Source organism: Salmo salar, chromosome 12, assembly GCF_965601325.2.
Source record: "Salmo salar chromosome 12, fSalSal1, whole genome shotgun sequence".
Lineage (NCBI taxonomy): Eukaryota > Metazoa > Chordata > Actinopteri > Salmoniformes > Salmonidae > Salmo > Salmo salar.
The window spans coordinates 43,595,692-43,884,049 of record NC_138302.1 but is presented as its reverse complement, the minus strand read 5'-3'; the positions used below and the strand labels follow the sequence as shown (position 1 = coordinate 43,884,049).

The window sequence follows — 288,358 nt, the reverse complement described above, 5'->3', positions numbered from 1 at the left end:
CTGAGATAAACGGGGCAAAAGATAATTGTTGAGTTACATTACTGACAAAAAGTACACTGCATGTGGACACCCCTTTAAATGAGTGGATTTGGCTATTTCAGCCACACAAGTTGCTGACGGGTGTTTAAAATCGAGCACATAGCCATGCAATCCGTTGGCAGTAGAATGCCCGTACTGTGACTTTCAACATTATAGGATGCCACCTTTCCAACAAGTCAGTCCGTCAAATTTCTGCCCTGCTAAAGATGCCCCAGTCAACTATAAGCGCTCTTGTTGTGAAGTGGAAATGTCTAGGACAACTGGTCAGCCATTTTGGGGAAGACCCTTTCCTGTTTCAGCATGACAATGCCCCCATGCACAAAGCGAGGTCCATACAGAAATTGTTTGTTGAGATCGGTGTGGAAGAACTTGACTGGCCTGCACCGAGCCATGACCTCAACCCCATCGAACACCATTGGGATGTATTCAAATTCCCACTGCCAGCCAGGCCTAATCGCCCAACAGTGCCCGACCTCACTAATGCTCTTGTGGCTGAATGGAAGCAAGTCCCCGTATCAATGTTCAAACATCTAGTGGACAGCCTTCCCAGAAGAGTGGAGGCTGTTATAGCAGGAAAGGGGGTACCAACTCCATATTAATGCCCATGATCTTGGAAAGAGATGTTCATCGACCAGGTGTCCACATGCTTTTTGTCACGTAGTCTTAGAAAAACCCAAGCTTTTCTTTGATCGAACAATATTCCTAACAAAATTCTGCATTTTATGCCTTGATAATAACATATGACACGTGTGCAGTGCTTAATTTTCACTTTTTGCAATGTAAAAATAAATAAACATAAAAACAATCAAAGTTAATTAGCTAATTCTCCTGCCCCCACAAAAAAAAAACGTCATGTAAAAAAATTTAGTCGGGGACTAATATTCTAAGAGTTGATTTGATTTGGGTTGGGCCGGACTGGGTTTAGGGTTTGCGCAACATTGTAACTAACCAATGTTTGAGACCAACGCGTGGCTGTGTGAGAGGCGCGCCAGTATCTCTCACATAACTAGAATGAGATTCACTTTCTATGATCTCTCTCCCTCTCTGCTCTGAAAGACATGAGCCTGCAACTCTCATCTCTCCAGCATTGCACTTCATCATTTATTTCCTTATAGAATTATAGCTGTGCGAAGGGTTCTGAAGGAACTGCAGGATCCCTGATAAATTGAAATACATTTGCCGAAGTTATAGAATTACTGCTGTCTGTTCAGAAATAAATGAAATAATTTAGAATAGCCTACTACACTATGAGAACATAGGATCACTAGCTTATTTTTTTTAAATAGCCTAGCTGTGGATTGTAGCCCAATAACAAGGAATAGCCTACAGTCGGGAACGCGCTGCAAATCTGTCAGTGAAAAAACAGCATGAAGTCAAAACAGGCCTTTCACAATATTTCAAATACAATCGAAGGAAAACACAGGTTGGAAAGCAAATGGCTCCTACTGAAAAGAGAAGACTATGCTGTAGGGTACCAAAATACTTGATCAACTTCAAATATTGTTTTACAAAAGAGAGAGAGAGAGAGATAGGCTTCATCTTGATCACGGTGAGGGAGAGGTTGTTGTCCTTGCACCACACGATCAGGTTTCTGACATCCCTATAGGCTGTCTCATCGTAGTCGGTGATCAGGCCTAGCACTGTTGTCATCAGCAAACTTAATGATGGCGTTGGAGTCGTGCCTGGCCATGCAGTCATGAGTGAACAGGGAGTATGGGATGGGACTGAGCATGCACCCCTGAGGGGCCTCTGTGTTGTTACCTACCCTTACCACCTGGGTGCGGCCCATCAGGAAGTACAGGATCCAGTTGCAGAGGGAGGTGTTTAGTCCCAGGGTCCTTAGCTTAGTGATGAGTTTAGAGGGCACTATGGTGTTGAATGCTGAGCTGTAGTCAGTGAATAGCATTCTCACATAGGTGTTCCTTTTGTCCAGGTGGGAAAGGGCAGCGTGAAGTGCAATAGAGATTGTGTCATCTGTGGATCTGTTGGTGCGGTATGCAAATTGGAGTGGGTCTAGGTTTTCTGGGATAATGGTGTTGATGTGAGCCACGACCAGACTTTCAAAGCATTTCATGGCTACAGACGTGAGTGCTTCGGGTCGGTAGTCATTTAGGCAGGTTACCTTAGTGTTCTTGGGCACAAGGACTATGATGGTCTGCTTGAAACATGTTGGTATTACAGACTCAGGCAGGGACAGGTTGAAAATGTCAGTGAAGACACTTGCCAGTTGGTCAGCGCATGCTCGGAGTACACGTCCTGGCAATCCGTCTGGCCCAGTGGCCTTGTGAATGTTGACCTGTTTAAAGGTCTTACTCACGTCGGCTGCGGAGAGCATGATCACACAGTCGTCCGGATCAGCTGATGCTCTCATGCATGTTTCAGTGTTACTTGCCTCGAAGCGAGCATAGAAGTGATTTAGCTTGTCTGGTAGGCTCGTGTCACTGGGCAGCTCTCAGCTGTGCTTCCCTTTGTAGTCTGTAATAGTTTGCAAGCCCTGCCACATCCAACGAGCATCGGAGCCGGTGTAGTACGATTCGATCTTAGTCCTGTATTGACGCTTTGCCTGTTTGATGGTTCGTCTGAGGGCGTAGCGGGATTTCTTATAAGCTTACCGATTAGAGTCCCGCTCCTTGAAGCAGTAGCTCTACCCTTTAGCTCAGTGCGAATGTTGCCTGTAATCCATGGCTTCTGGTTGGGTTATGTACGTACAGTCACTGTGGGGATGACATCCTCGATGCACTTATTGATAAAGCCAGTGACTGATGTGGTGTACTTCTCAATGCCATCGGAAGAATCCCGGGAACATATTCCAGTCTGCTAACAAAACAGTCCTGTAGTTTAGCATCTGCTTCATCTGACCACTTTCTTATAGACTAAGTCACTGGTGCTTCCTGCTTTAATTTTTTGTTACAATGCATTTACAATGCACTGTGATAGATTGTGACAAGGGCATTTCCATGTAAACATTTGGTGGCAAATTAAAGCTAAGAGTCTAGGATATATAGTGTATTACTAGAGAAAAACATTTGAATTTGTTTAACTATCAACCTTGTACCTTCATTTGTCCCAGTTGAATCAATTGAATTCCCAATAACAACCTAATTCGTCAAGTTTTTACAGAGCACAAAGTTCATGCTAATGTACCTTTTGCCTCTGCCATCATTATCACAAGATTGCTCTCAAAAGACCAGTGGGTCTGAATGGGTCTGCAACCTCTGGCACTTTTTCACCCTCTCGCTTTCATCTTTTGTGTTTCAAGTCATTAGGCCGTGGATCTTATCAAGGGGTGTGGAGAGGGGAGACTCCACAGTCTGCGTCGCTAAGTAGGATGCCTTCCTAAAATTGTGCTTCTGAAAATGTGGGATATTGTGCGTGTGGGCATTGGGGTGGGGGGTCAGGATGGATGGATGGCATGGGATGTGATGTTCCTTAGGGTGTTCTTTCAGATGCTAATGTTTTGTTGGTTTCAGGACTGATTCCTGTGTGACTGTCTGCAGACACAGAGGTGGGAAGTAGGGTGGAGGGGGAGGACACACTACAAGGTGTTCGTACACAACCATCCAGGAGCATTCAAGCACTCATTTTAGGAGTAAAACATTTTCCTTGTGTAGTATAGTAAGTGTGAATCGGAGGTGGCAAAAACAACTACGCGAGAACAACCACTCCACAGCGGAAAGCAGCTACTTTTCAAGAATATTTTTACTATTGACATTTAGCAAGCAAGCAGGAGTTTAGTTTTGCAATTTACGCAGGGTATCAAACCAGGTTTGCACAGTAAAACTGGTTAATGAAAGTCTCACATCCCCAAACTTTAAGCACCCTAAGAGAGATCAAAAGCGTGTCTTTGTACCCACTGGACACAAACTGGTTGAATCAATGTTTTTTCAATGTCATTTGTCAGCGTATTGTGACGTGGAATCTACGTGGAATACATTGGATTTAAAAAAAGTTATCAACATTGTTTTGACGGTTACATTTCAACCACAGGATTATGTCATGGTAACCAATTTTCAACAGACAAACGTTGTATAAAAGCTATTGAATTTGTACCTTTGAAACAATGTCAGATCTTCAATGTTATATCCATTATCAGAAAAAACAGGCTGGGCAGCACCTCCTACTGGAGAGATGATCTGTCTACAGCTATCCATTTGGTCTCCCATCCAGGGTTTTAATTTTGATTGGGAGTCCCATAGCACGGCGCACAATTGGCCCAGCGTCATCCGGGTTAGAGTTTGGCCGGGGTAGGCCGTCATTGTAAATAAAAATGTGTTCTTGTTTAAAAAATAAAGAAAAATATTTCACCTTTATTTAACCAGGTAGGCTAGTTGAGAACAAGTTCTCATTTACAACTGCGACCTGGCCAAGATAAAGCAAAGCAGTGCGACACAAACAACAGAGTTACACATGGAATAAACAAGCGTACAGTCAATAACACAATAGAAAAAAAGAAAGTCTATATACAGTGTGTGCAAATGGCATGAGGAGGTAAAGGCAATAAATAGGCCATAGTAGCGAAGTAATTACAATTTAGCAAATTTACACTGGAGTGATAGATGTGCAGAGGATGATGTGCAAGTACTGGTGTGCAAAAGAGCAGAAAGTAAATAAAAACAATATGGGGATGAGGTAGGTAGATTGGATGGGCTATTTACAGCTGCAGCAATCGGTTAGCTGCTTAGATAGCTGATGTTTAAAGTTAGTGAGGGAGATATGTCTCCAACTTCAGCGATTTTTGCAATTCGTTCCAGCCATTGGCAGCAGAGAACTGGAAGGAAAGGTGGCCAAAGAAGGTGTTGGTTTTGGGGATGACCAGTGAGATTTACCTGCTGGAGCGCGTGCTATGGGGGGGTGTTGTTATCGTGACCAGTGAGCTGAGATAAGGCGGCGCTTTACCTAGCAAAGACTTATAGATTACTTGGAGCCAGTGGGTCTGGCGACAAATATGTAGCGAGGGCCAGCCGACGAGAGCATACAGGTCGCGGTGGTGGGTGGTGTATGGGGCTTAGGTGACAAAACGGATGGCGCTGTGATAGACTGCATCCAGTTTGCAGAGTAGAGTGTTGGAGGCTATTTTGTAGATGACGTCGCCAAAGTCGAGAATCGGTAGGATAGTCAGTTTTATGAGGGTATGTTTGGCGGCGCGAGTGAAGGAGGCTTTGTTGCAAAAGGAAGCCGAATCTAGATTTAATTTTGGATTGGAGATGTTTAATGTGAGTCTGGAAGGAGAGTTTACAGTCCAGCCAGACCCCTAGGTATTTGTAGCGAACGGTTGAAAAGCATGCATTTAGTTTTACTAGTTTTTAAGAGCAGTTGGAGGCCACGGAAGGAGTGTTGTATGGCATTGAAGCTCGTTTGGAGGTTTGTTAAGTGTCCAAAGAAGGGCCAGATGTATACAGAATGGTGTTGTCTGCGTAGAGGTGGATCAGGGAATTACCCGCAGCAAGAGCGACATCATTTATATATACAGAGAAAAGAGTCAGCCCGAGAATTGAACCCTGTGGCACCCCCATAGAGACTGCCAGAGGTCCAGACAACAGGCCCTCCGATTTGACACACTGAACTCTGTCTGAGAAGTAGTTGGTGAACCAGGCGAGGCAGTCATTTCAGGTACCAAGGCTGTTGAGTCTGCCGATAAGAATGTGGTGATTGACAGAGTCGAAAGCCTTGGCCAGGTCGATGAAGACAGCTGCACAGTACTGCATTTTATCGATGGTGGTTATGATATTGTTTAGTACCTTGAGCGTGGCTGAGGTGCACCCGTGACCAGCTCGGAAACGGATTGCACAGCTGAGAATGTACGGTGGGATTCGAAATGGTCAGTGATCTGTTTGTTGACTTGGCTTTCGAAGACTTTAGAAAGGCAGGGCAGGATGGATATAGGTCTGTAACAGTTTGGGTCTAGAGTGTCTCCCCAGTTGAAGAGGGGGATGACTGCGGCAGCTTTCCAATCTTTAGGGATCTCTGTCAATACAAAAGAGAGTTTGAACAGACTGGTAATAGGGGTTGCAACATTGGCGGCGGATAATTTTAGAAAGAGAGGATCCAGATTGTCTAGCCCAACTGATTTGTAGGGGTCCAGGTTTTGCAGCTCTTTCAGAACATCTGCTATCTGGATTTGTGTGAAGGAGAAGCTGGGGAGGCTTGGGCAAGTAGCTGCAGGGGGTGCGGAGCTGTTGGCCGGAGTTGGGATAGCCAGGAGGAAAGCATGGCCAGCCATAGAGAAATGCTTATTGAAATTCTTGATTATCGTGGATTTATCAGTGGTGACAGTGTTACCTAGCCTCAGTGCAGTTGGCAGCTGGGAGGAGGTGCTCTTATTCTCCATGGACTTCAGTGTCCCAAAACATTTTGGAGTTAGAGCTACAGGATGCAAATTTCTGTTTGAAAAAGCTAGGCTTTGCTTTCCTGACTGCCTGTGTGTATTGGTTCCTGACTTTCCTGAAAAGTTGCATATCGCGGGGACTATTCGATGCTAGTGCAGTACGCCACAGGATGTTTTTGTGCTGGTCAAGGGCAGTCAGGTCTGGAGTGAACCAAGTAGGAGTCGGCCGATTAATCGGAATGGCCGATTAATTAGGGCCGATTTCAAGTTTTCATAACAATCGGTAATTGGTATTTTTGGCCACCGATTTGACGATTTTTATTTTTTTATTTTTTTAAATTACATTTTATTTTATTTAACTAGGCAAGTCAGATTAAGAACACATTCTTATTTTCAATGACGGCCTAGAAACTGCCTTGTTAACTGTCTTGTTCAGGGGGTTCGTTTTTGCAACCTTCCGGTTACTAGTCCAACGCTCTAACCACCTGCCTTACATTGCACTCCACGAGGAGCCTGCATGGCAGGCTGACTACCTGTTACGCGAGGGCAGCAAGAAGCCAAGGTAAGTTGCTAGCTAGCATTAAACTTATCTTAGAAAAAACAATCAATCTTAACATAATCACTAGTTAACTACATATGGTTGATGATATTACTAGTTTATCTAACGTGTTCTGCGTTGCATATAATCGATGTGGTGCCTGTTAATTTCTCATCGAATCACAGCCTACTTCGACAAACGGGTGATGATTTAACAAGCGCATTTGCGAATAAAGCACTGTCGTTGCACCAATGTACCTAACCATAAACATCAATGCCTTTCTTTAAAATCAATACACAAGTATATATTTTTAAACCTGCATATTTAGTTAATATTGCCTGTTAACATGAATTTGTGTCACTTCTCTAGCGTTCTGTGCAAGCAGTCAGGGTATATACAGCAGTTTGGGCCGCCTGGCTCATTGCGGACTGTGTGAAGTCCATTTATTCCTAACAAAGGCTGTAATTAATTTGCCAGAATTGTACATAATTATGACATAACATTGAAGGTTGTGCAATGTAACAGGAATATTTAGATTTAGGGATGCCACCCATTAGATTAAATATGGAACGGTTCCGTATTTCACTGAAATAATAAACATTTTGTTTTCGAAATGATAGTTTCCGGATTCGACCATATTAATGACCAAAGGCTCGTATTTCTGTGTGTTATTATGTTATAATTAAGTCTATGATTTGATATTTGATAGAGCAGTCTGACTGAGCGATGGTAGGCAGCAGCAGGCTCGTAAGCATTCATTCAAACAGCACCTTTGTGCGTTTTGCCAGCAACTCTTCGCAATTCTTCAAGCATTGCGCTGTTTATGACTTCAAGCCTATCAACTCCCAAGATAAGGCTGGTGTAACCGATGTGAAATGGCTAGCTAGTTAGCGGGTGCGCGCTAATACCGTTTCAAACGTCACTTGCTCTGAGACTTGGAGTAGTTGTTCCTCTTGCTCTACATGTCACGTCCTGGCCAGTATAAAGGTTAATTAGTATTGTAGTTTGGTCAGGACGTGGCAGAGGGTATTCGTTTTATGTGGTTCGGGGTGGTGTGTTTTGTTGAAGGGGCATTTGGTTTAAGTATTCCGGGGTTTTTGGGCACTGTTTGGTTTTCAGGTATTCTATGTTTAGTCTAGTATGTCTGTTTCTATGTTTGGTTAATTGGGGTTGGGACTCTCATTTGAAGGCAGGTGTTGTCTATCTGCCTTTGATTGAGAGTCCCATATATTAGGGTGTGTTTGTGTTTGTGATTTGTGGGTGATTGTTCTGTGTTGAGCCTTATGCTTTGCCAGACTGTTTGTTGTTGTTGTTGTGTTGTTGTTGTTGTTGTTGTGTTGTTGTTGTGTTGTTGTTGTTGTTGTTGTTGTTGTTGTTGTTCGTTCGTGTGTTTGTTATTTTGGTATTCATTTTGAAAATAAATAAATGTCAAGATGAGCCTGCACTTACCTGCTGTGTTTTGGTCCTCCTTCACCGACGACAACCGTGACACTACATGGATAACGCTGCTTCGAGGGTGGCTGTTTTCGATGTGTTCCTGGTTCGAGCCCAGGTAGGAGCGAGGAGAAGGACGGAAGCTATACTGTTACACTGGCAATACTAAAGTGCCTATAAGAACATCCAATAGTCAAAGGTATATGAAATACAAATCGTATAGAGAGAAATAGTCCTATAATAACTACAACCTAAAACTTCTTACATGGGAATATTGAAGACTCATGTTAAAAGGAACCACCACCTTTCATATGTTCTGAGCAAGGAACTTAAACGTTAGCTTTCTTACATGGCACATATTGCACTTCTACTTTCTTCTCCAACACTTTGTTTTTTCATTATTTAAACCAAATAGAAAATGTTTCATTATTTATTTGAGGCTAAATTGATAGTATTTATGTATTATATTAAGTTAAAATAAGTGTTCATTCAGTATTGTTGTAATTGTCATTATTACAAATAAATAAATAAATAAAAAAATCGTCCGATTAATTGGTATCGGCTTTTTTTGATCCTCCAATAATCGGTCGACCTCTAGAACCAAGGGCTATATCTGTTCTTAGTTCTCCATTTTTTTGAAAGGGGCATGCTTATTTAAGATGGTGAGGAAATTATCAGGCCTAACATTTTCCGACAAGATAGAACTGCCAAAGGGGGCGGTGTTAGCCTGCAGAGTTCTGTCTTGCTATCCAGGTCTGTGCCCAAACAATTTGAGCTTCTACTTTAAAAAATCCACCTTTCCAGAAACAAGTCTCTCACCGTTGCCGCTTGCTATAGACCACCTTCTGCCCCCAGCTGTGCCCTGGACACCATATGTGAATTGATTGCCCCCCATCTATCTTCAGAGCTTGTGCTGTTAGGTGACCTAAACTGGGACATGCTTAACACCCCGGCCATCCTACAATCTAAGCTTGATGCCCTCAATCTCACACAAATTATCAATGAACCCACCAGGTACAACCCCAAATCAGTAAACACGGGCACCCTCATAGATATCATCCTAACCAACCTGCCCTCCAAATACACCTCTGCTGTCTTCAACCAGGATCTCAGCGATCACTGCCTCATTGCCTGTGTCTGTAATAGGTCTGCGGTCAAACGACCACCCCTCATCATTGTCAAACGCTCCCTAAAACACTTCTGCGAGCAGGCCTTTCTAATCTACCTGTCCCGGGTATCCTGGAAGGATATTGATTTCATTCCGTCAGTAGAGGATGCCTGGTTATTCTTTAAAAGTGCATTCCTCACCATCTTAAATAAGCATGCCCCATTGAAAAAATGTAGAGCCAGGAACAGATATAGCCCTTGGTTCACTCCAGACCTGACTGCCGTTGACCAGCACAAAAACATCCTGTGGCGTACTGCATTAGCATCGAATAGCCCCCACGATCTGCAACTTTTCAGTGTAGTCAGGAACCAATACACACAGGCTGTTAGGAAAACAAAGGCTAGCTTTTTCAAACAGAAATTTGCATCCTGTAGCACAAACTCCAAAAGTTTCTGGGACACTGTAAAGTCCATGGAGAATAAGAGCACCTCCTCCCAGCTGCCCACTGCACTGAGACTAGGGAACACTGTCACCCCCGATAAATCTGCAATAATTGAGAATTTCAACAAGCATTTTTCTACGGCTTGCCATGCTTTCCTCCTGGCTACCCCTACCTCGGTCAACAGCACTGCAACCCCCACAGCAACTCACCCAAGCCTCCCCCATTTCTCCTTCACCCAAATCCAGATAGCAGATGTTCTGAAAGAGCTGCAAAATCTGGACCACTACAAATCAGCCGGGCTAGACAATCTGGACCCTCTCTTTCTAAAATTATCAGCCGAAATTGTTGCAACCCCTATTACTAGCCTGTTAAAACTCTCTTTCCTATCGTCTGAGATCCCCAAAGACTGGAAAGCTGCCGCGGTCATCCCCCTCTTCAAAGGGGGAGACACTCTAGACCCAAACTGCGACAGACCTTTATCTATCCTACCCTGTCTTTCTAAGGTCTTCGAAAGCCAAGTTAACAAACAGATCACCGACCATTTCGAATGCCACCGTACCTTCTCCGCTATGCAATCTGGTTTCCGAGCTGGTCATGGGTGCACCTCAGCCACGCTCAAGGTCCTAAACGATATCATAATCGCCATCGATAAGAGACAATACAGTGCAGCTGTATTCATCGACCTGGCCAAGGCTTTCGACTCTGTCAATCACCACATTCTTATCAGCAGACTCAACAGCCTTGGTTTCTGAAATGACTGCCTCGCCTGGTTCACCAACTACTTCTCAGATAGAGTTCAGTGTGTCAATCAGAGGGCCTGTTGTCCGGACCTATGGCAGTCTCTATGGGGGGTGCCACAGGGTTCAATTCTCGGGCCGACTCTTTTCTCGTATACATCAATGATGTCGCTCTTGCTGCGGGTGATTCTCTGAATCTACGCAGACGACACCATTCTAACCTCCAGACGAGCTTCAATGCCATACAACTCTCCTTCCATGGCCTCTAACTGCTCTTACATGCAAGTAAATCTAAATGCATGCTCTTCAACCGATCACTGCCCACACCTGCCCGCCCGTCCAGCATCACTACTCTGGACGGTTCTGACTTAGAATATGTGGACAACTACAAATACCTAGGTGTCTGGTTAGACTGTGAACTCTCCTTCCAGACTCACATTAAGCATCTTCAATCCAAAATGAAATCTAGAATCGGCTTCCTATTTCGCAACAAAGCATCCTTCACTCATGCTACCAAACATACCCTCGTAAAACTGACTATCCTACCGATCCTTGACTTCGGCGATGTCATTTACAAAATAGCCTCCAACACTCTACTCAGCAAATTGGATGCATTCTATCACAGTGCCATCCATTTTGTCACCAAAGCCCCATATACTACCCACCACTGCGACCTGTATGCTCTCGTTGGCTGGCCCTCGTGTCATATTCGTCGCCAGACCCACTGGCTCCAGGTCATCTAAGTTTTTGCTAGGTAAAGCCCCACCTTATCTCAGCTCATTGGTCACCATAGCAGCCACCCACCCGTAGCACACACTCCAGTAGGTATATTTCACTGCTCACCCGCAAAGCCAATTCCTCCTTCGGCTGCCTTTCCTTCCAGTTCTCTGCTGCCAATGACTGGAACAAACTGCAAAAATCACTGAAGCTGGAGACTCGTATCTCCCTCACTAGCTTTAAGCACCAGCTGTCAGAGCAGCTCACAGATCACTGCGCCTGTACATAGCCCATCTGTAAATAGCCCATCCAACTACCTTATCCTTATACTGTTATTTATTTTGCTCCTTTGCACCCCAGTATCTCTACTTGCACACTCATCTTCTGCACATCTATCACTTCAGTGTTTAATTGCTATATTGTAATTATTTCTCCACTATGGCCTATTTATTGCCTTTACCTCCCTTATCCTACCTCATTTGCACACACTGTATATATAATTTTTTCTATTGTATTATTGACTATGTTTGTTTATTCCATGTGTAACTCTGTGTTGTTGTTTTGTGTCGCACTGCTTTGCTTTATCTTGGCCAAGTCGCAGTTGTAAACTTGTTCTCAACTAGCCTACCTGGTTAAATAAAGGTGAAATAAATAGAAATCATCCACCCACCATAAGACTGTCTTAGCCCTCTGAGCTAAAGCCTGTGCATTCCTTTTGGGGGGGGGGGGCAAACTGCTAACTTCCTGCATTTCAACACATTTTGCCATTGGGCAGAGAGAAAAATGTGCAGTTTTACAATGCTATTCCACACATTATGTCATGAGGCTGAGAGAATATGGTGCCGTTTTAAAGCTAATTTCCTGCAAATCTGCACATTTTGACATGGGGCAGAGAGAACATGTTTCTGTTTTAAAGTACTTGTCCAGTGAAAGTCTCACTTTTAAAAGTTAATATTCTGTTAACTCAAATAATGTTGTTGACTCATCCTATTTGTGGCCAAAGCATAAATTGAAGCAAAAAACTCTTTAAAAACACCAACCTCAAGCTTGTATCTCAAACAGACTGTTTAAAAAATGCTTGCCATTTCTTCATGGAGGATGAGCTGGCCAATCTGCACTCTACTTGCATGAATATTTTTAATGACCGGTATATGCCCATACCATTCTGTTGTTGGGGTATGCCCACTCCATTCCAACACAGAAAAGCTGCTTTTTAACATATTTAATTGCAATCTTTTGAAATGAAAACTGTTTCATTCATATTGTAATAAATGATAGGTCATATTTCATAGAATTCTGGAAACACTGGACAGCTACTTTAAAGCTAATTTCCTGCAATTCTACACGTTTTGCCATAGCATATCAACACATCATAAGCAATCTATTTTATTTGATATGAATTATTGGGTGGGATGACTCAACCTGTTCTGAATATTGGGGGACATGTCCCCCCCCCATCCCCAGTGGCAATCTGGGACATCTGGGAGAGTGTATGAAATGCATATACATTTGGGGTGTAAAATGCATCACACCTAGTCATTGTGATGGATTAGTCCCGTTGGAGCATGCCTTCTGTGGTTTTGCCTGGCTTTGACTGGAGACTGCAGAAGAGGGGAAGGATTAGCTCCCAAGCAAGCTACACAGGCCTTATGCTCTGTTGATGCCTCACTGAGATGAAAAATGACTCCAAAACAGATTACCGTAATTTCCGGACTATGAAGCGCACCTGAATATAAGCCGCACCCACTGAATTAAAAAATATATTTTATTTTGAACATAAATAAGCCGCACATGTCTTTAAGCCGCAGGTGCCTACCGGTACATTGAAACAAATGAACTTTACACAGGCTTTAACGAAACACAGCTTGTAACAACAAAAAAATTAGCAGGAAGCTTTAGTTGTCTTTTTGCACTGAGTCAATTCCTCACGCTGCTGTTTCCAACGTCTTATCATCGACTCATTAAGACCAAGCTCCCGTGCAGCAGCTCTATTTCCTTTTCCAACAGCCAGATCAATTGCCTTCAACTTGAAAGCTGCATCATATGCATTTCTCCGTGTCTTTGCCATGATGAGGGTGGCAAAATGACTACCGTAATCAGAATGATGGGAAGTTTGAGAATGCTCGATTTAATCTCAACAGTAAACAAAAAAGTTGTTTGACCTTAACCCGTTCGGCAATTTCATTGGTCTAATGAAAGCTTCATGCGGCCAAAAAACTGAGCACGTCACAGAATGTTTTTTTGGAGGAAAAAAAATGGAAAGCGGGAAAAATCCATATATTAGCCGAGTCATTGTTTAAGCCGCGAGGTTCAAAGCGTGGGAAAAAAGTTGCGGCTTATAGTCGGTATCTGAAACAAATGATCTGAAATGATTGTGGCCTCCCGAGTGGCGCAGCGGTCTAAGGCACCTCAGTGCAAGAGGCGTCACTCAATCAAATCAAATTTAATTGGTTACCAGATGTTAATGCGAGTGTAGCGAAATGCTTGTGCTTCTAGTTACGACCATGCAGTAATATCTAACAAGTAATCTAACAATTTCACAACAACTACCTTATACACACAAGTGTAAAGGAATGAATAAGAATATGTACATATGAATATATGGATGAGCGATGGCCGAACGACATAGGCAAGATGCAGTAGATGGTGTAGAGTACAGTATATACATATGAGATAATGTAGGGTATGTAAACATTATATAAAGTGGGATTGTTTAAAGTGACTAGTAATACATTTATTACATACAATTTTTAATTATTAAAGTGGCTAGAGATTTGAGACAGTATGTTGGCAGCAGCCACTCAATGTTGGGCAGCCCTGATGGCTGTTTAACAGTCTGATGGCCTTGAGATAGAAGCTGTTTTTCAGTCTCTCGGTCCCAGCTTTGATGCACCTGTACTGACCTCGCCTTCTGGATGGTAGCGGGGTGAACAGGCAGTGGCTCGGGTGGTTGTTGTCCTTTATGATCTTTTTGGCCTTCCTTTGACATCGGGTGGTGTAGGTGTCCTGGAGGGCAGGTAGTTTGCCCCCGGTGATGCATTGTGCAGACCTCACTACCCTCTTGTATGCGGAGCAGTTGCCGTACCAGGCGGTGATACAGCCCGACAGGATGTTCTCGATTGTGCATCTGTAAAAGTTTGAGTGTTTTTGGTGACAAGCCAAATTTATTCAGCCTCCTGAGGTTGAAGAGGTGCTGTTGCGCCTTCTTCACCACGCTGTCTGTGTGGGTGGACCATTTCAGTTTGTCTGTGATGTGTACACCGAGGAACTTCAAACTTTCCACTTTCTCCACTACTGTCCCGTCGATGTGGATAGGGGGGTGCTCCCTACAGTCCCTGGTTCGATTCCAGGCTGTATCACATCCGGCCGTGATTGGGAGTCCCATAGGGCGGCACATAATTGGCCCAGTGTCGTCCGGGTTTGGCTGGGGTAGGCCATCATTGTATATAAGAATTTGTTCTTAACTGACTTGCCTAGTTAAACGAAGGTAAAATATTTTTTTGTATTACTATATTAACTTCACTTTTTTCCCTCTCTTTTACCTTCTTCTTGGTCTCAACTCACTTTTACACAATATAGAACTTTAAAATGCCAACTTTTGTCTGAAGTTCCATGCTGTGAATCCAGCTTTGGCATTTGGCCACAGGTTGACAAGTGCTTCAAGCCATGGGAGCCCAAATAAAACCCTGTGAAACATCCCTGTCAATGTATAACATTATTTTGCTTTTCTTACAGTAAAGAGAAGAGAAGATGAACGGAATTTGAATAGAGTAGTAGAACTGTGGTGGATGGGTGGGGGTAGTTGCTGTCCCTTCGTAATAGTGTAAAAGTGGCTAACGGTTGTCCCTTCCCTTTCACTGTGGTGTGACTTGTGGTGTTTAGGGCAGCTAGGGCCATTTGCTGATGAAGACAGCCTATGGGAGAACAGGGGTGGAGGCTGAGGTTAGATGGTGGTGGGGGTGCACTTTTGCATGCTGTTTTATATTTGTTTACCCCCCCCCCCCCCTTCACCAGCAACCCCCTAAGTCACTAAAACATGAAAGATATTTCAGTGAATTTCAAACAGGGCCCGACAAACACTTCTCTGAAATCCTTCAGTGTCTCCCTCCCTGCGAACAGGGCCCTAACATGTCAACAAGAGGAACTTTACACAAGCAACACTACAAAACTGGCTGTTTTTTAAATGGAACCTGTCCTTGTAGCATTGGCTGGACTGAATGACAGAGATAATTCAATAGAGCGTTTCCTCTTCCATTTTTGCATTGGTTTTGGGTGGAATTCATTGGATAACATTTTCTAATTCATTCCAATCTAGAATTTTAAAGCTATTATTTTTCTCTCCTAATTCATGTTCAGTCAGTAGTTAACACAAACTTCCATTATATGTGATTGTAGCTATACATCGTATGATTTGTTTGGGCCAAATGTGTCATACAGCTGTAGACTACATAGTTGTAATTTCTCCCATGACACACCGTAGCCCATTGGTGGGATGATAACTTAACTGAGCAGGAGAGAGTTATGAGTTGTGGACAAGGACAGGTGAGGAGGAGTCAGCGTTGGGGTATATTGTTCTGCACGGAGAGTGTAGAAGCAGGTGTGTGTGCATGCATGTGTGAAGACCGTGCTACCGAGTGTGTGTTTCAATATGGTCCTTTTGGGAGCGAGTGTGTGAGTGATTTCTGAAAGAGCAATCCACAGAGAGTATCAGAAGACTTGAGGGTGCAAAGGTCCCTATTGAATTCCACAGAGAAGTACACTGTTCCATCAGAACATGACTAGAGAACAGTTGGAGATGAGTGTGGGGCTCATCTGACAAGACGAATGATAATAACGGTGATGCTCAAATGCAATGAGCTACAGGGAGACCCACTGCCTAAGAGCACTCCTCAGAACAGTTCAAGAAGGAGGCCCTGGATGGGGGATGGTAGAACTTGGTTTGGGAGCCCTGAACTGCTCCAAATATTGATTGGCGCTAACTTTATTTACAACTTGGTTTGAAGAATGTAGTGCCTTTATAGAAACCCATAGATCATCTATGGTACTTCTAAGGTATACTGATAGTGGAGAACGCCCCTGTTGACTATGTAATGATGTAATAAGTGCTCTTAATTATGGTAATCCATACTGACCGAAAGATTGATGTTTCTTTAACTCTGTCTCATTTACACATTGATTAGCGGTGCTAGAGGCAAAACCAAATTCCATGGCTACATTTTCAAGTTTTATCCACTACTATAATCAGTGTTGATCACAATGAGTAAGTCAATGCATAGTGATTCAAGACAATGGTGATTCAATGACAAAAAACACACATTAACATTCATGAACAGCCATTCCCTCTGCTTAACAAATCGTTGTGTTGAAAGGAATGGATGAGTGCCTTCGATGTCCTTTCAAGGAAGTCAAATGCTGGAGCCACTGCTCTGTGTGTGTGTCTCTCACAGACATAGGTCTTTGTCCCCTGATGTCTTTGATACCCCTGGAGGTAAGCTCATTGCCGCTGGGTCAAAGAGCACTAATCCAGGAGAGATCACTCAGGGCCATAGGAGGGAGGCCTGGGGGGTTGGTGGGGGTCATCTTCTAATGAACCCAAATCCTCCACAGGTCAAAGGTCAGTCTGTATCCACTTTCCCGACACAAAAATGACCTTTCTTATGCCAACATGAAATCTCTTTTTCATTCAGATTCTCACTGTCATCACCTAATGGGCACCTAATCAGCACAGGAAAGAGTGTCAAGTTTTATTAGTTGTATGTATTGGATACACATGGTATATATTGTCCAACAAAATGCTTACTTGCAGGTTCTTTCTCGACAATGTATCAACAATACAAACATAAAGTGACTCAAATTCGATTTGATTCGAATAACATACATTTGTAGCATAAGTATAATACAGGAAGGCAATTTATAGTCCAATATTTACACATGTTTTGGGAAAGGGGGGAATGGAGGGCAAATGTATAAATTGTGCAATATTTAGCAATCATAATAAGAGTCTGGTAGCGGCAGTTGTGAAGTGTGGGTGTGTGCGAGAGTGACTGCATGTGTGCTAAGGTACGGAGAATCAGAGCATGTGGTCAGTCCAGTTCAATTGTTCAGCATTCTGATGGCTTGTGGATATAAACTTTCTGAGACAGTTGGTATCAGACCTCATGTTCCGATACCCTCTGCCCGACTGTAAGGAAATGAACAGCTCGTGTGTGGGGTCCTTGATGATGCTGCGGGCCTTCCTCAGGCACAGTTTCAAGTCCTGAATGGGTGGGAGCACGGTACCAGTGATGTACTGGGCCGTCTTCACCTCCCCGCTGGAGAGCCTTACGGTCATGGACGGACCAATTCCCATCGAAAGTAGTGATGGGAAGCCAGAGGTGGACTGGTCATTGTTACAGGTGGATTTAGGAAGAGTCACTGGTGGTAACACTCTTTGCATAGTGCTGGGTTAACACAGAGAAGCTGTGTCATATTGTCAGCTTTTGACAGCTGTATACTATTGTTTCCTTTGCAATTTTTTTCTGGTCAGGTTTAAAATGTTACGTGGGGAAAAATGATTTCTAAAGGAACACCATACAAAGAATCAGAATGAAGTGAGATTCAAATTCTGATTCACGAATCGCTTCTTATTTCAAATTTTTACTTTCTGTCCAGAAGGTTTTCTTATCACGAAACTCGTATAATAAAAACTTTCACACACCCCAAATAGTGTTGTTTATCCACTTTGCTGAGGAAAAAGTATGTTAATGATAGGTAATACTTTAAAGGGGTCTTATACCAGAGCAACTATATATATTTTTCATAGGTACATAGATTTATATAGAAGCCTATAACAATTTGATCATTTAATCTGAACAAATTGTCCTGTATTTACATCAAAATAGAATGGATAGTGGTACGTACGGTAAATGCATAAACACAATGCATGTGGTACAACCATAACAGTGATAACAAAGTTATTTCCCTATAGGTTTACCATAAAGGTGTTCATATTGTTTTACTGTAGTGTTAGGAATTGTTCTATTTAGGCATTAACTCTGAATTTTTAAGGTTAGGGTTAAGTTTAGGCATTAACTCCAAATGGTTAAGGTAAAGGTTTGGGATAAGCTTAAAACAAATATCTCAAAAACAACTTTCTATCGCTGGATTCGAACATGCAACCTTTGGTACTAGAGGCAGATATTTACACTCATCCAACATCCCCCTTGGGTACCAGATGCAAATCCCTGTCCACAACACCCTTGCAAAACCGAAACCTACTTGAAGGTAACAGCGCACAAATTTATGCAAATGTTTAATCGAAGCTGGCATTATTTGATTTGGGAACTTCCACAAACGAGTAACTTCCCTTGAGAATATCATACTGTGTAGTTGCGTCCACGAATGTAGCTTCAAACCTAAAATGTAGTTAAGGTTTTATCAAAACGTCATGGGACATTGTCTGTGGCTTTCATGAGCTGCAGGTGAGACAGATTTGAACGGTGTAGAACAAAAGACAACTGGGTTTATGGTCTTTCAAAGTGTTTGTTTTGGTTTTGTTGTTCTTAGTAACCATTAAGGGAGGTTGGGTAGGGAAGCAGAGAGGGCTGCTAAGCGGTACACAGATATGCCGGTTGGACCAGTGCCTCGTTGTTGAAAGGCTGCTCAATGCAATGCTCGCACGGAAGCTCACAACTACATTTTGTGAGAGGAATTTCCCAGTCAAGTGGACCTTTAAAGTGCCCTGAGTCAGTGAGCAGGGGAAAGTGAAGGCTTTGCTCTCACTGATGTGTTGTGTCAACAAGCAGTCCAGGTTAAAAATACAGGGCTGAAAGTACATCCATCATGCATTTCCTGGGATTCAGCAGGAGAATTTTGCATAAGACTAACGCCCCTTTAGGTGTCAGTTTGCCAGTAAAGATAAAGTACAAAAGGAAACAATAGACAATCATATAAAATCATGATGCTCTTTATTGATGTGCAATAAGGTGTGTGGGTTGTTGAATGAGTTTGTGTTTATGTGTGTGATTGTTAGGGAGCATGTGCAAGACTGTCTGGTTAGGTGGATGCCTACATTTGTATAAGAAAGTTTTGTTTGAGGATGCGTGTCGGTGTATGGATTGGTGGATACATATGAATGTGACCGTGTAAGAAATTAAGGTTCTACAGTATGTCCATTCATGCATGTGAGAGTTGCAGAGCATGTGTGGTAAGTGTGTAGTTGTGCTTGAGTGTGGGCATGAATGTGTGTCCTGCGTAGGGTCCACCTAGCTAATGGTCTGTGACAGCATCAGTCCGCGGTCTGTCAGCTTTACCTGCAGGGGGCTGAGCAGGCACCGTGGGCTGAATAAAAGATGTCACTGGAATCCTCCTCCCCCTGGGAAATGGACAGACCCAAAACCCCTCACTCTTAATCCCTTCCACACATAATGAAAGGGTTAAGGTGTGCAAGCAGGGGAGGGGATGTTCTACCCTGTACCCTTTGTTTAAACTAATACAATAATTGGATGTCATAGATAATAATCATCTGGATAATAATCATGAAATGACTGAAAAGACAGCAATTCAACCATGCAAGACTTCAGTAGTATCCCTGATTTTCTGGCTGCCAACATATTGTTCAAATGAGAATAGGCTTTTGATCATTTAAAAACCAGCTAACAGACAAGAAGGCATTAATGACCTCCTCACTGCTACAAAGGACATTTCTGTCTGGCTCCATTCAGAAGCAATGTAAAGGGAAGCAATTTAGAAGCATCAATCATAAAGTCTATATGAATGCTTTAAGTTTAGGAGTATAGGAAGCGGGTGTGTATACGGGTTGCATACCCGTATACGGGTTGAAAATGGCAGATTTGGGAACTAATAAGCACCTAAATTGGAACGTAGTGGCTGTACATGCTATACATGACGTCAGACAGCCGTTCTGAACTTGAGCACCAAGTGTGACAAGAAGTTGCCCCCATCCCTCCTGGTAATTAGGCAACCTTTGCAAATGTTTTGTCTGAGTGAGGGGAAATGCTGTAAATTAAGATGGCTCGATGTATTTAGAAGGATGAGACGTTGAGGATTATAATAAATATCGCTTTCATGTCATACAAGCAAGCCAATCACCTGGGAGTCCAAACGTGAACTTCACATTTCCAAATCATAAAACTCATGTCATATACAATGTCGAGTTTATGATCACTAGGTTCGATGTACAGTTACAAGATGACATGTCGTCATACACTGGGTTGTTCTGAACAGAATAAGCCTATGTTTGTTTATTGTGAAGAAAATTTGTCGTGGTACACACACCTGAATGCACACATGACTCCTTTCTATGCGCACCAAAATTATGATCTGTTTCTCTGAATTGCTTTTTGAAGCCTAACACTGTGCCAATGTACAGTAGAGTTTGTGGCGCATGACAGCATCAGTAGCCAGCTAGCTCAGCTCAGCTGCACTGTCATAAGTTGTTCGTGTTTTATAACTTAGCTAGTCATGTTGGCAATAGAACAAGCTTCGAATCATGCCCATCTGACCCAGATTGCGATTTATAATGGACTGTTTTTGGATTGTGTATACAACAGTAATTGTGTGATGGCAGGGATGCAGGGCTATGTTCCAAATGAAACAATTAGAAGTGTGATTGCTCTAGTTCCTCAACAGAACAGCTAGGAGAGCAAAAAAAAAAGTACCTTATAGTAGAAGACTTCTTTGAGTCATAAAAGTGCATTCAAATTGCTTCTTTGGAGAGGTGTATGGCCACTTGGAAACACCAGTTAGTTCTCTCACTCAAACCCTTGTATTTTCAGATCTCATTATTAACAATATAGCGAAAAGTACAGTAAATGTAAAATGCACATAAAATCAAGTGTAATGTTTGGATTCATTCTTGTGTCGTGTACTCACCTTTTGATCTAATAATTTTCCCATTATCTCTAAACTGTTCCCTTTTAATTGCTACAATGATTATGCATATGCTTTTCTGATTTCTTCTGTAAGAAACATTTCAATTTAGCCCTATCCATATAAGCCAATTCCCACGAGTGTAAAGGGTTAAGCTGAAGCCCATAACTAGTTCAGCATGACATCAGTAGAATTAACACAGGAGAAGAACAACAGAGCCACATACAATTCCAGGGACCTGGATCCTGACAAACTGATGACTGCAGCCCTATGGGCCCTGGCAAAAAGTAGTGCACTATATAAGGTGCCATTCGGAACTTAGCCTTGCAGTCAATCAGTAGTGTGTGTGTGAGAGGGAAAGGGGGTGGGCTAACACTCCGACAGTACTGAGGGGAAAGTTGACACGTGGAATTGAGGTCTGCTGTGTTCACAGCATAGTACTGCAAAACAGAAAAAACTAGCCTCCAACTCTAGTTGCCCTACTCATAGCTAGCAATTTAAGCAAAGAGTAGTCTAGATTGCTACAGTTGTCAGTGTTTTGTGTTCACACAGAATACAGTTTAAACTGTAAATCAGAACAATATCTGTATGAACAGGTAAGGACTTCAGAACATTGACCAACAGCAAGCAAATAGTCACTCTCCTTCTATGGATATTCAGTTCCCCACCTCCCAGATGTGTTTATGCGTTGTGTACACTACACATGAGGAGCTCCATAGCCAACTTGTTTATGGACCTTGTGATGTATACTTCCATGCCAGGGAGTTGTTGACCAGGGAGAGGTTATAAAATAGTGAAACCACTTTCACTGACACTACTGACAAGACATTCTAAATTACCTAGACCATACCCCGTGCTCCACTCATTTATTACCTGGGCCCAGGGTGCTTGTTAGGACATTCCTTCATTAAATTGATGCCTTTGGGTCCATCTGAACCACCACGTTTAATTAAGGCACTAACAAGGACAAAGAAGCAGAGGAGTGTGTGTGTCTAAAACTGTGTCCAAAACTTATCCACAACAGCCTCAACTTCACGTACAGTACTTTCTCAGAAAAGTAACCACTGGGTACTTGGAAAGGAATCTTCAAAAGACAGAGCGAGGTCATTTGTCTTTTACGCTACCAGTCATATTACTTTATAAGGTTATTTAAAAAGACAACTTATGAAATGCAACCAGACAGTAATGTTTCTAAGGATACATCCCAAATGGCACACTATTTCCTATGGGCCCTGGCCAAAAGTAGTGCACTATATAGGGAATAGGGGGCCATTTGGGACAGAAATGTTATCAGTACATTGAATTTTGGTTCTGAATTAAATCAAATCAAATTGTGTTGGTCACATAGCAGATGTTATTGCGGGTGTTGTGAAATGCTTGTGTTCCTAGCTCCAACAGTGCAGTAGTATCTAACAATTCACAACAATACACACAAATCTAAAAGTAAAAGAATAGAATTAAGAAATATATAAATATTAGGACGAGCAATGTCGGAGTGGCATTGACTAAAATACAGTATATACATATGCAATGTGTAAAGTAGTATGTAAACATTATTAAAGTGACTAGTGTTCCATTATTAAAGTAACCAATGATTCCATGTTTATGTACAGTTGAAGTCAGAAGTTTACATACACCTTAGCCAAAGACATTTACTGCACATACCGACTCATTCTGTTTAAACTCTGTTGTTTTTTTTCTCCCCAGTGCAGACCACAGGTTGTCCCTAGCTGCCGTTCTGTTATGTGACAGCACATCATGAAAATCTATATGATTAATTACTGTAGTCTCAGAAGAAAACTTGCTATTTCTCAGAAAATGTATCAAAACAAGCTTTCACCATCAGTAATAAATTCAGTTTAGTCTATAGCGACTGTCAACCTAACACCTTAGCCGTTACACCAAGAGATTCGAACCTATTGACAAGGTCGCTAGGTGTTGGGTAAGTCGCTACCTTATAATTGCCCATTTTCCAGAAGTCTATTTTCCAAAGGATACATTGCAAGCACCAATGTTTGTCAGACCTGCAATGAAAGAGAGTTTGCCGGAATTTTATCATTGTGTGACAGACTGGGTTTAAACTGGTCGTCTTCGTACCACAATACTGTTACTAGATGTTTACGGCGCTATATTGAATGTGTTAAACGTGTTGATAAACCCAAGAAGCTGAGTTATGCAGTCAAAGATTGATGGATTTGATGTATGTTTGCATCCTATATTTGGTAGATACAGATCAGGGGCTCGATTCAATCCGTAATGCCGAAGTTCAGCACTATGGCCCAATTGAAATTTAAAGGCAATGTTCCCGCGTTCGTTTAAATTTCAAGTTCGCTTAAGCGCTGAACTTTGGCGATACTGATTGAATCGAGCCAAAGGGATATTATTTACTTTTTGTGTGATTTGAAGTGCAATTCACTACAATTGTGTTATGGCATTAGTTGAAAAGATAAGATACGATTTTGTTATGTTACAGCCTTATTCTAAAATTGATTTAAAAAGAATTCCTCAGCAATTTACACACAATAAACCATAATGAAAAAGGGAAAACAGGTTTTTAGAAATGTTTGCAAATGTATTAATCATAAAAAACAGAAATACCTTATTTACATAAGTATTCAGACCCTTTGCTATGAGAGTCTAAATTGAGCTCAGGTGCATTCTAGTTTCCATTGATCATCCTTGATGTTTCTACAACTTGATTGGAGTCGACCTGTGTTAAATTCAATTGATTGGACATGATTTGGAAAGGCACACACACCTGTCTATATAAGGTCCCACAGTTGACAGTGCATGTCAGAGCAAAAACCAAGGCATGGAGTCGAAGGAATTGTCCGTAGAGTGTTTGTGTCAAGGCGCAGATCTGGGGAAGGGTACCAAAACATTTCTGCAGCACTAAAGGTCCCCAAGAACACAATGGCTTCCATCGTTATTATAAATGGAAGAATTTTGGAACCACCAATCGGGGGAGAAGGGCCTTGGTCAGGGAGGTGACCAAAAACCTGATTGTCACACTGACAGAGCTCTAGAGTTCCTCTTTGAAGATGGGAGATCCTTCCAGAAGGACAACCATCTCTGTAGCACTCCACAAATAAGGCCTTTATGATAGAGTGGCCAGATGGAAGCCACTCCACAGTAAAAGGCACATGACAGTTTGCCTTTTTGGAGTTTGCCAAAAGGCACCTAAAGACTCTCAGGCAGAGTTGCAAAGAAAAAGCCATATCTCAGACTAGCCAATGAAAAGAAAAGATTAGGATGGGCAAAAGAACACAGACACTGGACAGAGGCCAGCATCCCAGAGTCACCTCTTCACTGTTGACGTTGAGTCTGGTGTTTTGCGGGTACTATTTAATGAAGCTGCCATTGGAACACAGGAGTGATGGTTGCTGATAATGAGCTTCTGTACCCCTATGTAGATATTCTATTAAAAACCAGCCGTTTCCAGCTACAATAGTCATTTACAACATTAACAATGTCTAAACTGTATTTCTGATCAATTTGATGTTATTTTAATGGACAAAAAAGTGATTTTCTTTCAAAATCAAGGACATTTCTAAGTTACCCCAAACTTTTGAACAGCAGTGAAGGTCATTAGCGCTTTAAGAAAAATACTTTTTTTAGGCCTTGCTAATGCATTGATATTCAACTTTATATTAAATTCAAAAATATGTGAGAATAATGTTGACATAACCTGAGTAAATAGATTGGATACATGCATGGCGATTTTTCTGTAAAGCCATGAATAGCGGTAGAATTAATCTCACCATTAAAACAATTTATAAGTGAAATGTTTTATGAACTGAAACAACTTATTCTCAGTTCTAGCAGTTCTGGTAAATCATACCGGATGTGATTCATACAAGTAGAGGTGTCACTTACACATTGTGGTTTCATTTTACCACCTCTAGTATCTTGTAACTGCACTCAGCTACCCTGAGACCATTCATTCACTATCTATGCAGACAGTATTTATAGACGTCAAGTCATACAGAAACTGGCCTTTGGTTTACAACTCTAACGATGCATTTTCCCTTTTCACAGTTCCTCTTCAGCAACGAACCCATGACAGAGTCATTAGCATAAGAGGAGATGTTCACTGAGAAATTGATTGATAAGATACTAAGATTTGAGGGGATAATTAATGACAATTGTTAATTTTACTACGCAACCTTGTCCTTGAAAGTCTACATCTAAGAGATATGTAGCTGCAGGGTGAAGTTTCCCCTAGGTACAGATCTAGGATCAGCTTCCCCTCCCCGCAATCCTCCAGCGTCACTTCAAATTGTAATTCTTCCTTTTCATACAGTATACTCCACTTCACACTTTTCCGTCAGAGCGAGCTAAAAACAATGTAGGGGTTATCCCTGATGCAATGGTTGGGCAAAATGTACATCTGGTGGAAATATTGTAAAGGAGAGTGATGTCATGAGATGATGCTGCCTGCTGCTGTGAAGCTAGACAGGAAACAGCACCGGCATAGATTTCACCTTTAGAATTTCCTCTCAAACAATATACATATTTTAAAAAAAGAGATTGAGCCCTGGTAAATCTCTTGCTTTTGAAATTGAAGAATGTCTTGGTGCACTGATCCCTATGTGTCAAAAAAATTATTAAACTTTTGATTTGTCTACTTTATATCAATGAATAGATATTTTTTTTTTTTAGACTGGCCATCAGAGTACACCAACATTTTATCCAGTAATTATTTGTTCTGAAGAACCAACATGATATGATGGGTATTCTTACTCAGATACACTCACAACTACAATGGGCTTGTTATGTTTCATAAATGCTGAAAGAACATTGTAGCTAGCACTGTACAAGAGCAATACTCTTTGAGTGAAATAGCTTTTTTTGCCCGTTTGGTTGTGACATTGCTAGTCTGCTAGTTTTTCCTTGCCTCTATATTTGATTGATAATCTGCCAGGATTGGTTCAGAGAACACTTTGGGAATATCATTAAAATACTCTAAACTGATTTTGAGCACTATAACAAAAACTTGTCACAATCATGACTTCCAAAATCAAACTTCCAAAAACATCATGAGACCCAGACATTTCGCAGGTAGGTATTATTACTGTATGCAACCACTCTTCTCCTCCACAGCATTTGGTGGACCTAAAGGAGCCATGATGGAAATCCCACAGACACAGCCTCTCCTCCTACCCATGGCTCTGTACAGTACCTCACTGCTCTGAGTGTGGTTGGTTTCTCTATGCGACACAGCCACCATGCTCCACTGATTCTCTCCACTGTGGGGTTAGCTAAGGATTTCCCCTTGATGCACCTTCTCGCACCCAATGTGACTCACAACATTTTTGTTTTCTCAAAATGGTGGCTTTGACCTGGAAAGGCGTCTGTCTCATCTTCAGACCCCCAGATGGGTGTCACGGTTTCATGTATGTGGAAGGGAGAGGCGTAGGGGAAAGTTTCAGGGAGGTCAATATGAGTAAGATGGAGGCATACTAGCATCTTCACAGAGAAGGCAAGCTGCAAAACAGGAAACAAAGATGCACGGCTAACGCCACCCGTGTTATGGTGGGGATGCAGTGACTATTTGCTTGCTTCTTGACTTTGTCAGATTTTTTTATTTTTATTTGTGTCCTGTAAAAAATAAAAAAATAATTAACTTTATACCCATAAAGTTATATAACTAGTAAAGACACCTGAGTTCAAGAACCCACAAAGGGTTGGAGAATCCTTTTTTCACTCTTTGTACTAAGTTGGCATACCCACACACCACTGTCAGTAGTAGGCATAGTTACCGTACAACCAAAGTCCCCTTTTCCTCTTTTGCTCTTCCCTAAAAGACTATTGTCTTGGACCCCTTACCGTACATGTACATTAGTATGCGGTAAATTGCCGCGTGCTGCTCCGGCCGCCCAGAATAGCTCGTTTGTGGGTGTGCTGGCAGCATATAGCAGCACATTCGATTGTGCGTCAATAATTCAGCATAGTAAATTTGTATGAAGGTCTGGTTATTAAATGGGTAAATAGTTTAATCCACTCTCCATTTCATGAATTTATTCAAAGATAAATAGTAATATACTCTAAGCAGCTCTGCTGACAAACAAACTTTGCTGACCTGTTTCCAATAGTCCACATGGGTGGGAGAACCTATTCAAGTAAGTAAATACATTTCAAAAATGTAAAAAAACTATGTATTATTAGCGAACAACACAGTGCAGGCTAACTCAAATGAGCTGCTAACGTAGCTAGCTAGGTATCTAGCCAACTTTACATACTGTATAGCTAGCTAGCTAAGTGAATTAAATATCCCCAGCTACCTATCTTCATATTAGCTAGCTATCTTGATGTATTTATCATTGTACAAAACAAACTCCAAATGCATTTGTAGCTAGCTAGCTAACATCTATGCAGGAGAGTGAAAGGATAGGAACCCCAACTGTCAAAGTGAAAGAATATGCTATCTTCGGGATCGGTGTCCCTTCCACGGGACGGTTGAGCAAACGTATGCTAATGCAATTAGCATGAGGTTGTAAGTAACAATAACATTTCCCAGGACATAGCCATATCTAATATTGGCAGAAAGCTTAAATTATTGTTAATCTAACTGTGCTGTCCAATTTACAGTAGCTATAACAGGGAAAGAATACCATGCTATTGTTTGAGAAGAGTGCACAGTTTCGAACATGAAAAGTTATTAATAAACAAATTAAGCACATTTGGGCGGTCTTGATACAACATTTTGAACAGAAATACAATGGTTCATTGGATCAGTCAAAACTTAGCACATACACTGCTGCCATCTAGAGGACAAAATCTAAATTGCAGCTGGGCTGGAATAATACATTATGGCCTTTCTCTTGCATTTCAAAGATGATGGTACAACTTTTTTTTTTAAACGGTTGGTTTATCTTTTACCAGATCTATTGTGTTATATTTTCCTACATTCCTTTCACATTTCCACAAACTTCAAAGTGTTTACTTTCAAATGGTACCACAAATATGCATATCCTTGCTTCAGGGCCTGAGTTACAGGCAGTTAGATTTGGGTATGTCATTTTAGGCGAAAATTGAAAAAAATGTGTCAGATCCTTAAGAGCAGGTACGTTTGTGTAGTTCCAGTCCCTAGAAGTGAGGACGGAGATAATAGTAACATAATATTCAGTGCTGTCTAATTTGAGTATAATGAAGTCTGTTTCTTGTGATGTTTTTTGTCCTCAGATACAGAAAGGTGTGAAAGCCTGTCTGCAGATGAAAAGGTCCCAATGAAGAGCAATGGTTCTTAGGGATCCTGGGGACTCAAAGGGGTGCACATTTTTGTTTTTGCCTTAGCACTACACAGCTGATTCAAATGATCAACTCATCATCAAGCTTCAAGTGGCATTTATGTATTCATTGGTGATGCTATCCTTGTTATGGTCCTGTTATTGTCACATGCTACACATGCACATGTGTTTGCACATGCATCTATCAATCCAATGTTATCATGATTTGTGATAAGGGATATTATACTTTAGTAATCCACAATGACCTGGTGATGTAAAAGTCTGATAATGACATTATCGTCCATTTTCCTACAGACAACTTGCAACTGGAGATTCCTTCAAAACGATGGCCTACAGTTACCATGTAGAGCAATGCAAGGTTGGGTGACCAGGGCCACCTGGGACTGCCTCCTGGGGAAATTCAGGAAATCCTGGGGAAATTCAGGTGTGTGAAGGCTACCTGTGTCCTGCATAACTTCATGAGGATGGACACGAGGACCAGGAGGGTTCTGCAGCTTGCCGTCATGTGCCAGAGGAGAGGTCTGCTGCTCTACAGGATGTTTCAAGGATGGGGGCCAACAACGCAGCATGGGAGGCAATCCGTGTGCGGGAGATCTTCACCTCCTACTTTTTCGAAAAGGGTGCTGGCAACACCATAGACTACACTATGCACAACCTAAGGCTCTTTTAAGAGCCATCCACATTTTTTTATTTCACCTTTATTTAACCAGGTAGGCCAGTTGAGAACAAGTTCTCAGTTACAACAGCGACCTGGCCAAGATAAAGCAAAGCAGTGTGACACAAACAACAACCCAGAGTTACACATGGAATAAACAAATGTACACAATAGAGAAGTCTATATACAGTGTGTGCAAATGAGGTAAGGCAATAAATAGGCCATAGTGGCAAAATAATTACAATTTAGCAATTAAACACTGGAGTGATAGATGTGCAGAAGATGAATGTGCAAGTAGAGATACTGGGGTGCAAAGGAGAAAAAAAATTAACAGTATGAGGATGAGGTAGTTGGATGGGCTATTTACAGATGGGCTATGTACAGGTGCAGTGATCTGTGAGCTGCTCTGACAGCTGGTGCTTAAAGTTGGAGAGGGAGATATGAGTCTCCAGCTTCAGTGATTTTTGCAATTCGTTCCAGTCATTGGCAGCAGAGAACTGGAAGGAAAGGCGGCCAAACGAGGAATTGGCTTTGGGGAAATATACCTGCTGGAGCGCTTGCTACGGGTGGGTGCTGCTATGGTGACCAGTAAGCTGAGATAAGGCGGGGCTTTACCTAGCAAAGACTTATAGATGACCTGGAACCAGTGGGTTTGACGACAAATATGAAGCGAGGGCCAGCCAATGAGAGCATACAGGTTGCAGTGGTGGGTAAGAGCATTGAAATAAGAGTATTCTTCCATTTACTTAGCTATGTCAACTGCACTTATTCAATTCCCAGTCTCTCTCCCTTTGATTTCCACTATTTAGGTGAGGGTGATGTTTAGATAAGGGTGATGTCTGTACAAAAACAAGATGGGCTCTTTTAAGAGTCACAATTAGACACCCTATAAGAGTAGAACAATTAGACACCCTATAACCCACACTTACACACTTGTGTATCAATCTGATAGATTGTGTTGTGCAGTAAGCAGGCTCAGGTGTATAACTGTGGCTCCTTCCACCTTCAAAGAATTGGCAAGTGGACCAACCATGGAGAATAGTAATAAACTTCATTATTTATATAACTATGCTATATTGTTTGTCCTTATGTGCATGTTTTTACAGTATAAAGTTCTCTGCAGCCACTTAGTGTGGACACCAGGTGAGGCCACACACACAGATTCCTGTTGAACACTGTTGCTTTAACTACCTTATTTTCTCAATAACAGTCTCTCTCCTTCACTTCATCCCTCTCCCGCTTCTCCCTAATTCTTCTAGGTTATATTAGCTGTGTCCGAGAACCCCTCTCGCATCTGAACTGACTACATAGAGGGCACAGCATGATCAGATGTGAGAGGTCACTTGGTCGGGTCAACAGGAAGTATTATTAAAGATATGCTTTACATTGAAATACAGATAGAGATGTAATAGTGAATGATCCAAGGTCAGTTTTGCATTTCACCTGATGATTATGATCACTGACAGTGTTTGAATTAAAAAAACACAAGGCTTAATCATGCTATCTCTCGTCTGCAGGTATGTTTTGATGTGCGAGAAGATGTCAACCCCTTCGTCACCTCACCCGCTCTTAAGATAACCTTTGGGCCAACTTGGGGCTCAAGGCTGGTTAGGAGATACCGCTAGAGACACTATTATGTAATTGTGATGAACTGAGAGAATATTAAGTTTAGTAGCACTGTAATTCATTAGTCATATGCTGTCTTCCCTGCTCCTCTGTTCTTACCACTTTCCCTTTGTCTTTTACACTCTCACGCCTCTCTCCCCACCTCTTTCTTCCTCTGTTTTTATTATGCACACCAGATGTGCATTGAAGTACAGATTGAACTTGTATTTGTAATATAATATTACAATTATATTTATAATACATGTATTATGTATTTATAACACTTGGATAATGAACTTCTTTCAATACAGCGTTTCACATTCTCTACTGGTTGAAAATAAGTCTCTCATTTGATGAAATACTACACCTATACTCATATCAGTACAGATGCAGGAAATTAGATATTGAGATGAACCGGTTTTAGAGTATTTACATGATGCACAGGAAGTGTTGTGTACTGTTTTTTAGATTATTTTTCTGTATATATTAATTACAAATCAACCTTTAACTAGTTAAATCATGTTTCTAGTCTATTGCATAGTTACAATGTGTAACCATTGATGTCCCAGGACAGGATTGGTAAACACTTGAAGTGTATAATTGTAGTACATACATGCAGACACAGCATCATTCAAAGACTGGAGTTTGATACTCCTGGTATTGAATATGACTGAAAAATAATGTCTCACAGACATTCATACCTGAACCACACCTTTACTTGCCAAGGTAGAGTACATAATCAGTGAGTATATTCAATGTACAGGCTACAATGTGGGGATCTCATGCTTCGTAATAACGATATGTATATACGACTTGCATCCTTGGCACAATAAATAAATGTTATATTCTACTCAATTCATAGGCTTCATTAATGCCATTTAGACTGTTTTGAAGTCAACACAACTGGCTTTGATGGCTGAGGTTCATAGTTAGGTTCTGAATTAATATTTATACCAAGCGTTTTAGGTCCAAACACAGATCGGCTACATAGCTAGCTAAACATCCATAGGCGTACAGGTATTTTTATCCTCCACTACACAATAAGCAAGAAAGTAGTTAGCTAGATACGTTACTTCAGCTGCATTGCATGGCAAATATCAACAAGGCAAGCTTACAAAATTGTACATTCAATTTGCAGTAAATGCTTTAGCAAGCTAGATTATTTACATCAACTGTTTCACAAGACGACAGACTTGTTGGCTGGTTTTTTCAGGAGTCCCTTCAACATTAAACAACACAAATTACACGGCACCACGTGCTAGCGTACACAGAGGGTTACTGTCAGCTGGCTGAAATGTCCTGAATCACAAAGACTATTCTTTGCGTATCATTGTGACTAACTGCTGAAATGACAAAGACAACATGCAACAATAAATCCTTCAGAATGGCTGAGGATTAGGAAAACAACACTAATGCCAAAAGCAAGCTGGTTTCACAAGGGACAATGGCAGTTGAATGATCTTCCTTTGGATCTTTCTTAACAGCCAAATATAATGTTGCCTGGAAGCTGTTTGCCTACAGACCTGCATAGTTAGGAAGTCTGTTAGGAACATGCTAGATCAGGGTCTCACACTTAAGTCATCACCTCATGTGAACGTTGGAGTTAATACTGGAAAGATAAGATGTTCATTTGAAAGAATGTGAGGTTTTACACAACTGGGAATGCTGCAGGCTATTCACACATGCAAATTCATTCAAATATTTTACAACGAGAGTAAACTATTACACAACCCTTAAGAATCACAGTTCCTAGGAGAACAAAAATACATTTGTGGGGGATTAAATATTTTGAAAGATGTTCTATTGAAATTCTTATGAAAACATTGAGATGTTCCAATGAAAATAGTTTACAGATAGGCAACAGTTATAATGCATTATCATACAGTTATGAGATGTGTCATAAATATGCATGACCCTCTTATGTTCTATAATGTATCTTATAATGATCCTGACCAAATAATAGCCATCTTATATTATTATTTCAATAATAAGACATCATAAAGGCTCATAAATGCTTACAAGTAAAAAGCAGCATACATGTTAGCTTCACATTACATGTAACCATATTGCCCATAACAACTCCCCAAATAAGAGACTAAAATATATCTAAGCAGTCCCTATATTTGTCTTCTTATTCCAGGAAAGCCTGGGCTTTTATTTTTACCAGGAGTAGCGTAGCGTATAGCCATGGTTTGTTTGTCTCTTGTACACTGGCCTACCGCCTGACATAACTGTGGACACTGTGACGCTAGCTGACCCTCTGACTGAGGTTTCCAGGGAAGGGAATGAGGAGTGAAGTGTGCAGAGGCAGCATGTGTGTCATTGGAGCTGGACAGTGTCACTCTATCCTACAGTATCAGTCCTGGCAGTGGCAGTGTGTCCACTCAGCCTGAGACGATTCTAAGTAAACAACACTTTAAAGGGAATAGGGTGCAATTTGGGAAGTAGCCTTAGTGCCTGGTTTACAGGGCCTATTGTGAAGACTGAAGGGGACCGTATCATTTTGGTTTCATGTCTGTATTTAAAGCCATGCAGTACTCAGAAATATTGGTCAATATCCCAGCGGGCATAAGAATGGTCAAACTATTTATTTTTATCTAACCTTTATTTAAGCAGGGTGGAGTCCCATTGAGACCAAGGTCTCTTTTACAAAGGAACCCTGAAATACACAAAAAATATAAATAGAATACAAAACACAATCATAAAAATCTTCAACCAACAACATGAAATGTCCAAAAGGCACTAATGTATCCAACTGTAGGGTATTCTGAAGATTGTTACATACTGTAAGTAAGGTGCGAAGAAACTAAAAGCTGTTTTTCCTAAATCTGTAGTGACAGAAGGAATGTCAAGAGTTAATGTAGATGATGTCGCCACAGTCTACGACTGGTAAACAAACGAGAATGAAATTGGATCAGAAAATTACTTTGGTTGTAGTAATAAAAGTTGACTCGTGAGTTGCTTGATACTCAGTCTTCATCATTTCTGACTCAGTCCAGCAGCCCATAGCCCTCCAAGCCATTTGGCCCATATAATGTGAGTTTAATTTGTTTCTGGTATGTGGTGACTGGGTTACCACATGTGAGGTAGGTGTGGGGGAAACTTGACATAGGAAACACACCGTGAAATGTGCAGGAGAGTGACAGGGGGCAGCTGAGGAGAGCTGAGGAGAAGGGAACATAAAAACTCCAAAAAAGGCCAATATAACTACCTCAAAAGGCCCTAAGGCCCTACAATATCTGTGTGTGTGTGCGTGTGTGTGTGTGCGTGTGTGTGTGTGTGTGCGTGCGTACATGCGTATGTCTTTGTGTTTGTACATGAGCGGACATATGTTACTGTAACCATCCTTTTACATGGATGCATTTTTTGATTAAGCTGAAATTGAAAAAAGTACTTTGAAACTTTGTGTGATTCATAAACAGTTGTATTGCATGGCCAAGTAAATGTGATTTCTCATATGGAAATAGGTTTGGGTAGTTTGCACATGACTAATCGTTTAACAAACGGTTTCCAGAGAAGACTGGTATTCACATAGGATTTAACTCTGCCAATGGAGAACAGGAGATAGATTGAGGTATTTTATTTTAGATAGCAGTGAAAGTTTTTTGTCATGCAATAAAAGGTGTTAAAGTAAACATGTCTGTCCGGTTATCTGTCCATCCATCTGTCTGCTTGCTTGCCTGCCTGCCTGCCAGCCTGTCTCTGTCTGTTATCTAGGTTGTAATGAGCGCTGACCCGACCAATAACTGTGATAGTAAAAGTTCCTTTTCCTGAAAAAGGAGCACCGTTTTTTTTACTGAGATCCCACACATGAAGCCTGTAATATACTGACTATGCCATCAACAGTGAAAAACAGGAAATGACTCATTTCAAACCACTGAATTCCAAGACCTACACTAAGGAAGGATGAATAACTAACTAAAGAACTCCAGTGGGTCTGTGCCCAGTGGTCATCAATGTTCAGTGTAGCCCATAAAGGCCTAAGCTATGATAGGAATTCTAGAGGACACACTGCTAAACTTTGTGATAGGATGAGCACCAATTAACCTCTACAGGATCGGTGTGTCCCCCCCACCCCCCCACGGGACGGTTAAGCTAACATAGGCTAATGTTATTAGCATGAGGTTGTAAGTAACATGAACATTTCCCAGGACATATACGTATCTGATATGGGCAGAAAGCTTAAATTCTTGTTAATCTAACTGAACTGTCCAATTTACGGAAGCTATTACAGTGAAAGAATACCATGCTATTGTTTGAGGAGAGTGCACAATTATGAACTTGAACATTTATTAATAAACCAATTAGGCACATTTGAGCAGTCTTGATACAACATTTTGAACATATGCAATATGCAATGGTTCATTGGATCAGTCTAAAACTTTGCACATACACCGCTACCATCTAGTGGCCAAAATCTAAATTGCACCTGGGCTGAAATAATACATTATGGCCTTTCTCTTGCATTTCAAAGAAGATGGTACAAAAAATCTAATCAAATGTATTTATATAGCCCTTCTTACATCAGCTGATATCTCAAAGTGCTGTACAGAAACCCAGCCTAAAACCCCAAACAGCAAGCAATGCAGGTGTAGAAGCACGGTGGCTAGGAAAAACTCCCTAGAAAGGCCAAAACCTAGGAAGAAACCTAGAGAGGAACCAGGCTATGAGGGGTGGCCAGTCCTCTTCTGGCTGTGCCGGGTGGAGATTATAACAGCACATGGCCTAGATGTTCAAATGTTCATAAATGACCAGCATTGTCAAATAATAATAATCATAGTAGTTGTCGAGGGTGCAACAAGTCAGCAACACAAGAGTAAGTGTCAGTTGGCTTTTTCATAGCCGACCTTTGAGAGTATCTCTACCGCTCCTGCTGTCTCTAGAGAGTTGAAAACAGCAGGTCTGGGACAGGTAGCATGTCCGGTGAATAGGTCAGGGTTCCAGCAGGTCTGGGACAACAGGTCTGGGACAGGTAGCACGTCCGGTGAACAGGTCAGGGTTCCATAGCTGCAGGCAGAACAGTTAGAACTGGAGCAGCAGCACGGCCAGGTGAGCTGGGGACAGCAAGGAGTCATCAAGCCAGGTAGTCCTGAGGCATGGTCCTAGGGCTCAGGTCCTCCGAGAGAGAGAAAGAAAGAAAGAGAAAGAGAGAATTAGAGAGAGCATATTTAAATTCACACAGGACACCGGAAAAGACAAGAGAAATACTCCAGATGTGACAGACTGACCCTAGCCCCCCGACACATAAACTACTGCAGCATAAATACTGGAGTCTGAGACAGGAGGGGTCAGGAGACACTGTGGCCCCATCCGATGAAACCCCCGGACAGGGCCAAACAGGTAGGATATAACCCCACCCACTTTGCCAAAGCACAGCCTCCACACCACTGGAGGGATATCTCCAACCACCAACATACCATCCCGGGACAAGGCCGAGTATAGCCCACAAGATCTCCGCCACGGCACAGCCCAAAGGGGGGCATGTTTTTTCTTTGTATTATCTTTTACCATATCTAATGTGTTATATTCTCCTACATTAATTTCACATTTCCACAAACTTCAAAGTCTTTCCTTTCAAATGCTGTCAAGAATATGCATATCCTTGCTTCAGGTCTTGAGCTACAGGCAGTTAAATTTGGGTATGTCATTTTAGGCGAAAATGGGAAAAAAGGGGCGGATCCTTATTAACCCGTAATTCAATATCAACAACAGGGAATTCCTGCCTCTCTGTAAGCCTATAAAGCAAAAACGTCTTGAATGGAAAAGGTGAAGAGGAGAAGAGACCTCACTTGATTGTGCATGTCGATTAAGCATAGTAACAGATTGTCTCTGTTTTTTTTTACATGAATGATAGTGAATATACACTACACTGGTCTTATTCTGTATTCTTAATAGTAGGCGTACATACCATATACCACATGGTGCAGAAATCACACACCATCTTTGGACCGGCTATAGGTGGAAAGGTAAGCATCAATAGGCACTTGCTCTACAGGAGGCTCGGATTAGGACTACAAAGAGTAGAAAGGAGGAGGAAATCTGCCAATCCTTTTAGAAATAAAATGTATTTTGTTTTGACTTAGCCAGCCGACTTACCCTCTCATCATCAAAATGTAATTTATTCCACAAAGTATTTTCAAGCTGTAACCACAGTTGACAATAATTACCAATGCCGTGTGAGAGAGGAGGCATTGATAACACGTTACTTTTTAGAGTCTGCAGGTATTTAATGCATTATGATGCAGTTATAATGCATTGTAAGATGTTAGAAAGCATTACACCTGCTGACTTTAAGTGTTATTGAGGCATTTTACAATCTGATATATTTCAGAAAATAAGTAGGGGAGCATCACTCCGTCAAGGGAAATATAGTATTATCTCAAAATAAGACATCTACTCATTCCAGGGTTTTTCTTTATTTTTACTATTTTCTACAATGTAGAATAATAGTGAAGAAATAGAAACTATGTAATAACCTTAAAAAGTGTTAAACAAATCAAAATATATTTTATATTTGAGTTTCTTCAAAGTAGCCACCCTTTGCCTCGATGACAGCTTTGCACACTCTTGGCATTCTCTCAACCAGCTTCACCTAGAATGCTTTTCCAAAAGTCTTGAAGGAGTTCCCACATATGCTTAGCACATGTTGGCTGCTTTTCCTTCACTCTGCGGTCCAACTCATCCCAAACCATCTCAATACTTTGAAGAATCTCAAATATAAAATATATTTTGATTTGTTTAACACTTTTTTGGTTAGTACATGATTCCATATGTGTTATTTCATAGTTTTGATCTCTTCACTATTATTCTACAATGTAGAAAATTGTCAAAATAAAGAAAAACCCTAGAATGAGTAGGTGTGGCCAACCTTTTGACTGGTACTGTATTTCAGGATGTTGTGTATCCCGTAAAATAATCCAAATGTATTTAAAGATGACAGTTTTGAAAACATAGCTTGTCCTAGAAAAGTGGGTATGGGATAAGTTGAACTGCGAGTTAAGCCAATTCTGTATTTTATTAAATATAACTACTACCTTTTTAAAAACATTTCAACCATTTCGCTTTTTAGTCTTTTAATAATTTTAAGTATCTTTTAACACAGGCTTAACACCTAACAAACACTTTGTATTTTATTTAAACACTTTTAACATAGGCCAGGCCCTGTTGTTACCTAATATCCCAGTGATAATGCCTTGCATTACGCCTGGGAAGAAAACATTACAATTTTCTCAACTTGCCATTGGCTCAAAGATTGGCTCATTGGTTCAACTTACTCCAAGGCAAACATTTGGACTATATTAGCCCACACAGCTACAATGATTACTTTCATGCTTAGTTTAGGACCTCATATTGAAGCTTATAGACCCCAATGATCTACTTTGGTTTAGATACAAGCATCATGAAACCTCTAACACAATAAATTATTTTGACTTGATAAATCAGTTTATTCGACTATGTGTTTTTTTCACTTCAGACTCCATGAATCATGACCTCTTCCTAAAAATGTGGTTAAATTATGAATTTTGTGTATGGTTTCAGAGAAACAAGGGTGGCTACTTGAGCCCACCTCTCCCTTTTTTACTCACTTCAAAGCACTTTTCCCCCACTCACTTGAGAGAGAGAGCTCATCAATTGTTGTGGGATATGTGCTTTCACTCTCTCAATGGACTGAGTGCAGGGCGTCAATCAGTGGATTATATAAAAAAATTGGTCATTTAGCAGACACTCTTATCAAGAGTAACTTATATGCTAACCAGACCGCTCGAGCCCATGCGTCCGTGTGCGCCATCGCTCGCATGTTGATTTTGTCCACCCACACCAGACGTGATCAGGACACGCAGGTTGAAATATCAAAACTAACTCTGAACCAACTATATTAATTTGGGGACAGGTCGAAAAGCATGAAACATTTATGGAAATTTAGCTAGCTTGCTTGCTGTTGCTAGCTAATTTGTCCTGGGATATTAACATTTGGTTGTTATTTTATCGGAAATGCACAAGGTGAAATGTCCTCTAATCCAACAATTCATCCACAGATAAAAGGGTAAACCGAGTTTATTTCTAGAAATCTCTCCTCCTTCAGGCTTCTTCTTCTTTGAACTTTATATGGTGGTTGGCAACCAACTTTAAGGTGCATTACCACCACCAACTGGACTGGAGTGTGGACCTCAGTTCATCTTTCAATCACTCACGTGGGTATATGCTCCTAAAAACCAATGAGGAGATGGGAGAGGCGGGACTTGCAGTGCATCAAGCGACACAAATAGACCCAAGTTCTATTTTAGCGTGTGGCAATGCAGACTCTCATTGACTCACGTGAGCAGTGTGGGTGCAATGATTGAATAACATGTACAGTTGAAGTCGGAAGTTTACATACACTTAGGTTGGAATCATTAAAACTCGTTTACAGACAGATTATTTCACTTATAATTCACAGTATCACAATTTCAGTGAGTCGGAAGTTTACATACTCTAAGTTGACTGTGCCTTTAAACAGCTTGGAAAATTCCAGAAAATTATGTCATGGCTTTAGAAGCTTCTGATAGGCTAATTGACATCATTTGAGTCAATTGGAGGTGTACCTGTGGATGTATTTCAAGGCCTACCTTCAAACTCAGTGCCTCTTTGCTTGACATCATGGGAAAATCAAAAGAAATCAGCCAAGACCTCAGATTTTTTGTTGTTGTAGACTTCCACAAGTCTGGTTCATCCTTGGAAACAATTTCCAAATGACTGAAGGTACCACGTTCATCTGCACAAACAGTAGTATGCAAGTATAAACACCATGGGACCACGCAGCCGTCATACTGCTCAGGAAGGAGACGTGTTCTTTGGTGCGAAAAGTGCAAATCAATCCCAGAACAACAGCAAAGGACCTTGTGAAGATGCTGGAGGAAACAGGTACAAAAGTATCTATATCCACAGCAAATCGAGTCCTATATCGACATAACCAGAAAGGCCGCTCAGCAAGGAAGAAGCCACTGCTCCAAAACCGCCATAAAAAAGCCAGACTACGGTTTGCAACTGCACATGGGGACAAAGATCGTACTTTTTGGAGAAATGTCCTCTGGTCTGATGAAACAAAAGTAGAACTGTTTGGCCATAATGACCATCGTTATGTTTGGAGGAAAAAGGGGGATACTTGCAAGCTGAAGAAAACCATCCCAACCGTGAACCACAGGGGTGGCAGCATCATGTTGTGGCTTGTGCTTTGCTGCAGGAGGGCCTGGTGCACTTCACAAAATAGATGGCATCATGAGGAGGAAAATTATGTAGATATATTGAAGCAACATCTCAAGAACTCAGTCAGGAAGTTAAAGCTTGGTTGCAAATGGGTCTTCCAAATGGACAATGACCGCAAGCATACTTCCAAAGTGGCAAAATGGCTCAAGGACAACAAAGCCAAGGTATTGGAGTGGCCATCACAAAGCCCTGAACTCAATCCTATAGAACATTTGTGGGCAGAACTGAAAAAGCGTGTGCAAGCAAGGAGGCCTACAAACCTGACTCAGTTACACCAGCTTTGTCAGGAGGAATGGGCCAAAATTCACCCAAGTTATTGTGGGAAGCTTGTGGAAGGCTACCCGAAACGTTTGACCCAAGATAAACAATTTAAATGCAATGCTACCAAATACTAATTGAGTGTATGTAAACTTCTGACCCACTGGGAATGTGATGAAAGAAATAGAAAAATAAAAGCTAAAATAAATAATTCTCTCTACTATTATTCTGACATTTCACATTCTTAAAATAAAGTGGTGATCCTAACTGACCTAAGACAGGGAATTTTTGCAAGGATTAAATGTCAGGAATGATGAAAAACTGAGTTTTAATGTATTTGGCTAAGGAGTATGTAAACTTCCGACTTCAACTGTATCTAATAGAACTCCGTTTGTTTATGGAAGCCTCTCTAATGTCAAACATGTAAGGTGTGGTGTACCACAGGGCAGCTCTCTAGGCCGTCTACTATTGTCTATTTTTACCAATGACCTGCCACTGGTATTAAACAAAGCCTGTGTGTCCGTGTATGCTGATGATTCAACCATATACCTGTCATCAACCGCAGCTAATGAAGTCACTGAAAGCCTTAACAAGGAGTTCCAGTCAGTTTTGGAATAGGTGGCCAGTAATAAACTTGTCCTGAACATCACTAAAACTAAGGGTATTGTATTTGGTACAAATGATTCCCTAAACTCTAGACCTCAGCTGAATCTCGTAATGAATTGTGTGGCTGTTGAACAAGTGGAGGAGACTAAATTACTTGGTGTTTGTCACACCCTGATCTGTTTCACCTGTCTTTATGCTTGTCTCCACCCCCCCCCCCCCCCCCCTCCAGGTCTCGCCCATCTTCCCCATTATCTCCTGTGCATTTATACCTGTGTTCTCTGTTTGTCTGTTGCCAGTTTGGCTTGTCTCGTCAAGCCTACCAGCGTGTTTTTCATACTCCTGTTTCCTTGAGCCCCTGTTTTCTAGTTATCCCGGTTTTGATCATTCTGCCTGCCCTGACCCTGAGCCTGCCTGCTGTTCTGTACCTTTTGCCACTGCCTTGGATTACTGACCTCTGCCTGCCCCAACCCTGAGCCTGCCGGCTGCTCTGTACCTTACGGACTCTGCCCTGGACTACCGACCCCTGCCTGCCCTTGACCTGTCCTTTGCCTGCCCCCTGTTTATATAATAAACAACCGTTATTCGAACTGTCTGCATCTGGGTATTTTTCTGAGCCGTGATAGTACGAACTGGCCATGATGGACCCAGCAGTCTCGGACCAGCTACGCAACGCTGTCTCCTCCCAAGGAGTCAGCATTGGGAGGCACGAGGAATCGCTTCGTGGTCTCATGGAAGGTTTCCAGACTCTGGCAGAACACCATGACTGTGCGTTGAATACATTGCTGGAGCAATTCTGCGGGTTTTCAACTAGGCAGCCTCTCACAACGGTAACCCCCCAACCCCTCAGTAACGCGGCTGTCAGCAGCGCATCTCTCCAGGCCACCCCGGCTTCCCGAGAACCCCGCTTACCTCCCCCGGAGCGCTTTGCTGGAGAGTCGGGAACCTGTCGGGCGTTTTTCTCTCAGTGTTCCCACATCTTCGAGCTGCAGCCCTCCTCGTTCCCCTCGAACCGCTCGAAGATTGCGTACCTCATCACGCTGATGTCCGGGAGGGTTATCGCTAGGGCTACAGCAGTGTGGGAACAACAGTCTGTCATGTGCTGCCGAGAGTGCCTGGAACCCAAAATCTCTGTTCAACCCGTTCCTGTCCACTAAAAGACCAGGCTTACCGGTAAGAGCAAGGACTCTAGTGGACTCTTTCCTACCCACTACCCTGGTGTCAGAACTGGGCATTTCCACTTAGCCCCTCTCCATTCCCATAGACGTTAGAGCGTTGGATGGATGCTCTATAGACAGGGTCACCCACAATACCACTCCCATCAACCTGCGAGTGCCAGGGAACCACAGTGAGTCTATACAGTTCATGCTGATTAAGTCTCCTCAGGTTCCCATGGTATTGGGATTCTCTTGGATCCAGCGACACTCATATGAAACATTTGATCTTAACTATAGAGCCAAATGTACAAATTGTAGCTTCACTGTCCAAATAAATACGGAGGGGAGTGTAGGTTCAAAATCTGGAATAAGGAACTGCATACAAAGTCTCCACAAGGGTTGGGGTCAATTCCATTTTAGGACATTGAAATTAAATGGAATTGAACCCCTCCTGTCTCACCTCACAAGACTTATGGGAGTCGCAAAGGCACAGGCACGCAAAAGCACATGCTGGGTTGAGGAGGTGATAGACCAGCCCGGGGGACAGACAGTGATGTGCTAAATTGCACTACTGTCACTCTGGTCAATGAAGTGAGAGGCTCCTGTAGTAACAAGCCCTGGGAGGGAAGCCCACCCCAGCCCACCCCAGCCCACCCCTGGGAGGGAAGCCCTCCCCTTCATTCACCGTCTAAGACAAATGTCTTAGACGTGAGAGCATATGATTGTTAATGGGTTAATGTGGAGGAGGGGGGTAAGGGGAAGAGGGCAGTTTATGTATCCCTCTCTGCACTGATTTGTGAGGCATGTGTGAGCTCATGTTCACAACAATAATTTAAGTTACCAGACTTACCAGACTTGGAAATAAAATCATCTGTGATATTGGAATCTGAAATTACTGCAGTGACAGGAAGCCAGCAGAACCATTGTCCAATCCTACTGTAATATTTCCTGGCAGCTCCTTGCTTCGGCCAAACAATACACCACACCCATGGACGTTAGATTCTTCTCCGCAATGAGTCTGAATCTGAGTACCGTCCCAACGATTTCTAGAACGCAAACACATTCTAACCGTTCTGATTGGTCCCAGAAACCTGGGTTGAGCCAGAGCCAAAACACTCGTGGGTAAAGCAGCATTTTGAAACTTCGTAATTGGTTTTGACACTCTGATTGGTTAGAGATGATCCAATCGCTGATGACTTGTTTTGTACAATACCGCTCATTTTGACATCACCACAAACGACTTAATCGATGGCAGTCTCAGACTGAAGTATGTAGCAAACAGAGCAGCTGAAGAATTCAGTTTGAGTCATCAGGAAAACTGTAATACATTTGGGAAAAGTTTGCACAAAGTGGTTATTCAAGAAAACAAGATCGCTCAAAATTTCACAATTTAAAAGTGGACTATACAGAAATCGCTCTGCCATTTCCTAGTTACAACAATTTCAGGTTTTGTGACAAAACAAGCAGACATTGTGTAGAGAATCATTGTACCACCTAAACCGCTGTGAAATATATTTTCAGCTGTTTGAAGCTGGTGTTCAAAACCGAAAGTAAAAGACGCAAAAATGAAATGAGAAGCATAGAAATAGCGCACATAGAACATATCTACCGCTTCTTAGTCTTGCTTTCAATGAGAAGGAAAGATTTAACACTCACATTTCTATGTGAATTTGGTCGGGTTGCCCAAAAAGTTACATATTGTAGCTTTAAAGTTTAATATCGGCCATTCTAATATGTTAAGATTTTTTTTCTCAATATATTTCAATGTACAATATTTGCAATGAACATGCAAACTGTGTACAGACATGATGAAAATGTGACTAAACTACCCTGCAACATCATATTAATAGTTTATGCATCTTCAACACATCTTTTATGTGTTATGTATCCATTTCCAGGGGGTTCAATTGTTCAAAAGTTCATCCAATGTATTTAACTTTAAAAGGTCACGTGGACATTTAATGAGCAACTAAGACAGATAATCTCAGTTTTAAATAGTCAGACATAGCAGTGTTGTGGTGTTCTGAGGTGTGTTGATGAACACTGCTTCCTGCTCTACTTCCTGTTATTTATGAGGCATTTGATGTTTACTTCACATGAATTATAAGGTGATCTCACTTTCATGACCTTGCTTCCTCTCTCTCTCTCTCTCAAACCAGTGTGATGATGAAATACTAGACTCTAGTAGTGATTTACAGCTGAGAAAACTGCTGCGCAAAAACACCTTTGAAAAATTTCTGCTGCGAATGTTCAAGTTGGACGTCCAGTTTCAAAGCAACAACTAAACCTCCTAACTGTTAGCAAGTAGCCTAGCGGTTAGAGCGTTAGGCCAGTAACCAAAAGGTTGCTGGTTGAAATACCCAAGATGAAAAATCTGTCAATGTACCCTTGAGCAAGGCAATTAACCCTAATTTGCTCCGGGGGGGCGTACTACTATGAGTGACCCTGTTCAACAACACATTTCACTGCACCTATCCAGTGTATGTAACAATAAAACATTGTTATGATTTTTGCATAGCATGGTGGGTTGGGGTGGAAAATCCTTACCCCCTTTTGGGCCCCACGGACCTTACAAAGGACGTCGGCCGTGAGGCAGATTTTCTAAGAATCCCTATGGATTTGTAGAATAGACTGAATGGAATTCCTCCACCAGCTATTTCTCACACACATTCACAGTCTAATCCTTTCATCTTTAACCACTTTTCAAAGTTTGGGTGCAGTTCCTCTGTCATATTCTGAACTTCCTTGAACTTAGAGTTTAGGTAGAGTTTATTGGAGCATGATAGATGGTAAACAGGGGGAAAGTGCAGACATGCTTGTTGTTTGTGGCCCAGCAGCCATGGAAACCTGACCTCACTGTTGTGGCCTATGGTCCACCCGACCCGACCTTACTGCTCCCACACAGAACATGAACATGAACGTCACTGTAACTGTAGTCAAACACACAGAGTGGGCCTGTTTAACCTGTCGGCAGTTTCCAGCATGGTTGTCTCGACAATAGCTGAAAAACCTGTGAAAAACAACTTCAAAGTGTCTTGTCACTTTGGGTCATCACAGTAAACTGCCCAAAAACAACTGACGACTTCTCCAGTTATTTGCAACAATGCCAGTCAATACCATTTATCCTATTATGTAACAACACTCCTAATTGGGCAAATAAAGCATAGTCGGCGTATTTACATTAGAACATACTGAATCAATGGTATTTACTCTTTGAGTCATTGCGGACATGCTCTTGTAGGGGAGACCAGGGTTGGTTGTCTCATGTCTCATTCACATTAACCATAAGCATCCGTTAAATTGAGCCAAATGTCATTCGTTTGAATGGGGACCGTTCACAATGGAGAGGAATCGCAATGCCCCCTTGTGGTTGAAGGTTCAGTTGCGAGACGGACACTGCGTACTTTACATTTTCCAAATTGTGCTTCTTCGTCAGTCCGGACAGAGTCCGTCAAAGAACAGGAAGTTACCAAACCACATAAAAATATGAAAATATGTGTTTTTTGACGGATGGGTTTACGGGGATAGCTAGCAAATTATAAACAATGACCCATTCCTAAGTGAGTACTATTTTAATAGTGTGTTAAAAAATAATACACATTGGCTGATAAGCTAATTATACTTCATGACTTTGGCCTCCTGTTTTAGTTTATTGTGATGGTAATGACTTTTGTTTTTTTATGTTAATTATTAGGTGGAGGTCGCTAGCTACAGTAAAGGCATAGCCTAGCTTTTAGCTAGCTAGCTGCTCTGTAAGATAGCTTGACTTGCTAATGAAGAAGGTTATAGAAAAAAGTAACTAAACATGTTTTATTAACGACTGAAACAATATTTTCTCTTGTCTTGAATGAAAAGGTCATATTTTGCAATCTCCCAAAATAAATGTGATCTCTGACAGGAGACTAGGCTCTCTTCCATCTTGTCTTGCTTTGTGAAACCCTATCCTATGCTCTCCGTCCAGTAGCAGAACGAGATTGCATGAATTTTGTCACAATGTAAAAGGGGCATCAGGGGTTGGTTGTCACAATGCTAATTATTCCCTGCCTAGATCAGATTAGTGTTTTTTTGTCATAAATCTTGTTCTGGAGGCTGCTCTGCCCCAAAGGCAAAAATTATGTGATTGGTTGACTCTAAGGTGGAGCTTACATTTCAAACAGGCTGCATGCTCTGAGAGGCTATCACGCCCTGACCATAGAGAGCTTTTTTATTCTCTATTTTGGTTAGGTCAGGGTGTAACCTGGGGGGGTGTTTCTATCTAGTTGTTCTGTTTCTATGCTGCCCTGGTATGGTTCCCAATCAGAGGCAGCTGTTTATCGTTGTCTCTGATTGGGGATCATATTTAGGCAGCCATTTCCCCACTATGTTTTGAGGGATCTTGTTTTTGTGTGAGTGCCTGTGAGCACTGCAGTAGCTTCACGTTTCGTTTGATTGTATAAATAAAAGATGTCGAACCGATTCCACGCTGCATTTTGGTCCGCAAGTTCCTATGACGAGCGTGACAGAAGATCACACCACAACAGGACCAAGCAGCATGCCCAGGAGGAGAGAGTAATCTGGACATGGGAAGAGATTTTGGATGGGAAGGGATCCTGGACTTGGGAGGAAATCCTGGCAGGACAGGATCGCCTTCCTTGGCGGCAGGGGAAACAGCGACGACGCCGGGGTTCGCGGCCACAAGGAAAGCCCAAAGGACAGCACAACATTTTTTTTGGGGGGGGCACACTTGGTGGTCGGCGGAGCCGAGGAATGAGCCAGAGACCGTCAGGGAGTCGAAGGAGGAACTCGATGAAAGATTCCGGAGAGAGGTGGTGGCGATGAGAGTGCTGCAGCGCGGGCGTGCTGAGGAGCGTGACACCAGTCTGGTGTAATCTGCACCGGTTTCACGCATCTGGCCTCCAGTGCGCCTCCCCAGTCCGTACGTACTGTGTCTCCTTGAGACAATGCGTGTGGCAGAACGGGCTCCAACCCATGATATAACCCGTAGCCCAGTCAATCAGGGGTTGTGCCTCTGGAGCCATGACAACCCCAAAACCATGGGGGCATGAGGAGATTCAATGAGTAGAAACTGCATGAACTCACTGTGATTCCCTGACACTCGCAGGTTGATAGGAATCGTACTGTGAGTGACCCTGCCAATAGAGCGTCCGTCCAATGCTCTGGCGTCCATGGTAACGGAGAGGAGCTGTGTGGAAATACCCAGCTCCGACACCAGGGTAGTGTCCATCGGCCCCAGAGTCTAGGAGTACCCAGAAAGATTTACACCGGTCGCCCCACAACAGGATAGCATGGAGAGGAGTACGAGTAATGGGAGATAGGATACTCCCTGTATGGCCCACCAGCGTACACATACCTACTGATGAGCCTGGGCTTTTTACTGGACAGGTGGATAAATAATGTCCTGAAGTTCCACAATACAGATCGATTTTAGAGCTCAGTCTGCGCAAACGATCCTCAGGGGACAATCTAGCCTTGCCCAGGTGCATGGGTGCCGGAGGAGGCGAGTCGATAGTCCTCGATGATTTCTAAGGGAACTCAGGTGACATCAGATTCTCTTGGGAGTGCAAGCATCAGAGATTTCCAGGGATCTTCGAGGTGAGGGGAAAACCGTGGACAGGCATGTGTGCCCAGGAACAGGCCTCCTCTCCCTACTGCATTCCCGTAGTCGCCTATCAATCCTTATGGTCAAGGCTATGAGAGAGTTGAGGTCCAATGGCAGCTCCCGGGCTGCAAGCTCATCCTTAATTCCCTCTGATAATCCATGAAGAAACGTGTCGAACAGGGATTCCGGGTTCCAGGCACTCTCGGCGGCTAAAGTGCGAAAGTCGACCGCGTAGTCTGCCACACTACGGGAGTCTTGACACAGTTGAAGTAGCTTCTGAGCCGCCTCTCTCCCAGACAATGGAGAGTCAAACACCTTCCTTACTTCCGCCACGAAATCCACCAGACTAAGGCAAACGGTGGACTGTTGCTCCCACACCGCTGTAGCCCAGGTGAGTGCCTTCCTGGACATCAGCGTTACAAGATACTCTATCTTTGAACGGTCTGATGGAAATGAAGAGGGCTGCAGCTTGAAAATGAGTGAGCACTGGGAGAGAAACGCCCGGCAGGTTCCGGGATCCCCAGCGTAGCGCACTGGAGGAGGTAAGTGGGGTTCTCGGGAAGCCGGGGAAGGCTGGGGAGAACCACCACTGGTAACGGGTTACTAAGAGTCTGGGAGGTTTCCGTTGTGGCTTGCTGCCTAATAGATAGTCCGCAGACTTGTTCCAACAATGCACTGACAGCATGGTCATGGTGTTCTGCCAAGGTGTTTAATCCTTCCATAAGGTTATGTAGTAACTCCTCGTGTCTTCCAACGGTGGCTCCTTGTGAGGAGACAGTGTTGCAGAGCTGGTCCGAGTCTGCTGGGTCAGTCATGGCCAGTTCGTACTGTCATGACTCACGATGAGACCCAGATGCAGGCACATGAGGCAGATGGTTCAAGTCTCAGAGATGTATTGAATTCACAGGGGCAGGCCAAAGGCAGGTCGAGGACAGGCATGGGTTCATAACCCTGGTAAATAGTTGGCAGACGTAGATGGCAGGCAGGCTTAGGGTCAGGACAGGCAAAAGGTCGTAACTGGGAAGACTGGAACAAAAACCAGAAAGAGGGAAAAACACGGGAAAAACACTGGCAAGACTTGACGGGACAAGACGAACTGGCAACAGACAAACCGAAACGCAGGTATAAATACGCAGAGGATAATGGGGAAAATGGGAGACACCTGGTGGGGGGGTTGAGACCAGCACATAACAGGTGAAACAGATCAGGGTGTGGCAATTCTTAGCTGATCTTGTGTAAATTCTCCTGGTGTACATATATTTATTGTATTTTTTGTCATCTTTCCCCCTTCCATGTTAATTGTTTGTCATTTTACTGCATTTTTAGGAGCTAGACACATAAGCATTTTGCTGCACCTTCTATAACACCTGCTAAACTATGTACGCAATCAATAAACTTAGATTTTGTTTGATTTAACCTCCCCTGAGGCAGCAGTAACTGTACTAAATGACTTCGACCTTATTATCCTTCCTGGAGGAAGAACAATAAAAAGGCACAGGACGCCTTTCTGTCATAGTATCTTTCCTGGAGGTGGCACAGTTCCAATCATACCTTCTCTGCACCCCTGCCCTCAGGGTAGCAAGAACATTGCTTACTCGTTTCAACCTTGTATTACTCCTCTCCTAATTAATCTTCCTCTAAGGCAACAAAAACAAATAGTTTATTCCATTCTACAACATTGCCTTCCTCAGGCAGCAGTGTTCTAAAGGTAACTTTTCTGCCCTGGTAACGTCTCCTGAGACAGCAATCATATTAGAACATAACTTTAACCTTATCTTACCTGGAGGCAGGAGAATGAATTCCACGGCATTATTCCATAGTACTTTCCCCAAAGGCAGCAACGTCTATTGTATATCGCCTGAGATGGTACACCTCACTTCCTGTTGAACGCAGAACAAGGGAGAGAACTGTTTGCTGTTTGGAAAGTTTTGAAAGTCTATTGAAAAGTTTCTTAGTAGCTAGCTACCTTTTGAGTTTGGATCTTGCGACACAGTTGGCATCAGTTACTGGGACTGCTAGTATCTGTCCAGTGATCCTGCTGACCAAGGTCTGATGAGCTGTTTGGAGATAGCTAACTTCCTATCAAGCTAGCAGGGTTTTCTTGAGGGCTTGAACGTAGCCCGCAACGCGGTTAGCCATTGTGGCTGGGACTGTGGATTGTCCCAGACTTGTATCTGTCTAGATCCCTGCTGTTTATTGTTGTTTTCAATATTCTCTGCGACCTGCCCTGTCTGGAACTGCATGGAGTAACAGCGTAACCTACATTGCTACCATGACAAAAAAACAAAAAGAGTGGTGTTGCTCTATCACAGGTACAGGATCTTTTAAACTAACAAAAAGTGTTCTTTGTACTCATCCAAATGTGTTGATCACATTTTTTTGTTCTAAAGCTGTATACATACCCATTAGATGCAGTGATCACAGTATAGTGTCTATATACAGAAAAGTCAAAGTTCCAAAAGCTGGGTCTAAAAATATATTTAGCTTAGATGATGTTAAAAATATTTTTTGGTCTGATCAAACTAAAATCAAATCAAATTGTATTGGTCACATACACATATTTAGCAGATGTTATTGCGGGTGTAGTGAAATGCTTGTGTTCCTAGCTCCAACAGTGCAGTAGTATCTAACAGTACAGTAGCATCTAAAAACAATTCACAACAATTCACACAAAGTAAAAGAATGGAATTAAGAAATATATAAATATTAGATTGAGCAATGTCGGAGTGGCATTAACTAAAATACAGTAGTACAGAATACAGTATATACATATGAGTTCAGTAAAGCATTTACATTTTACCAGACGCTCTTATCCAGAGCGACTTACACTAGTGAATGCATACATTTCATATTTTTTATTTTATTTTTTTATACTGGCCCCCCATGGGAATCAAACCCACAACCCTGGCGTTGCACACACCATGCTCTACCAACTGAGCCACAGGGGAGGCTAAAGCAGTATGTAAACATTATTTAAACATTATTAAAGTGACTAGTGTTCCATTATTAAAGTGGCCAGTGATTCCAAGTCTATGTATATAGGGCAGCAGCCTCTAAGGTGCAGGGTTGCGTAACCGGGTGGAAGCCGGCTAGTGATGGCTATTTAACAGTCTGATGGCCTTGAGATGGAAGCTGTTTTTCAGTTTCTCGGTTCCAGCTTTGATGCACCTGTACTGACCTCGCCTTCTGGATGACAGAAGGGTGAACAGGCTTTAGCTCGGGTGGGTGATGTCCTTGTGATCTTTTTGGCCTTCCTGTGACATCGGGTGCTGTAGGTATACTGGAGGGCAGGTAGTTTGCCCCCAGTGATGTGTTGCCTACACACTTGTTGTTTAATTTGGCTCATTGTGTCAAAACTCTACACACAAGCCAAATAAGACACATCACTTGGAGAAAAACATCTCACTTCTATGTCAAAATGAAACTCTCTCTTCCTCTCGCTCTCACTGCCTCCATGTTTGCAAAGTTCTCACAAAAGAGGTCAGCTTACCTGAGGTCTATTTGTAGTGCTAAGGCTCAGATTAATTGGTGTTCAATTATTGTATAAATGTTTTCATTTGTGTGTGTGGGTGTTGCCAATTTCAGGTATGCTTTGCATTTTGAATATCAAATCAAATCAAATGTATTTATATAGCCCTTCTTACATCAGCTGATATCTCAAAGGTCTGTACAGAAACCCAGCCTAAAACCCCAAACAGGAAGCAATGTAGGTATAGAAGCACGGTGGCTAGGAAGAACTCCCTAGAAAGGCCAAAACCTAGGAAGAAACCTAGAGAGGAACCAGGCTATGAGGGGTGAACAGTCCTCTTCTGGCTGTGCCGGGTGGAGATTATAACAGAACATGGCCAAGATGTTCAAATGTTCATAAATGACCAGCATGGTCAAATAATAATAATCACAGTAGATGTTGAGGGTGCAACAAGTCAGCACCTCAAGAGTAAATGTCAGTCGGCTTTTCATAGCCGATCATTGAGAGTATCTCTACCGCTCCTGCTGTCTCTAGAGAGTTGAAAACAGCAGGTCTGGGACAGGTAGCACGTCCGGTGAACAGGTCAGTGTTCCATAGCCGCAGGCAGAACAGTTGAAACTGGAGCAGCAGCACGGCCAGGTAGACTGGGGACAGCAAGGAGTCATCATGCCAGGTAAAGGAGAAATACTCCAGATATAACAGACTGACCCTAGCCCCCCGACACATAAACTACTGCAGCATAAATACTGGAGGCTGAGACAGGAGGGGTCAGGAGACACTGTGGCCCCATCCGATGATACCCCGGACTGGGCCAAACAGGCAGGATATAACCCCACCCACTTTGCCAAAGCACAGCCCCTACACCACAAGAGGGATATCTTCAACCACCAACTTACCATCCTGAGACAAGGCCGAGTATAGCCCACAAAGATCTCCGCCACGGCACAACCCAAGGGGGGCGCCAACCCAGACAGGAAGACCACGTCAGTGACTCAACACACTCAAGTGACGCACCCCCCCTAGGGACGGCATGGAAGAACACCAATAAGCCAGTGACTCAGCCCCTGTAATAGGGTTAGAGGCAGAGAATCCCAGTGGAGAGAGGGGAACCAGGCAGAGACAGAAAGGACGGTTCGTTGCTCCAGAAACCTTTCTGTTCACCTTCACACTCCTGGGCCAGACTACACTCAATCATAGGACCCACTGAAGAGATGAGTCTTCAGTAAAGACTTAAAGGTTGAGACCGAGTCTGCGTCTCTCACATGGTTAGGCAGACCATTCCATAAAAATGGAACTCTACAGGAGAAAGCCCTGCCTCCAGCTGTTTGCTTAGAAATTCTATGGACAATTAGGAGGCCTGCGTCTTGTGACCGTCATGTACGTGTAGGTATGTACGGCAGGACCAAATCGGAAAGATAGGTAGGAGCAAGCCCATGTAATGCTTTGTAGGTTAGCAGTAAAACCTTGAAATCAGCCCTTGCCTTAACAGGAAGCCAGTGTAGGGAGGCTAGCACTGGAGTAATATGATCAAATGTTTTGGTTCTAGTCAGGATTTTAGCAGCCGTATTTAGCACTAACTGAAGTTTATTTAGTGCTTTATCCGGGTAGCCGGAAAGTAGAGCATTGCAGTAGTCCAATCTAGAAGTAACAAAAGCATGGATTCATTTTTCTGCATCATTTTTGGACAGAAAGTTTCTGATTTTTTGCAATGTTACGTAGATGGAAAAAAGCTGTCCTTGAAACAGTCTTGATATGTTCTTCAAAAGAGAGATCAGGGTCCAGAGTAACGCCGAGGTCCTTCACAGTTTTATTTGAGACAACTGTACAACCATCAAGATTAATTGTCAGATTCAACAGAAGATCTCTTTGTTTCTTGGGACCTAGAACAAGCATCTCTGTTTTGTCCGAGTTTAAAAGTAGAAAGTTTGCAGCCATCCACTTCCTTATGTCTGAAACACAGGCTTCTAGCGAGGGCAATTTTGGGGCTTCACCATGTTTCATTGAAATGTACAGCTGTGTGTCATCAGCATAGCAGTGAAATTTAACATTATGTTTTCGAATGACATCCCCAAGAGGTAAAATATATAGTGAAAACAATAGTGGTCCTATAAAGGAACCTTGAGGAACACCGAAATTTACAGTTGATTTGTCAGAGGACAAACCATTCACAGAGACAAACTGATATCTTTCCGACAGATAAGATCTAAACCAGGCCAGAATTTGCCCGTGTAGACCAATTTGGGTTCCAATCTCTCCAAAAGAATGTGGTGATCAATGGTATCAAAAGCAGCACTAAGATCTAGGAGCACGAGGACAGATGCAGAGCCTCGGTCTGACGCCATTAAAAGGTAATTTACCACCTTCACAAGTGCAGTCTCAGTGCTATGATGGGGTCTGAAACCAGACTGAAGCGTTTCATATACATTGTTTGTCTTTAAGGCAGTGAGTTGCTGCGCAACAGCCTTTTCTAAAATTTTTGAGAGGAATGGAAGATTCAATATAGGCCGATAGTTGTTTATATTTTCTGGGTCAAGATTTGGCTTTTTCAAGAGAGGCTTTATTACTGCCACTTTTAGTGAGTTTGGTACACATCCGGTGGATAGAGAGCCGTTTATTATGTTCAACATAGGAGGGCCAAGCACAGGAAGCAGCTCTTTCAGTAGTTTAGTTGGAATCGGGTCCAGTATGCAGCTTGAATGTTTAGAGGCCATGACTATTTTCATCATTGTGTCAAGAGATATAGTACTAAAACACTTTAGTGTCTCCCTTGATCCTAGGTCCTGGCAGAGTTGTGCAGACTCAGGACAACTGAGCTTTGGAGGAATATGCAGATTTAAAGAGGAGTCCACAATTTGCTTTCTAATGATCATGATCTTTTCCTCAAAGAAGTTCATGAATTTATTACTGCTGAAGTGAAAGCCATCCTCTCTTGGGGAATGCTGCTTTTTAGTTAGCTTTACGACAGTATCAAAAATAATTTTCGGATTGTTCTTATTTTCCTCAATTAAGTTGGAAAAATAGAATGATCGAGCACAGTACTGCACGGTACTGTCTTTCCAAGCTAGTCGGAAGACTTCCAGTTTGGTGTGGCGCCATTTCCGTTCCAATTTTCTGGAAGCTTGCTTCAGAGCTCGTGTATTTTCTGTATACCAGGGAGCTAGTTTCTTATGACAAATGTTTTTAGTTTTTAGGGGTGCAACTGCGTCTTGGGTATTGCGCAAGGTTAAATTGAGTTCCTCAGTTAGGTGGTTAACTGATTTTTGTCCTCTGATGTCCTTTGGTAGGCAGAGGGAGTCCAGAAGGGCATCAAGGAATCTTTGGGTTGTCTGAGAATTTATAGCACGACTTTTGATGCTCCTTGGTTGGGGTCTGAGCAGATTATTTGTGGCGATTGCAAATGTAATAAAATGGTGGTCCGATAGTCCAGGATTATAAGGAAAAACATTAAGATCCACAACAGTTATTCCACGTGACCAAACTAGGTCCAGAGTATGACTGTGGCAGTGAGTAGGTCCAGAGACATGTTGGACAAAACCCACTGAGTCAATGATGGCTCCGAAAGCCTTTTGGAGTGGGTCTGTGGACTTTTCCATGTGAATATTAAAGTCGCCAAAAATTTGAATATTATCTGCTATGACTACAATGTCCGATAGGAATTCAGGGAACTCATTGAGGAACGCTGTATATGGCCCAGGAGGCCTGTAAACAGTAGCTATAAAAAGTGATTGAGTAGGCTGCATAGATTTCATGACTAGAAGCTCAAAAGACGAAAACGTCATTGAAGTGTTTTCCCAATGATTAGAAGTGTTTTCCCAATGATTGCAAGAGATTTCATTCTTGAACGAAGTGTCTAATGTAAGAAAGAGTGTGTAGTTTTTTGCAAGTGGTTGCAGAATTGCAAACAAAGTGCAAACAAAGTGCAAAGTGTGTTGCAGAATTGCAAACAAAGTGCAAAGCAGAAAATGTTTTTGTACCTTTGGTGCCTTTGTTTAAGGCATGGTTACAAAAATTAAAGTTTTGATGCTTTTGTCTATGCATTCGCTTTCAGTGGGTACGCAATCGACAAAAACTGTAATAAGGAGCATTCAGGTGCTGCACTTGATGAATTTATGAAATTTGCTTCTTCCAATTATTGATAAACATGCACCTGTTAAGAAACTGACTGTTAGAACCATTAAGGCTCCATGGATTGATGAGGAATTAAAAAACTGTATGGTTGAAAGAGATGGGGCAAAAGGAGTGATTAATAAGTCTGGCTGCACATCTGACTGGCTGACTTACAGCACATTGAGAAATGGAATGACTAAATTCAACAAAAAGAAGAAGAAACTGTATTTTGAAGCCAAGATCGATTATATAAAAATTATGGAAAAAACTTTCAATGAAATTATGGGCAGAAAGATAAATTTAACTCCATCTGTCATTGAATCAGGTGGCTTATTCATCACAACCATTTGATGTTGCCAATTATTTTAATGCTTACTTAATTGGCGAAGTGGTAAAACTTAGACAGGAAATGCCAACAATGAACAGTGAGCCATCGTAGTCATGCATAAAACAATCTAATAATGAATGAAAAGCATTGCAAGTTAGTGTGGGAGAGGAGGAAAAATGATTGTTATCGGTCAATAATGACAAACCTCCTGGCATTGACAACTTAGATGGAAAGCTTTTGAGGATGGTAGCTGACTCTGCACTGATACAAATGACTGATGATTGGTTGAAAGAAATTGATAATAAGAAGATGGTGGGAGCTGGACTGTTAGATTTCAGTGCAGCCTTTGACATTATTGACCATAACCTGTTGTTGGGAAAACGTATGTGCTATGGCTTTTCATCCTCTGCCATATTGTGGATTCAGAGATAACTATCTAATAGAATTCAGAGGGTTTTCTTTAATGGAAGCTTCTCTAATGTCAAACATGTTAAGTGTGGTGTACCATAGGGCAGCTCTTTAGGCCCTCTACTCTTTTATATGTTTACCAATGACCTGCCACTGGCATTAAACAAAACATGTGTGTCCATGTATACTGACGATTCAACCAAATACGCATCAGCAACCACAGCTAATGAAGTTACTGAAAAACCTTAACACAGAGTTGCAGTCTGTTTTGGAATGGGTGGCCAGTAATAAACTGGTCCTGAACATCTCTAAAACTAAAAGCATTGTATTTGGTACGAATCATTCCCTAAGTTCTAGACCACAGCTGAATCTGGTAATGAATGGTGTGGCTGTTGAACAAGTTGAGGAGACTAAATTACTTTGTGTTAACTTAGATTGTAAACTGTCGTGGTCAAAACATATACAGTACCAGTCAAAAGTTTGAACACACCTACTCATTCAAGGCTTTTTCTTTATTTTTTTACTATTTTCTACATTGTAGAATAATAGTGAAGACATCAACATTATGAAATAACACATATGGAATCATGTAGTAACCAAAAAGTGTTAAACAAATCAAAATATATTTTATATTTGAGATTCTTCAAAGTTACCACCCTTTGCCTTGATGACAGCTTTGCACACTCCTGGCATTCTCTCAACCTCTCAACCATCTTCATGAGGAATGCTTTTCCAACAGTCTTGAAGGTGTTCCCACATATGCTGAGCACTTGTTGGCTGCTTTTCCTTCACTCTGCGGTCCAACTCATCCCAAACCATCTCAGTTGGGTTGAGGTTGGGTGATTATGGAGGCCAGATTATCTGATGCAGCACTCCATCACTCTCCTTCTTGGTCAAATAGCCATTACACAGTCTGGAGGTGTGTTGGGTCATTGTCCTGTTGAAAAACAAATGATAGTCTCACTAAGCGCAATCCAGATGGGATGGCGTATCACTGCAGAATGCTGTGGTAGCCATGCTGGTTAAGTGTACCTTGAATTCTAAATAAATCACCGACAGTGGCACCAGCAAAGCACCCCTACACCATCACACCTCCTCCTCCATGCTTCACGGTGGGAACCACACATGCGGAGATAATCCGTTGACCTACTCTGTGTCTCCCAAAGACACGGCGGTTGGAACCAAAAATCTCAAATTTGGACTCATCAGACCAAAGGACAGATTTCCACCGGTCTAATGTCCATTGCTCATGTTTCTTGGCCCACGCAAGTGTCTTCTTCTTATTGATGTCTTTTAGTAGTGGTTTCTTTGCAGCAATTCGACCATGAAGGCCTGATTCACGCAGTTTCCTCTGAACAGTTGATATTGAGATGTGTCTGTTACTTGAACTCTGTGAAGCATTTATTTGGGCTGCAATTTCTGAGGCTGGTAACTCTAATGAATTTATCCTCTGCAGCAGATGTAACTCTGGGTCTTCCTTTCTTGTGTGCGGTCTTCACGAAAGCCAGTTCCATCATAGCGCTTGATTGTTTTGCTACTGTACTTGAAGAAACTTTCAAAGTTCTTGACATTTTACGGATTGACTGACCTTCATGTCTTAATGTAATGATGGACTGTTGTTTCTCTTTACTTATTTGAGCTGTTTTTTCCATAATATGGATTTGGGCTTTTACCAAATAGGGCTATCTTCTGTATACCACCCTTACCTTGTCACAACACAACTGATTGGCTCAAATTAATTGAATTGCATTCCAGGTGACTACCTCATGAAGCTGGTTGAGAGAATGCCAAGAGTGTGCAACGCTGTCATCAAGGCAAAGGGTGGCTACTTTGAAGAATCTCAAATATAAAATATATTTTGATTTGTTTAACACTTTTTTAATTATTTCATAGTTTTGATGCCTTCACTATTATTCTACAATGTAGAAAATAGAAAAAATAAGTACAAATCCTGGAATGAGTAGGTGTGTCCAAACTTTTGACTGGTACTAATATATATATATATATATATATATATATATATATATATATATATATATATAGCCTATAGTTTAGGCTTAACCCCAGAGAGAAAGAGATATACTGGTGGCATGCTATGACACCCACATACATTTCTTTATACAGATGACTACTGCATCTGTTATATAGATATAGAAGATCAGAAGGATGGTAATTTGTTAATTTTTAATCCAAATATTTTGTATAAAGATAAGCATTATATTGTTAGATTATAGGAGTAACTCGGTAGGCCTGAAACAGTCTTCCTCATCTCAAGTTCAACTGTCAGAGTCAGTTGGAGCGTACTTCCTTCATATCATAGGCATGCGGTAGCTAAAGCTTAATAATAGCCACACCATACCAAACCTTCACAACGTTTCGAAACTTTGTTAGGGTAATATCAAGCGTAAGTCAAGCCATTGTTTATCGGGAAAATACGAGCAGAAGAGCAAATGTAAACCAGGGAAAAAACGCACTACCCTCCCCTGTGCCACCCCAAAAACCACACAACCCTCCCCAAAGCAAAAATATAAGTTTGACAACCCTCCCCTATTTTGGACCCTCCCCCCAGTAAATGTTGATCTGTCCCTTAGCCTAACGTTACTACATCTAGTTACATGTTGAACTTCTATCCTCTCAGGCCAGGGGCACAATGTATGAATTCACGGATGAATCAGAATCGCCGTTATAATCATTGGCCAGTACGGAGAATTAAGTAAAACCAAAAGTCCAAATCCCTATCAACATCCATGGCTAATTTAGGAAAGTGATGATTTTAGCTAGCTAGCTAGCCACCGGAGGACAATGACACAACGAGATGCAACAATTCAAGTTTTCTGATAATGATGTTTGGCTTGCAATGTGATGTGATTGTTGTGAAGCCAAATTCAAACTGGCTTCCCTTGACACTTATTTTTTGGTGCCCCAGGACCATTCACAGCTGAGCTCACTCAGTTTAGCTCAACGTTGATTGGCTATTATTTTATTATTTTTTTTATCAAGGGAGGCCAAATGCTCGCTGGCTTCTCTTGCATTCAATGCCACTGGCGGCAACAATGGCATACTCTTTTTGACCAAACAGCATAGATGGACTACACATACAGAGACAGAGGGGTGCTGTTTCTATCACTTGGATGCTTTCTGCGGTGAGATACATTCAGCCTCTTGCCAATTGAAGGATATTTATGAAACATAGAGAGATGAAAGATACATTATTTAGTAGGTTTTTTTATTTTTTTCTTGGTCATTTTTTGGGGAAGCCTGGCTACCCTTGGCCCCATGAATACACGCCACTTTGGTGTACAGTATGCTGAGGGTCCTGCGCAGCAGTGAGGCCAGGACCTGATCTGCTGTGGATGCAACCAGGTTTGGCCAGGCGTGGGGCAGGCAGCAGTTGCAGTTGCTGTATACCTCTGTGGTGAATATGGGGGTTGTTGTATGGACATGCCCACTGATATTGAAAGGAAATACTGTGGCTAGGGCACCGAACATAATTTTGCTGCTACAATTTCGTCCTGTGCGTCCTGGAAAAGAGAGTTTTATGCATCACCAGGAGGTACAGATATTACGTGCTGGTACTGGCTGACCTCCAGGACCCGGGGAATGACCACAGGGAGCAGCAATGTGCCCTTGGAGCTGCTCAGTTGCTGTGTGTCAAGGGTCAAGGATTGCTACACTGATCCTCACACACATATTATACTGGCTTCATTCCTGTGCCACAGCACCATATCTGTGTGCTTGTCCCTAAAACAAGGCTCTCCAACCCTGTTCCTGGAGAGCTACCCTCCTGTAGGTTTTCGCACCAACCCTAGTTGTAACTAACCTGACTCAACTTTTAACCAGCTAATTATTCAAATCAGATGTGCTAGATTAAGGTTGGAATGAAAACCTACAGGTAGGTCTCTAGGTACAGGGTTGGAGAGCCCTGCCCTGCTGCCTGCCCCACACCTGGCTACCCCTCAGAGGGGGTAAGGTTGAAGTGAGTAAGCAATGTACTTGCTACTGTCCTGTCTCCAGAGAAGATACATGATAGAAATTGTTAGGCTATTTGTTCTTCTGCCTAAGTAATAATACATTTAAAGTAATCTAGTAAGGTTACTGCTTCCTCAGGGGAGGTTACTAGGGTATTATCGCTACCTTGAAAACGCTGCTGCCTCTGAGGAAGGCAATGTTATAGAATAGAATATACTTTGGATTTTTGTTGCCTCATAGGAAGGTTTATTGGAGTAATAAAATTGTTTTTCTGCCTCGGAGTAATCTATGGCAGAAAGAATGATACTGTTGGTTTTTCTGCCTCAGACAGGACAAGGTTGAAGTGAGTAAGCAATGTTCAAGCTATCCCGAGGGCAGATATGCAGAGAACTGTGCTGCCTTCCAGGTAACATACTATGACAGAAATACATCTTGTGCCATTAGCTCATGCTAGCTATACAATGCAATTAATAGTCTGATTTCATTTACAATTTACAGATAAAAAAAACAAATATAGTGTAACAAGGGTCGTATAAAGGGGACCAAGGCGCGGCGTGTAGAGTGCTCATACTTTTCTTTAATGAAACACTTAACCAAAAAACAACAAAACGACAACCAACAGTTCCGTCAGGTACACTTGACAAAACGGAAAACAACTACCCACAAAAACACATGAAAACAGGCTGCCTAAGTATGGCTTCCAATCAGAGACAACGATAGACAGCTGCCTCTGATTGGAAACCATACCTGGCCAAAACATAGAAAATGAAAACATAGAATTCCCACCCACCTATCACACCCTGACCTAACTAAACAAGAAAAACACAGCTCTCCTAGGTCAGAGTGTGACATATAGTTACCCTTTTCTTGCTAAAGATGAGCTTAGTTAAATGTGGATTCCCGATTTGGCCTGTGCTGCTGGCTAATTATTTGGCTATGTTAGCAAAACGGTTGCTATATGCAATGGCTAAAACAGTTTAGCTAACACTTACTTGGAGAGCATATAGATTGATGAATCAGAATACAGCAACAATTATTTTAGCTAATAGCAGATAAGGCTATTGAAAATAATTTTGCTAGCTATCTTACCACCACCAGGTAGCTTGCTAGCAGGTTATTTAGTGAACAAGATATTTTAAAACTTTATTTGTGAGATTAGCATATAAACAACTTTCAAATGCGAAATATAGTTATCTATAAAAACAGAATCATGCATTAAAGCAAAATAAAATGCTTGCTCACTATAGCAGACTGGTCAAATATCCTCTCAGATTATGCAGCCCTTTTGAAATGTGTCACGTCCTGGCCAGTATATAAGGTTAATTGTTTTGTAGTTGGTCAGGGCGTGGCAGGGGGTATTTGTTTTATGTGGTTCGGGGTGGTGTGTTTGTGTAAAGGGTGTTTGATTTAGTATTTCCGGGTTTTTGGTGGATGGTCTATGTGTTTGTATTCTATGGTTAGTCTGGTGTGTGTGTTTCTATGTTTGGTTAATTGGGGTTGGGACTCTCAGTTGAAGGCAGGTGTTGTCTATCTGCCTTTGATTGAGAGTCCCATATATTAGGGTGTGTCTGTGTGTGTGATTTGTGGGTGATTGTTCTGTGTTGAGCCTATGCTTTGCAGACTGTTTGTTAGTTGTTCGTTTTTCGGTTTTGTTATTTTGTATGTTCATTTTTGAAGATAATTAAAAATCAAGATGAGCATTCACGTACCTGCTGCGTTTTGGTCCTCATTCACCGACGACAACCGTGACAGAATCACCCACCACCAAAGGACCAAGCAGCAGAGGAAGGAGCAGACGGAGTTCGAGTTGGACTGGCGGGAGAAGTGGACTTGGGAGGAAGTTCTGGACGGGGCCGGACCCTGGCATCAGGCTGGGGATTATCGCCGCCCGCAGTGGGAAATTGAGGCAGCCAAGGCAGAGAGGCGGTGGTACGAGGCCAGAGTGGACGCGCTGAAGGAGAAGCACGAGAGGCACCCCCAAGAAATGTTTTGGGGGGGGCACACGGGTAGTTTGGCTAGGCGAAGGAAGAGCCGGAAGCCAGCTACCCGTGGTTATATGGAGGAGCGTATGGGGTGGAGAGCGCTATGTTTCGCTGAGGAGCGCACTATCTCACCCATACGCACGCACAGTCCGGTGCGCGTTATTCCAGCCCCTCGCAGGTGCCGTGCTAGAGCGGGCATCCAGCCTGGTAGGAGGATGCCTGCGCAGCGCATCTGGTCGCCGGTACGCCTCCGAGGACCAGGCTACCCAACTCCCGCTCTACGCACGGCTACCATCAGGCCCCTGCACAGCCCAGTCTGCCCTGTACGAGCACCCCGCTCGTACAGGGCTACTAGTTCCATCCAGCCAAGGCGGGTTGTGCAGGAGGTAAGATCTAGACCGGCTGTGCGCCTCCATAGCCCTGGGTTTCCAGCTCCTGTCTCTCGTGCGGACCCGGAAGTGCGTCCACCCAGTCCGACTCGTCCTGTTCCCGCTCCCCGCACTAAACTCCAAGTGCGTAAACCCAGCCTCGCCAGTCAACAGTCGTCGGAGCTGCCCGCCAGTCAACAGTCGTCGGAGCTGCCCGCCAGTCAACAGTCGTCGGAGCTGCCCGCCAGTCAACAGTCGTCGGAGCTGCCCGCCAGTCAACAGTCGTCGGAGCTGCCCGCCAGTCAACAGTCGTCGGAGCTGCCCGCCAGTCAACAGTCGTCGGAGCTGCCCGCCAGTCAACAGTCGCCGGAGCTGCCCGCCAGTCAACAGTCGCCGGAGCTGCCCGCCAGTCAACAGTCGCCGGAGCTGCCCGCCAGTCAACAGTCGCCGGAGCTGCCCGCCAGTCAACAGTCGCCGGAGCTGCCCGTCAGTCAACAGTCGCCGGAGCTGCCCGTCAGTCAACAGTCGCCGGAGCTGCCCGTCAGTCAACAGTCGCCCGGAGCTGCCCGTCAGTCAACAGTCGCCGGAGCTGCCCGTCAGTCAACAGTCGCCGGAGCTGCCAGACTGCGCTGAACTGCCGGAGCTGCCAGACTGCGCTGAACTGCCGGAGCTGCCAGACTGCGCTGAACTGCCGGAGCGGCCAGACTGCCCTGAACTGCCGGAGCGGCCAGACTGCCCTGAACTGCCGGAGCGGCCAGACTGCCCGAACTGCCCCGAGCGGCCAGACTGTCCCGAGTGGCCAGACTGCCCAGACTGTCCCGAGTGGCCAGACTGCCCAGACTGTCCCGAGTGGCCAGACTGCCCAGACTGTCCCGAGTGGCCAGACTGCCCAGACTGTCCCGAGTGGCCAGACTGTCCCGAGTGGCCAGACTGTCCCGAGTGGCCAGACTGTCCCGAGTGGCCAGACTGTCCCGAGTTTCCAGACTGTCCCGACTGCCCCCCGGCGATGCCAGACTGGCCCGACTGCCCCCCGGCGATGCCAGACTGGCCCGACTGCCCCCCGGCGATGCCAGAGTGGCCCGACAGCCTGGAACGGCCGGAACCAGAGCCACCTCCAGAAATAGGTGGGTTGGGGAGGGGGGGTGTAGCACAGTGCCGTCGTTGACGGCAGCCACCCTCCCTTCCCTCCCTTTAGAAAAGGGGACTTTTTGTTGGTGTTGCTTGGGGTTCTTTTTTGTTAAGGTGCTTCTGGGGTAGCACCTTTAAGGGGGGGGTACTGTCACGTCCTGGCCAGTATATAAGGTTAATTGTTTTGTAGTTGGTCAGGGTGTGGCAGGGGGTATTTGTTTTATGTGGTTCGGGGTGGTGTGTTTGTGTAAAGGGTGTTTGATTTAGTATTTCCGGGTTTTTGGTGGATGGTCTATGTGTTTGTATTCTATGGTTAGTCTGGTGTGTGTGTTTCTATGTTTGGTTAATTGGGGTTGGGACTCTCAGTTGAAGGCAGGTGTTGTCTATCTGCCTTTGATTGAGAGTCCCATATATTAGGGTGTGTTTGTGTGTGTGATTTGTGGGTGATTGTTCTGTGTTGAGCCTATGCTTTGCCAGACTGTTTGTTAGTTGTTCGTTTTTCGGTTTTGTTATTTTGTATGTTCATTTTTGAAGATAATTAAAAATCAAGATGAGCATTCACGTACCTGCTGCGTTTTGGTCCTCATTCACCGACGACAACCGTGACAAAATGTTAGCTTTGCCCTCACCATTGAGGCAACCAATCACATGTTTTCACGTTTGAAATGTAAACTCCGCCCTTATCATTGAGTCCATCGATCACATAATTTCTGCCTTCAGGGCAGAGATGCCTCCAGAATAAGATTAATGAAAAATGCTAACCTGCTAATCTAAATGTCGCTGTGTAAAAATTTGAAGGTTAAAATGTATTAATTCTTTGAAATAACTTATTCACCTAGTCAATTCATGTCAGCATGACAAAATGGAATTTGTGTTTTTCATAGGTGTAAGTAAATTATAGAATTTTGGGATTATCCATGAACAATTATGTTTGTTAAAAAGAGGAAAGGATGAGCTACATTTCAAACCTATTTCTGAATTGTACTGTACTTTACTGTACTAAACTCTCATGTACTGTTCCTGTATTGTATTGAACTATACGGTTGAAAAATGTACACAGAGCCGTCAAAGTTTTCACACCCCTTCGGTTTTTCCACATTTTGTTGAGTCACAGCCTGAATTTAAAATGGATTATATTGATATTTTGTGTTACTGGCCTACACACAATACCCCATAATGTTAAAGTGGAATTATGTTTTATTTTTTTTATTTTTTTACAGACATTGAATATCCCTTTGAGCATGGTGAAGTTATTAATTACATTAATTACACTACAAAGATACAGGCATCCTTCCTAATTCAGTTGCCAGAGAGGAAGGAAACCCCTTAGGGGATTTCAGCATGAGGCCAATGGTGACTTTAAAACAGTTACAGAGTTGAGGATGGATCAACAACATTGTAGTTACTCCACAATACTAACCTAAATGACAGACTGAAAATAAGGAAGCCTGTACATAATACAAATATTCCAAAACATGCATCCTGTTTGCAATAAGGCACTAAAGTAAAACGGCAAAAAAAATGTGGCAAAGAAATAAACTGTGTCCTAAATACAAAGCATTATATTTGTGTAACAGGGTTATATTTGTGATTCCCCTTGCCACTTTATTGTTAAGCCAATGGGTTTTTGGTTTTATTTTTGTCTTGCCTTCACTAACTCAACATGGCATCTTATTGGCTGGTTTGTGTAGCTTGCTTACGAGGGAGGATGTTTCAGTTAGAATCGTCCCAGTGAACAAGCGCCAAACCAGCGGTAAGTTGTTGCTTGCAAAGCACTGTACGTCAAAAGTGATTTTTATACTCCCAAGTGATGATTTAAATGTAGAATTTATATCAATTTGTTTGTAAATGTTATTAGAACACCACACATAAGATGTAGTGTTTTTTGGTGTATATTTGTTGTGCATTTTGTTGTAGAGAATTCCAGCTAATACTAGCTAGCAACTTACTGTGTCTGGTGGGGGGGTTTGTATATTTTGTACAGTGTATGAGTGCAGAGTTGGATGGTGAGCCATGCATTGCATGACGTGCAATTTTGTGCTGTTTCTATCAGGTACATTGTTCAAAATATTATATTGTAATTGCTGTATTATTTTGGTAATCGTTCCAGTGAACAAGCACCAAACCAGCGTGCGTGAGTGCAGTTGGATGGTGAGCTGTGCATTGCATGACGTGCTGTTTCTATCAGAATAAATCTCCATGACTGGTGTTACAAGTTGGAGTTTGTGTCGATGATTGATTGTACACAACGCAAGAAGAGTACTGTTACATTTGGGACAAATCGAACAGAACACATCACTGAGTACCACTCTTCATATTTTCAAGCATGTTGGTAGCTGCATCATGTTTTGGGTATGCTTGTCATCGGCAAGGACTAGGGAGTTTATTTTTTAAATAAAAAGAAACTGAATAAATCTAAGCACAGGCAAAATCCTAGAGGAAAACCTGGTTCAGTCTACTTTCCAACAGACACTGGGAGACAAATTCACCGTTCAGCAGGACAATAACCTTAAACGCAAGGACAAATATACTCATGAATTGCTTACCGTGATGACATTGAACATTCCTGTGTGACATATCTATGGCAAGACTTGAAAATGGCTGTCTAGCAATGATTAACAAAGAATAATGTGCAAATAATGTACAATCCAGGTGCACAAAGCTCTTAGAGACTTGCCCGGAAAGAATCACAGCTGTAATTGCTGCCAAAGGTGATTGAACATGTATTGACTCAGGGGTGTGAATACTTATGTAAATCCAATTTTTTTCGTTTCATTTTCAGTACGTTTGCAAAAATGACTAAAAACATGGTTTCACCATTATGGGGTATTGTGTGTAGATGGGTGAGGAGAAAAAAAAACATAAAAAAGCAATTGAATACATTTTGAATTCAGGCTGTAAAACAAAATGTGGAATAATTCAAGAGGTATCAATACTTTCTGAAGGCACTGTAAATGCCTTAATTTAAAACAAAATATAGAGAAGCACTCAGCTGCAGATTATGCACACTGACGCCGCCTGGTCTGCAAACCTCAAAGTGCATGCTGCATCTCAGATGGTATTTTTGTGTCTCAAATGCTATGTGTGCGCGGAATCTGTAGACGTTTGTTGGTTGCCTCTATTGCAGTAGCTTTGTTCCAAGGCGTCAGTATGCAACACACATATCAGTCGGCACACTAGCTCAGGTACAGGGCGTTATGCTAGCTACTGTTGCTTGTGCAGCTAGCTATTACACACTAGCTAGGCTAGCTAGCGAGTACAGACTTGCCAGCTACTGTAGTACACACTAAAATTTAGCCTAAACTCTTAGCTTTCATTTGCCACCAAATATTTACATGGAAATGCCCTTGACACAATCCAACCCATTGTAAACAGTTTCAATGTTCAGGGACATTGAAACTGCCATTATACACTGCTCAAAAAAATAAAGGGAACACTTAAACAACACAATGTAACTCCAAGTCAATCACACTTCTGTGAAATCAAACTGTCCACTTAGGAAGCAACACTGATTGACAATAAATTTCACATGCTGTTGTGCAAATGGAATAGACAACAGGTGGAAATTATAGGCAATTAGCAAGACACCCCCAATAAAGGAGTGGTTCTGCAGGTGGTGACCACAGACCACTTCTCAGTTCCAATGCTTCCTGGCTAATGTTTTGGTCACTTTTGAATGCTGGCGGTGCTTTCACTCTAGTGGTAGCATGAGACGGAGTCTACAACCCACACAAGTGGCTCAGGTAGTGCAGCTCATCCAGGATGGCACATCAATGCGAGCTGTGGCAGGAAGGTTTGCTGTGTCTGTCAGCGTAGTGTCCAGAGCATGGAGGCGCTACCAGGAGACAGGCCAGTACATCAGGAGATGTGGAGGAGGCCGTAGGAGGGCAACAACCCAGCAGCAGGACCACTACCTCCGCCTTTGTGCAAGGAGGAGCAGGAGGAGCACTGCCAGAGCCCTGCAAAATGACCTCCAGCAGGCCACAAATGTGCATGTGTCTGCTCAAACGGTCAGAAACAGACTCCATGAGGGTGGTATGAGGGCCTGACGTCCACAGGTGGGGGTTGTGCTTACAGCCCAACACCGTGCAGGACGTTTGGCATTTGCCAGAGAACACCAAGATTGGCAAATTCGCCACTGGCGCCCTGTGCTCTTCACAGATGAAAGCAGGTTCACACTAAGCACATGTGACAGACGTAGCACATGTGACAGACGTAGCAGGTTCACACTAAGCACATGTGACAGACGTGACAGAGTCTGGAGACGCTGTGGAGAACGTTCTGCTGCCTGCAACATCCTCCAGCATGACCGGTTTGGCGCTGGGTCAGTCATGGTGTGGGGTGGCATTTCTTTGGGGGGCCGCACAGCCCTCCATGTGCTCGCCAGAGGTAGCCTGACTGCCATTAGGTACCGAGATGAGATCCTCAGACCCCTTGTGAGACCATATGCTGGTGCGGTTGGCCCTGGGTTCCTCCTAATGCAAGACAATGCTAGACCTCATGTGGCTGGAGTGTGTCAGCAGTTCCTGCAAGAGGAAGGCATTGATGCTATGGACTGGCCCGCCCGTTCCCCAGACCTGAATCCAATTGAGCACATCTGGGATATCATGTCTTGCTCCATCCACCAACGCCACGTTGCACCACAGACTGTCCAGGAGTTGGCGGATGCTTTAGTCCAGGTCTGGGAGGAGATCCCTCAGGAGACCATCCGCCACCTCATCCGCCACCGCCACCTCATCAGGAGCATGCTCAGGCATTGTAGGGAGGTTGTAGGGAGATCATACAGGCATTGTAGGAGGCCACACACACTACTGAGCCTCATTTTGACTTGTTTTAAGGACATTACATCAAAGTCGGATCAGCCTGTAGTGTGGTTTTCCACTTTAATTTTGAGTGTGACTCCAAATCCAGACCTCCATGGGTTGATAAATTGGATTTCCATTGATTATTTTTGTGTGATTTTGTTGTCAGCACATTCAACTGTGTAAATAAAAAAGTATTTAATAAGATTATTTCATTCATTCAGATCTAGGATGTGTTATTTTAGTGTTCCCTTTATTTTTTTGAGCAGTGTACAATAAATCTCAAGCTCCCTTCATTGCCTCCCTCTCACACACATATTTGTTCTGTCACACACCCACGTCATATGTTATTATCAAGGCATAAAATGCTAAATTTTGTTAGGAATATTGTTTGATCAAAGAAAGGCTTGGCTATTTCTAAGACTCTGTATTTTATGTATATTGCTTCATTTCCTGTTAACAACAGTAGTACGCTACTAGCAAACATTGTGACAACCAACCCCATATTGTGTGTCAACCCACCTCACAATGGGGCTGAATGTCACAAGTGAACAGATTGTGTTTGATGGCTTATAACTTAATGTTGGAAAAAGGACAATATGAGGATAAAAAGGGCCCCCATTTCAACCCAAGACCTTGGTATTTCTCCTAAGATTGAAAAGAGTCTTGTAAGATATACTGGTGTTGAGAAACACACACAAGTAAAAAGTGTGACAACCAACAACGGTCTACCCGACTCAATTCACTTGTTGTTAAATAGAGCTCCAGCAAATGACCTGATTATGGAGAGAAGAAACATCCCATGGGAAATGGAGGTTAGCTTTTGACTTGCTTGATTGTATTGTACACAAGACCAGGCTGTTATCAGACGAAAACATATCATATTTTTGGTTCTGAATCTAGATTAGATCCTTGACAGGTGACGTGCTGTTCACTGAGGAGATTTTGAAAAGGCAGATGAGGAATGTTGTTGAGGATGGTGGTTCAACTAAAAGGTGGTCCCATTTCCTTTCTAATGCCATTACTCGTCTTCAAAGCCCCTCTCTGTATTCTGGGAATTGAGTTTCAGTTGAGCATGTTGGCAGTGGAGGAGGATACGCTTCCTGTCCCAGAGCCGAGCGAGGAGGATATCTAATCCAACCCTTACACAGGGCAATTACCATCCCCAGAAAGTGTCTGTGTTTTGATTCACGTGTCGATTTCACCCCTTCTCTCTGGTAGCGCCACTTGGCCAGATGGCACTGTGACTGTAGGTAGCCGAGTCTAAACTAATGATAGTCTCTTGGAATTCCCATAGGGATCTCTTCCTCTCTTCCCCATTCACTCATATTCTGTAGGTCAGTCCTCCAAACACCTTGCAGGCTCGTAAATGACTGTAAGGTGATACAAAGGACACATGAGTGCGCTTGGCCCACCCTTTTATGGCTCTTTGTGACTGTAAACAACACAGAGCTGTTGCACTGAAAAAGGGGGCCATGTTGCCACCTCTCCCGGTGCAATGTGTGATAGTTACCGATTTGACAGTTCATTGCCAGGACACAGGTGTGAGATGGCACACATTTGGAAAGGTGTGTGTAACAGGGGGGGTGTGTGTATATATTGACTTCTGGAGAGAATGCAGAACAAATCAGTATAAACAGTTTATACATTGTAAATTATTACTCCTACACTATTATGGGATTTCCCAAGTGTTATCTCTGAGGCATAAAATCGGTGGTGATGTCAGTTACAGAGCAAGTCCGTACCATGTACTTTCTAACAGCCTCAGATTTCTGAAAACTGGGGGATCCCAGCCAAGTCTATGAGTCTCTACACGTTGCCAAATCTCTCAACCTTTTCTCACTGCTCTTTTCTTTCTTTGTCCCTCATGTGAAAAATGTTTTGGCATGAATCACGGTTTCGACTCCCTGGGTCTTAGCAGTGTTTCTGTCCGTGTTCGTGTGTGTGTGTGGGGGGAGTGATTTGGAGGGAGTATGACACGGATCTGGATTGTGTTAACTCCACAGGGAGAGAGGTATCACTTTAAAGGCTTTGGCGTGGGAGGGAGCTGCCCGCCAGTGTCAACACGTCCCACAACCCACTTGGGAACGCCATTTCCATCCCGTACCCACACTGCCACAATCATGTTCCTCCTGTTACTCAGTGAGTAACCCTGTGATCGCATTTCACCGCTAAAGCTGCCTGTGCTTTCACATACATGCAAACAAACACACTCGTGCACACACACGCACACACATAAAATCGCACACACACACACACACAATAAATGCACACATACTGAACACTCACACATACAGTACATTCAGACAGTACAGAGAGAAATGCATTTTCTCATGACAGTAAAATAATAAATGATATGTATTGTTATCTGTTATCTGTTATCTGCATCATTTGTTCTTTTAGCAGGATTTCTTGATTATCAGCATGCTTTTGTGCTAAAATAAAAACACTCCAATATGCATATTTGACGTAAAGGTTTTGGGAAATATTGCATTTACATTTTTACATTCTTCACAACAAAATATTTATGCAACAGTGTTGCAGCAGTAGTGCTTTATATGATTATTCCTGTGTAAGAGTAAGTTGACACGTGAGCGTAATTTATCCTGAACAAAAATATAAACGTAACAATTTCAAAGATTTTACAGTTCATATAAGGAAATCAGTCACTTGAAATAAATCCACATGAGTGGGCAGGTATTTGGTATTTGTGTGGGTACGCGATTGGCTGGGAGGCAAGCCCAGCCAATCGGACTGAGTTTTTCCTCCACAAAAAGGGCTTTATTGCAGACAGAAATACTCCTCAGTTTCATCAGCTGTCCGGGTGGCTGGTCTCAGACGATCCCGCAATTGAAGAAGTCAGATGTGGAGGTCCTGGGCTGCTGTGGTTACACGTGGTCTGTGTTTGTCAGACCAGTTAGACATACTGCCAAATTCTCTAAAACGACGTTGGAGGCGACTTATGGTAGAGAAATTAACATTCAATTATCTGACAACAACTCTGGTGGACATTCCTGCAGTCAGCATGCCAATTTCACATTCACTCAAAACTTGAGACATCTTTGGCATTGTGTTGTGTGACAAAACTGCACATTTTAGAGTGGCGTTTTATTGTCCCCAGCACAAGGTGCACCTGTGTAATGATCATGCTGTTTAATCAGCTTCTTGATATGCCACACCTGTCAGGTGAATGGATTATATTGGCAAAGTAGAAATGCTCAGTAACAGGGATGTAAGCAAATTTGTGCCCAAAATTTGAGAGAAATAAACTTTTTGTGCATATGGAAAATATATGGGATTTTTTATTTCAGCTCATGAAACATGGGATCAACACTTTACATGTTGCATTTATATTTTTGTTCAGTGTATATATACAGTGCCTTGAGAAAGTAATCACACCCCTTGACTTTTTCCACATTTTGTTGTCTTACAAACTGAGATTAAAATGGATTTATTTGTCATTGATCTACACAAAATACTCTGTAATTTCAAAGTGGAAGAAAGATTCTAACATTTTTTAAAAAATGTATGGAAAATAAAACACTAATATATATTGATTAGATAAGTATTCAACCCCCTGAGTCAATACATGTTAGAATCACCTTTGGCAGCGATAACAGGTGTGAGTATTTCTGGGTAAGAGCTCTGCACACCTGGACTGTACAAATTTTGGCCATTCTTTAAAAATTCTTCAAGCTCTGTCAAGTTGGTTATTGATCATCGCTAGACAGCCATTTCAAGTCTTGCCATAGATTTTCAAGCCAATTTAAGTCAAAACTGTAACTTGGCCACTCAGGAACATTTAATGTCGTCTTGATAAGCAACTCCAGTGTATATTTGGCCATGTGTTTTAGTTAATTGTCCTCCTGAAAGGTGAATTTGTATGCAAAACTAACTATACAAGATATTTTGTTGTAGGCAGAACGCATCAGAGAAGGATTTCATTGCATTGACAGGCACAACTCAGGCACACATTCTACACAGACTGGTGCGCCATATCCAATCAGAGCTGTGGTAGGCCTATATGCAATTATAAACTGGGTGGTTCGAGCACTGAATGCTGATTGGCTGACAGATGTGGTATATCAGACCGTATACCAGGTATATGACAAAATATTTATTTTTACTGCTCTAATTACGTTGGTAACCAGTTTATAATAGCAATAAGGCACCTCAGAGGTTTGTGGTATATAGCCAATATACCACGGCTAAGGGCTGTATCCAGGCACTCCACGTTGCGTTGTGCTAAGAACAGCCCTTTGCCGTGGTATATTGGCCATATACCACACCCCCTTGTGCCTTATTGCTTAAATATACCATTGCCATATGGATCTGTGCCATTCACTTCTAACTGGACTGTTTTTACAGCATCAGCAGTTGTGAGTAGATGCTCTACAAAGCGAGAGCTACATGTAGTGATGTGTGCACATTTGTACACATCCTTTGCTAGTTAGTAAGTTATTAGCCCAGTTATTGATCATTTGTAGTCAGCAATGGGGGAGTGATTGCCTCCTACATGAGAACAAAACGTGTGCATTTCTAGACATATTTGAAACACATTTTGAGATAGGCTTGAATAAGCTAAGTCAAGCCAATCGGCAGAGGGTAGCATAATTTGTCTGATTCTCTGTAATAATGGTATGGGAATAATTATGCATTTTATTTTGTAAAGTGGTTTCTTGCATCAAACATAACACATTTTCAGTCACCTCCTTGTCTGAAGCACAAGTGGATAAACAGATCAATGTCAAGCCCTGGTTGTTTTTTTCAAGTTATGGAATGTAGGCCTACATTGAACACCACACATTGGCTGCTACTGTAGGCTGAACAATAGAACAGTTATTTCCATTTTAAAATGTTATTGGATGCATTTTCTCCAATGTTTTTGATGGTAGGCCACTCTGTTAGGCCTACATTATGATCAAATAACCACAGTAGACTACTTAACCACTGTTAAAACTAACTTAAAACAGGTACAGCCTCAGTGTTCACAGTAAACGTGCACTGGAATTTGCACAGAATTTTCACAACATTCAAGTTTGCACTCAGCAGACCTGAAATTTGCTCAGTGATGAAAATAATTAGAGGGAACATTGCCAGAAACATGATGCAGCCACCACTATGCTTGAAAATATGAAGAGTGGTACTCAGTGATGGTGTTGTGTTGGATTTCCCCCAAACATTGGCCTCATGGTGAAATCCCTGAATGGTTTCCTTCCTCTCTGGCAACTGAGTTAGGAAGGAGGCCTGTATCTTTGTAGTGACTGGGTGTACTCAAAGGGATATTCAATGTCTGCTTTTTTTTTTACCTATATACTAATATGTGCCCTTTGCGAATCATAGAAATACCTCCCTTGTCTTTGTGGTTGAATCTGTGCTTGAAATTCACTGCTTGACTGAGGGACCTTACAACTAACTGTATGTGTGGGGTACAGAGATGGGGTAGTAATCAAAAAATCATGTGTAACACTATTGTTGCACACATTTACATTTACATTTAAGTCATTTAGCAGACGCTCTTATCCAGAGCGACTCACACAGAGTGCAAAAAAAAATCTGGCACATTTGTACTCCTGAACTTATTTATGCTAGCCATAACAAAAGGGTTGAATATTGATTGACTCAAGACATTTCAGCTTTTCATTTTTAATTAATTTGGAAATATTTCTATAAGCATAATTCCACTTTGACATTATGGGGCATTGTGTGTAGGTCAGTGACACAAAATCTACATTTAATCAATTTTAAAATCAGGCTGTAACACAACAAAATGTGAAAAAAGTCAAAGGGTGTGAATACTTTCTGAAGGCACTGTATTTGTTTCTCCCTTTCTCTAATCACTATTACAATCATATTTTTTTTTGTTATTGTTAATGTCATTATCTCACTTCGCTTTAGCTTTGTCATTCATGCTGAGAGAGAGAGAAAAAGAGAGAGTGATAGAGAGCGAGAGAGCTGTATGACCATCAGGGTTGGGTAGGTTACTTTCAAAATCCATTACAGTTACTAGTTATCTGTACAACATTCTAATCAGTAATGTAATTTTTGAATTACCCAAACTCAGTAACATAATCTGATTACTGTCAGTTACTTTCCCCTTAAGAGGCATTAGAAGAAGTCTAAACGGATCCATCAAATGCATTTGGTGTGTCATCACAGTGGTCTCTGACTTGTGGTCAGACTTGCTCAGGTGGAACAAAATTTAATTTGCACCTTTTTTCAATGCTGAATTGATTGTCATTGAGAAAAGGTGTCAATGTATTTTTTTCCCCGCAAACATCCTTTCTGAATTTAAAAGTAATCCAAGAAGTAATCTAGTTTTTCAAATCAAATCAAATGTATTTATATAGCCCTTCTTACATCAGCTGATATTTCAAAGTGCTGTGCAGAAACCCAGCCTAAAACCCCAAACAGCAAGTAATGCAGGTGTAGAAGCACGGTGGCTAGGAAAAACTCCCTAGAAAGGCCAAAACCTAGGAAGAAACCTGGAGAGGAACCAGGCTATGAGGGGTGGCCAGTCCTCTTCTGTAATCTGATTACAATATTTTTCCTGGTAATGAAACTGATTACATTGGGTGGCAGACAGCCTAGCGGTTAAGAACGTTGTGCCAGTAAATGAAAGGTCACTGGTTCAAATCCCTGAGCTGACTAGGTGAAAAATCTGTCAATGTGCCCTTAAATAAGGCATGTATCCCTATTTGCTCTGGATAAGAGCATCTGCAAAGTGACTAAAATGTAGTTACAATTTTTTTAATAATCAGATTACAGATAATATGTAATAAGTTACTCCTCAACCCTGGATGTAGTGGGCAGTAATATTGTATATGTGTATATAAGGTATATTATATATACCTCCCATGCGACTCGTAATAAGACTAACATGCTGACTCGACTGGGCGCACGCTTGCGTCTGGGTAGCCATCGCGCGCATGTTGATTTTGTCCATCCATACCAGACGCAATCAGGAAAGGCAGGTTGAAATATCAAAACGAACTCTGAACCAACTACAGTGGGGGAAAAAAAGTATTTGATCCCCTGCTGATTTTGTACGTTTGCCCACTTACAAAGAAATGATCAGTCTATAATTTTAATACTAGGTTTATTTGAACAGTGAGAGACAGAATAACAACAAAAAATCCAGAAAAACGCATGTCAAAAATGTTATAAAATGATTTGCATTTTAATGAGGGAAATAAGTATTTGACCCCTCTGTAAAACATGACTTAGTACTTGGTGGCAAAACCCTTGTTGGCAATCACAGAGGTCAGACGTTTCTTGTAGTTGGCCACCAAGTTTGCACACATCTCAGGAGGGATTTTGTCCCACTCCTCTTTGCAGATCTTCTCCAAGTCATTAAGGTTTCGAGGCTGATGTTTGGCAACTCGAACCTTCAGCTCCCTCCACAGATTTTCTATGGGATTAAGGTCTGGAGACTGGCTAGGTCCACTCCAGGACCTTAATGTGCTTCCTCTTGAGCCACTCCTTTGTTGCCTTGGCCGTGTGTTTTGGGTCATTGTCATACTGGAATATCCATCCACGACCCATTTTCAATGCCCTGGCTGAGGGAAGGAGGTTCTCACCCAAGATTTGACAGTACATGGCCCCGTCCATCGTCCCTTTGATGCGGTGAAGTTGTCATGTCCCCTTAGCAGAAAAACACCCCCAAAGCATAATGTTTCCACCTCCATGTTTGACGGTGGAGATTGTGTTCTTGGGGTCATAGGCAGCATTCCTCCTCTTCCAAACACGGCGAGTTGAGTTGATGTCAAAGAGCTCCATTTTGGTCTCATCTGACCACAACACTTTCACCAGTTGTCCTCTGAGTCATTCAGATGTTCATTGGCAAACTTCAGATGGGCATGTATATGTATTCCTGAGCAGGGGGACCTTGCGGGTGCTGCAGGATTTCAGTCCTTCACGGCGTAGTGTATTACCAATTGTTTTCTTGGTGACAATGGTCCCAGCTGCCTTGAGATCATTGACAAAATCCTCCCGTGTAGTTCTGGGTTGATTCCTCACCGTTCTCATGATCATTGCAACTCCACGAGGTGAGATCTTGCATGGAGCCCCAGGCCGAGGGAGTTTGACAGTTCTTTTGTGTTTCTTCCATTTGCGAATAATCGCACCAAATGTTGTCACCTTCTCACCAAGCTGCTTGGCGATGGTCTTGTAGCACATTCCAGCCTTGTGTAGGTCTACAATCTTGTCCCTGACATCCTTGGAGAGCTCTTTGGTCTTGGCCATGGTGGAGATTTTGGAATCGGATTATAAAAGGGTAAACCAAGTTAGCTTCTAGTATCTCTCCTCCTTCAGTCTTCTTCTTTTTTGGACTTTATATGGCGTTTGGCAACCAACTTTAAGGTGCATTACCACCACCAACTGGTCTGGAGTGTGAACCTCAGTTCATCAGCATCGAAGCAATAAGCCTATTAAACAAATGATATGACTCCATAAGATAAATAGCAACTCTCACTATAGTTACGACTGTACCACTGATACCTTATGTCCTGCTTAGGCCACAGTTGCAAAGATATGAGTCACTTGGAGTATTTAAGGTATTAAAGGTAACAGAGCATCTGTGTCCTGAGGTACTGCCCCCAACGTATGAGGTAAGCTACCTGTAGATCACCCCCTCGTCCCTTCCTCCCTCTCTTTCATTCATATGACAACAGATGGATGCAGCAGGATGGCCAGACCAAAAAAGAACACACCACAGGCAGAGTAACACAGACAGTATGTCTTAGAAAACCATATAGGCCTTGGCTGAACTGTATAGGATCCACGCATCCGTCCCATGCTTCTGTTCATTTTGTGACAGACCCCTTCCTAGCAGGCTCTCTCATGTGCCAACATTAATTTCTCCCTGGCTTCGTTTGACTGACACAGTTATTTCCCTACACAGCATGATACATTTTTCCCAAAGTAATTCGGTAGGATGAGAAGGCTTGAAGACAATGTCTCGGGGTGACTTTTTGGTCTCATAGAGAGCAGATTTTTTTGCCGCTACAGAAGACATGTTGTTGAAAGGCAGGTTGTGATTTAAATAAGGGTTTTAATTAAATATTAACCAACACTACCAGTTTGTCCTTGTATTGACATACTTATATGCAAATTAATGTGTATTTTATGCATTCATGTTCCTGCTAAAAAAAAGCCAAGGATACAACAGCTTAACTCAATTCCTTACAGGTTCTGGAACCAAGGCCAGCACCGCATATCCAAACAGATACCTTTCTGTGAGTCAGTCCCCTTGAAATACTTTCACAGTGAGTAACTCAGTCCTGTAGCTTTGTGACATTTAGCACTAAAAACACTACAGCCCTCTCTTTGCCCACAGGTATGATGCCATGAGTCAAGCTGTATGGGAGAACAATGCCCATAAGTCACTTTGCTCAATTTAAGACTTTCAGCTCAATACCATTAATCTTCTACACTTAGGGGGTTTGGAGAGAAATATGCTCAGCTATAGGGGGTTCTTTTTCGGAGGGGTATAAAATCTGATATATTGGCATTGCTCATAATGGTGATTCAAGAGAAAATGTTCTGTCACACGTTTGTCTGTTTTATGTTGAAGTAGAGATCGCCAAGACAGCTGGCTTCTTTGACAACGTCTTCACAAGTCTCCAAAATAGTTGTGACCACATCCTGCAAGAGGAACACAAGCACCTCTTTCATCGTCCTTTGTTCTTTCAAGGAGAATTTCATTTTGTTTCACGTAAACTTCTATTTGAAGTGCATTGCGTGCAACTTTGCTCGACCTACTTGTTGACTTTTGATCTGCCAAACTACAAATATGATTTTGGAGCAACATAATTATAATTTGGTTTATTAAAACATTACTAAGTGCTTCCCTATCTGCAGACTTGAATCACTTATTTATCTCTCACATCAGAGGAAATAGAACAAGGTTGCCAAACTGCAGTAAACACACTGCAACTCAAACCTGACCCCATCCAAAGCCATAGAAAGCCATTCATTAGTAGAGGGTTGGCTGTGTGTATTTAGCAAGGCTGTAAAAGTTGTGAATGACTCCCAGTCAATCAATCAATCAAATGTATTTATAAAGCCCTTTTTACATCAGCAGATGTCAGTGCTATACAGAAACCCAGCCTAAAACCCCAAACAGCAAGCAATGCAGATGTAGAAGCACGGTGCTAGGAAAAATTCCCTATAAAAGCAGGAACCTAGGAAGAAACCTAGAGAGGAACCGGGCTCTGAGGGGTGGCCAGTCCTCTTCTGGCTGTGCCGGGTGGAGATTATAACTTCAAGATGTTCAAACGTTCATAGATGACCAGCAGGGTCAAATAATAATCACAGTGGTTGTAGAGGGTGCAACAGGTCAGTACCTCAGGAGTAAATGTCAGTTGGCTTTTAAATAGCCGAGCATTCAGAGGTCGAGACAGCCGGTGCGGTAGAAAGAGAGAGAGAGTAAAAAAATAGCAGGTCCAGGACAAGGTAGCACATCCAGTGAACAGATCAGGGTTCCTTAGCCACAGACAGAACAGTTGAAACTAGGTCAGCCACTGAATAGCTCATTGAGGAAATTATTTTATTTTATTTTCACATTATCTAATGGATGCAGTGTAGGGTTTAAGAAGAGAACACCCTTTTGAGCCTTTTGAAATCCTTAGATATTTTCCCACAGGAGTGGGAGAAAGAGGGATTGTGCAACGCCGTTGGGGCCGCCACGTTTCTCAACACTGAGTGAGAAAACCCTGCAGGACAGGCTACTGCTGTGTAAACTGTGACTCAAACATTTCAGGGCGCGGCTTTTTAGAAGTCCTTACATCTCTATTCAAACCTGCCAGAGCTGTCACGCTTGAACTCCCCTGTGCTCAATCGTTCTACATGTCAGGCTGCTCCCTCTCATTGTGGGCACACTCAATACTTGTTACCATCTGTGTCGGGCAATGCCAGGGTTAATGCGGGCACTCTGCTGAGGGGAGAACAGCTCATAATAATGTCCGGAATGGAGCAACCATGTGTTTGATGTATTTGATACCATTCCACTGAACCCGCTCCAGTCATTACCACGAGCCCGTTCTCCCCAATTAAGGTGGCACCAACCTCCTGTGTAAGCACGCTCATCTAAATTATATAGTTAGCTGACAGACTCGATTGAGAGAGCCACAGGCCAGAGTGTGGTTAGCAGTAATTGGTGAGATCCCGTGGGAGCAGGCAGCTAGTGGGCTGGGTGCCTGAAGACCTACGCAGTTAGCAGGCTGATTCATGCCTTCAGCATCAGAGAAAGGAACAGCCCTTCAGTCAGTACCAGCACAATGCAGACGCAAGTCTCTCACCACCAACATCACTGACCTCCTCCTTAAGGCCGGAATAAACTTACGCAAATACATTACACCGCGTCAACTGCAGAGAAGGTTAGGGGTTAAGTGCTTTGTTAAATGGCACAACAGAAGTTGTGCCATTTATTGGCACCTTTTCACTTTTCTTAAATAATTCCCCATTTCTTCTCAAATAAGTACAAAATTAAATCAAGTATTTTCTCCCTCCTGAAATTCAAAACTTGATAACTCACAATGGACGGGATGTCAGAGAACGGATTCCACTGGTTGATAGGAAGATGCATTGATTTAAAACTGTAATGGGCCGAGCTTATAGGTCCTTATGGGAAATTTGTTGCTGAGGAGATGCATATATGTACAAAATGTCCTGACTGTAGCTCAAACAGAACAGGAGATATACTTGTTCCAAATGTTTTATATCAGTGGATTACTATAGCGCCCACCTTGGGGTAATCATTTTGTAAAAGCCATAGCTCTATGGCAAGACGCATCATTCACACATCATTCACGAAGTTTAGTCAAAATCGGACCAGTGGTGTCTGAGATATTGCATGTGACTAATGTACATACTAACGTTCGTACGTACGGAGACAGATCCATAGTCCCCCCCCCCAGATTTCATTGTGGAGGACAATAACAACATCTCATAATGAATAAGATTACATGGACAGAGGGGACCTGATCATAGATCAACATTACTCTGAGAAGCTTGATACATATGGGGCCTAGATCATGATCAGACATGTAAGTCAATATGCTATTAATCACCTAATTATCATGAAACAATATGTAATTCATACTGATCAGGTTGGTTAGTCATATGTTATGACTATGACTAACTGTAACTTATGACTAAGCATATAACATGTAGCCCAAAGACATCTATTAAAATTTTGGGGCACTTAGAAATGTCCTTGTTTTTTGTCCATTAAAATAACATCAAATTGATCAGTAATTCAGTGTAGACATTGTTAATGTTGTAAATGACTATTGTAGCTGAAAACTGCTGGCAGCTTCATTTAATAGTACCTGCAAAACACCAGTCTCAATATCAACAGTGAAGAGGTGACTCCGGGATGCTGGCCTTCTAGGCAGAGTTGAAAATAAAAAGCCATATCTGACTGGCCAATAAAAATAAAAGATTAAGATGGGCAAAAGACCAGCATCCCGGAGTCGCCTCTTCACTGTTGACATTGAGACTGGTGTTTTGCGGGTACTATTTAATGAAGCTGCCAGTTTAGGACTTGTGAGGCGTCTATTTCTCAAACTAGACACTAATGTACTTGTCCTCTTACTCAGTTGTGCACCTGGGCCTCTCGCTCATATTTCTATTCTGGTTAGAGCCAGTTTGCGCTGTTCTGTGAATGGAGTAGTACATAGCGTTGTACGAGATCTTCAGTTTCTTGGCAATTTCTCGCATGGAATAGCCTTTATTTCTCAGAACAAGAATAGACTGACGAGTTTCAGAAGAAAGTTATTTGTTTCTGGCCATTTTGAGCCTGTAAACGAACCCACAAATGCTGATGCTCCAGATACTCAAATAATCTAAAGAAGGCCAGTTTTATTGCTTCTTTAATCAGGACAACAGTTTTCAGCTGTGCTAACATAATTGCAAAAGTGTTTTCTAATGATCAATTGGCCTTTTAAAATGCTAAACTTGGATTAGCTCACATAAAGTGCCATTGGAACACAGGAGTGATGGTTGCTGATAATGGGCCTCTGTATGCCTATGTAGATATTCCATAAAAAATCTGCCATTTCCAGCTACAAGTCATTTACAACATTAACAATGTCTACACTGTATTTCTGATCAATTTGATGTTATTTTAATGGACAAAAAATATGCTTTTCTTTCAAAAACAAGGACATTTCTAAGTGACCCCAAACTTTTGAACGGTAGTGTATTACATATGGTCCTATTCCCATAAGAGGCTGGTCAAGTGCTCACCCAAAGTTTGACTGCGTGATATTATGTGGCCTAGGAGTAACATAGTGCTATCTTTTGTAGGTATATGTGTGATAACGTTCTGTTTGATAGGGTGAGTCACTCACCGGCTTAAGGGTTTTCCGTTTGCAAGTAGTCTGGTAAACTCTCAGCTGCCAGTGTTTGCATAAGGAGATAAGAAGTACTTATACACCTGCACAGGACAGGTATACAGAAAGCCCTCTGGTCAATGGATATATGGATAGACCGGAGGAGAAATACACTTCAGCACCTGACCTGGGCCGTGTTGGAATACTTTAAAAATGCATCCTTCCTTCCTTTCTTCCTTCCTTCCTTCCTTAAAGTAATCACAGATCTGACATGTCCGCATTGGTTAAATAAAACTGAGAGACCCTTGCTTTCATTTACATTTACATTTTAGTCATTTAGCAGACGCTCTTATCCAGAGCGACTTACAGTAGTGAATGCATACATTTCATTTCATGCATTTTTTTTGTACTGGCCCCCCATGGGAATCGAACCCACAACCCTGGCGTTGCAAACACCATGCTCTACCAACTGAGCCACGGTTGATCTGTGCTGTTTGATCTGTGATTGCTCCAATTAGTGGAAAAAAGGAAGGAGGCAATCTAACCGTATTCAAACACGGCCAAGGGTTCAAATACTATTTGTGTTCTTTCAAATACTTGAGTGTTTGATTGAACCTGCCAGGTCGAGACTGATCTAGATTTCCAGATGGGCAAGGGTTGCACTTGTAGGACTATTTCATTGGTTCCATTGTGTAAACAATGCAGACAAGGTGGTTGAAAAATACAAATCGACACTGCCCTGCCCAATTTCAGAACCAGCCTCTGTCGGGGTTCCCATCCCCCTTTCTGACCCACATAAGGTGACGGTGACCTCCGGAAGTGACAACCCATTGAACTGTGATGGATCAGTACTGTTAAAGTGTAGAACCACGCAGGCCTGGCCTTTGAACTGTGATATAGTACCGTAGAGGCCCCCTCAACCATGTTGATACCTAATCTGGACCAACAGACACGCACCTTATCTCACTGACCTGGCCCAGAAGAGTCAGTCCATTCATGGTGAAAAAACATGAACGCACACAAGTGTTGGATGTGTTAGCCCAGTGTGGACCTGCCGACTTAAGACTCAAACACCATATCACGCGTGCAGTTAGTTACACATCATCATTCATTCATTATTTATGTTACCTGGCTATAGGTTATGTATCATGAGTAGGCTTATACCAGTGGCGGTCAGTGCTGTTTAAGATGTGGGAGGACACTTTTTTTTTAATGAGCATGGCCTTATTTCTATTACAGCATATTGCATGACTGTCATTCATATTCCATTCACCCAGTTCAATGTAACAGTGATAGGTTTAGGCTACTACATGATACTCAAATTGTCCCTATACCCATCATGATGTTGCTACAACCTCGCCTATGAATGAAAGTTTACAACATAGGTGTACACAGGTCAAGAGAAAAATTTGAGGTGACAGACAGTGACACAGGGACAGACAGTGACACATTCAATACTGCATTGCACACTCTTGCCTGCATCTAGCTGATGTAGGGTGTAATCATTAGTCCAACAGTTGCAAATTAGAGTTTCTATTGGACAAATTCAGGTATGTTTATCCCTGTTTTGTTTGCTTCCGTTTAAGAAATGTTTTTCAACAGAATCGGCAGAATGAATACACCCCTGATCACGTGTTAACACAGTTGACTTTCATAGCAGCCTTCTCGCATTGTATTCCTTCTCACATCTATGCGCTCTCCTCCGCTCGAAAAAAACCTTTCCAAGCCAAATCATATCATAACCTCTACACGGCCTACACGTAACGTCATAGTCAACATATCTAATAGAACTAACGCCTTAGTAAACCGCTACAATCATGCAGTAATGTAGTAATGTAAGTCTATGGAAGGGGGTGAGAACCATGAGCCTCCTAGGTTTTTGTATTGAAGTCAATGTACCCAGAGGAGGACGGAAGTTAGCTGTCCTTCACCTATACCATGGTGCTACCCTACAAAGTGCTGTTGAGGCTACAGTTGACCTTCATTGCAAAATAGTGTGTTTTAATCAATTGTTTGGTGACGTGATTATTTTTCGCATAGTTTTATCCCCCAAAATATAAATGTTCCTGTTTTTAACATTTGAATTTTTATGAAATTCACTGAGTAGGATGGTCCTCCCCTTCCTCCTCTGAGGTGCCTCCACTGGCCGATACATCTTCATTCCAGTCTAATCCCTACAGTGAGAAAATCTGCACATACACACATGTGCAAGGGCAAGTTAGATGTGTTATCAATGTATACCCAGCAATGTCTATCGTGCATGTAGTTACACATTATACAGAATACAACCTACAGTCACTACAAGACATTAACTGCACATAATTACAAGAGTATTATAAACATTGTTAATTTGTGACACTTCTACGATCAAAGGTCTCACCAGATCTGTTTGCTCTGTATCCATAGGAGTTGGTTATACAGCACAAACTGATCTGAGACCAGGACCTCGATCCAGCCGGTATACGTGTTGCACAATGACACTCTAGTCTATTCTTTGGAAAATGATTATACAACAAGCCTGTCATGTCAGCGGAGACACGAGGTGTGGTGAGCCTGCCTGGAGTGACTGTTGTCAGGGGGGCTGATAGGAGTGGAGTTGTGTTTCATCATCCATTGATGGCTGTCCTCTTGACATCTGATATCAGTTGGCTGGCTGCTGACAGGGAACAGTGCCACGGACCCTCTTACTCTCTTGGTGCCCTTCGGACACACATAACAACACGGCAAGGTGACCAGACAGCAGTGGAACAAACATGAAATGATTGAACTCCCTGACCCTGCAAGCTTTATAGCTGTTGTGTACTAGACTACAGCACAACATCATACCCCCTGACACTTTATTAGCCTTCTTTGTTAGATACATGCTAATTAGCGTCTGTGGAGGTCGCCTTTTAGGACATCTGGCGTGCAGAACATTTCTAGAACGCTCACAGACACGAGTTTGAAAATGTAGTGATGGTTATCTTGTAGTTTGCCATTGTCTGAGTGATTATTACAGTCGCTCAGACTCATTTAGATGGCAGATATTCATCAGAATCCGTTTGATATTTGGACATAATTACAGAACATTCAGGGGCAGAAATGACACTTCTATTTGGAACCAAGCCATCTCGCTACTACATTATTGCACTTAGTGTTGCAATGCAATGGGTTGTGCCATAAACGTGCTGTTAAAACTTAACTGTTTGAACTACATAATAAAAAATGGATCCGCTAAGTGCCAGAAAACTTTATGATTTTCTATTTCAAATCCCCCATTCCAATTGTTACATTTTACCCCACACCTTGCTCACCAACTGGCCCCTGCACACCTAACCGAGATACTGTGTTGATAAGAGGAGCAGATAATTGTTTTTAATTTCATTTTAAAAAGCTGATGAAAACCCGTAAAAGCTTGTGAACCAGACTAACAATTTAAGACTTGAAGTGATATAAAGGTGAGCACAGTGGTCAGTCTGGTTGACCAGGTTAGTAAAAACATACAGGCACAACTCGGATTCACCAATGGACGAAATGTGCAGTTGGATCAAGAAGCTACTCCAAGGCTAAGCAGAATGAGGGTTGGGGGGGTCGAGTGGGTCCACCTTCCGCAGTGGTTTGGACCCGTTGGACATGCGGTCTTCTGAAGAAGAGTTAATGATTAACCCCTTGTTTAACTCTGACGTATCCCACTTCAAACACGGTCGGCTTCTTTGGTTCTACGGAAACGGGAGAATGCCAGTGGTTGGAAATCGAGATTAGAGTGCCCCGTTAGCTGGCATCATGGGGGTGAACAAACACCGTCTGTTCACTTTCCCTGGGGTTCCCAGGCCCAGAGCAAGCAGACCAGGCGCCAAGCGGCCAGAGACACACGGGCGACATCAGAGAGAGAACAGTCAGTAAGTCAGTCATTCTGTTTGCTCTCTCTGATCCATTGCGAGGTCATGTTTGACATAGCCATAATGTGACTCTGCACTGGATTGGGGTTTGAGCTCAGTGAAGAGGATCAAATGAGTTCTGAGGAATTAGATTAGACATCAAAATTACCTGCCCAAACAAACATTGCTAGATATGATTCTTTCTCTCCAATAATACAATTAAAGTCTGTAATGACTCCTAATGACATGTGTAATGTTAATCTCTTGACAGCCTTATGTTGGCATTATGACAGAAGGTTCAAATACAGTGCCAGTCTGAGTTGAAAGAAAAGGAAAATGAAATCTTGGTAGCACTGGTACTCCCAATTTAGGAGTTAGGAGTACAACATTAAATTTAGGAGCACCAGAAAATAGAAGCAAGCCGTTTTCCATGTAGTAATGGAGTAACCATGATGCTAACAAATCACTCGCTTGTTTCTCTAGGGCACTTGGAAACAACGGTACAGCAAAACCTTATCATTACAACAATTACAATATGGAAGATTTTTTCATAGACCCACAGTGCTCTCAAAGTAAAGATCCTGGTCATACAGCAAAATATTTAGTCTCACTTTAGAGCCCTGCACTGCACCGGTTCTCTTTATACTCCTGTGTGTGTGGGTGTGTGTGTACATACTGCATGTACAGTATGTGTGAGTGTCTCTTCATATGTCAATATGTTCTGTAATGACAGGGCCGTTCTGCCTGGCTCCCTCCTCCTCCTCCACTCGGAAGACCGCCAGCGCAGTCCTGGAGGGCGTCTGAGGTTTCTGACTAAGCTCAGTTTCTGGTAAAGGGCCGCCCTGCTCAGAGCCCCCCGCGCCCTGTTCCTGGCTGCTGCTGCTTTGGATGTAGCAACCTAGCCATGCAGCTGTAGTGTCTTCTTAACCCTAAACAGAAACATGAACATTACAGAAGCCATGAAGCAATGGGGAGACAGAGCAGAAGGGGAGGGGAGGAGAGCAGCCATATGGAGTTTACTGGGTCTCTGGAGTACAGTGTCACTTCCAGCTTCTTTCCACCTCGTCTGGGAGGGTTAAAGGGACATTACATACCACAATCAAACGATCGTCAGATGTTTTCAGACATCCAAAGTAGTATTAAGTCAAGATGAGTCCAAAGACCATGTGAGCTGTTATGCTATTCTAGCGCAGCAGGTATTCTAGTGGTTAGAGCATTGGACCAGTAACCGAAAGGTTGCTGGTTCGAATATCTGAGCCGACAAGGTGAACTATCCAGGGGTGCCATAGTACTCTGTAAAACAATACATTTCACTGGACCTATCTGGTGTATGTGACAATAAAACATATCTTTTTTTTTACCTCAACCCTAAATGAATGGAGAAGATAAACACAGAAAATCTGGAAAGGACATGGTACTTATCTTTACCATTCATTTTGGATTGTGGCATATAGCTAGATCCAGGGGCGTTGCAAGGATTTGAGGATATTTGGGTCTTAGCCCAAAGCCTCTATTGGGTGCATGCACTTGCACGTGCATGTAAAAACTTTATGGGCCTAATAGTAGACATGTCATTTAAACCTCTCCTGGGTATGTGGGACGTGACCGTCCCACCTGCGGGACACACTATTCAACAGCCAGTGAAATAGCAGGGCGCCAAATTCAAAACAACAAAAATCTCATAATTCAAATTTCTCACACATACAAGTATTTTACACCATTTTAAAGATAATCTTCTCGTTAATCCAACCTCTTTGTCCGATTTCAAAAAGGCTTTACGGCGAAAGCATAACATTAGATTATGTTAGGACATCACCTTGACAAGAAAAACCACACAGCCATTTTCCAAGCAAGGAGAGGCGTCACAAAAAACAGAAATACAACTAAAATGAATCACTGACCTTTGATGATCTTCATCAGATGGCACTCATAGGACTTCATGTTACACAATACATGTATGTTTTGCTCGATAAAGTTCATATTTATATCCAAAAACCCCATTTTACATTGACGTGTAATGTTCAGAAATGTTTTGCCTACCAAAACGTCCGGTGAATGAGCACATCAATTTACAGAAATACTCATCATAAACGTTGATAAAATATTAAACTGTAATTCAAAGAATTATAGATACCCTTCTCCTTAATGCAACCGCTGTGTCCGATTTCAAAAACACTTTACAGCGAAAGCACACTTTGCAATAACCTGAGTACAGCGTTCAGACACGAAACCAAACCCGCCGTTTTGTGGAGTCAATAAAACTCAGAAATAATATTATAAATATTCACTTACCTTTGATGATCTTCATCAGAATACACTCCTAGGAATCCCAGGTCCACAATAAATGTTTGTTTTGTTCGATAAAGTCCATCATTTATGTCCAAATACCTCCTTTTTGTTCGCGCGTTCAGTCTACTACTCCAAATGCAGGAAGTGCGTGAAAATGTCACGACGAAAAGTCAAAAAAAGTTATATTTACGTTCGTAGAAATATGTCAAACGATGTATAGCATCAATCTTTATGATGTTTTTAACATAAATCTTCAGTAATATTCCAACCGGACAATTCCAATGTCTTCAGAAAAGAAAAGGAACACAGCTCACACTCACGTGAGAGCATGCCTCTGAGCTCATGTCATTTCCTCACTCATCTGACTCCAGGCCCTCTTGTTCGCTCCATATTCACAGTAGAAGCATGAAACAACGTTCTAAAGACTGTTGGCATCTAGTAGAAGCCTTAGGAAGTGCAAAATGAACCCTAAGTCACTGTGTACTGGATAGAGAATCACTTGAAAAACTACAAGCCTCAGATTTCCACACTTCCTGGTTGGATTTTTCTCAGGTTTTTGCTGCCATATGAGTTCTGTTATACTCACAGACATCATTGAAACAGTTTTAGAAACTTCAGAGTGTTTTCTATCCAAATCTACTAATAATATGCATATCCTACCTTCTGAGCCTGAGTAGTTTAATTTGGGCACACCTTTCATCCGGACGTCAAAATACTGCCCCCTACCCTAGAGAAGTTAACAGTAAAAATGTATTACATTTTAATGTGGCATGAACACAACCAGTCATGATGATTTCATCTTATTGTTAAAAAAAATCACTTCAAAAGTAGGCTGCCTGTGCACCTTCATCCACTCCATAATTCCGTCATCAAAACTGTGCACCCACCATTTGATGAATGGAAAGAGACATCTGTTACAAACACCATAAAATTATATTCGGCAATTGTCATTAGGCCTACACAGTGGAATGTATTCATGGATGCCAAGGGAAGCCATGCTTCCCCAAAATGTTAACAATAAAGAAAGAAAAACACTCATGAAATAATGTAAATTTCGTGTCTCTCCGTGTTTCATAATTTCCCTTCAACCCTCACACTCTTATTCTCTCTCCCTCTCTCTCGCACACAAACACTTTTGAATCTGACCTTAGAAATCACACAAAGATATGTCAAATCAGGTAATGCCAAATTTAAGTATGAATTAAGTATGCGTTCAAGTGATTGAAATGCATTATAGAGGTATTGGAAAATTCAGGAAAGCAGAAGGAAGATCATCAGGCAATCATTGTGTATTTAATCTTTCTTAGAACAGAAAATCACATACAGTGTCTTCAGAAAGTATTCACATCCCTTTTTTCCCCCAAAATTGTCTTACATCCTGAATTTAAATGTGATTCAATTGAGATTTTGTGTCACTGGCCCACACACAATACCCCATAATTACAAAGTGAAAACGTAATTTTTTTCATGTTTCTTGAAAATGAAATACAAACATTTCTAATTTACATAAGTATTCACACCCATGTCAATACTTTGTTGAAGCACCTTTGGCAGCGATTACAGCTGTGAGTCTTTCTGGGTAAGTCTCGAAGATCTTTGTACACCTGGATTGTACAATATTTGCACATTATTGTAAAAAAAGAAATCTCAAGTTCTGTCAAGTTGGTTGTTGATTATTGCTAGACAGACATTTTCAAGTCTTGCCATAGATTTTAAAGGCAATTTAAGTCAAAACTGTAACTAGGCCACTCAGGAACAGTCAATGTCATCTTGGTAAGCAACTCCCGGGCATATTTGGCCTTGTGTTTTAGGTTATTGTTCTGCTGAAAGGTGAATTTGTCTCCCAGTGTCTATTGGAAAGCAGACTGAACCAGGTTTCCCTCTATGATTTTTTTTGCCTGTGCTTAGCTCTATTCCATTTATTTGTATCCTAATAAACTCTCAAGCATAGTTTAAAAAAGGTTAAAAAAAATAATAATTAAATAACATGATGCAGCCATGAGTGGTTCTCAGTGATGTGTTGTGTTGGATTTGCCCCAAACATAATGGTATGTATTCAGGACATAAAGTACATTTTTTTGCCACATTTTCTGCAGTTTTACTCATATTTTTTATTCTGTACAGGCTTCCCTCTTTTCACTCTGTGGAGATACTGACTGTTAAAATCACCATTGGCCTCATGGAGAAATCCCTGAGCGGTTTTCTTCCTCTCTGGCAGCTGATTTAGGAAGGGTGCCTATATCTTTGTAGTGACTGGGTGTAGTGATACACCAACCTAATGAATAACTGACCATGCCCAAAGGGATATTCAATGTATGCTTTTTTTTACCCATCGACCAATAGATGCCCTTCTTTGCGAGTCATAGGAAAAGCTCCCTGGTCTTTGTGGTTGAATCTGTGCTTGAAATTCACTGCTCGATTTAGGGACCTGTGTGGAGTACAGAGATGGGGTAGTCATTTAAAAATCATGTTAAACACTATTATTAGTCCATGCAACTAAAGTGACTTTTAAACAGATTTTTACACCTGAACTTATTTAGACTTGCCATAACCAAAGGGTTGACTCAAGACATTTCAGATTTTCATTTTTAATTAATGTGTAGACATTTCTAAAAACATAATTCCACTTTGACATTATGGGATATTGTGTGTAGAGCAGTGACACAAAATCTCAATTGAATCCACTTTTTCCACAACAAAATGTGGAAAAAGTAAAGGGGTATGAATACTTTCTGAAGGCACTGTATATCAGTGGAGCCACTCCAGCTTCACCTATGATGACGGTCATTCAAAATGACCCAACAGCACTGTCATTTGACCACATTCTGTCTTAGGGAGGTGGAAGGGAAGAGTGGTTTTAGCATTTTTAAATCCTTGAATTTCACTGAAAAGGTCCTTGGGGTTAGAGGGGTGGGGGGTGGTTTATGTTAAGCACTGTCTCTCTTGTTGTGCCCTGAAGGCAACAGTGTGAGGGAAGAGAGAGGGGCCTCTGAGGGGCCGACCTTATCCGTGTGTGTGGAGGCCACACCTGGGAGCGCTCACGTGCTGCTCAACTGGTGGGAAAGTGGTGGGAGTGTTGACAGACAGCCCAATGATAAGGAGGAGGGAACGAGAAAGAGAGAATGAGGAGGATGGTGTGGGAGGAGCCGGAGGGAAAGACAGTACAACTTGCAGAGTAGGACAGATAGTGATCAGGTTGTCATTCAGGGACGTGTGACTTGGGCTGCACATGTGCTTTTCACAACAAACTACAACTGACTCTCTTGGGGCTGGTTGAGTTTTGTTTTCTTCATGTCATAGAGTCAGTGCTTCCTTGTTTTTGTGCACATTCTGTTTTGGAGTATAGAAAACTGAGGGAAACTGTAGCTAAATGACAAAAAGCAAGTAAACTCCCCATTTCAATATCTAGGCAGTTTCTATTTTATTTCACCTTTATTTAACTAGACAAGTCAGTTAGGAACAAATTCTTATTTTCAATGACGGCCTAGGAACGGCAGGTTAACTGCCTTGTTCAGGGGCAGAACGACAGATTTGGGGAGAAGGGTCTAAGAATGCAACCATAAAATATAATAGCCATGTTAATTCAGCAATGATACAGAACAATGTGGAAAACCGTTAATATAACGTCAGTGATTACGATCCACTGTAATACAAGTCTGATTAATGACTAAAATGTAACAGGGAATAATACGTCCATTATCAGATGCTCTGCACAGTCATTTGGCCATTCATAAAATTTAAACAGACCAAATAACGCCAGGAAACCGGAAACGTCTGAGGAGGCAGGAGTTAAAAAAATTGCTCTACTCCGGCTCTGGGGTTCCTGATCTGTTTCTTTCCTTCCCCCTCCCGGTTCGGAGGAAGAGGGCGCGCTCGGAAGAATGTGTCCCTGGCAGAACTCCAGGGATTTGCATAGAGCTGGCGGGAAACAGTTCCTCCCTTTGTCAGAACTGTACAGCAGCCAGGAATTCTCGCCCAGCTGCTAGATCCCCCAGTGGTGGCCTCCTATTGGCTACAGCTTCGCGGGCTTTCTCCTACCATAAACCGGCACATTAAAGTACAAAAGGTCATTGAGGCCAAGGGGCATGACCGAACACAACCCTCCTCAATCTTACATTTGAAAACCCTTGCAAGATAACACGAGCACTGGGACAGAAACAAAGAAAAACAAAGAGATACCGGGTCTGGAATTGAACCAAAAAGGCTGGCAGAATAATATCAAAGATTTTTTACAACTAAACCAAGATAGACCACAGCCTGTTGTTTCCAATAGGAAGAAATGAGTCATAGCGGCCAGAACAAGCAAGGAGGTGGGCATTCTAGCATACATCTGCATATTTCTGTTAGGGAACGCCTGCTCTGTGAAGTGCGCTTTGCAATAACTCAATTCGCCTTTGCACTTCTTCTAAAGAACATGATTTTTTAAAAGGTTTTGCAAAGGGTAAAGTCTGCAAAACGTAGTCCACTCTGTTCATAACATATTTTAGTTTTGGGAACAAAAAACTGTATTGAAATCTAATGTTTTATCAATGAGAAAATTGGCAGAATGTCGGCCAGAAGAATCTCTTTTCATCTTCTCCTACTGCCGGCCAGTGTGCATTCTCTCACTACCGTATTTGGTAGTGAGTGGAAACGGCAACTGGATGCTTCACATTTGTGCATCCGGTGAAATATCTGTCTCGTTGTTCTATCTGTGATAATATGGTCCTTTCAATGGCCGATTGTTTTGCTTTTAACGAATCCTGTCTGACGTGTCTCATTGCTTTTTGGTCCACATTAATAAACGTCATAGGGCTATACGTGCCACGGCCAGGTCATTGACAGTGCTAAGCTGACAGCTACAAAACACCTCCAGACTAACATTATGAGGGCATCTAGCGGCTAAACCAAGACATGACACCAAAACCACAATCCTTTATAAACAGACTTTTACTGTGCTTTGTCCACTCTTTTTAGAGTCTCCCTAAAGTCAAAGAACATGCCAGAATCAATTGCCTCAGGATAAGAAGCGAGTTTTCAGCTTCGTTTCAAAAGGAAGGCCCCTCACATGGCTCGGAGCAACACAAGGTGGCCGGTTACCATGGTGAGGGTGGACAGAAAAGCACGGGGCAGGCAGAGATTTGGCGGGAAGTGCTGCCACAAAGTGCTGCTTTTGTTGATTTTGTTTCTGGACTGGAGGAAGCCAGAACAGTTTCCGTCCTGATTTGTACAGTCCACTGAACATAAAGCCGTTTTATTTCCCATGATGTCAAGCAAAGAGGCACTGAGTTTGAAGGCAGGCCTTGAAATACATCCACAGGTACACCTCTAATTGACTGAAATTATGTCAATTAGCCTATCAGAAGCTTCTAAAGCTATGACATTATTTTCAGGAATTTTCCAAGCTGTTTAAAGGCACAGTCAACTTAGAGTATGTAAACTTCTGACACACTGGAATTGTGATACAGTGAATTATAAGTGAAATAATCTGTCTGTAAACAATTGTTAGAAAAATTACTTGTGTCATGCACAAAGTAGATGTCCTAACTGACTTGCCAAAACTATAGTTTGTAAACAAGAAATTTGTGGAGTGGTTGAAAAGTGAGTTTTAATGAATCCAACCTAAGTGTATGTAAACATTCGACTTCAACTGTATGTATTCAGACCCTTTGCTATGATACTCAAAAATGAGCTCAGGTGCATCCTGTTTCCATTGATCATCCTTGAGATGTTTCTACAACTTGATTGGAGCCCACCTGTGGTAAAGTCAAATGATTGGACATGATTTAGAAAGGCACACACCTGTCTATATAAGCTCCCAAAGTTGACAGTGCATGTCAGAGCAAAAACCAGGCCATGAGGTCGAAGGAATTGTCCGTAGCGCTCCAAAACAGGATTGTGTCGAAGCACAGATCTGGGGAAGGGTTCCAAAATATTGCTGCAGCATTTAAGGTCCCCAAGAACCCAGTGGCATCCATCATTCTTAAATAGAAAAGGTCTGGAACCACCAAGACTCTTCCTAGAGCTGGCCGCCCGGCAAAACTGAGCAATCAGGGGAGAAGGGCCTTGGTCAGGGAGGTGACCAAGAACCCGATGGTCATCCTGACAGAGCTCTATAGTTCTTCTGTGGAGATGGGAGAACCATCTAGAAGTATAACCAGCTCTGCAGCACTCCACCAATCAGGCCTTTATGGTAGAGTGGCCAGACGGAAGCCACTCTGTAAATGCCACCTGACAGCCCACTTGGAGTTTGCCAAAAGGCACCCAAAAGACTCTCAGACCATGAGAAACAAGATTTTCTGGTCTGATGAAACCAAGATTTAACTCTTTGGCCTGAATGCCATGTGTCACGTCTGAAGGAAACCTGTCACCATCTCTACGGTGAAGAATGGTGGCGGTAGCATCATGCTGTGGGGATGTTTTTCAGCAGCAGGGACTGCAATACTAGTCAGGATCGAGGCAAAAATGAATATTGCAAAGTACAGAGATATTTGATGAAAATCTGCTCCAGAGTGCTCAGGAGTTCAGACTGGGGCGAAGGTTATCCTTCCAACAGGACAACGACCCTAAGCAAACAAGCAAAACAAAGCAGGAGTGGCTCAGAACAAGTCTCTGAATGTCTTTGAGCGGCCCAGCCAGAGCCTGGACTAGAACCTGATCAATGTACACACAATATGGGGTATTTTGTGTAGATTGATAAGAATAAAATAATAATCAACTTTAGGATAAGGCTGTAACATAACAAAATATGGAAAAAGTCAAGGGGTCGGAATACTTTCCAAAGGCACTATATGTGTGTAACACTGGAGAAGGGACACTTCATTGAACCCACCTGTGGGAGACGCAACAATTTTGACACCAGTGAACACTGTGGAACTTCGGGTTAACACCACCATGTTTATGCACCAAGGTTTGCCTGAATCCCGGTACACTCTGGTTTCGGGGGCTCCGGCAATCAGTGACATACCCCGATTGGCAGTGCCCCTTGGGGGTACTTCTGCCACAATGAGCCTCACTCGGTTTAGGCAGTAATATGCATCGCGGTAACCGGCTGGCACCCAGAGCTGAAGCTGATTAAACATCATGATCATTACACAGGTGCATCTTGTGCTGGGGGCAATAAAAGGCCACTAAAATGTGCAGTTTTGTCACAACACAATGCCAGAGATGATTCAAGTTTTGAGGGATCGTGCAATTGGTATGCTGACTGCAGGAATGTCCACCAGAGCTGTTGCTAGATAATTTAATGTTAATTTCTCTACCATAAGCCGCCTCCAACGTTGTTTTAGAGAATTTGGCAGTAAGTCCAACCGGTCTTACAACCACAGACCATGTGTAACCACACCAGCCCAGGACCTCCACATCGGCATCTTCACCTGCGAGATCGTCTGAGACCAGCCACCTGGACAGCTGATGAAACTGAGTATTTTTGTCTGTAATAAAGCCCTTTTGTGGGGAGTATAGTTTCAATGAATGTATTTGTTTTGAGAAGGCAACTACATTTTGAAAATGCATTTATTGTTTCACAAAAGGCTACAGAGTTCTGTGTCTTGAGAACACTGTATACATAAATGATGTCGCTCTTGCTGCTGGTGAATCTCTGATCCACCTCTACGCAGACGACACCATTCTGTACACTTCTGGACCTTCTTTGGACACTGTGTTAACAACCCTCCAGACGAGCTTCAATGCCATTCAACTCTCCTTCCGTGGTCTCCAACTGCTCCTAAACACAAGTAAAACTAAATGCATGCTCTTCAACCGATCGCTGCCTGCACCTGCCCGCCTGTCCAGCATCACTTCTCTGGACGGTTCTAACTTAGAATTTGTGGACAACTACAAATACCTAGGTGTCTGGTTAGACTGTAAACTCTCCTTCCAGACTCACATCAATCATCTCCAATCCAAAGTGAAATCTCGAATTGGCTTCCTATTTCGCAACAAAGCATCCTTCACTCATGCTGCCAAACATACCCTCGTAAAACTGACCATCCTACCAATCCTCGACTTCGGTGATGTCATTTACAAAATAGCCTCCAATACCCTACTCAACAAGCTGGATGCAGTCTATCACAGTGCCATCCGCTTTGTCACCAAAGCCCCATATACTACCCACCACTGCGACCTGTACGCTCTCGTTGGCTGGCCTTCGCTTCATAATCGTCGCCAAACACATTGGTTCCAGGTCATCTACAAGACCCTGCTAGGTAAAGTCCCCCCTTATCTCCGCTCACTGGTCACCATAGCAGCACCCACCTGTAGCACGCGCTCCAGCAGGTATATCTCTCTGGTCACCCCTAAAGCCAACTCCTCCTTTGGTCGTCTCTCCTTCCAGTTCTCTGCTGCCAATGACTGGAACGAACTACAAAAATCTCTGAAACTGGAAACACTTATCTCCCTCACTAGCTTTAAGCACCAGCTGTCAGAGCAGCTCACAGATCACTGCACCTGTACATAGCCCATCTATAATTTAGCCCAAACTACTACCTCTTCCCCTACTGTATTTATTTATTTATTTATTTTTTGCTCCTTTGCACCATATTATTTATATTTCAACTTTGAACTTTTTCAAATTACATATCTACCATTCCAGTGTTTTTCTTGCTATACTTATTTACTTTGCCACCATGGCATTTTTTTGCCTTTACCTCCCTTATCTCACATCATTTCCTCACATTGTATATAGTCTTATTTTTTTATCTACTGCATCATTGATTGTAGGTTGTTTTACTCCATGTGTAACTCTGTGTTTTTGTATGTTGTCGAACTGCTTTGCTTTATCTTGGCCAGGTCGCAATTGTAAATGAGAACTTGTTCTCAACTTGCCTACCTGGTTAAATAAAGGTGAAATAAAAAAATAAAAAAACACTGTTGTAAAAACATTGTTCCAAGAAATGTTTGTACACGATTGAGAAAAACTGTAAAGAGCTTTGCTTTCGTGTGGATTTAGGCCTATACAATACTATCAGTTGTGTTCCTCCATTGTATTCACCTTTCCTTATTTATTTTCTGGATTGTGTTCCTGTGCGCCAATGGAAAGTCCCAAAAATTCTGAGCAAACCATCCTTTGTATTCAATACATGGAATTCGATTGTGATACTGATGAATGAATCCTGCTTATTTGTATTTTTTTATCAGGAATATTGAATTTGATGTGTATTAAATTGTTTGGCGAAATATGCATAAAAAGAGGGTAATAGCACATAACTCTGCACCTTTGGATAGTTGTACTTCCAATTTCGATCATCATGAGTAAATTATGTCAAAGAAAATGTATTGATCTACTGGGATTTTCTTTTGTCTGCTTGGACTCAAGAGATAAACATGGTTGTGTTCATCTTTTTGCAGGCAGTCGTGTTCTTTTGATGAATGTATTTGCAATTTTGACAATATAATATTTATGTTTTGAGAAAGCAACTACATTTTGAAATTACATTTACTGTTTTGGATGTCCACAGATTTCGGTGTCTTGTGGAGTCGGTATTGAAAATGTTGAACTACATTAAAATAGACTGTCCCATAAAAAATTCTACCATAGTGTACTATAGTATATACTGTGGCCTACAAATAAATGCATGTGTACCAGGACAACTTTGCAAATAATGGAAATGATTTATCCATATTACTCTACCGTGCAATGACAATCACAAACACAATTTATGTTGTACTGTAAATATTTAGCCATTAAAAAATCTGACATATCATGGTGGAAAGCTGGAAATCATACCATGAATAAGATCATTTTATTTATGAAAATAAATCCTGGTTAACACCCTCATACCCACATGAAAACAATACCTAAGTTTACTTTAGAATACTACAGTACTTACTTTATAGTTATGTAGTGCACTGTATTAAACTGTAGTATACTTTAGAATACTATACTACATACTATATTGATATGCTAATATTTAACTTGCATATTGTATACCCTACCCATTCCCCGTATCCCAAGAGAAACCTACATGCCAAATATAGACCAAGGTTTCCTCAAGGAGAAAACTGCTATGTCAATGTCAATAAAAGAAAAAATATAGTTAACACTACAGTAATGGCCACAAAGACACTACAGTATATTACAGTAAATACTATAGTATATAAATATACTAATACTACAGTATTTATACAATATAATACTATAGTATTTTTTCATGTGGGCTGGGCTCTCTCCGACACCTCTTGCCCTTCCTTTGCCAAAATCTTAACTGATCCAATCTGGGACACAGTCACTCTCATCAATTATGTGTCACAGTGCGTACCACTGCCAAGGCTTCTTCCAGTAAGAGGGTCAGCTTGCTCATCGGTTCCATCCGATCGGCGGTTGCTAGTGACCGCCATGACAAAGACAATGATGACAACAGAAGCAAAAATACTCTCCTTTGCTGCCCCGTCCCAATTAAATTCAGATGAGTTCATTAAAAAGTAAACATTGACTTTACAATCTAACTCGCAATAAAATGTGTGTACAGTACATATCACAAACAGGTCTACACAGAGTGATAAGCATGGGTGTGTTCATATTGGACAATAAACAGTCACAATAGAAGCATTTGACCACTGTAGTTTTAGGCAGGTAGGGAGAAGGTGTAGTTTAGCCTTTCTGTCTGACTCATTATCATCATAGAAAGCGAGAAAGAGTACACACATACAGCAATAGAGACAGAGACAAAGAGAGACAGCGAAAGTGGCGTTTCACCTCCAGAGGACTTGTTGTTGTGATAAAGACTAACAGGTCAGATGATTCATACAGCAACAATAAAGCAGGAAATGATGGATTAATGGTCAGATGATTCATACAGCAACAATAAAGCAGGAAATGATGGATTAACGGTCAAATCATATATGGTCCTTTGAAAGTCTCGCTGTCAAGATCAAATTGCCATTTTGAAAACAGAGTGTCAAGGTTTTTAATTGACATCCAAAGCGCTAAAAGAAAGATCACATTTCATGACACTATATTGTTTCCTTTACAAAGGCTGTTAGGTGGGAATACCCCAGCTGAGACAGATGCCTCCATTCATAACTTCATTATGTTAATCTGTGACAGAAATGATGATATTCAATCGTTGACCTAAGATTACACGCTCATATTGTCATTCGGCAATCAAGTTTTTCACTCTGATCGTAATCTATACATTTCTCATTGTGCTGCACCCCTTTAGAGAGTTTCAAATGTCAAAAGCTCAAAATAAATCTTGAGTAACTGAGGAAAAAGTATTTATATATGCAGTACCAGTCAAATGTTTGGACACACCTAGAGAGTTTAAGAGTTTTCTTCATTTTTACTATTTTACATATTGTAGAATAATAGTGAAGACATCAAAACTGTGAAATAATACATATAGAATCATGTTGTAACATAAGTGTTAAAAACAAATCAAAATATATGACAGCTTTGCATACTCTTGGTATTCTCAACCAGCTTCACCTGGAATGCTATTCCAACAGTCTTGAAGGGGATCCCACATATGATGAGCACTTGTTGGCTGCTTTTCCTTCACTCTGTGGTCCAACTCATTCCAAACTGTCTTAATTGGGTTGAGGTCGGGTGATTGTGGAGGCCAGGTCATCTGATGCAGCACTCCATCACTCTCCTTCTTGGTAAAATAGCCCTTACACAGCCTGGGGGTGTGTTGGGTCATTGTCCTGTTGAAAAACAAATGATAGTCCCACTAAGCGCAATCCAGATGGGATGGCGTATCGCTGCAGAATGCTGTGGTAGCCATGAGGGTTAAATGTACCTGGAATTGTAAAACAATCACTGACAGTGTCACCAGCAAAGCACCCCCACACCTCTATGCTTCACGGTGGGAACCATACATGCAGAGAACATCCGTTCACCTACTCGTCTCACAAAGACACGGCGGTTGGAACCAAAAATCTCAAATTTGGACTCATCAGACCAAAAGGACAGATTTCCACTGGTCTAATGTCATTTGCTCGTGTTTCTTGGCCCAAGCAAGTCTCTTCTTATTATTGGTGTCCTTTAGTAGTAGTGCTTTCTTTGCAGCAATTCGACCAAGGCCTGATTCACGCAGTCTCCTCTGAACAGTTGATGTTATGATGTGTCTGTTACTTGAACTCTGTGATGCATTTATTTGGGCTGCAATTTCTGAGACTGGTAGCTCTAATGAACTTATCCTCTGCAGCAGAGGTAACTCTGGGTCTTCCTTTCCTGTGGCGGTCCTCATGAGAGCCAGTTCCATCATAGCGCTTGATGGTTTTTGTGATTGCACTTGAAGAAACTTTCAAAGTTCTTGAAATATTCTGTATTGACTGACCTTCATGTCTTAAAGTAATGATGGACTGTCATTTCTCTTTGCTTTCAGTATTTGAGCTTTTCTTGCCATAATATGGACTTCTTTTACCAAATAGAGCTATCTTCTGTATACCACCTCTACCTTGTCACAATACAACTGATGCTCAAACACATTAAGAAGGAAAGAAATTACACAAATGAACTTTTAACAAGGCACACCTGCTAATTGAAATGCATTCCAGGTGACCTCATGAACCTCATGAAGCTGGTTGAGAGAATGCCAAGAGTGTGCAAAGCTGTCATCAAGGCAAAGAGTGGCTACTTTGAAAAATCTCAAATATAAAACATATATTGATTTGTTTAACACTTTTTTGGTTACGACATCATTCCATGTGTTATTTCCTAGTTTTGATGTCTTCACTATTATTCTACAATGTAGAAAAAAGTAACAATAAAACCCCTTGAATGAGTAGGTGTGCCCAAACTTTTGACTGGTACTGTATATGTATATTTTTTTACCCTTTTTTCTCCCCAATTTCATGATTTCCAATTGTAGTTACAGTCTTGTCCCATCGCTGCAACTCCCGTACGGCCTTGGGAGAAGAGGAGGTCTGCCGCACTGCTTCTTGACACACTGCTCGCTTAACCTGGAATCCAGCAACACCAATGTGTCGGAGGAAACACTGTTCAACTGGAGACCATGTCAGCGTGCACGCGCTGGCCCATGAGTTGCTAGAGCGCAATGGGACAAGGACATCCTGGCCGGCTAAACCCTCCCCTAACCCAGACGACGCTGGGTCAATTGTGCGCCGCCTCATGGGTCTCCAGGTCGCGGCCGGCTGTGACACAGCCCGGGATTGAACCCAGATCTGTAGTGACGCCTCTAGCACTGCAATGCAGAGCCTTTGACAGCTGCACCACTCTGGAGGCCCCCACTGAGGAAAAAGTTAAGGATTTTAACTCCTCAGGTACAGTGCCTTCAGAGAGTATTCAGACCCTTTCACTTTTTCCACATTTTGTTACCTTACAGCCTTAAAAAAATTTTTTTTTATTTTTATTATCAGAGAAAAAAAACAACCAATTGAAATAAGGTTGTAACCTAACAAAATGTGGAAAAAGATCAGGGGACTGAATGTTTTCCTAAGCACTGTACTTCTCACAGTAGCAAAAGGACTCAGTATGGTGGTGTTGTTCTTCGTAGGGTATTGACGATTTAGTGATACCGCCTCGGAGTATGGTTGTCCGCTGCTGAGCGAAGATGGTTGTCCTATTCAAGCCGTGTCGATAAGTGAAGCTGTACCATTTTAATGAATGCATCTCCATTGAATGAACAAAGGAAGAATAGCCAGTTTCATGTGATATAATTTCCACTGATGCTATAAAAAATACTTGATTGGGTGATGGGAAATGTATAATAACGTTGGATAAGTAAGTTAGCTACTGTGAGGATATCCGAGACATCAGCCACAATAGACAAACAGATGCACTGGCCACAAGAAACTCAATATGGTGCCAACACAAGGCACGAGCAATGACACACACACACACTTATTTAGTCATAGCATAATACTGGTGAAGGAATCACAATAGGTTCCATTGACAGGTGCTCCGAGAGTGCTGAATCACGAGACGAGCTAAAAATTCCCAAAGTATTAGTGCTGTTGGAGTTACACAAATAGGGGTGGGAGGGTGAGAGAGACAGTTCCCGGATCTGCTGGGGATCTGGAGGAAAGTTCAAAGCTTGTATCTTTCGCTGTGTGCCTGTGGTTAGAACAGCGGAGGGACTAGGGAGAGCGCACAGAGCCGAAAGCAGAATTGAGTTGACTCACTCGGTGTTGACATAAACAGGCACACATCAAGGGAATGACCACACACACTGAGTCACCTCCGTTATACAGCAGCTCCAGGAGTAACAAACAGCGAGAGAGCACTTAACCCCTACTTATGCTGCAAGGAAAGGGGAATGTGCCTGGTGAGCTATCAGTTATCATCAAACAGAAATTGACTTCTGATTGGAGTTGAGAGGAAGGGAAAGATCTGCAGTAATTTCGCTCAGATTTTACAAATTTACACAAAACCATCATTGAGAAAAAATTGTCTGATTGACCAGTCCAGATTTGTTTGAATCAGACATCAGGGAATGGCTGGTATACATCTTGTCGTTGGTCGACTGGAGTAGGTATAAGTTGTCACTAATCACTGACAGAGGGATTCAAAAATCTTATCCGGTAAAGGATTAAAGACATGCTCCAGTACTTTGTCGACTAAGAAATACTTTTTTAAGCCTCCCGCTTTGGGCTGGATGTGTTAATGTGTACAGTGCCTTCGGAAAGTATTCAGACCCCTTGACTTTTTCCACATTTTGTTATGTTACAGCCTTATTCTAAAATTGAAAATTGAAATCAATCAATCTACACACAATACCCCATAATGGCAAAGCAAAAACCCAGAAATATCACATTAACATAAGTATTCAGACCCATACTTTGTTGAAGCACCTTTGGCTGCTCCTACACCCTTGAGTCTTCTTGGGTATGACCCTACAAGCTTGGCACACCTGTATTTGGGGAGTTTCTCCCATTCTTCTCTGCAGATCCTCTCAAGCTATGTAAGGTGGGATGGGGAGCATTGCTGCACAGCTATTTTCAGGTCTCTCCAGAGATGTAAGATCAGGTTCAAGTCCAGGCTCTGGCTGGGCCACTCAAGGACAGTCAGATACTTGTCCTGTAGTCAAACCTGCGTTGTCTTGCCTGTGTGCCGTTGTCCTGTTGGAAGGTGAACCGTCGCCCCAGTCTGAGTTCCTAAGCGCTCTGGAAACATTTTTTAAAAAGGATCTCTCTGTACTTTCCTCCGTTCATCTTTGCCTCGATCCTGACTGGTCTCCCAGTCCCTGCCGCTGAAAAACATCCCCACGGCATGATAATGACACCACCATGCTTCACCGTAGGGATGGTGCCAGGTTTCCTCCAGACTTGACGCTTGGCATTCAGGCCAGAGTTAAATCTTGTTTTTTTCAGACCAGAGAATCTTGTTTCTCATGAGAGTCTTTAGGTGCCTTTTGGCAAACTCAAAGCAGGCTGTCATGTGCCTTTTACTGAAGAGTGGCTTCCATCTAGCCACTCTACAATAAGGCCTGTTTGGTAGAGTGCTGCAGAGATGGTTGTCCTTCTGGAAAGTTCTCCCATCGCCACAGAGGAACTCTGGAGCACTTTCAGAGTGACCATCCAGTTCTTGGTCACCTCCCTGACCAGAGCTCTTCTCCCCCGATTGTTCAGTTTGGCTGGGCGGCCAACTTGAAGAAGTTTTGGTGTTTCCAAATTTTTTCCATTAAAGAATGGAGGCCAGTGTGTTCTTGGGGACATACAAGATCTGTTCCTTGACTTAATCCTGTCTCGGAGCTCTACGGACAATTCCTTGTACCTCATGGCTTGGTTTATTTTTTTTGTACAGTCAACTGTGGGACCTTTTATAGACAGGTGTGTGACTTTCCATGTCCAATAAATTGCATTTACTACAGGTGGACTCCAATCAAGTTGTAGAAACATCAAGGATGATCAATGGAAACAGGATGCACCGGAGCTCAATTTCAAGTCTCATAGCAAAGAATCTGAATACAGTGAGGGAAAAAAGTACTGGATCCCCTGCTGATTTTGTATGTTTGCCCACTGAAAGAAATGATCAGTCTATAATTTTAATGGTAGGTTTATTTGAACAGTGAGAGACAGAATAACAACAAAAAAATCCAGAAAAACATGTAAAAAATGTTATAAAATGATTTGCATTTTAATGAGGGAAATAAGTATTTGACCCCTCTGCAAAACATGACTTTGTACTTGGTGGCAAAACCCTTGTTGGCAATCACAGAGGTCAGACGTTTCTTGTAGTTGGCCACCAGGTTTGCACACATCTCAGGAGGGATTTTGTCCCACTCCTCTTTGCAGATATTCTCCAAGTCATTAAGGTTTCGAGGCTGACGCTTGGCAACTCGAACCTTCAGCTCCCTCCACAGATTTTCTATGGGATTAAGGTCTGGAGACTGGCTAGGCTACTCCAGGACCTTAATGTGCTTCTTCTTGAGCCACTCCTTTGTTGCCTTGGCCGTGTGTTTTGGGTTATTGTCATGCTGGAATACCCATCCACGACCCATTTTCAGTGCCCTGGCTGAGGGAAGGAGGTTCTCACCCAAGATTTGACGGTACATGGCCCCGTCCATCATCCCTTTTATGTGGTGAAGTTGTCCTGTCCCCTTAGCAGAAAAACACCCCCAAAGCATAATGTTTCCACCTCCATGTTTGACAGTGGGGATTGTGTTCTTGGGGTCGTAGGCAGCATTCCTCCTCCTCCAAACACGGCGAGTTGAGTTGATGCCAAAGAGCTCCATTTTGGTCTCATCTGACCACAACACTTTCACCCAGTTGTCCTCTGAATCATTTAGATGTTCATTGGCAAACTTCAGACGGGCATGTATATGTGCTTTCTTGAGCAGGGGGACCTTGCGGGCGCTGCAGGATTTCAGTCCTTCACGGCGTAGTGTGTTACCAATTGTTTTCTTGGTGACTATGGTCCTAGCTGCCTTGAGATCATTGACAAGATCCTCCTGTGTAGTTCTGGGCTGATTCCTCACCGTTCTCATGATCATTGCAACTCCACGAGGTGAGATCTTGCATGGAGCCCCAAGCCGAGGGAGATTGACAGTTCTTTTGTGTTTCTTCCATTTGCGAATAATCACACCAACTGTTCTCACCAAGCTGCTTGGCGATGGTCTTGTAGCCTATTCCAGCCTTGTGTAGGTCTACAATCTTGTCCCTGACATCCTTGGAGAACTCTTTGGCCTTGGTGGAGAGTTCGGAATCTGATTGATTGCTTCTGTGGACAGGTGTCTTTTATACAGGTAACAAACTGAGATTAGGAGCACTCCCTTTAAGAGTGTGCTCCTAATCTCAGCTCGTTACCTGTATAAAAGACACCTGGGAGCCAGAAATCTTTCTGATTGAGAGGGGGTCAAATACTTATTTCCCTCATTAAAATGCAAATAATTTGATAACATTTTTGACATGCGTTTTTCTGGATTTTTTGTTGTTGTTATTCTGTCTCTCACTGTTCAAATAAACCTACCATTAGAATTATAGACTGATCATTTCTTTGTCAGTGGGCAAACGTACAAAATCAGCAGGGGATCAAATACTTTTTTCCCTCACTGTACATATGTTAATGAAGGTATTTCTATTTTCTATTTGTAATAAATTTGGTAAAATTCCCCAAAAACGTTTCACTTTCGTATTGTGTGTAGATTGCTGAGGATAACATAACATTTGGAATAAGCGAAGGGATGTAAATATTTTCCGAAGGCACTGCACAATCTATGAGCAGATTTACTGTTTAATTAACCTCAATTAACCACGAAATCCCTAGTTTGAAAGTGACTGGTTTCTTGAAGTTGTGCCGAGCCATTTTCCCTACATTTCCCCCCATGTGGGCCAGCCCCCTAACAATTTGAGTTCTAGACAATGAGCTCCAGCCCCTCGCATTTGAGTGAAAGCTAGCAAGAGGCCTACTAAGCATTATCCAATGTGGTTGCAGGGCGGCCCCAAAGGCTCAGTGGACACAGCAGAGAGACAGAGCAATTTTTGGGGGCCCACTTTTGGCTTGTGAGTGCTACTTTCAGAAGTACTGACTAAACAGTATACAAAAGTACTGGAGAATCTCTTTAAGGTTAGTATTTGGGGGTAGGGTAATCTGATGCTAGATCTTTAGTAGGATGGGTGCAATTGCTACCTTGAGACTCGATTTGTAATGAGTACCGTGCTATTGCACATGCAACGAACACTCAAACTGGACAGTTTTATCTCAATCTCTTCATTCAAAGACTCAATCATGGACACTTACTGACAGTTGGGGCTGCTTTGCTGAATGTATTGTCTCTTCCTTCTTTCCCTTTGTGCTGTTGTCTGTGCCCAATAATGTTTGTACCATGTTTCGTGCTGCTACCATGCTGTGTTGTGCTGCTGCCATGTTGTGTTGCTACCATGCTGTGTTGTCATGTGTTGCTGCCTTGCTATGTTGTCGTCTTAGATCTCTCTTTATGTAGTGTTGTCTCGTCGCGATGTGTGTTTTGTCATCATTTTTTTTATATCCTAGCCCATCCCCGCATATAGGCCTTTTTGTAGGCCGTCATTGGAAATAACAATTTGTTCTTAACCGACTTGCCTAGTTAAATAAAGGTTAAATAAATAAATAAAATCAATTCTGCCAATGGTGGTGTGTGATGCCTTCCAGTGGCCCAGTGAGAGAACACATGTCACATGGTCACGCAGCAGAGCAATAGCTGTGCAATCCTGCCCTACATGAGATCATCCCACTCTTATACCTGCCAGTCACTGTGCAGCGCTGTCTGCTTAGTCATGATCCATCTGCTATTATTTGGCACGTTCCTAAGTTTAGAAGTTGCTGACACCTGACAGATCTTACAACACATGGATATTCATTTGAAGTATCAGCTAACCACATGTTATAGCAATTTGTCAGTCAATGAGTCGATGATGTGGCACGCACCCATTATCTAGTGTGTCAGTGTGTGTACAGTTTGAAGGAAGTTAGAGACTGGAAGTCTATGGGTATCTGTACACAGACATAAAAACGGTATCCACGAGTTCATCTGACTCTGGGGACGTAGATAAATGGCCTTATTGCCAAAAACCCAAAGTAGCCCTTCAAACAAATACAGATTAAGAAAGTCCTCACATAGCTTTGTTACTAGACTAGATGTAAACAAAACAGGTTACATCACAAAAATGTGTGTTCGACCTTTGAGACAAAAAACAAGACTAGGAGCAACTTTTTGAACGCATTTATATTTTATAACCCACATTCCTTTTCATTTAAGGCTTCAGCTTCACTACACAGGTGCATTTGTGACACATAGCAATTGAACACTTTTACAATGAGAGAAACTATTTACAGAACTGGATCAACAGGAGGGTCGGTCAGTTGGAGCTCTATGGGGCAGCTTTGGGGTCAAGATTGGCAGGAAAGGGTTAGAGTCCATTTGATATTTTGTAAATGTATTGTCAAAACACAAAGTCTCAGTCTCTCACATACTGCCGGTGAGTGGCATTGGTAACAGACTAGAGAGCCTGGGTCCCAAATGGCACCCTATTCCCTATATACTGGACTACTTTTGACCAGAACCCATGGGCCAAGGTCAAGGTCAATAACTGGAACATGGTTTTTCAGAACAGGGTTTGGCTCTTCAGTTATGCTGATTGGTGGGGTGGGAGTGGGACTGTAGCAGTGTTTGAGATGGGAAAGTGTAGGCTGGCTGGGCCTGAAAAGGATCATTCAAAATAACATTTTTACATTCATAGATAATTTTACCATTCGCCGCCTAGAACTTAAACTTAAAGCTGTGGATCAAATGCAGCCCGATATTGCTTAGAGCTGCTTGAGTCAGGAGGTACGTTGTTGTATAATCCTGTCACAAAGGCCTCTACTACAGAGGCCATTGTAGTTCCTCTGGGAAACGGGCGTTTCTCCCGGCAACATGAAGAGGCCAGAGACAAGATTGGAGGGCGCACAATCGCTAAACCGGCCAATGGGGTCATTCCATGCACCCATTGACAGGAGTGAGGCAGCGACTGGTGTCAGGTAATTGGGCCTCCTACACAAACCGGGAGGTTGAAAAAAAAAAAGAAAAAAAAAAGAGGGATGGGGGGGTGAGACCGAGGAAAGAATAACCCAGCCGGGTGCTAGTCTCCTTTAATGTTGGGGGAGAGGGATATGCACTTAGCAGAGGCGTTGGTATTGTATTATACCTCCCCCTCACTCAGGATTTTTAAGGGAAGAGTAGCTATGTGTAAAGGCTAGAAGGCCCAAACCCCCATACATTTAAAGTAGTTTGGTTAAGAAGAACACAACGGCAAACAAATTCTAAATGCAATGCCACATCACTTATTTGCCTTTAATCAAATTATTTCACAACCTCCTCCCCCACGCTGTGATTAACAGTTGGGTGGGGCTCACATTCTAGGAACAGCCCAAAAACACTTTAACCCACAGCACAGAGGACGAAAAACTGTGGTCACTCCACAAACAGCGAGTCTCCTCACATGACTTCTATGGTCTGTAAGTAGTTTCAACAGCTTGCTTGGTCAGCAACATCAATTTTCATATCATTATAAAAATGTATATTTCCTAAAATCTTAATTTGGCCAGTGAGTGTATCATGTATCGGGGGGAGAGGAGTCAGGGGAGTTCATCTAGGCTGGGATTGATATGTCACAATAGCACCATATGTTCCTCATAAAAGAGACTGATTACCCTAAAATAATGCTATTCTTTTTTATTAACCAGAACTCCAACCTCAGGTAGACTTGATTTAGGGAGGATATCTATCAGAGATGCTACACTTACGGGGAACCAGGCCATCAGAAACTACACCACATACATCACTAAATCAATGTGCTTTGCAATGTGAAGAATGTCTCAAGATACACTGAGTTTACAAAACAACGACACCTTCCTAATATTGAGTTGCAGTCCTCCTGATCCCACACAATGGTGGCTTTACTTTCCAGCCCAACGATCTTACGGTACACATTAAGTCATGACCCCTGCTATCAAAAGCCCCACAAAGACCTTTGTTGAACCCGTGACCCCTCTCTGCCCTGCAGTGCAAGCCTCTGATTGGCTTAAACAGTCAACCTCCATCACGAGGGGCCCATTGCCTCCGCCACACAGAAGGTGAAGTGTGTGTGTGTTGAGAGAAAAAAAAGTCAACTGAATAAATAGAAAAGCCAGCTCAAAGCATTTCACTGTGGACCTAACAGTACATGAGAGTGCTAGAGCTCACTTGATCACCTTGAACGAGATACAGACGATAAAGCTATATAGGTCTAGTCCTGTGTCCTTGAATCCAGTTCCACTGCTTTTTTTATTTGTTCCCCTCTAATGAACTGATTTAGACCAGGGACACCACATGGGTGGAATTCATTATCAGGTACAACAGAAAACCAGCAGGTTCCGGACATCGTAGTGTAAGAGTTTGAATACCTCTGATCTATGACCTCAAATGCTTTAATATAGCCAACACGCATCCTCGTATGTATAAACATCTTAATTACAGAGCGATAAAGAGGGCATATTCACCTTACGAGTCCATCTGAGGAAGATTATAATAATCATTTTAAAACACAGTGCTGCTGGACATTTGATTAGAGAGAGGGAAGCCTTTTACACCAGACGAAATGTCCAAAAAGGCAACACCCCCTCCAAAAAGCAAGAAAAGCTAAAAGAAAAACAAGAACCATAAAACAAAACAATGACAACCTACACTGGTAGGGAGGGACTCATTTGAAATGGCTGGGCGGGGGGATGAAGGGGGCAGAGCGGTCGTTGGTCAGGGTCCGACGCAGTTTCACTCCCCGGATCATAGTGACCATGTGACCTCCGGCCCCCGAGGGTTCCTTCGCATCCTGCTCCTGGGCGGCAGGGGGCTGCTGGGGGGGCAGGCAGTGCCCGCTCTCCACCAGCTGGTTGGCAGTGCCAGAAGTATTGTGCTGCTGTTGGAGATGAGACTGCTGCTGAATCGGTTGCTGCTGTTGTTGTATGAGCTGCTGTTGCTGAAGCTGCTTTTGATGTTGGAGCTTCTGTTGCTGCTGCTGCTGGAGCTGCTGTTGGTACAGTTGTTGTTGCTGCTGTAGCTGTTGTTGCTGGAAACGTTGCTGTAATTGAAACGTTTGCTGCTGTTGTTGTGTCTGGGCTGTTGGTTGCACCTGATGTGTCTGGGGCTGCTGTTGATACTGCTGCTGCTGGTTGTACTGCAGGTGCTGCTGCTGGTACTGCTTTTGCTGCTGCTGGTGCAGGGCGTACTGCTGCTGCTTGCTCAGCTGGTACAGCTGCTCCGAGCTACCCATGGGAACTGGCGCCTGGCCCGGGATCAGCGAGTAGTACGGTGATGTGGACAAAGAACGGTGCAAGGGCATGGCGCTCAGGCTCTGGGTCGACGTGCACAGGCTGTGCTTGGTGTGGACCAGCCCGTGGTCCACCGTCCAGCTCATGCCCATCCCGCCCTCTGGTGGCCCCATGTTCTCATTGCTCCCGCTGTTCCCCCCTCTGCCGCAGTTGCCTCCCCCTCCTTCTACGCCCAGGGCTTTGAGGGGCACCTGGGGGGTGCAGATGGGGATAGGCACGCCGCCGCTGATGGTGCCGCGGCGGTAGGCAGGCTTGGAGGAGGGCTTGCGGCGGATGGTGGCAGTGTGCGATTGGCACAGGCCCAGCAGCTCGGGCTCGGCCAACAAGCTGACTGTGGAGGCGGGTCGCTTGCTCTGGAACATCTTGCGGTACTGCAGGCTGAGGTCACTGTTGCGTGGGATGGTGGATGACTTGTCAAAGTCAGGCGGGCCGTGGTGCTCCTCCTCGCCCCGGTGCAGGCAGATGTAGTCGTAGTCTGGTGGGTGGAGAAAGAGGGAGAGAGGGATGAGGGACAGATGGATAAAGGAGGGGTGAGGAGGAGGAACAAGAGTAAGCCTGTGGTTACTTAGAGTGGAGGAACACACAATACAACTGGAAAATAACATGGAAAGAAAGCAGACGCTTTGGACTGGGGTGGAAAATCTGACCTGATGCATTCTGTTATAAACCAAGAAAGTTGTTGCACAAAGCTCTTCTACATTAAAGTACGTGAGACAGCATGGAAGACTAGACATATTCGGTGGAGTCAGACGTGTAAAATGTATTAGAGAAACACAAACTCAAAAAGAGTCCAGATTTGCCCCAAACATTATAACCGAATTATGTCTGCATCCCAAATTGCACACTATTCTCTATCTAGTGATCACCTTCTGACATAGGGCTCCGAATCACTGGGCAGTTTGTGACAGGAAGTTAAAAAAGGAAGAAAAAAAGTATTATCTGATGAGGAAGAAATTAGGGGGGGGGGGGGGTGTATATATGATAAAGGGTGAGTCAGCACAGAGCGATGACCTGTTACCAGACAATGATGGTAAACACACACTAACACAATTTCCGGGCAGTACCGCATACATGTGCATATGCCCAATCACTCACATAAGAACTCCGCTCATCCTCTTACGCAAAGGTTTTGTCTCTCTTTCACACGTCACACACCAAATGTTCTACGCTAACGCTCTTCTTTCACTAGCAAAAGGCCATTTGATGTGATGAGAACTCACACAGCACAGATGTCACACTAAATCACTGTGGATGATCTTGTCATTTCACTTGTAAGGAACAGAGAGGGACAAATCTAAACAGTAATGGACAAGAAACCTACCATAAAGAGGCAGCTCTTTCTTTACAGCTGAAAAAGAATATAGAATTGCGTTGAACTTATATACAAAAAGAAAAACAACTTATTGTGAGCTCATTTTCTATTATCAAAAGTAACATGATATGTTGAATGGGGGGGATGCTTCAAAGTGACAGTCGAGCACCATGATGCTTTGAGAGGTATCAAACTGGCGTAAAATAATATTCTCGGGTTGCAGGCATTGGCCCTGATAAGCTACGTATGGCTTTACATCTCGGCATGCAGGCTTTTGATACGACAAACATGATACCGCATGAGACAATATTATCACGATACTTCCAGAGCAATCGGAAAGTATTCAGATCCCTTGACTTTTTCCATATTCTGTTATTTGAAAATTGATTAAATAAATCCACAAAATACCCCATAATGACAACAAAAATACAATTTGTTTGCAGATGTATTAAAAATAAAAAAAACAGAAAAAATACCAAGTATTCAGACCCTTTGCTATGAGACTCAAAATTGAGCTCAGGTGCATCCTGTTTCCATTCACCATCCTTGAGATGTTTTCACAAATTGACAGGACATGATTTGGAAAGGCACACACCTGTCTATGTAAGGTCCAACAGTTTACAGTGCATGTCAGAGAAAAAAACCAAGCCATGAGGTCGAAGGAATTGTCCGTAGAGCTCCGAGACAGGATTGTGTCGAAGCACAGATTTGGGGAAGAGTACTAAAAAATGTCTGCAGCATTGAAGGTCTTCTATACTCCTCAGTAGAAGGCACATGACAGCCCGCTTGGAGTTAGCCAAAAGGCAGTTAAAGTCTCAGACCATGAGAAACAAGATACTCCGGTCTGATGAAATGCCAAGCGTCACGTCTGGAGGTAACCTGGCACCATCCATACGGTGAAGCAAGGTGGTGGCAGCATCATGCTGTGGGGATGTTTTTCAGCGGCAGGGACTGGGAGACAAGTCAGGATCGAGGGAAAGATGAACGGAGCAAAGTACAGAGAGATCCTTGATAAAAACCTTCTCCAGCGTGCTCAGGACCTCAGACTGGGGCGAAGGTTCACCTTCCAACAGGACTAAGCACACATCCAAGACAACGCAGGAGTGTCTTCGGGACAAGTCTCTCAATGTCCTTGTGTGGCCCAGCCAGAGCCCGGAATTGAACCCGATCTAACATCTCTGGATTGACCTGAAAATAGCTGTGCAGTGACGCTCCCCATCCAACCTGACAGAGCTTGAGGGGATCTGCAGAGAAGAATGGGAGCAACTGCCCACATTCAGGTGTGCAAAGCTTGTAGCTTCATACCCATTAAGACTTGAGGCTGTAATCGCTACCAAAGGTGCTTCAACAAGTACTGAGTAAAAACATTTCTAAAAAACTGTTTTTGTGTGGTAGTGTGTGTTGATCGCTGAGCAAAATAAATTATTTAATCTATTTTAGAATAAGGCTGTAACATAACAAAAAGTTAAAAGCCAAGGGGTCTGAATACGTTCCGAATGCACTGTAGGTGCCGTTACAATATGTATTACGATTCTCACAATTCTATATCTATTGCGATTCAATACCGCAATGTTATGTTCCGAACATATTGCACACTGTCTGCTGCAGAGAGAGAGCATGAGACAATTCATTTGATCAATCATGAAAATAAAAGGGGTGAAAACACATTGGCTCACTATTTACAAATAATACTGAGGCCAAGCTACAGGATGAAAAATACCAGAGTTTTGGCGCAGGTCTAGCCGACTCCCATGACTAGGTAGCACTGCAGACAAAAGTGCATAATACTACCAGAGGTTACTTGCACAGGCTGATGCTGTAATAATGCTGTTGAAACAGGCACATGGATTGGACAAAAGTAAAGACGCGATTCTGTTTTGGTTGTGAAATGACAGACGGATGCATGTGACAGACTGCAAAACGATCACAGACACATGTGCAGACAGACACACAGATAAGGCAGGTAGGCAAACAGACCGAAGAGTACAAATAGAGACAATACTTCAATCATGACCTGTACACAGACAGACAAACAATAAGACAAGAATACATTATAAGATCCCAGACAGAATCCGACTGAAAAACAGAGCTGGCTGAGCCAGAGAGGGACAGACACAGTACCAGTGAAAAGTTTGGACACACCTAATCATTCAAGGGTTTTTATTTGTATTATTTTCTACATTGTAGAATAAAGACATCAAAACTATGAAATTACACATATGGAATCATGTAGTAACCCAAAAAGTGTTAACCTGTTGGGTCTAGGGGGCAGCATTTGCACGTCTGGATAAAAAAAATGTACCCGATTTAATCTGGTTACTAATCCTACCCAGTAACTAGAATATGCATATACTTATTATATATGGATAGAAAACACTCTAAAGTTTCTAAAACTGTTTGAATGGTGTCTGTGAGTATAACAGAACTCATTTGGCAGGCAAAACCCTGAGACATTTTCTGACAGGAAGTGGATACCTGATGTGTTGTATTGACTTTAAACCTATCCCATTGAAAAACACAGGGGCTTAGGAATATTTTGGCACTTCCTATTGCTTCCACTAGATGTCACCAGCCTTTACAAAGTGTTTTGAGTCTTCTGGAGGGAGATCTGACCGAACAAGAGCCATGGAACGATGATGTCCCATTAGACACCTGGCGCGCGAGTTCATGTTGGGTACCCTCGTTCCAATACGTTATAAAAGAGTATGCATTCGTCCACCTTGAATATTATTCATGTTCTGGTTAAAAAAGGCCCTAATGATTTATGCTATACAACGTTTGACATGTTTGAACGAACGGAAATATATTTTTTCCCCTCGTTCATGACGAGAAGTCCGGCTGGCTTACATCATGTGCTAACGAGACGGAGATTTTTGGACATAAATGATGAGCTTTTTTGAACAAAACTACATTCGTTATGGACCTGTGATACCTGGAAGTGACATCTGATGAAGAGAATCAAAGGTAATGGATTATTTACATAGTATTTTCGATTTTAGATCTCCCCAACATGACGTCTAGTCTGTATCGCAACGCGTATTTTTCTGGGCGCAGTGCTCAGATTATTGCAAAGTGTGATTTCCCAGTAAGGTTATTTTTAAATCTGGCAAGTTGATTGAGTTCAAGAGATGTAAATCTATAATTCTTTAAATGACAATATAATATTTTACCAATGTTTTCTAATTTTAATTATTTAATTTGTGACGCTGACTTGACTGCCGGTTATTGGAGGGAAACGATTTCCTCAACATCAATGCCATAGTAAAACGCTGTTTTTGGATATAAATATGAACTTGATAGAACTAAAAATGCATGCATTGTCTAACATAATGTCCTAGGAGTGTCATCTGATGGAGATTGTAAAAGGTTAGTGCATCATTTTAGCTGGTTTTATGGTTTTGGTGACCCTGTCTTTGACTTGACAAAACATTACACACAACTCTTGTAAATGTACTGTCCTAACATACTCTAAATGTATGCTTTCGCCGTAAAACCTTTTTGAAATCGTAAAACGTGGTTAGATTAAGGAGATGTTTATCTTTCAAATGGTGTAAAATAGTTGTATTTTTGAAAAATTGGAATTTTGACATTTATTTGGATTCAAATTTGCCGCTCTTGAAATGCACCTGCTGTTGATGGAGTGCACCACGGGTGGCACGCTAGCGTCCCACCTAGCCCCAAGAGGTTAAATCAAAATCCAAATCTATTTGAGGAATTCCCTCAACCAGCTTCACGAGGAATGCTTTTCCAGCAGTCTTGAACAAGTTCCCACATATGCTGAGCACGTGCTGACTGCTTTTCCATCACTCTGCTGTCCATCTCATCCCAAACCATCTCAATTGGGTTGAGATCGGGTGATTGTGTAGGCCAGGTCATCTGATGCAGCACTCCATCACTCTCCTTCTTGGTAAAATTGCACTTACACAGCCTGGAGGTGTGTTTTGGTAACTGTCCTGTAGAAAAACAAATGATAGTGGGACTAAGCACAAACCAGGTAGGATGGCGTATCACTGCAGAATTCTGTGGTGGCCATGCTGGTTAAGTGTGCCTTGAATTCTAAATGAATCACAGACAGTAGCTGTGTTCGAATACCCATACTAACATACTGTATACTACATACGTAATGAGTATATACACTACATACTATTAGTTCATTTTAGTATACTGTAAACGAACGGTGTCCTTTCAGTTGAGCATACTAGCACTATGCCTGTCTATCGGAAGTTGATTATAAGCACAACAAATTACTAGCTAAACATTTTTGTGTCCGTAAATTCAATCTGGAGTGCCAGAGTGCGCTCTGAGCGTTCTTAAATTGAGCGTTGTCAGATTGTCCCTTTGTAAATGGACAATCCCCTCTCGGAGCTTTCAGAGCGCAAACTGGCCGAGGTGTAGGTTTGATCCGAGCATTCTGACCATCACAACGGACGTTCTGACCATCACAACGGAAATGCAGTCAAGCACACAAGCTAACTGGCTAGCTACTTCGACACAAATGAGAAAACACCTCACTGACCATTTTACTCGCCATAGCAGAGCTGATTAGGCTGTTTTCATGACACCGGCCAAATTAAAAACAGGTGTTGAGCGTTCGTAAATTCCTCAGTTATTCTGCGCTCTGGCACACTCAGACGAGAATGCTCTGAAATCGGAGTATATAGCCAGAGCGCATTTATGTCCATTGAGAACGCACAACAACTATACCACTTAGCTATGAATGACGTGAATAATCAAGTCAATAAATGTTGGGTAGTTAGATAGCGTATAGTTAATATACTGGCAAGTTCAATGTATTAGTAGCCAACTAACGAGGTAGCTAGCTAACATACCGCTAGTACCTATGTTGTAATGATATTCTACGCGGTTCATAAGGATAGCGTAGCCAACACATTGTCAGCCAACATTACGTGTAGCGTAAATCATTTGAAAAGTCATTACTTTATTACAATGCTCAACATGTTCTTAACATGTGTCATATTTAGTTAAAGCAAGTAATTTGTATCCGCTCTGGACTTCGGCTGCATATTTTCTGCAAATCTGCAAATCTTGTGAAGCCACGCCCATTTCCCGAAGAATTGCATTATGGGCCCTAAAAGTACGGAAATAGAATCCACTGCGTGTATACTTCGTATTTTGGTGAATGTAGTACGACATCCAGGAACTTTTGGCATATTAACTTTATCCTGTTAGTATGGGTATTCGAACACAGCCAGTGTCACCAGCAAAGCACCCCCACAACATCACACCACCTCCTCCATTCTTCACGGTGGGAATCACACATGCGGAGATCTGTTCACCTACTCTGCGTCTCACAAAGACACAGCAGTTTGAACCAAAAATGTCAAATTTGGTTAATCAGACCAAAGGACAGATTTCCACCGGTCTAATGTCCATTGCTCGTGTTTCTTGGCCCAAGCAAGTCTCTTCTTCATATTGGTGTCCTTTAGTAGTGGTTTCTTTGCAGTAATTTGACCATGAAGGCTTGATTCACGCAGTCCCCTCTGAACAGTTGATGTTGAGATGTGTCTGTTAATTGAACTGTGAAGCATTTATTTGGGCTCCAATTTCTGAGGTGCAGTTAACTCTAAACCTCTGCAGCAGAGGTAACTCTGGGTCTTCCTTTCCTGTGGCGGTCCTCATGAGAGCCAGTTTCATCATAGCGCTTGATGGTCTTTGCGACTGCGCATGAAGAAACTTTCCAAGTTTTTGAAATGTCCCGTATTGACTGACCTCCATGTCTTAAAGTAATGATGGACTGTCGTTTCTCTTTGCTTACTTGAGCTTTTCTTGCCAAATAGGGCTATCTTCTGTATACCACCCCTACCTTGTCACAACACAACTGACTGGCTCAAATGCATTAAGGAAAGAAATTCTACAAATAAGGTACACCTGTTAATTGAAATTCATTCCAGGTGAGTGTGTGCAAAGCTGTCATCAAGACAAAGGGTGGCTACTTTGAAGAATCTCAAATAAAATATATTTAGATTTGTTTAACACCTTTTTGGTTACTACATGATTCCATGTGTTATTTAATAGTTTTAATGTCTTAAATATTATTCTACAATGTAGAAAATAGTAAAAATAAAGAAAAATCCTTGAATGAGTAGGTGTGTACAAACTTGACTGGTACTGTACATAAAGGCAGACAAGCAGACAGAGGGACATGCAGACAGAGAACCTACTATCCCCGTGTGACCACAGGGGGATAGTAGGTTCTTGTCAAAAGTAGCGCACTAGGTAGACCATAGGGTGCCATTTGGGACGTATCCCAAGGAGTGGTGTGTGGCAGGGGTTTGGTGGTGATGGTGAGCGGTGGTCACTACTAACCGTGGGAGGGGATGGTGTCCTCGGAGCAGGAGGGCGTGGTGGTCTGCGTGCTGTAGCCGCTGGAGCAGTGGAGGGAGTCGTGGCTGGTGCGGGGGGCCTCCGAGTTGAGCCCTCCGCCGAGGGCCAGGGCCAGCTGCTCCCGGGCACTCTGGGGCTATGAGAGGGAGAAAGGATAGAGGGAGGGAGATCATTGTTTAGAAGAAAAAAAGGGAATGTGTACAATAGAAGAGAATCCCTCCTCAACCTCTTGGCCTCTGCTGCCACCGTCAGCTGAACACTAAGAACTACACCCTAGTAAATACTGGTACATGCATGGGGCTGCCCAACCCTCTTCCTGGAGATCTACCATTCTGTGGGTTTTCAGTAATTTAACACACCTGATTCTACTAATTAGCTGCTCAACAAGACCTTAACTAGCTGAATCAGATGCGCTAAATTTGGGTTGGACTGAAAACCTACAGGACAGTAGATCTCCAGGAAGAGGGTTGGGCAGCCCTGGCTCTCATCTGTGTTTTTTGAAAAACAAAATTAACAACGGTAATAACTGTTACTGACTACACTTACATGCTTGTTAGACGACAATTAGTTACAGCTATTATATACCCTGGAATAATGCCTAGGTAATGCAAGGTGTTGCCATCACTTCCTTGTGGAAATACGTCTTAAGTTATTCTACAATCAATTAAGTATAAATGGATTACCAAACGTCTGGTTGGTTTGTCAATGATACACAGAGGAACGCACTGCACCGGTGCTTATTTGCTTTAATCATTGACAACATATCAAAGTACAAACTGATAAGCATTCTATGGAGGTGCGAGTGTGTGTGTCTGTATGTGTGTCTCAGCTTGTGTGTGTGTAAGTCTCTGTGTGGGTGTGTGTGTGCGCACGCAAGTCTGCGTGTGTGTGTGTGCGTGCAAGTCTCTGTGTGTGTCTGCTACCTTTCCGGATGTGGACATGGCGCGGGCCCTCTCGCCGTGCTGTGTGTAGGAGTTGTGAGGAGGCGGCATGGCCGTGCCGTTCTCTGTGCCCGACCCGGTATGTCCCGACCACGAACCGCACACCTCCTGAAACGAACACCAACATCACATTGTGCCACTGCCAACTCAATGTACCAATAGATACAGAGACATTTTATACAAAGATATGATATATTCTATACTCTATAAACAGTTACACCATTAAATACAGACATTCTATAATTACAGATGGATAACTAGATAACGTCAAATTCTAATCACATTCCATTATAATATATACAGTGCATTCGGGAAGTATTCAGACCTGGACTTTTTCCACATTTCGTTACCTTACAGCCTTATTCTAAAACTGATTAAATTGTTTTTTCCCCCTCAATCTACACACAACACCCCTTAATGACAAAGCAAAAACTGTTTTTTAGAAATTAACTTTAATATCACATTTACATAAGTACTCAGACCCTTTACTCAGTACTTTGTTGAAGCACCTTTGGCAGTGATTACAGCCTCAAGTCTTAATAGGTATGAAGCTACAAGCTTTGCACACCTGTATTTGCGGAGTGTCTCCCATTCTTTTCTGCAGATCCTCTCAAGCTCTGTCAGGTGGGATGGGGAGCGTAACTGTACATCTACTTTCAGGTCTCTCCAGAGATGTTCGATCTGGTTCAAGTCCGGGCTCTGGCTGAGCCACACAAGGACATTGAGAGACTTATCCCGAAGCCACTCCTGCATTGTCGTGGCTGTGTGCTTAGGGTCGTTGTCCTGTTGGAAGGTGAACCTTCTCCCCAGTCTGAGGTCCTGATCACTCTCTTTTCATCAAGGATCTCTGTACTTTGCTCAGTTCATCTTTCCCTTGATCCTGATGCTGCCACCACCATGCTTCACTGTAGAGATGGTGACAGGTTTCCTCCAGATGTGACACTTGACATTCAGGCCAAAGAGTTAAATCTTGGTTTCATCAGACCAGAGAATCTTGTTTAGTCGGGCTGTCAAGCGGGCTGTCATGTGCCTTTTACTAAGGAGTGGCTTCCACCTGGGTACTACCATAAAGGCCTGATTGGTGGAGTACTGCAGAGATGGTTGTCCTTCTGGAAGGTTCTCCCATCACATTTACATAAGGTGCCTTATGTAAAGGTGAGAGGAACTCTGGAGCTCTGTCAGAGTGACCATTGGGTTCTTGGTCACCTCACTGACCAAAGCCCTTCTCCCCCGATTGCTCAGTTTTGCCGGGCAGCCAGCTCTAGGAAGAGTCTTGGTGGTTCCAAACTTCTTCCATTTAAGAAAGATGAGGCCACTGTGTTCTTGGGGACCTTCAGTGCTGCATTTTTTTTAGTACCCTTCCCCAGATCTGTGCATTGACAATCCTGTCTCGGCGCTCTACGGACAATTCCTTTGACCTCATGGCTTGGTTTTTGCTCGGACATGCACTGTCAACTGTGGGACCTTATATAGACAGGTGTGTGCCTTTCCAAATCATGTCCAATCAAGTTGTAGAAAGATCAAGGATAATCAATGGAAACAGGATGTACCTAAGCTCAATTTTGAGTCTCATAGCAAAGGTCTGAACACTTACGTAAATAAGGTATCAGTTTTTTTGTTTTTTATAAAGTTGCAAAACATTCTAAAAACCTATTTTCGCTTTGTCATTATGGGGTATTGTGTGTAGATTGATGAAGATGTGTATTAATTTAATCCATTTTAGAATAAGGCTGTAAAATAAAATGTGGAAAAAGGAAAGGGGTCTGAATACTTTCCGAATGCACTGTATGCCTACAGCTCATGCAAAAACAAAACAAGCAGTGGCCTGTTTGATGTGACCGAGAAACAAAAGTCCACATGACAATATGCATCAGAGGTTAATGTATCTGGGTAAGGCTGGGCAGGGCAGATGAAACAAACACTGAAGAACGGGATGTTGACACAAGGATGGGCACTGTGAAGGGCAGTGAGCCGATAAGGACTGGAGGGAGTTAGAGAGGCACAGTAACAGAATTACATATTAGAACTCTATATTACAAAAAAAGCTATATATAATTACTATAATTAGCACAGCTCTTATACGGGTTAAAGTGTTAGAGAGCAATGGCTTTTAGGAGTTTTTGGGCCATCGGACGAGGCTAGTTGGGTTATATATTACTTCAAGTTGCAAATGTTACATTTCCAATGGGAAGCAGGTGAAGTTATGGGCTGATAGTAAATTAGCGAAACCTGTTTTTCTCCCTCGCACACATATACATAACCACACACTTAGACACCGGATGCATTCATTTTACACAACAAAAACAGACGTCTCGCACACACACACATACACCCCACCATTACAGCGACATAGGGTGCTTAACACTAGAAAGGAAGAGAGCGTCATAATGACTCAAAACTAATAAACAATGTAATTACTGCCATTTTCCTTAATAAATCTATATAACACACTGTCATTGTTAGAATCTCAATATCACAAACAGAACTGGTGTTACAACCAGTTTTAGGATGGCATGTCATTTTCTGAATGGTTTTCCCCCTGCTGTCCCTCCGACAGTAGGCCCTGCTCCCCTCCTCCAGACAGTTGAAGGTGCCACGCCCAGTTGATAATCACCCAGATTATTGCCTCGACACCGAACCTAAAACTATACCGAAACTAATTTCACACATATAACAATAGATTAAATAAATGAAGATTAGTATGATGGGGGAGAATGGGTGAGTTGATGAGCGAGGGGAAGCGAATAATGCATGGCTATTCTATTGTATTAATCGATTATAATTGTAATCTCAAAACAGTACACTATATCAGTCCAAGTTTTGGTTAGCCGCTGACGTTGACACCAAGTAAATGCTGTACAGCTTTCCATATTTGGGAAAGTATTCATATCGGGCATGATGCTTGTGGAACCTTACGTCGGTGAGGAGAGAAATGTCACCATTGGGAAAATAAACCTTTTCTACTCTATTCTACTCCATAGTTCGGCGTAGAATAGATTAACATGATTAACTTGGCTTTATCAACGCACATATGTTGTTCAAGCAGTGCATGAACAACACCATGAGCAGGAGAGACGTCATCATGAGTCTGGCACACAGGCTTCGTACGTTAGAGATATATGATGTCCAAGGCAGCAGAAATTCCCGCCGAGGAGAAACTGCCAGGTGGGCAGATGCACTTGGAACAGAACCCCCAATACCCGTTTCAGCTGCAAGCAACTTGTTTGTGGGAAGTGGTAAAAGCAAGTGAAATTGACAAAATTGTGTGTCAACTGTTAGGACAAGGGATAAAACTAAATGAGATTCAACTGATACCATTGCGTGAAGACGGACAACATACTGTAAGCACGAGCAAGACGACAAATAATGTATCCAATAACTGACAATAGTTGACTGCTGTCATCGACACAATTCTAATGCCATTTTGCTTTTGCGCTGATTTTCACAAGCACACTTGCCACTTATACTGATGTTAACCCTACTAATATTTTCTTAATTTGACCGCACGTCTTGGTGGTTTGGGTATTTTTATTTGTTTTCTCGTTATAAAAAAAAGCGGTTACTGTGTTCCAACGTACATGCCTTTTGTTTCATTACACTCCACAAACATTTATTTTACACTTGAAATTCTGTGTCTTTAGTGGTTTTTCATTTTGACATATAGCCTACAGTAACAAACTAATGAAAATGTTATCCCCAAAAATGTGTATCCTAATGTTACATAAGAACTGAAAAATTATAATTGTTCCAATAGCATATATTAAATCAACTTAGACTGTTAGAACATTGACGTCCATAAGACGAATCACTGGCACGAAGGGGTCCAACGAGGTCAGGTCTTTCTAGTGTTAAAACATACACATACATGCACCAAACGACAAAACACACAAGGTAAAGACTACACGGTTATGTGGGGGCCATACTTGGGGGGTTTACGCCATGGGGGGTATTACAGGGGGCCATTAAGGCTTGAGTTTTCCCACGGTGGTGTCCGTGGCTGGCGTGGCTGGCAGAACAGGCATGGGTGCAGTGGGCACCAGAGTGGATGGAGGTGGTGGGCAAGTTGCCCTCGCTGAGAGAGTGTGCGGTGCCCTCCCAGCCCTCAAAGCAGGCCTGGGTGAGCGGCACTACCCACGGAAGGGGGACGGGAAGGGATAGAGAGAATGATTGATGTGTATGAAGTAACGGAGTTGTAGAGAGTACTGTCTAACATGAGTAACTCAGGTAGAGGAAGGGGGCCAGACAGAGCAAGGTCTTTCTTTTAAACTGTTCACTGGGGTTTTCAAATAAGTTTAAAGTTTATATACAACAGTAGTGAAGTTAGGAAAGGGCAATAGACTGAACCTATGATGCAGTCGACTGAACAAATTGTAACATATTTTTAAACAACACAAAACATACACATACAAAACGACAACATCACACAAACATCAACACACCTGCCCAGACCCACATGCTCCCATCTTCCAGCGCCCACATCAGGCTCTGCCATCATTTTTCAAATTACTTCCAATTGAGCCCACTGGGCAAAAGTGCAGCAATGGGACAATGATCGATGCATTTGGAAAAATTCAGCAGCTAAAATAATATTGGGTCTGTCACGCTTCTGCATTGAGACCCAGACAGCTGTGTGGGTTACCTGTGCTGATTCCATGGAGGGCGGGCGGAGGTGAACGCCATCCAAAGAGGAGGTGATGGAGTCCAGAGAGGGGACGTGCCTCACAGAGTTGTAGTTACTGAGAGAGAGAGAGACAGAGAGAGAGAGAGACAGAGAGAGAGAGAGAGACAGAGAGAGAGAGAGAGACAGAGAGAGAGAGAGAGAGACAGAGAGAGCGACAGAGAGAGAGAGCGACAGAGAGAGAGAGCGACAGAGAGAGAGAGCGACAGAGAGAGAGAGCGACAGAGAGAGAGAGAGCGAGAGAGAGCGAGAGAGAGCGACAGAGAGCGACAGAGAGCGAGAGAGAGCGACAGAGAGCGACAGAGAGCGACAGAGCGAGAGCGACAGAGAGCGACAGAGAGCGAGAGCGACAGAGAGCGAGAGCGACAGAGAGAGAGAGCGACAGAGAGAGAGAGCGACAGAGAGAGAGAGCGAGAGCGACAGAGCGAGAGCGACAGAGAGAGAGAGAGAGCGAGAGCGACGAGAGAGCGAGAGAGCGAGAGCGACAGAGAGAGAGAGCGAGAGCGACAGAGAGAGAGAGCGAGAGCGAGAGCGAGAGAGAGCGAGAGCGACAGAGAGAGAGCGCGAGAGCGACAGAGAGAGAGCGCAGAGCGACAGAGAGAGAGAGAGAGCGACAGAGAGAGAGAGAGAGCGACAGAGAGAGAGAGAGAGCGAGAGCGACAGAGAGAGAGAGCGAGAGCGACAGAGAGAGAGCGAGAGCGACAGAGAGAGAGAGAGAGCGAGAGACAGAGAGAGAGCGACGAGAGAGAGCGAGAGACAGAGAGAGAGCGAGAGACAGAGAGAGCGACAGAGAGAGCGACAGAGAGAGCGACAGAGAGAGCGACAGAGAGAGCGACAGAGAGAGCGCGAGAGCGACAGAGAGAGAGCGAGAGCGACAGAGAGAGAGCGAGAGCGACAGAGAGAGAGCGAGAGCGACAGAGAGAGAGCGAGAGCGACAGAGAGAGAGCGAGCGAGAGCGACAGAGAGAGAGCGAGCGAGAGCGACAGAGAGAGAGCGAGCGAGAGCGACAGAGAGAGAGCGAGCGAGAGCGACAGAGAGAGAGCGAGCGAGAGCGACAGAGAGAGAGCGAGAGCGACAGAGAGCGAGCGAGAGCGACAGAGAGCGAGAGAGCGACAGAGAGAGAGAGCGAGAGAGCGACAGAGAGAGAGAGCGAGAGAGCGACAGAGAGAGAGAGCGAGAGAGCGACAGAGAGCGAGAGAGCGACGAGAGCGACGAGAGAGAGGCGAGAGAGCGAGAGAGAGAGAGCGAGAGAGCGACAGAGAGAGAGAGCGAGAGAGCGACAGAGAGAGAGAGCGACGAGGAGAGGCGACAGAGAGAGAGAGCGAGAGAGCGACAGAGAGAGAGAGCGAGAGAGCGACAGAGAGCGAGAGAGCGACGGAGAGGGCGACAGAGAGAGAGAGCGAGAGAGCGACAGAGAGAGAGAGCGAGAGAGCGAGAGACAGAGAGCGAGAGAGCGACAGAGAGAGAGCGAGAGACAGAGAGAGAGCGAGAGACACAGAGAGAGAGCGAGAGACAGAGAGAGAGCGAGAGACACAGAGAGAGAGCGAGAGACACAGAGAGAGAGCGAGAGACAGAGAGAGAGCGAGAGACACAGAGAGAGAGCGAGAGACAGAGAGAGAGAGCGAGAGACAGAGAGCGAGCGAGAGACGAGAGCGAGCGAGAGACAGAGAGCGACAGAGAGAGAGCGACAGAGAGAGAGCGACAGAGAGAGAGCGACAGAGAGAGAGCGACAGAGTGAGCGACGAGAGGGCGACGAGAGAGAGCGCGGGAGAGCGACAGAGAGAGAGCGAGAGCGACAGAGCGAGAGCGAGAGCGACAGAGCGAGAGCGACAGCGAGAGAGCGAGAGCGACAGAGAGAGAGCGACGAGCGACAGAGAGAGAGCGAGAGCGACAGAGAGAGAGCGAGAGCGACAGAGAGAGAGCGAGAGCGAGAGAGAGCGAGAGCGACAGAGAGAGAGCGAGAGCGACAGAGAGAGCGAGAGCGACAGAGAGCGAGAGCGACAGAGAGCGAGAGCGACAGAGAGCGAGAGAGCGACAGAGAGCGAGAGCGACAGAGAGCGAGAGCGACAGAGAGCGAGAGCGACAGAGAGAGAGCGAGAGCGACAGAGAGAGAGCGAGAGCGAGAGAGACCGACAGAGAGAGAGCGAGGAGGAAAAAGTGTGGGTGAGGGAGAGAGCACAATGAATGAAAAAGAGCAGGAAACAAAAGAGCAAAATAAAAAATAAAAAAAGAGAGGGAGAGACAACCAGGCATGAAAAACTGCCGCCATTTCTTCTGAAACTGAGCCAGAGCCAAACGACAGTGAGTGAGAGGTAAACTTCTGATCATTTGAATCTGTTTTGGTGCACTATGTCCTGCCCTATTCACGGTCAGACATAACATAGCCTAGAACAAAAAAATCCACAAAGAAAATCACAGCAGACTTAAGTCACTTAGCCAACTCAACTGGGGGTGTGCACCAATCCACTACAACTATCTTGAACAAGTACTATAGTAAGGTTTAGGTTCCATCCCTTATCTAGCACACCCGATTCTAATAATTAGCTGGTTGATTAGCTGAATCAGGTTAGTTAGATTTGAGGTTGGATCGAAATCTGACAGGACAGTAGCTTTCCATGAACAGGTTTGGAGAGACCAGCCCTATATAGTGTACTAATTTTGTCCATTGGTCAAAAGTAGTGCACTATGTAGGTAATAGGGTGCCACTTGGGACACTAAATGTGTGAATGCACTCATGGATGTTGGTGTCCATGCTAATCGTTAAAATAGAAAGCCTGTCCTCTCATGGTTTGAATGCATAAATGCTCTGCTACATCAACACACCACAGGTTTTGACCGCAGTAGTAGGTGCTTAAGTGGAAATTGAGCTTGGTCCAGAGAACACACTGTACTGCAAATGACCGTTCTAAATGACTATACCATACGGCTTGCTCGCTACTGTTGCTCTGTGGCAAATGTTTAAACCGTCGTTTGATGTTTACTGTACATTATAGAAGTCTTGTCACTTTCGGCCAAGCAAATAACATAATGAATGTCATAAGCTACATCAATTACAATAGAATACATATCAACACATTCAAATATACTGATAGACAGTTTTGCGCTTTAGAGGGGGGTTCGGCTATGGTGCACTTGGGGGATTTGATCTGCCTTGGCTCATTTAATTTGAGCGCACCTTATGAAGAATTGAGATCTAGGCCTAGTCATTTACCCACTGGTCTGCTAATCCTTCTAGCATGTGTGTATGATGGAGGACGTCATCCCTCTACCCCAATCACCACCTGGGGCGGCGTGTGTTTTGGCTGTGGCCTGGACGACCAGTAGACTCAACACACACACACACCAAACACACATAGGCAATGGGATACTGACGCTTATTCCCGTCACACACATTCCCCTCACACATGCAGCCAGAAACGTGTGTGTATGTGTACGTGCGTGTCTTTGCGAGATTGCATGTGTTCTGTGCATGCCTGTACATGCTCTCTGTGTGTGTGTGTGTGTGTGCCAGGATGGTAAAGAGACAGGACACCATGAATGTTTTTCTTCAGTTCCCTTGGCTCAACTTCACTTGTCAACACTGAACTTTACTCAGTCATCTGCTCTCTTCATCACCCCTCCCTCCATCCCTCAAGGCTGCATCCCAAATGGCACCCCATTGAACCCTGTTACAGGAGCACACTTCCTTAGCTGGCTCCAGTCTGTGCGATAGCACAGACACACTGAACTTCACTTAGCTGCTGCTACTACTATCCATTTGATACAGTTTTCCTACCTGCACACTTCACCCTTCAACCCCTCCTCCCTCTTTGCCTCTTTGGTGAGCTCTCTAAAATGTCAAGATGGCCCCCATGCAATGTCAAAGTCAGCACATTTGGTGTGAAGCAGTGTGCGTGTGTATGCCAATATGTCTACCTGAGTACTTAGTGTAGAGTGTGTGTGTGTGTGTGCGCATGTTTATGCATGCATGTGTTTGGGTTTAGCTACCCGCTGATGCTGCTCTTGCGGGACAGTGTGTTGCTGGGGGAGGCAGGGGGCGTCTGGTAACTGTAGCTGTAGTCTGATCCCTTCAGATCCAGGATCACCTGTTCAGAAGTAGGGAGAAAAAGAGTTTCAATGTGGGAGAACGAGAATATGGATAAGTGGGAGTTTCTAACACAGTGTGCGAGTACGTGGTTAAGTGCATTTGTAAAGGTATATTGATGTCAGTGTGTGTGTGTGGCACGAACAAGTGTGTGTGTGTGTGTGTGTGTCCATGTCTTTTTTGGTGAACATGTAGATGTCTGTGTCAAGTGTTTGGCTGTGTAAGAATCATCCATCGAACCTGTTCACTGGCCGGGGGTAGTTTGCTGGGCTCGGCCGTCAGGGTGCTCAGGTCTTCCAGGATGGTCTGCAGGTGGGTCACCTCTCCGAGCATGCTAATCTCATGATCCTGCACACAAACAACCACAGAACCCAGATCAGATCACAGACACACAACCAATCACCAAAAACCAGTCACCCCTATCCACAGATCCCAAATCAGTTCAGACACACAACCAACAAGTAGAAATCACCCCTAACCATATATTCCACGTCAGTTACCCAATTTCCTCAACCCTTAGGGGATGGAAATACAATTCATGACCAAGAGTATGTGGACACCTAATCGTCGAACATCTCATTCCAAAATCATGGGCATTTACAGTTGAAGTCGGAAGTTTACATACACCTTAGCCAAATACATTTAAACTCAGCTTTTCACAACTCAATTAGTATTTGGTAGCATTGCCTTTAAAATGTTTAACTTGGGTCAAACGTTTCAGGTAGCCTTCCACAAGCTTCCCACAATAAGTTGGGTGAATTTTGGTCCATTCCTCCTGACAGAGCTGGTGTAATTCAGTCAGGTTTGTAGTCCTCCTTGCTCACAGATGCTTATTCAGTTCTGCCCACACATTTTCTATAGGATTAAGGGGGCTTTATGATGGCCACCGTACTGCAAACCGTAGTCTGGAGTTTTTATGACAGTTTTGGAGCAGTGCTGAGCGGCCTTTCAGGTTATGTCGATATAGGACTCGTTTTACTGTGGATATAGATACTTTGTACCCGTTTCCTCCAGCATCTTCACAAGGTCCTTTGCTGTTGTTCTGGGATTGATTTGCACTTTTCGCACCAAAGTACGTTCATCTCTATGAGACAGAACACGTCTCCTTCCTGAGCGGTATGACGGTTGCGTGGTCCCATGGTGTTTATACTTGCGTAATATTGTTTGTACAGATGAACGTGGTACCTTCAGGCATTTGTAAATTGCTCCCATGGATGAACCAGACTTATGGAGGTCTACAATTTTTTTCTGAGGTGTTTCTGGGGCGGATTTCTTTTGATTTTCCCATGATGTCAAGACAAGAGGCACTGAGTTTGAAGGTAGGCCTTGAAATACATCCACAGGTACACTTCCAATTGACTCAAATGATGTCAATTAGCCTATCAGAAGCTTCTAAAGCTATGACATTTTCTGGAATTTCCCAAGCTGTTTAAAGGCACAGTCAACTTAGTGTATGTAAACTTCTGACCCCCTGGAATTGTGATACAGTGAATTATAAGTGAAATGATATGTCTGTAAACAACTGTTGGAAAAATTACTTGTGTCATGCACAAAGTAGATGTCCTAACCGACTTGACAAAACTATAGTTTGTTAACAAGAAATTTGCGGAGCCGTTGAAAAATGAGTTTATGACTCCAACCTAGGTGTATATAAACTTATGACTTCAACTGTATGTGAATGTGATCAGTTATTTTTTTAATATACATTTGCAAAAATGTCTAAATCAATTCTAACGTCACAAAATGTGGAAAAAGTCAAGGGGTCTGAATCCTTTCCGAATGCACTGTATATGCCAACAGTGCGTAACATTACCTAATTTGTCATAACCATTACAGATAACGAATCCTAATTGCTAAATTGCCTCATACAGAACCAAATCAAAAGTTTGGACACACCTACTCATTCAAGGGTTATTCATTTTTACCTTTTTCTACATTGTAGAATAATAGTGAAAACATCAAAACTATGAAATAACACATATGGAATCATGTAGTAACCAAAAAAGTGTTAAACAAATCAAAATATATTTTATATTTGAGATTCTTCAAAGTAGCCACCCTTTGCCTGGAGGACAACTTTGCACACTTGGCATTCTCTCAAATAGCTTCATGAGGTAGTCACCTGGAATGCATTTCAATTAACAGATGTGCGTTATTAAAAGTTAATTTGTGGAATTTCTTAACCTTCGTAATGCGTTTGGGCCAATCAGTTGTGTTGTGACAAGGTAGGGGTGGCATACTGAAGATAGCCCTATTTGGTAAAAGACCAAGAACAGTTCAAATAAGCAAAGAGAAATGACAGTTGATCATCACTTCAAGACATGAAGGTCAGTCAATCAGTAAAATTTCAAGTGCAGTTGCAAAAACCATCAAGTGCTATGATGAAACTAGATTTCATGAGGACCGCCACAGGAAAGGAAGACCCAGAGTTACCTCTGCTGCAGAAGATAAGTTAGAGTTACAAGCCTGAGAAATTCAATTAAGACACATCTCAACATCAACTGTTCAGAGGAGACTGCGTGAATCAGGCCTTCATGGTTGAATTGCTGCAAAGAAACCACTACTAAAAGGACACCAATAATAAGAAGAGACTTGCTTGGGCCAAGAAAGTCCAAATTTGAGATTTCTGGTTCCAACCGCCGTGTCTTTGGGAGACGCAGAGTAGGTGAACAGATGATCTCTGCATGTGTGGTTCCCACCGTGAAGCATGGAGAAGGTGTGATGGTGTGGGGATGCTATGCTGGTGATAGTCAGTGATTTATTTAGAATTCCAGGCACACTTAACCAGCATGGCTACCACAGCATTCTGCAGCGATACGCCACCCCATCTGGATTGCGCTTAGCGGGATTATCATTTATTTTTCAACAGGACAATGACCCAACACACCTCCAGGTTGTGTCAGGGCTATTTGACCAAGAAAGTGAGTGATGGAGCGCTGCATCAGATGACCTGGCCTCCACAATCACCCGACCTCAACCCAAATGAGATGGTTTGGGATGAGTTGGACCGCAGAGTGAAGTAAAAGCAGTGCTCAGCATATGTGGGAACTCCTCCAAGACTGTTGGAAAAGCATTACAGGTGAAGATGGTTGAGAGAATGACAAGTGTGCGCAAAGCTGTCATCAAGGCAAAGGGTGGCTACTTTGAAGAATCTAAAATCTATGATTATTTAACTAAAATTCTTGTTAACTACATGATTCCATTTGTGTTATTTCCTAGTTTTGATGTCTTCACTACTATTCAACAATATAGAAAATTGTAAAACTAAATAAAAACCCTTGAATGAGATGTGTCCAAACTTGACTGAAGATCTCGTACAAGGCTGTGTACTACTCCCTTCACCGAACAGCGCAAACTGGCTCTAAAGAGAATAGAAAGATCAGTGGGAGGCCCCAGTGCCAAATTGAGCAAGAGGACAAGTACATTAGTGTCTAGTTTGAGAAACAGACGCCTCACAAGTCCTCAACTGGCAGCTTCATTAAATTGTACCCGCAAAACACTAGTCTCAACGTCAACAGTGTAGAAGCGACTCCGGGATGCTGGCCTTCTAGGCAGAGTTGCAAAGAAAAAGCCATATCTCAGACTGGCCAATAAAAATAAACGATTAAGATGGGCAAAATAACACACACACTGGACTTCCTAGAAGGTCAACATCCTGGAGTCACCTCTTCACTGTTAATGTTGAGACTGGTGTCAAAAGGTTAGTCAGTATCTGGTGTGGCCACCAGCTGCATTAAGTACTTCAGTGTACCGCCTCCTCATGGACTGCACCAGATTTGCCAGTTCTTGCTGTGAGATGTTACCCCGCTTCCACCAAGGCACCTGCAAGTTCCCAGACATTTCTGGGGGGGAATAGCCCTAGCCCTCACCCTCCGATCCAACAGGTCCCAGACGTGCTCAATGGGATTGAGATCCGGGCTCTTCGCTGGCCATGGCAGAACACCGACATTCCTGTCTTGCAGGAAATCAGCCATACTGCTCGTTCTGTGCGTGGAGGCATTGTCATGCTGGAGGGTCATGTCAGGATGAGCCTGCAGGAAGGATACCACATGAGGGAGGAGGATGTCTTCCCTCTAACGCACAGCGTTGCGATTGCCTGCAATGACAACAAGCTCAGTCTGATGATGCTGTGACACACCACCCCAGACCATGACGGACCCTCCACCTCCAAATCGATCCCGCTCCAGAGTACAGGCCTCGGTGTAATGCTCATTCCTTCGATGATAAATGCAAAACCAACCACCACCCCCGGTGAGACAAAACCGCACTCGTCAGTGAAGAGCACCTTGCCAGTCCTGTCTGGTCCAGCGATGGTGGGTTTGTGCCCATAGGCAACGATGTTGCCGGTGATGTCTGGTGAGGACCTGCCTTACAACAGGTCTACAAGCCCTCAGTCCAGACTCTCTCAGCCTGTTGCGGACAGTCTGAGCACTTATGGAGGGATTGTGCATTCCTTGTGTAACTCGGGCAGTTGTTGTTGCCATCCTGTACCTGTCCCGCAGGTGTGATGTCCGGATGTACCGATCCTGTGCAAGTGTTACACGTGGTCTGCCACTGCGAGGACGATCAGCTGTCCGTCCTGTCTCCCTGGAGCTCTGTTTTAGGCGTCTCACAGTACAGACGTTGCAATTTATTGCCCTGGCCACATCTGCAGTCCTCATGCCTCCTTGTAGCATGCCTAAGGCACATTCACGCAGATGAGCAGGGACCCTGGGCATATTTCTTTTAGTATTTTTCAGAGTCAGTAGAAATGCCTCTTTAGTGTCCTAAGATTTCATAACTGTGACCTTAATTGCCTACCCTCTGTAAGCTGTTAGTGTCTTAACGACCATTCCAAAGGTGCATGTTCATTAATTGTTTATAGTTCATTGAACAAGCATGGGAAACAGTGTTAAAACCCTTTATAATGAAGAACTGTGAAGTTATTTGTATTTTTTACAAATTATCATTGAAAGACAGGGTCCTGAAAAAGGGTTTCTTTTTTTGCTGAGTTTACATGCAAAATCTAAACTTAAATTGGAAGCATAGAAATGGAGTTTACAGAACAGATCTACTGCTTCTTAGACTTGCCTTCAATGAGAATGATAGATCTATAACAACGCATGTGTATGTGAATGTGGGGTTGCCCAAAAAGTTACATATTGCAGCTATAATTATGCATCTAGTGAGTAACTGGGCCGGTCTAGTGATGGTTTTGTACTGCTGCTGCTCATTTCATGGCAAAGTTTGCCAATTAATTATTAATGATATACTTCTGCCAGGTAAGCCATCTTTGCAGTTAACATTTAAATGAGGTTTTGGGGAAAGTATTTCTGTCAACCCAAAACACTTATCAAATCAGTCACACGGAGTGATTGAAAAACACACACACCACACAGACAGGAGCAATATTGCAGATTATTGGCAGATATTCTGTTAGCCACTATTGGCTTAGAAAGCCAAACTTAACAGGGTTGTTATAATGTCAATGTTGCGTTGATTAGATAGTAGCTGGGAGCTTGTGGTGTCTGATTTATCCACGACAGTTTTGTGGTGGAAAACGTGAAAATTGCATGTATTTTCAGAATTGTTTGGCGAGCTATTCATAGGTGGGCTGTGAGCTACTGGTAGCTCTTGATCGACCTGTTGGGAGACCCCTGGCCTAGGCTAACCAATTCTAAATGGCACTAGCAGATCGCAAAGAAGGGTCGTCACAAGTTACCACAGCCACACACCCTGTCTATTTCTATCATTTTTCTTAAAATTAGATTAAAACTAACCCTTAACCACACTGCTAACCTTAAGCCTAACCCTAACCTTAAATTAATACCAAAAAGCAACAACAAAAAAAGCATGAATTTTTTATATCATCAATTTTGACTTTGTGGCGGTGGTAACTAGTGACAACCGCAAAGTAGCCTAAGTGGAATATAGATGGCACAATTATTCCAAAACTACACCTCATTGATGGAACACATACTGTATTTCCCTACTTCAGTCAAACAGTCATCTTTGAATTGTGATAAAACTGTCATCTTTTGGCAAGGAATTTAGCTTGTGTATCCCATCAGATACATTTTTATAGGCATTTATTTCTGTAGGCCTAACGGGAGCTTGTGTGCGCACTCAGCATGCGTGTGTAGAGGGAGCGGTCCGAACACAATTGAGTGAGCGAGACACAGAGGGGAAAGGGAATTTAGTGAGAAGAACAGTGTGTTGCTACTCACCAGCACGGGTTTGAGCATGCTGACAAAGGAGCAGTAGCGGCCCCTCTCCTCGATGAGCGCACGGCACGCGGCCCTCTTCTCAGTCTCCTCCAGCACAGCATAGCGCACGTTCACATCCTGCAAGGCGCTGTCCAACTGCCCGCGCACCTCATCCTTCCCTGGGGAAGCATGGGGGGGGGGGGGTAACCAAAGATGTCAGGCAAAGCAGAGGGCTACAAGACCGGCACACAAAGCCAGTGGGCTGCTATAGAAAGTCAACAAACCCAGGATAAAAAACGATGCCCCATGCCCGAAACACATTTGTTGGGAAGGGGGCCAATCTGTCCTCACAACTTATTGAATAATATACAAATATTTTGAGACCAACTTTCCTTCCCTTTCTAATTGCAGTCTTATTTTCCCCCAAACCTTTGAAGTAAAATTCAGACCATGATTGAGGAACTGTAAAAAGAGGCTAGCCATATAGTAGAGTGGCTGCCATAACATACTTTACCCACCAGATGGAAGTATAACATTGATATTTCCCAGCAGGTATAGAGCCTCTAAATAAAGAGATTACCACATCAGCGTTGTTACAGCCTCCTCTCCTCCTCAGCTGTTATGTCAGCGTGCTCTCTGGGGAGACGCATGCTGCAGGCCTGTCAAGAGGTGGTGGACACTGGTGTTTGGGTTCACTGGGCCAGAGTGAAGCCCAACAGCGTGAAGCATGAAGGCTGTGTGTGTGTTGAAGAATGCTGTGTGTGGTATGCAGGGGTCTTTAAAGAGACAAGAGGGGGTGTGTGCCTGCCTACTCATCTCAGTTCAGCTGCCATGGAAAGAGGTTCCACAAACAGTTGGCTGACACACACACACACACACACACACCTTAATACCTCAAACACACACCTGTAATGCCTAACAAACACACATGCACTTACCAATTACATAACACACATCTACACAGTATAACACACTCACACACAATACGCTAACTGAATCCACTACAGAATTTTCTTACAGATTTCAGAAGGAGATTTCAAAGCTGTTGGAAAGAGGGACCAAAAGAGCACTCAATAAAAGCCTTTTGAAAAAGATGGGAGGCTTTCATAAGTTTGTTGTTCCTTGCTGAAAAATTAAAAGGTGTTGTAGCAAACAAGTCTTTGGTTATCTAGGCAACCGAAGAGGATGGCTGACGTTATACATGCCCGTAAGCATTGTGCTATTTTGTTAGTTTTTTTGCAACTTATTTTGTACATAATGTGGTTGCAACCATCTCTTATGACTGAAAATAACTTCTGGACATCAGAACTGGGATTACTCAACACGAACTTGGAGGAAGCTTTTTCCTTTAACGAGTCGGACGAGAAAGATATACAGCTCTCCTGGGAACAGGCCAAGATCCCCATCATTTGCATGAAGAAAAGACGGAGGAAGAGAGGACGCAGATCGGGCTGCCTTTTGAAAATCCGCAGGCGAGCGAGTAAACACCCGTCTCTGGATTACATCTTCAACCTAAGGGCAACCGTGGCATGGCATCCGTGACATTGCGACACGTCCATCATGCATGATGAAGTATATGGGTAAGATAGTCTAGCTAACTACATTCAGATATTACACATTTCTAATTTAGACAGAAATGGTTTCATTTCAAGCTAAAGTGTACGGTTCGCTAGCTAGCTAATGTTAGCTGGCTGGCTCCCTAGCTAACGTTACATGTCTGACATTATTTGTATCCCAGAACCGTTTGCTTTGCTAGTTAGAGCCTAATGTTAGGTAGCTAACATTGAATCTGGTTGGTTAGCTCCCAGCAGATTCATGCAGGTTAGTAACAACATGATTTGGCACAATGTTCATTGTTGTTTGACTAGCTAACGTTACGTGTGTGATCTTACATGTTTACCAAGCTAGGTTCATTGTTTACCTAGCTAGCTAGCTACATGTCTTAACCTCTTACATCTAGACGTTCTGCTAGCGGAACACCTGCTCCAATATCCAATGATGGGCGTGGCGCGAAATACAAACTCCTCTAAAATACAAAAACTTCAATTTTTCAAACATATGACTATTTCACAGCATTTTAAAGATAAGACTCTCCTTTATCTAACCACACTGTCCGATTTCAAAAAAAGGCTTTACAACGAAAGCAAAACATTAGATTATGTCAGCAGAGTACCAAGCCAGAAATAATCATACACCCATTTTTCAAGCTAGCATATAATGTCACAAAAACCCAGAAGACAGCTAAATGCAGCACTAACCTTTTATGATCTTCATCAGATGACAACCCTAGGACATTATGTTATACAATACATGCATGTTTTGTTTAATCAAGTTCATATTTATATCAAAAACCAGCTTTTTACATTAGCATGTGACGTTCAGAACTAGCATACCCCCCGCAAACTTCCGGGGAATTCGCTAACATTTTACAAAATTACGCACGATAAACGTTCACAAAAAGCATAACAATTATTTTAAGAATTATAGATACAGACCTCCTCTATGCACTCGATATGTCCGATTTTAAAATAGCTTTTTGGTGAAAGCACATTTTGCAATATTCTAAGTACATAGGCCAGGCATCACGGGCTAGCTATTTAGACACCCGGCAAGTTTAGCACTCACCAATATCAGCTTTACTATTATAAAAGTTTCATTACCTTTTGTTGTCTTCGTCAGAATGCACTCCCAGGACTGCTACTTCAATAACAAATGTTGGTTTGGTCCAAAATAATCCATCGTTATATCCGAATAGCGGCGTTTTGTTCGTGCGTTCCAGACACTATCCGAAATGGTAAAGAAGGGTCGCGCGCATGGCGCAATTCGTGACAAAAAAATTCTAAATATTCCATTACCGTACTTCGAAGCATGTCAACCGCTGTTTAAAATCAATTTTTACGCCATTTTTCTCGTAGAAAAGCGATAATATTCCGACAGGGAATCTCCTTTTCGGCAAACAGAGGGAAAAAAAATCACAAAGGCGGGGGCGGTCGGGTCATGCGCCTAAGCCCAGAGTCCCTTGATCGGCCACTTGAGAAAGGCGATAATGTGTTTCAGCCTGGGGCTGGGATGACGACATTCTGTTTTTTCCCGGGCTCTGAGCGCCTATGGACGATGTAGGAAGTGTCACGTTAGAGCAGAGATCCTTAGTAAAAGATAGAGATGGAAAAGAAGTTCAAGAAATGGTCTGACAGGCCACTTCCTGTAAAGGAATCTCTCAGGTTTTGACCTGCCATTTGAGTTCTGTTATACTCACAGACACCATTCAAACAGTTTTAGAAACTTTAGGGTGTTTTCTATCCATATGTAATAAGTATATGCATATTCTAGTTACTGGGTAGGAATGGTAACCAGATTAAATCGGGTATGTTTTTTATCCAGCCGTGAAAATACTGCCCCCTAGCCATAACAGGTTAAGCTAAAGTGTACAACACCCGTTGAATTTGGCCGGTGTCAGTAAACGTTGGCAAAAAAGCATAATGAAATTGTTGCCAGCCGAGCTGGTTAGGCTGTTTTCATGTTATCCAGAGGTAAACAAATCATCGGCTAGAGCATCAAATGTGCACTCTGAACACTCCGAGAGCAAAACGAGATGGGTGGGGCTGAAGCTTAAGAGGGTATGAACAATGCTGAATGGGTGTAGACAAAGAAGAGCTCTACACTATATACCAAAACATTCAAAGGCCATTTTCTCAAAAGTTTACAATTTCATCAACTTTCAAAGCAGAATTACGTTTCCATTGTTCCTCAAAAATGCAGTGTATGATATGCCATTTTGTAGCTCTGTCTATACTTTTATCCAATGTAAAAAACACATTTTCAAATTTTGATACGTTTTTGGTCTTACGTATCAAAATTTGAAAATGTGTTTTTTACATTAGATAAAAGTATAGACAGAGCTACAAAATGCCATATCATACATTTTTGAAGTTGACACAAGTTTGCCAAAAAACACCTGAAAGCACATGGATAATCACCAAGGCTCCTGGAAGAATGTTCTATGGACAGTTGAGTCAAAAGTATAACTTTTTGGATGATATGGGTCCCATTATGCCTGGTAAAAACCAAACTGCATTCCACAGTAAGAACCTCATATCAACGGTCAAGTTTGGTGGTGGTATGGTGATGGTTTGGGGACCTGTGCCAAAACTCAGGTATTTTTCATCCTATAGCTTGTTCTCCATCTGTTTTAATAGCGAGCCAACATGTTTTCAGCACTTCTATTTCCCTGACTGACCAAAGCTTGTTATCTCATGATCTCTCTCATTTTCCTGCAGCATAGACCATGAGCAATATGTTTGTAACATCAAATCACCCCCCAAAAAATATTTGTATAAATAAAATAAAAATTAAGCACAATATCGAACCGCAATACATATAGAATCGTGAGTCGCAATACATATCGGCACCTAAGTTTCGTGATATTGTATCGTGAGGCCCCTGGCAATTCCCAGCCCTAGAATAAACCAGGTTCTTATATTATTTAAGACCTTGTTTAGCGACCTAAAGGCCCTTCGGCCCAACCAGTTGCCATGTGAGGAGAGTGTATGCCATCACATGACAGACTGCTTCTGAGGGAGGGAAGAAAAAAAATACTTCTTTCCCCTTTCTAGCCATGCCATCCAAAACAGGTCTTCTGAATATGTCCCGTTTCTCTTTAGTTCAAATAAGAAAGTGTTCGGCTGGAGACCTGGTCTGCGTCCAAAATGGCACCCTATTCCCTATATAAAGAAGTGCACTATTTTTGACCAGAGCCCTATGGGTCCTGGTCAAAAGTACTGTACTACATAGGGAATAGTGTGCCATTTGGGATGCAAAAATAGGCTATTCGGAGCTTTTGAAAATATTCCTCCAGTGCAGTAAAAACACACTGGGAACGTGTTTTCAACATTCCACTGTGTAGAGGCAAACATGGCGGATGGGTGCAGGAGGCCGGATACGCACGAACGCACTGGATGCTCAGTTGACATTTATTCCCTTCACACACATATAACCCCTGTCTTTCTGGAGGACATGATCCTGAGCAGAAGTATGAAGTGCTTGAGATACCATGCATAGCCAATACACTGCACATCAACTCCTCTGGGAGATGGAATTCTTGAAAACCAGAATATCTGGAAAACCTATGAATTTTGGTGAAGTAACCAGAATTTTGCAAAGATGAGCAAACTTCTCCATTATAACTGTGCACTGCTTTTTACCAGGGCCCATAGGACTCTCGTCAAAAGTAGTGCATCAAGTAGGGAATAGGGTACCATTTGGGACATAGATGCATGCAGCACGCCCTAAATCCAAACATCAGCTCACAAAGATAAATGTTTACTGTTTTCAGCTGATGAATGAGATTGCACCCCATTCTCTTGTCATTCAGAAGGATAAAAAAAAAACTTTAAAAAAAAACATTCTCTTGCCAGTAGTCAAATGGGATCTCCCATTGAGAAGAGCCTTTCGCTGTGCCATGCTGGCTGGAAGAATGTATAGCCTATACAGAAAACTGAACTGGATGCTAATCCATGATGTACTGCTACACAATCATAATGGAATAGGGTGTCATTTGGGACACACTTTTTATCTGAGAGCCATGAAGGTAAATCAGGGTTAAGGCACTGGGATGGATTGCACTCTCCAGAGGAGAAAGACAGTCAGCTGCCCATGTTTATTTACAGCTGGGTCTTGTGTTGGGGATGTGAGGGATTTTAAACAGGGAGAGGAAAAGAGAGAGAGAGCAAATGGTGGAAATGGAGAGAGATGAAAAAGAGAGTATATGTAAGACCCAGAGAGTGGTGCTCAGACAGTGTACCTGGGAAAATACCGTCCTGATCAGAACCTATATCCCGGTTGTTCCCAAAATGCTTGGTCTTTGTGAGACCTTGGTTGAGTATTCAGATTTTCGATCCAGCTCTTCAGCCGTGATGGAAGTTGACAATATCTACTCTTGCGTGATGTTTCAGTGAATAATGTCCAATGAAAACATAAGCTTTTTTTTTGATAAATAGTAGAGTGCCATATTGACAGCTGGAGTGTGATTGTATTCGCATGGGGACTTTCAAGAGTGCTTGTGATGGGTCTGCAAAGTTAACTGGAACAAACGTTACATTAACACGCTTCTATTAAACCAATACATTTCCATTAACCCTTTACACTCGTACACGTATACTGTTTGATAATAGCAGATTTGAACACAGATGGGTGCCTAAATTGGAACGCAGTGGCTGTACAATAACATGCTATAAATAACGTCAGAGCTCATCTTCTCTTCACAGAGCTGTATGGGTTTTGACTGACAGCCATTCCAAACTTGAGCACTGCGCGCAACAAGAAGTTGCCCCCATCCCTCCAGCTAATTGGGGAACTTTTGCAAATGTTTTGTTGTCTGGGTGAGGGAAATTCTGTAAATTAAGAGGACTCAAAGTAGACATTGAGGAATTTAATGAATACAGCTTCGATCTCATACAACCAAGCCAAACACCCCAAATGTGCACTTCACATTTCCAGATCATAAAACTATTGCCATATACAGTGTCAATGTTTATGATCACAAGATGACATGTCATACCCTGGGTTGTTAACAGAAATAGCCTACGTTTTTCAACTATCAAGAAAATTTGCCGCAGAACTCCCACCCGAATGCACTCACAACTCCATTCTATGAGCATCAAAATAACAATCCGTTTCTCTGAATTGACACATGAAAGCCTAACATGCTGACCAAACCGGACCCTCGCGTTATTTTACCTGAAATGCACAAGGTCCTCTATTCCGAGAATTAATCCACTGATAAAAGGGTAAACAGAGTTAGTTTCTAGTAATCTCTCCTCCTTCAGTCGTCTGCTTCGGACTTTATATGACGGTTGGCAACCAACTTTAAGGTGCATTACCACCACCACCAACTGGACTGGAGTGTGGACTTGAGTTAATCTTTCAAATCACCCACTTGGGTATATCCTCCTAAAAACCAATGAGGAGATGGAAGAGGCGGGACTTGCAGCTCGTCAAAAATAGAACCAAGTTCTATGTTAGCACCTGGCTACGTAGACGCTCGCGAGCTGTTTGGATGAAATTCGTGAATAACATGCATGTGTACATTTTATTTTGCAACGCTTGCGCATGAATCCCTGCCCCAGAACCAGTTCCTGCCACAGGGCAAGAGCTGTAGATCTGAACCAGACCTCTGCCCACTGCCAGTCAGGCTGCAGGACTTACTAGGTCAACTGGCACCCTTTAAAGTTCTTTGGGATAGGGGGCGGTATTTTGACGTCCGGATGAAAAGCGTGCCCAAAGTAAACTGCTTGCTACTCAGGCCCAGAAGCTAGGATATGCATATAATTGGTAGATTTGGATAGAAAACTCTAAAGTTTCCAAAACTGTTAAAATTATGTCTGTGAGTATAACAGAACTGAAATGGCAGGCGAAACCCCGCTTTTTCATCCTACCACTGATTTCAATGGCTGGCACTTTTATAATAGGGCGAAATCATGCCCGATTGCAGTTCCTAGGGCTTCCACTAGATGTCAACAGTCTTTAGAAAGAGTTTCAGGCTGGTTTTTGGAAGAATTTGCCAGAAATTGTAGTTTTTCTAGGTGGCTCCCATTTTGGCTGTAGTGTTTCCAAGCGCGTGAATGAGAGCGCGTTCTTTGGTATTTTTCTCCGGTAAAGACAATAACGATTCTCCGTCTTAAATTTTATAGTTTATTTGCGTATTAGGGTACCTAAGGTTTGATTATAAACGTTGATTGACTTGTATGCATAAGTTTATTGGTAACGTTTGGGATTCATTTTGTATGCATTTTGAAGGAGGGAAATTGAGTGGATTATTGACTGAAGCGTGCCAGCTAAACTGAGTTTTTATGGATATAAAAAAGGACTTTATCAAACAAAAGGACCATTTGTAATGTAACTGGGACCTTTTGGAGTGCCAACAGAAGAAGATCTTCAAAGGTAAGGCATATATTATATCGCCAGAATGCGGGGGGGGGGGGGAATCTGTGTCATGTCAATATGTTTAAATCATACTTCATCCTCTACGATCCGGCGGAAAAGTCAGTGGAAATCGGTAGTGATTTCTGCCTGTAGCCACTGCTGTCACCGTTGACTATAGTCTTCCTCAAGAACACCATGAAAGCCCAATATACCCTGTGCCTGTGAGACAGCTGAGTAACTCAAGAGATTCTAGAAAACCTTTTGGCACACTTGTCTCCGGAGGAAAAAGGTGACATTGTTGAACTGCATTTAGAATATCAGGGTTTATTCTCAGATGTGCCAACTCCACAAATGTACTAGAGCATGACACTGATGTTGTGGACTCTGCTCAATCAAACATGCCTATCGACTGAACCCTGAAAAGACAAGCTTTGCAGAGAGGTGGAGTTCATGCTTGAGCACCACAATGCGCAACATGGCAGTATGTGGAGTTTGCCCTGTATTTTAATACTTAAGGCAGATAGCGCTCTGCGGTTTTGTTCCGAATTTCAGAAACTCAATGCCTCTACTAAGTTGGACTCCTACCCTTTCCCTGAGGTCGACGATTATGTGGACCGTGTTCGCGCTGCTAAGTACGTTAGCAAGTTCAACCTGCTGAAGGGATATTGGCAGGTCCCTCTAACTGAGCACGCCAAAGAATTGTGTACTTTTGTAATGCTTGATAGTTTGTTTACCTTTCTTTAGCTTCCATTCAGGTTACAAAATGCTAAGACCCTTTCGGTCTCTGCAACGGTGCTAGCTGCTCCGGATTTCCGTCGTCCATATGTTTTGTACACCAATGCCAGCCATGTAGGAGCAGGGTCTGTGCTCCTACAGAAAGACAATAACAATTGAGCACCCTATGGGGTACTTTTTAAAGCAAGTTTTGTTTTGGCTCCTTCCAAGGGGATGAGAGTTATAGAAACTCTTAACTGATGTACGTGATTTTACCTACGTTTTTCAAACTTTAGAATTTTAGGCAGCAAAAAAGAAAATAAATATATATATTATGTACAGTAAATAAAATAAGGTGGCTGTTTTGTCTTGTATTTAATTGTTGACAGTTACTAGACATCACGTTTATATTGGAGAACGCGACACATTTAAGTTGATCATGTTGTGAGATGGAAGTTATTTTCTGTTTGATGTGAGCAAACTTGTCCAACAAAAATATAAGATATAGTTGTCTTACGGGGAAGGTGTTACAGGCTTTGGTTTTCACATTTATATTTTGAGGTTGGACATTAGCACGTGGGGCGCACCGATTGGTGTCACCTCGTTATGTGTTACACCTGCGCTGGTTTGTCATCTCATTAGTGGGAAGGGGTTTCGCCTGTGCTGGCCCAGGTGATATTTAAGAGTGGCTGGCCTAGTGCCACAATTGCCTTGAGAGATGTGGAGGGTTAACAGCTTTAGTTGGCTCTCCATTTGATTTCTAGACAAACAGTCCTTTATCTGATCTTCCCTGTTTTGATTTTGTTTGCCTGTTCTTGGGCAAATTTTGTGGCCGCTCATGGTGGGCGTCTTAGGTACCAGTTGTTGTTACTAGTCAACTTTCAGCGTACACCCCCATGAGTGTTTTTCAGAATCCCTCCTAACACCCCACCTGTTGCGTTGGTCAGATTTTTTTGTTGGTTTGTTCCCCCTTCTGTTTGCGCAACATTATTCATTTTTAATGCTGGGGAACGTAACGGATTGGTTAGGGGTATTTCATATCTAGAGCTGTTAAATGCTCCAGGTGGGATCAGTTCAGCGTTAGTGGTGCTGGGCAGCGTGGGGGCTAAGACAGAGATTTCCCAGAAATCTGTACTTCCCTCCTCTGATTGCTGCTTTACAGGGAGGCCTGAGGACAGCTTCCCACAGCGGCTCAGAGGGGTGAGTCAGCACTGAGGACACTGCACCACCCTCTCTGGTAACAAACAGGGCCCACTTGATGTGAAACACACCTAGACACACACTCCAATCACAAATAAGAGGACCCTCCCCAGCACGCAACATTCCCATGAGGCATGATGTTCCACTCACAGCCACATTCGCTTTAGTATAAAGCTACAAATTAGCTTAATTACCGCCATACAAGACCACCCATATTAACTGCACCGTGAACTCAAACAGAAACTGCTTGAGTTCTCGGTGCAGTTACACCACATTTTTACTTATCACAGATTGAAACAAGTTAACTATGTTCTAGTGTACCACATCTGTTTTTCTCAGAGCAATACTCAGTTCAATGAATCGTTCTCTGATTGATTAGGAACTAGGGTAGCATTCGTTCCATGTTTCCTAGGGATAAGAGGGTTTTGTCAGACTCCCAACTCACTAATACTCCCCATCTGACCTCGTCTTTGGACCCAAGAGGTCAAAAGTAATCTCTAAGCCCGGGAGCAGAGACAGCTGCCCACATTCCTTCAGCGGTTCATTTCGCTAACAAAGCCCGACTCTACCCCACCTGTGCCTTTAACTAACATTAATGCACTACATGCATTGGAAATTTGTAGGCCATTCAAGTCTCAGGGTGTGGCCTGTGCATTAGAAACTTAAAAGGGCATTGTTCAATTTATTAAATCAGGTCACTGGTGATATGGAAAAAAATCCAGAGTGATAATCTAAACAATTATCACGATAACGATATATCAAAGATGACCATGTAAATTTAGCATGCGATATGATTATGATATGGCTAGGTAAAACATCCTACTGAACGTGACCAAGAAAAGCAGCGTGCTCTTGTTCTGTTAAACAGCATTTGGTCTTGTGCGTTCAGGTAGAAAATTGTGTAAATATTATGGAATGCTAACCTCTGACAATACATATATTGCGATAACAACAACAACAAAATGTTATATCACCCAAGACAGAGTTCACCTTTCAACCATGACCTGATTTCAATCACCTCTACCAGATGAACCCCATGGCACTGGTCTTCAGGCTATAAGAGGTCCTTGTTAACCTGGGGTTTCAAACTCACGGCCTGCGGGCCAAGTGCGGCCCTCAAGCCAATTCAATGTGGCCCGTGGTTGGCCCCTGTTATAAACCAAGGCCTTGGCTAAGGAAGGTGGGTTTGGTTACGGGAGCAAAGAGGTTAGAGAGGGGTCGAAGGGCACCCTAACCCAGATGATGTACACCTTCCCCTCTGGACTTTTCAGCCACATGGCCCATTTCCACAAGAGGAACGACTGCCTGAATTCAAGTCAGGGCATTACTGGATTTTATTGCACTTCCCTTTTTGAACTTCAAAGGACAGTAGCTAACTAGTCAGTGTCTCTCTAAGCATTACATGTGACAGGGACTCATCCTAGAAAGACAAATACAGCCTTGAACTACGAAGTGGCCTCCCTAAATGTACACTTAGCTTTATTTATTTCAGTCTGAGCTGCACTGAGCATTACAATGAGTCTTGGCTGTTGCTGCTACTAAACTATTCTGGTGGGATTATTCGCTGAACCTCACCCGGCTGTTAGCCTCTTTTTCCAGATATGCTCTCTGTTTCAACATTGTCCAATGGGTCCTTTGTAGGGCAAGGCAGGGAGGGAGGGCAATGCGCTGCCAAAAATAATCATGGGACCAACAGACTGACCACGCTACTGAGAGAGGACAACAAACATGAGAAACAGTGGAAAGGAGCAGGGAAGGCAATAAAGTATTCATTCAGTTCAGGCGTGGTGGTGATCATATCGGCCTGTCTTGTGTTGCAAAGCACCTTTGGACTGCGGAAGAGTTAGAATCCAGCATTTTAAGGGTTTGTGGGTTCAGGGTTCTTCATTTGAATTGGTGGAGGTGTGGCATACTATAAGAAAGCAGGGGCCTCTTTTGTCTAGACTTTACACGTGCTGGATTGGTGTAACGGATAATGACGATATCCTACTTCCACCACTATCCGTCAGCCCCCCACCCCGCCCTCGACCAGGTGTGTTGCTGCCTGATACCTTCCAACTGCACATTGCCACACAATGGGGTTAAAGCAATGGGGTTACATTACCCAACAATGAAGAAAGACTCAGACTCAGCACTCTTAAATCAACAATGTTGAAAAACTCCAGACACCTGAAACCCCACCTCTTTAAGGAATACCTGGGATAGGATAAAGTAATCCTTCTACCCCCCCCTTAAAAGATTTAGATGCACTATTGTAAAGTGGTTGTTGTTCCACTGGATATTATAAGGTGAATGCACCAATTTGTAAGTCGCTCTGGATAAGAGCGTCTGCTAAATGACTTAAATGTAAATGTATGTATCGTCATATCAAAACTGCCATCAGACAGTCGCCACATTTAAGGTCTAGGCTACATCATGGGAAATGTACCACTACATAATTCTTTAGGGCATCACACGCTGTGCTCAAGCTTTCCCTGCCCCCATCACTGCCTCAATGTTTACAGTGTTACAAGGGGCAAAACTGAACTATTGAGACGAGATCCCATGTCAACCCTGTTGACAAAAACAATTCCTCTAACCCAGGCAGCTATCCACAAATGTTTCTGATTGAGTGGGGCCAACTCTCAACAGGGGGTGTTTCCTACACTTGTGGGAAACAACCCTCATGCTTCTGCTCATCTCCCTGCCATCAAAACGTGCAGTGATACAATTAGCATACTCTTTCCTCTCAGCTCAGTTTAACAATACAACATCTTCTGCACCTCACATACTGCTGGGCTCCCTCTCATCATACGGATTGGCAGATCTATCTCCCTCTCCAGAAAGAGAGCTGCTATCTGACGGGCTCTTCACATAGCGGGTGCTAACGATAGCTAACGGGTGCTAGAAATTGCTAGTGTAGTCAAGTATCTACAAGTCTTAAATTGGGTAAAAGTAGCAGGAATGGCAAGGTTTACAGGTCGTGTTCACCTGTGGAATGACAACCTCAGACCTTCAGAGGACAATTATATTAGTTCATCTTAGAACGCAAACCTTGTCTTTGCCTTTGGGTGACGGAAATATTGTGTTTGCCTTTAGGTGCCTTGACTAGTTCAAACGATAAGCCTTATTGAGCCTTTAGAAAGAGGCAGTTTAAAACAATCAAAAACTGCAGTCGAAGGAATAAAAGCCTCCCTGCCCACTTCTTTCAGGTAGTTTTTTACTGTTCTAACCAGTAATGTAGGTTTATGGTTGCTTGGTTACCCATACGCCTTGCTCCGGCCAAATGCTATGCCATGCCCACGGACACTTGTTTATTTTCCGGAATTAGTCTGGATTGGAGTACCTCCGACTGTTTTGAGGATAGACCATCTGATTGGTTCCAGAAACTGATAGTCTGGGCCAGAGACAGAACACACGTGGGTAAAGCGGTGTTTAGAAAATTCGTCATTGGCTTTGAAACTCTGGTTAGGGATGATCCAATCGCTGCTGACATTGTTTTGTACAACACCCCTCATTTTTATGTCACCCCAAACAACTTAAATTACGGCAGTCTCAGACTGAAGCATGTAGCGAACGATAGACCAGCGGAAGAATTCAGTTTGAATTGTCAGGCAAGGTTTATGGTTCTCAAACAGTCTGAAGCCTTGAGATGGTAATATATAATAATAATAATAATAATAATAATAATAATAAATGCCATTTAGCTGACACTTATCTAAAGTGACTTAGTCATGCATATATTCATTTTTCATATGGGTGACCCCAGCGTGAATCGAACCCACTACCCTGGTGTTGCAAGCACCATGCTCTACCAACTGAGCGACTGAGGACCACACTCTGCTACTGAGGACCAGATGGTGAGTGGTGAATAAGCTATAGAGAGGGCGTTCTGTCAGATAAGAGAGCAGTCCGCGCAGTCAACCTCTGAGGAGTGTTTCCAGTCTACAGTTGACCTCAACGCAGCCATAACAGGACGAACTGGAGGCGTTTCTGCACTGAAGCTCTGAAGTGGGTTGACGCCACATAATAATGACAGACCTTTCATTGGTGATTGAATGTGCAAAGTCACAACGACACATGTTCGTCATCCCTCTCCCACTTTTGGTACACATATTTTCATATTATAGTTCTGCTGTTGCGATACCGAGAACTTGAGGAATAAACACTTAAATTCTCAGAAGACTGAAGCTCATAGTTCAGAGCCATAGGACCGCGATAGTCATGACATCATTACCAGCCTAGCATTTAAATGTCATAATGGGCATGTGTACTATCGTGTTTAATCTTTAGGCTAACTAATGATGTAAGACTGTTGTTATTGTCATATAATTTTACATTGGGAATAATGTCTACACCTTTACATCCTCGTAGGGAGACTAAGAAAAAAGTCCTGAGCTAGAGCTAAACACAACCCCAACCTGGCTGAAACGATACCATTTATGGAAGAGGAAAATTGTAGGTGTGGTGAGATGGTTTGGCGAAGGAGGGGCCCCGTAACAACCGCAGGCATGGAGAAACCACATCATTGTCTCCTTTCACAATACCAGCTGTGGTGAGGTAACCTGACCCTCGGTAATGACTGTTTCGCTGCTCGTTGCTATGCATCACACTCTCCAGTCAGGTGTAGTCCAAGCCTTCCCCCAACCCTACACATTGGCCTAGATAAGAAACGCCCTTGGCAGTGTCACATCACACAGAACTTAGAAAGTTAGAAACAGATGCCCTTACCTTTCTTAACTTTCTTCTGTAGCTTGATTGTGTCTGAGGATTTTTTCTTGATATCTGCTCGGGCCTTCTTGTATTCTGCATTGGGTTGACATGAGAAGATGCATCAAGTGCCAGTTAAATAATTTAGACATCTCAGAATGTACACTACATGACTAAAAGTATACGGACATCTGCTCCTCGAAAATCTCATTACAAAATCCTGGGCCTTAACATGGAGTTTGTCCCTCCTTTGCGGTTATAACAGCCTTCACTCTTCTGGGAAGGCATTCTACTAGATGCTGGAACATTGCTGCAGGGACCTGCTTCCATTCAGCCACAACAGCATTAGTGAGGTCGGGCACTGATGTTGGGTGATTAGGCCTGGCTCACAGTCGGCGTTCCAATTCATCCTAAAGGTGTTCGATGGGGTTGAGGTCAGGGCCCTGTGCAGGCCAGTCAAGTTCTTCCACACAGAACTCGACAAACCATTTCTGTATGGACCTCACTTTATGCACGGGGGCATTGTCATGCTGAAACAAGAAAGGGCCTTCCCCAAACTGTTGCCACAAAGTTGGAAGCACAGAATCGTCTAGAATGTCATTGTATGCTGTCGCGTTAAGATTTCCCTTCATTGGAACTAAGGGGCCTAGCACGAACCATGAAAAACAGCCCCAGACCATTATTCCTCCTCCACCAAACTTTACAGTTGGCACTATGCATTGGGCAGGTAGCGTTTTCCTGGCATCTGCCAAACCTGTGATTCATCACTCCAGAGAATGTGTTTCCATTGCTCCAGAGTCCAATGGCGGCGAGCTTTATGTGATTTCAGCCAACGCTTGGCATTGCACATGGTGATATTAGGCTTGTATGCAGCTTTTCAGCCATGGAAACCCATTTCATGAAGCTCCCGAAGAACAGTTATTGTGCTGATATTGCTTCCAGAGGCAGTTTGGAACTCGGTAGTGAGTGTTGCAACAGACAGACAATTTTTATAAGCTATGCGCTTCAGAACTCGGCGGTCCCGTTCTGTGAGCAGTTAAGCCTTTGTTGCTCCTAGACGTTTCCCCTTCACAGTTGACCAGGGCAGCTCTAGCAGGGCAGAAATTTGACGAATTTACTTGCTGGAAATGTGGCATTGTCTGATGGTGCCACGTTGAAAGCCAATGAGCTCTTCAGTAGACCATTCTACCACCAATGTTTGTCTATGGAGATTGTATGGCTGTGTGCTCGATTGTATACACCTGTCAGCAACAGGTGTGGCTAAAATAGCTGAATCCACTAATTTGAAGGGGTGTCCACATACTTTTGTATATGTAGTTTATGTAGGTGTGTATGTACCATCTCCTACCTTTGGCATGGTCCTTGTCCAACTGACTGGCCACCTTCTTCCACTCCTCAATCTTCAGCTCCAGGGGATTGATCAAGGTATCTGTTAGTGCCCTGCAGTGGAACCCAATAAACCAGCTGTTAAATTACAATCACACACACAGTGGTTCACCTGGACTTTTCACCAGAATGGTTGATAAGATTCAACTTCACCAAATTTAGAATTATCAATGGAAACAAATAGGGGAGGCTTTTTTTTTAGGGATATGACTGATCCATATAGCTAATTAATTGTAATTGATAGGCGGTCCTACAATAGATAAATCAGGTCATCAAAACGACACACCATAGCTTGGGAAGCAAAGCAATTAAACTGAGCATACTCAGGTATGCTGTGAACCCCTCTCGTCACATACCCGGCATAGCCAGAGCTGATCAGCCGTGACAGGTTAGCACACAATGAGTGTCTATAAATTGATGACATGAGATAAGCACTTTGAACCACTCTCACCTACCCTCTCCCCACACACACGGTGTCTGGGGGAAAACTAGGCCAAAGTAATAAAGTTAAGAGATCTTATTAATGAAGCTTATAGGTTTAGCGGGAGTCTGTTAGTTCCCCTTCCCTCTACTTTGTCTAACGGCCTATTCAGAGTTGAGCCCTTCTCTGGGATGGGCCTATGTACAGTAGGGTCAGTGGGATCATTGGGATTTTGGTGTCGGTCAGTGTTAATTCCAACTGAAGCTGGGCGGTCAATGACTTGACATTGCATAATGCAATTGAAGAAAGACACTACAGCAATGTCAGAGGCCAGGAGTGATGGAAATAATGGAGGGAGAAAAAAGACACAAAAGAATGAGAGACTACCAGGATTTCCACCGAAGAGAGGGAAAGTACAGCCTGGGCTATACCCTTTTCCCACTATCATGCCGACCCGAACAGTACTGGCTCTGATATTTTCTTCTCACATGGTTCTAGCAACTATGGTTAATGTGTAACCAGGACAGCGAAGTACAGCATGGCCCGGCTTGGTTTAGTAGTGTGCAAATGGTACCAGAGAGCAACAATCCAATCTCCTACTCCATCCATCCACAACCGGAGTCCCATTACAGCCATGTCCTAGGCTTAGAGAGCACTGGCTGTAGTACAACCAGTCCACAGTGCTGTTTTACAGCTGGACAAAATATTAATTTGTCTGTCTCATTAGCACACAGAGCAACAGAGAGGACCCTAAGCAGGGCCTGATTGGATTTGCTGGGGCTGAAGTAGGCAGGAATTGGGTTCAGGGTTGTAGAGCAGCGTGAGGCGAGCCGGCCGTCATCCACTTGCCAAGTCAGCCAGGGTCATCATCCTAGCAGGTGAGAGCTCTCTGTGGTTTTTGGAGGAATGTCCGATACTGACTGAGTTCGGCACACAGGAAAACATATACAAATCGCACACAGCTGGGAATCCTGAACACTAAGGCCATGCCAGAAACCAATCACTTGGATGAAAATGCAGGTCTGAGTCGATATCGCTCACTTTTCAGTGTGTGACAGAAAAACATTGAGTATCAAAACAGCAACCATCTGATATACCAATGTCACGGAATGCTTCATGTCACGTTTTCATGTAATAGTCTGAAATGTTAAAGACGGCAGTAATAATATGCCCTAACCAAAAAATAGGAAACAATAGGGGGGGGGGGGGGGGGGTTGCCTTAAGACTGTAATACTACATTAATGTCTTCCAGAAACCATGATTTATAGTTCTATCACTTACGTGGTGAAGAGCTTCAGTTTTGACTCGATGCTTCTGTGCCTCATGCACATTCTCGTCAAGGCCGAGCCAATCTCTTTTGTCGCGCCTGGAAAACAATGGAACAAAACAGAACAAACCTGTCAATTTCCAAACCTTGACAACAATGCCATATTACAAGCCTGATGAAGCCAAAAAAAGTTGGAAGTCCTCCAGTGTTTTCCCCTTTCCTGTTAAAGTAATATTGCAAGTATAAATACAGTAATGTACATAGACAGAAGTGTAAAAAAATTGGTTCTAAGCAAAATAGTGTTTTTTAGACAATATCGTTTTAGAGAATTCCGGAGTACGTCCAACCAGCATCACAACTGCAGAATGTGTAACTTCTCAAGCGCAGGACCTCCACATCCGGCTTCACCTGCGGGATCGTCTGAGACCAGCCATCAGGACAGCTGATGAAGCTGAGGAGTATGTGTGTTTGTAATAAAGCCCTTTTGTGGGGGAAAAACTCATTCTGATTGGCTGGGCCTGGCACCCAAGCGGGTGGGCGGCGCCCCTGCCCAGTATATTTTAATGGGGTTGTTTTCGTTCACTCAGAAATATTTGCACAAACTGCCAGTGAGTTCGTTGCACCACGTCGATAGGGATTCCACAGCAGGTCTGTCACGCAGCAGACTTCCTTATTGCTGTATTGAATTCAGATTTAACAGCAGACCAGCGCAGCTAACTCTTCCACCCCGACCCCTTCCCGTAGGCTTTCGAGGCTGGTATGAAGCCTCCGACTGGTTCTGAACACCCGCCGCGGGGGGGGGGGGGGGGGGGGGGTTGGCATTGTCGAGACACCAACATCTGCTTTTGATTGCACTCATTTATCCACTTAATATTCCCAGCCCAATCCCAGGCAGGCCCAGTGAGACCGTGATGTCTACAGTGCAGCGCAGACATACAGGGGAGAAGACACAGAGAGCCCAGACAGATCAGGCCTTTCCATTCTACAACATTAACACCACAATGACTGTGCCCCAAATGGCACCCTATTCACTGCACTATATACAGTAGGGAATAGGGTACCATTTGGGATGCACTTGGTGACTCACTGCCCTCTGGGACAGAAAATTATATTTCTTTAAACCACTGCAGAGATAAATGGTCACACTGCAAATTTATCAGACGTCATATGTTTTCCTAAGATCATTAGGATGTGTCCAGTTTTATGATGGAAGCAAGCAACACTTGGTCTGTTGCCTGTTTACATTACAGCAGGAGCAGCATCAGGTCTCAATCTGGACTACTCATTAGGAGGTTAAAGATCTCAGATATTAGCTCCATCAACCATATGAGCTTATTAGGACAACCACAGTACTTTGGTTAAGAGAAAACAAGAGGCATTAGTGAGTGTGGAACTTTCACTACTATTGCTTGTGTCATATCAAGATAATGTCCAGAAAGTCTGGTAAGCAAGTAAGACTTCCATTGAAGAAAACAGACAAATGGAACCTGCAACTAACATTGGTCCTGCTAACCCAACTGTGGCAGGCTAGATAAGTCTGGAAGCCAGCCAAGATGTGAAAACCTCCCTAGTCAATTTCACCCTCAAGGACAATTGGTGCCACCGATGGGGCGACTGAAGTACTTGAAAATGCATGGGGTAATATGGCATATCAAAACATGTCAACAACGCAGCACTGGATACATTTCCGCTCTGGCTGCATGGGGCTGTTCTGAGTGCTCTGGATCAGGTATTCATCAAGGATCTCTCTGTACTTAACTCCGTTCATCTTTCCCTCGATCCTGACTAGTCTCCCAGTCCCTGTCGCTGAAAAACATCCCCACAGCATGAAGCTGCCACCACGCTTCATCGCAGGGATGGTATTGGCCAGGTAATGAGCGGTGCCTGGTTTCCTCCAGACGTGTCGCTTGGCATCTAGGCCAAAGAGTTCAATCATGGTTTCATCAGAACAGAGAAACTGGTTTCTCATGATCTGAGTGTCCTTTATGTGCCTTTTGCTCTGACATGCACTGTCAACTGTGGGCCCTTATAGACAGGTCTGTGCCTTTCCAAATCATGTCAAATCAATTGAATTTACCACAGGTGGACTCCAATGAAGTTGTAGAAACATCAAGGATGCTCAATGGAAACAGGATGCACCCGAGTTAAATTGAGTCTCATAGCAAAGGGTCTGAATACTTATGTAAATAAAGGTTAAATAACAACATGTAAAAAAAAAAAAAACTGTTTTCGCTTTGTCATTATGGGGTATTTTGTGTAGAATGAGGAAAAAATGTAATTTAATCAATTTTAGAATAAGGCTGTAACGTAACAAAATCTGAAAAGGTGAAGGTGTCTGAATACAATCTGAATGCACACTATAGGGCGAGAGAGAGACTGACTCACTCCCATCACACAGGGCCCAGTGTGGCTTCTCCAGCCCAGCCCTAAACTGCAAAGCCCTCGTCCTGTCGGCCCAGAGCCTCATTAATAGATAGGCCATTGTAGCATTCTGTATTCACTGAATACAGAGCCCGTCGTATGAGATGGCCCAGTTTGCTGTGCTGAAAGGGAAGATAACACTCCTTTCAGTGATAGAGGAAAACAAGAGGGAAAGAAGGACCCAGCAAACGTTCCTCCACAATCCCTAGTGATATTCCTCTCTCTTCTCCCCACCCTAACCCCTGGGCTGGACTGTGCATCTCCTGCTGAGAACAGTGTTGAGATTATCAGCTGTATGAATGTGTCCCAGTTATCACAACCCCAATCCCTGCTAATGCTGGATCACCTGGGCCACTCGCTGGCTCAGTAAGCCAACCTAGTAGCCCTATACACAGCCTCCACTGGCCACCAGTATCAGAGGGGTATGGATTATTATGACCACACAGACCCTCAGTTTCTCCATGGCAACTTTCACAACAAGTGAGATGGGAGAGCGTTGCTAAGATTACAATGGGTGCACATGAACTCTATGATCTTGTGAGATAATTGTTACATCACACAGTATGATAGAGTAGCGGAAATGAAAAAGGTGCACTCTGTTCCTTGCCTCGGGCTGCACACGCTGTTCTCTCAATCAAGTGATCATATTTTCACCCATCAAACTACTCTCAATTTAATCTAGTCTTCACTAATATTTAAAATGTGTTTTGATTTAGAATAGCTCATTATCAAAATTGGCAGGAACAGAGGCAGGGGAAAAAATATGTAATCAGTATGCACTCGAATAGCAATTGGAGGCCACTTTCCCGCGGGTTTGTTTTCCATCATGCCCAGTAGGCTAGTGTGGTTATTTCACTCCACCCATCAACCAAAGCTTTAGGAGCATGCATCCTCCAGCTGAGCAACAGGTGATATTCCACCCAAACTCTGTCTGCCATGGGCTCTCCAACCCTGTTCTTGCTGCTACCCAGTGCTTAATTTGGTAAACCAAGTGAAATCTGTTCGGGAACATCGATAGTAACATGTTTTCACAACAAAACATATTTCAATAAAATGTTCACAGCCCCTCTCCCTGCATGCTTGAGAAAGGAATGAAGGCGAGAGAGGTGATGGAAACGCAGTGGTAGCTAAAGGTAATGTGTTAGCCTATTAATGATGAAAATACAAAAAATGCCATTACTAGGCTATTCAAAATCAAAATTCACTATATATATATATATATATATATATATATATATATATATATATATATATATATATATATATATATATATATACATATATACACACACATATATATATATATACACATATATACATATACACATATATATACACATATATATACACATATATACATATACACATATATACATATATATATATATACACATATATACATACACACACACACATATAATATACACTGCTCAAAAAAATAAAGGGAACACTTAAACAACACAATGTAACTCCAAGTCAATCACACTTCTGTGAAATCAAACTGTCCACTTAGGAAGCAACACTGATTGACAATACATTTCACATGCTGTTGTGCAAATGGAATAGACAACAGGTGGAAATTATAGGCAATTAGCAAGACACCCCCAATAAAGGAGTGGTTCTGCAGGTAGTAACCACAGACCACTTCTCAGTTCCTATGCTTCCTGGCTGATGTTTTGGTCACTTTTGAATGCTGGCGGTGCTTTCACTCTAGCGGTAGCATGAGACGGAGTCTACAACCCACACAAGTGGCTCAGGTAGTGCAGCTCATCCAGGATGGCACATCAATGCGAGCTGTGGCAAGAAGGTTTGCTGTGTCTGTCAGCTTAGTATCCAGAGCATGGAGGCGCTACCAGGAGACAGGCCAGTACATCAGGAGACGTGGAGGAGGCCGTAGGAGGGCAACAACGCAGCAGCAGGACCGCTACCTCCGCCTTTGTGCAAGGAGGAGCAGGAGGAGCACTGCCAGAGCCCTGCAAAATGACCTCCAGCAGGCCACAAATGTGCATGCGTCTGCTCAAACGGTCAGAAACAGACTCCATGAGGGTGGTATGAGGGCCTGACGTCCACAGGTGGGGGTTGTGCTTACAGCCCAACACCCTGCAGGACGTTTGGCATTTGCCAGAGAACACCAAGATTGGCAAATTCGCCACTGGCGCAAGGTGCTCTTCACAGATGAAAGTAGGTTCACACTGAGCACATGACAGACGTGACAGAGTTTGGAGACGCCGTGGAGAACGTTCTGCTGCCTGCAACATCCTCCAGCATGACCGGTTGGTCAGTCATGGTGTGGGGTGGCATTTCTTTGGGGGGCCGCACAGCCCTCCATGTGCTCGCCAGAGGTAGCCTGACTGCCATTAGGTACCGAGATGAGATCCTCAGACCCCTTGTGAGACCATATGCTGGTGCGGTTGGCCCTGGGTTCCTCCTAATGCAAGACCTCATGTGGCTGGAGTGTGTCAGCAGTTCCTGCAAGAGGAAGGCATTGATGCTATGGACCGCCCGTTCCCCAGACCTGAATCCAATTGAGCACATCTGGGACATCATGTCTCGCTCCATCCACCAACGCCACGTTGCACCACAGACTGTCCAGGAGTTGGCGGATGCTTTAGTCCAGGTCTGGGAGGAGATCCCTCAGGAGACCACCCGCCACCTCATCAGGAGCATGCCCAGGCATTGTAGGGAGGTCATACAGGCACGTGGATGCCACACACACACTACTGAGCCTCATTTTGACTTGTTTTAAGGACATTACATCAAAGTTGGATCAGCCTGTAGTGTGGTTTTCCACTTTAATTTTGAGTGTGACTCCAAATCCAGACCTCCATGGGTTGACAAAATGGATTTCCATTGATTATTTTTGTGTGATTTTGTTGTCAGCACATTCAACTATGTAAAGAAAAAAGTATTTAATAAGATTACTTCTTTCATTCAGATCTAGGATGTGTTGTTTAAGTGTTCACTTTATTTTTACATACATACACACACACACACACACACACACACACACACACACACACACCCCCCCCCCCCCTATATATACATACACACACATACATACACACAGTTTACATACACTTAGGTTGGAGTCATTAAAACTCGCTTTTCAACCACTCCACAAATGTCTTGTTAACTTCTTTGGGATAGGTGGCAGTATTTTCACGGCCGGATAAAAAAACGTACCCGATTTAATCTGGTTACTACTCCTGCCCAGAAACTAGAATATGCATATAATTAGTAGATTTGGATAGAAAACACTCTAAAGTTTCTAAAACTGTTTGAATGGTGTCCGTGAGTATAACAGAACTCATATGGCAGGCCAAAACCTGAGAAGATTCCATACAGGAAGTGCCCTATCTGACAATTTGTTGTCCTTCTGTTGCATCTCTATCGAAAATACAGCATCTGTGCTGTAACGTGACATTTTCTAAGGCTTCCATTGGCTCTCTAAAGCCGCCAGAAAGTGGAATGTGGTGTCTGTTGTCTCTGGGCGAAGAACAGCAGCAGAATTTGTAAGTGGTCAGCCTGGGGACAGTGAGACTGAGATGCGCGTTCACTACTCAATTATTTTCTTTCAGCCTTTGAATGAATACAACGTTGCCCGGTTGGAATATTATCGCTATTTTACGAGAAAAATTGCATAAAAATTGATTTTAAACAGCGTTTGACATGCTTCGAAGTACGGTAATGGAATATTTTGAAATTTGTCACGAAATGCGCTCGCGCGTCACCCTTCGGATAGTGACCTGAATGCACGAACAAAACGGCGCTATTTGAATATAACTATAGATTATTTGGAACCAAAACAACATTTGTTGTTTAAGTAGAAGTCATGGGAGTGCATTCTGACGAAGAACAGCAAAGGTAATCCAATTTTTCTAATAGTAATTCTGAGTTTAGTGAGCCCCAAACTTGGTGGGTGTCAAAATAGCTAGCCGTGATGGCCGAGCTATGTACTCAGAATATTGCAAAATGTGCTTTCACCGAAAAGCTTTTATATAATCTGACACCGCGATTGCATAAAGGACTTCTGTATGTATAATTCTTAAAATAATTGTTATGTATTTTGTGAACGTTTATCATGAGTAATTTAGTAAATTCACCGGAAGTTTTCGGTGGGTATGCTAGTTCTGAACATCACATGCTAATGTAAAAAGCTGTTTTTTGATATAAATATGAACTTGATTGAACAAAACATGAATGTATTGCATAACAATGTCCTAGGAGTGTCATCTGATGAAGATCATCAAAGGTTAGTGCTGCATTTAGCTGTGGTTTAGGTTTTTGTGACATATATGCTTGCTTTGAAAATGGCTGTGATTATTTTTGGCAGGGTACTCTGACATAATCTAATGTTTTGCTTTCGCTGTAAAGCCTTTTTGAAATCGGACAATGTGGTTAGATTAACGAGTCTTATCTTTAAAATGGTGTAAAATAGTTGATTGTTTGAGAAAATTGAATTGTGGTATTTTAGTTGGTTTTGTATTTCGCACCGTGCGATGCCATTGGCTGTTGGCTAGGGGTTCTGCAGGCGGAATGGGGTTCCGCTAGCGGAACGCCTGTCCTCAACAAACTATACTTTTGGCAAGTCGGTTAGGACATCTACTTTATGCATGACACAAGTCATTTTTCCAACAACTGTTTACAGACAGATTATTTCACTTATAATTCACTGTATCACAATTCCAGTGGGTAAGAGGTTTACATACGCTATGTTGACTGTGCCTTTAAACAGCTTGGAAAATTCCAGAAAATTGTGTAATGGCTTTAGAAGCTTCTGATAGGCTAATTGACATTTCAATTAATTGGAGGTGTGGATGTATTTCAAGGCCTATCTTCAAACTCAGTACCTCTTTGCTTGACATCATGGGAAAATCAAAAGAAATCAGCCAAGACTTCAGAAAAAAAATGGTGGACCTCCACAAGTCTGGTTCTTCCTTGGGATCAATTTCCAAACGCCTAAAGGTACCACGTTCATCTGTTCAAACAATAGTACGCAAGTATAAACACCATGGGACCGCGCAGCCGTCATACCGCTCAGGAAGGAGACGCGTTCTGTCTCCCAGAGATGAACGTACTTTGGTGCAAAAAGTGCAAATCAATCTCAGAACGACAGCAAAGGACCTTGTGAATATCGTGAAGGAATCAGGTACAAAAGTATGTACAGTCGTGGCCAAAAGCTTTGAGAATGACACAAATATTCATGTTCACAAAGTTTGGCGCTTCAGTGTCTTTAGATATTTTGTCAGATGTTACTATGGAATACTGAAGTATATTTACAAGCATTTCATAAGTGTCAAAGGCTTTTATTGACAATTACATGAAGTGGATGCAGAGGCAATATTTGCAGTGTTGACCCTTCTTTTTCAAGACCTCTGCAATCTGCCCTGGCATGCTGTCAATTAACTTCTGGGCCACATCCTGACTGATGGCAGCCCATTCTTGCATAATCAATGCTTGGAGTTTGTCATAATTTGTGGGGTTTTGTTTGTCCACCCGCCTCGAGGATTGACCACAAGTTCTCAATGGGATTAAGGTCTGGGGAGTTTTCTGGCCATGGACCCAAAAGATCGATGTTTTGTTCCCCGAGCCACTTAGTTATTGCTTTTCCTTATGGCAAGGTGCTCCATCATGCTGGAAAAGGTGTTGTTCGTCACCAAACTGTTCCTGGATGGTTGGGAGAAGTTGCTCTCGGGGGATGTGTTGGTACCATTCTTTATTCATGGCTGTGTTCTTAGGCAAAATTGTGAGTGAGCCCACTCCCTTGGCTGAGAAGCAACCCCACACATGAATGGTCTCAGGATGCTTTACTGTTGGTATGACACAGGACTGATGGTAGCGCTCACCTTGTCTTCTCCGGACAAGCTTTTTTCCCAGATGCCCCAAACAATAGGAAAGGGGATTCACAGAAAATGACTTTACCCCAGTCCTCAGCAGTCCAATCCCTGTACCTTTTGCAGAATATCAGTCTGTCCCTGATGTTTTTCCTGGAGAGAAGTAGCTTCTTTGCTGCCCTTCTTGACACCAGGCCATCCTCCAAAAGTCTTTGCCTCACTGTGCGTGCAGATGCACTCACACCTGCCTGCTGCTATTCCTGAGCAAGCTCTGTACTGGTGGTGCCCCGATCCCGCAGCTGAATCAACTTTAGGAGACGGTCCTGGCGCTTGCTGGACTTTCTTGGGCGCCCTGAAGCCTTCTTCACAACAATTGAACCGCTCTCCTTGAAGTTCTTGATGATTCGATAAATGGTTGATTTAGGTGCAATCTTACTGGCAGCAATATCCTTGCCTGTGAAGCCCTTTTTGTGAAAAGCAATGATGACGGCACGTGTTTCCTTGCAGGTAACCATGTTTGACAGAGGAAGAACAATGATTCCAAGCACCACCCTCCTTTTGAAGCTTCCAGTCTGTTATTCGAACTCAATCAGCATGACAGAGTGATCTCCAGCCTTGTCCTCGTCCTCTTAACGAGAGAATCACTGACATGTCAGCTGGTCCTTTTGTGGCAGGGCTGAAATGCAGTGGAAATGTTTTTTTTGGGGGGATTCAGTACATTTTGCATGGCAAAGAGGGACTTTGCAATTAATCTGATCACTCTTCATAACATTCTGGAGTATATGCAAACTGCCATCATACAAACTGAGGTAGCAAACTTAGTGAAAATTTATATTTGTGTCATTCTCAAAACTTTTGGCCACGACTGTATATCCACAGTATAACGAGTCCTATATCAACAGCAAGGAAGAAGCTCAGCAACGAAGAAGCCACTGCTCTAAAAACCCCATAAAAAAGCCAGACTGCACATGGGGACAAATATGGTACTTTTTGGAGAAATGTCCTCTGGTCTGATGAAACAAAAATGTAACTGTTTGGCCATAATTATGTTTGGAGAAAATAGGGGGAGGCTTGCAAGCCGAAGAACACCATCCCAACCGTGAAGCACGGGGGTGGCAGCATCATGTTGTGGCTTGTGCTTTGCTGCAGGAGGGCCTGGTGCACTTGGCAAAATAGTTGGCATCATGAGGCAGAAAAATTATGTGGATATATTGAAGCAACATCTCAAGACATCAGTCAGGAAGTTAAAGCTTGGTCGCAAATGGGTTTTCCAAATGGACAATGACCCAAAGCATACTTCCAAAGTTGTGGCAAAATGGCTTATGGACAAAGTCAAGGTATTGGAGTGGCCATCACAAAGCCCTGACATCAATTTTATAGGAAATGTGTGTGCATTACTGAAAAGGTGTGTGTGAGCAATGAGGCCTACAACCTGACTCAGTTACACCAGCTCTGTCAGGAGGAATGGGCCAAAATTCACCTTATTGTGGGAAGCTTGTGGAAGGCTACCTGAAACGTTTGACAATTAAAGTTAAACAATTAAATGCAATGCTACCAAATACTAATTGAGTATGTAAACGTCTGACCCACTGGGAATGTGATGAAATAAATAAAAGCTGAAATAAATCATTCTCTCTACTATTATTCTGACATTTCACATTCTTAAAATAAAGTGGTGATCCAAACTGACCTAAGACAGGGAATTCTTACTTGGATTAAATGTTGGGAATTGTGAAAAACTGAGTTGAAATATATTTGGCTAAGGTGTATGTAAACTTCTGACTTCAACTGTGTGTGTGTGTGTGTGTGTGTGTGTGTGTGTGTGTGTGTGTGTGTGTGTGTGTGTGTGTGTGTGGTGTGTGTGTGTATAAAAAAGACAGGCCTATGTGCATGCATAAACTCTGTTTTGGGTGTTTTGAATTAATCATCACCTTAGAAAGCGCTGCCCATTTTGTTGTGTTAGGCTTTGAAACAACCATGTTTTTCACTCAGTTTTACTTCTTTGTTCAAATTGATCAATCACAGTGAGACGAGTTTTAAAAGCATGATACTGTTTTGATGACAAGTGTTTGATGTGATTTTCAATTGCATTTGCATTGATGTCAGAGTGGTTAGAGGGACAATAGAGCCCCGAGTCGTTAGCTAGTTGGGTAATACCAACACAAGTCCAGAGTGCATAAGAAGAGATTACCGTGACTCAGTGGTCACATGGAATTTAACTGCAGTGATGACTCGTATGAAGATATCATAGGCCTGCAGTATAATAGTGTGATGGCCACACCACACCTTCAAAAGTTTCTAGACTTTATTAGGCAGAGGTTAACATTCACTTTTTTAGTCACTTGTCCTTTAGACAAGTAGGACAGATATTTTTAACTTGTCCAAAATCAAGTCAATTGCCAAAAAAAAAAGTTGAACACCATTTTACATCATTGTATGACACAAGGAATCACTTTACAGAATGAAATGCACTTTTTTTTATCAGAGAGTCAGACAAAAATGTAAGCTACATTCTGCCCATAGGCTTCTTTGCATATTCAAGCCCGTCAAAATACAACACTGCCCAATTAAGGCGCCCAATTAAAGAGCATAAGTCACACATTTTGCATATTCTAACGTTCAATTGAACAACTGAATGCCTCAATGCCCATCTTCCTGCTTTATATAGCAAGCTAAGGCCACGTGAATCACTTTCTTTAGGAGCACAGCATTTTCATGAATGGGCTGGTGTGTGCATGAGTGCATGTGCACTAAGGTGCGGAGAATCAGAGGAGGTGGTCAGTCGAGTTAGTGTTCAGCTGTCTGATGGCTTGTAGATAAACAGTCAGCTTGTAGGTATCACAACTCATGCTTCGAACCCGTCTGCCCGACGGTAAGGGAAAGAACAGATCGCGGCTGGAGTGTGTGGGATCCTTTGATGCTGCGTGCCTTCCTCGGGCAACGTTTCGAGTAGATGTCCCGGATGGGTGGGAGCACGGTCCCAGAGATCTACTGGGCCGTCTTCACCAACCGCTGGAGGAACTTCCAGTCGTGAACGGCGCAATTCCATACCAGGGAGTGATGCAACCAGTCAGGACGCTCTCTATGGTGCAGTGGTAGTATCTGGAGAGGACCCGGGGCGGAATGCCAAATTTCTTCAGCCGCCTTAGGAAGTAGAGACGCTTTTGCGCCTTTGACAAGAGTGGTGGTGTTGTTGGTCAATGACAAGTCCTCTGAAGTGGTGTGGATGTGGGCATGTTCCCTCTGCTTCGGGAAGTCAACAATCAAGTCATGTTTTGCTGACGTTGAGGGAGAAGTTGTTATGACACCACAGCTCCAGCTGACAATTTGTTCTCCTTCTGTGGCATCTCTATTGAAAATACAGCAACTCTGCTGTAACGTGACAATTTCTAAGGCTTCCATTGGCTCTCAGAAGGCGCCAGAAAGTGGAATGACATCTCTCCTGTCTCTGGGCGAAAAACAGCAGGAGATTTTGTGAGTGGTCAGGCTGGGAACAGTGACACTGGAGATGCGCGCGTTCATGAGAATTCTCAATTTTTTTCTTTCAGCCTTTGAATGAATACAACGTCGCCCGGTTGGAATATTATCTCTATTTTACAAGAAAAATAGTATAAAAATTGATTTTAAACAGCGTTTGACATGCTTCCAAGTACAGTAATGGAATATTTTGAAATCTTTTGTCACGAAATGCGCTCGCGCGTCACCCTTCGGATACTGACCTGAATGCACGAACAAAACGGAGGTATTTGAATATAACTATGGATTATTTGGAACCAAAACAACATTTGTTGTTGAAGTAGAAGTCCTGGGAGTGCATTCTGACAAAGAACAGCAAAGGTAATCCAATTTTTCTTATAGTAAATCTGAGTTTGGTGAGTGCCAAACTTGGTGGGTGTGAAGTTTGCGGTGGGTATGCTAGTTCTGAACATCACATGCTAATGTAAAAAGCTGGTTTTTGATTTAAATATGAACTTGATTGAACAAAACATGCATGTATCGTATAACAATGTCCTAGGAGTGTCATCTGATGAAGATCAAAGGTTAGTGCTGCATTTAGCTGTGGTTTTGTTTTTTTGTGACATATATGCTTGCTTTGAAAATGGCTGTGTGATTATTTTTGGCAGGGTACTCTCCTGACATAATCTAATGTTTTGCTTTCGCTGTAAAGCCTTTTTGAAATCGGACAATGTGGTTAGATTAACGAGAGTCTTGTCTTTAAAATGGTGTAAAATAGTCATATGTTTGAAAAATTGAAGTTTTTGCATTTGAGGTATTTGTAATTCGCGCCACGCTATACCATTGGATATTGGTGAGGCGTTCCTCTAGCGGAACATCTGTCCCTAACAGGTTTTAAGAATACGTTTTCGTTTGTCTCCTCCATCTCCACTAACTGAAGCTAATTGTATGGATTTTTTCCCCTATTAATAATGTAAAATTAACATCTGTACAGAAAGACTCATGTGAAGGCCAAATTAGAGGAGAAATTTCTTGATGCAATTAAAGCCTTTAAGGCTAGGAACACTCCAGGGCTGGATGGAATACCAGTGGAAGCATACCAAACTTTTTTTGATATACTCAGAGGACCATTACTAGCATGTTTTAACCACTCCTATATAAACGGTAGATTATCAGATATGCAACAAGGTGGTCTGATTTCATTATTACTGAAACAGGATCCAAGTGGTATATATAAAGATCCAGTCCATTGAAAAAATTGGAGGCCTCTTACACTTCAGTGTTGTGATGCAAAAATTCTAGCTAAATCTTAGGTGCAAAGAATTAAAAAAGGTATTGTCAGATATTATTCATCCTAATCAGACAGGTTTTTTTTCATGGACGATTCATTGGAAATAATATAAGACAAGTACTGGAAACAATAGAATACTATGAAATATCGGGGAAACCAGGCCTGGTTTACATAGCTGTTTTAGAAAAGGCTTTTGATAAAGTACGGCTGGAGTTTATATATAAATGCCTAGAATATTTAAATTTTGGATCTCTTATAAAATAGGTTATATACGTATAGTAACCCCCAGTTTAATCCACCTGAAAAGACAGAACAAATAATACAACAAATACTGTGGTTAAACTCAAATATACTAATTAATTTTTGTAAATTATATCATAAATAGGACTGGTGGAGTTGTCACACATGCAGCTAACACAGACATATGGAATCTGCTCTACCCACAATTACAACCAACTAACTGCAGCATTACCACAAAAAAGGAAGACGCAAGTAGAACGGGGGAAAAGGTAAGGAACTTGTCTGTCGGCCCTGCATTAAAGACCATAAATGGTTAAATAAAATTGTGATAACTAAAAACATCTACCAATTTTATTTAAGAACCAAAAAAATGGACAGCTCTGCCATATACATTTCAAAATAGTTGGGAAGAGATTTGATGTACCGATTCCATGGAACATGGTTTATGAATTGATACGCAAAACAACGCCGGACTCAAGACTTCTAAATATTTGAATGTGCAACCTAATCCAGTGATTTTCATGTATTTTGGGTGATCAGATGAATTTGCCTGCATCTGTATGTGCTCTAATACCATAGGCAAATTTATTTGGGGCTAATTCACCAACTGAGCTAGATCAAACTCTAAAAGATAATACCCACTGCTAGTAGCTATGTATTAATCTAACCGCACATTTAATATAAAAAAAAAAAAGGCCAATAAAACAAGGCCAATGGCACAGACTGTTCGAAAATCTTAGAGGACCTCCTATTGGTCGCACACACGTGCTGTTTTAAAGCAAATTTCCAGCAATTCTAGACATTTTGCCATGGTGCGGAGGGAAATTTGTACAGTTTGAAAGCAAGTTTCCCATTATTCTAGACATTTGGCATGGGGCCAAGTGAAATTTGCAGATTTAAACATAATTTCTTGCAACTCTACACACATGGCTTATGATGTCTTCTTGCACTGAGTGAATCAGATAAAATCAATGGGGACCCTATGCCATGACATCTTTGGAATTTTAGATTCTCCCTGACTGTCATTATTATGGTGGTTGTTAGTTCGTAAACATATTATTTAAAAATACATAGCTCTATTATCTCTACAGACCATTTGGTTTTAGTCATTTAAGATTACACTGAAACGGTTTTACCATACCGAAAAAGTTCTAAATAAAATAAAACGTTTTTGCAGCGGCGAACATGATTTAGCAGCGGCGGCCCGCCAATGCTAAATTAATAAAGGGTAAACACTAGAGTTGTACATTAATATTATAAACTTAGTGGTAACCTTTATCGTTATCGTGATATGGATTTTTGTCCTCATCCCCCAGCGCAACACATCAACCAAAATCTGGGAGTGCTCAAACCGCAGAACCGAAAAGGCAAAATTACCCACTAAGAAACAAACACTTGAATATGACTCCTAAAAATACCCTAATGGCTGAATATACCAGGTTTGGGTTTGAAGTTTGAGGATGAGCAGAGGCTAGACTGGTGGGTTGGGAGTGACTACGCTAGGTAGCTGACTCATAGAATGTTATATCAAAACACATTGTAAAATAGGAGTGAGGTACTACAGTGCCAGTAATATCAGTGTCTCATAGCACACAGCTTATGCTATCAGACATTTCCAGCATTTAATGTTCGGCGTTCTTCCTCTAGTTAAGTTCTGGTGTAGTGGTGCATGGGCCTGTAGAGTGTGAAGATAGATGGTACCATACAACACAATCTGTTCTCCTTCTGGCAACAAAACACTCAAACTTGACAGTTTTATCTCAATCTCTTCATTCAAAGACTCAATCATGGACACGCTTACTGACAGTTGTGGCTGCTTTGTGTGATGCATTGTTGTCTCTACCTTCTTGACCTTTGTGCTGTTGACTGTGCCCAATAATGTTTGTACCATGTTTTGTGCTGCTAGCATGTTGTGTTGCTACCATGCTGTGGTGTCTTATGTCTCTTTATGTAGTGCTGTGTTGTCTCTTCTTGTGATGGGTGTTTTGTCCTATATTTATCTAGTATTTTTTAAATAATTATTTTCATCCCAGGACCCCGTCCCCGCAGGATGCCTTTTGGTAGGCCGTCATTGTAAATAAGAATTTGTTCTTAATTGACTTGCCTAGTTAAAAATATTATCAGCATTCTTTAATTCAACATTGAACACAGAAATTTCCATTTTAATAATGCAGAGATCCTCAATGCATGACTCATGTCAAATCTGGACCTTGGAATTCTTAATCATCAGGTTTATATGGATGACTCACATCCTTACACTCCAACACATTTTTTCCCCCCTGTTACTTTGTCTGTTTGTTCCCTTCCTCCATAAAGCCTTGTTTGAAAAACCTCTCAAAACATTCCTGTCTCTGATGACCTCCAGGGGGAGAATGCTATCAATCCAGTCGGCTGGGCATGTGGCATACTTACTCGTGTAGTGCAAGTTGGCCGACAAAGACAATACAGCACAAACACCAAGTCAACAACACACTTCTTTGGGGCTGTGGTGGGAAAGGAATGAGCACATTTTCAAGTAAAGCCCTCCATAATTTACATGAAAGCATTTGAAGTAACAACTAATTAGCAATGTTCATTACCGATGTCGAAGTAACGCGACTGTGTCTGCACAACAGATGGAAAACCAAAGTATGGGATAAAGAGCTTGCCAACGGGTGGTTTTTCTTACAAATAGCCCCACAACACAACAGGGTGAGTAAAATGGGAGCCGGTCCGCTGTTCCAAGTGGGGGAGGAGTTGAGTGGAGACCATAAAGGTTTGGCGCTGGAAAAGGGGAAGCCATAGTGTGGGTGTGTCTAAAACTGTTGGGGTAGAAGAACAGCGCAGGACAGAACAGGTTGGTAAAGTAATGCTTTTCTGCAACATGGCCACAGGTGATGGAGTGTGAAGTCAATGAGGCAAGATGGAGAAAAAAAAACAAAAAAAACAAAAACAAAAAAAAACACCCCTCCCTTCTTTAAGGTCGCACATGTCCTAGCACAAGACCTGGACTTTGAGGTGGATGGCCACGCCTTGTTATTAGGGGGAAGCTAGGCACTTCATTCAACCGACATCTGTCAATTTCTGTGAAACAAGCCCTGAGACAGAATGTGTGTAGCCCCGTGCCCCTCCTGCCAGCCCCAGTTTGGGATTCACTGGGCTACACCACTCACACACCTTAGTTATAATAAGCAACATGGGAATGGCTCCTGCAGCACAGCCGAGACATGTCAGGTCCTGCGTCTACTTTTAGAGTGTTGTGGAGGATTAATACAGTGCATTCGGAAAGTATTCACCCCATTTTACTTTTTCCACATTGTGTTACGTTACAGCCTTATTCTAAAATGTATTAAATTGTTTTTCACATCAAATCTACACACAATACCCATGACAATGAAAAAACAGGTTTTTAGAAATGTTTGCAAATTTACAGTTGAAGTCAGAAGTTTACATATTTAGGCTGGAGTCATTAAAACTTGTTTTTCAACCGCTCCACAAATGTCTTGTTTGCGAACTATAGTTTTGGCAATTGTTTACAGACAGATTATTTCACTTATAATTCATTGTATCACAATTCCAGTGGGTAAGAAGTTACATACACTAAGTTGACTGTGCCTTTAAACAGCTTGGAAATTTCCAGAAAATGATGTCATGGCTTTAGAAGCTTCCGATAGGCTAATTGACATAATTTCAGTCAATTGGAGGTGTACCTGTGGATGTATTTCAAGGCCTACCTTCAAACTCAGTGCCTCTTTGCTTGACATCATGGGCAAAATCTAAAGAAATCAGCCAAGACCTCAGAAAAAAAATTGTAGACCTCCACAAGTCTGGCTCCTCCTTGGGAGCAATTTCCAAACACCTGAAGGTACCACGTTCATCTGTACAAACAATAGTACGCAACTATAAACACCATGGGACCACGCAGCCATCATACGGCTCAGGAAGGAGACGCGTTCTGTCTCCTAGAGTTGAATGTACTTTCGTGCGAAAAGTGCAAATCAATCCCAGAACAGCAGCAAAGAACCTTGAAGATGCTGGAGGAAACAGGTACAAAAGTGTCTATATCCACAGTAAAACGAGTCCTATAAATCGACATAACCTGAAAGGCCACTCAGCAAGGCCACTGCTCCAAAACAGCAATATTGAAGCAACATCTCAAGACATCAGTCAGGAAGTTAAAGCTTGGTCGCAAATGGGTCTTCCAAATGGACAATGACCCCAAGCAAAATGGCTTAAGGACAACAAAGTCAAGGTATTGGAGTGGCCATCACAAAGCCCTGACCTCAATCCTATAGAAAATTTCTGGGCAGAACTGAAAAGGCCTGTGTGAGCAAGGAGGCCCACAAACCTGACTCAGTTACACCAGCTCTGTCAGGAGGAATGGGCCGAAATTCACCCAACTTATTGTGGGAAGCTTTTGGACGGCTACCCGAAACCTTTGACCCAAGTTAAACAATTTAAAGGCAATGCTACCAAATACTAATTGAGTGTATGTAAGCGTCTGACCCACTGGGAATGTGATGAATGAAATAAAAGCTAAAATAAAATAATTCTCTGTTATTCTGACATTTCACATTCTTAAAATAAAGTGGTGATCCAAACTGACCTAAAACAGGGAATTGTTACTTGGATTAAATGTCAGGAATTATGAAAAACTGAGTTTAAATGTATTTGGCTAAGGTGTAAACTTCCGACTTCAACTGGAAATATATAAAACTGCAATATCACATTTACATACGTATTCAGACCGTTTACTCAATACTTTGTTGAAGCACCTTTGGCAGCGATTACAGCCTCGAGTCTCCTTTGGTATGACGCTACAAGCTTGGCACAACTGTACTTAGAGAGTTTCTCCCATTCTTCTCTGCAGATCCTATCAAGCTTTCTCAGATTGGATGGGGATTGTCGCTGCACTGCTATTTTCAGGTCTCTCCAGAGATGTTTGATCGGGTTCAAGTCCGAGCTCTGGCTGGGCCACTCAAGGACATTGAGATTGTCAAGAAGCCACTCCTGCGTTGTCTTGGCTGTGTGTTTAGGGTAGTTATCCTGTTGGAAGGTGAACCTTCGCCCCAGTCGGACATTCTGAGCACTCTGGAGCAGGTTATCATCAAGGATCTCTGTACTTTGCTCAGTTCATCTTTCCCCTCGACCCTGACTAATCTCCCAGTCCCTGCTGCTTAAAAACATCCCCACAGCATGATGCTGCCACCATGCTTCACTGTAGGGATGGTGCCAGGTTTCCTCCAGAGATGACAGTTGGCATTCAATGTTAAAAGTTAAAGGTTTAATTAACTTCGATCAGTATTTAACCTCTCTGGCATCATTGGGATGCTAGCGTCCCACCTCGACAACATCCAGTGAAATTGCAGGGCGCCAAATTCAAACAGAAATCCCATAATTAAAATTCCTCAAACATGCAAGTATTATACACCATTTTAAAGCTTAACTTCTTGTTAATCCAACCACAGTGTCAGATTTCAAAAAGGCTTTACAGCGAAAGCACTCCATGCGATTATGTTAGGACAGTGCCTAGCCACAAAACACCAGACATTTTCCAGCCAAGGAGAGGAATCACAAAAGTCAGAAATAGCGATTAAATTAATCACTTACCTTTGATGATCTTCATCTGGTGGCACTCCTAGGACTCCATGTTACACAATACATGTTCGTTTTGTTCGATAATGTCCCTCTATGGCCAAAAACCTCCGTTTTGTTGGTGCGTTTAGTTCAGTAATCGAAAGGCACAAAGCGTGCTCTCAACACCCAGACAAAAAGTTTTTAAAAAAGTACAATAAAAGTTGGTAGAAACATGTCAAACGATGTTTAAAATCAATCCTCAGGTTGTTTTTGTCATAAATAATCAATAGAAAAGGAGAAACAAGAAAAGGCATGCTCCCGATCACACACTGGCTTCATGTCTGGAAATTTCCACTGTCCACTCATTGAAAGTGCTGTATCTCCCTAAATTTTCAGAGTAAAAGACTGAAACAATGCCTAAAGACTGGCCACATGTAGAAGAAGCCATAGAGATCGTGAACTGGGTCCTACGTCTTTGTATGGTGGATAGGCTATCAATGGAAAAACAGCCTTTCAAAATAATAGTACTTCCTGAATGGATTTTCCTCAGGTTTTCGCCTGCCATATCAGTTCTGTTAGAGTGTTTTCTATCCAAATCTACCAATTATATGCATATCCTAGCTTCTGGGCCTGAGTAGCAGGCAGTTTAATTTGGGCATGCTTTTCATCCAAAATTCAAAATGCTGCCCCCTACCCTTGTGACGTTAAAGCTACATTGGACTGTCTTTTAAACTGGTTAACGAAGTTACTGAGCTACAAGTAGTTATACAAGACCATTTATCAGTCCAACTATACAATTACATCAATCATATTCTATTCAGATCTGCCAGTCAAATTGAGGGAGGGACCCCTTTTTCCAGTCAGTGTGAACTGTGATCAAATAGGAAGTCATGGGCCAGGTTCTATATCATAAAATTTCACTCCCAGCTGCATATTCTATGAGTCGAAACTAATAGCGCTAACATTTATATTGGGCGGCGCACAATTGGCCTAGCATCATCCCGATTAGGGTTTGGCCGGGGTAGGCTGTCATTGTAAATAAGAATTTGTTCTTAACTGACTTGCCTAATTAAATAAAGGTTAAACAATCTCTCTATACATTGAAATTCTTAAAGGGATACTTAAGGATTTTGGCACTGAGGCCCTTTATTTACTTCCCCAGTCAGATGAACTTGTGGATACCCTTTTTAAGTCTGCGTGCAGTTTGAAGAAAGTTGCTAACTAGTGTTAGTGCAATGGCTAACTAGCATGCTAGTAGATACCATAGACTTCATTCCGCTAATGCTAATTAGCATTGGCTCACAAAACGACCTCTAACTTCCCTCATACTGGTTGCAGAGACAAACATGGTATACAAGAGTCCATCTAACTCTCAGGAAGTAGATAAAAGGCTTAATTGCAAAAATCCCAAAGTATCCCTTTAAGCCTCTCTATAGGGCATTCATTTACTTTCAGGACATGACTCTGGTTTTCTGACAAATGTAGCCTATATAGTGACTAGGGACTAAATGCAAATGTTTAACAGCCGTTAAAAACATCCCCATATAGCCAAACCCCGTGTTTCCCAACTCCAGTCCTCGAGTACCCCCAACAGCACACATTTTTGTTGTAGCCCCGGAAAACCCCATTTCAATTCACAGAAGGCTTGATGAATGTAAGTTGAATCAGGTGTGCTTGTCCTAGGCTACAATAAAAATGTGTACTGTTGGGGAAACACACGAGGACCGGAGTTGGGGAAACACGCGAGGACCGGAGTTGGGGAAACACGCGAGGACCGGAGTTGGGGAAACACGCGAGGACCGGAGTTGGGGAAACACGCGAGGACCGGAGTTGGGGAAACACGCGAGGACCGGAGTTGGGGAAACACGCGAGGACCGGAGTTGGGGAAACACGCGAGGACTGGAGTTGGGGAAACACGCGAGGACTGGAGTTGGGGAAACACGCGAGGACCGGAGTTGGGGAAACACGCGAGGACCGGAGTTGGGGAAACACGCGAGGACCGGAGTTGGGGAAACACGCGAGGACCGGAGTTGGGGAAACACGCGAGGACCGGAGTTGGGGAAACACGCGAGGACCGGAGTTGGGGAAACACGCGAGGACCGGAGTTGGGGAAACACGCGAGGACCGGAGTTGGGGAAACACGCGAGGACCGGAGTTGGGGAAACACGCGAGGACTGGAGTTGGGGAAACACGCGAGGACTGGAGTTGGGGAAACACGCGAGGACTGGAGTTGGGGAAACACGCGAGGACTGGAGTTGGGGAAACACTGGCCTAAAAAAAAAAAACTGGAAAGTAACATTTGATTAAATAAAGTAAATGCAAATGTGTAACAACAAGTACTTTTGCCTAAGTGAAAGAAAATAATCCCCAGGTCATTTATGTTGAATCCTCTTTTGGGAAGCTCTCAATGCTGGTACTTTAGAGTAGTTACATAAAAACAGCATTTTATGTGGGCTTAAACAATTATGTAAATCAGTTTTTGAACCATTAGCACGTGAGCCATACAGACAAAAATGAACAGTGGATGTTATCCACTTTTGTGCTTGACATGTTACATCAAGTAATCCATTTATAATTTCGCTCAATCGTTCCCTGAGGTATTAACTGTGGCAGGGATGGAGGACTGGGCTGATATGGATGGGTAAAACTGACATTGAAAAAAGTCCTATTTGTAGAACTTTTCATAGGAATAAAACTCTGGAACTGCAAAAAAATGTCCCCTTTAATTCCAGCATTTACTTCTATTACTTAATTTTCTTCATGTTATTCACAAATTTATCATCACTTACACACTGTGCCACATTTTTGTCTTTGTATGCCTCTATTTCGTCAAAAAAAGTCACCTTTCCTTTATCCAAATAATTATTCTCCTCGGTGGCAACGTTTTTTCAATGGAGGTTCTTTAGTGTTCTGATTTCTAGGGGCTTTTCTCCTGCTTCCAAATCTATGCCAAAGTGTCTTTGGCTGTGCTAGCAAGTTTTCAGCTGTTATCAGTCTTGTACTGGCGCTAAAAACGGACGATTGCCATAATGTTTGGAGTTTCATTACTCAATTAGGGTATATAACAAACCAAACATTAAAATAATGTTATAGAAGGTAAAGTAAAAATCCAAACTGGTCTGTGGATGAATATCAGTATACAGTAAAAAAAACTATACACCGCCCTGCTCTAGGCCCTGGTCTAGTGGCACACTGTAGGGAATATGGTGCCATTTGGAACGCTGCCAGAGCTTCCATGTTCTACCTCATGTCAGACGTGTGAGAGACCGCAGGATGCTAGCTGACTGCAGATTACCTTATATCACAGTGCACACCTTAGAAAGCGGAGAGAAGAGAGGGAGATGGATGGAGCGGGTAGTGAGATGAGCGAGACCGAGAACTAAAAACAAAGCCTTTTCCACAGAGAGATAAGATGCAAAAGAACGCATTTGTTCTTGTCTAGGCCAAAAGGTTCCATTTGAAATCACAAAGCATTTTTTGTAGAGAGAGTTTAAATAGGGAAACAAAAAAAAAAGGAGATGGTCACTTGATCAAGTGCATGTGGCCTATTTCTTCAGGACATGACTCAGAAGAACAACATTTCCTGGCTGTAATGCACCAACTCAACCACTTAGGTATGAATTGTGAAAGGGCCAAATGAACAGTCTATGTTCTCATGTAATAATATATTTGAGGAAAGAAAACATTTCAAGCTATTCAATTTCCTTCCAGTTTCCTTCGTCATGTTGCCGAAGACAGAGAGAGCATTTGAGGCAGTGTTCAATGTGGCATTTCATTCGCCCGGCCCTGGCCTAACCAATGCTTCACGACCACAGGGCACATTTTCCAAGTCCGGGCCCATTCATAATGTGGTCATTGACAGCAGTGACTGGGCTGGGCTGCGGCAGAAGGGGGAGGTAGGCAAGCCTGTAGCTCGAACCGTCGTTTTTCCTCAGACGGTTCCTTTCTTTTTCATAGATTCTATTACTGAAGAGTAAAATGTATATAACAATACTCCTCTATCATGAGCGGGGCAATATGATCTCTCCTGGGGGACACTGTTGAGCGCTTGTCTGTGTCGATAATTTCATGGATCCATGTCAGCTCAGCAGACTGAGCTTTTATGCATGATTTTTCTGGTTCCATTTTCAGTCATCGCCAGAGGTAATTGGTGTCTCACTAGGACAGCGTTACAGATGTGAGACACTGCCTCAAGGGTAAGAGGGAGAGAACATCAGACCTCGTTTTCATGCAGATGTACGTGTACATATGTCCGATTCATTTGGCTAATGAGAGCAGTCTAATCATGTCTATCATGTAGAAAATACAATATAAAAGCAGAACGCTGCTGGGTACTTCAGATATGAAGCAGTAAGCATAACTGAAGATACAGAATACATGGCCAGGGAATGAATAAGGACAAGTGTGATATTTGAAGGAATTAAAGGAAGAAATGACTGTGGCAATGTAATTGTGCCTCAACAGAACATAGACATTGAGCAATGACTAGAACTTATCCAGTGACCTGACTGGTTGACTTCCTCGAAAGGACACAAGTTAAATGGAAACAGAACTACGAGACTGAAAGTGGCCACTGAGTCACTTTAAAGCAGAAGCTTTGATGGGTGGATCCCGTGTCAAGTGGTAGAGAAGAGGAACATGGATGTTTCCTGTATCTCTGAGCTACTGTAGTGAAACTCCTTGCCCCTCTGCCTATTCTGGGCCTAGCCATTGTCAAAACAAGCACACTACTGCTACTCGACTGACTGTGTCTGACTGACTGACACACACACACTACAGCTGGGTGGGTGTAATTTCAAACTAGTTTCCATTGATAATTGCACTTACATTTCAATTAAAGAGATTATACAGTGGGGTCCCAGCAGTCATATTAAGTCCCTATTAAGTCACCTATTAAGTCCACTTCCTATCACTAATCTATTTTTTGCAATGCATGTGGGTGTGGCAGACCGGATTATCAATCTGACTCGATCGGTTTATTGTAAATATGCACCGCACAGCTTGGATGGAGGAAAAGGCACCATGCAACTACATTAGCTACACTGGCATCAGATTAGAGGGGCTGTGGAGGCTCCTGCTGTGTGCAAATCTAGATCATGCTGAATATAGGCCTCTGGCAACACCCTGATGCAACATCACCATTAATCACCCCTACTTCTCCTGCTAGGAACAACTTACTCCATCCACATTGCACAGACGAAATCCTGCAACTCACCTGTGTTTGCAGTGTTTTATGAAGCAGTTATAATCAAACTGAATAAATGGAATCTTCTGGGTTTTGAGAAATGTTTATTTTTAATATGACACCAATAGTGAAATAAGAGCCTTCAATGAAAACGTGGTATACAGCAACCATTTAATTTCCTAATGAAAGACGGGGCGAGGAGAGGTACAGGGCAGGGCACTCCACCAACGGCTTTCAGTTTGACCTGAGATATTCAGCCCACAGGAGGATTCGTCAGCATAAAACCAGTCCCATGTCCAGGTGACGCCATCCCATCTGTCCAAATCAATCTGTAGGAGTGTAATGAACCATTAACCTGGATTATGCAGACCCATGATTGTATAATATCATAGCTGAAAAAGGATCCTGGAAAAACATTCAAGGCTCTTGGCTAAGCGATTTCTCTGAAGAGGCTGCTAACATGCAGTTGCTGTGACATTGAGAGGCTTGTCAGTAGGTTAGGGCAGGATGGTAATGTGGTCTGGCTGATCAGCAGAGTGTGCAGCAATAGATGGGGGTCACTCAGTGGAAAGAGGAAGGGGCAGAAGGGATGTCCACTGTCCTACTGCGGTCAGGAAATGCTCTCCAACTCCGCTTGGGGACAAACGTCCTATCCTGCTGGCTTTTTATGGCCCTCGGTCAAACGAGACTGTCTTGTAAGCTCCAGCCCCTGAGGCACCATCAAAAAGGCCTTTCCTACACACACCCTCACAAAGCTGTTATATACACAGTCCCACACGACAAGTTCTTTCTCACACACACACACACACACTTCACATGGGGAGAACTCAGAATGGACTTCCAGTCTGGTTTCCTGAAAGGCCTGCCTGTTTGTCTCTTTTCAAAGGAGAGTGCGTCACCTTTCCTTCCCAACCCCCACAGCTTTCCTCTACAACAAACGCAGTGGAACCATCCTCAGTAAACTCACTCCAGATTGGCCACTCTCCAAGGAACGCCAGAGAGAGAAAACCCCATTGCCCTGACCAGTCTGCGCCTCCTGAAAAAAGGCACGCCACTTAAGAAATCCTCCTCGAATAGTGGACGGTCGTGTAGTTTTTGTATCAAACGGACTCCTTGCGTGCGTCACGCAGTGCCGTTTAGCCACAGGCCACAATAAGAGATAAAAAGTTGTGAGCTCATGCTCCAGATGGGGCTAATGCCTGCGAAAACATGACACAGCTTTTCCTGGACCGCTCAGTCGTAAAGTGGTTCCAAATGGATCAAATTAAAGAGTTTTAGCACAGACTCAAACCCTGACAGGTCCCACCTCATTCATTCAAACCCTCCCCTCCATGAACCCTCTTCAGTTTGATAAATCTCTGGAGGTGTTACATGTGATTCACTTTTGCTCTGTTCATATGTAGCTGCCTAACTAGACACCTTTGATTCTGGAGGAGGAATCAACGTGGGAGGACATTGTCACAAAATGTATTGCGAAACTAATCCCAATACGTTGACAATAACCGTCTTCCTGACAGAATCTAGCCATGTTGTTCACCAGTAGCATCATCCTACCAATGTCCAATTCTCTCCAGCACACCAAACCATGTTCCGTCTTGCTCTTAGACAAACACCAGAATAACTGGTGCCCACATCTCCCCACAGCACAAGGCACTCAGTGTCTCGCAGCACGAGAGCTGGGCTCTGCTCATACCTACTCAGTTTACCCAGACACCCCCTCTCAGTGGTCTGCTGTGGCGATGTTCCAGACAGTTCTATGGGTAAGGCCCAAGTGCTTCGACTTTGACTAGTTTTGATTCTGCCCGAGGTAAAAATAGAATACATTAATATATCCTGGGGGACAGCACTCCAAAAACTTTAACTCTATTCACACAGTTCTAAATAGGGTCAGAACAATCAGTCCATGCTTTTAGTTTTTCCTTCTTTCAGTAACCTCAATCATATCATGCTCCTTCAAGTGTTGTCTCTAAAATGGTCGGGGGGAAAAATGGTAGACACTAAATTATTCCACTAATTCTGTATGATATTGGTAACTAGGACAGACCTTCCCTTGGCTTCTGGATCCCTGTTGCGAGTCTTGTGATGTTTTCTTTGATGCATTGGACAAAAAGGAGTCTGCCTTGTATAAGACCAATTATGTAAAAAAAACTAAATCCCCAGGGTAACCAGTCATGAGGATCAACAGAAAAAACAGTCAGATCATGCTGTTGACAACGGCCAGATAAAGAGTCTTACATCCACCGATTTCACAAAAAAAAAAAAATAGAACTACATATTGATTCCGAGACCTCAAACCATTTCGTACATCCATAGTGCAATGCTGTTAGTGTGTCACTAGTCAACTGATCACACAATGGTAAGAAGAGAAGACTCACTGTCGAGACTAGGGATGTTAAACGGTTAACCATTAAATTGGTTAGCTGACAAAAATACATTTGACCAGTCATGCTTATGGGTCTACAGGTTAATTTGCATAATTTAGTGGAATTAACCTGTTAGGGCTAGGGGGCAGTATTTACACGGCCGGATAAAAAAACGTACCTGATTTAATCTGGTTATTACTACTGCCCAGAAACTAGAATATGCATATAATTATTGGCTTTGGATAGAAAACACCCTAAAGTTTCTAAAACTGTTTGAATGGTGTCTGAGTATAACAGAACTCATATGGCAGGAAAAAACCTGAGAAGATTCTGTACAGGAAGTACCCTCTCTGACCATTCCTTGGGCTTCTTGGCTCTGTTTATTGAAAATTTAGGATCTTTGCTGTAACGTGACACTTCCTACGGCTCCCATAGGCTCTCAGAACCCGGGAAAAAGCTGAATGATGTAATTCCAGCCGCTGGCTGAAAAACATTAGCGCCTTTGGTAAGTGGCTGATCAGAGGACCATCAGACTGAGGCTCGTGCACGAGGGGATCCCATGTTTTTATTTTCTCTCTTTGAACGTAAACACGCTTTCCCGGTCGTAATATTATGGCTTTTTTACGAGAAAAATTGCATAAAAATTGATTTTAAACAGCGGTTGACATGCTTCGAAGTACGGTAATGGAATATTTAGAATTTTTTTGTCACGAAACGCGTCGGGCGCGTAACCCTTATTTACCCTTTCGGATAGTGTCTTGAACGCACGAACAAAACGCCGCTATTTGGATATAACTATGGATTATTTGGGACCAAACCAACATTTGTTATTGAAGTAGAAGTCCTGGGAGTGCATTCTGACGAAGAACAGAAAAGGTAATAACATTTTTCTTATAGTAAATCTGACTTTGGTGAGGGCTAAACTTGCTGGGTGTCTAAATAGCTAGCCCTGTGATGCCGGGCTATCTACTTAGAATATTGCAAAATGTGGTTTCACCGAAAAGCTATTTTAAAATCGGACATATCGAGTGCATAGAGGAGTTCTGTATCTATAATTCTTAAAATAATTGTTATGCTTTTTGTGAACGTTTATCGTGAGTAATTTAGTAAATTCACCGGCAGTGTTCGGTGGGAATGCTAGTCACATGCTAGTCACATGCTAATGTAAAAAGCTGTTTTTTGATATAAATATGAACTTGATTGAACAAAACATGCATGTATTGTATAACATAATGTCCTAAGATTGTCATCTGATGAAGATCATCAAAGGTTAGTGCTGCATTTAGCTGTGGTTTGGGTTTATGTGACATTATATGCTAGCTTGAAAAATGGGTGTCTGATTATTTCTGGCTGGGTACTCTGCTGACATAATCTAATGTTTTGCTTTCGTTGTAAAGCCTTTTTGAAATCGGACAGTGTGGTTAGATTAACGAGAGTCTTGTCTTTAAAATTGTGTAAAATAGTCATATGTTAGTAATAGTAATAGCATTTCTAAGGTATTTGAATAACGCGCCACAGGATTCCACTGGCTGTTACGTAGGTGGGACGAAATCGTCCCACTGGCCCTAGAGAAGTTAAATTGCAGTGTGTGTATTTTCGTTAGTCGTCATTTATCTTTTTAATCACACGTGCAGAGGACCTAGATTGAAGATCGGAATGGCCCATCTCCTGTCAGACAGCGAGAGCAGCTCCTCAAAACTGGTACTGGAGTGAAATGTGCTTTTCTAAACCCAGTCATTATGAAACAAGTAATTCTAAATGCAATCCCATGTTAACTTGATGGCCACTTAAAAATAGCTACTATTTATTTCTCAATCTCAATAAGTAATTAAAGCGTACCTCCCATGCATAGGTTAGTCAACGTTAGGCAGGCTATCAGAGCACCACCCACCACTTTATAAATGTGAGCTCGTGGCAGTATAATTGTTTGAAACCTAAATCGTTTTACTTTACTTCAAATCATGAGGAATGACTTACCTTGCTTCAAAGTAGCCTAGCCAAACCATAGAAATATGGAGGCAATTATTTTATAAATACCTCTTGGCATTAGCCAGCATTTCTTTCCTGTTCTATTGGTTTTCATATCAACCATCTTTCATTGTCCAGAAGCCAAAAGGCACAATTCAAGTCATATTAGCAACCCATCCTAGTTATGGCTATTAGTTTCCCCTCTAAGTTTATAAGAGATTTTAATCTTTGTCACATATGGAACCGCTCGCATAAGGTGCGCTGTTTAGAACTATATTTTCCACCGAATTGCATTTTGGCAAATGTTTGAAAATGACATTTTATTAGCTACTTCATTTCAGCAGTTGCATGTTCAATATTAGGTAGATAGCAAGACTATATGTTCAATATTAGGTATAGATAGCAAGACTATAGGCTTGCTATTGTTGCATGTTTTCATTAAGCTCTTAATGAAAAGTGTCTGTTCATTGGATTTTTTTTTTTACCGTTTGTTGACAGGTGGGTCGGCAACAAAACTGACCGAAAATACTGGTACTAGATGTAGGCCTAACAGTACTTGGGCACAGTTTGGCAACATAGAAAATGAAAACTGGGGGGTTGGGAAGTGCTAATAACCCAACAAATGTCCTAGTAGATCTCAAGAGAGCCCAAAAGGGGGGAAATGTGAGGGGAGAACAATTGACTATTTGGACGTGTGCTGTCATCGCCATTCAAAGAAGATGGATAACCCTAGAGAGGGACTGAAAGTTGGAGCTCTGCGCTCCCTCCACACGTCATAAAATACACAGCCATACATTTTTTCTCCCGTTCTCTCCTTCCCTTTGTTTAGATTGTTTAGAAAAGGGGAAATGTATACAGATGTGGCAGTGCAAGTTTGCTTAGAGAGAGCACGTGTCGCAAAGGAACATTTAACAGACGGAGGAACTCTAAAGACGTTGTCAAATTGTTCCCAGTGATAAATATTGCTTAGTCCTCAAGTCATGTTGCTGGTGTAAATACTAGGTCAATCATGTAATGCCTTTGACCAGACATTTAAATATGAAAACCAATATTTAGTTAATTATTGCACAAGGCACTGGCGACTATTAGTTGGCTAAAAACCGGGCTACAATGTGATGCTGTGTTGCTGTATTGTGAGGTTAGAGAAACAGGCCTGAGTATAGGCCTGAGTAACCATTAGGGTTATACATGAGGCAAGACTTATTGTACTGTCAAAACTATTTCAAAAGTGAAAACATTTCAGACAAAGACAGCCTTGCAAGGCCTTAATACAGTATGTGAATTGGGGGGGGGGGGGGGGGGAGAGAATATGACCTTGTTATTATAGCAGAAAGGTTGTCGCTCCAGGGACAGCTGTTTGGGATCATGCTCCATCGCATTTGGTCAGTCGAGTGGGGGACGGAGAGGAGGGTAGTGAGTCAGAGCTTAAGGTGAGGCTCTGTGGGTAAAAAACACACATCCCTCAAGCTCAGTTTGGAATGTGTCCGCTGTTCAGGGATCCCTGCTGACCGGTGGGTGCGTGGGACATGGAGGGGTGGCAGAGGGGACAGCTGGCACTCAGAGGCAAATCCGTGGTGCGCCACCCCACTCCATCATTGGACAGCTGAGTTAATGAAGGATGCAAAGAGGGGATTGTGAGTTCAAAGAGTTAAAATCTTGGTTTAATCAGACCAGAGAATCTTGTTTCTCATGGTCTGAGTCTTTTAGGTGCATTTTGGCAAAACGCCAAGCGGGCTGTCATTTTCATTTTACTGAGGAGTGTCTTCCATCTGGCCACTCTACCATAAAGGCCTGATTGGTGGAGTGCTGCAGAGATGGGAGAACCTTCCAAAAGGACAACCATATCCACAGATGAACTCTGGAGTTCTGAGACCATAGGGTTCTTGGTCACCTCCCTCAGGTGGCCAGCTCTAGGAAGAGTCTTGGTGGTTCCAAACGTCTTCCATTTAACAATGATGGAAGCCACTGTGTTCTTGGGGACCTTCAATGTTGCAGAAATATTTCGCTCCCCTTCCCCAGATCTGTGCCTCGACACAATCCTGTCTCGGAACTCTACGGACAATTCCTTTGACCTCATGGCTTGGTTTTTGCTCTGACATACACTGTCAACTGTGGGACCTTATATAGACAGGTGTGTGTGCCTTTCCAAATCATGTCCAATCAATTGAATTTACCACAGGTGGACTCCAATCAAGTTGTAGAAACATCTCAAGGATGATCAATGGAAACAGGATGCACCTGTTAGATTTTGAGTCTCATAGCAAAGGGTCTAAATACTTGTGTAAATAAGATATGTTTATTTTTAATACATTTGCAAAAACATTTACCTGTTTTCGCTTTGTCATTATGGGGTATTGTGTAGATTGCTGAGGATTTTTTTTTTGAATACATTTTAGAATACGGCTGTAAAACGTAACAAAATGTGGATAAAGTCAAGGGGTCTGAATACTTTCTCAAGGTACTGTACAAACCAAACTAATTTACACCATGCTATCCCTGAATCATTTGACTTCCGTTATGCATGAAACATGAAAGCGATAGGAGCAGCATAGAACATCCCAGTGTTATAAAAGTATTTCCATGGCAAATCAAAGCATTGTCACACTGTTTGAAATGTTCTGTAGCAGACAGGAGTAATGGCATTCTGCCCACAGGGAGGGCCTTTACAAACAAAAAAAACACTGAACTGGGTCACGTAATGTAAATAAGAGATCGGCTAAGAGAGAAGTTCAATTCATTCGAGGCAACAAATTACAACACAGGCATTGTTTGTGTTGTATAACTTGTGATTAACTTTGGAAAGCTTATTCAATCGGAGGTTGTCTCAAATGCTGATGAGCGTGACCACAGTGATTCAGTTGTCCTCTCAAGAAGATGAATGTTGCACCAAGGTTTAATCACGTGGGAGATATTGCTATCTGAGGGAAATTGTGCAACATGCGTCTCTTGACTGGGGTTTTGGTCAGTCAAGGACTCAGACCATCACTGCACTGTCACCATCACTGCACTGGATATGAAGTGACAAAAAAATAAAATCTATTTGCTGACTTGTCACTGAATCATGTGAGTGTTGAGGAACCGAAAAAATAAGGGAGTGGGAAGGGGCCAGGCCACTTCAGTGAAAAGGGAGTTAGGGGGAGGTGTTAAGGTATTCGTGTCCCGTTTGCACTGGGGGGGGGGGGGGGGGGGGGGGAAATGGACCATGTCTGAATGAGGGGAGACCGCAGGCTGATTATTAGGGAGTAAGAGAACGGCAGCTACCCAAAAATGTATGTCCACAATGTATGCTGTGTGGATCTATTTGTACGTTTCAAAGAAAGATAACAAAAAGGCCATATGCAACATTTGTGCTGCTATTATTTCCCGAGGGGAGAAAGTGAAATTGTTCAATACCACAAACCTAATTACTCATTTGAAAGTCAATCACCCCCAGACGTTCAGCGACTACTTAGAACATAAGTAGAAAAAAAAACTAAGCGCATAAGAGTAAGAAAATTTCAGCGAGACAACTCAAAGCCGAAATCCATTAACGCCAAGATAACGGAATTCATTGTCCTTGACAATCAACCGTTCTCTGTCGTGGATAATGTTGGCTTTCGCCGACTGGTTGAGCACCTTGAGCCCCGGTACACACTACCAAGTAGGTGCTATTTTTCAGATGTTGCCCTACCGGAGTTACACAGTATTGTTGAAACGCACTTCCATGAGCTACTAGCTATGGGCGTCACTACCATTAGCTTCACGACTGACATTTGGACCAGAGACGTCAGTCCCATGAGCATGCTGAGTGACAGCACAGTGGGCGAACAAGGATTTCGTACTGAAGAAAGCCGTATTGCATGCTCAAGAACGTGCTGGTTCTCATACCACTGTTGCCATTTGAGAACATGTTTGAAACATGAACACTCCCCTAGCTCCATTCGAGCAACTGACTCGAGAAACAAGTTCATCAACAGTGTCTGTAGCAGACGTGATACCCTCTGTCATGGCATTGAAACGCCTGCTCAACAACACGGTCTGTGTCGGCAGTTGGGTTAAAACTTGTAAAAGTACTCAACTAGAGGCTGTGAACAAGCAATTCGGTGGCATTCCCTCTGAGCGTCTTTACTGTATCTCCACCATGCTCGATGCAAGGACCGCTACTTCGATGCAGACAAGAAACAGTGATTACTTGAAACTTTAGAGACAGCTGGACAAGATGGAAATGGACACAGTGACAGTACGCACCGAGGAAGAGGCGCCACGGACAGGCAGAGCTGAAACTTCACTGCTTGACATATGATGAAATTCTGGTTTGAAACAACTGAACGAAACAGCACAGCAGGTAAGTGAAATAAATGGGTTTTGATTATGTTTTACTGGTAATGGGGACATAAGTAAATGCCAACAAAATAACTTTTTGGTCAGTGTGTGCGTTTCAACTATTTAACTGTACTAGAATGCTTAAGGCCACAAATTTTAAATATCGGTATCGGGTTTTTTGGCAAGAAAGATATTGGATATCGGTATCGGACAGAAATGTCATATCGGTGCATCCCTAATTGAATGCCCTTTGAGCATGGTGTAGTCATTAATTACACTTTGGATGGTGTATCAATACAGCCAGTCACTACAAAGATACAGGCGTCTTTGCTAACTCAGTTGCCGGAAAGGAAGGAAACTGCTCAGGGATTTCACCATGAGGTCAATGGTGACTTTAAAACAGTTAGAGTTTATTTGTTGAGATAGGAGAAAACTGAGGATGGAGCAACCTTGTAGTTGTGTGTAGTGTACATTTTAGAATTTAAAAAGGGACTTTTTGTCCTGAATACAAAGTGTTATGTTGTTAGGGGAAAATCCTATACATTACTGAGTACCACTCTCCATATTTTCAAGCATACTGGTGGCTGCATCATTTTATGAGTATGCTTGTAATCGTTAAGGACTGGGGAGTTTTTCAGGATGAAAGAAATCAACTGAATGGAGCTAAGCACAGGCAAAATCCTAAAGGAAGAACTGGTTCAGTCTGCTTTCTACCAGACAATGGGAGATGAATTCACCTTTCAGCAGGGCAATAAGCTAAAACACAAGGCCAAATATACACTGGAGTTGCTTACCAAGACAGTAGTGAATGTTCCTGAGTGGCCGAGTTAAATTTTTTACTTAAATCTGCTTGAAATTCTTTTAGCAAATATTGTACAACCCAGATGTGCAAAGCGCTTGCCCAGAAAGAGACTCACAGCTGTAATAGCAGCCAAAGGTGATTCTAACATGTATTGACTCAGGTGTGAAAAGTTAAGAAAATTTGATATTTCTACATTTCATTTTTCAATACATTTGCTAAAATGTATAAAAACACGTTTTCACTTTATCATGGGGTATTGTGCGTAGATGGGTGAGATTTAAAAAAACATTTCATCCAAGGGGAATTAACACTTTGAAGGCATCGTATATATCGAGTCCAGCCAGGTTATAGAAAGGCTGCCATGTTAGCGCCTTTATTCTCGAATAAAGGCAATGTAACAATACGAAAGCGCCTCCGACAATTCCCTATGAAATGACCCGCAGTAAACAAGCAAAACAGAGCAGGGAATTTAAAGGGATACTTCAGGATTTTGTCAATAGGCCCTTTATCTACATCTGCAGAGTCAGATGAACGCGTGGATACCATTTTTAAATGTCTCTGCATGCCGTTTGAAAGAAGTTGCTAACTCAACATTAGAAAGGTGTTCCTAATGTTTTCTACACAGTGTATATGACTCTGGTTTTAACAATGTTTTGAAGCGCTACAGACAGTGTACATTGACTTTGTTTACAAACATTTAAGTAGAACAAGCTTATATTTTGGGTTCTGATGGTGTACAACAGTTGAACTAACCTTCAAGATATATATCATTAATTTAACACCCCAAAAATTATGGAGCAACTCCAGATTGCACCTTTACGAGGTTCTGGAAAAGAAAGGCGCCTAGCAGGACACCCGCGGGGCACTCAGTGGAGAGAGAATGATGACTGGTCAATGCAGTGTTTTCCACAAGTACATAGAGTAGCCAGCCAAACAGAAAAAGTAGCCAGACAAACAGAAAATGTAGCCAGCCAGGCGTCCCCGGCCCTGGGTTTGAAATGTTTTGCCAAAGGAGCTCTATTTTGGTGGCATCTTCTACATTCTAGTACCTTGATTCCATCTGAAATAGACAGCAAAATGATTGAATACTTTAAATCGCATGTACCTCCAGGGTCAGTCAGCAAAGAGAAAGATTATCCCAGCCATTGCATTGACAAACCGTTTATGGCAAGATACTATTAGGCCTAACTGAAGATATGAACATGGCCAGTGCCACTGCGCACCAAAAAACAGACCAGGCAGGATATAAAATATCCAAACAAAGGTGAATTTAGAAGAACCAAGTTAAACGGTAGCTAGCCACACCTTTTTAAATGCCATAGTTTGAGCTCCTAGGAGGCGAGATGAGAAAGCAAGCCAAGGCATTGCTGCTTCTCTGTAAAGGAGAGGACTAGCATCACAGATTTGCAGGAACTAATAGTTATTTCCCCATCAGGAGAGAACAAAGCATAAAGCGTTTAATCAACAGTCAATATCAAGATCAGAGTAGCTCATAAAAAATCTGAAATAAACAAATAGGTTTTTAGAAGGTTCAGCCTCAACATGCCATTTTATTTGTTGGTTTTGATTCAGTTTTAGAGTGTGCCTCTGAGAATCAGTTCTAGATGTTAGCAGAGTCCAGTTAACAGGTTTAGGCACTGCTTCGTGTACCCTCAAGCCTTGTTCACATTACCCATTAGCACTCTTACATTGGGCCGGACGTCATGCATTTCAAATGGGGACGTCCACAAAGGAGAGTAAACACAAAGCCCCCTTGTGGTTGAAAGGTAAAGGGGGAAACCAAGTCAGTCAACAATGCATTCAACTGAATTGTGTCTTGCACATTTAACCCAACCTCTCTCCGTTGTGAGACAACCGCTGCTGACGAATATTCAAACTTTGCGTCCTCTTCAGCCATAGTCCGTGGAAGAAAAGTACGTTATCAAACCACAGAAGAACATGAAAATATATGGTTTCCGTGATGGCTTTATGGGATAGCTAGCAACTTGTAAACAATTATCCCATTCCTATAAGTACTATTTTAATAGTAATGTAAACGAATACATATTGGCTGTCATGCCAATTATACTGAATAAAAATACAATTGCAACAATTTCAAAGATTTTACTGAGTCATAGGGAAATCAGTCAATTTAAATAAATTCATTAAGCCCTAATCTATGGATTTCACATGACTGGGCAGGGGTGCAGCCATAACATTTTTTTTTAAACTATCCACTGGGGAGGCAGGCCCAGCCAATCAGAATTAGTTTCCCCACAAAAAGGGCTTTATTACAGACAGAAATACTCCTCAGCACCCCACCTACCCCTCAGACAATCCCGCAGGTGAATATGGTGGATGTGGAGGTCCTGGGCTGGAGTGGTTACACATGGTTTTTGGTTGCGAGGCCGGTTGGATGTACTGACAAATTCCAATTGCATGCTCCCTCAAAAACTTGCGACATTTGTGTTGTGACAAAACTGCACATTTTAAAGTGGCCTTTTATTGTCCCCAGCACAAGGTACACCTCTGTAATGATCATGCTGTTAAATCAACTTTTTGATATGCCACACCTGTCAGGTGGATGGCTTATCTTGGCAAAAGAGAAATGCTCACTAACATGGATGTAAAAAAACATTTTTTTTATATACAATTTTTTTGGTTTAATTTTTTTTTTTTAAATGGAGAAACACTTTGTGCTTATGAAAAATGTCAGTGATTTTTTTGTTCTCAACTCATGAAACATGGGACCAACACTTTACCAATTGTGTTTATAATTTGTTCAGTGTACACTATATGACTGTTGCCTCCCGTTAAGTTTGTGATGGTAATGACATTTGTTTTTTATGCTACTTATTAGGTGGAGGTAGCTAGCTACAGTGGTATGTAAACCTAGCATTTAGATTGCTGCTCTGCAAGCTAGTTTTAGTTGCTATAAAGTTAGAGAAACAAGTTGAGGAAAAGTAACTCGTTTTCACCTGAAACAATATTTATCCTGTCTTGAATGAAAAAGGTGATATTTTGGAATCTCCAAAAAATGCCATCTCTGACGAGACTTCACTTGTCTGTTCAGTAGCGGGGCAACATTCCGTGAAAATTACAAACTTACACAACCACTGAGTTGCATTGCAGAGTACATAGACATTGCTTAACCTCTCTGGGCCAGTAGGACTGTTACGTGTTACGTTTTTCTTGTTCCCCATTTTTCCCCTGCTAGTGTGTTTGTCTTGGGCATTACAGGTGTACCGAGCTGCGGCTAACGATGGTGGGCGTGGCTGTAGCTGATTACAGAGAGGATATCTGTTTTGCCGTGTGAGAAGAGAAGAGAGGAGGGGGAGAGAGAGAGAGGACACTTGTTTTTTGTTTGATTATTTGTGTTAATTTCCTTGTGTTTCAGCCTGTCCTCCTGAGGCGCTCCACCCTACCTAGGTCCTGGAGAAGGGAAAAGGTAGATCTGCCCATGGGTGTACATTCTCACGTAGATAACCCATTGTTTTATACACTAGGTTAGCCGGGCGGGTGTCACCCTTGTATTTTTCTTGGAACCAGGTAGGACAGTGGGTTAGGGTTTAGAATGTGTTAGGAAGGATTAGGTGTGTAGAAGAGGAGGGACCTTTGTTTATTTTCATTACTTGGACCCCGAACCCAAACAATTCCCTTCTCTTACCTTCCCTTGTTGTGGTTGTTTTGTTTCTTATTAATTATTTATGGGTGTGTTATATTGTTTATTTAACTAATTCACTAAACATCCCCTGAGGGTTAAAATTGAGTTCTGGTTGTGGTCTGATTTATTTATCGCTCATTGCACCCCACATTTCTTCCCTTTTCATCTGTATTACCTGGTGTGTTTAGGCCCAAGCATTTACGTCTCCTCCTCAGACGAGCTACACCCGAGGGGAGAACGTAATATGGGGGCTCATCCGGGATATTTTTGATCCAGCTTGTGCCTGCACACTAGGGTAGTAAAGGTGGATTGGGTGGTTGTTGTGTTTGGTGTAGTGTTTAGTGCTGTGTAGTAGTTAGGTGGTGGATTTAGAATATGGCCAACTTTAACCTGAAGTTTTTTCTGGATAACCCAACGTGGGAGGGTTTTGAGAATTGTAGGAGAGTGGATTTAGAGACTTTGGCAGACCATTTCGATATCTCCGTGGCTAGGGGTTTTGTTAAGGCGGAGGTAAAGGCATTGGTATTAGCGGCACTGATGGAAAAGCAGGTGTTGGTTTTGCCTCGGCCTACGGTTGGAGAGGTGGTGGATGCTCTGGGTACCCCGACTAGGCCCGACGATGAGGTCGAGTATAAATCCCCGGACACCTTGCCTCGATTTGACCCTCTTTCTCCTGTGCCTACGGCTGTACATTTGCAGATGGAGGCAGAAGAGCGAGCACAAATCCGAAAGGATGAGCTACATCTCAAGTTGGAGATGCGCCGACTGGAGTTGGAAGCAGAAAAGGACCTTAAAATAAGGCAGATGGACTTCGAAATGCGCAAATTGGAATTAGGGGTGGAGATGGCGAGGCTGGCCGCTGTCCCTGCCGTTTCCAATAGTGTGTTTTCCACCCCAGGATCTGCCTCTACCTTTGACATTAGCCGGCATATTGCTTTAGTTCCACAATTCCGTGAGTCTGAGGTTGACTCTTACTTTTGTGCATTCGAACGCATAGCAGTGGCTTTGAATTGGCCTAGGGACGTGTGGCCGCTTTTACTCCAATGTAAATTGTCCGGTAAAGCGCAGGAGGTATTGGGTACTCTTTCTCTCGCTGATAGTCTTAATTATGACATAGTTAAGGCTACTGTGCTCCGTGGGTATGAGCTTGTGCCAGAGGCTTATAGACAAAAGTTTAGAAAGCACTCCAAATCCTCTATAAAAACTTTTGTTGAATTCGCTAGAGAGAAGGAGTCTCTCTTTGACAAATGGTGCTCAGCGAGTAAAATCAATGACTTTGAAGGTCTTCGTGAATTAATGTTATTGGAAGAATTTAAAAACAGCCTCCCAGAGCGGTTGGTTGTATACATTAAGGAACAGAAAGTGTTAAAGTTATCTGACGCCGCGGTGCTTGCAGATGAATTTGTGTTAACACATAAAACGGTGTTTCCCACACACCGTAGTGAGACTAGACCGGTTGTATCCTCTTCTGTCTACTATTCACCCCGTTACTCAGGAAGTACACGGCTGAATCAAAAGGAGGAACGCGCATGTTTTTACTGTCATAAAGTAGGACACGTAATTTCAGAATGTATGTCTCTAAAACACAAGTCACCAGCTTCAACCCCTAAACTCCATAAAAGTGTGGGTTTGATTAAAGTAACCAATAAGAGCTCTGTAAAGGAGAGTCCTGAAGTTGTACTAAGTCGTCCTGATCAAACGTACGACCCGTTCATATTTAAAGGCTTTGTTTCCCTGACAGATGATTCTGGAGACCAAAAGCCAGTTTTGATATTGAGAGATACTGGTGCGGCTCAGTCTGTAATTCTCTCGAGTGTTCTGCCTTGGTCAGAAGAGTCTTATTGTGGCTCTAGTGTATTATTGAGGGGGATCGAAATGGGTTGTGTGCCTGTTCCGTTACATACTGTCCATTTGACTTCTGATCTAGTGAGTGGATATTTCAGAATCGGTGTACAGTCCGAGCTTCCCGTACATGGGGTTGACCTAATCATGGGTAACGATCTAGCAGGAGGCAAAGTTGTGCCTGTGTTAGAAGTACTAGACAAGCCTGATGCTCAGTTAAGTGCTGATGTTTTGGGAACTACGTTTCCCGACGCATTTCCAGCGTGTGCCATTACGCGGGCGCAGTCACGTTGCTTAGGTACCATGGTAGACTTAGCTGACTCTGTGCTTGCACCTATGTTGAATGGGGAAGATATTCAGTGTTCTACTCCTGTGTTCCCAGTGAGTTCTGATCATGATGATGGAAATAAAGACAAGACAATGGCTTCCTCGGTGGACTGTTTAAGGTTGCCAGTTACTCGGGAGGAGCTAATAGCTGCCCAGATAGAGGATGTGGGCTTGGCCAAATGTTTTTCCTCCATGTTACCTTTGAGTGACAAAAACAGGAAAGGTGTCACGTATTTCCTTGAGAAGGGGCTTCTGATGAGAAAATGGACTCCCCGTGCTGACCTAGAAAATGATTGGAGTTCCGTTAGCCAGATTGTAGTTCCTGCCCCGTTTCAGACAAAGGTGTTGTCCCTAGCTCATGATATTCCCTGGTCTGGTCATCTAGGGGTGACTAAAACCTACGACCGACTCCTCCGTCATTTCTTCTGGCCGGGAATGAAACGGGATGTGGCTCGCTATTGCCGTACATGTAGTACTTGCCAGGTGGTGGGGAAGCCTAACCAGGTAATTTCCCAGGCTCCTCTCTGCCCTATTCCGGTCATGGGAGAGCCGTTTGAGAAGGTAATCATTGATTGTGTTGGTCCCTTACCCAGGACTAAGTCGGGTAATCAATTCTTGTTAACAATAATGTGCACTGCTACAAGGTACCCAGAGGCGATTCCTATGCGTAAAATCACAAGTAAGGCAATTGTGAAGGCGCTGATTAAGTATTTCTCTACCTTTGGATTTCCAAAAATTGTACAGACAGATCAAGGCACAAATTTTACATCAAAATTGTTTGGAAGTGTGTTGAAGTCCTTGTCAGTGTCCCATCAGATGTCTAGCGCTTATCACCCGGAGAGTCAGGGCGCGCTGGAACGTTGGCATCAGACGCTAAAAGCTATGTTGCGTAAATACTGTATGGACACAGGAAAAGATTGGGATGAGGGGGTGCCCTACGTGCTGTTTGCTATTCGGGAGACCGTACAGGAGTCTCTTGGGTTTAGCCCAGCTGAGCTAATCTTTGGTCATACCGTGAGAGGGCCTCTCAAGGTACTGAAAGAACAACTTATGGCTGATGATTCAGTTGGGTCCTCTACTAATGTACTAGACTATGTTAGTCAAGTCCGGGAGCGGTTGCATGACGCCTGTGCTGTAGCCAGAGAAAATCTGTCTTCCACACAAAAGAAAATGAAACGTCATTTTGATGTTAAATCTGTGTTTCGTTCTTTTCAACCAGGTGACCAAGTCTTGGTGTTGTTGCCGGTACCCGGCTCGTGTCTCTCTTCCAGTTTCTCTGGCCCATATGTAGTGGACCGAAAACTCAGTGATACTGATTATGTTATCAAAACGCCAGACCGTAGACGACCATTTAGGGTATGTCACATTAACATGATTAAAGCCTATCTTGTTAGAGGTGGTACCGAGTCTCCCATTACCAGTGAAAAACCTGTTGTATCCTCTGTTGCTTCTGTGAGCCTGGTTACTCACCCAGGAGTCAGCCTAAATGATGAGGACGGTTTGGTGATGCGGAATACTCCTGAGCAGTGTGCTCGTTTGTGTAATTCTGAGATGGTGGCGTCTCTCCCAACCCATTTGTTGCATTTGAATGATCAGCAGAGATCTGATATTGAGTTACTAATCACTGATTTTCCAAGTCTCTTTCAGGATGTTCCCAGTCGTACCAATGTGTTGAAACATGATATAAATGTAGGTGATGCTGCTCCAATCAAACAGCACCCTTATCGTGTGAATTCAATCAAGAGAGGAGTGATGAAGAAAGAGGTAACTTATTTACTGGAAAATGAGATGGCAATCCCCAGTGGCAGTCCTTGGAGTTCCCCCTGTCTGCTGATTCCAAAGCCTGACGGGACTCAAAGATTTTGCACTGACTACAGGAAAGTGAATAATGTTACTATACCTGACTCATTCCCTTTACCTCGCATGGATGACTGTATAGACACCATTGGATCGGCTGCGTATGTTACTAAGCTTGACTTGTTAAAAGGTTATTGGCAGGTGCCTTTAACCCTTCGTGCCTCTGAGGTGTCTGCTTTTGTAACTCCTGACAGTTTCTGTCAGTACACAGTGATGGCTTTTGGAATGAGGAATGCTCCAGCCACGTTTCAACGTTTGGTAAATATTGTGTTGGCTGATGTTCCTGATTGTACTGCATATCTGGATGACCTGGTTGTTCATTCGACTACCTGGCTTGATCACCTGAGCACATTGAGGGCTGTGTTTGCACGCTTGGCCAACGCTTCTTTGACCCTTAACTTAGCCAAATGTGAGTTTGGAAAGGCAACTGTTACATATTTGGGTAAAGAGGTAGGTCGGGGTCAGGTGCGTACCGTAGCAGCTAAGGTGGATGCTATCACCCGGTTTCCTGCCACTCGCCGAGAATTACGCAGATTTTTAGGCATGACGGGTTATTATCGTACATTTTGTAGGAATTTCTCAACAGTTGTAGCCCCACTGACTAGGTTACTCAGTCCTTCAGTATCCTTTGAGTGGACCGCTGAGTGTCAATCTGCTTTTGACTCTGTAAAAGCACTATTGTGTACTTCTCCTGTTCTTTCTGCCCCTGATTTCCAGAAACCATTTAAGTTGGAGGTGGATGCCAGTTCAGTGGGTGCAGGTGCTGTACTATTACAGGAACACGATGGTCTAGATCACCCAGTTTGCTACTTCTCTCGAAAATTCAACAGCTGTCAGTCAAGGTATTCCACTATCGAACAGGAGACCCTGGCGCTGTTATTTGCCCTACAATTTTTTGAAGTTTATGTTGGTTCCAGTGTGTTGCCTGTTGTGGTATACACAGACCACAACCCTTTAACTTTCTTGAGCCGCATGTATAACCACAACCAACGTCTTATGCGTTGGGCGTTGGTTATACAGGGTTATAATTTACAAATTCAGCACATAAAGGGTTCGGAAAACATCGTTGCGGATGCTTTGTCCCGTGCCTAGTAAAAAAAAAAAAAATACTAATAGCACCAGGCATTGATAACTTCGCTGTTGTAAAAAAATATATATATGTATGTAAGGGTTTTATCATAAACCCAGGGGTTTACTCTTTTTGGGGGGGGGCGTGTTACGTGTTACGTTTTTCTTGTTCCCCATTTTTCCCCTGCTAGTGTGTTTGTCTTGGGCATTACAGGTGTACCGAGTTGCGGCTAACGATGGTGGGCGTGGCTGTAGCTGATTACAGAGAGGATATCTGTTTTGCCGTGTGAGAAGAGAAGAGAGGAGGGGGAGAGAGAGAGAGGACACTTGTTTTTTGTTTGATTATTTGTGTTAATTTCCTTGTTTCAGCCTGTCCTCCTGAGGCGCTCCACCCTACCTAGGTCCTGGAGAAGGGAAAAGGTAGATCTGCCCATGGGTGTACATTCTCACGTAGATAACCCATTGTTTTATACACTAGGTTAGCCGGGCGGGTGTCACCCTTGTATTTTTCTTGGAACCAGGTAGGACAGTGGGTTAGGGTTTAGAATGTGTTAGGAAGGATTAGGTGTGTAGAAGAGGAGGGACCTTTTATTTTCATTACTTGGACCCCGAACCCAAACAATTCCCTTCTCTTACCTTCCCTTGTTGTGGTTGTTTTGTTTCTTATTAATTATTTATGGGTGTGTTATATTGTTTATTTAACTAATTCACTAAACATCCCCTGAGGGTTAAAATTGAGTTCTGGTTGTGGTCTGATTTATTTATCGCTCATTGCACCCCACATTTCTTCCCTTTTCATCTGTATTACCTGGTGTGTTTAGGCCCAAGCATTTACGTCTCCTCCTCAGACGAGCTACACCCGAGGGGAGAACGTAATAAGGACGCTTGCGTCCCACCTACTCAACAGCCAGTGGAATCCCGTGGCGCGATATTCAAATACCTTAGAAATGCTATTACTTCAATTTCTCAAACATATGACTATTTTACACCATTTTAAAGACAAGACTCTCGTTAATCTAACCACACTGTCCGATTTCAAAAAGGCTTTACAACGAAAGCAAAACATTAGATTATGTCAGCAGAGTACCCAGCCAGAAATAATCAGACACCCATTTTTCAAGCTAGCATATAATGTCACATAAACCCAAACCACAGCTAAATGCAGCACTAACCTTTGATGATCTTCATCAGATGACAACCCTAGGACATTGTTATACAATACATGCATGTTTTGTTCAATCAAGTTCATATTTATATCAAAAACCAGCTTTTTACATTAGCATGTGACTAGCATGTGACTAGCATTCCCGCCGAACACTGCCGGTGAATTTACTAAATTACTCACGATAAACGTTCACAAAAAACATACATTATTTAAAGAATTATAGATACAGAACTCCTTTATGCAATCGCGGTGTCCAATTTTAAAATAGCTTTTCGGTGAAAGCACATTTTGCAATATTCTGAGTAGATAGCCCGGCCATCACGGGCTAGCTATTTTGACACCCACCAAGTGTGGTACTCACCAAACTCAGATTTACTATTAGAAAAATTGGATTTCTTTTGCTGTTCTTCATCAGAATGCACTCCCAGGACTTCTACTTCAATAACAAATGATGGTTTGGTTCCAAATAATCCATAGTTATATCCAAATAGCGGCGTTTTGTTCGTGCGTTCAAGACACTATCCGAAGGGTAAAGAAGGGTGACGCGCCCGGCGCGTTTCGTGATAAAAAAATTCAAAATATTCCATTACCGTACTTCGAAGCATGTCAAACGCTGTTTAAAATCAATTTTTATGCGATTTTTCGCGTAAAAAAAGCGATAATATTCCGACCGGGAAACCCTGTTTTCGTTCAAAGACGAAAAAATAAAAACATGGTGTCGGCTCGTGCACGCGCCCCAGTCTCATTGTTCTCAGATCGACCACTTACCAAATGCGCTACTGTTTTTCAGCCATGGCCTGCAAAGTCCCCATTCAACGTTCTGGCGACTTCTGAGAGCCTATGGGAGCGTTAGAAAATGTCATGTTATGCCAGAGATCCCCTGTTTTGGATAGAGATGATCAAGAAGGCCAAGAAATAGTCAGAGAGAGCACTTCCTGTTTGGAATCTTCTCAGGTTTTGGCCTGCCAAATGAGTTCTGTTATACTCACAGACACCATTCAAACAGTTTTAGAAACTTTAGGGTGTTTTCTATCCAAATCAAACAATTGTATGCATATTCTAGTTACTGGGCAGGAGTAGTAACCAGATTAAATCGGGTACGTTTTTTATCCGGCCATGCAAATACTGCCCCCTATCCCCAACAGGTTAAACAGTTCCCCATGGGAACTTATGGACATGTGTCAGAAGCATTATCTTTTCTAAACGGTGAAATGGCTGCACACAAGGCTTGACAAAGCACCTTTATACTTTGTGCTATTACAGCAAGAAATGCATGTGCAGGGTCTGCCTTACTGTGTAAAGTCTAACTTCAACATATTGGCCAGGAACATAAGCAGATCATGTAGTCAACTTTTTTTAATTTTTTTTTAATTTTTTTTTAAGAGGCGCTATAACAAGAGCCAAATACGGGAAAGTGCCAAGTACTTCCACTCTGAAAAAAAAAATCATCAGCAGCTCCATCCAAGTCAGGGCTAGTGACACTGATAGTAGCTGAAGGTCTGGCTTATAGAGAGCAATGGGAAAACTGATAGTCTTGTATTCATGTCCTATCAAACTGGATGCGGGGGGTCTAACACTATCTCAGGTATAATGATCTAGCATTACCAGCTCTCATTGTTCAAGTGGTGGATAATGAGAGGCCTGGCTGAGGGCATGCCCACTGTTATTACTCCAGTTTTTCCCACTTGAGTGCAAAGAGCAGGTCGTAAACTGTAGGTGCGGGTTTTAGGCTGAGAATCTGACATGGTGATAATACACTGACCCAGTACCCAAACAACTGATGGAATGATTCCCCTCCATAAAGACTGGCACACTTTTAAAAAAACGACGCTGATTTTCATAGGTAAGAGTCGACTCTAAACCTTAGCAGAAAATAAGCATGAAAGAAACTGGCAGTTTAACATTTCAATCTGTTCCAAAATATGAATATTTCAAAACAATTAAAAGATTCAAAGGCCACGATACTGTTGTATAACAGCAATGTAAATGGTTCAGTGTGATAATTTCAATAATGGATTGTGTCACTTGATCTCTCGGGATGGGGGGGAAGTTTAGTAACAGTATCACAGTGGGTAGCCTAAACTGACACTTTGTACTGTGCTTCAGTGCCATGTTAACTGAAAGCACATCAGCTGAAAACATGCACCTGCACACACACGGAAGAACTGTCCTGCGAATTCTCAGATCTTCTGCCCTTTAGGAGTTCTGTTTTTAAATGTATTTGTGAGACCCTCACCCTATCTGCTGCTTCTTAGAAATACACAGAACCTCGGATGGAAATACTCAGTTTCAGTAGTAGCTTATTAATAACCCGTTACACTTGTACCCTTGTAAAGGGTTGAAATTGGCAGATTTGGGCACTAATAAGCACCTAAATTGGAACGTAGTGGCTGTACATTAACATATTATATATGACGTCACAGCTCTGGCTTTGCCAGCTCTGTATAGGTTTAGACTAACATAAGTTGCGTGACAAGAAGTTCCTCCATCCCTTCTGGTAATTGGGCAACTTTTGCACATTTCTAATAGTCTGAGGCAAATACTGTAAATTAAGATGACTTTGTTTTTTGAAAGATTAGACGTGGAGGATAATAAATAACACTGACTTCATACAAGCAAGCCAAACACCCATGAGTCCAAACGTGCACTTCACATTTCCAGTGTCAACATTTATGCTCACTATGTTTGATGTAGAGTACCAGTCAAGTTTGGACACACCTACTCATTCAAGGGTTTTTCCTTTCTTTTTACTATTTTCTACATTGTATAATAATAGTGAAGACATCAAAACTATGAAATAACACATGGAATCATGTAGTAACCAAAAATGTGTTTAACAAATCAAAATATATTTGAGATTTCAGATTCTTCAAAGTAGCCACCCTTTGCCTTGATGACAGCTTTGCACACTAGGCATTCTATCAACTAGCTTCACCTGGAATTTCTCTGAATTGCCCTTTGAAAGCCTATCACTGTAAGAGTATATTCTATAACTTAGCTAGTCGTGTTGGCAATAGAACAGGTTTTCAAATCATTCCCACCTGACACAGATTTCTAATGGACCGTTTTGGACTGCGTAAACTGTAATTGTGTGATGGAGGAGATGCAGGGATGTGTTCCAAACAAAACTACAAGTGTGCTCTCTATTTCCTCAACGGTACAGCTAGGAGTTCTCATAAAGTACAGTGTAGTTGACTCTTCTTTGAGTCATAAAAGAGCATTGAAATTGCTTAGGAACTATGCACACTTGGAGGTGTGTGGCCACTTGGAAACACCAGTTAGTCCCCTCATTCAAACCCTTGTACTGTTTTTGACTTGTGTTGCACCTACCCCACATTCTGAAGGAATAGTCTTACCATGTTACTGAATGTATCCCAGAGTATTTTAAGATTTCGTTACTAAGAAATGCGGCAAAAAGTACAGTAAATGTAAAATGCACAAAATCAACAGTGTAATGTTTGGTCTTGTGAACTGTTGTGTACACACCTTTGGTCTAAAAAAATTCCCATTATCTACAAACTGATCCTTTTCTATTGCTAACATGATTATGCATATGCATTTCATATTTGTTCGGTAAGAAACATTTCAATTTAGCCGTATACATATAGGCCAATTCCCAAAAGTGTAAAGGCGATTATCCTGGGTATCCAGGAAGGATATTGACCTCATCCCGTCAGTAGAGGATGCCTGGTTAGTCATTCAAAGCGCCTTCCTCACCATCTTAAATAAGCATGCCCCGTTCAAAAAATGTTGAACCAGGAACAGATATAGCCCTTGGTTCTCTCCAGACCTGACTGCCCTTGACCAGCACAAAAACAACCTGTGGCGTTCTGCATTAGCGTCAAATAGTCCCCGTGATATGCTACTTCAGGGAAGTTAGGAACCAATACACACATGCAGTTAGGAAAGCCAAAGCTAGCTTTTTCAAACAGAAATGTTCATCCTGTAGCACAAACTCAAAAAAGTTCTGGGACACTGTAACATCCATGGAGAATAAGAGCACCTCCTCCCAGCTGCCCACTGCACTGAGGCTAGGAAACACTGTCACCACTAATAAATCCACTAATTGCGAATCTCAATAAGCATTTTTCTACAGCTGGCCATGCCTTCCACCTGGCTACCACTACCCCGATCAACAGCCCTCCAACCCCGACAGCAATTCGCCCAAGCCTCCCCCATTTCTCCTTCACCCAAATCCAGATAACTGACGTTCTGAAAGAGCTGCAAAATCTGGACCCCTACAAATCAGCCGAGCTAGACAATCTGGACCGACTCCATCTAAAATGATCTGCCGAAATTGTTGCAACCCCTATTACTAGCCTGTTCAACCTCTTTCGTATCGTTTGAGATTCCTATAGATTGGAAAGCTGCCGCGGTCATCCCCCTCTTCAAAGAGGGAGACACTCTAGACCCAAACTGCTACAATCCAATATCTATCCTACCTTGCCTTTTTAAGGTCTTTGAAAGCCAAGTTAACAAACAGATCAGCGACCATTTCGAATACCACCGTACCTTCTCCACCATGCAATCTGGTTTCAGAGCAGGTCATGGGTGCACCTCAGCCACGCTCAAGGTCCTAAACGATATCATAACCGCCATCGATAAGAGACATTACTGTGCAGCCGTATTCATCGACCTGGCCAAGGCTTTCGACTCTGTCAATCACCACATTCTTATTGGCAGACTCAACAGCCTTGGTTTCTCAAATGACTGCCTCACCTGGTTCACCAACTACTTCTCAGACAGAGTTCAGTGTGTCAAATCGGAGGGCCTGTTGTCCAGACCTCTGGCAGTCTCTATGGGGGTGCCACAAGGTTCAATTCTCGGGCCGACTCTCTTCTCCGTATACATCAATGATGTCGCTCTTGCTGCTGGTGATTCTCTGATCCACCTCTAAACAGACGACACCATTCTGTATACCTCTGGCCCTTCTTTGGACACTGTTAACTAACCTCCAGACGAGCTTCAATGTCATACAACTCTCCTTCCGTGGCCTCCAACTGCTCTTAAACGCAAGTAAAACTAAATGCATGCTCTTCAACCGATCGCTGCCCGCACCTGCCCGCCCATCCAGCATCACTACTCTGGACGGTTCTGACTTAGAATATGTGGAAAACTACAAATACATAGGTGTCTGGCTAGCCTACTGTAAACTCTCCTTCCAGACTCATTAAGTATCTCCAATCCAAAATGAAATCTAGAATCGGCTTCTTATTTCACAACAAAGCATCCTTCACTCATGCTGCCAAACATACTAGAGGTTGACCGATTAATCGGAATGCCTGATTAATTAGGGCCGATTTCAAGTTTTCATAACAACCGGTAATCGGTATTTTTGTCCACCGATTTTTTTCTCTCTTCCCCCCCCCCCACCTTTATTTAACAAGGCAAGTCAGATTAAGAGCACATACTTATTTTCAATGGCGGCCTAGGAACGGGGGTTAACTGCCTTGTTCAGGGGGGAGTCGGGGATTCATTTTTGCAACCTTCCGGTTACTAGTCCAACGCTCTAACCACCTGTCTTACATTGCACTCCACGAGGAGCCTGCATGGCAGGCTGACTACCTGTTACGCGAGGGCAGCAAGAAGCCAAGGTAAGTTGCTAGCTAGCATTAAACTTACCTTATAAAAACACAATCAATCTTATCACAATCACTAGTTAAACTAGTAATATCATCAACCATGTGTAGTTATCTAACGTGTCCTGCGTTGCATATAATCGATGCGGTGCCTGTTCATTTCTCATCGAATCACAGCCTACTTCGACAAACGGGTGATGATTTAACAAGCGCATTTGCGAAAAAAGTACTGTCATTGCACCAATGTACCTAACCATAAACATCAATGCTTTTCTTTATAGGCCGTAATTAATTTGCCAGAATTGTACATAATTATGACATAACATTGAAGGTTGTGCAATGTAACAGGAATATTTAGACTTAGGGATGCCACCCGTTAGATAAAATACAGAACGGTTCCGTATTTCACTGAAATAATAAACATTTCGTTTTCGAAATGATAGTTTCCGGATTCGACCATATTAATAACCAAAGGCTCGTATTTCTGTGTGTTATTATGTTATAATTAAGTCTATGATTTGATAGAGCAGTCTGACTGAGCGATGGTAGGCAGCAGCAGGCTCGTACGCATTCATTCAAACAGCACCTGCGTGCATTTTGCCAGCAGTTCTTCGCAATTCTTCAAGCATTGCACTGTTTATGACTTCAAGCCTATCAACCCCCGAGATTAGGCTGGTGTAACCCATGTGAAATGGCTAGCTAGTTTATCGGGTGCGCGCTAATAGCGTTTCAAACGTCACTCGCTCTGAGACTTGGAGTAGTTGTTTCTTTGCTCTACATGGGTAACGCTGCTTCGAGGGTGGCTGTTGTCGATGTGTTCCTGGTTCAAGCCCAGGTAGGAGCGAGGAGAGGGACGGAAGCTATACTGTTACACTGGCAATACTAAAGTGCCTATAAGAACATCCAATAGTCAAAAGGTATATGAAATACAAATGGTAGAGAGAAATAGTCCTAATTCCTATAATAACTACAACCTAAAACTTACCTGGGAATATTGAAGACTCATGTTCAAAGGAACCACCAGCTTTCATATGTTCTCATGTTCTGAGCAAGGAACTTAAACGTTAGCTTTTTTACATGGCACATTTTGCACTTTCACTTTCTTCTCCAACACTGTTTTTGCATTATTTAAACCAATTGAACATGTTTCATTTATTTATTTGAGGCTAAATAGATTTTATTAATGTATTATATTAAGTTACAATAAGTGTTCATTCAGTATTGTTGTAATTGTCATTATTACAAATAAATTAAAATAAATGTAAAAAACTGCCGATTAATCGGTATCTGCTTTTTTTTGGTCCTCCAATATCAGTATCGGCGGTGGAAAATCATAATCGGTCGACCTCTAAATCATACCCTCGTAAAACTGACCATCCTACCGATCCTAGACTTCAGCGATGTCATTTACAAAATAGCCTCCAACACTCTACTCAACAAATTGGACGCAGTCTATCACAGTGCCATCCGTTTTGTCACCAAAGCCCCATATACTACCCACCACTGCGACCTGTATGCTCGTTGGCTGGCCCTCGCTTCATACTAGTCTCCAAACCTACTGGTTCCAGGTAATCTACAAGTCTCTGCTAGGTAAAGCCCCGCCTTATCTCAGCTCACTGGTTACCAGTGAGCTGCGCTCCAGCGGGTAAATCTCACTGGTCACCCCCAAAGCCAATCCTTCCTTTGGCCGCCTTTCCTTCCAGTTCTCTGCTGCCAATGACTGGAACGAACTGCAAAAATCACTGAAGCTGGATATCTCCCTCACTAGCTTCAAGCATCAGGTGTCAGAGCAGCTCAGATCACTGCACATAGCCCATCTGTAAATAGCCCATCCAACTACCTCATCCCCATACTGTATTTATCTTGCTCCTTTGCACCCCAGTATCTCTACTTGCACATTCATCTTCTGCACATCTACCATTCCAGTGTTTAATTGCTATATTGTAATTACTTCGCCACCATGGCCTATTTATTGCCTTACCCCCCTTATCCTGCCTCATTTGCACATACTGTAATTAGACTTTTTCTACTGTATTATTGACTGTTTGTTTATTCCATGTGTAACTCTATTGTTGTATGTGTCAAACTGCTTTGCTTTATCTTGGCCAGGTTGCAGTTGCAACTAGTCTACCTAGTTAAATAAAGGTGAAATATATATATTTTTTTAAAGCACTACAGCAAAAAGTCAAAATCATAGACTGACCTACATGCACCATATTTGCAAAGTGTAAGTGCAATGCAGGCCACATGCAGCCAGCACAGTTGACTTCCATTCAACAAACTACAATTGTCTCTGTTATCTAATTGTGGCATCAATAAGGGATGGAGACCGGTGCATATATTTGGCTTTACCTCTTGTTCCAGTCGCCATATCTGCCACCTTCTGAAAGGCATCCAGGAAAGAGCCTGTGACGACGATAGTTGCCCTAAAAAATAAAAACAAATACAATGATAAGCATTACAGTTAAACTACTTTAAAAATGGCATATTGTAGTGAAACATTTGATTTTCCTGTGTTTTAAATACACTCAGTGGCCAGTTTATTAGGTTCATCCATCTAGTACCGGGTCGGGCCGGCCTTTGCTTCCAGAACAGCCTGAATTCTTTGGGACATGGAAACATCTCAATTGGTATCAAGGGACCTAATGTGTGCCAGGTAAACATTCCCACACCATTACACCACCAGCCTGTACCGTTGAGACCAGGCTGGATGGGGCCATGGACTAATGCAGCATTTGCCAAATCCTGGCCAACATCAACATGATGCAACAGAAACGGGGATTCGACAGACCAAGAGATGTTTTTCCACTCAATTGTCCAGTGTTGGTGATCGCGTGCCCACTTGAGCCGCTTCCTTCTTGTTTTTAGCTGACAGGAGTGGAACCCGGTGTTTTTCGTCTACTGCAATGAGAAATTGCTCTGTGCTAAGAAGCCATATGTTTATTTTTGACCATTTTAATTTAAATCAAATCACAGTAAGGTACTTAAGTGTAACCCCTATTTCTCCATGCCAGAAACGCATATAATAGTAAATTACAGTACCAAGAAAATATATCCAAATAAACTCTTAAATCACTTATAATATTATGCTGTTCTAAAAGTTGGGTTTGAGGTTCTCCAAATCAGCTCTAACTTCAGAAACAATCCCATAACAGCTTCACACAATCAACAAAAACACTGAAAGAGGTGGGCGAATTGGGAGTCTACTCGTCAATCTGTGGGGCATATTTTATCCATGAGAACTTCCACGGCTATCAACACTGGAAGGAGGGCTTTAGCAAGAAGTTGCTTCTCAAAGTGAATGCTGTCCCTACCATCAATGTGGCTTCTAAAGCATCTCAAAACAGCCAGCAGCATCAGCAGAGACCGAGCTTTATATTATTATGGGCGTAAACATGGAGCTTGAACCTCAACGTCAGCTAGCTATAGCGCATTTAGCTCACGTGATCCATCTAAATAACACTGATAACATGTCTGCTACTTGTTGGTAGCCAACTGCTGATGCTGTCATACTGTAGACAGCAGTTTCCCCTAGGGGGTGGGGGGAGCGTGGCCAATGATGTTGCCTCAGAGACAAAGCTTTGCTGTTAAAGTTCAAAATAAAGTTTGGCACCAGTTGAATCCCCCATAAAGTACCTGTTTATATCATTCCTTTTTAAACCTCTGAAAGGGGGCCCCTCAGGGTTGCGTGCTTAGTCCCCTCATGTACACCCTATTCACCCATGACTGCATGGCCAAGCACGACTCCAAAACCATCATTAAGGCTAGCTGATGACAACAGTGGTAGGCCTGATCACCGACAACAATGAGACAGCTTAGAGGGAAGTCAGAGACCTGGCAGTGTGGTGCCAGGACAACAACCTCTCCCTCAATGTGAGCAAGACAAAGGAGCTGATCGTGGACTACAGGAAAAGGAGGACAGAGCACACCCCCATTAACATCAACTGGGCTGTAGTGGAGCAGGTGGAGAGCTTCAAGTTCCTTGGTGTCCACATCACCAACAAACTATCATGGCCCAAACACATCAAGACAGTCGTGAAGAGGGCACGACAAAACCTATTCCCCCTCAGGAGACTGAAAAGATTTTGCATGGGTCCTCTGATCCTCAAAATGTTATACAGCTGTGCCATCGAGAGCATCCTGACCGGTTGCATCACCGCCTGGTATGGCAACTGCTCAGCCTCTGACCGTAAGGCGCTACAGAGAGTAGTGCGTATGACCCAGTAAATCACTCGGGCCAAGCTTCCTGACATCCAGGACCTGCATACTAGGCAGTGTCAGAGGAAGGCCCAAAAATTGTCAAAGACTCCAGTCACACAAGTCATAGAAGGTTCTCTAACGCATAGCAAGCAGTACCAGAGCACCAAGCCTAGGACCAAAAGGCTCCTTAACCTCTCTTGGGTAGGGGGCAGTATTTTCACGGCCGGATGAAAAACGTACCCAAATTAAAACGTCCTACTACTCGGGCCCAGGAACTAGAATATGCATATTATTAGTAGATTTGGATAGAAAACATGAGTTTTGTGGAGCGTGTTCACGTGATGAGGTGTCTGTGTTCCAAAATGTTTTTCAAGACATTGGAATCGTCCGGTTGGAATATTATTGAAGTTATGTTAAAAAGGCCCTAAAGATTGATGCTATACAACGTTTGACATGTTTCAAAGAACGTAAATAGAACTTTTTTTTTAAAACTTTTCGTCGTGAAATTTTGGGCGCGCTTCCTACATTTGGAGTAGCTTACTGAACGCGCAAACAACAAGGAGGTATTTGGACAAATTATGGACTATCGAACAAAACATTTATTGTGGACCTGGGATTCCTGGAAGTGCCTTCTGATGAAGATCAAAGGTAAGTGAATATTTATAATGCTATTTATGATTTTAGATGACTCCAAAATGGCGGGTATCTGAATTGCCTAGTGTATGTTTCTGAGCGCCGTACTCAGATTATTGCAAAGTGTGCTTTCCCCGTGAAGCTTTTTTGAAATCTGTCACAGCGGTTGCATAAAGGAGATGGTTATCAATAATTCTTTGAATAACAGTTTAATATTTTATCGACGTTTATGAGTATTTTTGTAAATTGTTGTGCTGATTCACCGGCAGTATTGGAGGCTAAATATTTTCTGAACATCACGCGCCTATGTAAAATGCTGTTTTTGGATATAAATATGAACTTTATCAAACAAAACTTACATGTATTGTCTAACATTGAGTCCTAGGAGTGTCATCTGATGAAGATCGTCAAAGGTTAGTGCTTAATTTTAGCAGAATTTCTGGTATTTGTGACCCCTCTCCTGCTTGGAAAATGGCTGTGTGGTTTTTCTTGTGTTGTACCTGTCCTAACATAATCTAACTTTATGCTTTCGCCGTAAAGCCTTTTTGAAATCGGACAATGTGGTTACATTAAGGAGAAGGGTACCTTTAAAATGGTGTAAAATAGTCGTATGTTTGAGAACTTTGAATTATGCCATTTTGTTGATTTGAATTTGGCGCTCTGATTTTTCACTGGCTGTTGAATAGTGTGAACCGTAGGTGGGACCTAGCGTCCCACCTGCCCAAGAGAGGTTAACAGCTTCTACCCCCAAGCCATAAGACTGCTGAACAATTAATCAAAATGGCCACCCGGACTATTTACATTGACCCCCCCTTTGTTTATTACTTATGCGTAGTCACTTTACAAATTACCTCGACTAACCTGTACCCCCTGCACTTTGACTTGTTACTTAGATCATTTTCTCTATTTTTTACTTTAGTTTATTTAGTAAATACTTTAAAATATTTATTGAACTGCATTGTTGGTTAAGGGCTTGTAAATATGAATTTCACGGTAAGGTCTATACCTGTTGTATTCGGCACCACTCCTGCATTGTCTTGACTGTGTGCTTAGGGTCGTTGTCCTGTTGGAAGGTGAACCTTCGCCCCAGTCTGTGGCCCTGAGCACTCTGGAGAAGGTTTTCATCAAGGATCTCTGTACATCTTTCCCCAATCCTGACTAATCTCACAGTCCCTGCTGCTGAAAAACATCCCCACAGCATGATGCTGCCACTACACTTCACCTTCGGGATGGTGCCAGGTTTCCTCTAGATGTGACACTTGGGCTTCAGGGCAAGGAGTTACATCAGACCAGAGAATCTTGTTTTTCCATGGTCAGAGTCTTTAGGTGGATTTTGGCAAACTCCAAGCGGGCTGTCATGTGCCTTTTACTGAGGAGTGGCTTCCACCTGGCCACTACCATAAATGCCTGATTGGTGGAGTGCTGCAGAGATGGTTGTCCTTCTAGAAGGTTCTCCCATCTCAGAGGAACTCTGTCAGGATGACCATCGGGTTCTTGGTCACCTCCCTGACCAAGGGCCTTCTCCCCGATTGTTCTGTTTGGCCGGGTGGCCAGCTCTAGGAAGAGCCCAAAATTCTTCCATTTAAGAATGATGGAGGCCACTGTGTTCTTGGGGATTTTCAATGCTGCAGAAATATTTCGCTACCCTTCCCCAGATCTGTGCCTCGACACAATCCTGTCTCGGATCTCTACGGACAATTCCTTCGACCTCATGGCTTGGTTTTTGGTGTGACATGCACTGTCAACTGTGGGACCTTATATAGACAGGTGTGTGCCTTTCCAAATCATGTCCAATCAATTGAATTAGTATGTAGTACACTTAGTACTTAGTATGCCGTTTTAGTAAGTAGTAAGCAAGCCAGATTTCAGACACGGCCTGTGACTGTTTTGATCACAGGAATGTCAGCCCTAAATCATGGTTAGGAAAACCCCTACATAACCATGTCCTAGACCTATTTTCCTATTGCCCTTTAGATGTCAGTTTATGGGATTTTAAATCATTATTAAATGTAGACATTTTCCCCAAGTGAGTATGCCATTGCTTTATATATTGGATTGTTTAACTGTGATCTGTTAAAAGTATAGGCTAATCTGTAATTTGAATGGATTATTTTGCAAATGTTCCAAAGTGGGAATCAATTGGTTTTCAATATTTTCACCATTGTGAGTTTAGGTAGAGTATTGTGCATTTCCAAACAGAGGTGACACAGCTTCACCCACTCGTGTCTGGACTAGACTTTTCCCAAACAGCACTCTGGTACTGGCCTGAGGGGTATCCTATGAAGCAGGTTTGAAAAGTTAGCGAGGTAACTTTGGTAAATTCTGGATAAACGGTCATACGAAAGTGGCTCACCTTTCAGCCTGGTACATTTCTATGGCAACGAATCCTTCAGAACTAAAAGGTTTTAAGGTATAGGCAGACCTGCTCCAGACAGCGTATGGAGTCATGGAGGACACAGTAGCTCAGACACAGAGCATCAATGGCTGTATTGTGGAGGCCCTGTAATGTACTGTGAGTGCTGGGTGGTATTACCGATGAGGACCAGGGTATCAGGTGTTACAGCTGTGAATGACCATCGGAGGTACTGAGGGAAAGAGGCTCTCACTCGTAACCCCAAGATAGGTGGGTGGAAATACTACAACTTGACAATCGTCAGCAAGCTTGGCCAGTGGAAACTGTTTGACGGGAAGAGCAGAGAGATGCCATTGTTACAGGGCGACAATTGGCAGAGGATGGCAATACTGTTCCTACTGACGCTCCTTCCTTCAAATCACTATTAAACGACGGACTCAAAATAAATCCAGAGAGACACACGAATGCTGAATCCCAAGTCAACCTTTACTCCTTACTTTGTAAGCAAATGGACCTGTAGAGATATGGGGTGTAAGCAAGCAATATGGTGAAAAATTCAACCAAGCTCATCGGAAGGCAATGTGGAGCAAGTTCCATATTGCTAAAAACCTATATCAGTAACCTCCTTAGGTATACAGGAGTAATTGTTTCGGGTCTAGGACAGGGCTCTCCAACCATGTTTCTGTAGAGCTGCCGTCCAGTAGATTTTCGCTCCAACCCTAATCTAGCACCCCTTGATTCTAATAATTATCTGTTTGATGAACTGAATCAGTTTAGTTACAACTGGGGTTGTAGCGAAAACCTACAGGAGGGTAGCTCTCCAGGCACAGGGTTGGAGAGTCCTGGTCTAGGAGTTAATTTTAACACTCAGGAGTAAAGTGGGTGGCTAGCCTAAAGTACCAAAGAGACAGTGGCTTCAGAAAGTATTCACACCCCTCAACTTTTTCCACATTTTGTTGTGCTACAACTTGCATTTAAAACAGAGGCCCTTTTAGCGGGTGGAATAGCAGAGAACAATTCACTATGGTACTTTATGGTAAGTTTAAAACATATATTATGATAAATAGAATTTAAACTTGTATCTCAATCTAAATGGTGACATACAGTACAAGTAAAAAGTTTGGACACCTACTCGTTCAAGGGTTTTTCTTAATTTTTTACTATTTTCTACATTGTAGAATAATAGTGAAGACATCAAAATTATGAAATAACACATATGGAATCAACCTGGCGACCATGTCTGCGGATGCACGCCGACACGTTTCCTCCGACACATTGGTGTGGCTGGCTTCTGGGTTAAGCGGGCATTGTGTCAAGAAGCAGTGCGGCTTGGTTGGGTTTCGGAGGACGCACGGCTATCGACCTTCGCCTCTCCTGATTCCATACGGGAGTTGCAGCGATGAGACAAGACCAACTACCAATTCAATACCACAAAATTGGGGAGAAAGAGAGTAAAAAATAAAAAGATAATAAATAGGACTGGTGGAGTTGTCACATATGCAGCCAAACAAAAATACGGAAATGTATTTTCTACCCCAAATTTCAACCAACTTATTGCAGCATTACCGCAAAAAATGGAAGCTGTGCCATGTAGGTTGGGAAGAGATTTTTGATATAAAAAAAGACACCTGATATAAGCGGTTTCATGTTAGAGATGAACATCTCCGTTAGAAAGAGTGAAAATGTAAATATGCAACAACTAGGATGAGTTGTTAATATGATTAGGATTGTGCTTTTGGCTTCTGGACAACAAAAGAAAGTTGCTATGAAAACCAGTAGATTATTGACAATAGTATACAAGACTAGATGTGAAATGCGATTGTTCCAAGATGGCGCTGACCTGTAACGTTAGCCTATTTTTCCAGAGTATCGCATCCCCTTTCATCGCAAAGTATGATTACCCAGTAAAGTTAATTTTAAATCTGGCATTACAGGTGCTTTCAAGAGATATTCATCTATAAATCTTAGAATGACAATATTACATTTTAAAAATGTTTTCGAATAGTAATTTAGTAAATTGTAGCTCTGTTTCATCGGATGCATTTGAGGGAAAATAGTTAGTCAATGTTACGCACCGATGTAAAATGCTGTTTTTATATATAAATATGAACTTTATCGAACAAAAGAATGCATGTATTGTGTAACATGATGTCCTAGGAGTGTCATCTGATGAAGTTTGTAAAAGGTTAGTGCTGCATTTAGCCATTTTTTGGTTATTTGTGATGCATGTGGTTGGTCGGAAAATGGCTGTGGCTACTTTTACGATATACTCCTCTAACATAATCTAATGTTTTGCTTTTGCTGTAAAGCCTTTTTGAAATCGGACCACGTGGTTCGATTCAGGAGAGGTGTATCTATAAAACTATATAATTTGAAAAAAAAAAAAATATTAAATTTTATGCTAATGGCGATATGATTTTTCGCTGCATGAGGCCGCACAGGGGTTAAAGGTTAATTTAAATTGGTGTCAGAATTTAACATCCCTAATACTAACCTAAATGACAGAGTGAAAAGGAAGCATGTACAAACAAATATTCCAAAACATGCATCCTGTCTGCAACAAGGAACTAAAGTAATACTGCAAAACAATGTGGCAAAGCAATTAACTTTTTGTCCTAAATACGAAGTGTTATGTTCGGGGAAAATCCAATACAACAAATAACTGAGTACCACTCTTCATATTTTCAAGCACAGTGGTGGCTGCATCATATTATGGGTATGCTTATAATCCTTAAGGACTGGGGAGGTTCAGGATAGAAAATAAAACGGAATGGAGCTTAGCACAGGCAAAATCCTAGAAGAAGACCTGGTTCAGTATACTTTCCACCAGACACTGAGATTAATTCACCTTTCAGCAGGGCAATCACCTAAAGCACAAGGACAAATCTACACGAGTTGCTTACCAAGAAGACAGTGAATGTTCCTGAGTGGCTGAGTTACAGTTTTGACTTAGATCGTCTTGAAAAACTACGGCAAGACCTGTAAATGGTTGTCTAGCAATGATCAACAACTGATTTGACAGAGCTTTTAGAATTTTGAAAATAATAAATTTGCAAATGTTGCACAATCCAGGTGTGGAAAGCACTTAGAGACTTACCTAGAAAGACTAATAGCTGTAAAACCACTGCCAAAGGTGCTTCTACAAAGTGTGAATTCCTTTGTAAATGAGATCTGCATTTCATTTTCAATACATTTGCTAATATGTATAAAAACATGTTTTCAATGTCCTTATGTAGTGTTGTGTAGATTGGTGAACAAATATTAATTAAATTTTGAATTCAAGCTGTAACAAAATTTGGAAAAAGTAAACGGGTAAGAATACTTTCTGAAGGCACTGTTTGTCAGTCTGCTTACTCCTAGGGTGGTTGAGCAAGGCAGTGCCCTGCCCTCCAGTTGCCCTTGCAGTATGCTAGGTTAGCGCCAGTGCTAATTGGGCATGAGTGAAGCGGACACGGTGATGTTTTTATCGACTCAAGTGGACCGCAGGGAGTCATTATCCTAATTTTCAGTTCTCTCCCTGAGGGCAGCGAGGCAGTGCTGTGGCCAGAATATTTGCTGACCTTGCAAACATGACCTTCCATTTCATAAGAGATCTCTATACAGAGTCGTATCTGGCCAAGAAATCTGCAGGGAACTGGCTGTTATTTTGTTAGGTCATTACTGTTTACACACTTGTTAATAGTGTTCAAATTAAAAATGGGGATGGGTTTTCAGTCATTACTTCACTGTTCATCTTTGGCACATGCACACACAGACCCTTTTTGCTAATGAATGGATATTGATTGAGAGGGGTTGCAGAGGCAAGGGTTAGTTCTTACCTTAGCTGGGATTGCAGCTTCACTCCTTTGGTTACAAAGTCTTCCCAGGCTGGATAACTAGCCTGTAAAGAAAATACATGGGGATTAGATGTTAAAAACAGTAGTGAATCCTTAAATCTATAGGATAAAAACATTTCATGTCAGCCGCTACTAGACCATTCTTTGAGACTGCAATCGCTTAGATGATTTAACTCAATAATGCTGTCATTTTTAAATTGGATGTGAAGAATATTGCCTGTTACTGGGAAAAGGAGTGGGTCAGGGAGGCTTGAACAGTCAATAGGGCTGCTGCATTGAACCAGTTGGAGTTCAAATAAAATATTGGTCACACACAAATTTAGCAGAAGTTATTGCACGGGTAGCGAAATGCTTGTGTTCCAAGCTCTAATAGTGCAGTTAAAATGCTAGTTTACTAAGGGGTTCTTCTGCATGTGAAATTAAATAAGGCAGGGGCTGTCTGTCAAGTCCAAATATTGCCTAGCAACGAGTCTCCACTCTGGCTTGCTAGCGCACTAGAATTTACGTAAGAAAGCTACTTACTAACTTGGTAAACTCACCGTACATTACTATTTTCAGCAAAATAATCATTCCGGTCAACAAGACACTGTTCCTGTTTTATGACTGACCATTGTTAAATTCTGACACCAATTTAAATTAACAGGGGCTGTCTGTCAAGTCCAAATATTTCAGAGAGGCAAAAACATAGCACTGGCTACAGAACATGAGTAGAAATGAAAGCCTAATAATCACAGAGCCAACTAAAGGACCACTGCATGGTGCACAAAAATAAGTCAAATTCTATAGAGATGATGCAATGTAAAAATAGAAACAGAAGTAGGCCTAGCCAAAACTTGGTCACCTGGTAATGGCTGACCCAAGCCGCTGTTGATAAAATGTGGGGTGGGAATGCCGCTTAGACAATAAGTCTCAAACGTTTAGCCTCTTATCGGCCGAGCCAAGCTGTTCGCTCCCACTGCAAGCACGCACCTCGGCTGAATTTGGTGGTGCTTGTTTTGTACCTTCCGTCTCCAAAAGGGGCTATTTGGTGTGTGACTCTATCCACTAACAATTAAGAATCAAATCAACCTTTGTCCTTGGCCGAAGGAGCGATTGATCTAGGAAGCTACTGGAAGAAGTCACTACGAAACAAGGACATTAACTACAGAACAAGCAATGACATGTACAAATGAAATAAATAATTTCTCCTCGAATTGTGACAGTAAATGCATTCACTGCATGCCATTTGCTTTCCGTTGCTGTTGACCTGCTTCAACAAACCAATCCTTATGTAAGTTCACATACAGGGCCCTGTGAATAAACCTGATAAGTCACATGATAATGAGCCTTTTGCTGCCCCAAGGCCAGTGAGAAAAAAAAGAAGCTTTTTTCCCCCCTGTTGGCAACAGAGCAATACAGCTGTTACTGGCTACAGTTTTAGGAGATGTGCTGACTCGCAGAGATAATGTAATGTATTCTAGAGAGGAGGAAAATAAACTGATAGAGATCACTATGGTGCGATTTCTGAGGAAACAAATAACATAACTCTAAACCGGTTTCCCAGCACAAACATACTAGGAAAGCCTTGTTTGCCTTTTAGGCTACATAGAACTGGGTAAGGTTGGAAAGTAGTCAATGTTTTATTGGGGCCGTTCCAGCAAGATATGACACCAACCATCTCAGATGTTTCTAACTACATAAATTATTTCATAACTATAAGATTACCATTCCTGCAACATTATTTTGTTGAAATATAATTGGAGAAATGAATCTAATTGGCCATTTTAATTTATAGGTTTCAAATAAAATCCAATAAATATACACTACCGTTCAAAAGTTTGGGGTCACTTCGAAATGTCCTTGTTTTTGAAACTTTGCACTTTGTTTTTTGTCTATTTAAAATATCAAATTGATCAGAAATACAGTGTAGACATTGTTAATGCTTTAAATGACTATTGTACCCTGCAAAAACACCAGTCTCAACGTCAACAGTGAAGAGGCGACTCCGGGATGCTGGCCTTCTAGGCAGGGTTGCAAAGAAAAAGGCATCTCAGACTGGCCAATAAAAACAACACAGACACTGGACAGAGGAACTCTGCCAGAAGGCCAGAATCGCCTCTTCACTGTTGACATTGAGACTGGTGTTTTGCAGGTACTATTTAATGAAGCTGCCAGTTGAGGACACTAATGTACTTGTCCTCTTGCTCAGTTGTGCACCAGGACCTCCCACTCCTCTTTCTATTCTGGTTAAAGCACGTTTGCGCTGTTCTGTGAAGGGAGTAGTACACAGCATTGTACGAGATCTTGAGTTTCTTGGCAATTTCTCACATGGGATAGCCTTCATTTCTCAGAACAAGAATAGACTGACGAGTTTCAGAACAAAGTCTTTGTTTCTGGCCATTTTGAGCCTGTAATCGAACCCACAAATGCCGATGCTCCAGATACTCAACTAGTCCAAAGAAGGCCAGTTTAATTGCTTCGTTAACCACGACAACAGTTTTTAGCTGTGCTAACATAATTGCAAAAGGGTTTTCTAATGATCAATTGGCCTTTTAAAATGATAAACTTTGATTAGCTAACCAATGGCACGTTGTGAGCACAGGAGTGATGGTTGCTGATAATGGGCTTCTGTACGCCTATGTAGATATTCCTTTTCACATCAGCTGTTTCCAGCTAGAATAGTCATTTACAACAATGTCTACACTGTTTTTCTGAACAATTTGATGTTATTTTAAAATAAACAAAAAGTGCTTTTCTTTCAAAAACAAGGACATTTCTAAGTGACCCCAAAGTTTTGAACAGTAGTATAGTACGTAACATCTGATTTGGACCAAACCTTGAGAGAGATGAGGAATCCAAAGAAATGGTCAAAAGCCACCCACGGAGTCCAACACAAACCCACCCCAACAACGATTATACAGTATCAGTTCTATGTCTGACAAGTAGTATGGCGCTGCGGCTCAGAGTAGGACTATCCACGACACATGAGCGGGTGGCTTTTGACCATTTCTTTGGATTCCTCATGTCTAAATAATTGTTAGAAAAACTTGGTCCAAATCAGATGTTAGGTACTATATTTATGGGATATCATATGAAGCCTATAGATAAAAACTTGCCAGTTTGGGTGCAATCAATTAGCTTAATTTCTCAGAGATGAAATTATATTTCAACATTTTTTTTTTTTAGAGGAACGCTAATCTTATGTTTCTAACTACATAAATGAACAGAAACAGATGGGTGTCAAAATCCTTGTGCTTTTTGAGGTGTAATGACCCACTGATCAATCAATTGCCGTCACGATGACTAATTGTTTGCGGGTGCTGTTGGACAGGCACTGGTTGATTTATATTACTTCAAAAGAAATACCATGAAAATACACAGGACATAATGCATTCACACGGCAGCATGAACAGTGCAGATGCTCTGAAATGGCAACCTGAGGCCATTGCACCTGGCAAAATGCAATCTGGATCAAAGGGGCTGGACAGTGTGGGATGGGGAGTATAGCCTATAGCCTGCAGTTTTGTGCTTGCCTCTCACCTTTCAAACTGGTTTCAGTAGCAGAATTCCATAAAATAATTTTACAACTTCATGAAATTATGAAGGGGAAAATAGCTGTAGACTACTTGCAGACTAGAAAACTGTGTGCATAGCGTCTAAGCACCACTTGTAGCCTACCAGTGCCGATGGTTTGTACCAAAGAGGCTGCTTTCCTGTGTCTGAAAAAAGCTTTTAGTGATCCACCCAGGAGAGCCCTCCCTGTTTCTTTCATGGTTTCACTTCCTTGATTCTTATTTTTTCTCCCTAGTGAGTACAGCTCTTGTGAAGTTAGTCCCTCGAGTTTCTCTTTAAACTGCATGAAAGCCTTTGTATCCGTGTTGACTCCCGGAGAGAATCTCTTACATTTTGCTGTTGCGATGGAAAGACGAAATTACTAACATACACCTTCTACACTCCTACTGGCTAGTTCTTGCGCCATCTCCCTGCCTCCAAAAACAGCATCAGGGTATGCCACTGGAACATAACTGATCATTGATCCTGTTGAACAGTAAAGTAGCGAACTTTGCTTCATTCAAGCTGTAGCTCAGCTGTCATTCATTCATGCCTAGAGCTGTACCAACAGTGGAGCCAGCCTGCCTCCTGTGCTCCACTTATTGGATTAATAATTGATACAAAAAAGATGACGGTCCAGCTCCTCTCTACACTAAAACTGCTACTAACAAGGGCCCTTGGGAGGCTAGGTGAGCCCGATAGCCCAGTAACAAATCATACACCAACGAGGTTGAGCATACTTTTTGCACATCTCAAATACATTTTCACACTGGATGGAGAACGATGCACTGTCCTTATAAAGATGGATGTAACCTAAAAGGACACTTGTTGATTGAGTACCTGTGGACCACACAGTTTAAGGTGGGTGCGTTTGGATACTACAACACCACAGTTTCCCTGTATGGGAAACTTCCTGTATGGAATCTTCTCAGGTTTTGGCCTGCCATATGAGTTCTGTTATACTCAGACACCATTCAAACAGTTTTATAAACTTTAGGGTGTTTTCTATCCATATGTAATACGTATATGCATATTCTAGTTACTGGGTAGGAGTGGTAACCAGATTAAATCGGGTACGTTTTTTATCCAGCCGTGTCAATACTGCCCCCTAGCCCTAACAGGTTAAGGGATCTCAGACGATACGAGAGGTTGAACAGGCAAGTAATAGGGGTTGCAACAATTGCGATGGATCATTTTAGAAAGAGAGGGTCCAGATTGTCTAGCCCAGCTGATTTGTAAGGGTCCAGATTTTGCAGCTCTTTCAGAACATCAGGATTTGGGTGAAGGAGAAGCATGGGGTGCTTTGGCAATTGCTGTTGGGAGTGCAGAGCTGTTGGCCGGGGTAGGGGTAGCAAGGTGGAAGGCATGGCCAGCTGTAGAAAAATGCTTACTGAAATTCTCAATTATCATGGATTTATCAGTGGTGACAGTGTTTCCTAGCCTCGGTGTAGTGGGCAGCTGGGAGGAGGTGCTCTTATTCTCCATGGACTTTACAGTGTCCCAGAACTTTTTGGAGTTTGTGCTACAGGATGCAAATTTCTGTTTGAAGAAGCTAGCCTTTGCTTTCCTAACTGACTGTGTATATTGGTTCCTAACTTCCCTGAAGTAGCATATCGCGGGGGCTACTCGATGCTAATGCAGCATGCCACAGGATGTTTTTGTGCTGGTCAAGGGCAGTCAAGTCTGGAGTGAACCAAGGGCTATTTCTGTTCTTAGTTCAACATTTTGAATGGGGCATGCTTATTTAACACGTAGAGAAAAGCACTTTTAAAGAACAACCAGGCATCCTTTACTGACGGGACGAGGTCAATATCCTTCACGGGCCAGGTCAATTAGAAAGGCCTGCTCACTGAAGTGTTTTTTGGGAGCGTTTGACAGTGATGAGGGGTGGTCGTTTGACCGCGGAACCATTACGCACGCAGGCAATGATGGCTGAGATTCTGGTTGAAGACAGCAGAGGTGTATTTAGAGGGCGGGTTGGTCAGGATGAAAAGGGTGCCCGTGGTTACAGATTTAGGGTTGTACCTGGTAGGTTCCTTGATAATTTGTGTGAGATTGAGGGCATCAAGCTTAGACTGTAGAATGGCCGGGGTGTTAAGCATATCCCAGTTCAGGTCACCTAACAGTACAAACTGAAGATAAATGGGGGGCAAATAATTCACATATGGTGTCCAGGGCACAGCTGGGGGCTGAGGGGGGTCTATAACAAGCCGCAACAGTGAGAGACTTGTTTCTGGAAAGGTGTATATTTAAAAGTATAAGCTCGAACTGTTTGGGCACAGACCTGGATAGCATGACAGAACTGTGCAGGCTAACTCCGCCCCCTTTGGCAGTTCTATTTTGGTGGAAAATGTTGTAGTTGGGGATGGACATTTTCAGGATTTTTGGTGGCCTTCCTAAGCCAGGATTCAGACACGGCTAGGACATCAGGGTTGGCGGAGTGTGCTAAAGCAGTGAATAAAATAAACTTAGGGAGGAGGCTTCTAATGTTAACATGCATGAAACCAAGGCTTTTACGGTTACCGAAGTCAACAAATGATAGCGCCTGGGGAATAGGAGTGGAACTGGGGTCTACAGGGCCTGGGTTAACCTCTACATCACCAGAGGAACAGAGGAGGAGTAGGATAAGGGTGCGGCTAAAGGCTATAAGAACTGGTCGTCTAGTGCGTTGGGAACAGAGAATAAAATGAGCAGATTTCTAGGCGTGGTGGAATAAATTCAGGGCATTATGTACAGACAAGGGTATGGTAGACTGAGTACAGTGGAGGTAAACCTAGACATTGAGTGACGATGAGAGAGGTTTCGTCGCTTGAGGCACCAGTTAAGCCAGGTGAGGTCTCCGCATGTGTGGGGTGGGACAAAAGAACCATCTAAGCATGTTGAGCGGGACTGAGGCTTCTACAGTAAAGTAAAACAATAAGAACTAGCCAAGACAGCAGTTGACAAGGCATAAAGCAATCACAGGTGTTGATCGGGAGAGCTAAGACAACAGGTAAATGGCGATGAATGGGCAGAGCGGGTCAGTTAGGCACATACAGGGCTTGAGTTCGAGGCTGGGACCGACACGTAAACAAAATTAGGTACCGTGTTATTGAAACAGTCCAGGGGGCATCAGCTGTGTAGCCGAGTGATCATAGGTTCCAATTAACAGCAATATGTGAGTCAGGGGGCCATTCGGTAGTCACTACCACGCTAGGCGAGCAGGGGATACGGCGTTAAGAAATCTAGCGGGCCGGAGCTAGCAGATGGTTCTTCGGCGACATTGTAACGGAATAGCCTGTTGAGACTACTTCGGGCGATTACGTCAGCAGATCAGTAGTGATGGATCGGCGGGGCTCTGTGTCGACAATAACGGGCCCAGGCCAATTGGCAAAAGACGTATTGTAGCCCTAGAATTAGCTGGTATATGGGCCTAGTTCGAGGCTAGCTCAAGGCTAACTGGTGCTTGCTTCGGGACAGATGTTAGCAAACAGTAGCCACTCATTTGCAGCTAGCTAGCGGCGATGAGCCGGTGTAATGATCTAGAGCGGCTGGAAACCGGTGATGTGGTAGAGAAGCAGTCCGATATGCTCTGGGTTGATATTGCGCTGGGCAGACTGGCAGGTATTGTCCGGGCTAATGCTGGCTGGTGTCCGAGCTAAAGGTGAAGACCACTGGCCGTGGCTAACAAAGACTAGTAGCTATTTAGCTGGCTAGCTCCTGATGGAGGTTCCAGTTATAAGGAATAAAAATAGCAGATCCGTACCACATTGGGTGAGGCGGGTTGCAGGAAAGTATATTTAGTTTGTAGATAGAAAGTGAGATTCAAATATATATGAAGGAAAAAAATGGCTATTTACACGGGACAAGACAAAGACAAAACACACGTCCGACTGCTACGCCATCTTGGTACAACATAGAATAGGGCCTAATTTATTTATTTCAACTGACTGATTTCCTTATATGAATTGTAACTCAGTAAAAACGTTGAAATTGTTGCGTTCATATTTTTGTTCAGTATAGATGTTTACTCACTACAGCTAACATTGAGCAAACGGTAGATGGGGAACCTGTTGGGCAAATAAACCTAGGCCTAACCTGAAATAGCCTACTCAATTTACCTCTAATTTAACCCTTTAATAAAAAAGGGCATTGGTTGCAATTCTAGTATCATGCCCAAGGGAAGGTCTATAAGTTTCATCCAAGGATATAGGCCTAGCTGCTTGTAAGTAAATTAAATATGAATATGTTGGGAAAATTTGGCCATACGGTGGGGATGCCATGCTGGTAATTTGCTGGGTGCTGCTGCTGCCACATGCAACTCACCCCTGCAAACGTCAGTTGCCAATCAGGATAACAGCCACTGACATTGGGTGACTTCATGGCCTTTATGACCTTCATTTATGACCAAAGAAAAAGACAGAGGTTGGGCTCTTTTTATCTAAGACAGTCTCCTCTTTATACACTCTACTGCTATTCTTGAGTAGATATTTCAGGAAACGTTAGGTCTACTGTAACCTCCCAATAGTGTTGTTCACATAGACAAGAGTGGCCTTCTGCATTTACAATGACCAATTTCCTGCTCACCTGTGCACAATCGAATGGAAACATTTCAGAAGTGAGTGCGTGCTATTGGTGTTCAGTCACACGTGCAAATAGTTGCGATAGATCACTTGTTAAAAAGACGAGTTTGTATGATAAAGACTTTTGGGAAAAGCTGGGAAAACATCCAATAGTGTGTCATGATAAAATTCAACAAATACATGGGGATATTTTATAATTCAGCTTGCTAATGTTCACTAGTTAGAAGAACATCTGACCAGGGGCTACAGGTAAAATGGATGGCCCTGTTTGATCTACTCCAGCTAGGGTTAGCTAGCCAGCTAACATCAAAGCAAGTAGAGTTGGTCTACGAGCAAGTTGGCTAATATTAGTTAGCCTGTTGCATTTGTTTTAGCTAGGTAAAATTAGTTTTATATTGGATATTCAGTTATCCCATCAATCCCACTGAACCAAGCATGCCATGACTATGAAAACAGTATATTAAGAATCAGGGGTGGATGGAGAACAATCCACGCCTTTTTATTATTGTGCCCACCCACCCCCACATAGTGGTTTCTTCCGGAACTCAATATTCAATAGCTCTTAAATAGGTGCAATCGTGTCACCATTTCCTGGGTGGTGAAACCTACTTTCAGTTTGTGACAAAACAAGCAATGTTTCGTGTAGATAATCACAATCAACGTTCCATCTAAACCGGAGTGAAATATATTTTTAACCAAAAACATTGCATTTTCAATCTGTTTGAAGTTGGTGTACAAAACAAAGTAAAAGACGCAAAAACTAAACTTAACAAGAAGCATAGAAAGAACAGATATACCGCTTCTAAGACTTGTTTCAATGAGAATGACAGATCTATAACTTACATTTCAATGTGAACTTAGTCAGATCGCCCAAAAATGTACATACTGCAGCTTTAACCTGTTAGGGCTAGGGGGCAGTATTGACACGGCTGGATAAAAAAACATACCAGATTTAATCTGGTTACCACTCCTACCCAGTAACTAGAATATGCATATACTTATTACATATGGATAGAAAACACCCTAAAGTTTCTAAAACTGTTTGAATGGTGTCTGTGAGTATAACAGAACTCATTTGGCAGGCAAAAATCTGAGAAGGTTTCATTCAGGAAGTGGCCTGTCTGACAAGGTGTCGTTCTTCTTGTCTCTGTTTATTGAAGAGTGAGGATCTTAGCTGTCCCGTGACACTTCCTACGGCTGCCATAGGGTCTCAGAAGGCGGTAAAAAGCTTAATCGTGGCTTTGCAGGCTCTGGCTGAAAAAAAGTAGCGCGTTTGGGTAGTGGCTGGTTACAGTACTGTGAGACTCAGGCTCGTGCCCGCGTCGACCGAAAGCTTTGTTTACTTTCCTCTGTTTAGCTAAATGGACATTCCCGGTCGGAATATTATCGCTTTTTTACGAGAAAAATGGCATAAAAATGGATTTTAAACAGCGGTTGACATGCTTCGAAGTACGGTAATGGAATATTTAGATTTTTTTTGTCACGAATTGCGCCATGCGCACGACCCTGATTTACCATTTCAGATAGTGTCTGGGACGCACGAACAAAACGCCGCTATTCGGATATAACGATGGATTATTTTGGACCAAACCAACATTTGTTATTGAAGTAGCAGTCCTGGGAGTGCATTCTGACGAAGACAACAAAAGGTAATCAAACTTTTATAATAGTAAACCTGATATTGGTGAGTGCTAAACTTGCCGGGTGTCTAAATAGCTAGCCCGTGATGCCTGGGCTATGTACTTAGAATATTGCAAAATGTGCTTTCACCAAAAAGCTATTTTAAAATCGGACATATCGAGTGCATAGAGGAGTTCTGTATCTATAATTCTTAAAATAATTGTTATGCTTTTTGTGAACGTTTATCGTGAGTAATTTAGTAAATTCACCGGCAGTGTTCGGTGGGAATGCTAGTCACATGCTAATGTAAAAAGCTGTTTTTTGATATAAATATGAACTTGATTGAACAAAACATGCATGTATTGTATAACATAATGTCCTAGGGTTGTCATCTGATGAAGATCATCAAAGGTTAGTGCTGCATTTAGCTGTCTTCTGGGTTTTTGTGACATTATATGCTAGCTTGAAAAATGGGTGTCTGATTATTTCTGGCTTGGTACTCTGCTGACAATCTAATATTTTGCTTTCGTTGTAAAGCCTTTTTGAAATCGGACAGTGTGGTTAGATTAACGAGAGTCTTGTCTTTAAATAGCTGTAAAATAGTAATATGTTTGAGAAATTGAAGTAATAGCATTTCAAACGTTTTGAAAATTGCGCCACAGGATTCAACGGGCTGTTACGTAGGTGGGACGAATTCGTCCCGCCTAGCCCAGAGAGGTTAACCAAAGCGTGACATGACTATGAAAATTAGATATTCTGAACCAGGGGAGGGGATTCTTCATCCACCCCGATGGAGAATATACCATGTTCACAGTCATGGCATGCTGAGTAAACTGCTATTGACGAGTGAAAACCGAATGTCCACCGAAATTCCAATACAAAACCAATTTTACCTCAGTCACACTTTGGGTTGGCAAAATGAATACTGGGGCAAGCCGTAAAAACGTGGCAAACTGCAAATAACTTTGCTCGCTAGCTACTACTTGAAGTGTCTCACCAGATAACCTTTTAACATCTATTTGAGTTCCATCTACTGTACTAAGAATGTTATTTAATCAATGTGAACATCTCTTACCTTCATGTCGTTCATGATGATCTGGAAGAGCCCTCCCAGAGCGCTGCATTCCTTTTCAATACCCGAATCCATTTTCCAAGTAGAAAAACTACTAACAGTAGTAGCTAGCTTTTAAGTTAAAAGTAATGCGTTTATAAATATACGTTGCGGGAAACCCCGACGTGCAAAATTTAAGTAATTGGGCCAAAAATAGAGCCCGATCGAGAAAAATATATTTCAAAGTAACTAGCTAACGTTAGTTATTTAGAGAGTAAAAATAAAATCTGGGGGGGCAATACATAGCTAGCTATGTGGAATAGTAATACCACATACTGTCTGTTAACTGTCTTTGCAATACTGTTCCTGTCAGACCCAGTGTGGTAGGCTAGCTAGCTAACTAGCCAGCCAACTTGATACACCTCCGAGAAAACATGGCATTAGTGTATCCAAACCTATAACTACCACAGCCAAATAGGCAATGCGGCTGGCTAGCAATACCTGACTAGCGACCTACTAGCTAACGCGCGGGCAGGTAACTGGCAGTTTCTTGATAAATTACTTACTAGTCAGCGAATAATATTTATTACAAATCTTATTTCAGTTTCCCATGTTCCGGTGAAAATGACTCCTCTTATTCCTATGCGTTTTCAGCTTGTTTGCACATGTGTGTCATGGCCTTTCACCCAATTATTCGATGAGAATCCACGTATCGTTTTGAGTTGGCTTGCCTTGTGTGTGTTGCTACCACGGTACGCTCAATATTCCCTCTTCTTCTTCTTCTTCTTCTTCTTCTTCTTCTTCAGTGGGGTTTGTCCGCGGTTGGCATCCAACGTTATGGTGCATTACCGCCACCTACTGTAATGGAGCGTGGGCCAGAGACGGAGAAACGAAATCCTTCATGCCAGCCCGTTGCTCTTAAAAAAGATAACACAGTATTTGAGACTATATCTAATGACGTTCTACTCAATATACTCTTTAAACTAATTTCCTGTATCCCCTTCTCCCTCATGCTAGATCTCAGCCTCTCTCTTTCAGGGCTTCCGAGTGGCACAGTGGTCTAAGGCACTGCATCTCAGCGTGTGAGGCGTCACTACAGACACCCTGGTTTGAATCCAGGCTGTATCACAACTGGCTGTGATTGGGAGTCCCATAGGGTGGTGCACAATTGGCCCAGCGTCGTCTAGGTTTGACCAGTGTAGGCCGTCATAAGTTAAGAATTTGTTCTTAACTGACTTACCTAGTTAAATAAAGGTTCAATTAAATGTTTTTTTAAAAATCACACTGTAGCAATACATGCTCCACTGTCTCTGTTTCCTGCCAATAATCACACTTTCCTGTTGGATGCTTTCCTATCATATTTAAGATCTCATTCAATTGGCTGTGTCCCACCGTTAATCTTGTAAAAATAGCCTCCTCTCTTCTGTCCCTTCCTGCCGTCCTCCCCTCCCCGACTTTCGTCTGTACTTTAAATAAATGCCTTCCCTTATTTTCTCTATTCTACTGCTCCTGCCATCTCTGCACCATCACTGTCCATATCAGGCTTTTTGCCTCTGCCTTGCTCATTGAAACTACAAAATCAACATCCCCACGACTAAGTGCTTGTTAAGCCAGTACATCAACTGCCTCATTCCCCTCCACCCCCACATGGGCTAGTACCCAAGTAAATCTTAACTGTATACCCATCTGTCTAATCCTGCCATGGGTTTGTAGCACGTCATCAAGCAGGTTTTGTCTGCTACAGTTGAAGTCGGAAGTTTACATACACATAGGTTGGAGTCATTAAAACTCGTTTTTCAACGTGTGGATGTATTTCAAGGCCTACCTTCAAACTCAGTGCCTCTTTGCTTGACATCATGGGCAAAATCAAAAGAAATCAGTCAAGACTTCAGAAAAAAAATTGTAGACCTCCACAAGTCTGGTTCATCCTTGGGAGCAATTTCCAAACGCTTGAAGGTACCACGTTCATCTGTACAAACAATAGTGCGCAAGTATAAACACCGTGGGACCAACCTCCATTAAAAAAGCTAGACTACGGTTTACAACTGCACATGGGGACAAAGATCGTACTTTTTGGAGAAATGTCATCTGGTCTGATGAAACAAAAATAGAACTGTTTGGCCATGATGACCATCGTTATGTTAGGAGGAAAAAGGGGGATGCTTGCAAGCCGAAGAACACCATCCCACCATCCCAGGAGTCCTTGCCCTTGTATGACATCTAGCCTTTCCAATGAGGTCCGGGATGCCGAACCATACGCTATACTGCCATAGTGTCACGTCCTGACCAGTATAAGGGTTAATTGTTATTGTAGTTTGGTCAGGACGTGGCAGAGGGTATTTGTTTTATGTGGTTCGGGGTGGTGGTTGTTGTAGAAGGGCATTTGATTTATGTATTCCGGGGTTTTTGGGCACTGTGGCATATTCATGTATTTCTATGTTTTGTCTAGTGAATCTGTTTCTATGTTTAGTTAATTGGGGTTGGGACTCTCAATTGAAGGCAGGTGTTGTCTCTTTGCCTTTGATTGAGAGTCCTATATATTAGCGTGTGTTTGGATTTGTATTTTGTGGGAGATTGTTTCTTGTTTTGCCTGTTTCTTGTTTAGCGTGTGTGAGCCTAACGAGACTGTTGTGTTGATCGTGAGTATTCGTTGTTTATTATTTTGGTGTTCTCTTTTGAGTTAAATAAACGTAAAGATGAGCATCCACATTCCTGCTGCATTTTGGTCCTCCTTTCCCGACGACAACCGTGACATGTAGACTATTACAGATCGGATCAATGCAACATGCATGGTCCTCAATGAGGAAAGCCCAGCCCCCCACTCCTTCCCCATCAGACAGCGCATCACATTCAGCACCTTCTTACACTTTCCTACCCCTCTCTCAATGTGTTCTGCCCAGGTCAGTCTATTGTCAAAGTATACCCCAAGGAACCTGAATCCCCCCACCCTCTCCAAGTTTCTCTCCAAATTCCCTCTTTCCCAAGATCGGCCTCTTCTTCTTCGTTTTTTACCCCCCTTCTTCTTCTTCGTCTTCTTTTTCTTGTTCTTCTTCTATGATATAATGGCGGTCCGCAAACAAACGTTAAAGGTGCATGCCGCCACCTACTGTGCTGGAGTGTGTGGTCAATCACGGTTTACAAAATTTCTAAATCCTCCTACCTAACTCAGTACTTCTTAGAAAAAAAAGACACCTACTAACTTCTAATATACCCTCCCCCATCCCCAATTTCCCTTCCAAAACCACCCAACCCTGTCCAACCTCAATTACCATACACTTCAATCTTTCGCTCTCTTCAACATCCTTACACCAATATAACAACTGTAACGGGGTTCGTCGGGAATAGAGGACCAAAACGCAGCAGGAATGTGGATGCTCATCTTGTATTTATTTTAAATAAAGAGAACACCAAAATAACAAAAACGAAGAACTCACAAACAACAAAACAGTCTTGTCATGCTCACACAGGCAAAACAAGAAACAATCTCCCACAACATCAAACCAAACAATTACCCATATATAGGACTCTCAATCAGAGGCAACGAGAAAGCACCTGCCTCCAATTGAGAGTCCAACCCCCCATCAACCTGAAGATAGAAATACAACAAACCAGAAAGAACATAGAAATACAAAACAGAACATAGACCAAACCCCGGAAATAATAAATCAAACACCCTACTACATACACCATCACCCCGAAACATATAAACAAAATACCCTCTGCCACGTCCTGACCAAACTACAATAGGAAATAATCCTTATACTGGTCAGGACGTGACAACAACACATGCTCCACCGTTTCATCGACCATACACTCCAGACACAAACCATTCACATGCATGCCAACCAGACGTAATGACGAGTTTAATGTACAATGGCCTAAGTGCAATCGAACAAACACCACCTCTTCCTTCCTAATCTGACCTTTGAATCTTTGAAGGGCATATACAATAAATGCCGACCCTTGGGCTCAGAGTCCCATCTCTTCTCCCACACATCTATCAAAATGGCTCTGATCTTACATTTGGCCTCACCTCTACCCAGTTGAACATTAATATCAATTATATCTCGTTTCAAAGCTCTTTTGGCTAACTGGTCTACGATTTAATTCCCTTCCTGTAAGGGCTGTCTGAAGAGAGAGTGGACCAAAACGCAGCGGAGTTAGTGTTCATCATATTTAATTATAAAATTGAACACTATACAAATACAAAATAAGAAACTGACAGCCAACAGTCCTGTCAGGTGAAACACTGAACAGAAACAATTACCCACAAAACCCTAACAGAAAAACATGCACTTATGTGTGACTCCCAATCAACCACAACGAACTTCAGCTGTGCCTGATTGGGAGCCACACACGGCCCAAAACAAAGAAATACAAAAACATAGAAAAAGAACATAGAACGCCCACCCAATGTAACACCCTGGCCTAACCAAAATAAAGAACAAAAAAACCCTCTCTATGGCCAGGGCGTTACAGTACCCCCCCCCCAAGGTGCGGACTCTGGCCGCAAAACCTGACACTGAAGGGGAGGGTCTGGGTGGGCCTTCTTACGGTGGTGGCTCAGGTGCAGGACGTGGCCTCTGCCCCACCCTTGGCGTCGCCCTCTTAGGTGGCGCACCTGGCCGCGCCGAAGGTCTGGTGGGCGACCCTGACTTCGCCCGGCTGGCGGGCGACCCTTGTTGCGCCCGGCTGGCGGACGACCCTGGCTGCGCCCGGCTGGCGGGCGACGATGGCTGCGCCCGGCTGGCGGGTGTCCCTTGCTGCGCCCGGCTGGCGGGCGGCGATGGCTGCGCCCGGCTGGCTGACGACCCTTGCTGCGCCCGGCTGGCGGGCCACTCTGGCAGATCCGGCCCGGCGGGCCACTCTGGCAGATCCGGACCGGCGGGCCACTCTGGCAGATCCGGACCGGCGGGCCACTCTGGCAGATCCGGACCGGCGGGCGGCTCTGGCGGCTCCTGACTGGCGGGCGTCTCAGGCGGCTCCGTACTGGCAAGGCTGGGCTGACGCACTAGATGCCTGATGCATGGGGCTGGTACAGGATGTGCCAGTCTGGGCACACGCACCTTAGGGCTAGTGTGGGGAGCGGGAACAGGCCGAGTCAGACTGGGCTGACGCACCTCAGGGCTAGTGCGGGGAGCTGGCCTGGGGCTCCATCCTCGCCCCGCCAAACTGCCCTTGTGCCCCCCCCAAAAAATTATTGGGGCTGCCTCTCAGGTTCCCTTACCAGCCCCGGTCCTCGCCAGATATCCTCGCTGCTTGGTCCTGGTATGGTGGGTAATTCTGTAAGGGCTGTCTGAAGAGAGAGTGGACCAAAACGCAGCGGAGTTAGTGTTCATCATATTTAATTATAAAATGGAACACTATACAAATACAAAATAAGAAACTGACAGCCAACAGTCCTGTCAGGTGAACCACTGAACAGAAACAATTACCCACAAAACCCCAACGGAAAAACATGCACTTATGTGTGACTCCCAATCAACCACAACGAACTTCAGCTGTGCCTGATTGGGAGCCACCCTTGGCCCAAAACAAAGAAATACAAAAACATAGAAAAAGAACATAGAACGCCCACCCAATGTAACACCCTGGCCTAACCAAAATAAAGAACAAAAAACCCCTCTCTATTGCCAGGGCGTTACACTTCCACACCCGAATGTGCTGGGACCCTGCTCTTGTGCGCCCACTGTCTGGGTCCTTGGATCCATCTGTGAAAAGCGGTAATAAACCATAAAAACTTCTACCAATGCAATTGTCAACCAGTTTCCCTATATCACTGACTTCTGACCAATCTTTCCTTTTATCTACCAAGGTTAGATCAACAACAGGATCTGGGAGTAACCATGGAGGAACATCCCCTATCACCACTGAAGGGCCAACCTCCAACTCCCTCAAACCCCTCTCATCTGCAAGCTTTCCAACTGTCCAACCAAAAACACTGCCTTGTCTACTGGTATATTCCCAACAGTCATCTAGAACAGTAGCAGGGGATGCTTAACCTCACAGCCTTTCAACCTAAACCAATAAGCTAATGGCAATTTTTTTATACTGTGTATCCAAAGGCATCTCACCTGCCTCCACTAGGAAGGCACATACAGATGTTGACTTAAATGCACCAATACATATCCTCAAAGCTATATACTGGATTCTGTCCAGCCTCTGAAGCCAAGTCTTTACCGCTGTTCCATAATCTACACACCTGTAATCAATTGTCGTCCTGATCAGAGCTCTATAAATATCCATCAACGATTGTCTGTCAGCACCCCATTCATAACCAGAGGCCAAGCGCATAAGAATCCGCACCTTCTTACATTTTGTTTCAACATTTATGACATGATCTTTCCATGTATATCGCTCATTGAACCATAGACCCAAATATTTGTACTTAGAAACCGTCCCCATAGGCTGTCCATACAGAAAAAACTGTATATTATCAGCAACTTTCTTCTTATATACAACAAGACTTCGCCACTGACAATTTAAAACCCCAGTCAATCTACCATCTTTCAACATCTACTATAGCTTGTTGAATAGATTTGATTACATGAGACACATTCCTTCCCCTCTTCCTTATATAGTGCATTCAGAAAGTATTCAGACCCCTTGACTTTTTCCACATTTTGTTACGTTGATCTAAAATGGATCAAATAGTTTTTTTCCTTCATCAATCTAAACACAATACCCCATAACAACAAAGCAAAATCAGGTTTTTAGAAACTACGTAAGTATTCAGACATTTATCCAGTACTTTGTTAATGCACCTTCGGCTGCGATTACAGCCTCAAGTCTCCTTAGGTATGACACTACAAGCTTGGAACACCTGTATTTGGGGAGTTTCTCCCATTCTTCCCTGCAGATCCTCTCAAGCTCTGTCAGGTTGGATGGGGAGCGTCGCTGCACAGCTATTTTCAGGTCTCACCAGAGATGTTAGATTGGGATAAAATCTGGGCTCTGGCTAGGCCACTCAAGGACATTCAGAGACTTGTCTCGAAGCCACTCCTGCGTTGTCTTGGCTATGTGCTTAGGGTCGTTGTCCTGTTGAAAGGTGAACCCCAGTCTGAGGTACTGAGTACTCTGGAGCAGGTTTTCATCAAGGATCTCTCTGTACTTTGCTCCGTTCATCCTTCCCTCGATCCTGACTAATCCCCCAGTCCCTGCTGCTGAAAACCATCCCCACAGCATAATGCTGCCACCGCCATGCTTCACCATAGAGATGGTGCCAGGTTTCCTCCAGACGTGAGTGACACTTGGCATTCAGGCCAAAGAGTTCAATCTTGGTTTCATCAGACCTGAGAATCTTGTTTCTCATGGTCTAAGAGTCCTTTAGGTGCCTTTTGGCAAACTCCATGCAGGCTGTCATGTGCCTTTTACTGAAGAGTGGCTTCCGTCTGGCCACTCTACCATAAAGGCCTGATTGGTGGAGTGCTGCAGAGATGGTTGTCTTTCTGGAAGGTTCTCTCATCTCCACAGAGGAACTTTGGAGCTCAGTCAGAGTGACCATCGGGTTCTTGGTCACCTCCCTGACCAAAGCCCTTCTCCCCCGATTGCTCAGTTTGGCCAGACGACCAGCTCTAGGAAGAGTCTTGGTGGTTTCAAACTTCTTCCATTTAAGAATGACGGATGCCACTGTGTTCTTGGGGACCTTCAATGCTGCAGAATCTTTTTGGTAGCCATCCCCAGATGTTGAACAAAATAGGACAGATAGTACTGCCTTGAGGAATACCATTGTCAACTCCATAGTCATCAGATAAAATGCATTCTATTTCAACTCGAAAAGAGCAATTAAATAAGACCAAAACCCAGTTAGTGTCATAAAGGGTCCTTACCAGGATTTACAAAAGGTAATATAACTAACTGCATGTTTTCAACCCGAAGGTATAACCCCCCTCAATCCAAATCTTGTAAAATAATCCCAGGAGATCATGTATGACCTCATCAGGTAGATGCTTAAACATTACATAGCACAACTGATCATGATCTGGGGCTGTATATCCACAGCCTATTAAGGCTGAACACATCTCATGTATGGTAAAAACTGCATCCAAAGAAGAATCAACAGTATCCCTTTTCTTATACACATTAACATGAACATTTAAAATGTCACACTTGCGTTGCTTATATACTTCATCCAAAGTAACCCCACTATGTACCCTAGCAAATGTCTTCCCCAACAAGTCAGCTTTTTCTTTGTCAATTACATCAATTTGTTTGACCCACAACCAAAACTGGAATTCGAGTGGACTTGCTTCTTCCAGTCATCTTCTTCAACATAGACCATACATCCCCCAGCTCAGTAACCTTGCCTATTGTAGAGCAGAATTGTCTCCATGCATTTCTCTTAACAGACTTAATGACCCTACGTACTAAAGCTCTCTTCCTTTGGAAATCAAGTAGATTCTTAGGAGTCATATTCCTACGCAACCCTCTGTAAGCCCTATTTCTTTCTCTTCAGTCCACCAAGGAACCACCTTCCTTTTCTCACCCACTTCGCAGGACTCAAAAACCCGAGAGATCACAGAGGCAGCACATTCATCAACCGGCCTCTCTAACGGCAACTTTCCAACAGACTTTAAACGATGATCACCAAACTTTTCCCAGTCTGCTATATGAAAGCACAATCTTCTAAAATGGTACCCTCTCTAGAATAGTAACATCAAAGTTCATGGTACACGAGATTGTGAAATGATCACTTCCAACAGTAGAATCATTAATTACATTACATTCACACAAAGATGCAATAGCGTTAGAAGCCAGCGTGAGGTCCAGGCAGGATGTAACTCTAACAACATCAACTCTTGTACCAGATCCATCATTAAGACATACTAATGCTCTTGTTCCCATCATATCTTCCACAATAGTACAATAAGAATCTGTATGTGTGCTTCCCCATAAAGAATTATGTGCATTAAAGTCACCGCACCATATCTCTGTAGAGCCCAATTCTCCTGATATTTCATCAAACATCTCTACAGAAAGTTCACGACAAGGGTTGTAAAAATGATGTAACTTAATATTACTACTTGCGCTGAAGATTTCCACCATCACATATCTATCAGATCTGATTGAGCAATAACCAGGAATAATAAAATCAAGATGTGGTCTAAGCCATGTTTCTTGAAAACATATCACATCAGGTTTGATCTCAAAATCAATATTTCTTAAACTCCTGACCATTAGCAATAAGGATTCGGGCATTCCGCTGAAGGATAACAAAAACCCTAACTCTAATTATCATCATACTGAGACATTCCATCATTGGTACTATTAGGAGTCAACATATCAACAATCATGGCGACAGTAACATCTGTTACTCCAAAAACTCTGTTGCTGCTTCCACAATGATTTTCAACTTGACAGTTCTTCTTTTCACAAACACAGTCAGGTTGATAACTTTTTAAATGAAGGCTATAAAGTCAATCTGATTAACTTTTATGGTGTCCTTTGACACAACACATTTGTGACAGCAAGATTTCTGAACAGGTCTCGTATCGATGTCTGGACCAACATAAGCAACATTTCCAACAGTTTGTCCACTTATTCCAGGAGTAACCCTATTATCTACATCATTCTGCCTATTGCCCCGATCACACCGACAGCCTCATTGCATTTTGGTGCACCAGAAGTACATTCATTTCCAATGGAACGCTGCGTTTGCCTTGCAGCATTACGTTGCAGAGGCAATTGCAGGGCATTCTGTGTGGTGCATACGTTGGATTTATCGAACGTATGCGTCAAACTGTATGCATAGCTAGCTAGCTAACATTAGGTAAATAGCTAAAAAGCCAAAACACCTAGCTAGCTAACTTCATTTAACTCACTAGCTGTTGTGTTGCTTGCTAGGGAGTATCAGAAATAAACATATTTGAGAAGCCTATTCATCTTCAAGCTAGCTAGCCATTCTGCTTACAAAACAGTTCAAATCTAACATTGGCTGACAAACAAATGGCTTTCTTTCTTTGACAACAAATAACTAGCTAGCTTTACTTCCTCACTGTGAATTCTTACAACAATGAATCATGTTTGCTGCTAGGCTAGCTACGATAGTCAAATAGTAGCAATAACGATAGAAATGTTCACATACAGCTTAAAATGTATAATAGTGAGATGATCATTTTTATCTTCACAAGAGGCATGACTTGATGTAGATCTCCACCTGGAAGAAGTCCTTATCAGGAAGCCCACCTTTGGACACTCCTGTCCTGGTAAGTAAAACATTACAATGACACTCACGCACAAAAACGTCCAAGATGGCATAGCAGTGGGATGTCTGTTTTGATTGTCTTGTCCCGTCCCTTGTATATATCGTTTTTCTTCGAATATATTTAATATATATTTTTAATACTTTTAATCTTAATCTTTAATCTACGGACTGAACATACTCTCCTGCAACCCACCTCACCCAATGGGGTATGGATCTGCAATGTTTTATACTTTATAACCGGAACCCCCTTCAGAAGCTAGCAAGCTAACTAGCTACTAGCTAGTAGTCATTTAGCCACTACTAGCGGTCATCACCGTTAACTCAGACATCTGCCAACCTCAGCCCGGTCAACTCCTGCCAGCCTGCACAGCGCGATAACCCAGAGCATATCGGACTGCTTTTCTCTACCACATCTCCGAATTCCTACTGCTATCTGAGTGGCTACTCCTGGCTAACGTCTCTGTCCCGAAGCAAGCACCAGTTAGCCTGGAGCTAGCCTCGAGCTAGGCCCATCTCCCGGGAAGCCGAAGAGATCCATCAAGCAATTCCTGGGCTTCAATTACCTCTTTTGCCAATTGGCCTGGACCCTTCGCTGCCAACACGGAGCCCCGCCGATTCATCACGACTGGTCTACCGACGTAACCACAGGCTATCCCGTTGCGACGTCCCATCTGCTAGCCTGCTAGCCCCGGCCTGCTAGCTGTCTGAATCACCGTGCCTCCAGCACGCCTAGTTACTCACTGGACCCTATGATCACTCGACTACACATGCCTCTCCCTAATGTCAATATTCCTTATTTTGGTTAGTGATTTTTGTGCTATTTCACTGTAGAGCCTCCAGCCCTGCTGAATATGCCTTAGCTAGCCCTTTTGTTCCACCCCCCCACACACACATATGCGTGACCGCACCTGGCTTAAATGGTGCCTCAAGAGACAAAACCTCTCTCATCGCCACTCAATGCCTAAGCTTACCTCCACTGTACTCACATCCTACCATACCCTTGTCTGTAAATTTGACCTTGAATCTATTCTTCCGCGCCCAGAAACCTGCTACTTTTACTCTATATTCCGAATGCACTAGACGACCACTTCTTTTAGCCTTTAGCCGTACTCTTAACCGACTCCTCCTCTGTTCCTCTGGTGATGTTGAGGTTAACCCAGGCCCAGCAACCCCCAGCATCACACCCATTCAGGGATGTCAGGAACCAATATACTCAGTTAGTTAGGAAAGCTAAGGCTAGCTTTTTCAAACAGAAATTTGCTTCCTGTAGAATTAATTCCAAAAAGTTTTGAGACACTGTAAAGTCCATGGACAATAAGAGCACCTCCTCCCACTGCCCACTGCACTGAGGATAGGAAACACTGACACCATCGATAAATCTACGATAATCGATCATTTCAATAAGCATTTTTCCACGGCTGGCCATGCTTTCCACCAGGCTACCCCTACCCCGGCCAACATCTCAGCACCCCCTGCAGCAACTTACCCAGACCCCCCCCCCTCCATACTCCTTCACCCAAATCCAGACAGCTGATGTTCTGAAAGAGCTGCAAAATCTGGATCCCTACAAATCAGCTGGTCTAGACAATCTGGACCCTCTCTTTCTAAAATGATCCGCCGAAATTGTTGCAACCCCTATTACTAGCCTATTCAACCTCTCTTTTGTATCGTCTGAGATCCCCAAAGATTGGAAAGCTGCCGCGGTCATCCCCCTCTTCAAAGGGGGAGACACTCTAGACCCAAACTGTTATAGATACCTTGCCTTTCTAAAGTCTTCGAAAGCCAAATTAATAAACAGATCACCAACCATTTCGAATCCCACCGTACCTTCTCTACTATGCAATCTGGTTTCCGAGCTGGTCATGGGTGCACCTCAGCCATGCTCAAGGTCCTAAACGATATCATAACCGCCATCGATAAAAGACAGTACTGTGCAGCCGTCTTCATCGACCTGGCCAAGACTTTCGACTCTGTCAATCACCACATTCTTATCGGCAGACTCAATAGCCTTGGCTTCTCAAATGACTGCCTCGCCTGGTTCACCAACTACTTCATAGAGTTCAGTGTGTCAAATCGGAGGGCCTGTTGTCCAGACCTCTGGCAGTCTCTATGGGGTGCCACAGGGTTCAATTCTCGAGCCAACTCTTTTCTCTGTATATATCAATGATGTCACTCTTGCTGCTGGTGATTCTCTGATCCACCTCTAAACAGACGACACCATTCTGTATACCTCTGGCCCTTCTTTGGACACTTCTTTGGACACATCTGGCCCTTCTTTGGACACTTTGGACACCCCAAACGAGCTTCAATGCCATACAACACTCCTTCCGTGGCCTCCAACTGCTTTTAAATGCTAGTAAAACTAAGTGCATGCTCTTCAACCGATTGCTGCCCGCACCCTCTCGCCCGACTAGCATATACTACCCACCACTATGACCTGTATGCTCTCGTTGGCTGGCCTTCACTACATATCCGTCGCCAAACCCACTGGCTCCAGGTCATCTATAAGTCTTTGCTAGGTAAAGCCCCACTTTATCTCAGCTCACTGGTCAACATAGCGACACCCACCCGTAGCACGCGCTCCAGCAGGTATATTGCACTGGTCACAAATATAAATTTTCACAAAGTCTGGCAATTTGCATATACTCCAGAATGTTATGAAGAGTGATCAGATGAATTGCAATTAATTGCAAAGTCCCTCTTTGCCATGCAAATGAACTGAATCCCCCAAAAACATTTCCACTGCATTTCAGCCCTGCCACAAAAGGACCAGCTGACATCATGTCAGTGATTTTCTCTTTAACACATGTGTGAGTGTTGACGAGGACAAGGCTGGAGATCACTCTGTCATGCTGATTGAGTTTGAATAACAGACTGTAAGCTTCAAAAGGAGGGTGGTGCTTGGAATCATTGTTCTTCCTCTGTCAACCATGGTTACCTGCAAGGAAACACATGCCGTCATCATTGCTTTGCACAAAAAAGGCTTCACAGGCAAGGATATTGCTGCCAGTAAGATTGCACCTAAATCAACCATTTATCGGATCATCAAGAACTTCAAGGAGAGCGGTTCAATTGTTGTGAAGAAGGCTTCAGGGCACCCAAGAAAGTCCAGCAAGTGCCAGAACCGTCTCCTAAAGTTGATTCAGCTGCGGGATCGGGGCACTACCAGTACAGAGCTTGCTCAGGAATGGCAGCAGGCAGGTGTGAGTGTGTCTGCACGCACAGTGAGGCAAAGACTTTTGGAGGATGGCCTGGTGTCAAGAAGGGCAGCAAAGAAGCCACTTCTCTCCAGGAAAAACATCAGGGACAGATTGATATTCTGCAAAAGGTACAGGGATTGGACTGCTGAGGACTGGGGTAAAGTCATTTTCTCTGATGAATCCCCTTTCCGATTGTTTGGGGCATCTGGAAAAAAGCTTGTCCGGAGAAGACAAGGTGAGTGCTACCATCTGTCCTGTGTAATGCCAACAGAAAAGCATCCTGAGACCATTCATGTGTGGGGTTGCTTCTCAGCCAAGGGAATGGGATCACTCACAATTTTGCCTAAGAACACAGCCATGAATAAAGAATGGTACCAACACATCCTCCGAGAGCAACTTCTCCCAACCATCCAGGAACAGTTTGGTGATGAACAATGCCTTTTCCAGCATGATGGAGCACCTTGCCATAAGGCAAATGTGATAACTAACTGGCTCGGAGAACAAAACATAGATATTTTGGGTCCATGGCCAGGAAACTCCCCAGACCTTAATCCCATTGAGAACTTGTAGTCAATCCTCAAGAGGTGGGATGACAAACAAAAATCCACAAATTCTGACAAACTCCAAGCATTGATTTTGCAAGAATGGGCTGCCATCAGTCAAGATTCTGCACGGCAAGGGATCCGGTGCATTAAGTCTGACCAACAGACTCCTGAAAAGCTTATATCCCCTAGCCATAAGACTGCTAAATAGCTAACATAATGACCCTTGTATTTTATTTTTTTACTTTCTCTATGCACACTCACAGGACTCTACACACTGACACTCCCACACTCGCTGCTGCTACTCTGTCATACTTGACTAAAAGTAAAGATACCTTCATAGAAAATTTGTAAAGCAAAAGTAAAAGTCACCCAGTAAAATACTACTTGAGTAAAAGTCTAAAAGTATTTGGTTTAAAATGTACTTATGTATCAAAAGAAATGTAATCACTAAAATATACTTAATTACCAAAAGTACAAGTATAAATCATTTAACATTCCTTATATTAAGCAAACCAGACAGCACGATTTTCTTGCTTTTTCAATTTATGGATTGCCAGAGGCACACTTCAACACTCATAATACATCATTTACAAACAAAGCATTTGTGTTTTGTGAATGCCAAATCAAAGGCAGTAGGGATGACCAGGGATGTTCTGTTGATAAGTGTGTGAATTAGACAATCTTCCTGTTCAGAATTTAAAATATAACTAGTACTTTTTGGAGTCGGGGAAAATGTAAGGAGTAAAATGAACATTATTTTCGTTAGGAATGTAGTGAAGTAAAAGTAAAAGTTGTCAAAAATAAGTAGTAATGTACAGATACCCCCAAAAACTTCTTAAGTAGTACTTTAAAGTATTTTTACTTAAGTACTTTACACCTCTGCTCTGTACACCACATACAGATAATTGTAAGGTCTCTCAGTTGAGCAGTGAATTTCAAACAGATTCATCCACACAGACCAGGGAGGTTTTCCCAATGCTTTGCAAACAATGACACCTATTGGTCGCAGACATTGAATATCCCTTTGAGCATAGTGGAGTTACTAATTACATGTCGGATGGTGTACCCTTTACACCCAGTCACTACAAAGATAGAGGTGTCGTTCCTAATTCAGTTGCCGGAGAGGAAGAAAACTGCCCAGGGATTTCACCATGAGGGCAATGGTGACTTTAAAACAGAGTTTAATGGCTGAGATTGAAAACTGAGGATGGATCAACAACATTGTAGTTAACCTACAAAAAAAGAAGGAAGCCTGTACAGAATAAAAATATTCCAAAACATGCATCCTGTTTGCAATAAGGCACTAAAGTAAAACTGCAAGAAATGTAGCAAAGAAATTAACTTTGTTCTGAATACAAAGTGCAATGTTTGGGATAAATCCAACACATCACTGAGTACCACTCTTCATATTTTTAAGCATGGTGGTGGCTCCATCATGTTATGTGTATGCTTGTCATCAGCAAGAACTAGAGTATTTTTTAAATGATAAAAATAAAATGAAAGAGCTAAGCACAGGCAAAATCCTAGAGGAAAACCTGTTTTTTTCTGCTTTCCACCAGACACTGGAAGACAAATTCTCCTTTCAGCAGGATAATAACCTAAACAAAAAAAGGCCAACTATACACAAATGTTCCTGAGTGGCCTAGTTACAATTTTGACTTAAATCTACTTATATATATGGCCAGTGGCGACCCATTATTCAGAGCAGGTGGGGCATTAATACGTGTCACATATCAGTTTGCAAACAATGTAAAAATATCATTGAGTTAATAAAGCCGCATACAAACATGGTCTCTTTTGTTTTTTGTGAGTAAGGCACCTCCTAAATGCAGGTGTTTCAGCCTAGCTCAGTGCTTTCTGTGGTGGTGGGGCAAGCCAGTAGAAAATACGGAGCGTTGCGCCGTGATTGGCTCAGTGTTCTGTCACTCATGGGGACTTTACGTCACTGTCAAGTATAAGAGGAGACCTTGAAGTTTTTTGCCCTTCGGCTGCTGCCATAGAAGTGCCCATCCAAGAAATCTCAAGATCATTGGCCACAGATAAAATGACGTCAAATCACATATCTACAGTAGCTTTGACTGGACTGATCATGTCAACATCATACTTTCACAATCTTAGCTAACAGTCATCATCATCATGAATCAAGTCGACAATCTACTGGCAAATCTTTTTTAATCCTTGTCATATGAAGAAAAATGAGAACTTATAAATAAAACGTATCGGTGCTCATCGGCCATTGGACATAAACATTACACAACAAGTTGGAAATCACAAATTCAACGAGTGGTTTGGAATGAATTTGTGACAGTGGCTGTGTGGTCCAACATCTGGGATTAAGGGACTCTTTTCCAAGTTTCAAATTATAAACATTCAACATTGGCCATGCTGTCAACAAAGCATGATATGTGTCCCGCTCAAAAATGTTAACTCGGAGGACCACCACGCCACCTTCCTGTTCAAGTGGGCACAGCATGAGTCCAACAATGTATTGAGTGCTGCTTCATAAATGTAATATTCCAGGGAGATATGTATACTGTAGCTAAGAAAGTAATACTAAGTGTATGTTGTGTAGTAAGTTGTTAGTAGCCTATGTGCCCTAATAATTTGGTCTATTTACCCCTCTTAATTTCACCTACTGTTCTGACTGTTCTACTGTAGCCTATAACCGGTTTTAGAGAAATGTAATCATCGAATATTGTAAGAGCTTTCATTGTCTGCTTATATGACCCCTTTATTTATCCTACGGTTCTGACTTGGTGTACAGGGAGTACACTGTAAGAACGGCCCATGTTCTGAATTCTGTTGTTGTACATTTCAAAAGTTGTTAACAAATAGTTAGTGACTAACGTTACATCCGTTACACCACATTTGTTTAAGCAAGTCAGCCATATCAGCAATGTTTTTTTTAAAGGGCAGTAAATAAGGCTGAATGAACTTTTTCACTGCCAGACAAAGCTCCGCTGATAGCCAGGTGTAGCAGTGGTAAGATGTTGGGACAGCTTTATGTAGGCCCTAACAGTATTGTTATTATTGTTAATGTATTGTTTAGTGTTGTGGCTTTGCTGGCATGCATTCCACTTCTTTTTTTTTGCCCCACCAAGATCTACATGCTAAAACTGTCACTGTCTATGACAAGACTTGAAAATGGCTATCTAGCAATGATCAATAACCAACTCGACAGAGCTAGAATATTTTTTTTAATATTGTGCAAATATTGTACAATCCAAGTTTGCAAAGCTCTTAGAGACTTACCCAGAAATACTTTTTTTATACTTAGTTTTTATTGTAGGAACACAAAGAAAGTACAAAGAAAGTAAAATAAAAGCCAACAATAAAGATCTGGCAGTTATAGTGCACGTCATACCTTAATCACATTAGTTACATTGACATCTTTGAATTAGATCTTTTTCAGGTACGAAACACATTTTTCCCAGTATTCCTGACCTCTCTCCTCTTGTGTTCTTAAAGCAAAGGTCATACGCTCCATGTGGTGTATTTCTTTTACAATGTCTATCCATTGTGTCACTGTGGGAGGGTCTTTTTGTAGTCATTTCCAAGTGATAGCCTTTTTACTGGCTGCCAGTAGGACCTTCAAGAGGTACTTTTCTCTATTGTGTAAGTTATCAGGTATTTCACCCAAGTACAAAGAAATGAATGTTTGTTCTATGTCAAATCCCATTATTTTTCCAATGTTAGATCTTATTTCTCCCCAGTAGGTTTCAATTGCGGGGCAAGTCCAAAAGATATGAGAGTGATCCACCCTCGATAGGCCGCATTCTCTCCAACAAGGATGTAGGGAGCCAGTCTGTTTTGATTTCAGTTTAGGTGTTATGAAGAAACGTACAACATTCTTCCAACAGAATTCACTCCGTGACCTTGAGTTGGTGGAGCTTTGTTGAGTCTCTAATATGTTCAACCATGCTTCATCAGTTATTTCAATGTTAAGTTCTGCCAAAGGTGATTCTAACATGGATTTACACTTTTTAAGTGTTCAACCCACTATCTTCATTACATAAAATGTTTTACAAACGTTAGAATTTTTCTACTTTTACATTAGTGTTGTGTAGATCATTGCTAAAAACCAAAAAAAATGATCCCACTTTGTAACACAAAATGTGGAAAAAGTCAAGGCGTGTGAATACCTTCTGAAGATACTACCGCTATCACACCAGTATCCTTGCACACTGTAAATCTAGTCTATAGACCCTGTGTCACGACTTCTACTGAAGTTGATGCCCCTCCTTGTTCGGGTGGTGTTCGGCGGTCGACGTCACCGGCCTTCTAGCCACCATTGATCAGTTTTTCATTTTCCATTGGTTTTGTCTGGTCTATTTACACACCTGTTTCATATCCCAGTAATTATATGTTGTGTATTTAACCCTCTGATTCCCCTCATTTCTCTGTCAGTGATTGTTTGTTTGTTATGTACGTGTTGTTGATATATCGGTGTGCGACGGGTTATTGTTTTACCCGGATTCTTTTCTACGTTGGTTTTGGAAATAAATATTCCATTTTTAAACCACTCTGTTTTCTCCTGCGTCTGACTTCCCTGCCACCTACATACACGGACTATGACAGAATCACCGACCAATTTTTTGAAGTCAGCAGGAGAAGAGATCCCGGACAGGGAGGTGGAGGAGCGCATCCAGAAGAATGCAGAAAGCTGATGGACCGCTTAGAGAGACGGGAGATTCAGCCAGCGCCTCCACCAGCCCAACCGGGGTCGATCCAAAACACCCCTTGTCAACCTGAACCGGGTGGTATCCGTCTAGCCATGCCTCGGGGTTACGACGGAAGTACTGCCAACTGCCGGGGTTTCCTGCTCCAATTAGAACTTTCTCTGGCCACGGTCCACCCAGTCCCATCAGACCGAGAGAAGATTTTCGCCCTCGTCTTGTGCCTCACCGGGAGAGCCCTGGAATGGGCCAGCGCTATGGTTGAAGGAGGAGATACGGCGTTGGACCGATATGAGGAGTTCATCCGCTGTTTCCGGGCAGTTTTCGACCATCCACCTGAGGGCAGAGCGGCGGGTGAGCTCCTCTACCATCTGAGGCAGGAGACGAGGAGCGCCCAGGATTTCGCATTGGAGTTCAGGACCCTGGCAGCTGGTGCAGGATGGAATCATGGGGCCCTGATAGATCATTATTGTTGCAGTCTGCGGGAGGACGTCCATCGGGAGCTGGCCTGTAGAGACACCACCCTAACCTTCGACCAGCTGGTGGATCTGTCCATCCAGTTGGACAACGGGCTGGCTGCTCGTGGACGTCCAGATCAGGGTCTGGTGGTTTCATCCTCCTGCACCCCCTCTCCTACAACCATGGAGCCAGGAGAGAGGGTGCACAGGGAGACCGGAGGGAGTTCCCGCTCGCGTACCGTCAGTGACCGCAGAGGACACACTGCTGGTCGGTGCCGGGCAGGTTCTTCTGGGAATCGAGGTAACAGGCAGGGCGCTCTGGCACCACCCCAGGTGAGTAGGCACCATTCTCATCCAGAGCCCTCTGTTGCTCATATATTTGTGTCTGTCACTTTTCCAGATTTTTTTTCCCCCCCTCATTCCCAGCATAAGGCACTAGTAGATTCAGGCGCGGCTGGGAACTTTATTGATCAAACGTTGGCTCATAGTTTAGGGATACCTATTGTACCGGTGAAAGTACTTTTTCCCATTCACACCTTAGATAGTCGACCATTAGGGTCAGGGTTGATTAGGGAGGCCACGGCTCCATTGACTATGGTTACGCAGGGGGGTCACAAGGAGAAAATTAGTCTTTTCCTAATCGACACTCCTGCGTATCCGGTGGTGCTGGGTCTTCCCTGGTTAACTAGCCATAACCCCACTTTTTCTTGGCCACAGAGGGCTCTTACGGGGTGGTCGCGAGAGTGCTCAGGTAGGTGTGTAGGGGTTTCCGTTGGTGCTACTACGGTGGAAAGTCCAGACCAGGTCTCCACCGTGCACATTCCCCCTGAATATGCCGATTTGGCTCTCGCCTTCTGTAAAAAGAAGGCGACTCAATTACCACCTCATCGACAGGGGGATTGTGCGATAAATCTCATGGCAGACGCTGCACTTCCCAAGAGTCACGTGTATCCCCTGTCGCAAGCGGAGACGGTGGCTATGGAGACATATGTTTCCGAATCCCTGCGTCAGGGATACATTAGGCCCTCCATCTCACCCGTCTCCTCAAGTTTCTTTTTTGTGAAGAAGGATGGGGGTCTGCGACCGTGCATTGATTATCGAGGTCTTAATAAAATTACAGTGGGGTACAGTTACCCGCTACCTCTGATCGCCCCGGTGATTGAATTAATGCACGGCGCGCGCTTCTTCACAAAACTGGATCTCAGGAGTGCGTATAACCTGGTGCGTATCCGAGATGGAGACGAGTGGAAGACAGCATTTAGTACCACCTCAGGGCATTATGAGTACCTTGTCATGCCGTATGGGTTACAAAATGCTCCATCAGTCTTCCAATCTTTTGTCGATGAGATTTTCAGGGACCTGCACGGGCAGGGTGTAGTGGTGTATATCGATGACATTCTGATTTACTCCGCTACACGCGCCGAGCATGTGTCCCTGGTGCGCAAAGTGCTTGGTCGCCTGTTGGAGCATGACCTGTATGTCAAGGCTGAGAAATGCTTGTTCTTTAAACAGTCCGTCTCTTTCTTAGGATATCGCCTATCTACGTCAGGAGTGGAGATGGAGAGTGACCGTATTACAGCCGTGCGTAATTGGCCGACTCACACCACGGTAAAGGAGGTGCAGCGATTTTTAGGGTTTGCCAATTACTACCGGAGATTTATCCGGGGTTTTGGTCAGATAGCTGCTCCCATTACCTCACTGCTGAAGGGGGGTCCGGTGCGCTTGCAGTGGTCAGCTGGGGCGGATAGGGCGTTTAGGAAACTGAAGGCTCTGTTTACCTCGGCTCCTGTGTTGGCTCATCCGGATCCCTCTCTGCAATTCATAGTGGAGGTGGACGCATCTGAGGCTGGGATAGGAGCTGTGCTCTCTCAGCGTTCAGGTACGCCACCTAAGCTCCGCCCCTGTGCCTTCTTCTCGAAGAAGCTCAGCCCGGCGGAGCAAAACTATGATGTGGGGGACAGGGAGCTGTTGGCTGTCGTCAAGGCTCTGACAGTGTGGAGACACTGGCTTGAGGGGGCTAAACACCCTTTTCTCATCTGGACTGACCACTGCAATCTGGAGTACATCCGGGAGGCGAGGAGACTGAATCCTCGCCAGGCAAGGTGGGCCATGTTTTTCACCCGTTTTGTGTTTACCCTCTCTTATAGACCAGGTTCCCAGAATGTCAAGGCAGACGCACTGTCCCGGCTGTATGACACAGAGGAGCGGTCCATGGATCCCACTCCCATCATCCCAGCCTCTTGTTTGGTGGCACCAGTGGTCTGGGAGCTGGACGCGGACATTGAGCGGGCGTCACGTGCAGAGCCTGTTCCCCCTCAGTGTCCAGCTGGGCGTCTGTACGTTCCGTCCGCTGTCCGCGACCGATTGATCTACTGGGCTCACACGTCACCCTCCTCTGGTCATCCTGGGATTGGTCGGACAATGCGCTGTCTTAGTGGGAAATACTGGTGGCCCACCTTAGCTAAGGACGTGAGGGTTTATGTTTCCTCCTGCTCGGTGTGCGCCCAGTGCAAGGCTCCTAGACACCTACCCAGGGGTAAGTTACAACCCTTACCCGTTCCACAGCGGCCGTGGTCGCACTTGTCTGTGGATTTTATAACCGATCTTCCACCATCACAAGGTAACACCACGATCCTGGTCGTTGTGGATCGCTTTTCTAAGTCCTGTCGTCTCCTCCCTTTGCCCGGTCTCCCTACGGCCCTACAGACGGCGGAGGCTCTGTTTACACACGTTTTTTGGCACTACGGGGTGCCTGAGGATATAGTGTCTGATCGAGGGCCCCAGTTCACGTCAAGGGTTTGGAAGGCGTTCATGGAACGTCTGGGGGTCTCGGTTAGCCTTACCTCGGGTTTTTACCCCGAAAGTAACGGGCAGGTGGAGAGAGTTAATCAGGATGTGGGTAGGTTTCTGAGGTCTTATTGCCAGGATCGGCCGGGGGAGTGGGCGGAGTTTGTGCCCTGGGCAGAGATGGCTCAGATCTCGCTCCGCCACTCCTCCACTAACCTCACTCCGTTTCAGTGTGTGTTAGGTTATCAGCCGGTTCTGGCCCCTTGGCATCAGAGCCAGACCGAGGCTCCTGCGGTGGACCACTGGTTCCGACGAGCGGAGGAGACCTGGGACGCAGCTCAGCACGCCGTACGACGTCAAAAAGCTGGTGCAGACCGTCGCCGCAGTGAGGCCCCAGTGTTTGCACCGGGGGACAGGGTCTGGCTCTTGACCCGAAACCTGCCCCTCCGCCTGCCCTGCCGGAAGCTGAGTCCGCGGTTTGTGGGGCCGTTAAAAGTCCTGAGGAGATTGAACGAGGTATGTTATAGGTTAAAGCTTCCCCCCAATTACCGCATTAACCCCTCGTTCCATGTGTCTCTCCTCAGGCCGGTGGTGGCTGGCCCGCTCCAGGAGGCCGAGGTGCGGGAGGTTCCTCCGCCCCCTCTGGACATTGAGGGGGCCCCGGCGTACTCCGTTCGATCCATCCTGGATTCGAGACGTCGGGCGAGGGGTCTTCAGTACCTCGTGGACTGGAAGGGGTACGGTCCGGAGGAGAGATGCTGGGTTCCGGTGGAGGACGTGTTAGATCCTTCCATGCTGAGCGAGTTCCATCGTCTCCATCCGGATCGCCCGGCGCCTCGCCCTCCGGGTCGTCCCCGAGGCCGGTGTCGATGCACTGCTGGAGCCGCGCGTCAGGGGGGGGGGTACTGTCACGACTTCTACTGAAGTTGATGCCCCTCCTTGTTCGGGTGGTGTTCGGCGGTCGACGTCACCGGCCTTCTAGCCACCATTGATCAGTTTTTCATTTTCCATTGGTTTTGTCTGGTCTATTTACACACCTGTTTCATATCCCAGTAATTATATGTTGTGTATTTAACCCTCTGATTCCCCTCATTTCTCTGTCGGTGATTGTTTGTTTGTTATGTACGTGTTGTTGCTATATCGGTGTGCGACGGGTTATTGTTTTACCCGGATTCTTTTCTACGTTGGTTTTGGAAATAAATATTCCATTTTTAAACCACTCTGTTTTCTCCCTGCCACCTACATACACGGACTATGACACCCTGTCTATAGCTTGCCTACTTCTCGTGTTATTTATTTTCATTAGTGTGTTTTTGGTCTACCTTATGTTATTTTTACTATTACTTCGTTGTTGGGTTTAGAACGTGCAAGAAAGGCATTTCACTGTACTTGTGCACATGACATTAACATTAAACTTTCAAGTTTGTGAATTAGAGGCTGCTTAAGGGTATGTCCTGATAGGGAACTTGTGGGAACGGAGGTGTTTGTAGGCATACGTGACATAGGATGTGACGATAGGAAGGTCGCAGTTAGGGAGGTGGACGCCCCCAAAAAGGATCAAGCTACAAAGGCCCGATCACCAGCAACAGAGGGTGCAGTTTCAGGGCTCGATGTGGGAAGGTCGCAGGGAATGCTGGAGGGGCGCTGTGGAAGTGGGGGGTGCACCGTGCAGGCAGGGGGCACCGTGGAGGTGGGAGCTTAATCCCGGCTGCAGGAGAGAATGTGAGGGCAGGAATGTAAGTGAGGGCAGCAGGCCCAGTCCGGGCTCAGCAAGGGCGCAGCTCAGACAGCGAGGTGGGTGAGTGTGAGGTGGAAGCGGGAGCTTGGGCTGGCTGCTAGAGAGAAGGTGCGTGCAGCAGCCTCAGTACTCAGTGGCTGACAAGGTGAGCGGAGTCACTGTTGGAGGAGGAGTAGGCAGCCGAGGCCAGGTCTTCTCCCAGGTGGGCAAAGACCCCTGAGAGGTAGGCCCTGGAGCAATACAGGTCAAACGGGCAGGACTTGCAGTCTGCATGGAAGTGGCGAACGCCCCTTCTAGTCAGGACTTCACACATTTGGGCCCTGGTCCAATCTTGATACCAGAGGGCGCCAACTTAGAATGGCATGGCGGGAAGGGGGCTCAGGCATTCCCATTGGCGTGGCAACCTGGAGCAGCACTGGTGGGAGCACCGGTGGAAGCAGCCTGAGGATGGATGGCAGGCTGAGATCAGCCCCAAGCTGGTATGGGGGTCAAGGCAGGGGCCCCAGCAAAGGCAGCTTCTCTAGCAGGCAGGGACCTGATCGTTTCTGGGCCAGACAGACATGACAGAAACCGCATCCCCCTGAGGCAAAAAGAGCTCCCCAAACCTGCACTACAACTTGCATGTTTATCAGAAGTAGAAAGACATGAAGGTATATGCTGTTAACATACTATGAGGGTGGTTGATTAGGCAAAGGGGATTCAGGTGAGTTGGGTGGGCTTGTGGCTAATGACGATTGGATGCAAGTTGGCATGGTTACGGCTCTATGTCTATTTATGGAGTTCCTTACTAATAGGCTTCGCTCCAAAATGGGTGTTTGGGACCATATATGGAGTTCCTGCTCCAGGGCTGCGATACAATATGAATGCCGGTGCCATGTATGGAGTTCCTGCTCCTGGCCACATCTCAATATGAAAAGGCTGTGCCCATGTAAGGAGTTCCTGATCTGGCTGCTTTCCAATACTGACAACAAGGCCATACATGGAAGTTCCTGCTGTGAATTAGATGTGTTGCCTGAAGCTTTCCTCCCAAAACTGAGTTATAAACGACACATAATAACCCTGATGGCTATAGAGGGTGTAACACTTCAATATTTTCATGTCAGATGGCTTTTTATTGTCAAAGATTAAAAGTTTTAAAGTAGGGGGTGCGGGGTGGGGTTATACTGCTATAATCACCATACTGTAGGGATGGCCAACTCAGTTGATGAGTAAGATCAGGTCTGTTAGAGCAGGGCTAGAACAAATGCCTGAACCACCCAGTGGATCTAAGGAGGAGGGTTGGCCTCCCCTGCTGTAAGTCAATTTACAAAAGTCTCCAAGTCACTCCAACTTATTCCAGCACCTGTCATTTGACAGGTGCTGGAATAAGTTGGAATAAGTTGGAGGGACTTGGAGAAAACCACAATAATTTCAGACATGGCACAATCACACAATCTTTGCATTTTCGCATGATCATTTGCAGATTTTATTTATTTTAGTCTGTAAAAAAACAGTATTATGCAGCTATTGAACTCAAATTATATGTTCTCCTAAAATTCATGGTTTGTACTTTTTACATGTTTGCAACAGCTTTGTTTATATATTTTATATGACTTTGGTTTCATCTGAATGTGGCAGAGATGAGTGTTCCTTCCTTACTGTTATAATAAAGTGTTTTCAAGACTGTCCCTGTGCTTCCATTATACTTTTAGAAGACTGCATAGGCTATTTACAGTATATTTTAAGTCTTTAAATAACATTTTTGATGTTGGTAATTAGTATTCATATAAGCCAATATCACACCAGCTGTGAATTCATTGGAGGTGTGAGCATAGCAAACAGCTGCCAGATTTGAAATGGTTGGCAAGCCATTGGATCGCCCACATTGTACTGCCAGAAAAAATGGCATCTGCCCATTTGCCAACTAATGGTAGGATACACTGAGACACCAACGTTTGCCTTGGAAAAGTAAGCCTTGTCTGAGCCAGAACGGCTCAAAGGGGCAGGAACCCATCTCCTGATTCTGGAGGGTGAGGTAGCTTCATGTACAAGTACATATCCTGGACAGGATGCCCATCTGTTTTAAGACTTTACCCCAATCCAGCTTCTTAATGCTGGGTGCCAAGCAGAGACGCATCAGGTCAAGTCTTTGGTTGGTATGACTCAACCAGGGATCGAACCCCCACCCTTCCAATCTCAGGGTGGACACTACCACAGGGCAACTGATTTGCTGCTACTGTTATATTGACTGTAATAGTAGCGGTAGTAGTAGTGTAGAATGCCCAAAGTCACTACTGTAGGAGGAGGAAAGGAAGCTGGGAAAGGAGGAAAGGAAACTAGGGAAGGGAGTAAGGAAAGGAAGCTGGGAAAGGAGGAAATTGATATAGGAAAGGAAACTAGGGAAGGAAACTAGGAAAGGAAGCTAGGAATGTGCTGAGCATTCAGCAGTTCAAAGCAATGATTAAGTAGGCTACTAGGTAGAGGCAGCACTTACTTTGAATTGCCCTAGCCAGACTATACCAACAACAACACTTATTGAAAGACAGAAATATACTTAGGCTACTCTTGCAGAGATTGTCTTCCCGGGCTATAGAAGAGCAGGGGGCTCTGTAAATACTCAAAGAAGACAGATAATCAAAGAGTGATCCCTCAAATCTGCTGTCTCATAGCAACTGTAAAAAAACAACAATAACCACAGCAAATTCAGATGCAATTCATGGGCAGCATATAGTCAGTCCCCTAGTGGTTGTCTGTGAGGGAAATGTGTGAGTATTTGATGCGTCGCCTTGCTGAATCACTGGCAACATTAGCATTGTGTTGAATAAAGATGAACTGAACTGCACTGCCCAGAAACGTTAAAGATGCACTCTCAAGCTTTTGTATAATTTCAGTCAGTAGTTTTGAAAGTGGTGCTCACGAGCCCAACATTTTCCTTATTTCTTGTGTACTAGGTCATCAAATTGTGTACTATGTCATCCATTTCGAATATGTTATGTCCTGCAAAAAAAGTATATAGTACCAGTCAAAAGTTTGGACACCTACTCATTCAAGGGTTTTTCTTTATTTTTACTATTTTCTACATTGTAGAATATTAGTGAAGACATCAAAACTATGAAATAACACATATGGAATCATGTAGTAACCAAAAAAGTATATATATTTTATATTTGAGATTCTTCAAAGTAGCCACCCTTTGCCTTGATGACAGCTTTGCACACAATTGGCATTCTCTCAACCAGCTTCATGAGGTAGTCACCCCGAATGCATTTCAATTAACAGGTGTGTGTTATTAAAAGTTAATTTGTGAAATTTGCGTTTGAGCCAATCGGTTGTGTTGTGCCATGGTAGGGGTGGTATACAGAAGATAGCCCTATTTGGTAAAAGACGAAGTCCCTATTATGGCAAGAACAGTTCAAATAAGCAAAGAGAAATGACAGTCCATCGTTACTTCAAGACATGAAGGTCAGTCAAAGCGGAAAACTTAAAGAACTTTGAATGTTTCTTCAAGTGCAGTGGCAAAAACCATCAAGCGCTATGATGAAACTGGCTCTCATGAGGACCGCCACAGGAAAGGAAGACCCAGAGTTACCTCTGCTACAGAGAGTAGTTCACTAGAGTTACCAGCCTCAGAAATTTCAGCCCAAATAAACGCTTCACAGAGTTCAAGTAACAGACATCTTAACATGAACTGTTCAGAGGAGACTGCGTGAATCAGGCCTTGATGGTCGAATTGCTGCAAAGAATCCACTACTAAAGGACACCAATAAGAAGAGACTTGCTTGGGCCAAGAAACATGAGCAATGAACAATAGACTGGTGGAAATCTGTCCTTTGGTCTGATGAGTCCAAATTAGAGATTTTTGGTTCCAACCGCTGATCTCCATATGTGTGGTTCCCACCGTGAAGCATGGAGGATGAGGTGTGATGGTGCGTAACTGGTGACACTGTTTGTGATTTGTTTAGAATTCAAGGTACACTTAACCAGCATAGCTACCACAGCATTCTGCAGCGATACACCATCCCATCTGGTTTGCATTTAGTGGGACTATCATTTGTTTTTCAACAGGACAATGACCCAAAACACACCTCCAGGCTGTGTAAGGGCTATTCGACCAAGGAGAGTGATGGAGTGCTGCATCAGATGACCTGGCCTATATAATCACCCGAGTTCAGTGGGTTTTCCCATTTCAAAATACATTTTGATTTGTTTAACACTTTTTTGGTTACTACATGATTTTATAGATGTTATTTCATAGTTTTGATGTCTTCACTATTATTCTACAATGTAGAAAATAGTACAAATAAAGAAAAACCCTTGAATGAGTAGGTGTGTCCAAACATTTGACTGGTACGGTATATAAACAGTGCCTTGCGAAAGTATTCGGCCCCCTTGAACTTTTCGACCTTTTGCCACATTTCAGGCTTCAAACATAAAGATATAAAACTGTAATTTTTTTTGTGAAGAATCAACAATAAGTGGGACACAATTATGAAGTGGAACGAAATTTATTGGATATTTCAAACTTTTTTAACAAATAAAAAACTGAAAAATTGGCCATGCAAAATTATTCAGCCCCTTTACTTTCAGTGCAGCAAACTCTCTCCAGAAGTTCAGTGAGGATCTCTGAATGATCCAATGTTGACCTAAATGACTAATGATGATAAATAGAATCCACCTGTGTGTAATGAAGTCTCCGTATAAATGCACCTGCTCTGTGATAGTCTCAGAGGTCCGTTTAAAGCGCAGAGAGCATCATGAAGAACAAGGAACACACCAGGCAGGTCCGAGATAGGCAGGTGGAGAAGTTTAAAGCCGGAGTTGGATACAAAAAGATTTCCCAAGCTTTAAACATCCCAAGGAGCACTGTGCAAGCGATAATATTGAAATGGAAGGAGTATCAGACCACTGAAAATCTACGAAGACCCGGCCGTCCCTCTAAACTTTCAGCTCATACAAGGAGAAGACTGATCAGAGATGCAGCCAAGAGGCCCATGATCACTCTGGATGAACTGCAGAGATCTACAGCTGAGGTGGGAGACTCTGTCCATAGGACAGCAATCAGTCGTATACTGCACAAATCTGGCCTTTATGGAAGAGTGGCAAGAAGAAAGCCATTTCTTAAAGATATCCATAAAAAGTGTCGTTTAAAGTTTGCGACACACCAAAGAGACACACCAAACATGTGGAAGAAGGTGCTCTGGTCAGATGAAACCAAAATCGAACTTTTTGGCAACAATGCAAAACGTTATGTTTGGCTAAAAGCAACACAGCTCATCACCCTGAACACACCATCCCCACTGTCAAACATGGTGGTGGCAGCATCATGGTTTGGGCCTGCTTTTCTTCAGCAGGGGCAGGGAAGATGGTTAAAATTGATGGGAAGATGGATGGAGACAAATACAGGACCATTCTGGAAGAAAACCTGATGGAGTCTGCAAAAGACCTGAGACTGGGACGGAGATTTGTCTTCCAACAAGACAATGATCCAAAACATAAAGCAAAATCTACAATGGAATGGTTCACAAATAAACATATCCAGGTGTTAGAATGGCCAAGTCAAAGTCCAGACCTGAATCCAATCGAGAATCTGTGGAAAGAACTGAAAACTGCTGTTCACAAACGCTCTCCATCCAACCTCACTGAGCTCGAGCTGTTTTGCAAGGAGGAATGGGCAAAAATGTCAGTCTCTCGATGTGCACAACTGATAGAGACATACCCCAAGCGACTTACAGCTGTAATCGCAGCAAAAGGTGGCGCTACAAAGTTTTAACTTAAGGGGGCTGAATAATTTTGCACGCCCAATTTTTCCGTTTTTTATTTGTTAAAAAAAGTTTGAAATATCCAATAAATTTCATTCCACTTCATGATTGTGTCCCACTTGTTGATTCTTCACAAAAAATTACAGTTTCATATCTTTATGTTTGAAGCCTGAAATGTGGCAAAAGGTCGAAAAGTTCAAGGGGGCCGAATACTTTCGCAAGGCACTGTATATTATATATATATATATATATATATATATATATATATTATTTTCTGATGCAATTCGTGTGATAGGTTACGAATCCAATTCATTGTGCTTAAGATCCTGTAGTGCATCTTTTAAAGGTAGACTCAGCGAAATTAAGTTGCAACAAGCAGCACTGCAGATAGAGATGATCGAGATGCAAGACTTTGCTCTCACACAGTATCTATGCATGTGCACGGGTTTCTGGGGTATGAAAAGGAAAATAGCCTCTAAGCAGTTTACATTATATTGCATAAGTAATATCATCAGTAGGACTGCATTCCACATGGTATGCAAACCTGTTGCTATCTGAATGGCAAAGTATAAATGGAATCCTTGGGACATCCCCCCCATTGAAGTAGACATTTAAAAAGGTTATGGTTAGGATATGGACTTCCCATGAACCCAGATAGGGTTAGTGCTTACTGAATGGTTAGAATAGCCTGCCATCTGGTGGATAAAGTGAGGGAAAAGCCATTTCTTACACTGAGTGTAATATGAAGTGCAAAATACAAAGCCAGTCTTGCCCAAGCTGTCCATTCTCGCTACACACATGATAACAAGGACATGGAACCATGGAAATAAGTTGGCAGACTTTGTGCTCAACATATGTATGCATTGTCGTACTCAATGAATGAGGCAACTTTATGTATTTAATATCTGTCCAATAAAAATAATGCATTCATTCAGTGCTAGTGGCATAGTAACGAGGAAAAAAACAGTTTGTTGAAAATAGTATATTTAATACAAAGGATCCATAGAAAATCCTGCATTTGTAGTGCATGTATATCAACATGGAAAAGAACACTCAAGTGAAGTCATGATAGCCACCTATCAAACTTTTTGAATGGACATTTTCCAAAAATAAACATTACCAATGATCCACAACTCTCAGAATTTGGTTACAGTGGTGAAGAACAATTTATAGGAAATGTGGACAAAAACAATATTAGATTCTCTGAAAATATTGCATCTGGTCTCTTTTCTATTGATCGGTCAGGGTTCTGTGGATTTCAAAATGATTGTCTGAGACCATGAATGAATGACGAAAAAAAAAGTATTTTACATTTATTTTTAAGAAGTACTTAACATTGTGTAATGGTTTAAAATGTAAGACAGAACAAACATCTGGCATGGAAAAGACCAGTGGGTCATTGGTCTTACTGCCTTGTGTAGCAAGTGCTAAGGAGCCATATGAAACCAACTATGTTGCCTTGAAAGAGACTGTCAATAGTGCGCTGCTTTGAATGCATTTGTAACTCTAGTTTCTCAACTAGATTCAATTAGACGTTTAAACTGTTTCTGGTTGGCATATGAATATTGTCTCTTAAGGATGTCTTAATACATGGCCCCACAACTTTACAAGAACATTATAGGCCTTCAATACACTTTTTGTACACCTGTGGAATAATATAATATTTGATGTGGCCACCTAGTGGTTGTATGATAAGTTTATACATTTCCAGTTTGGTAATAGCAATGTGTCTTAAGGCACTGGCTCGAGATCAAATGCTGCTGGGGCAGTAACAGAAGCTCAGAGTATGCAATTGGCCAAGGCACCATCTGGACAAACATGTACAAGAGAAAACAGATAGCACAAAATGACAATTCTCTCTGGATGATAAAAATAGGTGCGTTTCCCTGAAGCTTAATAGCTGACAGTACACCTTCTCCACCACCCAGACCCATATCAGTGAGAAAGTAGCAACATTTAGTAGTCAATCTGTATGTGAACGAATTACGAGTGGTGTCTGGGTTGTCAAGATAAATAAAATACAACATTGGCTACAAAGCTTTCAGGAAAGTCACCCCAGATTGGTGAGAATGCATATGGGCCTTAAACATAGATTGCCTAATTATCCTAGTCTCAAATTGAGCCTGATCATGGTGATAAACTGACCCTGTAATTCTTAATTCAAACATATTACTTTTAAGTTTTTACTGCAAATAAATCAAGGGAATAGCCCCCCCTTAAACTTATCGTCTGGTTTAAAAAAAATAGACCTTAAATGTAGCTGTTTATTCTAACAGATTGAAAAACTACCAGGAATGATACAACAACAAAAAACTCAGCTTGGCAAGCTTGAGTTCTCGTTTGTGAAAGATGCTAATATAGACACAGATACCATTCTCATTTCAGAGAATCCATCAAACGTCATGGCATGGTAAATGTAATGTGTTTCTACACTTTCAAAATTGATTTACAATGGAAAACCAATGCAACAAAAGAGTTAATCTCAAAGATTTAGCTGAGAAGTTACGTTGGCGTTTGAGTTTTCAAACATTAACAAGAGGGGTATACAACAAAGCAACCTATAGCTACACAGGGTTTTCCCATTTCAGCTCAGGCTTCATCCGTACTATGACGGTGGATATTGCTGTTCCGTCTGCCGCGAACTCTAGCAAGCTTATAACTGCATGTCGCTCGTGGCTAGTTGAACGGTGAACTCTTCATTGAGACAATGCAGAAACATCAATCCATGGGCAAGTCAGTGCCATTTTAATTTGTGCCGAAAAGTTAAGCAAATTCAGCAGGCTGTTGTGTGAAATAGACTTTTAGAGTGCCGTCTTTATTTTATTACTTTGCTGTGGTTATCAATGCACTAGCACCTTTATTCCAGACTCCCATCAATAAAATAATTGAATTAAGTTATAAAAGGTTTTACTGTGCGTCAAGTTTCAAATGCATTTGTCATTACTTAATGTGTAATGTGATTGTTTTTGTTAAAATAGTAATTTTAAAATATCTATTGATGAATAAATATTTAAAAATCAGTCATCTTCCTCAAATTAAGTGGATGATAACGCAATCTTGGCGAGAGTGAGGGAATCTGATTTTCTTGGTCCTCAACTCGTGGCTAAGACACTTAATTCAGGGTAAATGTAGTTAGACCCGAGTTAACCTGCCCCGGAGCAGGTTAGTTCTGAAGGATTCGTGGCCATAGAACATTTACCTGGCTAAAAGGTGAGCCACTTTCGTGGTACCGGTTATCCCAAGTTGAACTCAAGAGTTACCTTGCTAACTCAAACTACATTTGTAGTATACGGCTAGCATACTTGATGAGGAACCAAATAGCGCCCAGTGGAGGTGTCATAATACCCATAAAATCTAGTGGTCAAACAGGGAAATGGCTCCAATTGTTTTTCCACCATACATTTTTCCCATAGGGGATTTTAGAAACACTTAAAATAAGTGCTGTGTTTCGTGTAGGCTTACATTGGCGTAGGACAAGGTGACTTTTATCAATATATTAGGTCCCATTTACTGATTCGAAAATGCTAATTCGCATCAAAGCAGACATAATGCAAAACTACAAATCTCTGACACCTTTGCTAAGAGGTATTGTGTCAATTTAAAATTACACAAGCCAGTTCACATAATTGTCCATTTAAATACATTTTGCCAATTACTTAATTACTACATTTAGCTAACAGATAGTTCATCCAGATATTCTTACCTTTGCCTCGAGTCAGTCTCATCCAGATAATAATGGCATTTATAGTTCTTTATGATAGCCACATTAGGAGCTAATTAGCATTTCAATTGATAAAAGTCACCTTGTCCGAGAGAGATTTACACAGTTATCAAAACATTACGCCAGGGTAAGCCTACAGGAAACACAGCCCTTATTTTAAGTATTTCTAAAATCCCCTATGGGAAAAATGAACGGTGTAAAAACTATTGGAACCATTCACCTGTTTGACCGCTATGTTCTATGGGTATTATGGCTCATACTGTGGTACTCTATAAGGACATTGGATTCTACCCTTGCACCATATGATTAGCTACACATCAACCCGACCTACTCTCCTGCCCTGGTAAAAAGATTGAATTATTCTCTCAGCGGAGCCAGAGAGAGTGGCAATGTCCTTTGAGGAATATTGGGACTGGTGCAGGTCATATTGTCACAGATTGCGCTTCAGTCTTTTAGCCTGAGCTGACAAGCCCAGTCCAGCCTTCATAATAATAATAATAATAATAACAATAATAACAACAACAGGCCTTAGGAGCAGTTTACTCCTGTCGCAACCCTTAACCCCTAGGAGTCTAGGACACACGCAGGGTGGTGCGATTCTCCTCCTTGGCCCGCTGCTTCTTGGCGAGGTCGCTAGCGATGGCTAAAGCACCCCCCTTGAGGAAGCGGACAAAGTTCTCCCCAACTAGAGGCCCCATGGCGTACAGCCCCCCCTCTGACACCAACTCATACGTGTATGGGTCAACTTCCAGGGGGTTCCGCCGGCACGTGATTGGCTCCTGGGGGTTGAGACCGAGGGGCCGTCCGTTCTCAGGAAGGAAGGACAGGTTGGGGTGGGCGCCAATCAGCACCAGGACCATGGAGACCTGCAGCACGGTGCGACGTCCGTCCTCCCCCTCCAGCACGCACTTCCTGTCAGGCTTGAAGGCCACCACCCGGTGTTTTGGCAGACTGACGTAGCCTGGGTAGGAGCCAGTAGACATGGAGGCGGTGTTGTTTTCCTGTTGGTCCACCGGGGTGCCCGTTTCCCCAGAGCTGGGGATGTCTTGGCCATGCTGCTGCTGCTGGGTCATCATCTGGTGCACCTTGTGGTACTCAGGGTAGAGGAGCTTGGGAAGCTGGTTGAAGATGAGGCCTGGGTCGGTGACCGAGCGCCGGAAGGCGTGGTACACAGGCGTGTTGAGGTGGTGAGCTGCCAGGACAGCGTCGGCCGCTGTCAGCCCGGCTCCCACCACCAGTACCGGGTCTGAGGTGTGGTCCAGCTGGCCTCTGGAGATTGCTGCCTCCAGCTCCCAGAAGCTGTGGCACACGAAGGGGAGACCCTCGCCTTCCACGCCCAGACGGGCCGGGATGTCATGGGTGCCCGTGGCCAGAACCACGTAGTCTGCGCACACTATAAAGGGGACCTCTGACAGACTTCCTTCCCCCAGCTCGTCAGCCTCCCTCTTCTGGGTTCCCTGGACTTTCCAAAAGGGACGGCCGCTGGCCCCCTCGCAGTTCACCCTCTGTATGGAGGTGACGGTGGTGCCGCAGGCGAAGCTGTCCTCCAGGCCCATCTGGTTGACATAGTGCTGGTAGTAGGAGGCGATCTCGGCGGGGGTGGCCCTGTCGTTACGGACATTCCTGAAACAAAGATTTAAGTATGAGGCTCAGACACCGGTGTTTAAAATACACACAAAAAAAGGTCCTTGGGGCCAAAACCTGAATGAAAACAACAAAAAAACAGCCTCATTCACCAGCCACTTGTCTTTTACACAAAACCACATTTGTTTTGCCTCTATTTTCACTAAACCTAAGGCATTAATACTGGTAGCTAATCCTAGTTCCTAAGCGGCTCAACACAGAAAAAAAACTACACGCAAACAAGAATATTTCCCTTAAGTGAACACTCCTATTCAGTAACAGTGATAAGGTCAATCTGGAATGGCTGATTCGACTGTGGCCACTTAAAGGAAAAATTCACACCAAAAACTGTATTTTGTTATTTTTTATTAGTGCACTGTTACCTTGAACAACAATATAAAATGCAACATGTAAAGTGCTGGTCCCATGTTTCATGAGCCAAAATAAAAGATCCCAGACATTTTTCAAACGCACAAAAAGCGAGTTTCGCTCAAATTTTGTGCAGAAATTTGTTCACATCCCTATTAGTGAGCATTTCTCCTTTGCTAAAATAATCCATCCATCTGACAGGTGTGGCATATCAAGAAGCTGATTAAACATCATGATCATTACATAGGTTCACCTTGTGCTGGGGACAATAAAAAGCCACTAAAATGTGCAGTTGTGTCACAGATGTCTCAACTTGAGGGAGCGTGCAATTGGCATGCTGACTGGAGGAATGTCCAACGGAGCTGTTGCCAGATAATTGAATGTTAATTTCTATCATAAGCTGCCTTCAACTACGTTTTAGAAAATTTGGCAGTACGTCCAACTGGCCTCACAACTGCAGACCATGTGTAACCATGCCAGCCCAGGACCTCTACATCCGGTTTCTTCACACTGCGGGATCGTCTGAGACCAGCCATCCGGATAACTGATGAAACTGTGGATTTGCACAACCTAAGGGTCTTGACCTGACTGCAGTTCTGCGTCGTAACCGACTTCAGTGGGCAAATGCTCACCTTCAATGGCCACTGGCACGCTGGAGATGAGTGCTCTTCACGGATGAATCCCGGTTTGAACTGTACCAGGCAGATGGCAGACAGCGTGTATGGCATTGTGTGGACGAGTGGTTTGCTGTTGTAAACAGAGTGCTCCATGGTGGTGGTGCAGTTATGATATAGGCAGGCATAAGCTACGGACAACGAACAAAACTGCAATTTATTGATGGCAATTTAAATGCACAGAGATACCGGGAGAGGGACCTGAGGCCCATTGTCGTGCTATTAATTCATTGCCATCAACTCATGTTTCAGCATGATAATGCACGGCCCCATGGCACAAGGATCTGTACAGGATTCCTTCGCACAGCTATTGAAGAAGAGTGGGACAACATTTCACAGGCTACAATCAACAGCCTGATCAACTCTATGGAAAGGAGATGTCACGCTGCATGAGGCAAATGGTGGTCACACCAGATACTGGCTGGTTCTGATCCACGCCCCCACCTTAAGGTATCTGTGACCAACAGATATATCTGTATCCATCATGTGAAATTCATAGATTAGGGGCTAATGAATTCATTTCAATTAAATTATTTCCTTATTTGAATTGTAACACTTTGAAATGGTTTGATTTTTGTTCAGTGAAATACAGTCCCAAAATGTTTTGCATGTCAGCATTCAAGATATAGGACTTTAAAAAAGGAAAGTGTCACCTGCCGCCAAACACATCATCATGATGTGGCAAGTGAATCTTTGCTTCTGTGGATTAATGAAAAAAATACAAAAAAAAAAGTTAATGGTGCTGTAGCTTGTCAGAAGGACCCACCTGCGTTTTTCTCTCATCCACTCCTTAAGCTTCAGGCCGGGCAGTTCCATCCAGTTAGCTAGGCTAAGAGTGAGCATGGAGCCTTCCATCGCCTAAGGAGACAAACACAAACACCAGCACCATTAACCACAAGGCTGAAAGCCACATATGCAAACTTTCGTGTCCCAAATGGCATCCTATTTCCTATAAATGGTGTTACTTTTGGCCAGGGCCCAAAGTGTTCTGGTCAATGGTCATCAGATGCATATTTCACCCACCCACCTTTTTCCCAGAAAGCAATGGTCTGCCATTGTCCCTTGCTGTTTTACATGCCAATGTATCTGCAGGTATGCAAACTACAGGTGGTTTTACTAGCTACATGCCATTAGTTAGCCATGACATATAAACAACATTTTTCACTAAGTATACTATGTAAGGAATTTACCAAGAGATTGACTATAACTATCCATCTCAAACAAAAAACTATTACACAAAATAGTAAAGCTGTCAATCAAAATCAGTGGAGTTCATCTCAAGAACATGAGTGCTGTTCATGGAGAGAGTGTCAAGGGAAGAAGAGAGAATTGCCACCGACCTGACACACCCACTCAACCAGGAGCACCGCCGATACAGAGTTGACCTTTACAAGAAATCATTCATCTCCACCAGTATAAGTCAATTGAATAAATACAGTAACTTCACCCCCACAGAACTTACGAACTGAGTTGCAAACTATATCCATCTGTAAACAGTGTTGTCGGCTGTATTATGTATGCACTTATGGTGATGCTTACTGCGTTTTTTGGAGATGCAAGACACATTTTCAGAAAGGGACCAAGAATTATTATTGCATCAATTCTTGTTTTTCAAAGAAATACTAGTGTTGAAAATTCCAAATTGTCTGTATAATCAACTTAGACAGACAGACATACTTACCCACCAGACATGCCACCAGGGGTCTCTTCACAGTCCCCAAATCCAGAATGAATTCAAGGCAAATCACAATTTTATATAGAGCCATGATCACATCTCTCCCTTCCATCTTGAATGACTCAATTTGCTTTAACAAATAAAACAACACCTCACAGCACAACGTCTCTCCCCAATCTGACCTAATTAACTCGGATCCACATTGGGTACTTCAGAGGACTCATAAAACCATAGGCTTACAGGGAAAATGCATGAGGGGGTACTTCAAGGGTACTTTGGGCAAAGCAAAATGTACCTGATGGTACAGTAACCGAAAAAGGTTTGGAACCACTGTACTAATGTAAACTCTGCAAAAAAAAAAAGCATTGTCCCTTTTTCAGGACCCCGTCTTTCAAAGATAATTCGTAAACATCCAAATAACTTCACAAATCTTCATTGTAAAGGGTTTAAATACTGTTTCCCATGCTTGTTCAATGAATCATAAACAATTAATGAACATGCACCCGTGGAACGGTCATTAAGACACTAACAGCTTACAAACGGTAGGCAATTAACCTCTTACATCTAGACGTTCCGCTAGCGGAACACCTGCTCCAATATCCAATGATAGGCGTGGCGCGAATTACAAATTCCTCAAAAATCCAAAAACTTCCATTTTTCAAACATATGACTATTTTACACCATAATAAAGACCAGACTCTCCTTTATCTAACCACACTGTCCGATTTCAAAAAGGCTTTACAGCGAAAGCAAAACAGATTATGTCAGCAGAGTACCCAGCCAGAAATAATCAGACACCCATTTTTCAAGCTAGCATATAATGTCACGAAAAACAAAACCACAGCTAAATGCAGCACTAACCTTTGATGATCTTCATCAGATGACACTCCTAGGACATTATGTTATACAATACATGCATGTTTTGTTCAATCAAGTTCATATTTATATCAAAAACCAGCTTTTTACATTAGCATGTGACGTTCAGAACTAGCATTCCCACCAAACACTTCCGGTGAATTTACTAAATTACTCACGATAAACGTTCACAAAAAACATAACAATTATTTTAAGAATTATAGATACAGAACTCCTTTATGCAATCGCGGTGTCCGATTTTAAAATAGCTTTTCGGTGAAAGCACATTTTGCAATATTCTGAGTAGATAGCTCGCCATCACAGGCTAGCTATTTTGACACCCACCAAGTTTGAACCCTCACCAAACTCAGATTTACTATAAGAAAAATTGGATTACCTTTGCTGTTCTTCGTCAGAATGCACTCCCGGGACTTCTACTTCAATAACAAATGTTGGTTTGGTTCAAAATAATCCATAGTTATATCCAAATAGCGGCGTTTTGTTGTGCGTTCAAGACACTATCCGAAGGGTGACGAAGGGTTACGCGCCCGACGCGTTTCGTGACAAAGAAATTCTAAATATTCCATTACCGTACTTCGAAGCATGTCAACCGCTGTTTAAAATCAATTTTTATGCGATTTTTCTCGTAAAAAAGCGATAATATTCCGACCGGGAAACCCCGTTTTCGTTCAAAGACGAAAAAATAAAAACATGGTGTCGCCTCGTGCACGCGCCTCAGTCTGATTGTTCTCAGATCGACCACTATCCAAATGCGCAACTGTTTTTCAGCCAGAGACAGCAGAGTCATCATTCACCGTTTTGCCGCCTTCTGAGAGCCTATGGGAGCCGTAGGAAGTGTCACGTTACAGCAGAGATCCTCAGTTTTCAATAAAGAGAGTGTAGAAGGCCAAGAAATGGTCAGACAGGCCACTACCTGTAAGGAATCTTCTCAGGTTTTGGCCTGCCAAATGAGTTCTGTTATACTCACAGACACCATTCAAACAGTTTTAGAAACTTTGGAGTGTTTTCTATCCAAAGCTAATAATTATATGCATATTCTAGTTTCTGGGCAGGAGTAATAATCAGATTAAATCGGGTACGTTTTATATCCGGCCGTGAAAATACTGCCCCCCTAGCCATAACAGGTCGAGTGCATAGAGGAGTTCTGTATCTATAATTCTTAAAATAATTGTTATGCTTTTCGTGAACGTTTATTGTGAGTAATTTAGTAAATTGTTAGCAAATTCCCCGGAAGTTCCCCGGAAGTATGCTAGTTCTGAACGTCACATGCTAATGTAAAAAGCTGTTTTTTGATATAAATATGAACTTGATTGAACAAAACATGCATGTATTGTATAACATAATGTCCTAGGTGTGTCATCTGATGAAGATCATCAAAGGTTAGTGCTGCATTTAGCTGTCTTCTGGGTTTTTGTGACATTATATGCTAGCTTGAAAAATGGGTGTCTGATTATTTCTGGCTGGGTACTCTGCTGACATAATCTAATGTTTTGCTTTCGCTGTAAAGCCTTTTTGAAATCGGACAGTGTGGTTAGATAAAGGAGAGTCTTGTCTTTAAAATGCTGTGAAATAGTCATATGTTTGAAAAATTGAAGTTTTTGTATTTTTGAGGAATTTGTAATTCGCGCCACGCCTATCATTGGATATTGGAGCAGGTGTTCCGCTAGCGGAACGTCTAGATGTAAGAGGTTAAGGTCACAGTTATGAAAACCTAGGACACTAAAGAGTCCTTTCTACTGACTCTGAAAAACACCAAAAGAAAGATGCCCAGGGTCCCTGCTCATCTGCGTGAACGTGCATTAGGCATGCTGTTAAGGAGGCATGAGGACTGCAGATGTGGCCAGGGCAATGAATTGCAATGTCCGTACTGTGAGACGCCTAAGACAGCGCTACAGGGAGACAAGACGAACAGCTGATGTGCAGTCCATGAGGAGGAGATGCACTGCAGTACTTAATACAGCTGGTGGCCACACCAGATACTGACTGTTACTTTTGATTTTGACCCCCCCCCCCCCCCCCCTTTGTTCAGGGACACATTCTTCCATTTCTGTTAGTCACATGTCTGTGGAACTTGTTCAATTTAAGTATCAGTTGTTGTATCTTGTTATGTTCATACAAATATTTACACGTGTTAAGTTTGCTGAAAATAAACGCAGTTGACAGTGAGACAGTTTCTTTTTTTGCTGAGTTTATGTATGCGTGCAACTGTCCGTAGGACCTTTTTTGGTTCGATTGTTCTTATTTTAAATTTGTGTAGTTCAGTCCTTTTGCTGTTCTTGTCTATTGATGTTCTGTTTTATGTTTTGTATAGACCCCAGGAAGAGTAGCTGCTGCTTCAGCAACAGCTAATGGGGATCCTAATAAAATAGCAAATACCCAAGGCCATTTTCCACTTGACAAAAACAGACTTCAGAGATTTAAGGGTGTGACAGACCAATTCTGAATGTTAGCACAAAATGTGTTTATGACCCAATTTTTTTACCCAATTGCAAATCACCACCTGGCCCCTTCCAAAAAGCGCCTTGTGTGTATCTGAAAATGATTAGATTGTTGTGAGCAACATCACAAGGAAAAGTTGGAATTCTTGGAATAACCAATCCTTTTTAGATCTGCACAAAGTGGGGACCAGGGGGTCAACATGGTATTGGGCAATTATTATGGACTGGGCACTTACATGCCAGGCTCCTCCTGGGGGTCCTTTGCCAAGCACCAGGTGTGGGGTGGCCCGCTCCGGTTCGTAGCGCCAAAGCAGAGGTGAGGCATGGTCCAGCCCAAAGTCACTGTCGGGCAGGAGCAGGGAGTCAAACAGCACAGCCACGGGGTTGGAGGAGCGGCCCTCTAGTCCCTCACACAGGTACTCCAGGTCCTGCACACAGAAACAAACACGTAAACAACTTTGTACAAAGACTGTGGTATGTAGCCCTACCTACCTATTATATAATTAGTTTTAGGGTCTAGCTCATTGAAAAACAAAATGCCACCCTTTATCAAGGACACTAATAAAGCTTTTTACTAAGCTTATAACATGGACACAACTTTATTTACAAAACCTCCTGTAGCCTACATACAGACCTTACTTAGGGCCACACAAATATTTCTACTGAGCATACATACAGGTAGTAATAGTTGCATAACTACCAACAAACCATAAATCTTAGTGGTAAACACAAACAGACAGCATTTTACAGAACATTTAAACTAGCACCTACAACCAGCCCGGCAACTGTAAACCAACACCCACCAAGCTAGGTGTAAAATGCGAGTTGTGACAGAGACATTGTGAAGACAGACGAGGTGTCATTCTTACCAGCTCCAACAGTGACAAATGAGGCTGTTGATCCAGCTTGCCTTGCAGTAGGGGGTTAGGGTGAGTGCCCTCTGGAGATAGGTAGGGGGTGTAACCTGACAACAGATATGACAGGCAGATGCCCGAGGGGCCGTTACCTAGGAGAGAAAGGGAAAGAGGTGCAAGTTCAGACAAGTTGAATAAATTAGTTTAACTTCTTTGGGGTAGGGGGCAGTATTTTGACATCCGGATGAAAAGCGTGCCCGTAGTAAACTGCCTGCTACTCAGGCCCAGAAGCTAAGACATGCATATTATTAGTAGACTTGGATTGAAAAATACTCTGAAGTTTCTAAAACTGTTTGAATGATGTCTGTGAGTATAACAGAACTCATAAGGCAGGCAAAAACCAGAGAAAGAAATCCAACCAGGAAGTGTGGAAATCTGAGGTTTGAAGTTTTTCAAGTGATTGCCTATCCAACATGTAAATGGGGTCATATTGCACTTCCTAAGGCTTCCAATAGATATCAACAGTCTTTAGAACCTTGTTTCATGCTTCTACTGTGACTGGGGAGAGAATAAGAGCTGATTGTATCAGGTGTCCCAAAATAAGGCATGAGCTCAGTCACACGCGCAGCCTTGGGAGCGAGCGGAGTTCCTCTTCATTCCTAAAGAGAAAGGAATTGTCCAGTTGGAATATTATTGAATATTTATGATAAAAACATCCTAAAGATTGATTCTATACATCGTTTGACATGTTTCTACGAACTGTAATGTAACTATTTTGACTTTTCGTCTGGACTAAACTCGCGCACTTAGTGAATTTGGAGTGCTGGACTAAATGCGCAAACAAAATGGAGGTATTTGGACATAAAGATGAACTTTATCGAACAAAACAAACATTTATTGTGGAACTGGGATTCCTGGGAGTGCATTCCGATGAAGATCAAAGGTAAGTCAATATTTATAATGCTATTCCTGAATTTTGTTGACTCCAACATGGCGGGTATCTGTATTGCTTGTTGTTGTTGAGCGCTGTACTCAGATTATTGCAAAGTGTGTTTTAGCTGTAAAGTTTTTTTTAAATCTGACATAGCGGTTGCATTAAGGAGAGGTTTATCTAGAATTCTGTGCTTAACACTATCTTTTATCAAAGTTTATGATGAGTATTTCTGTAAATTGATGTGCTCATTCACCGGAGGTTTTGGAGGCAAAACATTTCTGAACATTAACCGCCAATGTAAAAATGTTTTTTTTTTTTTTTAATATATAAATATGAACTTTATCGAGAAAAACATACATGTATTGTGTAACATGAAGTCCTATTGAGTGCCATCTGATGAAGATCATCAAAGGTTAGTGATTCATTTTAGCTGTATTTCTGGTTTTTGTGACGCCTCTTCTTGCTTGGAAAATGGCTGTGTGGTTTTTCTTGTGAAGTTTATGTCCTAACATAATCTAATGTTATGCTTTCGCCGTAAAGCCTTTTTGAAATCGGACACTGTGGTTGGATTAACGAGAATATTATCTTTAAAATGGTGTATAATACTTGTATGTGTGAGAAATTTGAATTATGAGATTTTTCTTCGTTTTGAATTTGGCGCTCTGCTATTTCACTGGTTGTTGGCGAGGTTGAATGCTACTGTCCCACATACCCCAGAGAGGTTAACCACTACAGTTTTTGTTTGTTTATGTAGGCTAGGCTACCTGGGGCGGCAGGTAGCCTAGTGGTTAGAGTGTTGGACTTGTAACAAAGGTTGCAAGGTCGAATCCCCGAGCTGACAAGGTAAAAATCTGTCGTTCTGCCCCTGAACAAGGCAGTTAACCCCCTGTTCCTAGGCAGTCATTGAAAGTAAGAATTTGTTCTTAACTGACTTGCCTAGTTAAATAAAGGTAAAAAAATATATAATAATAATGTAGTGCCTTAATATTATGTAAGGCAATATATTAACATTATTTGGGGGCTCATACAGGCTTTGGCTGTCATGAAATTTTGTCAGCCGGTTATTGCCAGGCAAAAGACTGCTGGTCTCACGATAATAGACAGTCAATTAACATAAACACGTTTAGTATCTCCAGGCCTTCACGCATACAAGCCACTGATGCACGCCTTTGGAATGTCTACATTTAAGAATGTCAAAATCAATTTAATATCCATCACAATAAATCCATTATTTATTTTAAGCAAAAAGGTTTGAGCTCTGTTCCTTACCTCTGACTGCACAAACTATTCTAACATCACGTGACTATATTTTCCCCATCAGACTATTCTCAACTTTGTCTTTACTAATAGGTCAAATTAGTTTTGATTAAGAACGGCCCATTATAAAATGGCCAGGGGAAAAAAGGCGTCATCCATATACACTTAAATAGTGAATGGAGGCCGCTTTCCTGCTGGTTCAATTTTCAAAATCAGCCTGGTGAGGCTACTCTGGTTATTTCACTCCATGAATCAACCACTGTTTGAAGAGCATGCAGCCTCTCGCTGCACGACAGGTGATATTCCGCCCAAACTCTGTATGCCATGGGCCCTCCAACCCTGTTCCTGCAGCTAGCCAGTGCTTAAAATTGGGAAACCAAGTGAAAGTTGTTCAGGAGCATCAACAGTAACATGTTTTCACAACTAAAAATATTGCATTAAACTGTTGACAGCCCCTCTCTGCACACTCAAGAAAAGAATGAAGGAGAGAGGGGAGGAGATTGAAACACGGTGGTGAGATTCTGTAACTATAAGGTAATGTGTCAGTCTATAAATTATGAAAATGTAAAAAAAATGCCCTATTAGTAGGCTATTCAAAACAAAATACAAATTGTAGGCTAACTCTGTAAGACAACCTGACAAATCAATGAACCAACAGTATCATCCAGGCATTCTCTCCCAGACTACTGAATAGAAAGTTTGGCACATTGCATAAGGTAACCAGTCCATCCGGTATGCATAACAACACATTCCACACTCAAAGATGATTACAAGAATTTGGTTAATTTTGGAGTATAGGCTATACGTATAATTTACCAAAGACACGTTAAATATTTGTATGTATTTATCGGCTATGTATTGTACAACATTTGATAACGGCACAATCATTATTTTAATTCTGTTTTTTTCCTTTTTTGGGGCTCATTTATAGGCCTATGTATTATCTCTAATATGCGTACGGATGTTTTGAATTATTCACAACCTTAGAAAGCGCTGTCCATTTTGTTATGTTAGGCTTTGAAACCTGTTGTTGAACTTCTTTCTTCAAATTGATCAATCACAGTGAGGTGAGTTTTAAAAGCATGATACTGTTTTGATGACAAGTGTTTGATGTTATTTTCGATTGCATTTGTATTGATGTCAGTGTGGTTAGGGACAACAGGTCCATGAGTACCAGGCCATTAGCGACCTGATGGTCATTAGTGAGTTGGGTACCACCAAGCATGTCCGGAGTGCATAAGAGATTACCCTGATGTCAAATTTTACTGCAGTAATGGCTCGTGACTGCTGGTGTGGTGGTAATATGTTCACCGCAACAGCCCTACATAGAGAATGTTTGAGGGCTCATCATGAATGTAAAAATCTGATATGAGAATCAACCATGAATAGCAGTCAAAAAAGTATTTGTATAAAAATATACTTGGCTTTTAAGAATGCCTCGCATAAGAAAAGCCTAAAAAAGTTGAGTCATTTGAGATGGGTCTTCTTACAGTGAGGGAAAAAAGTATTTGATCCCCTGCTGATTTTGTATGTTTGCCCACTGACAAAGAAATGATCAGTCTATAATTTTAATGGTAGGTTTATTTGAACAGTGAGAGACAGAATAACAAACCAAAAAAAATCCAGAAAAACACATGTCAAAAGTGTTATAAATTGATTTGCATTTTAATGAGGGAAATAAGTATTTGACCCCTCTGCAAAACATGACTTAGTACTTGGTGGCAAAACCCTTGTTGGCAATCACAGAGGTCAGACGTTTCTTGTAGTTGGCCACCAGGTTTGCACACATCTCAGGAGGGATTTTGTCCCACTCCTCTTTGCAGATCTTCTCCAAGTCATTAAGGTTTCGAGGCTGACGTTTGGCAACTCGAACCTTCAGCTCCCTCCACAGATTTTCTATGGGATTAAGGTCTGGAGACTGGCTAGGCCACTCCAGGACCTTAATGTGCTTCTTCTTGAGCCACTCCTTTGTTGCCTTGGCTGTGTGTTTTGGGTCATTGTCATGCTGGAATACCCATCCATGACCCATTTTCAATGCCCTGGCTGAGGGAAGGAGGTTCTCACCAAATATTTGACGGTACATGGCCCCATCCATCGTTCCTTTGATGCGGTGAAGTTGTCCTGTCCCCTTAGCAGAAAAACACCCCCAAAGCATAATGTTTCCAGATCCATGTTAGACGGTGGGGATGGTGTTCTTGGGGTCATAGGCAGCATTGCTCCTCCTCCAAACACGGCGAGTTGAGTTGATGCCAAAGAGCTCCATTTTGGTCTCATCTGACCACAACACTTTCACCCAGTTGTCCTCTGAATCATTCAGATGGTATCATTGGCAAACTTCAGACGGGCATGTATATGTGCTTTCTTGAGCAGGGGGACCTTGCGGGCGCTGCCGGATTTCAGTCCTTCACGGCGTAGTGTGTTAGCAATTGTTTTCTTGGTGACTATGGTCCCAGCTGCCTTGAGATCATTGACAAAATCCTCCCGTGTAGTTCTGGGCTGATTCCTCACCGTTCTCATGATCATTGCAACTCCACGAGGTGAGATCTTGCATGGAGCCCCAGGCCGAGGGAGATTGAGTTCTTTTGTGTTTCTTCCATTTGCGAATAATCACACCAACTGTTTTCACCTTCTCACCAAGCTGCCTGGCGATGGTCTTGTAGCCCATACCAGCCTTGTGTAGGTCTACAATGTTGTCCCTGACATCCTTGGAGAGCTCTTTGGTCTTGGCCATGGTGGAGAGTTTGGAATCTGATTGATTGATTGCTTCTGTGGACAGGTGTCTTTTTTACAGGTAACAAGCTGCGGTTAGGAGCACTCCCTTTAAGAGTGTGCTCCTAATCTCAGCTCGTTACCTGTATAAAAGACACCTGGGAGCCAGAAATCTTTCTGATTGAGAGGGGGTCAAATACTTATTTCCCTCATTAAAATGCAAATCAATTTATAACATTTTTGACATGTGTTTTTCTGGATTTTGTTGTTGTTATTCTGTCTCTCACTGTTCAAATAAACCTACCATTAAAATTATAGACTGATCATTTCTTTGTCAGTGGGCAAACGTACAAAACCAGCAGGGGATCAAATACTTTTCCCCCCTCACTGTATAAGGGGAGCACGTTGTGCCATCATTCTAAGAAACTAGGTTCTTATGGGGTCGTTCCACCTAAAAAAGCACAAGAAAGGGGATTGACACTCACCATCTCAGATTGTTCCGACATCGTTTGTTGTAAGAAATATAACATTAGCATTCCTGCAACATTATTTTGTTGAAATATAATCTTGTCTCTGAGATATTAAGGTAATTTATTGCATCCAAATTGACCATTTCAATTTATATGATTCATATAATTTTCAATACATATAACCTCACTTAACATCCAAACATTTCTTTCTAACTATGAGTAAGAATCCAAAGAAATGGTAAAAAGCCACCCACCTCATATCCAACAATGAGTATACAGTATCAGTTATCTATGAATAGTATGGAGCTGTATTGTTTTTCATCCTATGCAATGTATTCTCAGTGAATTTGATGGTGTTTTTTCCCCTCCCTGTTCATAGAAAAGATCAAATTGAAGTTGTTAGGTTTATGTCCCATTCTACATCCTGAAAAATACCATGTTCTGCAATCAATTATTTTAATTTCTCAGAGATCTAATTATCTTTCAACAAAAATCTTGTAGAAATTATAATCTTAACTGTTTCTAACTACAAAAACAATTTTAGAACAATCTGAGATGGTGGGTGTCATATCTTGGAATGACCCTATAGCCTTGTGAGTCTACAATGATCTAGGGCACTTGACATTTTGGTGACAATGCATCCTTTCACCCACCGTATGCAATTTGGAAATTGCCTCAGAAGAGAAACACTGTTGTGCAAAGTGTTACTTCCTTCCCTATAATACCGGAAGCAGTTTCATAGTCTAGTCCCCGAGAAGATCTTTGACCAAATTCCCTACTATGTGTAGAAATAACTTGTAACCAAATCTGGTTTTATAGCCAAGTCTTTCAGAGCTGAATGTGTACAGTCACCCCAGTCTTACCGATGACAACAACTGGCAGAATCTCTCTGGGAAGGATATCTTTATTTTGCAAGTCCATGGCCACTGTATGCTTTTATCTGCAAGGAGAGAAAAAAAAGGGACGTTAACCATTAGCCTTTAAATTCCTGCTCTGGTCTTCTACTTCAGTACATTTCCACAGTCCACCAATGACACATCCCTGTCTGACACCATTGCCAAGCTGCTTTCCATAACGGCACATAAAAGAAACAAAACACTTCCGTCTGGGCGAGACCAGCCTCTGTGTCCTCAAGCCAAGGTGAACGTGTACAGATAAGAGAAGTTAAATGTGGAACGGAAACTGCAGCTAAAACACAACTCAAATAGTTGAGGGAGAACACTTAAATGGCTGGGAAGGGTCCAATAGTGATCTAATTTAGCCAGGAAGGGGGCGAGGACAGCTTTAAGCATGTAAGGGGAGAAGTAGTACAGTAGTGAAGTGAGTCATGAGGGGGAAGAGACAGGTTATACCAGAAAGCTCTGGGACCCCTACTGGATCCTTGCAGAGGCTTACAGCGAGCAGAGTGGTTATACAACTCACTTTGCTTGTAAGCGTGACTCGGCAGAAAGTTTAAAGCGATAGCGCAGCAAGCAGCTTTTATATCATCTCAATCCGGCTGAGCCGGACTCAAAATGCAAAGGAAACTATGTGGACTGACTAAGATTTGACTGTTACAAGCAGATGTTCCTTACCTTTTCTAGTGACAGTCAGTGCAATATTATTTAAATACTTTAACCCATATTGTTTATAGGCTTATATAGAACAGCTGGGCAGGATTAAAGTGAGATATTAGCCTACCCAAGATCTAGGTTAAGATGTCCTTGTTAAAAACTTATTTTGTCAGACCACAACATAAATATTGACATTTCAAATGTTTTTTTTCTTGTATTCATCCCAAAGAATTACATTGTGCTCAGTTGTCACATTACTTAGTTGTCTGCCTGCCTTTCTGTACATGTGTCAGTCTGTACTTGTCCGTGACTGACACGTCAGTGATCAAAGCTTGCATAAATTTGCAGTCGTTACATCTACATATTTTGTCTAGGTAGATCATCCTGGGGGCGAAGGCTTACTTGTCTGAAATGGTACAACTAATAACTAAATTTGTCAAACTGCACCTCTCCTGTAAAAGTCTCAACTAAAGAGTCTTTGTGGTTAAATAAAAAAATTCACTTGACAGACAATTGTCTATAAAATGTTGTTCAAGAAAGCAGCCATAACCAAACAAGTCAACTTTACAGTAAACTTTTTCTCCGCCCACTGCCTTTTCTCTCCACCTAGTATGATAGGCCTGGGGTAGCCCAAAGGCCGGCAGATGCCGATGTTGGGTCGTTTCATCTTAACGTCTAAAGGGACTGTACGAAGCCCGCTATACACTTGTATCCCCCACGGACCGGTTCGATACATAAAATATTCAGGCTGGAAAGGCAACGTTTTCCTCCTTAACTCGATTTAATGGAGAGAAGGCGGAAAAAAACAGGGGAAATATGCATTCTTTATGAAACACCATTTTCCACCACCATCCTAGAGTGGCTAATGCTAGTTCCGGATGTTGCGTATCACGTTCAGCCAATCAGGTTGCAGTAGCCTGTTTACCCTTTGTCTGAATGCTGTAGTCAATGTCAGGAATTAGCATTTGCCACCATAGCATGGCAGTGGAAAATGGTGTTTCATAAAGAAAGTAACGAAATGTTTAAACTAGAGAGAAAATGTGATTATTTAAAAAATCTTGGGAGTTTACTTCATTTACTATCATCCTAAATTAAGATAATTATTTTGCCATATATAATTAATGATTATTATGCTACTTTCCATAATGGGGACAATATGTGTCACTACATTACACATGCAGAAGTTTTGGACCACATAGAATTGAGGGGAATTGCAATTTTTTTACCTCAGACTGGTGACGTTAGTATAAAAGTTCATAGTCATGATGACAAGATCAATTGCTTAAAACATATATTTGTTTTTTTTACAGTCGATTTCATCATACACGCTCATTGGTTTTGTACTGTTGATTTCCGTCTTAGAACGCATCTATGATTTTCTCAAATGGCACAGAATTCAATATAATTCAGGGTGGTCTCTGTATAAAAGCCGCTGGCCACACATCAATACACGGATTTGAAAGTCAAACTATCACTTAAATAGCAGCCAACCGTTGTGACTGTTGATATCCTATGGCGGGTCGTGAATCGCTGAAGTTAACAGAAAGTGAATTATTCCTCTTTCCCCGTGATAGCAGCATCCCGAAATCAACATTGGCCATTCTCATCTAACCAACTATGTATAGGTTATTCTATGTTTCCATGAATAGTGTTAGTTTAAACAGTGCATACCACCCCCCTCCCAAATGATGAATGATTTATTGCCACTTGACAAATTATTTTTGGGGGCGTGTGCTGTTTATAAGTTGTTAATTTAAAAAAAAATAGTAATATGACTACTATTGTTGCACATGTATGTGTAGATAGTACATTTTTGGTTTATGTTTTTAATATCATGAACTGTTTCTGCATATTGGTTATTGATTTGGACACTTTAAAACTGTGTTTTTACATTGGGCTATTTATCAATTCGCTAATTAAACTCAACTATAACGTTAGTGTGGGCAGACTGGAGCTCTGACAACACAACTTCATTTTTATCAAAAACTACTGATTTCAGCACCCAAAGAACAGCCCACAATTACACAGAACAAAGCCGTGTGTAACTGTAACAGTGTAGGTTCCGTCCCTCTCTTCGCCCCAACCCGGGCTCGAACCAGGGACCCTTGCACACATCAACAACTGACACCCCACGAAGCATCGTTACCCATCACGCCACAAAAGCCGCGGCCCTTGCAACGCAAGGGGAAACCCTACTTCAAGTCTCAGAGCGAGTGACGTCACTGATTGAAACGCTATTAGCGCGCACCACCGCTAACTAACTAGCCATTTCACATCGGTTACAACTGCAGGCTATTATTTGGGTGCTTTAATAAGTCATTTTTGAAAGAAACTTTATGAATGTCTTGTCAACAGGGAGAACCGATAACATCCCTTTCAATTTAAGATTAATTAAACTTCCAATATTCATTCCCAATGCTATTGTACTTATTCGGGTAAAAACTGCTGAATGACTCCAAAAACGTGCTGTGATTCATTTATTTTGATACCAGAAATCACAAAAACGGGTTTGCCTTGCATAAACAGAGTCCCTTTGGACGGTAAAATGTAACGACTCAATCCCGCCATCTCCCGGCCTTTGTATCACTGTACCAATGATGTAATCCTGACAGAACACCACATGAGGTTATGATATAACTGCTAACGACTCAATGCGCTATGGTTATAAATAATGTGCCATGTTATCATAAATCGAATACATGTCAATATTCGCCATCCTGGCTGAAAATGCTTACCAAATTACCTCGCTAGGTTCGAATGAATGATGGGTCCTATATTGTAGCCAAAAATTTCCGTTGTGCTACGCGAGACGTGCACAGTACCCGCAAACAGCCCGATTGTAGTCTCGTAGTGGACCATTTGACTGCAGCCGACGCAGCCTTCTAACTGGACTGTAGCCTAATTATCGATAGATTAAACACACACACACACACACACACACACACACACAACCTGAATCCAACGCAAAACGTCTAGACTGATAGCCTTGGTTAAATGATTTAGATTTCTACTTCAATGCTGGGTTCCCGTCTACGGTTTCCATCGGCAACCGGCACATTGAAACCACGTCAAATTCGCTATTTACCAACAGACACATCAGGAACAGCCTAGAAGACGTCGGAGAAAAGCTAAATGGGCCCAATAAGGAGAACGAAAATATTGAAATATTGACTACAATGTTTCCACTTACCGATAGCTATGAAGACAAGGCTACCGCTGATATCCCTTAAACGCTGCTAGAGTTATCAAACGCCTACCCTTGTTGAAAACCTTCGATTCCTTCCCCAGGCAGGTTCAACCGACTGCAATCTCTAAAGATATGCCTCAAATTCTCGTTATGTGACTCTTTCACCGACATGTGTAAAATGCTGCAATGTTACGGTAACCCGCGATGGAAGATGAGCATGAACTAATTTTATAATTCCTATTTGCGTTGTGTTCACCAGCCACTCATGGTCACCTTCTTCTTCATCTTTGGAATTGGGTTGGTGGATCGCATCCAACTTTAAAGTCCATACACCGCCACCTACTGTACTGAAGTGTGAGACCAGTCACGGCCTACCTACATTAAATTATCTTAATTATTCCGGTTCCTAAATAATAATAATAATAATAATTCCACCAATTAACCCTACACCTATATATCACAATTTCATAAAAAATGTAAATCACCACCCCATTAACTCTTTTGCATTAAGATCTTGTATACCCAGGTACTTCTCTTCAACTGCCACCTATACTCATTAAAAACCCACTCCCCCATTCCACTACTTTGACCCCATCTGCTCCTGCACTATGTCAACATACTGGGATGACGGGACACCATCCCTCAACACACCCTGTAATTCTTCTGAATTCAAATCTCGTATACTTCTATGCAGCTTCCACCACAACACATTTTCTGCGATTTTACATTCCATTTCTGCAGTACAGTTGATAACCATTGCTATGAAGGCTAAGAAGCCAACCTTACTCAAACATAAATCACTCATTGTCCTATCCCTCTGTGCTGGTAAAAAAAAAACTACTCACTGGGATCCTCTCAGGATCCCTCACCCTTGACCCATCCTCCTCTACTTTTTTCACTGCCTCAACATACAACACTTTCTGCACAACTCTGACTCTGGCCACTTAAACCTGCCCCTCTCGTCATTGTCAACGGGAGATGACGCTTAAAATGACTATAGGCTTTCTCCTTAATGATGCAATCCGCGCTATCTGGGATCCTTGGGACGTCCCTACCCCATTGAAGTTTACATCTTAAATGCTAGGGGTTAGGGTATGGACATCCCAAGGATCACAGATAGCACTGAACATCATGCAAGCAACTGGGCAAGTTTGTTTTGAATGGTCTGGTGCCGAGGGTGGATTAAGATTTCCCTCAAGGACAAATGGAATGGTCTCAAATGGAGAACGGTGTGATTGCTACCCACCATTCGGGGCCCGCAACTCACATGCCTTCCTGCATGCGTTCACACACATGCAGAGACCACTTGCCGCGTTCACATTCTAGTTAGAACTAGAAGACTGAAATTTCCGACTTGCTGAAAGCGGCACGTGTATAACTACAACCAGTTAGCATGTCGGAAATGTTTGAGTTTACTAGTTCCGACTAGCACGTGAACGCGGCAACTCTCACCATTGAAGGTAGTTGAGCCCATGGCTGTGTTCGAGAGCATCAAAACCGGGATGAGTCATGGGTAAATTGTGACTGACTGATCTACAGATAATATTGAGTAGTTTTTAGGATGCAAGGTGATTTATAGATCAGTCAGTTGACTTGTCTTTAAACTCAACTGCAATGTCGAATGAGCCGTGCGTCTTGTGCACTTTGTTTGCGAGTGTTTATTGTTATAATCATTCCAAATACTTTTATATAGTCAACAAGTTTCTAAAACGCTTCTGTTTCTGTAATTGTAATGTATGCGTGTCTACGTTTAAATGCTGTTTATGGTGTGTCTATGACTGAAACATTGTTCCCCCTGCTGCTTTCTTGGTTGAACCAGGTCTCTCTTTAAAAACAATATTTTATCTCAACGAGACTAATCTGGATAAATAAAGGATAAAAAAAATAACATAAATGTAGGCATTCTTGCATCTGCAGGAACCCCTCTTTATACTATTGGTACATTTTTAAGCTAGGACTCCAGCACAGTAGGTGGCAGTAATGCACCAATAACACAGGTGGGAGGCAAGGGCCGCTATCTAGGACACTGGTAGACACGACTAGACAGTGTCCTATGGGGGGTGATAAGAGACACATATAAGCCTAACCGTACCACTGTGTGACTGTTGCCTAGCATTGCACGTCTGACTGACATGACATGATACAAACACCTTGCGTGACGCCTGCGTCGCATGTTAATGAAAGTCATAATGTGCATAGTTTATATTTATGTTAATAAAATCTCAACCATATGTTGAAAAACGTACCATTTTTCCCGTGCAAGCAGACATTCCGACGTAGCCACCTTGAACTACAGTGTAGCCTACGACTTCAGTATTTCCTGTTATCGCTAATGGCCTAGAAAGGATGATGTCCAATCTATAGGTAATCTGTCTTTCCCTCAACACCTCCTGGCATGGTATGTTATCTTTTCTCGCTGTATACAGATCTAAATGTTGTTAGCCAATCACAGACTGTGATGTTACTAGTTCCCAGTAACCTACATCAGAGAACCAATAAGAGTTGTGTCCACGGCTTTCAGTCGAATATAGAGGAGTTAATAGGTGCTATTCGGGATCCTAGGGACTCTATCAAGTATAAATGTAAAATGTTTAAGTTTAGTGTTAGTTTAGGGTAAGAACGACCCAAGGAATACGGATAGCAGTGACCGTTCATAGAGTGAGAGACTGGCACGGTATTTGAGAGCTCGGCGGCTTCACAGACATTCATTCGTTATTTTTTTTACAAGCACCAGAAGCGATTTGCGAGTGTCTGCCCCAGATAGTTTCCTTAGAGACGATGAAAATAATTACCAAAATGTACTTGATCCAATTGAGGAGTAAGTAGGCTATATTTAAGTTGTGACATCGTTAGGAAATATTTAGGCCTACTGTGTTAAGGCAAATTTGGTTTATTTGAAAATAAAACATGTTTTGTTGATAACGTATTGTCGAAAGCATGTAGGCAATATTATGTACTGAGGAGTTCATATGCTTTCCCAGAGTGTCCGTGCTATTAGGGATCCTTGGGATGTCCCTACTGCTATCAAGTATAAATGTAAAATGGTTAAGTTTAGTGGTAGTTTAGGGTAAGGACGTCCCAAGGAGTACAGATAGCAGTGACCATTCATAGAGTGAGAGACTGGCACGGTATTTGAGAGCTAGGCGGCAACACAGACATACATTTTATTTACAAGTGGCAGAAGCGATTTTCGAGTGTCTGCCCCAGATAGTTTCCTTAGAGATAATGAGGCCTACTGTGTTAAGGCAAATTTGGTTTATTTGAAAATAATTACCAAAACACATGAATAAAGGAAAAATACCTAATTGGCTGCTTATTACAGAAGGGAGGAAATCAAAAAACTTCACACTTATTATTCCTGGCATGAATTCACGCTTCAGCCTTCATTATTATAACGTTACCATCCTAACATACACACTTCAACCTTTACGAACAACACGCGAAGACATGAAAACTTAGCTAACACAGATTGCCTTCACTCCAAAGGTGTGTTTCTACGATAATAATCCCCATTACAACAGTTCTTAGCCACGTAGCCCCACTTGTCTTATCATTTCCCCCGCATAGCGAACACGTAAACAATTCAAACCAAAAAACGGCATAGACTTACAGGTTAATTGTCAATTACAGGTTTCTTGATGATTTGTGTGAGATTGACGCCTTAGAAACAAACTTGTCTCCATTGACAGTCCAAGTTAATTCATGGCGGTATTTTATGGCTCTAGGAAGACGTTAGGTGACTTGGTGAGAGGTATCAGCAGCTTCACAAGGCTTAATTCTGGCATGAATCACCCCCCATAGCGTCCCTCGCTCCCTTCTGCCGAGCACTGCTTTCCCGCAGCTCTGTTAATATTACGGCAAGGGCAGGCAATTGGCAAGCGGGGATAAAGTACTAGCAGTGTTGCCAACTTAGCGACTCTGTCGCTATATTTAGCGAGTATTCAGACCCCTCTAGCGACATATTTAAAAAAAATTGACTAGGGACAAATCTAGCGACTTTTTCTGGTGTTATTGGAGGCTTTTAGAGACTGATGTGAAAGCACGTATCGTTCTTGCTCTTCTCAACGAGCAGCGGGTGCTGCCGTGGGCCCCACCCCCATCCCAAAGCACTCACAGGCGGCCCAGTCTATGCGCAGCAGTCCCTCCCAGCTGCAGTCAGAGCAGGAGATGTTCACCCCTCCGCGTCCAGACTGCAAATGAATCACGCATGCGGGAAGCCGCCGCTGGCTGATCCCGCCCTGGCTTACATTCAGGGCAGGATGTAAATGTAAAATGTTCGTTGTCTAAAATAAATCACTACACAAAAATAAATCACTGCATTTGACACACACAGCCTCAGTCACTTACCTTGTCCACTGTGTGTGTGCCTCTCTGTGACATAAGCTAAACATCTAGCTGGCTAGCACATCATGTCTCAGTCTAAACTGTACACTCAAAAATACAGAAAGGAGTGGGAATCAAACCCTGAATTCAAAGGCTGGTTGAAGCCGTTTATTGGAGATGATACACGGGCATGCTGCCTGTATTGTAAGGCTGATTTCTACGCCAAACTTAGTGATGTAAAAAAAAAAAAACACATGACAACTCAAAAACATACTCAAAAGGCAAAGCCTTATAACAGTTCCACCCAAAACAAGCTGCCATTTATGGTTAAAAAAAATGTACTATGCAAAAAAGGCTGAGGCCACCATGGCATTAGCTATCGCTGAACACTGTTCCATGCTGGCATGTGATCACATTGGAGAAGCATGTAGAGCTGCTTTCTCAGACTCCACTGCTGCTACCCACTTCAAAACGCACAGGACAAAGTTCACAGAAATGATTAATGGTGTTCTAGCACCATACTTTCTGAAAAAGTTGGTTGCAGATGTGGGTGACCAGCGTTTCAGCCTCCTCCTCGATGAGTCCACGGATGTAAGTGTTTCTAAGTACCTGGGGGTTGTGATAAGGTACTTTAGTGACACCAAGCAGACAATTGTATCAACATTTCTGGGGCTTGTTGAGTTGGAGGGAGGAGATGCCAAATCTATAGCCCGTGCTGTTGTGGCTTTCCTCGAGAAGTGTTGTCTTAAAAAAGAGAAACTCCTGGGGATAGGGACTGACAATGCCTCTGTTATGACAGGGATTAACAATGGGGTCCATAAAGTGCTGAAGGAGGAGTATGGCCTCAAATATCCGGTTCTTATTCGCTGTGTGTGCCACTCTCTGCAGCGTGCTCATTTGTAGTTCTAAACATATTTAGGGTGTTTTTACTCACTCTTTGTCTCTCCCACGACGTTATTCCTCTCTCCTACAGCGTCCATCACAATTACATGCACATGGCCAATTATGCAAATTAGGTGATAACGTCATTTAGCGACTTATAGCAACTTTTACGACAGCCAATAGCTACTTTCCTTACTGACGAGTTGGCAACACTGAGTACTAGCTAGCTAGCTAGTACTCCGGTAATGTTATGGACATGGGGGCGACACCGGTAGCTACAGTAGTACACCGGTAGACAGTGTACTTCGTCCCCGCCTCCCGAACACTGCTTCCCTGCAGTTATGTTAACGTTACGGTGAGGGCAGGTTCTAGGCAGGTGGGACCAATGACAAGAGTGTGCAAAGCTGTCATCAAGGCAAAGTGTGGCTACTTTGAAGAATCTCAAATATAAAATATATTTTTAATTGTTCAACACTTTTTTGGTAACTACATGATTCCATATGTGTTATTTCATAGTTGTGATGTCTTCACTATTATTCTACAATGTAGAAAATAGTAAAAATAAAAACCCTTGAATGAGTAGGTGTGACTAGTACTGTAGTGGAGGCTGTGCCTGATTTCTTTACGAATAGTGGTAACTCTCCATGGTTCTAAATCAATAGTTGTTTAGTTCCAAAATGTTAAAAACATTGACTTTCTTGAACATGCTGTAGATCATGTAACTGCAATATGTTTTGTGGACTTCACAGGACAGATGTTGCTCTCCAGTTTTGTGATGAAACAAAGGTGTAATTGAATTTATTCTGCCACTGTGTCTTCTAATTGTTGTGGCCTTAGGCCTATATATATCACGATGTCAAGGCATATGAACTAACAAGTTATAGAGCAAACAAAGCAATTATCACAACACATAGGTTGTAATATGCCTTTTTTCCCCCCTGATCTTACCCATCAAATCAAATTGTATTTGTCAAATGCGCAGAATACAACAGGTAGACCTTACCGTGAAAAGCCCTTAAAAAAAATTCTTACAACTGCATTGTTGGTTAACACTTTTTTAAAACCTTCATTTAACTAGGCAAGTCAGTTTAGAACAAATTCTTATTTACAATGACAGCCTAGGAACAGTGGGTTAACTGCCTTGTTCAGGGGCAGAATGACAGATGTTTTCCTTGTCAGCTCAGGGATTTGATCCAGCAACCTTTCGGTTACTGGCCCAACGCTCTAACCACTAGGTTACCTGCCGCCGAAAATAGAGTTAAGAATTATTATTTTTAAATAACAATAACGAGGCTATATACAGGGGTTACCGAGTCTATGTCAGGATACAAGTTAGTCAAGGTAATTGGTACATGTAGTAAGGGTTACGTGACTATACATAGATAATAAACAGCGAATAGCAGCCCATGCACCGCAACTGCTGTTAGAGACTGAACATTGTATATGAAAGTATCAGAATGTATATTTATGTAGCTATTTTTCTATTGATAATGAGAACTGTGAATGTATTTTTCTACAAAGCAATTGTAATGAACCAGATAGACCTTTGCCGTTTGGAATCATATTTTAAAAGAAATGAGGATTCAGGAGGGGAATGAGAATGGACCGGAAGAAGCAGAGGGTTGCAGATGAAGGATCCAGGGGTTGGACTCTAGAGTTTGGCTTAGAGTCTCAGGTAGACATCATCGTCAGGCCATGGTAGTGTAAGGGACATTTTAATGTTTGTGCTATTCTTATAACCAATTTCTGTGTTCTATTCATGTGCTGTTCTATAAACCAATTTCTGTGTTCATGCAAGTGGTTGACTGTACAAATCACACCTATCAGTAGCTGCAATTTGGCAGTACGCCAGACGTTGTTTTGAGAACGAACAAACGAAAGATATCTCAGTTTCAAGGTATCAGCTTAGAAAGAAGCCTTGAGGTGTCGGTCTGTCACATGTTATGAAACAGTATTGGTCGGTCACATAAATAGACCAAACCGGTAATGATTAATTAATTGTGCTAAATCATGCAAATAACTTGTCTGCGTATAGCCGTGTATAAGACAACTGTTGGGACTGCCCCGGCTGAGTTTTCTGACAGACGTGTGCTATGGTGCAATGAGTTGGTTGGAATCTCTCCAGCGTGCTGACAAATAAACTCTTGATTAATTTAAGATTGAGTTTGAGTGTCCCTGTGTAAGAATTTCCACGACAGTAGTTAGACTGCTGTGGTGATGGCGATCCTTAGGTTCTTCTAAGAGATACTATACTGAACAAAAATATAAACACAACATGCAGTAATTTTTGTTGAGTTAAAGTTAATTTAAGGAAATCAGTCAATTTAAATGAATTCATTAGGCCCTAATCAATGAATTTCACATGACTGGGCAGGGCTGCAGCCATGGGTGGGCCTGGAGGGCATAGGCCCACCCACTTGGGAGCCAGGTCCAACCACTGTAGAGCCGGGCCAAGCCAATGGGTGTAGGCCCACCCACTTGGGAGCCAGGTCCACCTACTGTAGAGCCAGGCCCAGCCAATCAGAATGAGTTTCTCCCACAAAAGGACTTTATTACAGACAGAAATTTTCCTCAGCACCCCTCCCCTTTGACGATCCCGCAGGTGAAGAAGCCGGATGTGGAGGTCCTGGGCTGGCATGGTTACACATGAGCTGTGTTCGAATATCCATACTAACATACTGTATACTACATACAGTTGAAGTCGGAAGTTTACATACACTTAGGTTGGAGTCATTAAAACTTGTTTTTCAACCATCTGTACAAACAATAGTACGCAAGAATAAACACCATGGGACCACGCAGCCGTCATACCGCTCAGGAAGGAGACGCATTCTGTCTCCTAGAGATGAATGTACTTTGGTGCGAAAAGTGCAGATCAATTCCAGAACAACAGCAAAGGACCTTGTGAAGATGCTAGAGGAAACCGGTACAAAAGTATCTATATCCACAGTAAAACGAGTCCCATATCGACCTAACCAGAAAGGCCGCTCAGCAAGGAAGAAGCCACTGCTCCAAAACCGCCATAAAAAAGCCAGACTCCAGTTTGCAACTGCACATGGGGACAAAGATCGTACTTTTTGGAGAAATGTCCTCTGGACTGATGAAACAAAAATGGAACCGTTTGGCCATAATGACCATCATTATGTTTGGAGGAAAAATGGGGAAGCTTGCAAGCTGAAGAACACCATCCCAACAGTGAAGCACAGGGCTAGCAGCATCATGTTGGGTGGGTGCTTTGCTGCAGGAGGACCTGGTGCACTTCACAAAATAGATGGCAACATGAGGGAGGAATATTATGTGCATATATTGAAGCAACATCTCAAGGCATCTGTCAGGAAGTTAAAGCTTGGTCGCAAATGGGTCTTCCAAATGGACAATGACCCCAAGCATACTTCCAAAGTTGTGGCAAAATGGCTTAAGGACAACAGTCAAGATATTGGAGTAGCCATCATAAAGCCCTGACCTCAATCCTATAAAACATTTGTGGGCAGAACTGAAAAAGTGTGTGCGAGCAAGGAGGTCTACAAACCTGACTCAGTTACACCAGCTCTGTCAGGAGGAATAGGCCAAAATTCACCCAACTTATTGTGGGAAGCTTGTGGAAGGCTACCTGAAAACGTTTGATCCAAGTTAAACAATTTAAAGGCAATGCTACCAAATATTAATTGAGTGTATGTAAGCCTCTGACCCACTGGGAATGTGATGAAAGAAATAAAAGCTGAAATAAATAATTCTCTACTATTATTCTGACATTTCACATTCTTAAAATAAAGTGATCCTAACTGACCTAAGACAGGGAATTTTTACTAGGATTAAATGTCACGAATTGTGAAAAACTGAGTTTAAATGTATTTGGCTAAGGTGTATGTAAACTTCCGACATCAACTGTGCTTAATGAGTATATAGTACATACTATTAGTTAATTTTAGTATACTGCAAACAAACAGTATTCTTTCAGTTGAGTGTATTAGCACTTTGCCTGTCTACCGGAAGTTGATGTTGTTGCTATGCAACTTCATGCTAGCTCGTTAGCATCAAAATCACAAGCTTGACATCTTATGACTTCATTAACAATGTCCAATGAGAATGTATAACAGTACTCTTCTTGCGTTGTGTACAATCAATCTGACACAAACTCCATCTTGTAGCACCAGTCATGGAGATTTATTCTGATAGAAACAGCACAAAATTGCACGTCGTGCAATGCACGGCTCACCATCCAACTCTGCACTCACGCACTGTACAAAATATACAAACCCCCCCACCAGACACAGTAAGTTGCTAACTAGTATTAGCTGGAATTCTCTACAACAAAAATGCACCAACAAAACACTACATCTTATGTGTGGTGTTCTAATAACATTTACAAACAAATTGATATAAATTGTACATTTAAATCATCACTTGGGTGTGTAAAAATCACTTTTGACATACAGTGCTTTGCAACCAACAACTTACCGCTGGTTTGGTGCTTGTTCACTGGGACGATTCTAACTGAAACATCCTCCCTCGTAAACAAGCTATGCAAACCAGCCAATAAGATGCCATGTTGAGTAGGTGAAGGCAAGACAAAAATAAAACCAAAAACCCATTGGCTTAACAATAAAGTGGCAAGGGGAATCACCAATATAACCCTGTTCACTCCCCCCTACTGAATTCCACTTGCAAACAAAAATAATAAAAATACAAAACTGCACTGTGCAAACATACCAGGTATAGAGACACAACATATGTACAGAATAATCCAGAGAAAAAAAGTAATATATATATATATATATATATATATATATATATATATATATATATATATATATATTTTTTTTTATACTACCTAATAGAGAAAACTAAAAGTTAAAGCTGTGTATATCGAGGATGCAGACCCTGCTTTAAAACGATCACTAAATATTCCAGTCATTAGACTATTCTCCATGAGAATTAGAGTGAAAAGTGTTGATCAATCCCCTTAGCCCTCATAGGTAAACATGCCTGTTACATGTTAAGTGCACTCAGCGACTTTAAAACATCCAAGTAATAAAATAAACTACCATAAGAGACTATCATATCCGGCACATTACCATCCTGCAACCACTAATCATGGTCACAATGATGTAAAAACAAAACAAATAAATGATGTCAATACCATTGACCCTCTCTGGTCACATATTAACCTTCAAGAGCTAACTTTCTGCTGATTCATAATCTCAATCAGTCTTGACACTGGTTTAAATAGTCTTCCTGACCTTGACCTAATACGACCCAGAGTACCTTCAACTGCATAAGGAGTGACAGTGTTGTGTACTGTTGCAATAGTGGGTCTGTCAACACAGTCAGTCAGTGTGTAACTGATCAGGTAAGGAATGGTCCGAGTTTGGTAGGTCAGTACAGATATTGTAAGCAGACTGGTCAATTAGCTCACTCACTACACTGTTACGTCTTGGTCAGATTCTTGAAGACTCTCTGTTTGAGGCAGACCTTCCAGCCGCAGCATGGGGGAAGAGGAAGAAAGTTGACTGGCATTATCAGGTTGCGATGTACCGTCTTCTCCTGTCCAGTGGAGCTGTTCTGAATCTTAAAAGTGTGACTGTCAGCATTCAATCCAGTGACAAGGTAGACAGTATCCTCCCAACGGTCAGCGAGCTTCCGCTTTCGGCGCTCCCCCTTGTTAGCTAGCAACACTCGATCACCAATCTCCACTGGTGCTCCTCTGACTCTTGTCATACAGGTCAGCATGCCTCTTCAACTGCTTCGCTGCAGATGCCTGTGCTGTATTCATGGCTTCTTTCAGATCTGAACAAACTGGTCATAGTCAACAACTTCTGGGTTCTCTAGGACAGAGCCAAAGACTATGTCAACAGGCAGTCTTGGCATCCTCCCAAACATTAGCAGGAAAGGGGCAAAGCCTGTGGTCTCGTGGATTGTACAATTGTACGCAAACGTGAGGGACTTCAGCGCCTGAGTCCATCTGTGCTTTGCTCTCGTCAGCAGAGCCCGGATCATGTTTCCCAACGTCCTATTCATCCTTTCGCAAGACCCATTCCACATCGGATGGTACGGTGTGGTGTGAGACTTCTGAACACCTGCAACACAACAGTTCGGCTATTAAAATGCTCTCAAAGTTGGCTCCCTGATCTGAGTGTATACGGCGAGGCATCCCGTAGACACAGAAATAGTTGTTCCCCAGCTGATGTGCTACTGACTTAGCAGACTGGTTCAGACACAAGAAGGCATGAGCCAATTTGGTAAAGTGGTCAGTAACAACGAGCACATCCAAGGACTTGTTTGAAGAATCTTCTGCAGACCAAAAGTCTATGCACGCTAGTTCAAGAGGCTCAGTTGTTATTATGCTCTCAAGAGGAGCTCTTGCTTCCGGATCAGGAGTCTTGCTCACGACGCATCTCCTGCAGCACTTCACATATGCTTATACCTCCCTCTCCAGGCCATGCCAGAAGAACCTCTGTCTTGTCAGGTAGACTGTTCTCTGTTGGCCAGCTTCATCATGGACACCCTTCAACACCATTGCTTTCATGGAGGCTGGAAACACATACAGGAACGTTTTCCTCTTTGTAACCACATTCTTCGAAACCCGATACAGTTCACCCATCTTCATGTTCAACTTGTCCCAACTTCTGAGAAGACACAAAACCTCACTCTCGGGCACGCTCTCTCCGGGATGGTGTTCTCCCCCTCTCCACAAAAAAGATCACTCTGCTGATCACGTTGTCATCACACTACTTACTCATCAGTAGGTCGTGTGGCAGAACATTGACATCGGTCTGCTCCGATGGCATAACAGCCTGTGGTAATAGCAGTGCATGTGAGCCCACTTCACCCACCCAGCACCTGTGTGAACGAAGAACAGCTGCAACTTCATGTCTTGATAAAGCAGCAGATTTGGGGGGGGGGGGGGGGGGTCAACAGTAGTCTGACAGCTAATGACCACTTCGTTGGAGTCAGAGGCTTTGTCAAAGGGGTGGTTGGACCAGTGAAACACATCTTGCACTCTGTCTGTGCGCACAGCGTTAGCTTCAGCTAGTAAGGTCTCGTATAGGACCCTTGTCAGGCGATGGAGTGCACTGGGTCGTACAAAGGGCTCTCTGCTCAAAGCCTCTGCAACATTTATTTTTTCAGGGATGTACTTGATGTCAAACTCGTACGGTGCCAGCTTGGCGACCTATCTCTGTTCACAAGCATCAAGCTTTGCTCAGAATGTATGTCAAGGGATTATTATCCGTCCATACCGTGAACTGCTGTCCCCATAGCCAGTGGTGGAACTTGTCACAGATAGGCTCAAGCTCTTTGCCATGAAATGGGCTGTGCGCAGGATACCTCGACTGCGCATAACTGAGGGGCTTGCTCGCAAAGGCTATAGGTCTTGCTGTAGCTCCCTGTTCCTGCACCTGGGACAGCACAACACCTAAGCCGTTGCTGGACGCGTCCACCGAGTGTAGAAAGGGTTTGTCGAAGTTGGGGTGGGCCAACAAAACCTGGTCCAGTAAGGCTTGCTTTAGCTGGAATAAGGCCTGTCTGCATTCTGTTGTCCAGTCGGCAGCCGTCAACTTCCTGACAGGTGAGCGTCGCTTCTTTTTCCAGCGTTGAGCCTTGTGTCCAGTAGTCAATCCAAAGAGAGGCTTTGCGATGGTCGAGCAACCTTCAATGAACTGTTGGTAATACACCACCATCCCAAGGAATGACCTCAAATTCTGAGATGGAATGTCAGTACCATCTTCCATCAGATCAGCTTCTGTTACTCCTGTAATGGCCCTCACCTTCTCAGGGTTTGTAGCTACACCATCCGCACTAATGGTATGCCCCAGAAACTTCACAGACCTCTGCAGAATGTTACTTTTTTGGCGCCAACTTCAGGTTGTGAGCCTTGAGACGCTCAAAAACCATTTCCAGGTGCTGTATAGCCAGATCTTCAGTGGGTGCATAGACCAAGACATCGTCAAGGTAACACAGCAGGCTAAGAAAGTTCTCATCCCCAAAGATGTTTAGCATCATCCTCAAAGGTTGCAGGACTATTACATATGCCACAGGGGTTACGATTGTATTCGTACAATCCAAATGGCGACGTAAAAGCTGTGAATCTCCGGTCATCCTCATGCACTTCCACATTGTAGTAGCCAGAGGTAAGGTCCATTGCCGAGAAAAAGGCATTTCCACCTAAAGCAACCAGCACGTCAGCCTGGTGAGGGAGTGGGTGGGCGTCTTTTATGGTGCGAGCATTGAGCAAACGAAAATCAGTACAGTCTCTCAGGTCTCCAGGCTTCTTCCATACAAGGACAAGGGGTGAGGCGAACTCACTAGACTTCGTTATGATTTCACGTTCTTCCATCTCATTCAACGCTTGCTTGAGCTTCTCATAATGATTTGGTGAAAGGCGTCAGTAGGGCATCCGAATGGGTTTCTCATCACTCAGTTGAATGCGATGAAGATAATCCGGAAGCTTTTCCACAATCCAACTTGTGCCTGGAAAAAAATGGACTTGTACTCAGCTATGAGCTGGATGAGTTTCTTCTTAAACTGTTGGGACTAGGGGGCAGTATTTGCACGGCCGGATAAAAAACGTACCCGATTTAATCTGGTTACTACTCCTGCCCAGTAACTAGAATATGCATATAATTATTGGCTTTGGATAGAAAACACCCTAAAGTTTCTAAAACTGTTTGAATGGTGTCTGAGTATAACAGAACTCAAATGGCAGGCCAAAACCTGATAAGATTCCATGCAGGAAGTGGCTTGTCTGACAAGTTGTGTTTCATCTTGGCTGTTTTTATTGAAGACTGAGGATCTTTGCTCTAACGTGACACTTCCTACGGCTCCCATAGGCTCTCAGAAGGCGGGAAAAAGCTGAACGATGTAATTCCATCCCCAGGCTGAAACACATTAGCGCGTTTGGCAAGTGCTCTATCAGAGGGCCATTAGACTGAGGCTCGTGCATGAGGGGATAGCATGCAACGATTTCCCGGTCGGAATATTATCGCTTTTTTACGAGAAAAATTGCATAAAAATTGATTTTAACCTCTTACATCTAGACGTTCCGCTAGCGGAACACCTGCTCCAATATCCAATGATGGGCGTGGCGCGAAATACAAATTCCTCTAAAATCCGAAAACTTCAATTTTTGAAACATATGACTATTTTACAGCATTTTAAAGACAAGACTCTCGTTAATCTAACCACACTGTCCGATTTCAAAAAGGCTTTACAGCGAAAGCAAAACATTAGATTATGTCAGCAGAGTACCCAGCCAGAAATAATCAGACACCCATTTTTCAAGCTAGCATATAATGTCACAAAAACCCATAAGACAGCTAAATGCAGCACTAACCTTTGATCTTCATCAGATGACACACCTAGGATATTATGTTATACAATACATGCATGTTTTGTTCAATCAAGTTCATATTTATATCAAAAAACAGCTTTTTACATTAGCATGTGACGTTCAGAACTATCATACTAGCATACTTCCGACATGCTTCGAAGTACGGTAATGGAATATTTAGAATTTTTTTGTCACGAAATGCGCCATGCTCGTCACCCTTATTTACCCTTTCGGATAGTGTCTTGAACGCACAAACAAAACGCCGCTGTTTGGATATAACTATGGATTATTTGGGACCAAACCAACATTTGTTATTGAAGTAGAAGTCCTGGGAGTGCATTCTGATGAAGAACAGCAAAGGTAATAACATTTTTCTTATAGTAAATCTGACTTTGGTGAGTGCTAAACTTGCTGGGTGTCTAAATAGCTAGCCCTGTGATGCCGGGCTATCTACTGAGAATATTGCAAAATGTGCTTTCAC

At 42.8% G+C, this 288,358-nt stretch overlaps 2 protein-coding genes across 6 annotated transcripts; both read right to left on the bottom strand.

The window, feature by feature from the left end:
- Positions 1 to 106,694: 106,694 nt before the first annotated feature.
- On the bottom strand, positions 106,695 to 222,464 carry mtss1 (MTSS I-BAR domain containing 1). Of its 2 annotated transcripts, XM_014131670.3 has the most exons (14): positions 221,683 to 222,464; positions 210,877 to 210,938; positions 202,225 to 202,298; positions 150,988 to 151,072; positions 149,248 to 149,339; positions 147,921 to 147,995; positions 133,398 to 133,555; positions 127,432 to 127,539; positions 127,095 to 127,192; positions 123,069 to 123,165; positions 118,412 to 118,537; positions 117,471 to 117,624; positions 111,153 to 111,179; positions 106,695 to 110,306 (listed from the first exon to the last, which is right to left on the bottom strand). In XM_014131670.3, the coding sequence occupies exons 1-14, from the start codon at positions 221,752 to 221,754 to the stop codon at positions 109,207 to 109,209; spliced, it is 2,328 nt and encodes a 775-aa protein (XP_013987145.1). In that variant the 5' UTR covers positions 221,755 to 222,464; the 3' UTR covers positions 106,695 to 109,206. The 2 variants fall into 2 exon arrangements, with proteins under 2 accessions (XP_013987145.1, XP_013987146.1); XM_014131671.3 differs by lacking the exon at positions 111,153 to 111,179 and having other exon boundaries at positions 221,683 to 222,462.
- A 29,507-nt stretch (positions 222,465 to 251,971) lies between these two features.
- On the bottom strand, positions 251,972 to 273,649 carry osgn1 (oxidative stress induced growth inhibitor 1). 4 transcript variants are annotated; one of them, XM_045691384.2, is made up of 7 exons: positions 273,348 to 273,644; positions 269,468 to 269,544; positions 263,770 to 263,893; positions 263,250 to 263,386; positions 262,617 to 262,808; positions 258,158 to 258,249; positions 251,972 to 256,348 (listed from the first exon to the last, which is right to left on the bottom strand). In XM_045691384.2, the coding sequence occupies exons 3-7, from the start codon at positions 263,840 to 263,842 to the stop codon at positions 255,298 to 255,300; spliced, it is 1,545 nt and encodes a 514-aa protein (XP_045547340.2). In that variant the 5' UTR covers positions 263,843 to 263,893; positions 269,468 to 269,544; positions 273,348 to 273,644; the 3' UTR covers positions 251,972 to 255,297. The 4 variants fall into 4 exon arrangements, with proteins under 4 accessions (XP_045547340.2, XP_013987142.3, XP_013987143.3 ...); XM_014131667.3 differs by lacking the exon at positions 263,770 to 263,893 and having other exon boundaries at positions 273,348 to 273,649; XM_014131668.3 differs by lacking the exons at positions 263,770 to 263,893; positions 273,348 to 273,644 and adding an exon at positions 272,893 to 273,039.
- Positions 273,650 to 288,358: the final 14,709 nt, after the last annotated feature.

What these genes read in the sequence shown, in the direction of transcription:
- mtss1 (XM_014131670.3), bottom strand. Translation starts at nt 221,754, where the DNA reads ATGGATTCGGGTATTGAAAAGGAATGCAGCGCTCTGGGAGGGCTCTTC. An exon ending in TCATCATGAACGACATGAAG is followed by an intron (nt 210,939 to 221,682) that starts GTAAGAGATGTT and finishes TTTTCTTTACAG; the next exon opens with GCTAGTTATCCAGCCTGGGA. An exon ending in ACAGAAGAAAGTTAAGAAAG is followed by an intron (nt 133,556 to 147,920) that starts GTAAGGGCATCT and finishes ATGCTTCCCCAG; the next exon opens with GGAAGGATGAGGTGCGCGGG.
- osgn1 (XM_045691384.2), bottom strand. Translation starts at nt 263,842, where the DNA reads ATGCCTTATTTTGGGACACCTGATACAATCAGCTCTTATTCTCTCCCC. An exon ending in CAGTAGAAGCATGAAACAAG is followed by an intron (nt 263,387 to 263,769) that starts GTTCTAAAGACT and finishes TTTCTCTCCTAG; the next exon opens with GTAACGGCCCCTCGGGCATC. An exon ending in ATTTGTCACTGTTGGAGCTG is followed by an intron (nt 262,809 to 263,249) that starts GTAAGAATGACA and finishes TTCTGTGTGCAG; the next exon opens with GACCTGGAGTACCTGTGTGA.